General features: G+C 41.1%; 3 protein-coding genes, 1 non-coding gene and 3 pseudogenes across 8 annotated transcripts; 4 read left to right on the forward strand and 3 right to left on the reverse strand.

Moving 5' to 3' along the window:
* Positions 1-4,839: 4,839 nt before the first annotated feature.
* On the reverse strand, positions 4,840-12,845 carry LOC132225158 (G-protein coupled receptor 83-like). Of its 2 annotated transcripts, XM_059680431.1 has the most exons (5): positions 11,915-12,845; positions 11,228-11,353; positions 9,864-9,997; positions 8,831-9,440; positions 4,840-7,904 (listed from the first exon to the last, which is right to left on the reverse strand). In XM_059680431.1, the coding sequence occupies exons 1-5, from the start codon at positions 12,338-12,340 to the stop codon at positions 7,875-7,877; spliced, it is 1,326 nt and encodes a 441-aa protein (XP_059536414.1). In that variant the 5' UTR covers positions 12,341-12,845; the 3' UTR covers positions 4,840-7,874. The 2 variants fall into 2 exon arrangements, with proteins under 2 accessions (XP_059536414.1, XP_059536413.1); XM_059680430.1 differs by having other exon boundaries at positions 4,840-9,440.
* A 45,429-nt stretch (positions 12,846-58,274) lies between these two features.
* LOC132224212 (CCHC-type zinc finger nucleic acid binding protein-like) lies at positions 58,275-58,790 on the forward strand. The gene has a single exon (XM_059679313.1). It carries the CDS (start codon positions 58,275-58,277, stop codon positions 58,788-58,790), a length of 516 nt encoding a protein of 171 aa, XP_059535296.1.
* Positions 58,791-85,338: 26,548 nt separating this feature from the next.
* Positions 85,339-89,223, reverse strand: LOC132224984 (small ribosomal subunit protein eS12-like; annotated as a pseudogene).
* A 785-nt stretch (positions 89,224-90,008) lies between these two features.
* On the reverse strand, positions 90,009-202,573 carry HEPH (hephaestin). Of its 4 annotated transcripts, none has more exons than XM_059680187.1 (21): positions 202,332-202,573; positions 194,547-194,726; positions 192,515-192,759; positions 190,075-190,287; positions 188,763-188,945; positions 187,066-187,320; positions 183,990-184,158; positions 182,657-182,793; positions 159,948-160,079; positions 156,409-156,620; positions 155,133-155,283; positions 152,356-152,568; positions 141,760-141,970; positions 139,820-139,959; positions 138,912-139,043; positions 102,549-102,655; positions 101,287-101,512; positions 98,693-98,832; positions 97,445-97,607; positions 94,914-94,958; positions 90,009-90,602 (listed from the first exon to the last, which is right to left on the reverse strand). In XM_059680187.1, exons 2-21 carry the CDS (start codon positions 194,720-194,722, stop codon positions 90,370-90,372), a joined length of 3,483 nt encoding a protein of 1,160 aa, XP_059536170.1. In that variant the 5' UTR covers positions 194,723-194,726; positions 202,332-202,573; the 3' UTR covers positions 90,009-90,369. The 4 variants fall into 4 exon arrangements, with proteins under 4 accessions (XP_059536170.1, XP_059536169.1, XP_059536168.1 ...); XM_059680186.1 differs by having other exon boundaries at positions 194,547-194,749; XM_059680185.1 differs by having other exon boundaries at positions 194,547-194,752.
* Positions 112,472-113,326, forward strand: LOC132224628 (mitotic spindle assembly checkpoint protein MAD2A-like; annotated as a pseudogene).
* LOC132223980 (BTB/POZ domain-containing protein 6-like) lies at positions 175,157-177,084 on the forward strand (annotated as a pseudogene).
* Positions 202,574-206,410: 3,837 nt separating the features above from the next.
* Positions 206,411-206,519, forward strand: LOC132225363 (U6 spliceosomal RNA). Its single transcript, XR_009450882.1, has one exon. It is a non-coding gene; the product is annotated as a U6 spliceosomal RNA (small nuclear RNA).
* The last annotated feature ends 81,839 nt before the right edge of the window (positions 206,520-288,358 follow it).

The raw sequence follows: 288,358 nt of genomic DNA on the forward strand, positions 1-288,358 counted from the left end.
ACCAGCACCTGTCGTTTGTTGATGATAGCCATTCTGACAGGTGTGAGATGGTACCGCATTATCGTTTTGATTTGCATCATTCCCATCACTGTATCTACACAGCACTGTTCTTTATTAAATTAAACCTAATTTAAAAAACTAAGGATCTGTCTGGGTAAAAACATTTAACAGATTTAAATATTTTATGTTAGAGCATAAAATTAGAGGTCACTGATAAAAAGAAATTGTAAAACTTTCTTGTGATTTTTGCTAATATCAAAATGTTCTACACATTCTGATTTTGTTTAAAATTTAAAATGCTTTTGTATTGACAGAATATTGTCAATGTTTATTGTGCTGTCATGCTTTGTTTTCAAATTAAGTCTTAAAGTTTGTTTATATCAAGTGTTTTAACAAGAAGGCACTGTGTTATTATAATAAATGTATGTATCTTTGAATATTAAAATAACTTTTGATCCATATGACATTGTGGGGGCACTTATAGTGGGGCAATACTTATAAGCTATGTTTGTTTAGGAGGGTGCTCTTATATAGCCGGTATTATCATAATGACCCTCAAGCAAAGACAAATCGGAGGCTTGGAAATTGGGAACTCAGGTAAGGAGAATCCGTCTTGGACCTTGATGTATCTCTCTCTCTCTCTCTCTCTCTCTCTCTCTCTCTCTCTCTCTCTCACACACACACACACACACACACACACACACACACATATGTTAGGGTGGAAGCTGGAAACTATGGGATCTGATATTGGGAATTTGTTAACATGTATTTATGCTTTTTTAGTGCATGTGTATTTCCCAATTGTTTTCCTTTAGCATATCTGAGGGAAGCTTACAGGTTTCCAAAAGACAACTGCATTTTAAAGGATCAGAGCATACAAAGTGCATAGAGCACATATGGGGCTTAGGGATGATTATTGCAGTGATAATTCAAGCTAAAGATGCTTAAGGAATGGTAAACTCAGGGTGTCATGCTCAAGCCACTTAGTTAATACTCATTCCCATCTAGAAATTCTCCTACTGAGTTTAAATCTTGGAATTCTTAGATTTGGTTTTATTGAGTGAGGCATCTTCATTGCTTTGGGCATTCTTGACTTGACCCCACCTATTTTTGGAGGCTTGGTACTTTCCCATAGAGGTCCCAACATGCTTTTCTGGTTACTAACCAGCAGGTGGAGATTTGACTCCCCTAGTGTTCTCATGGGCAAACTGTCTCTTTTGCCAACCAGGAAACTTTTCGAAAGCAGAGTTCAAAAGGTTTGCTTCTACATTATATCTCTACTCCCACCCACTCCCACTTCAGTACCCATATGGTTAGCACATAGAAAGTTTTCAATAATTTTTAACTTATACCCTGAGAACTGAGAAGGGCTCCTGGTGGCTAAAAACAAACAAACAAACAAGCAAAAACACACACAAAAACAGCAAGAACAACGACAACAAAAAACAGAGCCTAGCAGTCATTTCCACACAGGAGACACTCATGCAAACTACACTTCAGGGAGAAGCCTGCACTGACTGGTGCGCCTGTGCACTGAACTTCCTGCTGCACTGTGTTGCTGCCATATGAGCCAGCCCTTATAAAGGAGTTCCTGGAGTCCTAGTCCAACCAATAGGACTGGGATTCCCCATTCAATCAGAGCTGCGCAGCTCCGGCAGAGTGGCTGTACTCTGTCCAATCAGGATATGACTTTTGGATCTATCAAACTTTGAGGATTTGGCATCCTCATTTGCATGAGGATGAACCAATCAGGAGCCAGGGGCAGGGACTTCCCTTCTTATAAGCCATCTCCCCTCTGGCTCTGAGGGAAGACTGCATTTTCCCAGCTGAAGACTGAAGACTGCATTTCCCCAACTGAAACTGAAACATTGAAGATGGCTCACCAGACCAGAGCAGACCTGTGTGTAGTAGACAGAGTGGAGCAGAGCTGCTTAGCTGAAGAGGGGCTGGCCCCAGGTTCACCTCACAGCCTGTTTTCACAGCTGTGCTGTAGCACTATTGAGCTGTTCCACAGTAGTGCTGTTTTCACAGCCATGCTTTAATCAATATTTGCACTGAATAAAGTTTTCTTCTACACCATACCCCAAATTGGGGATTCCTGTTGATGTTGAATTGGCACCAGCAATAATCAATTGACACTTATGGTAGATACTGTGGATCATAAATACCCACTGATATAAGGAACACCTCACCCTGTGCCAACCAGATCTACTCATATGAGAAGAGCTTGAGGCCATGGCTGGATAGCTCAGTTGGTGAGAGTATCCTTCCAATATGCCAAGGTTGTGGGTTTGATCCCAGTCAGAGCACATGCAGGAGTCAACCAATGAATGCATAAATAAGTGGAACAAAAAAAAATCAATGTTTCTCTCTCTCTCTCTCTCTCTCTCTCTCTCTCTCTCTCTCTCTCAAAAGTCAATAAAAAATAAAAAAGAAGAGCTTGGAAGTGTTTTTAAACAAATATTTTTATTTATTGTGTGAATACATATATATATTCTAATCTACTCCTACTTCCCATGCTCCCACCCACTACACTATCCCCTACCCTGTGCTCCCTCCCCAACCCAACACAGAATCCAAATTCAAACATTAAATGAGGGTACAGAGGAATAGGGACATTAGTAGAGCATATTTAAAGCACAGTAACAAGAAAATAAGTTATGCAGGTATCCCTATTGGGATCACAAAATAATGTCCATTCTTCTATTGAACAAGGTGAGACTTCTCTCATTCTCCTTTGTCAGGATGTCCCATTGCAGTTTGTCAGTATCTTTGCAAGGAGCATTATTTTCTGTGCCATTTAAACACTGCTATTGCAGCTTGCATACAGAAAATGTGGCAAATTCACAGTGTTCTTCCCTGGGAGTCTTCAGTCTCGCAGTCCACACTAGAACTACATATACACCATATATCTAGTGTGGGATAAAATTGTGCACATAGGATGTTTCCATCATTCCATAGAGCTTGTGAGCAAGGACAGAGCAGTGGAAAAGGCTGGAAAGCTGAAAGTCATTAAGATATTAAGTTCATTTTCATCTCATGGAGAGTCCAGTAAGCACTGCTTAGGCAGGTGCTGGAGTAGATAATAAACTTCACTAACTACCTTATACAGTCTAAAAGATCATTTCCTTTCTTTCTTTCTTTATGGGTTATTTTATATTTTTTATTTGCATTTAAAAGGATTTTTAAATACTAAACTTTCCTATTTGAGTTTCCAAGTTACAGGTACAAAGTCTTCACAAACACAACCTCAGAGTTTCCCAACTACCAATGAAGGCTTTACACTACCTTGAGATCAGTATTTTCAGTGGGGAAATCCTCTACAGCAAAGGTCTTGTGGGTCAGCTTGATCTGTATATCTCTCCTGGATGTCATTTAGATCATTCCATAAAAATACTCAAACCAGTGATAACTTTATTTCTAGTAGGATAGAATCCCAGAAGAATAGCTAGATTTACGCCTTAATTTTTAATTCTGCTATAACATTTCAACTTGTCTAGCTAACATATACCTATTTACATAAATCTAAATATGGGCACTCCCTTCAGAATCTGTATCCTTTATGTCAAGATACGCACTTCAAGCTAAAATCTACAGTTTTTCCTCAGTACCCACCTTGGGCATCCAGATAATGCTGTTTCTTTCAGCATCAAGCTTTTCCTAGAATATAAAAAGGCTCCTTTCCAGTGTTTTGTTGTTTTCAGAGCATCTACCCAATTCACCAGCATATTTACAAATGAAATCTGCAGTCTTATCCAGACCCCCTAACAGTTTCTAGTTTTTCAATGTGGGGAAAAACATTGATAACAAACATGTTGAAAAACACCAAAAGGTCTTAACTTTGAGAATCACAAAGTCATAATCACATATAAAATAGTTCTATTATTATTACAAGGACAGGAAGGTTGAACTAGACACAGAAAACTCTGAACAAGAGTTATCAGAATAAACTTTACCCCGACTCTCAAACTGTCCAGACTGGCTCCATCTCCTTTCCTTCCTCACATGGCCTGAAGGACGACAGTGTCCATCAATGAGGCTTTGTCTCATAGTCTAGAGATGTCAACAGCCTTCAGCAATAGCAAAGAAGGAAGGAGATGGTCCAAATTTGTAATTATGATTCTTGGTAGTCATTTGCTGATATGAAGGCATGTAACTTTCCTGGAGCATAGGTAACACCCAAGCTTAAAAAGTTCCTCGCAAAGTAGGCAAAGGGACTTCAGCCTTCTGTTCTTCCTACATTATATATGCTAATAAGGGTTTGAGCCCACAGATCTCATTGTCTATGAATTCCTCATTGTATTAGAAAGTTACAACTTAGGCATTTAATCTTTTCTTTCCTGGCATGGATCAGCAAGATTCTTTTTATGATAAGGGTTTCTTGAAGCTCTGTGTGTATCTTTTTTTTTTGTCTGTGTATAGTCTATATTCTGTGTACATTTTGTAATTTATATGTGTATAAATTGTTTATGCTCATGTGTATTCAAGTTCCTACTTCCAATTTAAGGGTTTGCTTTTATGTGTGTTTAAGCATAAAATTAAGTATATTTTCTTTTGAATAATAAATATCCAATTGGTATTATTATATGCATTTGCTAGTAGGACATTTACCATGTTATAAGCTAGAAGTGTGAATGCTACCCAGATTTTAATAACATAGTGTCAGCATCTACAATAATGTACAAAATAGTAATCTAATCACCCAGAAAAATGATGATGGTTTTGAAAAGATCACAGAGTTCATTTACTCAAACAGATAATTGACTGAAAGAGTGACTAAAAATTAAAATTTAGATTTGGAATATGCATTATGAAAGGATTTGGTCATGTTTATTTTAAAATATAGTAAGTCTTTGTGTACATTTTTTCTGTATGTATACGCATATATGTAATCTTATATATGTGGGTGTATTCCTGTGTTCACATATGTGCATGTGTGTAGGTGTGTATAGGTGTATGTGTGAGTTTATGTATATGTGTGAATGCATGCATATGTGTGAGTGAGTATATGTATGACAACACACAAAGATAAGTACAGGATGAGAGGGAATTTTCAATGAAAAAGGCCTTCAGTTCAGAATATCTAAGAGTGAATCTATGTTATACATATACAAATAAGTAACATTTAAAATTGACTACCAGAATCTCAGGTATATGTGTTAGGAGATAAATTCCTCTAGTCCAAACATAACCAGTGAGGTGTGGCATTGGACCAGCTTCATATAAATCTTAGTTTCATCAAAGCATTTCTTTAAATGTCCTGGATTAGACCAAGGTACAGTGTCATGGCCTTGGACAAAGGCTTGTATGTGCATTTGGATGTGTGTAAAAGGATAATTTGGCAACTTCTCCCATCCATCATTGCTGTTCAACTATACATTTCAAAAAATGGTGTCTTTCTGACAAGAAGGTGACACTGCTAAAACACTATCAGTAGTTAATACACTTTAAACTGTTTCTCAGAAGTGAAAATGAATTTTGCAGGGCTATTCAAACAGTTTTGCTGGGTCTTCCAGATGGCTGATAACCCATGTTCAGAAAAAGGTTGGCCAGGGTGAGTGGTGCAGTCTGTAAACAGACACATATGGGGTTTTGAAACCACAATCCCATAGTTCTTTAGCACCATGCTCAAACCCACAAAGCTAAATGGCTGTACATGGGTTAGAGCCTACGACCTAGTACTCAATAGCACCATATTCCAATTAAATAAGTTCCCCTCAGCCAGAAACTACTTACAATGGTAGCACCCCCAGACTTGGCTGGGTGTTGAGTTCAGATTAGTTGCTGCTGAAAAGAATCTAAGCAAACCCCACAAAAAATTCAAACTACCAAGGGGCCCAATTCTTCAAGCATCATTTACATCACCAAAGCTGATGGGTAGGGAAAGTTGAGGCAGCAGCAAGGTGGATCATCTGTCAAGCATGGAACATCCCAGATATTCAGCTTTACTGAAGTGTGTGGGGGGGAGTGTCTGATTCTTTGGAAGATAAAGGTGGGAATAGGGAGGAGTGTTCCTGGAAAGGAGAACACTAAGTGAACATACAATAGCACAGTAGTCATTTAAATTATAATGACAACTCTTTTATCTGAACTTCTCTTAAGTCTAAGTAGGTAAAGAAACATATCAGAGCAAGGTATAATTCCTTCAAGAAGCACTGGCTACCTCAGGACATTTTCATTCTGCTCTCTCCTCATGAAGAAACAGAGTCTTAGACAATCAGCCTGATTGTCCTGGGATGTATCCATCCTGCTAAAAGGAGAATGAGAAAGACAAATCTGTCCTTAGAAGAATGAGGATTTACATAATGAGAAATAAAAAGATATCAGCAGAGCTCACCACTCACAAAGACTACCAATTTCAAAAATAGCTGAAGCTGAAAGGTGAATGTGCAATTTACAATGATGCCACCAGGAGATGTGGTTATCTATTTAGTCCAGGACTTCTCTAAATATTTAGTCCTGTACTTATGTAAATATAATTCTTTTTAGTATTTTTAGTGTGTTTTTTTTTTATTTTGGTGGTGAGAGTCGGAAGGGAAAAGAGATAAAACATTCATTCATGAAAATGAAAATAGAAAGAAGCAGAGATTAAACTATACTTCTTTCCCCTCAAATTTTTCTTGATCTACAAAAGGGATGCAATACTTTAGCAAGTATGGAAAATTTCCATAGATTCCTGGAGTTCTGACTTCAAATTAGCCAATTTTTGCTTTCACCAGGTAGGATGACTAGCTAGAAGCTAAACTCCAGTTAATCTGCTTTATGCCCCTGGCTTGCCACTTTTCAGAGGAAACTGAAGGATTAAAAGGACTTTGCATAACATGTCCTTGGTAAAAAGACAATGATTAAGATAAGAAGAAAGGGAAGATGATTGGGGAGAATGAGATTGATGCAGAAACACACATACACTCTAAAGAGATGATGATAACCTGTTCTCAGTACTGCTATGGTCAGTCGCTATGAAGTTCACAGCAAATGGGACAATAAAACTCGGAAGCCAGCCAGGTGGGCCTGGAACTTCTAAAAATCTCCAGAGTTATCTTGTGGTGATAAAAGTCTGTTCTTACTGTTGTTGTTGTTAGTTATTAACTATTTTATATTTTTTAGAAGTTATTTTGATTCTTTGGAGGTGGTGGTGAAATATGAAAAGGAGGGAGAGGAGGAAATGAACAAAGCTAAAATGCTGTGCAGATTCCCAGGCTTCCACTAAGGGTTAGAGAAGTCTGAATTCTGAAGATAAGAGAAGAGAGAAATATTGGAGAGAATTGATGAACAATAATTAAAATGCAAGGAGAAAGCAATAGTTTAAACTATGCATCAGAGTTCAAAGAAGTGAAGGGTGAATAGATAGATAATAGAGGAATGAAGAAAGAAGGACAAATTAGAGAAGGGGTGCCAAAAAAGGAAGAGACTCAGGAGGAATGAGGAAACTGGAGCTGGAATAAGAGGAGTAAAGAGAGAAGAAAATGAAAGATAATTAAGGGAAGAGGAAAGAAGTGAAGAAGAGGGGAGAAGATAACATGGGCAGAAGCAGGGAGAAGAGGGGAAAGGAGGAAGGGAAGGGAACAAAGGAGACATGGAAAGAGGGTTAGAAGAAGGAAGGAATTTGTAGGAGGCAGAGGAGGAAAAGGAGGAAAAGGAGAAGGGTGGAACAGAGAAAGCAGAGGCGGAGAAGGTGCCAGGGAGAGAAGATAGAGGGGGAGGAAAGGAGATGAAAAGGGGCAGACAAGGATATGAGTAAGGAATCAGGGGGAGGAGGAGAAAAAAACACACTCTCATCTTGGCATTTTCCTGACACACACAGTTATACCTTTCAAAGAGCCTTAATAACAATGTCTCCACATGAAAGGCGATGGCAGACAGTTACTTCCTCCTCATCTCTCTTGAGTTGAAATTCTCATAGGCTAGAGGGATGGAAACAAATCAACAGTGAACACATTACACTTTCTCTTTTTCCAGAAAAAGAAAGGCAAGAATAGACAGTACAAGTTTACATTAGATAAGGTATGTTAAATGTAGAGTCAAGAAACAGGGAGAATTTTTGGATTTTGCAGTGCTAACTTGGGCACTTGAATTGTCACTGCATTTAAAGGAAAGCTATCATCAAATTATTGTATTTGCATTCTGGAGAAATAACCCAGGCAATGTGGAGTGAACCATTTAACTGCCTTGTCTTTCCTGTAAGGTTTCTCATTCTCATTCTTTCATGAGGAGATAAGACTACTTGCATTTATAGGGAGCTCTTAGTTCCTAGAGAACCCAAATAAATTTCAGAAACTATGAATTTCTCTTCTGTTATTTCTCTGGGAAGATTTTGGACACAATATGGACAGTGACCTCTTGTTCAGCTAAATAAATATAAGTAATCTCTGGGGGCTCTGAGACAATGTCTAAGATGTCAGAACAAAAGTGCCATGGCCAGGTGGGCACACAAAAATGGAGAAGAGAACAGTCTCCAGAATCAGAGATGAAATTTAGGAGGCCCAAATCATAGTGTAACTTTCCTTTGAGTTATGTAAAAACATCTCTGATGAGCCTGAAGATCTAATATCTTCAGTTTACTTACTGTTGGGAGCAAGAAAATGTTGGAAAGGAAACAGGAGAAAATACAGACAGAAGAAAATGAAAGAGCAAGTAAGACACATTTGGTGGCTCACATGGCCCTCATCCCTCAAATTCCAACCCCTTCCTCCATTCCCCCGACCATGTAAAATGAATGAAACTTATTATTTTGGTCCCACCCTATCTGAGTTTTTGAGGATGGATAATCTATCGCGGTCTGGGCAGCTTAAACTCTAGGCACTGAGGGGTAGAGAAAGGAGGTTTCCACCTCTGGGGATGGAGGAGGACTGGGTAGCTCATCAAAATCTTTGAATCGTGGGAATTTGGGCACTCCAGGATTGGGATCCATCCTAGCAGGGTGGTTGGTGGGTGAGGCAGAGCTCAGTTGGCGGTGCTCCCCTCTCAGGCGGCTGATTCCAGCTAGTAGCATCTTCTGGATATCCATTATGACCTTCTGAACTTCAATATGGAAGCTATCACTGAGCCAGCAATAGATGTAAGGGTTGTAGCATGAGCTGCTAATTGCAAGCCAGTGGAGGAAGAAGTAGAGACCATTGTGGCTTGAAATGGATTCACTAGAGAGCAGCACCAGATAGAGGTTGAGGGGAAGCCAGCAAATAGTGTAGACAAGCACCACCATCATTAGCATCTTCAGACTTTGCTTCTTCTTCCCACGCTGGCAAATGTAGGTGTGGATGTTGATGTCATCAACAGCATTATGGATCCACAGTTTTTTGGCCACATGACCATAGACAACCATCAGCACCATCAATGGCAAGATGAAGAAGAGCAAAAAGGTGCTCAGGTCAAGATATTTCCATGTGGATTTTGAAGTATAGGAAAAACTGGGGAGGCATACAGTTTCTTCAGTTATGTTTCTAGGTTATAAGACAGTCAGAGAAAGAGAAACATTAACTTACTTTCCCTTTTCCCTTAGCCCCATAGCCAGGTGTTATATGGCAGACAGGCCTTAAGGAAGAGACATATTTACTATTTGTGTGTGTGCTAGGACTGAAGAATAGAATTATAAAGCAGGGAGTTTTAGTTTTCATCGATTCCAGACATCTCATATGATATATACAGAATCAATGGACCCCAAACAGAAAGTGGTATGCCTAACAACCCATTGTCATTAGAGTTCTTGAGTACTCTTAGTAAATTCCAGTTTAGAGAAATTTATTTTTGTACCCATGTTTTGAAATGTGCTATTCCAGCCCCTATCCCATTCCCCTTATTTCATGAGACTTTCAAGGTCATGGATTGCTGAAATTCAGACACTGGCCATTATGTGTTTCTCTTACCCAATCTCCACTTGGTAAAGCTTTTGGTAAATGGCATGTGGCAAAGCAGCACAGGTGCTCACAATCCAGATGATAATGATACAAACATTGCCTTGCATTGGAGTAATTCGGGATTTCAGGGGATATAGCATGACCTGGAAGAAAAGACCCCAGCCCAATTAAACAATCTATATTAGGATTACTTACTAGTCATTCTTCAACTGACATTCTTTTGCAAAAGTGCAAAGACTTGGTAGGTGGGTGAATAATGTACTTTGGGTACTAGTTCTGTTGACCGATAAGTGGTATTTTGTTTTATGAAAGAACAAAGTTGGTTAGTGTAGAGAGAAACACGTCAATGGGAAGATAGCAATCCAAGTGGACTGATTTCAAAGTTTCTGTCTCCCATTTAGGAGTTCAGTGGAGAAGAGGGATGGATGTTCAAAAGTGTAATGTAGTTTTCTTCGTCATATATTGATGGGCGAGCACTCCACATCCCTCCATCCTTTACCCCACTTGGTTCCCTTTATGTCTCTTTCCCTTATCCCTCCATCCCCTCCCATCTTGATCTTTCGATGGTCAATCTTTCTTCCCTCCCTTCCCCTCTCCTCTCTTCCTATATGTCCTCTCCCATATTCCTTAATCTCCTATTACCTAGATTTCTCTATGGCCACCTCCATCTGGTTCCAGACACAACCCCTTCAATTTTCCTCTATATTCTTCCCACTGTACTTGTTTCCTGGCTCCCTCCAAACTGATTAACAATATTTCATCTCTAGCCCTATCTCCTTCCTTTTAAGTCACTTCAATCCCTTCTCTCAACTTCTTCTTCCTCAATCTCTCAATTTCTATCCATTTCATTTGCTCAGTTATCCCTCACAGATTTCAAGCCCACCTCCCAGACTCAACCCACCACCAGCCCTGAAGCCACACCCTGCTCTGACTCATTCTTTTCCTCTTTCTTCCCTTAGCCAGTCCTGCAATGCAGCAAATAAAAAATGTTTTCCATAACAACAACAAAAAAGAAAAAAATATATTTTCCAAAGGAGGAGGCCACTTTTTTCAAAATAATTTTCTTATTGCTCCATCTGTTTTCATAGCACCATATAAAAGATGATGGTATTTTTGTTACATAAGATTTGATATGGCAAAAGTCTGTAATTCACACTTTGCAATCCTCCTAATACATACATACATATGTGTGTGTGTGTGTGTGTGTGTATTCTCTCTCTCTATCTCTCTCTCTTCATATATATATATTCTCATATATTGTCTCAAGGAACTAAAAGAACATTTTGAATTAGTTGTGTTCTTAGCTGCTTCCATCTGTCTAGAAGAAAAACCTACTCTTTTATAAGACCTGAAAAGCCCTGGGAAACACATACCCGATGTCGGTCCAGGGAAATAGCAGCCATGGTCATCACAGTTACATAGGCACAAGAGTACTGAGCAAAACGACTGAGGTGGCATGTCATCTTCCCAAACACCAAGGAATTACACAGATAGCGCACCTGGGGGAGAAAGGACATGGTGAGGCACCAGGACTCAGCACTGCCTAATTCCCCTCTTACAAGCTCAAAATAGAAGTAGAGAAGCTTCCTTGCTTCACAAAACTGCTGGCATTATTGTCTCAGGAAGGAAATATTTTCACATTGCAGCTCTCATACCCTCTCATCTATTTCCACAGAAACAGCCCAGCTTGAAGACCCAGACCTCAAATCACAAAAATTATTAGCCACGTTCCATTCCAAGCACTGCGTTTGAAATGCTTGGAATGGAACGTGGCTAATAATGGGGAAACTGAAGCTAGGTCTTTGTGACAAAGCACACCCGAAACAGTTCCCCACCCCTTCCATAAGCCACACACGTCACTCAGCCTCTGACAAGGCAGGAGATTAATTTAGCAACGCAATCACAATCATGGCTGTAGCTCCCCCCCCCCCCCCCCCCCCCGCCGCAAGTTCCAAACCGTTTACAGCATCCCTCAGCCATTCCTGTCTCTACGCACTTAAAATTGTGTTTCTGCTCTCATGGCCTGAGCCCCAGGTCGCCCTCTTCAACATCCAGCTTACCATGGTGAAGGGAGAGCTGAGAAAAGCCAGCATCATGTTGGTCACGGAGATGTTGACGACAAAGAGGCCGGTGGCAGTGTGCATCTTCTTGTACTTCAAAATCACATGGTTTAAGACCCAGTTGCCTAGTATGGCAGCAAATACCACTATGGTGTATCCTATTACTAGCCAGAACTGTACCCGCTCATCCTGAGACACCATCTCTGAAGCCATAGGACCTGCTGTGTCATCCAGGTTGCCAATGTTTGAGATATGGCCGGGTAGCTTATGGATCATAGAGAGCACACTATCCCGGCCTGAGCTACCAACTGCGGATGCGGCATTAGAAATAGCCTGCAGCACCTGGGAGGCGGTGGAGGTGATCAGATCATCAAACCCGCTTGGCACACTCAGAGCTTCAGGGGTGAGCTCGTCCCCATAGCTCATGATGCTGGGGTTTGGGAAAGCCCCTTGGGGCGATTCTGTGGTTGGGGCGTCCAGCTTGACGCCTTTGGAAAACCTCAAAATCTTTAAGCTACTGGGTCAGGGAGAGCCAAGGGAAGAGAGAGGGAGGGGTGGGGGGGGGTCTCCACAGTGCGCTGGGCGAGCACTGTTCAGCGTCCGGAGTGGGAGGGAGTGGGTGGGAGGATAGCACGGAGGGGACCCGCAAGAAGGAAAAGAAAACCGCTGGACCTGACTCAGAGTGGGCTGAGCTGAGCTGGACAGTGGAGCGCGGGGCTGGCAAATGCGGCTGGAGAATGCGGCTGGCTCCAAATGTTCCTCAGCTTGGGGTGCGCAGGCAGAGCGGGTTCTGAATTCAGGACAGCAGCGCCAGGCGTCCACTGAGCACCGTTCCTCCTTCACCCAGTTGGGGGTCGTTCAGACTAAATTTCTGTCCACTTGAATCCGTCTGTCTTAGGCCTGCAGGCGCTGTGCTCTGAGCCAGTGAAGTCAGAGCCTCTGCAACCGCACTTTACACAAAGTCTAAGGGCTTCGCGAGAGAGCCAATGGGGAGCCGCGGTTGAAGCTCCGCCCTGTCCATCCCCGCTAGGGAGCTGAAGGGGTTGGCGAAGTCTTTGCTGCTGCAGTCTCAGGCCCCCTCCTTTCGCAGCTTTTCCCTGGCTCTCCCTCTCCCTTCTTGCTGCAGTTGGAAGCCCAGACTTAGGGGATCTTCTCTGGGCAACCCCCATGATCCGCCTTCTTCACGTTCCTTTGCCCTTACTCTCCTTTTTATCTTCTGCACCAGTGCCCAAAATACCAGCTAGGAGCTGTGGCACAGGGAACTGAGAGGGGGCTGTGGCGACCATGGTGACTACTGACAACCTGGAGGCCTAATTCGGTACCTGGTTGGCCGTCGAAGGACAGTGGCCACTAGGAAGTGTCTGCACAAATTTTGGGGTTGTGCAAGAAGAACGAGGCAGGGGACAGTTAGAGAATTGGGAGGGGGACATTGTAGAGTCTCTGAGAGCTCAACTGAGGGTGTCTGGAATGGCGTGAATCCAGCATGATGTTGATGCTATGCTTTCTCCAACGTGCAGCCACCAGCTTCAGATTGCATGCAATGACCCCTGGGTTTTGGGCACAGCTTCCTAGGGGGACACTACACTTTTGTCCAACACCCAGGGAGTAACAATTTGGGAACTGGATGTGGCATGTTAGTGGGGAGACTGAAACAGTGTGCAAGGACGGTTTATGATTTGGGAAGCTTTTGCAAATAGATTGATTTTCCCAGAGTCTGATGCTGCAGGGAGTGGGAGATGGAGTTCAGTCTTCAGAGTTGTAGTGGAAAAGAGGCTGGGGTTGGACGGGTTCCAAGACTGCTTTTTCTCTTTAGAGTTTCAAGTTGCCTCCTGGAGAAGGAATCTAGAGACATTTAAATCACAGCTAGAGCAGCTGAACTGCTTCCCTAGAGGTAGGGAACACAACAGTGCCCTGAGCCTTTCAGAGTTCAAGAGTATTTTTTTTTACCTTACAATTTCCCCCACCCCCAACTAATTTACAAGTAGAGAAAAGGAGGCTTGGGATGGAAAGAGCTTAAGGAAGGTCATACAGATAATTATCTAAAGAACCAGGACTAGAAATAAAAAGTGTGGAACCTGACAGCCCAGGGCATTTTGCTCTGCAGTAAGCTGTCACTGAGAAATCCTGGTGTTTGTTTCAACCATAGTGTCAAGGCTTCCTATCCAACACTTCCACCTCCCACCACTTAGAAGGAGCTGTGAAGAAAGCCAGTAAATGTACCCTTCTTTTCCTAGAGGAGTCAGTAAGGGAACCACATGTTATCAATAACTACTTATTAAGACATAAGCAGAAATTCATGATCACTATCATCATCATTATCATCATCATCCAGGAATCAGATTATCAATCAGCTATAAAGGAGGCTAGCAAACTTCTGCCGTGTGTGTGTGTGTGTGTGTGTGTGTGTGTGTGTGTGTGTGTGTCTGCCCTGGCCACATCTGGCTATTTATGGGTTAAAGAACAGTTAAGGAAGAGATTAGAGCAGTGGTTCTCAATCTTGGCTGCACATTAGAATCACCTGGGAATCCTTTTAAAATCCTGATTTCTGGGCTTTATTCTCTGGAAATTCTGTTTCTTTGTTATGGGGTGGGCCCACAACATTAGTAACAAAGAAACAGAATTTCCGGAGGATGAGGCCCAAAAATCAGGATTTTGAAAGGATTCCTAGGTGATTCTAATGTGCAGCCAAGGTTGAGAACCACTGGATTAGAGAGTTTTGCAATCAGTATCCCCACTTGTGGGGAGAGGGCAGCTGACAGATTAACACAGAATAACTAATCAGAAAATCTAACTAAAGCTAGGTTTTATGAATGGGAGCTAAGTCTTCTGAATATAGTCCTAGGATTTGAAAATGTATATGGTTATCAGGCAACTTCTTAAAAAACAAATAAAGAAAAAGACCAAAAAAAAAAGGAAATGAAAAAAAAAATAAGCTATCTTATTTGGGGTGGCCCTCAGAACAGAGACACACAAATAAACACATTTAAAGAAGTTTATGAATGTTGACTCTACCACATAGATCCACATGAGAGCTGGGAATTATTGATCTCTAGTTTGATCCCTCTACAGCTGTTACTGAAGGAAGACTACCAAGGGACATGAGCTGAGCATTCAAGAGGCATTTTCTCTGTGCCTGGCCCTGGGAGGGCTTCCCAAGGGCCTCAAAGGATTCCAAATTTGGTAAGTAATGAGGGGCATGTTGACATGTAATCAAATATAAGACTTTTCTATATTGGAGAAGTGCAGAGGTTCTGTGGCAGGGGCCAGAGTGGGAGGATCAAATAAGCACAGGCAGAACCCAAGAGCTGAGATACTAAGACATAGTCTGTCCTCCACCAGCCTCTTAGTCATGGTCCTTACCATCTTTGGCCTCTTTGACCCAGAGTTCCTGTATCTCTCAAAAGGGGTACACAATACGTAACTACCAAAGAGGTGGGAGTTCCATGCAACAACATTCCTAGATTGGATTTAACAAATAGAAAAATGATGCAGATTATATTATACATCTTCAAACTTTTGACACCACTGCTATCTTTCTGCATCCCAAGCACTGAAGCACATGTGAGCTAAAACTCACGAGCTAACTGAAATCCTGCATGGCATCTTTAGTTAGTTAGGGGACAGAGGGAGTACTGAGGCTCATGGCCCATCCATCTACTCACTTCATCAGTGGGAGAAGGGGCTGCCTAGCTGTCTTTGGGCCAGGTGCTGTGGAGGATTAGAAGAAGAGAACTCAACACAGTCTCTCTTCTTGAGCACCTTACAATTACACTAAGGAAAAGAATCCACCCTTGGGAAAAAATTAACTCCAGGCAGGTGCAAAATATGCAGACAGTCAATGTTAGAGGAGCAAGCAGTGTAGGTGTGGCATGGGGGTTGAAAAGGTCTTGCAGAAGAATTAGCATTTGAGCTGGGGTTTGAACTATCAGCTGGACAGAAATAAGCAGAGAGGAGGGAGAGAGGGTAGTGAAACTTGGGCCCTCAAAAAGCAGGAGCAAAGCCAGAAAGAGGGGACATTGCTCCTGTCTCATTCCAGGGACATGGAGAGGAAAGGTTTTGAGTAGAGAGTTTACTAACTGCAGTTCTTATGTATTTCTCTAGCACTGCAGGCTTTTCTAGGTATTTTATGTGAAGATAGAGAGTTGAAGAAACTAGTTTTACTGTGACCATTGGGAGAAGGCAAGCTCCCTGGCATAGTAAGAGCCAGAATACACATATTAGTTCATGTGATCTTTTCAAGTTATCTGTCCATCTCTCTCCTAGCTTTGCTCAGGCAAAACAACTCTCAGTTTCTACAATGGTGCCCTCTGGGGGTGGTTACTCTTAGCCACTGCAGACCATTCACTTAATGGACAACTACATTTCACATCGAGTTCCCTCTCTTCTCTAAAATCAACACCACTTTCCCCCTATAACTTCCAAGTTATAAAAATACAAAAACATGCATCTAATCACACGAAAACCAAACAAACATAAGGCATAAAGTATCTGTCTTTCACCAGACTCCCAATGATAGATCCAACATTGGTTTCCTGGCTCTCAGTATAGTCCTCAGTTCTCCCCAGTGAATTCCTGAATATTCAGTTCCTGCTCAAATCCTGACAAAGATACAAATATGTCATAGCTGCTTCAGTCAGTCTCAATATTCAGTGGAGACTTAGTAAAGTTTTCCTTTAAAATCCAAGGTCCAGGGATCCAGGAAGGACTGCAGTGGTCCTCCTTAGTCCCAACATCTGCTTAACCTTACTCAGACAAGAAATCCTGTGACACAAGGGTAAACCCTGGTGCAAGCATAATCTCTGATACTTATCTTTCCCCTTACCATGTTTTTCCTGTCTTAGTATAACCTTCATTTCAACTCCTTATTTTCCATTGGGTAACCTGTTTTTGTCTCAATTTCTTTTCAGGCCTGGTGCCTGCTTGGAGCCCTTACTTAATGTCTAAGTTCTTGCTGCCTATCTTATCTGTAGGGTTGCTTGTGATGGTCAGCCCCTTCTTACTTCTACCAGGTAAATCCCACCAGATTGGTCCCTCTGGTGCTGACAGATTGTGATGGACTTATGACAAAAAAGCATCTATGCCTTTTGGGTATTGTGCCAGGCTCACCAGTCTGTGCTACCATAGATAGCAACTTCTATTGGGGATACGGTACTTTCAGCTGCTTGACCCACTCCCAGGCAGTATTCCCAAGTCAGCTACTAATTTAATGCCAATATCCCATCCTCCCTGCTGTAACAACAAGCAATCTATGATGCTTCACATCTAATTTAATTAGTTTCAAAGTTCAAAGGTTGTCTTTGCAACAAAATTACCTAATTGAAAACAATAGCCAAATACTCTACTGTCCAGGAGGTCACAGATGACTATGCCAAGTAGTCAATGTTGTTGTGGTCACAGGCAGCTATAGAAAGTTATCCCTGTGAGAGTTCATGAACTAACGTATCAGGACTGGCTGGAAAACCTCTCTAGACAGGAGCTTCCAGCTCCAGAGAAGGAACAGAAACCCCACTACCAGGAAGAGGTAAACAATAGAAGGAAAAGCATATGGTAACACCATTTTAAATGAGGACAGAGATTACCCTGTTGTTGCCAACTACTGTGGAGTGTGGGTGGCAGGACCTAATGGGACAATCAAAGGTGAATTCCTGATTTTAGGAGTTCCTTGGCTTTCAACTAAGATCTCCCAACCCAGTGAAAGTGTTCTATTTACAAGAAGTTTCCAAGCCTCAGCTTTCAGCCCTCCAGGGAGAGGAATTGGCATACTAAGCATGTCTGTTCTACTGCAAACGTGAGATGGTTCAACTCTTCATTGAGCCAAAACTTGATTTCCAGTGACTTCATGCCTGTGGCCTTACTTCAGCTTTCCAGAGTCACACACTATTCGTGTAATCACTCTTCCTTATGCCAACTTTTTCAGATATCTAAAGGCAGTGTTCATGTTTCCCCTGAGTCTCTTTTAGTTGAGGTTGTAAGGTAGATGAAGCCTTATAACTTAGAGGAAAAAGTAAAAACAAAACAAAAAACAGCCCTTGATAACTGAGAGGAAACAGTAAGGTAGATAGAAAGCAAGGTAAGAAGCATCACAGTGTCTGTTTGGAAAAGAAATGTGATTTGGAGGCGTCCTAGACCACCTTGGGCAATTTCACTAAGATTCCAATAAGAAAGGTTGGAAGGAGAAAGATAAAAGACACCAGGTCATTTCTTTTGTTTTCTTTTCTATTTGAAAATTACAGTTGACATACAATATTATATTAGTTTTAGGTTTACAACCCCATGGTTGACATTTATATCATTTATGAGGTCATCAACTCAATGAATCTGGTACCCACCTGCCACCATATACAGTCAAACATTGTTTCTCAAATGTCTTCTATCTTAAACAATTCGGTTCTCAACCAAGTTGTTCACAGAAAAAATGTCTAGGTTGTCGCACAAAACTTCAGTTTCCACCTGACAACCCTTTCGTCCTGATACCTGTATGATCAGTCACGTGTCTCAGGCAACGAACAGCAAGAATGCGTATTAGTCAGTTTACCAGTAAACCTCACATTTTTTTTCTTTTTTATATATTTTTATTGATTTCAGGGAGGAAGTGAGAGGGAAAGAGAGATAGAAACATCAACGATGAGAGAGAAACATCGATCGGCTGCCTCTTGCCTATCTCCTAGTGGGGATCGAGCCTGCAACCGGGCATGTTCCCTGACCGGGAATCAAACTGTGACCTCCTGGTTCTTAGGGTGATGGTCAACCACGGAGTCACATCGACCAGGCCAAACTTTACATTTTTAGCATCTCAAGAAATTGTGCTGTGAATATTTTTGTGTTGTTTTTTTTGCTTTTGTTGCTGCTTATTACTATTAAATATGTACAGTAAATTATCATGGACCCTAAGAATGTTAGCGATAGCAGTAAAGTAAATAGGAAACTTGTGAGAACAATAATAGAGCTTTAAAAATAAATAATTGCAAAATATGCTAGAGGTGTTTGCATGCCTGATCTGGCTACTGAGTATGGCATGGTGAGATCAATGATTAGCATAATTTTAAAACATAAAGAGTGCTGATGTTGCTAAGGGTGTAGAAGTGCCCATGAAACAACAATCACAGGTAATTTAGAAAGGTTAAAATGGAATCATTTGGGGGTCTGGAACATAGTAATTCAATTTACATTATTTCTAATGGAAAAAAAATGATTTGTTTTTTAACAAATCTCTTCTCGAACAGCCTTCCAGAATGAATTTATTACAATATTATTGACTATATTCCCCATGCTATACAGTACATCTAATGACTATTCTCTAACAACCAATTTTTACTTATAAATCTCTTTACCTTTTCCACCCATCCCACCAATCCTCATTGCTTTTGGTCCTGAGAACTTAGGCTCTCAAACTCTTCATAGCTGGGATTTGGAACAGTAATTTCTGCATCCTGTTATACCTATAACTTGCAATGTAATCTGGGGTAAACATTTCTCCTTTCTGGGCCTCAGTTTTCCAATCTTTACAATAAGGGGTTGGGTTCAATTTTCTAAGGGCCTTACTAGATAAAATATCTTGTGATATGCATCACTATCATTATATACAAGATGCTATTTTTGACTTTTACCTTTCAAACTGCAGACCAAATTTATAAATAATCAGAGATGTAGGAGATTATCTCTACCCTTAACCCCTAAAATGTCCCTAGATTAAAGAGTGGCTTGCAGTGGTTCTTAACCTTCTGGCCCTTTAAATACAGTTCTTCATGTTGTGACCCAACCATAAAATTATTTTCGTTGCTACTTCATAACTGTAATGTTGCTACTGTTATGAATCATAATGTAAATATCTGATACACAGGATGGTCTTAGGTGACCCCTGTGAAAGGGTCGTTAGACCGCCAAAGGGGTCGCAACCCACAGGTTGAGAACCGCTGTCTTAGAGGTACGTTGTATCTAATAATAATACTCATAATAGTAACTAAAACAATAATAATAGCATCTGAAGGTAGCACCCCCATTCTCTCTAATTTATCCATGAAAACACAACCCCTGTGTAGGAGCCACTCTTTAGAGGGTGCATAGAAAGGTGGAAATGTTAGAAAAAGAAGGTGAAACACATTACCTTCCTTCTGTCCTAAATGTGAGGGCCACATCATTTGCAAAACTTTCCATTAAACATGTATCTACTATGTTTCAGGCACAATTCAAGTTCCTTAGACCTAGCAATGAATAAGAAAGACGAAGTTCCTACCTTCATAGCACTAACATTCCAGTGGAAGAAGACTGATAATAGATAATAAAGATAAATAAGATAATCATGACAAGTTTCATCATGATATGTATCATCATGGCAAGTGCTATGAAGAAAATACAATAGATTGAAGTGATAAAGAAAAAGAAACTGGAGTATGTGTAGCTTGTTAGATTCGATGAGATAGGCATCTCTGGAAAAGTGATATTTGGGTTGAGACCTACATGATGAGTATGAACCAACCACGTAAAAATCAGGGTTGGGGAGAATCATAACAGGCAGAGAGAAGAGCAAGTGTAAAGGCACTGAGATAGAAACAAGTTTGGAGTGTTCAAGAAACAGAAAGAGGGCTAGTATAGGGACAGAATGTAATAAGCAAGGAGAAAAGTGGTTTGAGATAGTTCTATTCTCAAAGAGTAAAAATACTAAAAAATAGGCATTTACCAGCATAGAGCATCTTATAATCCTCCAAGTGCTTTCTTAATCATTACTTCAACTTTTGGTAGCAACCTTCCCTGTTATATAAAATTATCCTCACATTACTGACAAGACAAATGAAGCTTGAAAATTACATGCTCTTGTTCACAAAGTCAAGATTTACCAAAACACAGAATTGTTTTGTTTTACTTTGCTTTCTGATCCATTTTTTTTCATTATAGACTGTCACATGCCTCTACTCTGCTGATTGCAATGTTGCATTATTTCCACCCTAAGGCTGGCCAATTAATAGTAAGGTGGGGCAGAGAGGTTAAAGGAATCAGCAAGGCATAAAGCACAGCCATAAATTTTAGTATTGGCTGAGTGGTCTTTTTGTGTATGCTGTGATATCTAACATCTATTGGTCATGGTGGTTTTTAAAACTGCAGGTAGGACACTGGCCACCAAGACAGGTGAAGGAAATTGGCTGGGAAAATGTTATAGATTCAGGGATTATCCAGTGATGCTATGTGGAGAAGGCAGTGTGCTTGGCAGAAAGCCTCTCTCATCAAAAGCATATAATTTCAAATACAGTTAAAGACATAATTCATATTCTTTATGTTAGGTTAGGTGGCTCAGGAGGCGGCACAAGAAATAGAGAGTCCAGTGAATCAGAAAAGAAAGGAAAGGAAAAGGTTTATTTCTGCGTCCCTGGGAAACCCACGTACCCCTAGGACAGGGCACGTGGATTCACACCAACAGGGAGGGGGTGCTTTTTTAATACTGCGATTGGGTGAGGGGCGGGGACATGAGCTGAGGTATTCAGTTGAGGAAGTTTCAGCTGCAGGGGTCAGCCAGGTATTCAGGAATGAGTCAGTATCTGTGTGGGGGTCATTGTGGATTCAGGGAGAAGCCTGTATCTGTGTCTGGCAGGCTGATCTGCCAGACATGCCAGGGGGAGTCCATTATCTCGTGACATGTATCTGATCCTGGGCTCTCTCCAACCTAACATCCCGGCCTTTTGGTGATCAGGGATGGCGACTCGTTCTGACTGCTTCCAGCTGGCTAAGGGCAACAAGGGGGGCATTTAAAGGCCAGGTTAGGCAGAGGCAGGTCGGAGGGCAGCCAAGTATAAGAATGGAGCAGGAGCTGATTCACAGTCACCCATGACATCTCCATGATCCAGGAGCAGATGGACTTGAGGAGGCAGGGGGCTAGGAGAAAAAAGACACAGATGAGAATCAGGGGCCCTATCATGGGTAGGACCCAGGTAGCTAAGGGGCTTTGGAACCAGCCGGAAGGAGAGTTGTCCTGGAAGTGTCCTGGATGTAGTTCTTTACTCAGCTTAGTCAGGGTCTGTACATTTTGCTCCACTACTCCGGACTCGTTGATGTAGTAGCAGCATTCTTCCTGAAGGAATATGCAGGTTCCTCCTTTTTCTGCAGTCAGAAGGTCTGAGGTGCGCTGGTTCTGTAGGGTAGGGCTACTTGGGCTACTGATGTCACTTGCCACTGTAGGGAGGCTAAAAGAGGTGGTAGTAAACTCCAGGGCTAACTGGAGCTTGTCATTAAAGTACTGAGCAGTGACCAGACTGTTCCCGAGGGCCCCCCAGTGAGGCCTACCGAGGCAGTGATACTCACCCCTAACCTGACAGTGAGGAAGGCAGCCCGGCGGGTCCAGGGATGGGATGGAGGGAGCAACCAGGCGAGCTCCGACTCTCCATACAAGGTTAATTGGGGAACTACTGTGACCACGAAGCAAGGCCCGGGGTCAGAGGAGTTCATGCAGTTGCTTAAGGTGCCGTTGCACCAAAAGAAGGTACCTGGGCTGGCCTTGGTGAGACTGGCTGTGGTGTGGTATGACAGTCTCTCCCATAGCAACCCCATAGGTGTTGACATCTTGATTACACCTGTCTGGGTTCCACTGGTCATAAGCAAAACAGACATAGGGTCAGCTAGTATTGGACACTGACTGGATGTAAACAGCCATCTGGATCTTTGTCTGACATCCGAACAGAGGGCAGTCCTGAGATCCTACCTGCCGGGTGACTTGTTTGCCGTTCTGGTAGTAGGTTTCACGGACCTTGATCCTCCACACATAAGCGGGTGGGGGTTGGTGTAGGTTGCTCAGGGCCGGGAGGAGAAGAAGGAGGGGGAGGGCAGCTAAGGCAGACCTTAGTGGGGCCCAACACCTCACATTTATAGAAGTCATGCTGCTCCAGGGTCCTCTTGAGTCTGGAGAGGTGGTGCCAGGACAGGTCGTCAAGCTGGGGTCGCCAAGCAGCTTGGCCGCGGTGGGGGCTGTGAGGATTACAGTGTGAAGTCCCGTCCACCTAGGCTCCAAGGCTTGTGATTAGGTTCTTAAGGAGGACCGAGTCACCATGGTGAAGGGCTGGTTCTTGGGAGTCCTGGTCGGTCGGCTCTGGCTTGGGCAGAAACCTGTTCTCAGAGCAATTGCCTGGGTAAGATATGGAAGATAAGTACCCAGGGGAGGGGGATCAGTAAGGAGACAGTGGTTGAGCAAGAAGGGTCAAAAGGGCTCAAGAAAATGGGGCTCCTTGGTGTATCCCAGACTTCTGGTCGGGGCCATGGGCAGGAGGTCTGGCCAGGAGATGCGAATTCCTAGAGAGAGTTTAGTTAGATGGTTCAATAGGTTGGAATTGGGTGGCTATGATGGGGGTTCAAGCCAGTGGCAGAAATCCAGCAGGATGTAGAGGAAGAGGGATTGATGTTCAAGAGTAGATGGAAAGTTGTGTTGATGGTGGTGGGCATAGGAGTAAGTCCAGGGTTTGTAAATAGAAAGTGACATTAGAGGATTTCCCATCCCAGACAGTAGAATTGATGACTCCCTCATCATTCCATGTCTGTTTCACCTGAAAATATGAAAAACCTGAGCAAAATTGAAGAGTCCCTTGCCAGGTAAGACCCTGTGAGGAATGATGGGTCATCCGGTCCTGGATGGTGTCGCTGAATCTTCTTCGGGGATGGTGGGAGGCACTCAGTGAGCCTGAGAGAGGTAGGTATTGCAGTGAAAGTGGGAGGAAATGTTAGAATGCACTGTTATCCAAGGGAAAATGGAAGGAGCAGTGGAAGCCAGGGACCTGAAGGCTGGAGAAAAGGCGGGGAGAGGGAGGGAGCAGGTCGCACAGCCTGTTTCCAGGCCTCTAGCCGCTTGGATTTTAAAACTGCCGCATTTTTCCTTTGGGAAGGGTGGAGGGGGATGGGACGAGGTCAGAGCAGTTTTCAGTTCAGAGGAGGGGACAGTTGTGGAAGAGATAAGGAGATAAGGCGGAGGAGATAAGGCAATGACTGAGCTAGGCAAAGACTGAGCTAGGCGACTGTGGTCTGGGACATCAGGGCCCCATGACGGGATGCATGGCAGTGGAGGATCAGTGTCCCTGTAAAGGGAGGGGGCCAGGAGTGGAAGGAGCAGGGAAGCTGAAGGGCTCAGAGTGAGCTGCAGAGTGGCCACTAGGATGGTGAGGATGTCTCATCCTAACAGGGGCATGGGGCATGCTATCGTCAAGGAGGCAGGGAAGGGGTCCGGTGGCCAGCGGGCAGGTGGATTTGCCGTCAATACCCATGTCCGAGATCTTGGAAGGATAAAGGGGCCCTAAAAAGGAGGGCAGGACAGAGAAGGCAGCCCCCATGTCAATTGGGAAGGTGACCTGTGGCCTTCAGTGCAGCCCTGAGCTTGGCGAGGATGATGGGGTCATCAAGGCTGGGCATCTTCAGTCCTCTACCCATCCCAGCATGGCCAGTGCATGACCTGGAAAGGCGGCCCCCCTACGCTGAGGGGCAGAAGGCCCACCACTTTTCCAGGGGCAGTCACTCTTCCAGTGACCATTTTGACCGCACGCCAGGCAGGGTTTGGTAGGAGTTCGGGGCCAGGGGCACTGCATTGCCCAGTGGCCTTCATTTCCGCATTTGAAGCATTCTCCGGTGGCATTCCTTTTGTTGCACCCCCAGTGCTCACAGCCCCCTTAGGGCCATGGCAGCTGACGTCAACCTAAGGGCCACAACTAAGGCATGACTGCAGGTTCACCTTCTGTGGAAGGCAGGCCTCCCATTCTGACTGTGCCTGCTCCTCCAGGGCATTAAGAACCTTCAAGGCCATTTTTCACTTGATCTCGGACCTGGGTTTGAGGACTAATAAAGACCTTAAAGGTCGGCTTAGAGATTGTGAGGCATAAATTCAGACTATGCCCTCAGTTCCTGGACGGGACTATGGCAGGGGTAGAATGGGCACAGGAATGGAAAAGGCTGTTTTGGAGCTGATGTTCTTAGGATTTGGGCTCTAGGGGAGAAGGAAGCTTTTGGTTAAGGGGTTCTGAAGAGAGCACAGCTGCAACCTCTCGCAAAGGGAACTGGCCGGCCACCTGTGAACTAAAGTGCTGGCAGTCATGGGGGCGGAGTTTCGGCTGAGTGCACAGAGGAAGGCGGCCAGTTAGACCTTACAGAGGGCACTGCGTGGGGTACAGGTTACTAAGGCAGGCCTGTAAGGGAAGGAGAGAGAGCAGGAGAGGTGGCCTGGGTGGGCTTGGGAGAGGTATTGGCAGTTGAGTTTAAAAGCCACAACCTCCCAGGGGCAGAATGGAGGAGGAAGGACAGAAGGAAAGTAGAGCCTACGGACGGTATGTGTACCGACTGGGAAAACAGGCAGGGGCGGGAGCGGCAGGGGACTTGAGTTTCCGGCTCCCGCAGCGGCTATGGCGTTAGCCATGGTGTGGTGCGCGGCGGAGTGGGCAGACGGACCATGTGCGTGGCTGCAGAACGGGGCACAGTGCACGCAGCGGTGGCGTGCAGGGGCATGGGGTTGTACAAGGTGGTTTGAGTTTCCTGCTGCCGTGGGAGGTCAGTAGGAGGTGGAAGAAGGCGTGGCTGGAGGAGAGTCCAGCAGGGAGGAGAAGGAGAGAGGGTGTTGACGGACAGGTGCACGAGGCCAGTGGGAGAGTGTTGGGAGCCATTAGAGATATTGGCTTAGACAAAGCCATCTTAAGAACTATAAGTTTCTGGTTCCTCCAGAAACTGCTAGTTACCAGAAACCACGTGTGTCCTGCGATTTGGCCAGCAGCTAAAGATAACCATCCTATACCCTGAAGCAACTACCGCCACAACCGGAGCCTGCTACAACCCTGCTGATAAGCTAATAGGCTTCTCCACCCCCCCCCCCCCGTCCCTAAAACAATATATATTCTGCCGCTATAAGAATAAAATTCGAGGCTTGATCAGAATCCTGTCTTGCCTCCATTTCTTCGTATCTCCTATCCTCTCATTCCCTTACAGGAATCGTCACGGTACCCACGTTGCATGGCCCACGGGTCGGAGCATAATTGGCGCCCAATGTGGCCTCTGTACTTCGGTTCCCGTTGGGAACGTTCACTCAAGTGTCCGGCCGGACCTCTTCTTAGGCGCCACTGGGATCGCCCTGTGAGTCAGCCTGTTTTCTTGGTCGCCGCTTGGCCCACCCACCCTGCGAGTCAGACCTGGTGTTAAGGTAAGTGAACACATTGGAATTGTGGATAGGCATCATCCTTCATCATTGCCCTCCCTCATTCTCCTGCCTCTAGTCCACTTCGAGCACTCTCTTGTTGTCTCAGGGAAGAGTGAAGGGTACCCGAGTTCGACTGAGAGAACATCGAATCACTCAGGTTTGTCCCCTGGTTTTGTTCCCCTTGGTTGATCTTCATCCGAAAACCCTGAGTTCACTTCATCTTAGTGGTCGTTCTCCTGGTATGGGGCGTATACATCCCGACCTATGACACGTGAACAGGGGCCTCCTTTGTGAGGTTGAGGTTCGTTGATCTTCCTTGGTGGTTCGTCTCCTCGTGACTCCTGGGCTGACCTGGTACGGGGTTTATACGTCTCGGAGGCTTACGTGGAAGAGGCTGAAATATGGGTCAGGCTTTGAGCTCTCATGAGCTATTTCTCAGGGGACTCAGGGTATCCCTCAAGGTGCGAGGATTTCGGGTTAAAAATAAAGATTTAAGCATTTCTCAGGGGGCTCAGGGAGTCCCTCAAGGTGCGAGATTTTCCGGTTAAAAAGAAAGATTTAAGGAATTTTTTCACTTTCGTCACTGACCTTTGCTCATGGTTTATTATAGACTTTTGATTTGCATGTTTAAAGTGTTAAAATTTTAGAAGGAAATCTTTTACAGTTTTTGCATGTTATTATAGAATATAACCTTTGTTTTTCTTGAAAAGTTACTCTTTTAGATCAGGCTGAAGAAAAAATAGTACCATGGTCATCTTAATGTGTTTTCTTATCTTAATTTGTATTTGGAATCTATCTGTAATAAGAAATGAAACCCCGCAGCCAAATCTCTCTCTGGTTCAGAGAGATTCAAAGGTGGCAGCAGAGCACAGAGCAATAAGCTCTCATGCAATGAGATTACTTAATGTTCTGTTTAAGAATTACCTGAGAACATGTTGAGAAGTGCAAAGTCTGGCCAAGGTCACCTTGGGTGCTAGCTATTACTTTGGAAAGTGAAAAAGGAAAAACATTTTAAAATCTGTTTTTCTATTAAGCATGACTTTGGGGAAAATACGCCATCTGAGTCATTTGCTGAAACTTCCCCCAAAGCAGGATGTGGTGGAAAGAAAAAGGGAGCACATGGCGATCTAATATGGACGCCCCCTCCCCAGTATTCTAATTTAAAGTCTCCTTCTCGTAATTGAAAGGTTTTATAAAATCTAAAATGTGCCTGGGATTTCTGTTCACGTGTAAAGAGAAAACCTGGCTTGAAACTGATGCGCACAAGTTCCGATTTTGAACATTTAGATAGAGTTTTAAGCTAGAGTCTCTTTGCAGATGAGCAGAATAAAACCCAAGACTGTTTATTTCCTAAGGAAAATGGCGTATTTGACCCAGGGTAGAAATTCTAGCAACAAGATTGGTATTTTTCCATAATAATGTTAATGAAGCCTACTCCAAAGATAACTTTAAGACCTCTAAAAGAAAAATCAGTAAAATTGTCTCTGTTACAAAAATTTGCTAAAGTAAATGCCTTAAAATAATTGGATTCGAACCCCAAGAATTATTAAAAATTTCTTAATTTTAAAAATCAAGTAGCCCAGTAAAAAACCGGCCCTTTGTTAATTAAAAAGGCTAGCCACGCCTTCCTGATGGAGAAAGGGGCTGCTTCCCTCCTGTAGCAAATTCTTAAAGAATGTGGTCAATTTACATCTGATTGGTCCAGGGTAGGCCAAACCTGTTCTTCCAGGGAAAACAGCCCCCCCCCCTTCTCCCCCAGGCCAATTTTGAAACTTCCCACCGACAAGCAAGGAGCAGGAAACAATGTAGCTACAACCTTGTTTCTTGGCCTTCCCCAGAGGAAAAAATTATGGTCCTTTTAAAATCAAAGGCTGGGCCAGACCTGCCTTGCCAGGCTCAAGTGTGGTTTTCCAAAAGCTGCTGGGAAATTTAAGACCTTGGAGTTTATACCTAGGTATCTTGAAATGACATAATACAGAGTTAAATGAGATCTGAGTATGCCTCATACAAAATCTAGAGGACAGTAATAAATCTGTTGGTTGATTATGTCTTGCATTTTTAAAGTTTAGTCTTAATGTTACTGATTGAGAAATGCTAAAACATTTGACTTGCCAGCCAAAAGTCTAAAATTCGGATAAAATTGGGAAAAATTGTATAATTATAATAGCTAAATGCTTTAAAAAATTTATTTTTAAGAAAATTTTTGTTTCCTCTGAAATAATTAGAATTCAAAATATGTTGTTTATTGATCTGATAAAAAGAGGATTAATTTTGTGATCTCAACTGAAATTTTTAATACAAAAACCAGTTCAAACTTAATTGATATTCTTTAAGATAATTATAAAGGGTATAAACAGCTTATGAGATTTCTGTTTGTCTGCAATATAATGTTGGCCATATATCTTGTAGGGGTTTTGGTTTGCTCTGCCAAAGAGTGTAGACAGCTGACACTTTGAGCTGCCTGACTTGGCAGCCGCCATGTTGGCCGCATGGCCTGCCGCGCCCCTGAGGGCCGCCATCTTGAAACAACAAAGGCCCCTCCCTCTGACTTAGCCAATCACAAAAGGAATGTCTGCTCACTGAGGCAGGATGGAATTTCAGGGGTGGAGCTTTAAGGTGGAATTTCACTACAGAAATGCAGATGGGGCAGAAAGTGTTTCTAATCTCTTAAATCCAGAAAACCCTGCTTTCCTTAAACTGAGAACAATTAAAGGTTATATGTTCCCTCCCTAAACAAAAGTTAAATAGCTTATGTCAAAGTATTTAAAGGGGACTCATAGCAGTAATCCAATTTCTGTGAACCCAGCTGAAACTTTAAAACCAGTTTAAATTTAATTGATATCTCTTAATAATTATAAGCTAAATTTAATATACTTGAAATCACATGGAAAGCTTTATCAAATAAAAATTAATAAATATATTTTAAGTTTTTGCCTCTGAGAAAGGGCAAAACAAGTTATTTTGTTTAATATTTCTTAAAATACAGCAGTGAAATTTTAAGATGTAATTTGAAATAAAAAAAGCTCCTCACTACTGCATTTTAAATTAGGCTGGAAGTGGTGCAGCGTTTGCCCCTTGTGAATCAGAAGTTTACTAAATACTAAATTTACTTGCTTTGCTTTTTAAAAGATACTTACTTAAATTACTATCCTTGTAAGCAATTGAATCCTAGTAAAGTAAATTCTTCTGAAAAGGTTACTGGAGGCTTCCCATGATTCCTCTGTATATGCAAATAAGCCAAAGGGTATATTCTTTAAAAATATAATTGCTAACATTTACAGATTGTTGTTAAAATACTAAACCTGACAATAATTAGTCACCATAAATGAAAACTCACTTGAAATATATAGCTTTACAACAGCATTTGTTAAAATCTCAAAAGGCAACCATGTTCCTTACATTTGTTGCTTGTGTGAGAAAGAAAGCTGTCTGGAAGGAAATAAAAAGAGGTTTCCTTCAGATGTCTAACTAAAATTAAAAATCAATATATTGGACCTCATAAGCTAAATTAAATAATTTGTGTTTTGCCTCCTTAAACAAAGTTTATGTAAATTTACTTAAAGACTAATACCAGAAATTTAATTAATGTCATTTACTGTCCATAACTTAGGACAAGTAAAGTTAAAAGAATAAATGTTATTTCAAACTGACGTAAATTGGCAAATTGGGTTAAGTGGATATTCAGGGGAACTTAGTTGTCACCTATTAAAAGATAAACTTTTACAATTTTTAAATAAGACCTCCATCATTATACCAAAAAACACTAGGCAGGAACCAATTCCTGAAGCTTTAACTGTTTTTACTGATGGGTCATCAGATGGGAATGCTGCCTATCATACTATAAATTCTGACCGAGTCATACTGACCAGTCATACTTCTGTGCAAGGAATTGAATTAGAAGCTATTAAGGCTGCATTGCAAGATTTCCAACAGCCTGTTAACATAATTTCTGATCCCTCTTATGCTTCCGGCCTAGTAAGTAGTGTTGTGCCCAGATTTCAAAGTTCCCAAGACCCCCAGGGAGCCCGTCAGTCCGATGCAAAAGCAAAGAGTCATTCATTTCAAACCCGGGTTTGGCTCCCCTGCCACACTCACCGATGCAACGGTAAGCTCCAGTGGCCGAGAGAGAGAACTCTGTGTGGAGAGAGGCTTTATAGGGGGCTGGGGCAAGGGGAGGAGAAAGGACTGTTGGCCCTGCTGATTGGCCAGGCGCCAGTCGGTGTCTCATTACACAGGATGTGGTCATAGTGATGGCGTGCACTTCCCTTAACTATCATTGGCCAGTCCAGAGAAATCCTGGGCGTGGCCAGCAGTGGCTTGGCTTTGGGGAAGAAGCCTTGCTGAGCACATGGCCAAGGTAAGATGGAGGGCATAGCCCTTACCCTGGGGCATGGTGGAGGGCGTAGTCCTTGCCCTTTCATTCCCCCCTTGTCTTGGAACTTCCGGCTCAATCATGAGATGGACTGCATTTCTATTCCACCGTTGCTAGAGGCCCATACTAGGCACACAGAACTATCAACTGAACTATCCCTATAAGCTTAACAAATGGCCCGGTGGAAGGGAAAGAAACCATTTTAGATTTAACAACTTCTATTGAAACAGGATTTTTCTTCTTAAAATTCCTCCATGGCTATCAAAAAGCCAAATCAAGATTAATTTATCTACTGTCCTGATGTTTGCATAAACACAACAAGAATGGTAACTGACTACCTTTGCTGGAATTTCATGGTTGAACCTTAATGTGCCCCGTAGGGCCAGGAAGCCAAGCCATCCAGCTGCCATCAGGCTTGCCTGCAGTATCTGCTGAGTTAGGTGAATCCCTCACCTGTAGCAACTCCACCTGAGCCCACGCTCCAGGCTTTAAGGCCCATCTCAGTAGCCCTCCTACTCATTGCATCCCAGAGTGGGTGGGGGTTCCGCAGGGATGCAGAGGCATCTTTACTGCTCCCCTTCTGCTCTGACCAACCGCCAGTGATGGTAGGGCATGGGCCTGATGCTCCAGCGCCAGCCATCTTCAGGGCTCCCGAGCAGGATACCAGGCTTTCTTCGTGGCATTCTTAGTGGCTTCAAGTCTTTAGAGCTCGGACAGGGCTCTTTAAAACATGATACTCCAGTCAAAGTTTTCCGTTAATAAAACCACTATTAGGAATCAGTCTTATTGTATCTATGCAAAGCCTGATGTTTGCCATGACTTATTTAGCATTGCCAGATTTCGGAGGAATTACATAAGGAGAAAAACATACTGATCTGCTCTAAGATTTTCTGACTTTCCTTGCTAATTCCTTTTCATGGATTTAAAACAAAACAGTAACTGTTGGCATAAAACCTTCTTTCTATGCATAACCATGCCTCAGACCTTCTATTCTAAACAGGCTTTTTCCAGCTTTACTACCCCTGACATGGCATGGTGACTAAGGCCTGCAAGACAGTATTACAGGCTGCCAACTGTTAGCTGTCTCTCAAAAGAGACCAAAACCTGATGGGCACCCTTCCCTGCCCAGTCGGGCACCTGCCCTCTTGGCAGCTAGGCACCCTTTACTTTTGGGGGTCACCCCACACAGTCCCCTTTCAGGATAACCAACATACATTCAAACCTGCAAAAGAATCAAAGGTTAATATAACATATCAATACAATAAAACATAATATTGGCATCATGGCCGCTTCAGGCAGCCAAATCTTCTGCTACTAAACATGTGATCCTATAAATTGTCCTTGTCTCTTTGGAGCCATGTCCATGAAGTTGCAGGCATTATCTAAGTGTATTACACAGTATTGTGGGGGCTCCTGGTGACAGGAGTGATCGCGAGTCATGTTACCGGCATCAGGCAGGTCGAGCACGCCGTAGCTTGAGCTTGAGCGGGTTGCGTTGATCTCGATCGATGCTCCATTTGGTGATGAAGTCTTTCCGGGTCATGGATGGATCCGCTGACCGGACGTGAGTGTGATGGACCCAGGTCGCGACGTCGTCTACCTTGAGAGCGGTGGGGGTCGTCAGCACCACAGTGTCTCCCGGCGGTGCCTTCTGACGTAGACCCAATCTCCTGGTCTGTGCTGATGAGGAGTTGGGGTTGGGCTGGTCTTGTAGATGGCGTGGAGGCACACGGCCAAATGTCCTCGTGCGCCCTCTGGAGCCCTCTCAAGGAAAGAGATTAAGAAAAGCTACCCAGTCCTCGCCAGTCTCAAGTCAGATTCCTCCTCTCTTGGAGAACTTCAAAGTCCTGATGGCTTCTAGGTAACCCTGTTTATCAGTTACAGCAGCAACAGGTACCAAACCCTTTCAGTACATTTGACCAGATTCATTCCTGCCCACCTTTACAGATTCTAAGGCCCATTGTTTTCCTTTAACCAGCAAGCTAAATGACACTGGCCTGTATTATTTAATTCAGCACAGGCAGGGGGAAGGGCCCATGGAATCTCTGCCCTGAAGAACTGTGAGCCCCACCCTTAAATATCCCAATCAGACTAGAAAAGCCACAAATACTTTTTAAATCTACCCCAGAATTCCAAAATCCCAACCTAGCACAGAATATACTTCCACACTTACATGAACAGATAATTATACCCAAGTAGACATACAAACATCAAATAAACATCCAACTTACACCCTTTCAGTGAGCAGACAGGAACAGATGTGAAGGCCTCCCTTTCCCACATCCCAGGACAGGACTTTTGACCTATGTCTCATCCAGATAGAAACGGTACTCACATTGAACAAGGAAATCAAGACTAAATAGACACGATAACTAGATACATTCCCCATTAAGAACTTTGAGGTGCATGCCACATTTATACCACAAAATACCAACAAATCAGTTTCAGTTGTGTCGAGATACAGAACAAGTCCCTGAACAGAGGCAGTAGAAAACTGCCTAGGAATGCTTCTTTTCTACCTTTTTAAAACATAGGCCAGATTCGAACCCTTAGCCAGTCCGAGCTTTGACTTCCCTCCGGAAGTCCCAGAGATGGTGAATACCATCTAGAAGCCATTCCTCCAGATACAGGACAAGTACCTTAGAGATTCTTGATAATCTACATCAGTAATCCATTCACACAATCCCCCAAAAGTTAAAGAGGAAGGAAAGAACCATTCAATGTCCTTCAAGAGGATTTCGGCGAAACAACAAAATCGACAGATTTAACACATTGGAAAACCAAGGCCAGAAGTACCCTCAGACGTTTCAGGGGTACCAAGGAAGGAGAAGTTAGGCCACGTCCAGCCCTTTTCACAATCCACCATCAGTGACCAGTCCCAGCTCACTGGTCTACCATCCATTTAACATTTCTTTTTCCTCCCATCATACCAAGGCCATGCTTTCCAGGTAGCTAGAACTTTTAAACCACAGTTTCTACCTGAAATAATTGTACTTTAGAAATTGGATTACTGCTATCCTGGCATAGCTGCTAAATTTCAAAATGGTCACAGTTTTCCTGCTGGGGAATTCAAGAAGCAAACCCATAACTATTAAGGCCAAAACAGTCTTGGGTTTTATTCTGTACACAGCAAAAGGTCAAGTTCAGCTCAAAACTATGCGCACTCGTTTTTAAACTGGCCTTTTCCTTTACATGTGCACAGAAATCCTGGATGCATTTATGAATTTGTAAAAGCTTTTCAATTCTCTATCTACAAGCCCTTTAAGAAATACAAGCTCTATTGTCGGCCCTTATAAAGCCAACTGCTCAAAACATTGGTCTATCATACCACTAAAATTATATTAAGACCGTGATTGCTAATTTATTAAGCATTAAAGATATCTTCTTAAAAATAGTATTAAATAAATCTGAGAGGCAGGCACACTTTCTGCCCCATCTGCATTTCCTTAGTAAAACTCTGCCTTAAAACTCCACCCCTGAAATCCCATCCTGCCTCAGTGAGCAGACATTCCTTTTGTGATTGGCTAAGTCAGAGGGAGGGGCCTTTACTGTTCCAAGATGGCGGCCCCCAGGGGCACGGCATGCCATGCGGCCAACATGGCGGCTGCCAAGTCAGGCAGCTCAACATTGTGGCTGTCTAAACTGTTCTCTGACAGAAAAGATGATTTCCTCATTCTCACAATAAACAAGGGAAGAGCAAACCAAAACCCCTAAAATATAGATGGCCAACATTATATTGCAGAACTTTTTAAAATCTTAGGTAGCAAATTAAATACGCTAGCCCAAAACCCTATCCGAAAATGGACGGTGCGCACATTAGTTTTAAGCCAGCTTTTCTCCTAACACATGCACAGAAATCCCAGACGCATTTACTTGGGGAGGGGGTGACCTGTTTCCACAGATCCTCACTCAGGCGGCCGCCCGACCGCCACACAAAGGAGGGGGGAGGGCAATCCCCTTCCCTCCACACTCGCACACTTTCACCAGACATTCATTCAGAGTTTAAACAATCCATTCAATTCCTAACAACTTCCCAACTCCTGAGGGAGCTCTAAAGCCTCCCCCAATCTCCTTGAAATGATCAATTACAATACCCAAAGGAGCAGTCTGAGTCCATCCCATAACATCCATCCAGTACAAACACAGAACACTAAACAGGGCCCGAAAATACAGGCTTCCAACTCCATGGAAGCAACTAGACGTTGGCCTCACGCCAAACTGGCAGGAGCGACCTGCCTCGTCTCAAATCCGCGAGGGGCATATCCATCCCTCGTGAGGGGCATATCCATCCCTCCTGGGGTGAGGGGCATATCCATCCCTCCTGGGGAGCGGAACGTCTTCCAACTCTCCCCCGCCTGTGGTCGTTCACGGCGCGTCCACCTAGACCCCTCAGCCAATTACAGATTCCAGAAACGAGCTCACACTGAACAGAACATACAACGACACACACATACCGCGGTCAGTCAGACTCTTCGGATCGGGGGTCCCTCGATGGTCTTGGGAATCCCGGACGAGCCCCCAAATGTTGTGCCCAGATTTCAAAGTTCCCAAGACCCCCAGGGAGCCCGTCAGTCCGATGCAAAAGCAAAGAGTCATTCATTTCAAACCCGGGTTTGGCTCCCCTGCCACACTCACCGTTGCAACGGTAAGCTCCAGTGGCCGAGAGAGAGAACTCTGTGTGGAGAGAGGCTTTATAGGGGGCTGGGGCAAGGGGAGGAGAAAGGACTGTTGGCCCTGCTGATTGGCCAGGCGCCAGTCGGTGTCTCATTACACAGGATGTGGTCATAGTGATGGCGTGCACTTCCCTTAACTATCATTGGCCAGTCCAGAGAAATCCTGGGCGTGGCCAGCAGTGGCTTGGCTTTGGGGAAGAAGCCTTGCTGAGCACATGGCCAAGGTAAGATGGAGGGCATAGCCCTTACCCTGGGGCATGGTGGAGGGCGTAGTCCTTGCCCTTTCAGTAGAATTGAAACTGCCCGGTTGAAATGGCTTAGTGACCAAAGTTTATTCTTACTATTTAAGCAGGTTCAGCAGATTGTGCAGCAGAGAAAATACCCTTTTTATATCAGCCACATCTGGGCTCACAGCATATTACCTAGCCCATTAACTAAGGGAAATGCACATGCTGATCAATTGGTTGCTTTATTAAAAGAGGCTTCAGAGTCTCATCAGCTTTTAAAAATCCCAACTTGGAAAACAAAAAAGGGGGATGAAAGGGGATGATGGATAAATCACCTTCGGGTAGGCTGCACCTAGCTTTAATTACTCTGAATTTTTTCACTTGTGATGCTAATGGAAGACACCTGTGGAGCTACACTGGTGTCAGAATAAAAGGAACAGCCCAGAGACCACTTGGGGCACGGTAAAGTGAAGTATGGTAACAATCATTTCAGGTAAAAACTATAGTTTCATACTGATATTAGAAGGCACATTTTTCCTTTACCAAGGTTAGAGGGCTCCAGTTAATATGTCAACTCAGTGTTCTGGAGACCCAAAACTGCCTAAGTGCCTAAGTTTAACCAGGTCACTCAAGGGTTCTAGACCCAAAACTGTAATTTAGAGAACATGCCTAAGTTTAACCTAGGTCACCAAGGACTCTAGATAATGTGTTCATTTAGATAACATACTGTCTCTGCTCCTGTAAATTTCTTTTTTTAAAAAACTAGTTTCCTCATTCCAAACCTTGAGCTTAGAAAATTAAAGTTGCCATGACCTAGAACAAAGAATATTCTTACATGGTATTATTCTACAAAGTTTTGTTAATTTTTGATGCTTTACAACAGCATATTGTGCATTTATCCCAAACAAACTTACAAATTAATATTTACTTTGGATATTTTGAGAATGTGAAGGGATTTATCCCCTCCTGGGGAAGGCACTTAAGCATTCTGTATTGACCTCTCTTGACCTTTTTTTTTTGCCAAAAGGAGCTGTAGCTACTGGTTCCCCCAGATTAGGAACAGCATTACATACCTATAAAAAATTATCTAACCAGCTAATTGATGATGTCCAAGCTCTCTCAGGCAGGCACTATCTATGATCTCCAAGATAGATAGATTCACTAGCTGAAGTAGTATTACAAAATAGAAGAGGGTTAGATTTGCTCACAGCAGAACAGGGAGGAATATGCTTAGCCCTACAGGAACGCTGCTGCTTCTATGTCAACAAATCTGGGATTGTCCGAGACAAGATAAAGAAACTACAAGAAGATCTGGTGAAAAGGCGAAAAGAACTACTTGAGAACCCCCTCTGGAGCGGACTGAATGGACTCCTGCCCTACCTGCTTCCTACTCTCGGCCCCTTTATAAGCCTTCTCCTAATCCTAGCTTTCGGCCCCTGGGCTTTTAGAAAATTAACAGGTTTGTAAAACAGCAGGTTGATAGCATCCTGGCCAAACCCATTCAGGTACACTATCACTGTCTAGCCATGATAGACCAGGAACGTGACTATAATGACTGCCAGGGCTCCCTCCCTACGGGGACAGCATAAAGCCAGAGGAATGCTTGCCAACTCCACTCAGAGAATAAGTGGCATGGGTACCGCATGGGTGCACGGCAAAGCACTGCAAGGGAAGGTCACAAAAATTTTGATCGCCTCTGGATTTCCCTGTGAGCACACCTGGTTTGCATAGAGGTTGGTATCCATACATAACTATTGGCTCTGCCTCTCCTCCCCAAAAGATACCAAGAGCCACTAATGGTGGGATTCCACAATCCCACGGGAGGAACCAGGTCCCTACTCCCCCAGTCGGTTAAAGCCCACCCTTAATAAAGAAAAAGGGAGGAAATGTGGGAGCCATTAGAGATATTGGCTTAGACAAAGCCATCTTAAGAACTATAAGTTTCTGGTTCCTCCAGAAACTCCTAGTTACCAGAAACCACGTGTGTCCTGTGATTTGGCCAGCAACTAAAGATAACCATCCTATACCCTGAAGCAACTACCGCCACAACCGGAGCCTGCTACAACCCTGCTGATAAGCTAATAGGCTTCTCCACCCACCCCCCGTCCCTAAAACAATATATATTCTGCCACTGTAAGAATAAAATTCGAGGCTTGATCAGAATCCTGTCTTGCCTCCATTTCTTCGCGTCTCCTATCCTCTCATTCCCTTACAGGAATCGTCACGGTACCCACATTGCATGCCCCGCGGGTCGGGGCAGGAGAGCGGGCGGCTTTCGCAGGGGGAGTTTGTGGTGGCCTCCAGTGAAGGGGGGGTGGGAGAATGCGGAGACAATGATGATGATTACGGCGCTCTGCTACCCACACACAGCACATGAACCCACCCCCACATGCACCGCACACACCGCAGGCTCAGCGGTGCACTGAGCGGCAAGGCCCAGTGACAGCCTGGAGGAGAGGAAGGAGGGGGCAAGGAGAGTAGGCAGAAAGAACTGTGGGGGAGGGGCAGGGACGCAGCAGAGAGAGGGAGCAGTTTTCAGTTGAGAGAGAGAGACTTGGACACATTTCCCAGTTCGCTGGCAGAAATTACTGAGATTGGTGCGGACGGTAAAGTCAGGGTCCCGTTTTCATACTGAGGCCATGCTACGTTACATAAAAAGGACGCAGGTCTGAGACAGGCCCCATGTTTAGTCAGATCGGGGATCCGGCACCCTAGAGGTGTGCTCAGGTCAGGTTTGGAATTTGGATTCCCCCTGTGCTTGATCCCCGTGGCCTGTAGCAGGGCTAAAGGCTGGCGTCCCAGCGGTTTAACCCACACTACAGACGGACAATTGGGCCAGGGAATGTAGGACGTCTCACTACTTCCCAGGTCTGGAGGAGCCTTCCTGGAAGGGTCCAGAGAGGCAATCTCTGACGTGGCCACGTTTTATGGACGGAGATGCCGGCGGGTGGGCGGACACGTCGGACCGGCACGGGGGCGGGGCGGGACTCACCGCTGATGTTGCTGAACTGGGAAAAGTTGCCGAGCTGAAGAAATGAGGTCCTGATGGGTCCAGAGCCACTAGGAGGGAGAGGCAGGCACCCCAAGCTGTGGAGGGACGGCCAAATGGAGTGCTCGTGCCACCCGGGTTTCAAGGCACCAAATGTTAGTTTAGGTGGGTCAGGAGGCGGCGCAAGAAATAGAGAGTCCAGTGAATCAGAAAAGAAAGGAAAAGAAAAGGTTTATTTCTGCGTCCCTGGGAGACCCACGTACCCCAAGGACAGGGAACGTGGATTCACACCAACAGGGAGGGGGGCGCATTTTTTATACTGCGGTTGGGTGAGGGGCGGGGGCATGAGCTGAGGTATTCAGTTGAGGAAGTTTCAGCTGCAGGGGTCAGCCAAGTATTCAGGAATGAGTCAGTATCTGTGTGGGGGTCCTGTAGAAGCCAGTATCTGTGTCTGGCATGCTGATCTCTTAGAAATGCCAGGGGGAGTCCATTATCTCGTCACATGTCTGCATGTATCCGATCCTGGGCACTCTCCGACCTGACAACTACAAGTCCAAATGTGGCACCCATGCTTTTTAAATGTTTGGTTTGATTAGAATAAATGGGAAGTCAGCTAACCTTGAAAATCAGCTAGCACACTGGTTTTCAAACTTAGCCATAAGTTAGACTTACATAGCTAGATTTAAATAATACTGGTGACTGCTACAAAAGAAGAAAATTATAGGCCAATATCCCTAATGAACATAGACACAAAAGTCTTCAACAGAATATTAGCAAACTAAATCCAGCAGCTCATTAAAAGAAATCATATAACATGATCCAGTGGGATTTATTCCTGGAATGTAAGGTTGGTACATTATCTGCAAATCAACAAACATGATACACCACATAAAAAGGAAAGATCAAAATAATATAATCATAACAATAAATGCAGAAAAAGCATTTGAAAAAAATCCAACACCCACATATAATGAAAACTCTCAGCAGAGTAGGAATAGAGGAAACACCTCAACATAATAAAGGCCATATATGACAAACCTACAGCCAACATCATACTCAACAGGAAAAAACTAAAAAGTGCTTTCCTTAAAATCAGGAGTAAGACAGAAATGTATGCTTTTACCACTATTGTTCAACACAGTACTAGAAGTACTAGCCACAGAAATCAGACAAGAAGAAAAGATAATAGACATCCAAATTGGAAAGGAAGAAGTAAAACTGTTATTATTTGCAGATGACATGATACTATATATAGAGAACCCTAAAAAATTCATTATAAAACTAATAGAACTGATAAAATGAATAAAATAAAGTAGCAGAATATAAAATAAATAGTCAAATCAGCTGCATTTTTATACATGAATAATGAAATAGCAGAAAGTGTATCTAAAAAAAATCTCATTTACAATTGCACTAAAAAAAAAACAAAAAAAACATGTACTCAGAAAAATTATATGATACTGAAGAAAGGAAATAAGATAATACAAATAAATGAAAGCACATTCCATGTTCATGGATAGGAAAAATTAATATCATTAAAATGTTTATATTACCCAAAGTAATCTATACTAGTAGATTCAGTGCAATTTATATAAAAAGGCAAATGGTGTATTTAACAGAACTAGAATAGAAAATCCAACAATTTCTATGGAACTACAAAAGACCCTTAACAGCCTCAGCAACCTTGAGAAAGAAGAACAAATTGGAGGTATCATACTACTTGATATCAAACTATACTACAAGGACATAGTAATCAAAATAGCATGATGCTGACATAAAAACAGACATATAGATCAATGGAACAGAATACAGAGCCCCAAAATTAACCCTTGCCTTTATGGTCACTTAATATTTGACAAAGGAGGCAAAAATATACAATGGGGCAATGATGGTGTATCCAATACATGGTGTTGGACAACTTGGACAGATAAGTGCAGAGAAATGAATCTAGACTAGATGCGTATCCCATACACAAGAATAAACTCACAATGGAATAAAGACTTAAATGTTAAACTTGAAAGCATAAACTCCCAGAAGAAAACATAGGCAGTAAAATCTCAGACATTTCTCTTAGCAATATTTTTTCGGATATATCTCCATGCAAAAGGGAAAAAAATAACAAGTAAATAAATAGGATTACTACATCAAACTAAAACATTTTTGCACAGCAAAGAAACCATTAACAAAAGGAAAAGACAATCTACAGAATGGAGGAAGATATTTGCCAATGATACATCTGATAAGGGGTTGAATTCAAAATTTATAAAGAACTCAAACAGCTCAACATCAAACAACCAATCCTCCTATCTAATAAAAGAGAAACATGGTAATTAGCATACATCCGCTACCCTTCCCATTGGCTAATCAGGGCGATATGCAAATTAACTGCCAGCCAAGATGACGGCCAGCTGCCAGGCAGCTTGAAGCTAACATGAGGCTTGCTTGCTTCAGTGACGGAGGAAACCAATGTTCCCTGCCTGCCTTGCCGGCCTCTGAGCTTGCAGTTTGAAACATTGTTACAAATATAGAAGCTAAACAAAACCCCAGAAACCTGATTTCAGCCCGCCGGGATCTCAGAGCTGGAGTTGATAGTGTTTCGATTATAGAACCCAAACAAACCAGATACCTGCTTTCAGCAGCAGAGGCCTCAGAGCTGCAGCCAGAGCTAAAGCTGGCCCAGAATTAAAAAAGAAAAGAAAAAAAGGAGCAGTTAGGAGCTTCAGTCACCCACCAGCCTGAAAACAGCCCTCAGCCCCTCACCCAGACTGGCCAGGCACCCCAGTGGGGACCCCCACCCTGAAGGGTGTGTGACCAGCTGCAAACAGCCATCATCCCCTCACCCAGGCTGGCCAGGCACCCCAGTGGGGACCCCCATCCTGATCCAGGACACCCTTCAGGGCAAACCAGCTGGCCCCCACCCGTGCACCAGGCCTCTATCCTATATAGTAAAAGGGTAATATGCCTCCCAGCACGGGGATCAGCGGAGCTGAGAGGCCTTCCGGCACTGGGATCAGTGTGACAGGGGGCAGTGCCCAAACCCCCTGATCACCCTGTGGCTCTGTGTGTGACAGGGGGCAAGGCCACAATCTCCCTATCCGCCCTGCTCTGTTCGTGACAGGGGAAGGTGCTCCAACCCCCTGATCAGCCCTGCTCTGTGCCTGATAAGAGGGAGCTCCCCAACCACCTGATTGCCCTGCGGCTCTGTGTGTGCCAGGGTACGGCGCCCCAACCCCCCCCCCCCATGGGCCCTGCTCTGTGTGTGACAGGGTGTGGCGCCCCAACCCCCGCCCCCCCCCCCCCACGGGCCCTGCTCTGTGTGTGACGGGGTAGAGCCATAACCTCCCCATCGGCCCTGCCCTGAGTGTGAGAGTGGCAGCACCCTAACCCCCTGATTGGCCCTGCTCTGTGGGTGATAGAGGGCGGCGCCCCAACCCCCCCTCCATGGGCCCTGCTCTGTGTGTGATCGGGTAGAGCCATAACCTCCCCATCGGCCCTGCCCTGAGTGTGACAGTGGCAGCTCCCCAACCACCTGATTGGCCCTGCTCTGTGTGTGACAGGGGGTGGCGCCTCAACCTCCCCATCGACCCTGCCTTGAGTGTGACAGCGGGCGGTGCCCCAACCCCCAAATTGGCCCTGCCCTGAGCGTGACTGAGGGTGGCATCGCAACCTCCTGATCCGCCCTGCTCTGTGCATGATAGGGGGTGGCGCCCCAACTCCCCAATCGGCCCTGCTCTGAGCCCGACCAGGGGCTGCACTTAGGGATTGGGCCTGCCCTCTGCCACCCAGGAGCAGGCCTCAGCCAGCAGGTCATTATCTCCCGAGGGGTCCCAGACTGCAAGAGGGCACAGGCCAGGCTGAGGGATGCCCCCTCCCCCCCGAGTGCACAAAATTTTTGTGCACCGGGCCTCTAGTATATATTAAAAGCCTAATGTGCTAAGTGTCCGGTTGTCCGGCTGGCCATTCAACTAATCAAGGAGTAATATGCTAATGATATATTAAGGCTGCTCAACCACTCGCTATGATGTGCACTGACCACCAGCAAGAAGATGCTCCAACCGGTAGGTTAGTTTGCTGCTGATGTCCAGCTGATAGGGACTGAACCATCAGGGCCAGACACACCCTGGAGCCCTCCTGTGGTCCCTCCCTGGCTGGCCAGCCTCCCATGCCCCTTCTCACCCCGATTGTGCACCAGTGGGGTCCCTCAGCCAGATTCGTGCCTCTCGCAATCTGGGCTGAGGAACTCCTCCCCTCCCCTGAGTGCATGAATTTCCTGCACTGGGTCTCTAATGAAAAAATAAGCAGAAGGCCTGAATAGAGGTCTCATACAAATGGCCAATAGACATATGAAAAATTGCACAATGTCATCAGACAGATGCAAATAAAAACCCCAATGAAATAACACTTCATATCTGAAAGAATAGCTATCATCAATAAATCAATTAACAACAAGTGTTGGCAAAGATGTGGAGAAAATGGGACACTCGGTCACTGTTGGTGGAAATGCAAACTGGTTTAGACACTGTGGAAACAGTGTGAAGGTTCCTCAAAAAACAAAAAATAGAGAGTGAGCTCCCGCACCAGGCCTCCTCACCAGCCCACTGGGACCCAGCGGCCTACGATTTGAATTCAAGACCCCGCAGTAACTACAAGCCAGGGGGAACCCTGTGTCCCACCCCTTCTCCAGACCCCAGAACCATGCTGCTAGCCTGACCCAGAGCCACCTAGCACCTGCTCCACCCCGAGCTCCGGGGCCTGCTGCCAGGGCGACCTGGAGCAACACAAAGCATGCCCCACTCCCGAGAGCGCGGACTGTGTAACCCAGAGCAACCGGTGCCTGCTCCACCCCAGCACCCTGGACAGCCCTGCTGGGGTGACCCAAGCAACCCATGCCCCGTTTCACCCAAGCCCGAGCGGCGACCCAGAGCACCCCAGCACACGCTTCACTCAGGGCCACAGGGGAGCTCTGATTGTATGACCCAGAGAAACCTGGCCCTCTCCAACCCGGCCCCTGGGACAGTCCTGCCAGGGCCACCCGACATCTGGAGCAACCCAACGAGCACCTCATTCTGGGTGACAGGAGAGCTTGGACTGAGTGACCCAGGGCAAGGCACCCCTGTGTTGTGTCCAGATTTCAAGGTTCCCAAAAAGCCCATCAGGGAGCCAGCGAGTCTGATGCAAAAGCAAAGAGTCCTTCATTTCGAACTAGTTCAGCTCCCTGACCACACTCACCGATGCAACAATGGTAAGCCCAGTGGCCGAGAGAGACTGAAGCCTGATGGGATGGGAGCTTTATAGGAGGGTGGAGTAAGGGCAGGAGAGGACTGTGGGCCCTGCCTATTGGCCAGGCGCGAGTTGGTGTCTCATATTGATGGCGTGCACGTCCCTTGATTATCATTGGTTAGTCCAGAGAAATCCTGGGCGTGGCCAGCAGAGGCCTGGGCCTCCGGGAAGAAGCCCCCGCCGATCACATGGCTCTGCCCAAAAATGGAGGACCCAGGGCAAGATGGAGGGCGCAGTCCTCGCCCCTCCCAGGGTGAGCTGAGCCCAGGCTCCAGGGGCCAGTCCAGTTGCTGGGGGTCCAGCAGATCAACCAGTTCCAGCCCAGACAGGAAGTCCACATCCTCCGTCTTGTACCTGGGGGTGCCGGCGATCGCCTCCTCCTCCATCTCCTCGGGCGAGGGCACGTGCCCCGCCCTGCCACCGCTGCTGCTGTGCAGGTCCGGTCTGGGGGCGGCGGACAGGTGGCGGCCTGCGCCGGGCTCCCGCCGTGGGCTGGGGAGTTGGTGCCCAAGGCCGCCAGCAGCATGGTCAGGCTGTGCCTCATGGGGCCCGGCTGCCAGCCCATGTAGGCCCCGCCATGACTCGCCCTTTCACCCTGCTCCACACTGAAGAGGGGCGAACTGGAGCAACTCAGTGCACATCTTACTCCGGGCTACAAGAAAGCGAGGACTGTGTGACCCAGAGCAACCCGTGCCCACTTCACCCGGAGCCCAGGGTCTTGCTGCTTGGGCCACCTGGAGTAACCCAGTGCACGCTCCACTCAGGCCACAGGGGAGCTCAGACTGTGTGACCCAGAGCAACCCTCACCTGCTTTTCCCAGGCCCCTGGGACAGTCTTGCAGGGGCAACCCTAAGCAAGACGATGTGCCCAGCCAGGGGACACAGGACAGCACTCCAAGTGCACTACCAGAGAGACCTAGGGTGCCACCCTGCCATGGGTATCAGGGTCACATAGCGAATTGAATGCCAGAGGGCTCTGGGTACTCACAGGGAGTCGCACACCAGAAGAACTGTGAATTCTGTGAATGCACATACACCACCCACAGCATCTGAAGCCGACAACTGAGGGATTATATCCACGGGAAAAGGGGATACAATTCAGAGCAGAGACAATAAAGGTGTAATACTCAAGCATTTGGGCTAAGGATTTCTGAACTATTGCCCTGACTGGGTCTTTTCTTTTTTTTTTTTAAATCTGTATTGCTTTTTTTAAAAAAATTAAATTCTTTATTGTTTAAAGTATTACATAAGTCTTCTTTTTCCCCCATTGATCTCTCCCCTGGCACTCCCAACCCCCAGCACATGCCCTCACCCCCTCCACCTGTCTGTGTACATTGGTTATACTCATATACGTGCATACAGGTCATTTAGTTGATCTCTTACCCCCTCACCACCTGCCTTCCCTCATAGGTTGGACAGTCTCTTCGATGCTCCTATGACTCTGGTTTTATTTTTGTTCATCAGTTTATGTTGTTCATTATGTTCCACAAATGAGTGAGATCATGTGCTATCTTTCTCTGACTGGCTTACATCACTTAGCATAATGCTCTCTAGTTCCATCCATGCTGTTGCAAATGGTAAGAATTCCTTCATTTTTATAGCAGTGCAGTATTCAATTATGTAGATGTACCACAGTTTTCTAATCAACTGATCTGATGATGGGCACTTAAGCTGTTTCCAAATCTTAGCTATTATAAATTGTGCTGCTATGAACATAGGGGTGCATATATCTTTTCTGATTGGTGTTTCTGTTTTCTTCAGATATATTCCTAGAGGTGGGATTACTAGGTCAAAAGGGAGTTCCATTTTTATTTTTTGAGGAAATGCTATACTGTTTTCAACAGCGGCTGCACCAGTCTGCATTCCCACCAGCAGTGAAAGAGGGTTCCTTTTCTCCACATCCTTATCAACACTTGTCGTTTGTTGATGTGTTGATGATAGCCATTGTGACAGGTGTGAGATGGTACCTCAATATTGTTTTGATTTGCAACTCTCAGATTATTAGTGATTTTGAGCATGTTTTCATATGTCTCTTGGCCTTCCTTATGTCTTCTTTCGAAGAGTTTCTATTGAGGTCCATTGCCCATTTTTTGATGGGATTGTTTATCTTCCTTTTGTTAAGTTGTATGAGTTCCCTATAAATTTTGGAGATTAAACCGTTATTGGAGATAACATTGGCAAATATGTTGTCCCATGCAGTGGGCTTTCTTGTTGTTTTGTTGATGGTTACTTTTGCCGTGCAGAAGCTTCTTATTTTGATGTAGTCCCATTGGTTTCTCTTCTCCTTAGCACCCATTGTCCTAGGAGGTGTATCAGTAAAGATATTGGTATGACAATGTCTGCTCTTTTGTGGCCAATGGCTTCTTCTAGGATTTTTATGGTTTCCTGTCTTACATTTAAGGCCTTTATAAATTTTGAGTTTATTTTAGTGTATGGTGTAAGTTGGTGATCTAGTTTCATTTTTTGCATGTATCTGCCCAATTTTCCCAGCACCATTTATTGAAGAGACTGTCTTGACTCCATTGTATGCTTTTGCTTCCTTTGTGAAATATTAATTGAGCATAATGGCTTGTGTTGATTTCTGGGTTCTTTGATATGTTCCACTGGTCTATATGTCTGTTCTTGTGCCACTACCAGGCAGTTTTGAGAATAGTGGCTTTATAGTATAACTTGATATCTGCTATTGTGATCCCTCCAACTTTGTTTTTCTTTCTCAGAATTGCTGCAGCTAACTGGGGTCTTTTTTTTTTAATGTTTGGTTTGAACTTTATTTTTTTTTTATTGCTTAAAGTATTACAAAGTGTATTACATATGTGTCCATTTTTTCTCCCCGCACTAGACAGTCCCCTAGCCTCCCCTATCCCCCAGTGTCTTATGTCCATTGGTTATGCTTATACGCATGCATACAAGTCCTTTAGTTGATCTCTTACCCCACTACCTCCTGCCCCCCAACCCTCCGCGGCCTTCCCACTGCAGTTTGAAAATCTGTTTGAGGCATCTCTGCCTCTGTATCTATTATTGTTCAAAAGTTTATAATGGTCTCTATTATCCGTGAATGAGTGAGATCATGTGGTATTTTTCCTTCATTGACTGGCTTATTTCACTTAGCATAATGCTCTCCAGTTCCATCCATGACCTTGCAAATGGTAAGAGTTACTTCCTTTTTAGAGCAGCATAGTATTCCATCGTGTAGATGTACCACGGTTTTCTAATCCATTCATCTACTGATGGGCACTTAGGCTGTTTCCAGATCTTAGCTATGGTGAATTGTGCTGCTATGAACATAGGGGTGCATATACCCTTTCTGATTGGTGTTTCTGGTTTAATGGGATATATTCCTAGAAGTGGGATCACAGGGTCAAATGGGAGTTCCATTTTCAGTTTTTTGAGGAAACTCCATACTGTCTTCCAAAGTGGCTGCACCAGTCTGCATTCCCACCAGCAGTGCACAAATGTGCCTTTTTCTCCACATCCTCTCCAGCACTTGTCGTTTGTTGATTTGTTGATGATAGCCAGTCTGACAGGTGTGAGATGGTACCTCATTGTTGTTTTGATTTGCATCTCTCGGATGATTAGTGACTTTGAGCATGTTTTCATATGTCTCTTGGCTTTCTGAATGTCCTCTTTTGAAAGGTGTCTATTTAGGTCCTTTGCCCATTTTTTGATTGGATTGTTTATCTTCCTTTTGTTAAGTTGTACGAGTTCCCTATAAATTTTGGAGATTAGGCCCTTATCAGATATGACATTGGCAAATATGATTTCCCACACAGTGGGTTTTCTCTTTGTTTTGTTGATGGTTTCTTTTGCTGTGCAGATGCTTTTTATTTTGATGTAGTCCCATTTGTTCATTTTTTCTTTAGTTTCAAGTGCCCTAGGAGCTGTATCAGTGAAGAAATTGCTTCGGCATATGTCTGAGATTATGGTGCCTTTGGATTCTTCTAGAATTTTTATGGTTTCCTGTCGTACATTTAAGTCCTTTATCCATTTTGAGTTTATTTTTGTGTATGGTGTAAGTTGGTGGTCTAGTTTCATTTTCTTGCATATATCTGTCCAATTTTCCCAACACCATTTATTGAAGAGACTATCTTGGCTCCATTGTATGTTCTTGCCTCCTTTGTCAAATATTAATTGAGCATATTGGTTCCGGCTGATTTCTGGGCTCTCTATTCTATTCCATTGATCTATATGCCTATTCTTGTGCCAGTACCAGGCAGTTTTGAGAACAATGGCTTTGTAATACAGCTTGATACCTGGTATTGAGATCCCACCTACTTTGTTCTTTTTCAGGATTGCTGCAGCTATTCGGGGTCTTTTTTTATTCCAGATGAATTTTTGGAGAGTTCGTTCTAGATCTCTGAAGTATGCCGTTGGTATTTTAATGGGAAGTGCATTGAATTTATAGATTGCTTTTGGAAGTATGGACATTTTAATGAGGTTGATTCTACCAATCCATGAACACGGTATGTTCTTCCATCTGTTTATGTCTTCCTCTATATCTTTTTTCAACGTCCTGTAGTTTTCTGAGTAGAGGTCTTTTACCTCTTTAGTTAAGTTTAATCCAAGGTAGCTTAATTTTTTTGGTGCGATGGTAAACGGGATTGTTTTTATAATCTCTCTTTCTGAAAGTTCACTATTTGTGTATAGAAATGCCTCAGATTTCTTGGGGTTAATTTTGTATCCTGCTACATTGTCAAATTCATGTATTAAGTCTAGTAGCTTTTTGATGGAGTCTCTAGGGTTTTGTATGTATAATATCATGACATCTGCAAATAAGGACAGTTTTGCTTCCTCTTTTCCAATTTGGATGCCTTTTATTTCTTCTTCTTGTCGAATTGCAATGGCTAACACTTCCAGTACTATGTTGAACAGGAGTAGTGAGAGGGGGCATCCCTGTCTTGTTCCTGTTCTTAGGGGAAATGGTGTTAGTTTTTGTCCATTGAGTATGATGTTGGCTGTGGGCCTGTCATATATGGCTTTTATTATGTTGAGGTATGATCCTTCTACTCCCGCCTTACTGAGAGTTTTTATCAAAAATGGGTGTTGAATTTTGTCAAATGCTTTTTCTGCATCAATTGATATGACCATGTGGTTTTTTTCTTTCAATTTGTTTATGTGATGTATCACGTTTATTGATTTGCGGATATTGTACCATCCTTGCATCCCTGGGATCAATCCTACTTGGTCATGGTGTATGATCTTTCTGATGTCCTGCTGGATCCGATTTGCTAAGATTTTGTTGAGGATTTTGGCATCTATGTTCATGAGGGATATTGGCCTGTAATTCTCTTTCATTGTGTTGTCTTTACCTGGTTTTGGTATTAGGGTGATGCTGGCTTCATAGAATGAGCTTGTAAGTGTTCCTTCCTCTTGAATTTTTGTAGTAGTCTGAGGAGGATAGGTTTTAGTTCTTCCTTGAATGTTTGGTAAAACTCCCCTGTGAAGCCGTCTGGTCCTGGGCTTTTGTTTGATGGAAGCTTTTTGATGACTGCTTCAATTTCTTCCAAAGTTATTGGCCTGTTGAGATTTTTAGATTCTTCCTGATTGAGTTTTGGAATGTTGTATTTTTCTAGGAATTTGTCCATTTCCTCCATGTTGTCTAGTTTGTTGGAGTAGAGCTGTCCATAGTATTTTTTAACAATCATTTGTATTTCTGTGGGGTCTGTTGTTATTTCGCCTCTATCGTTTCTGCTTTTGTTTATTTGGGTCCTCTCTCTTTGCTTTTTGGTGAGTCTGGCTAGAGGGTTGTCAATCTTGTTTATCCTTTCAGAAAACCAGCTCTTTGATTCATTGATTTTCTGTATTGTTTTTTTGGGCTCTAAGTCATTTATTTCTGCTCTAATCTTTATTATCTCCTTCCTTCTGCTCACTCTGGTGTTTTCTTGTTGCTCTCTTACTATTTCTTTGAGTTGTAGAGTTAGATGATTTACTAACATTTTTTCTTGTTTTTTTGAGATAGGCCTGTAGAGCTATAAACTTCCCTCTCAGGACTGCTTTCATTGTGTCCCATAGGTTTTGGATTGTTGTGTTTTCATTGTCATTATTTTCCAGGATGTTTTTAATTTCTTCTTTGATCTCATTGGTAACCCAATCAATATTTAATAGCATGCTATTCAGCTTCCAGGTGTTTGAGTATTTTGGGTTGTTTTTATTTCTAATATCATGCCATCGCGGTCTGCGAAGACGCTTTTTATGATTTCAATCTTTTTGAATTTGGGGATACTTTGCTTGTGACCCAATATATGGTCTATTTTTTTGGATATGTGTTATGAGTACTTGAGTTGAATGTATATTCCGTATCATTGGGGTGGAGTGTTCTGAAGATGTCTATTAAGTCCATCTGATCTAGTGAGTCATTTAGGATTGCTGTATCTTTGCTGATTGTTTGTCTAGAGGACTTATCCAGTGCTGTCAGTGGTGTATTAAAGTGCCACACTATGATTGTATTGTTGTCGATCTCTCCTTTGATATCTTCCAGGAGTTTTTTTTTTATGAATTTGGGTGCTCCTGCTTAGGTGCATATATGTTTACCAGAGTTATATCTTCTTGTTGTATTGATCCCTTTAGTATTATGAAGTGGTCTTCCTTATCTCTTGTGATGGCCTTCACTTTGAGGTCTATTTTGTCCGATATAAGTATTGCTACCCCAGCTTTCTTTTCCTTTCCATTTGCCTGAAAGATATTTTTCCATCCTTTCACTTTCAGTCTGTGTGAGTCCCTTCTAATGAGGTGGGTTTCTTGTAGACAGCAGAATATGGGTCATGTTTTTTTTTTATCCATTCAGCCACTCGATGTCTTTTGGTTGGAGCATTTAGTCCATTTACGTTTAAAGTTATTATTGAAACGTATTTGTTTGTAGCCATTTCTTTTTTTGTGTGGCTGTTTTCTTTCTGAGCTTTTTATTTTTTTAAAATATATTTTATTGATTTTTTACAGAGAGGAAGGGAGAGAGATAGAGGGTTAGAAACATCAATGAGAGAGAAACATCAATCAGCTGCCTCGCGCACATCCCCCACTGGGGAAGTGCCTGCAACCCAGGTACATTCCCCTGACCGGAATCGAACCCGGGACCCTTCAGTCCGCAGGGCGACGCTCTATCTGCTGAGCCAAACTGGCTTTGGCGCTTTTTATTTCTTATTTTTATACCAGTCCCTTTAGCATTCCTTGCATTGCTGGCTTGGTGGTGATAAACTCCCTTAGCCTTTTTTTGTCTGTGAAGCTTCTTATTTCCCCTTCAAGTTTGAATGATAGCCTTGCTGGATAGAGTATTCTTGGATTCAGTCCTTTGCTTTGCATCACTTTGTAAATTTCTGTCCATTCTTTTCTGGCCTGATGTGTTTCTGTTGAGAAATCATTTGACAATCTAATGGGAGATCCCTTGTATGTAACTTTCCGTCTCTCTCTTGCAGCCTGTAAGATTCTCTCTTTGTCCTGAGCATTTGCCGTGGTAATTATGATGTGTCTTGGTGTGGGTCTTTTCGGGTTCACCTTGTTTGGGACTCTCTGGGCTTGTGTGACTTTTTTCTTCCCCTCCTCAGGGAAGTTTTCTGATATTATTTCTTCTAATAGGATTTCTAATCCTTGTTCATCTTTCTGTTGTTCTGGTACCCCTATTATTCGTATGTTGTTTCGTTTCATGTTGTCCCAAAGCTCCCTTAGGCTCTCCTCCTGTCTTTTAATCTTTTTCTCCAATTGCAGTACAGTTTGGGTGTGTTTTGCTTCCTTGTCTTCTAGTTCACTAATTCGGTCCTCCGCTTCTCCTAGTCCACTGTTGATACTTTCAATGGTGTTTTTCATTGCAGCTATAGCACTCTTCATTTCTTCTTGGGTCTTACTTAAGTTGTTGATTTTTTCATCTGTTTCTTCTAGCTTCTTCCACATGTTATTGATTTTTTCATCTGTTTCTTCTTGCTTCTTGCAGAGGTTGTCGATTTTTTCCTCCATCCGGTTTAGGCACTCTAGGACACTTATTCTGAATTCTTTTTCTGTCATGTTGCATGCCTCTGTATTACTTAGCTGCTTTTCCGGAGAGTCCTCCTTCTCATTCCTTTGGGGGTTTCTTTGTCTACCCATGTTTGATCTCACTGACATATCTAGAAGTTGAGTCGTTCAGTGGTTGCTCCCTTGGTGGCAGTGACTCCTTGGTCTGTGGTTGCTCTTCGGGCAGTTGCGGTAGCAGCTGCTCCTCAGTTGGCAGCAGCTCCTCTGGTGGGTGCTCTTCACGGCTGTGGTGGCTCTTCTGGCTGGTAGGGCGAGGTTTCACGTACAGCTGCTGTTCCTCAGCAGAGGGTGGGGTGCTCAGGTGGTTTCTGTTGCTTCGATCTGCTACGTTGATTTAAAGGCACAAAATACAACACAACAAGGCACCATGTACCAGGCACTATACAGAAATATATTCACAATATTAATAACCCCAAATAAAGGTGACCACCCGAATTAAGAGAATTAGGGGATAAGGAAGAAGGAAAAGAAAAAGAGAAAAGAGAAAAAAGAAAAGAAAAGTTGGGACCAAAAAAAGGAGTGCAAAAAGTGAATTGGGAAAAAGGAGGGGGGGAAATAAAAGTGAGAAAAGAAAAGAAAAGAAAAAAAAGCAAAAAGAGAGAATGAAGTGAAAGAGGGGAAGAGACTTTTTATATGAGGAATATACTCCTATAGAACCGCCACTAATCCCAACAACTTCCAGCAACAGCTCCCTGGAGATGAATGCAAACTAGAAACAACCAAAAATATAACGATGAAAATAGAATAGAGAACACTAATCCCAAAATAAAAAAAAGAGAAAATAAAATGGCACTTTAAAAAATGGTAAAATGGTAACAGTAATAATACTGGTAAAAAATAAGAAGATAGTAATTAAAAGGGTAAAATCAGGTGATGGAAAAAGAAGTAAAAAAATTGGTTTCTTAGTTAAAAGGTGAAAAAAGAAGGAAAAAAAATTGCAGTAGTGAAGGTCCTTCGGTTCTTCTATTCTTCAGTGTGGCTCGCCTTAGACTTGCCAGGTATTCAGGAGAGTGTTGAGTTTTCCTGCGATACAGTGTTCCTCTGTGTTGTAAACCACAGTCCTTATTTTAAAGCAGGCTGTATTTGTTTCCCAGACTGCCTTATTTTGTGTTTAGCAAAGAGTCAGTTTGTGGGTCAGCCTCTGGGTGGCAGTGTTCTGGGGTTGGCCTCTGAGGCTATAGGGCCTCTCTGTCCAGTGGAAGTTCACTGCCCAGAGCTGGCTGCATAATAGTTAGTTACCGGCGCTGTGTTGTTGCTGGGATAAAATCCCTCTATAGGCCAGACCCTGTTAACTGCCAGGGACTGATCAGGTTATTTTAATCCTTGATTTCATTTAGGGTGGAATCTGGGTGTGGCTGTGCTCCTTGCCTGGAGGCTGGAGGGAGGAGTCTCACACTCCTGAGAGAATGGCTGCCCCAGTCCTGGGCTCAGGGGTGTCTCAGCACTCAATTCACCACGACCTCTCCCGGCCCCACTTTTCTCCTTAGTCTCTCCCCAGATTCCACTCCTCCGCACACTGTCCCTCTCTTCAGCACAGGTGAGTGTCTGTATCCGAGATGTCCCATGAACAGGATTCAGTGAAAACAAACACACAAACGCCGTCCGCAGAAACGGGGAAGGCTTGGTTTCTGTAAGCTTCTTCTCTTACTGGGACTGCATGGCCTGGTCAGCTCTTCAGGCTGTCCCCTTTAGGCTCAGTCCTCCGTGATCACAGAACCCAGCTCTCAATTCCCCCGGCGCTGTCAGGAATCCCACGGTTCTCCTATCCCCCGTCAGGGGCTGTGCCTGTCCCAAGGGGCGCAGCTGTCTGCCACGCTGTCTCCCTCTGACTCTCTGGGATCAGAGGTCTGGCAAACTTTCCTGCCCAAATCCCTGTTTCTTTTGTACCTTTCCAGGGGAGTTATGCTCTTCCCGGCTAAAAACTGTCTCACCAGCTGAGCAATTTCTCCAATTCGGGGTGGGTGTTATTAGTTTCAGCTGCTCACTCCATTTGCTCCGGGACACGACCTGGGATGCATCTGCCTATATCGCCGCCATCTTCCGTCTCCTAGAATCTACTCCTCCAAATTAAACTTACTTTTGATGACTTTAAGGCAAGGGGAATTTCATACAGCCTTCATCTCTCAATGTTCAGGAATTCCCAGACAAATTTGAGGCTGAGCACTTGGATAATACTTCTGCTCTTCCTTTTTGACTCTATGTACTTTCCAAATGGATCACAGTCACTCTCCTTGGCTCAGTGTGGCACCATCAAAAGACTTAAGAGTTCCTGGCTTCTCCCTGGGGAAGAAAGAAGACTGAAATATACTTTCAGGGAACGAGGCTGCCCAAGGGATTGATTCTGTTTTGCCTGAATCTAAGCACTAACAGGAAAAGATGTCAGCTTGGGAGCTGCCCAGAACAAAGGTGGCAATTTGGACTAGCCGCACACTTGCTAGCCAAAGTCCCTCCCCCCAGCTCAGCATATAATGAGCAGAAAAAAATCCTCAACTCCCAGCTTTTCCCTGAAGAGGGGAATGTGCCTGTATGCCCTATTTTCTAACTCAATAATTTGGTCCTCTGCTTCTCCTAGTGTACTGTTGTAACCTTCCATTGTGTTTTTTATTGTAGCTGTATCACTTTTGATTTCCTCTTGATTCTTACATAAGTTGATTTTCTCATCTAGCTGGTTTAGGAACTATATGATCCTTACTCTGAATTCTTTTTTTCCGACCTATTGCTTGCCTCTGTTTCATTTAGTTCCTTTCCTGTTAAGGCCTCTTCTTTCCTTTGGGGGTTGTTTCTTTTTCTTCCCATTTTTGCTCTCCCTTTCTGACCCTGGGCACACTGCTTGGGGTTTGGGAGGTTGAGTAACTCTCAGGGCAATGGTCCAGAAATCATTAGCCTATAAAGCTGGGCCTGCCTTGAATCTCACACCTATATTGTCTCTTCTGCATTTTATTCCCTTTTCCCATGCATCTGGTACCTGGGTTGTCTGCTTCAGATGCTCAGGGTAGTGGGAGAGGGTGCACAGTTCCTCTGATGTGTGACTCCCTGTGAGTACCCAGAGCCCTCTGACATGCAAGTCACTGTGCAGCCCTGACACCCGTTGGCAGCGCACATGTGGCACAGTCCTGTGGCCCATGGCTAGGGACACTGGCTTGCTTGGGGTCACCTTGGCAATACTTTCCCATGGCCCAGAGTGAGGCATGTGCTGGTTTGCTTTAGGTAGCCCCTGCAAGACTCTCCCAGGGGCCAGGGGAAGCAGGTGCATGTTGCTCTGGGTCACACAGTCCTGGCTTTCTTGTAGCCTGGTGTGAGACCTGTGCTGGGTTGCTCCATTTCACGCCTCCTTATCATGGGGCCTGGGCTGGTTTCCCTGTGTCACTCAGATCGCTCTCCCATGTTACCCGGAGTGAAGTGCACATTGGGTTGTTCCTGATGGCCCTGGCAGGACTATCTCGGGTTCTGGGGTGGAATGGGCATGGGTTGCTCTGGGTTGCACATTCAGAGCTCCCCTATGGTGTGTCCTGGGTTGCTCTGGGTTGCTTCGACAGCAAGTCCTGGTGCTGGGGGTGGAGCGGGTGCAGGGTAGCTCTGGGTCAGCCTAGCAGCATGGTTCTTGGGTCCAGGGTGGTGGTGAGGAACAGGGTTCCTCCTGGATTGCTCTCACTGTGGGATTCTAGGATGCTGTGTCCCAGTGGCTGGAGAGGAGGCCTGGTTCAGGAGCCCACTCTTGTGGCCCTCACCCTGCAGACCACTGGGAGCCTACCAGGAGGTACTGCACCACTCACTGCCAGTGCACGTTGGTGGTTCCACGTGGTTTATGGCTGGCAAGCGGTGTTCTCTAGGCAAACTCTGCCCTTCCTTATTGAAAACTGTCTCCTCAGCTGTGTCTAGTTTATTAATTCAGGGTGGATGTTCTCTGATTTAGTTGCTTTTCTGGCCTGGCCCTAAGAGGAGGTGCACAACACTGCTGCCTATTTGGCTGCCATTTTCTATCCTCTAGTGCTTTATTTTAGTTGTAATTTTTATCTGGTTGTAGGAGGCTGTAAATACAGGCATTTACCTACACTGCTATCTTGGTTATCCACCCAATGTAATTTTTAAAGTGGTATAAAGTTTGGCTACATAAACAAACCTTGAATAAGATTGTGAAATATTTACACCTGGTTGTTTTTTGGTGGTGGGGTTGAGAGATGATATACCGCATACTTATCAATGAGACTGAAAGCTTTTCCCTTAAGATCAGAAACTGAACAAGGATGACCATTCTCACAACTTCTGTTGAACAATATACTGGAGGTTCTAGCAAATACAAAAAGTTAAGACAATCTCAAGAGATTAAAAAACAAACATTTGACAAAATTGAAGAACCCTTCATGATAAGAACACTCCACAAATTTGGAATATTAAAACCTTCCTCACTTGGTAGAGTATGTATATTTAAAAAACCATGGCTAGCATTATACTAGTGGTCTTAAAGCCTGAAAGCTTTCCCCCTAAGATCAGGAACAAGACAAGCATGCCTGCTCTTATTACTTCTATTCAACATTTTACAGAACTTCTCGTGAGGGCAAGGAAGAGAAATAAAAGAAACCCAGAATGCCAAGGATGAAATCAAACTATCCCTACTTTCAGATGATACAGTCTTGAATACAGAAGTTTCTAAGGAATCCTCTAAAAAACTATAGGGACTATTAAATCAGTTCAGTTTAGCAAGGCTTCAGAATTAAAGATCAACATACAAAAATAATTATCTTTCTATAAGCTAAAAGTAACCCAAAAATGAAATCAGAAAAATAATTTCCATTTACAACAGCATAAAAAAAAGAATGATATCCTTAAAAGAAATTAACAAAAGAGCCCAGTCAGTTCGGCTCAGTAAATAGAGCATCCACCAGGCAGACTGATGTGTCCCAGGTTCAATGATTCTGGTCAAGGGCTCATACCTCAGTTGCAGGATCAATTCCCGCCCCTGGTTGGGGCACTGGTGGGAGGCAACCAATTAATGTGTCTTTCTCACATCGATGTTTCTCTCTCTGTCTGTCTCTCCCTCTCCCTTCCACTGTCTGAAAAAAATAATCAGTGGAAAGGTATTCTCGAGTGAGTATTAACAACAAAACCAACAAAAGATGTGTGAAACTTATACACTAAATACTTCATAGTGTTTTATAACATATTAAATAAAAATAAATAGAGCAATATCCTCTGCTCATGTACAGGCTGACTTAATATTGTTGGGGTACTACTCCCCAAATTGATCTGCAGCTTCCACAATATTTATCAAAGGGAGAGAGAGAATGGATTTCTTACTTCATGTCTCAGTTAAAACTGCTTGAAAAAGGAATGCCTTGTATACTATGGACATGTATTAATTTAATAAAAATATAAACTTAAAGGAAGATTTAAACATGATAAATAATGAGGTTAATTATAAGCATATATCAAATTTTGAACCACAGAATTTTTACCTCTTGAAATCTTTCCTGCAATAGCATTTAACTGTTTAGTAATAAGACTTATTTCATCACTCTATGTGGGAACTACTCATGCTCTTTGGCTCTAAACTTTAATTTTTGAAAATGTTTTTCTTTGTCATTGCATTTATGGAACCAGTTGCATATCCCAATCAGGTCATATTGAAAATAAAGATCAACTACTACATTCATTATTCTTTTGTCTGTGTTTTACCAAATATATTTGTACTGGCTGTCTAAAAGATTCATATACAAATCATATAGCTAAGTAGTAACTTAAAGAAAAATATTGTGAACTTTAAAAATTACACAACCCAAAATCATTTCAAAATTGTCAAATACAAAGAAGAAAAATAAGGAGAAAAAACAGTCATATTCAATAATATAACCCTCAAGTAGCTTTTCTTGATTTTTCAGTGTCTAATTTTCCATATTTATTTATCTAGAAAAATGGAAAACATATTCACAAATCTTCATGACGTTTGTATAAGATGTAAACAATTTGGAAAACAGAAAGGAAATCTGTCCAATATGTAAATTGTAGTTTTATAATTTATTTCCCCAGTAATAATGGGTGTTTTATACTGAATGCTCCACTAATGTTATGTTTAATATCTTAAATGGTGGTGATTATGTTGTAAATTAAGATTACTGCAATAAAACTGCATAATGAGTAAATGTTCTCACTGCAGCACTTTACAGATTTTTTTCTATCTAATGTAGCTCATCTTTATGGATATTTGTATTTTATTTTTTAAAACAAAAAATGTTGGATTACTCTAATTGGTTATAATTTGTTTCTTTCATTTACTGGATTAGATACATCTCTCACATATTTTTCCTAAGTCCTTAGCACATACATAAAAACTTGTCATCAACTAGACCACAAAGAAGGCTTAAATCTTAATTAGAAGAAACTCTACCCATCACATTTTTTGAACAGGGAAAGAATCAAACTCAAACTTAAAGACCCAAGCTTTTATTTAAAAAAAAAAAATGGAAAACGGCACTCCTGCGCTTTTGGCTTCAAAGACAGGAAGTCAGGAAGCAATAGCAGTTGGAACTCCCCTGACACAAGAATGGGGCTCTACGCAAGCCTACTGTGACGTCGTGGAAGCTCCTGGAGAAAAACAGCCACAGCTTTCTAAGTCACACTAAGGGGCGCTGTGTGGGAACCTCTGGGGCAGTGGTACACTGGTTCACTGGAAGATCTTATAGCCATGAGCAGTAAGGAATATTTCAAGGGTGGCCGCTCTGGCCACTGGGTCCGGGGATGCCCCAGAGGGGAACAAGCTCCAGGGAGAAGAGCTAGTGGCCGTGGCAGAGGTTGTCAGTACAGTTCTGCCACCCTATCTGACATCTGTTACCGCTGCGGTGAATCTGGTCATCACGCTAAGAACTGTGACCTTCACGAGGACATCTGCTACAACTGTGGGAGAAGTGGCCACATCGCCAAAGACTGTGTCGAGCCGACGCGTTCAAGAGAGCAGGGCTGTTGCACTTGTGGCAAAGCAGGTCATCTGGCTCGTGATTGTGACCGTCAGGAAGAGCAGAAGTGCTACTCGTGTGGTGAATATGGTCACATTCAGAAAGACTGCGCCCAAATCAAGTGCTACCGGTGTGGCAAGAACGGCCATATGGTCATCAACTGTCCCAAGACAATGAAGATCAAGTGCTATCGTTGTGGAAAGTCTGGGCATATAGCCCGGGATTGCCCCACTGAAGATACAGCTTAAATTTTTCCTTTGTGGCCCCCCCCTCCTTTTTGCTGATTGATAATTGTAGTATTTTCTCTGAAACCTCTTCATTGACCAACGATTGATAAATGAAGACTACTCCTAGGCCAGTTAACTTTAATCACCATCTTTAAAGGAGGAAAAGGTTTGTGGAAGTCTTATAATTAATGTTTCTGCACCACTAGTGAATGCGCTTATTGGACAGTAATTCTGAGGCTAAGGCAATTTCTAGGTTCTTTTGATGTATTTTTATTTAAGCTTTAATTAAGACCTACTGTGTGCCAGCTACTATTGCAGGAATTTGGGATACATCAGTACATAAATCAGACCAAGTTTGAGGACACGGACCTAGAATCTATGAAGTAAAATATGTAGTGTCTCAGATGAAGATAAATTGCTACAGAGAAAAAGAACACCAGGTAAAAGGATAGAAATTATGTGTGTTGGCGGGGGGGCCACACGTGATTCTATTTTAGATGAAAAGGCACCCTGAGGAAGTGACATTTCCTCAGAGATTCATTGCATAAATAAAGCTGATTCTCGAAATGACTGTGATCTTGACAAAGTAACTCTAATTTATTATGTATTGATTGCTTTTAATTATCTGACTTCATTACCTTTTAAGTAACATTAAAAGAACTTTATCTGATCTTCCCTAGTTTAATGAAACCAGCAACATATGTATAATGTGTTTAAAGAGCTTATAGGGAAAGAGAGCAATGAGAAAAAAACCAACAAAATAAAAAAAACCTAAGCAGCAAATTGTGGACATAAATATATTGATGGCAAAATTTGGATTTCTATACTTTAAAAATCTAAGACCATAAAAATTAAGATTGAACATAGATTGGGCCTTCAGTAATTTCCAAAATACACATATTCATAGATACAATATTGTATTTATATTTAGGAGTTTCTGGAAAATGTGTTTTCACAGATATGAAAAAGTTCAGTTTCATAGGCTGAAATCTATTTTTAAAAATAGTATCTGAAAAACAACTGAATTTCTAAAAAATATGAAAGGCACTTTTAAACTGTAAATAAAACCTGGAATAGGGGGAGGATACTATTGTGCCATGGCCCGCCCCGTTCCTCCACCGCAGCATCCACTGCCGCTCCCGCCGCCTATTGTAGTTTATTTCTAATATTATGCCATTGTGATCTGAGAAGATGCTTGAAATGATTTCAGTCTTCTTGAATTTCAAGAGGGTTTGCCCGTGTTCCAATATGTGGTATATTTTTGAAAATGTCCCATGTGCACTTGAGACGAATGTATATTCTGTGGCCTTGGGGTGAAAAGTTCTCAAGATGTTGATTAAGTTCATCTGATCTAGTGAATCATTTAGGATTGCTGTGTTTTGGGGGTTTTTTGCTGATTTTTTGTCTAGAAGATTTATTCAGTGATGTCAATTAGGTATTAAATTTTCCTACTATGATTGTATTACTGTCGATCGCTCCCTTGATATTTTCTGGAAGTTTTTTTTTTTTTTTTGTATGTATTTGGGTGCTTCTCAATTGGATGCATATATGCTTACCAGAGTTATTTCCTCTTGTTATATCAACCCTTTTGGTATTATGAAGTGGCCTTCCTTATCTCTTGTTATGGCCTTCACTTTGAGGTTTATTTTGTCAGGTATAAGTGTTCGTACCCCAGCTTTTCTTTAATTTCCATTTGCCTGAAAGATATTTTTCCATCCCTTCATTTTCAGTCTGTGTGAGTCCTTTGTTATGCAGTGGGTCCCTTGTAGACAGCATATATATGGGTCATTTTTCTTATTCATTTAGCCAATTTATGTCTTTTGATTGGAGCGTTTAGTCCATTTACATTTAAGTTTGTTATTGATAGGTACTTGTTTGTAGTCATTTCTGCTCTTTATGTCTGTGTTCCTTCTTCCCTTTTTATTTCTTCTTTTTACAACAGTCCCGTTAGCATTTCTTGCATTGCTGCCTTGGTGGTAATAAACTCCCTTAGACCTTTTTTGTCTCTGAAGCTCTTGATTTCCCTTTCAATTTTGAATGACAGCCTGGCTGGACAGAGTATTCTTGGATTCAGTCCCTTGCTTTGCATCAGTTTGTATTCTTCATTCCATTACCTTCTGGCCTGATGTGTTTCTATTGAGACATCCTTTGATAATCTAATGGGAGATTCTTTGTAGGAAACTCTCTGTTTCTCTTTTTTAGCCTTTAAGGTTCTTGCTTTTTCATTAGTATTTGCCATTGTAATTATGACGTGTCGTCGTTTGGGTCTTTTTGGGTTCATATAGTTCGGTACTCTGTGTGTTTTGTGTCTTTCTTTTCTTCCCTAAATTAGGGAAGCTTTCTGTCATTATTTCTTCAAATAAGTTTTTAAATCCTTGCTCCTCTTCTTGTCCTTCTGGCACCCCTATGATACGTATATTACTTCATTTCATGTTTTACCAAAGCTCCTTTAGCCTCTCTTCCTACTTTCTAATCTTTTTTTTCTCCAATTGCTGTTGAGGTTGGGTGTGTTTTTCTGCCCTATTTTTTTTATTGCTTAAAGTATTACAAAGTGTATTACATATGTGTCCATTTTTTCCACCCGCCCTAGACAGTGCCCTAGCCTGCCCTATCCCCCAGTGTCTTATGTCCATTGGTTATGCTTATATGCATGCATACAAGTCCTTTAGTTCATCTCTTACCCCCCTACCTCCTGCCCCCCAACCCTCCCCGGCCTTTCCGCTGCAGTTTGACAATCTGTTTGAGGCAGCTCTACCTCTGTATCTATTATTGTTCAAAAGTTTATAATGGTCTCTATTATCCACGAATGAGTGAGATCATGTGGTATTTTTCCTTCATTGACTGGCTTATTTCACTTAGCATAATGCTCTCCAGTTCCATCCATGACGTTGCAAATGGTAAGAGTTCCTTCCTTTTAGAGCAGCATAGTATTCCATCGTGTAGATATACCATAGTTTTCTAATCCATTCATCTACTGATGGTCACTTAGGCTGTTTCCAGATCTTAGCTATGGTGAACTGTGCTGCTATGAACATAGGCGTGCATATATCCTTTCTGATTGTTGTTTCTGGTTTCTTGGGATATATTCCTAGACGTGGGATCACAGGGTCAAATGGGAGTTCCATTTTCAGTTTTTTAAGGAAACTCCATACTGTCTTCCATAGTGGCTCCACCAGTCTGCATTCCCACCAGCAATGCACAAGTGTTCCTTTTTCTCCACATCCTCTCCAGCACTTGTCGTTTGTTGATTTGTTGACGATAGCCAGTCTGACAGGTGTGAGATGGTACCTCATTGTTGCTTTGATTTGCATTCCTCGGATGATTAGTGACTTTGAGCATGTTTTCATATGTCTCTTGGCTTTCTGAATGTCCTCTTTTGAAAGGTGTCTATTTAGGTCCTTTGCCCATTTTTTGATTGGATTGTTTATCTTCCTTTTGTTAAGTTGTATGAGTTCCCTATAAATTTTGGAGATTAGGCCCTTATCCGATATGACATTGGCAAATATGTTTTCCCACACAGTGGGTTTTCTCGTTGTTTTGTTGATGGTTTCTTTTGCTGTGCAGATGCTTTTTATTTTGATGTAGTCCCTTTTGTTCATTTTCTCTTTAGTTTCAAGTGCCCTAGGAGCTGTATTGGTGAAGAAATTGCTTCAGCATATGTCTGAGATTTTGTTGCTCTTTGGATTCTTCTAGAATTTTTATGGTTTAATGTCGTACATTTAAGTCCTTTATCCATTTTGAGTTTATTTTTGTGTATGGTGTAAGTTGGTGGTCTAGTTTCATTTTCTTGCATATATCTGTCCAATTTTCCCAACACCATTTATTGAAGAGACTATCCTGGCTCCATGGTATGTTCTTGCCTCCTTTGTCAAATATTAATTGAGCATCTTGGTTCGGGTCGATTTCTGGGCTCTCTATTCTATTCCATTGATCTATATGCCTATTCTTGTGCCAGTACTAGGCAGTTTTGAGAACAGTGGCTTTGTAATACAACTTGATATGTGGTATTGAGATCCCACCTAATTTGTTCTTTTTCAGGATTGCTGCAGCTATTCGGGGTTTTTGTTTATTCCAGATGAATTTTTGGAGAGTTCGTTCTAGATCTCTGAAGTATGCCATTGGTATTTTAATGGGAAGTGCGTTGAATTTATAGATTGCTTTGGGTAGTATGGGCATTTTAATGATGTTGATTCTACCAATCCATGAACACGGTATGTTCTTCCATCTGTTTACGTCTTCCTCTATATCTTTTTTCAACCTCCTGTATTTTTCTGAGTAGAGGTCTTTTACCTCTTTAGTTAAGCTTATTCCTAAGTAGCTCAATTTTTTTGGTGCGATGGTAAACGGGATTGTTTTTATAATCTCTCTTTCTGAAAGTTCACTATTGGTGTATAGAAATGCCTCAGATTTCTTGGGGTTAATTTTGTATCCTGCTACATTGCCAAATTCATGTATTAAGTCTAGTAGCTTTTTGATGGAGTCTCTAGGGTTTTGTATATATAATATCATGTCGTCTGCAAATAAGGACAGTTTTACTTCCTCTTTTCCAATTTGGATGCCTTTTATTTCTTCTTTTTGCCAAATTGCAATGGCTAACACTTCCAGTGCTATGTTGATCAGGAGTGGTGAGAGGGGGCATCCCTGTCTTTTTCCTGTTCTTAGGGGAAATGGTGTTAGTTTTTGTCCATTGAGTATGATGTTGGCCGTGGGCCTGTCATATATGGCTTTTATTATGTTGAGGTATGATCCTTCTACTCCCGCCTTACTGAGAGTTTTTATCAAAAATGGGTGTTGAATTTTGTCAAATGCTTTTTCTGCATCAATTGATATGACCATGTGGTTTTTTTCTTTCAATTTGTTTATGTGATGTATCACGTTTATTGATTTGCAGATATTGTACCATCCTTGCATCCCTGGGATAAATCCTACTTGGTCATGGTGTATGATCTTTCTGATGTACTGCTGGATCCGATTTGCTAAGATTTTGATCCCAAAATAAAATAAAGAGAAAATAAAATGGCCCCTTGAAAATGGTAAAATGGTAGCAGTAATAACACTGGTTAAAAATAAGAAGGTAGTAATTAAAAGGGTAAAATCAGGTGATGGAAAAAGAAGAAAAAAGAAAAGAAAAAAGGAAGAAAAAAAAAAGAAAAAAATTGGTTTCTTAGTTAAAAGGTGAAAAAAAAATTGCAGTAGTGAAGGTCCTTTGGTTCTTCTATTCTTCAGTATGGCTCGCCTTAGATCTGCCAGGTATTCAGGAGAGTGTATAGTTTCCCTGCGATACACTGTTCCTCTGTGTTGTAAACCACAGTCCTTATTTTAAAGCAGGCCGTATTTGTTTCCCAGACTGCCTTATTTTGTGTTTAGCAAAGAGTCAGTTTGTGGGTCAGCCTCTGGGTGGCAGTGTTCTGGGGTTGGCCTCTGAGGCTATAGGGCCTCTCTGTCCAGTGGAATTTCACTGCCCAGAGCTGGCTGCGTAATAGTTAGTTACCGGCGCTGTGTTGTTGCTGGGATAAAATCCCTCTATAGGCCAGACCCTGTTAACTCCCAGGGACTGATCAGGTTATTTTAATCCTTGATCTGGTTCAGGGTGGAATCTGGGTGTGGCTGTGCTCCTTGCCTGGGGGCTGGGGGGAGGAGTCTCACTCTCCTGAGAGAATGGCTGCCCCAGTCCTGGGCTCAGGGGTGTCTCAGCACTCAATTCGCTGCCACCTCTCCCGGCCCCCCTTCTGTCCTCAGTCTCTCCCCAGATTCCACTCCTCCGCACACTCTCCCTCTCTTCAGCACAGGTGAGTGTCTGTATCTGAAATGTCCCATGAACAGGATTCAGTGAAAACAAACAAACAAACGCTGGCCGCAGAAACGGGGAAGGCTTGGTTTCTGTAAGCTTCTTCTCTTACTGGGACTGCATGGTCTGGTCAGCTCTTCAGGCTGTCCCCTTTAGGCTCAGTCCTCCGTGATCACAGAACCCAGCTCTCAATTCCCCCGGCGGCGCCAGGAATCCCACGGTATTCCTATCCCCCGTCAGGGGCTGTGCCTGTCCCAAGGGACGCGGCTGTCTGCCACGGGGTCTCCCTCCGACTCTCTGGGCTCAGAGGTCTGACGAACTTTCCTGCCCAAATCCCTGTTTGTTTTTTCTTACCTTTCCAGGGGAGTTATGCTCTTCCCGGCTGCAAACTGTCTCACCAGCTGAGCAATTTCTCCAATTCGGTGTGGGTATTATTCGTTTCAGCTGCTGACTCCATTTGCTCCAGGACAGGACCTGGGACGCATCTGCCTATATCGCCGCCATCTTCTCTCCTGGTTTCAACTCTTTTAAGAAGGTCATAAGTTCTGGCTCAGATGGCAACGCAGAAAGATCTTGAAGTCACCTCCTCCCCTGCGCAGCACAAATCTATTGCTGCATGTGGGCAATTTCCTCTAACAACTAACTAGCAGAGCCTCGCCTTCCATCGGGCACATGAGAGGAGCCAGTGCAAGCTGGTCGGCTAGGATGAGACACCATCCCACCATAAACCCCACCACAGTCAGGAGGGGGCTCATCAAAACCAGGGGCTTCTTTCTGAGGAGCGAAGGGTTCAGACACCACATCATGCACCCCAAATTTTAAGACCTGAACCTAGGATAGGAGGCCCCAAAACAACTGTCTTTGAAACTGGTAGGACTGGTGTCCAGGAGACCTGCACCTGGGGTCTTTTTTTATTCCAGATGAATTTTTGGAGAGTTTGTTCTAGGTCTTTGAAATACTCCATTGGTATTTTAATGGGGGAGTGCATTAAAACTATAGATTGCTTAAGGTAGTATGGACATTTTAATGATGTTGATTCTACCAATCCATGAACATGGTATATTCTTCCATTTATTTATGTCTTCCTCAATTTCTTTTTTCAGTGTCCAGTAATTCTCTGAGTACAGGTCCTTTACCTCTTTGATTAAGTGTATTCCTAGGTATCTTAATTTTTTTGGTACAATGGTAAGTGGGATTGTTTTTTTAGTTTATCTTTCTGTGAGTTCTTTATTGATATATAAAAAAGCCATGGATTTCTAGGTGTTAATTTTGTATCCTGCTACATTGTCGAACTCATTTGTTAATTCTAGTAGTATTTTTATAGGAGTCTTTATGGTTTTCTATGTACAATACCATGTCATCTGCGAATAATGATAGTTTTATTTTTTCTTTTCCAATTTGGATGCCTTTTATTTCTTCTTCTTCTCTGACCACTATGGCTAGGACTTCCAGTACTATGTCAAACAGGAGGGGTGAATGTGGGCATTCCTGTCTTGTTCCTGTTCTGAGGGGAAATAGTTTAAGTGTTTGCCCACTGAGTATGATGTTGGCTGTAGGTTTGTCATATAAGGCTCTATTCCCACTTTGCTTACAGTTTTTAACAGGAAAGTGTGTTGGATTTTGTCAAATGCTTTTTCAGCAACAATTGATATGATTATGTGATTTTTTTTTTACTACACCTCAATTGCATTTTATTTATTTATTTTTTAATTAAATCTTTATTCAGATTATTACAGTTGTTCCTCTTTCCCCCCCCATAACTCCCCTCAACCCGCTTCCCACCTCACCCTCTGACCTTAAAACCCTCCCCCCACTGTCCTCATCCATAGGTGTACTATTTTTGTCCAGTCTTTTCCCACACTCCCACACTCCTTTCCACCCTGAAAATACTCAGTCCACTCCCTTTCTATGCTCCTGATTCAATTATAATCACCAGATTATAATCACCAGATTCTGTTCATTAGATTTTTTATTCACTTGATTTTTAGATTCACTTGTTGATAGATATGTATTTGCTGTTCATAATTTGTATCTTTACCTTTTTCTTCTTCTTCCTCTTCTTAAAGGATACCTTTCAGCATTTCATATAATACTGGTTTGGTGGTGATGAACTCCTTTAGCTTTTTCTTATCTGTGAAGCTCTTTATCTGACCTTCAATTCTGAATGATAGCTTTGCTGGGTAAAGTAATCTTGGTTGTAGGTTCTTGGTATTAATCACTTTGAATATTTCTTGTCACTCCCTCCTGGCCTGCATAGTTTCTGTTGAGAAATCAGCTGACAGTCGTATGGGTACTCCCTTGTAGGTAACTGACTGTCTTTCTCTTGCTGCTTTTAAGATTTTCTCTTTGTCTTTTGCCCTTGGCATTTTAATTATGTGTCTTGGTGTGGGCCTCTTTGGATTCCTCTTTTTGGCGTTCTCTGTGCTTCCTGGACTTGTAAGTCTATTTCTTTCACCAGGTAGGGGAAGTTTTCTGTCATTATTTCTTCAAATAGGTTTTCAATATCTTGCTCTCTCTTCTTGTGGCACTCCCATAATTCAGATGTTGGTACATTTGAGGTTGTCCCAAAGGCTCATTACACTATCTTCATATTTTGGGATTCTTTTTTCTTTTTGTTTTTCTGGTTGGGTGTTTGCTTCTTCGTATTTCAAATCTTTGACTCGATTCTTGCGATCTTCTAGTCTGCTGTTGGAACTCTGTATAATATTCTTTATTTCAGTCAGTGTATGCTTAATTTCTAGTTGGTCCTTTTTCATAACCTCAAGGATCTCACTAGATTTCTTGATGGTCTCACTAAATTTATCGGTCGTCTCACTAGACTTATTGAGGGTCTTACTAAATTTATCGGTGGTTTCTATAAAATTGTTGAAAAACCTTATAACTGTGGTTTTGAACTCTATATCCAGTCATTTGCTTTCCTTCATTTCTGTCATTTGTGACCTGTTTCTTTGTCTCCACATTTTTTATGCTTCTCTGTGTTGGTAGAGTAGCTTTGTGTGCTAGGTGCCCTATAGGGTCCATTGGCTCAGCCTCTCCAATTACCTGAGGTGGACACTCTTGGTGCACTCCTTTGTGGGCTTTGTGCACAGTCTTATTGTAGTTAAGCCTTGATTGTTGTAGGCATCACTGGGAGGAATTGACCTCCAGGCCAAACTGGCTGTGAGAATCAGCTGTGTCTGCAGTGGGAGAACTTCTGTGCTGAAGACACCCTTCATGGGCAAGACTTGCTTCAGTGGGGCTTTAGTGCTCACTGAGTTGGCCCCCTGATTGTGTCCCTTATGGATCTGAAGAGTTGTAATCTGAATGGTCCCACTCTGACCACTGGGTACACTGGCTCTTGGATCTCTAAGGAGGTGCTAATTTAGCCTCTGCTTGAGGCTACCCAGCAGGAGCCCAGCTGTGAAGCAATGCAAGCTGCTGTGAGGCCTTGGGCCTTGTTTTGGAAGTCCTGGGTCTCTCTGACCCTGCTGCAGTTTGTTAGGTAATTTTCAGATTGCAAAGGGCCAGGCCTTTCATATGCAAAAGCCTCTGTGCACAGCTTCGGTGGGGCCCGGTCTCAGGGGGATCAACAGGGTGGAGCAAGCAGCTATGGCTGCTCCTCAGTCCTACCCTAAGAGGCCCGGCTTCTCAGTGTCCCAGTAATCGTTGCAAGTACCTCTGGGAGAAAGTTGCCCTTGAGTTCCAACTGATGCCAGAGAGTCCAGTTTATCCTGTATGAGTCTGGGACCCCAGAGATTCACCCGAAACTGGAGTTCAGGGCACTCAGGACCTTGAGACTCCCTCCTGATTGAAAAAGACAACCGTGTTCTCAGTTTCCAGCCCTTTCCACGTGTGCCACGTTCAGCTGCCAGCCCTTTCTGCGTGTGCCTCCATACCTCTGCACTTTACTTCCACACCGCACCTCCTCTGAGTCTCAGTGTACTTTTCTCTTTCCTTCTAGTTGTAGAATTTCCACTCAGCCAGCCTTCCTGTGGTTCTGGATGATGTCTGTTTTGTCTTTTAGTTTTATTTTTGAAGTTGTTGTGTGAGGCAGCAATTTCCGATGTTTACCTATGCTGGCTTCTTGGTTTTGGCTATGTGATTTTTGTCTCTCAATTTGTTTATGTGATGTATCGTGTTTATTTATTTGTGGATATTGTACCTGCCTTGCATTCCTGAAATAAATCCTGCTTGGTCATGGTGTATGATTTTTTTCTAATGTAATGCTAGAATTTTGTTGACAATTTTAGCATCTATGTTCATCAGGGATATTTGCCTGTAATTCTCTTTCTTTTAGTGTCTTTATCTGGCTTTGGGATTAGGGTAATGCTGGCTTCATAGAACGAGCTTGTACGTGTTCCTCTTTAATTTTTTGGAATAGTCTGAGAAGGATAGATTTTAATTCTTCTTTGAATGTTTGGTAAAACTCCTCTGTGAAGCCATCTGGTCCAGGGCTTTTGTTTGCTGGAAGGTTTTTTTGATTATTCTTTCAATTTTATCAGTAGTTATTGGCCTATTCATATTTCTTGATTCTTACTAAGTGAGCTTTGGAAGCTTGTATTTTTCTAGGAATATGTCCATTTCATCTAGGTTGTCCAGTTTGCTGGAGTAGAGTAGTTCATAGTATTTTTTTTTTACTATCCTTTGTATATCTATGGGGTCAGTTGTTTCTTCACCTTTTTCATATCTGATTTTGTTTCTTTGGATCCTCTCTTTATTTCTTGGTGAGCCTAGGTTGAGATTCATCAATATTGTTTATCCTTTCAAAGAACCAGCTCTTGGTTTTATTGATCTTTTGTATTGTTTTATTTTCTCTATGTTGTTTATTTCCACTCTTGTCTTTATTATTTCCTTCCTTCTGTTTACTCTGGGCTTTTCTTGTTGATCACTTTCTAATTCTATAAGTTGCAGGGTTAAATAATTCATTACCCTTTTTTCTTTTTTTTTGTTTTGTTTTGTTTTCTTTTTGAGATAGGCCTATAGAGCTATGAACTTCCCTTTTAGGGTTGCTTTCACTGTGTCCCATTGATTTTGGATTGATATGTTTTCATTGTCATTTGTTTCTAGGATGCTTTTTATTTCTTCTTTATTTCTTCTCTGATCTCTTTGGTAATACAATCATTGTTTAATATCATGCTATTAAGACTCCAAGTGTTTGAATTTTTTTACATTGTTTTTATTGTAATTGATTTCTAATTTTATGCCATTGTGATTTGAGATGTTTGATATGATTTCTATCTTCTGGAATTTGGGGAGACTTTGCCTGTATCTGAATATGTTGTCTATCTTTGAAAATTTCCTGTGTGCAGGAAACTGAGAAGAATATATTATCTGTAGCTTTGGGGTGAAATGTTCTGAAGATGTCAATTAAGTCCATCTGATCTAGTGAGTCATTTAGGATTTCTGTTTCTTTGCTGGTTTTTGTTTAAAGGATTTACCCAGTGGTGTCAATGGGGTATTAAGGTACCATACTATGATTGTATTGCTGTAAATCTCTCCCTTAATGTTTCCTAGAAGTTTTTTTTAAAATATATTTTATTGATTTTTTACAGAGAGGAAGGGAGAGGGATAGAGAGTTAGAAATGTCAATGAGAGCTTGGAAACTAAGATAGTGGCATGGGTAAATACCAGGAAATTGCTGCCTCCCACAACAACTTCAAAAATACAACGAAAAGCCAAAACGGACATCATCCAGAACTACAGGAAGGCTGGCTGAGTGGAAATTCTACAACTAGAAGGAAAGAAAAGCACACTGAGAGCCAGAGGAGCTGCGGAAGTAAAGTGCAGAGGTACGGAGGCTCGTGCGCACGGAAAGGGGCTGGCACCTGAGGACGCGGCTGTCTTTTTGAATTGGGAGGGAGTCACAAGCTCCCGACTGCTCTGAACTCTGGTTCAGGGAAGTCTCTGGGTACCCAGGACTCATATGGGGAGAAATTGGACTGTCTAGCAGCAGGCAGAACTCTGAACTTGAGGGCGGCTTTCCCTCAGAGGTGCTTGCAGCAATTACCAGGGCACTGAGACGTGCGGCCCCTTAGGGCAGGGCTGAGGATCCGCCATAGCTGCTTGCTCTACCCTTTGATTCCCTGATACCCCGCCCCACCCAGGCTGCAGCAGAGGTTTTGCATATGAATTCCCCGGCCCTTTGCAACCTGAAAATTACCTAAAAAATTGCAGCTGGGCCAGACAGACCCAGAACTTCCAAGAGAAGGCCCAAGGCCCCACAGCAGCTTGCATTTCTTCACAGCTGGGCCTCATCAGGGCACCTCCAAACTCAAAAAAAAAGGAAGGGGAATCTGCAGTTCTCTTCGTAGCTCCTGCTGGGTAACCTCAGGCTGAGGCTAAATTAGCACCTCCTTAGATCCAAGAGCTAGTGTACCCAGTGGTCAGAGGGGGACCATCCACATTACAACTCCTCAGATCCATAAGGGACACACTCGGGGGCAGACTCAGTGAGCACCAAAGCCCCACTGAAGCAAGTCTTTTCCCAGAAGGGTGTCTTCAGCACAGAAGTTCTCCCACTGCAGACACAGCTGATTCTCACAGCCAATTGGCCTGGAGGTCGATTCCTCCTAGTGATCCTACAACAATCAAGGCATAACTACAACAAGACTGTGCACAAAGGCACAAGGGGGTGCACCAAGAGTCTCCACCTCAGGTAACTGGGGAGGCTGAGCCACTGGGCCCTACAGGACACCTAGCACACAAAACCCCTCTACCAACACGGAAGCATAAAAAATGCGGAGACAAAGAAACAGGTCACAAATGACAGAAATGGAGGAAAGCAAACTACTGGATATAGAGTTCAAAACCACGTTTATAAGATTTTTCAAGAATTTTATGGAAACCGCTGATAAATTTAGTGAGACCCTGGAGGATATGAAAAAAGACCAACTAGAAATTAAGCATACACTGACTGAAATAAAGAATAATATACAGAGTTCCAACAGCAGACAAGAGGATCCCAAGAATCAAGTCAAAGATTTGATATACAAAGAAACAAAAAATACCCAACCGGAAAAGCGAAGAGAAAAAAGAATCCAAAAATATGAAGATTGTATAAGGAGCCTCTGGGACAACTTCAAGCATACCAACATCAGAATTATAGGGGTACCAGAAGAAGAGAGAGAGCAAGATATTGAAAACCTATTTGAAGAAATAATGACAGAAAACTTCCCCTACCTGGTGAAAAAAATAGACTTCAAGTCCAGGAAGTGCAGAGAACCCCAAACGAAGGGAACCCAAAGAGGCCCACACCAAGACATCATAATTAAAATGCCAAGAGCAAAAGACAAAGTGAGAATCTTAAAAGCAGCAAGAGAAAGAAAGTCAGTTACCTACAAGGGAGTACCCATACGACTGTCAATTGATTTCTCAACAGAAACCATGCAGGCCAGAAGAGAGTGGCAAGAAATATTAAAAGTGATGAATAGCAAGAACCTACAACCAAGATTACTTTACCCAGCAAAGCTATCATTCAGAATAGAAGGTCAGATAAAGAGCTTCACAGATAAGAAAAAGCTAAAGGAGTTCATCACCACCAAACCAGCATTATCTGAAATGCTGAAAGGAATTCTTTAAGAAGAGGAAGAAGAAAAAGGAACTCTTACCATTTGCCACAGCATGGATGGAACTGGAGAGCGGATTAATACCACATGATCTCACTCATTTGTGGAATATGATGAACAACATAAACTGATGAACAAGGACTGATCTAGAGATGGAGAGGCATTGATTTGACTGTTGGGCCTTGGAAGGAATGTAGGGGAGGGTGGGGGTAAGGGGGAAAGATCAACCAAAGGACTTATATGCAAGCATATAGGCCTAACCAATGGACATGGACAACGGGGGGGTGAGGGCATGAGCGGGGGGGGGAGTTAGGGGGTAACGTGGGGATAAGGATACATATGTAATATCTTAATCAATAAAAATATATTAAAAAAAAGAAATGTCGATGAGAGAAAAACATCGATCAGCTGCTTCTTGCACACTCCCTACTGGGTATGTGCCCACAACCAAGATACATGCCCTTGACCAGAATCGAACCCGGGACCCTTGAGCCCGCAGGCCGATGCTCTATCCACTGAGCCAAGCCTGTTAAGGCCATAGAAGTTTTTTTGTTTTTTTTTAAATGTATTTGGCTGTTCCTGTATAGGGGGCATATATGTTTATCAGAGTTATATCCTCTTGTTGAATTGCTCTCTTTAGTATTATGAAGTGGCCCTCCTTATCCCTTGTCATGGCCTTTAATTTGAGATCTACTTTGTCAGATATACATATTGCTACCCCAGCTTTTTATTCACTTCCATTTGCCTGAAAAAAATTTTTTTCATCCCTTCACTATCAGCCTGTGTGAGTCCTTTGTTCTGAGGTAGGTCTCTTAGAGACAGAAAATATATGGGTCATGTTTTTTTCATCCATTCAGCTCCCCAATGTCTTTTGGTTGAAGAATTTAATACATTTACATTTAGGTTATTATTGATAGGTACTTGTTTGTCACCATTTATATTCTTTATGCCTGTGTTTCGTCTTCCCTTCCTATTTCTTCTTTTTACAGCAGTCCCTTTAGAATTTCTTGCATTGCTGGCTTGGTGGTAATAAACTCCCTTAGCCCTTTCTGTGTGTGAACCTGATTTCCCCTTCAATTTTGAATGGTAGCCTCGATGGATATAGTATTCCTGGATTCAGTCCCTTGCTTTGCATCACTTTGTATATTTCATTCCATTCCCTTCTGGCCTGATGTATTTCTGTTGAGTAATCAGTTGATATTCTAGGTAACCCTCTGTCTCTCTCTGGCAGCCTTTAAGATTCTTACTTTGTCATTGATATTTGCCAATTTAATGATGTGTCTTGGTGTTGGTCTTTTGGGGTTCATCTTATTTGGGACTCTATGTGCTTCTTAGACTTGTGTGGGTTTTTTCTTCCCAACATCAGGGAAGTTTTCTGTCATTATTTCTTCAAGAAGGTTTTCAATTCCTTGCTCAGTTTCCTCTCTTTCTGGAACCCCTATTATGCTGATGTTGTTTTGTTTCATGTTCCAAAGCTCCCTTAGCTTCTCCTCCTGCTTTTTATGTTTTCTTTCCAGGTGCTGCTGTGCTTGGTTGTTTTTTTATACCTTGTCTTCTAACTCACTGATGCGGTCCTCAGCTTCTTCTAGTCTACTGTTGAAGCTTTCCAATTTGTTCTTTATTGTGGCTATGTCATTGTTCATTTCCTCTTGATTCTTCCTCATTTTCTCTTGATTCTTACACGTTGTTGATTTTTCCCCCCATCCTTTTCAGTATACTTATAACCATTGCTCTGAATTATTTGTCTGACAAATTGCTTGCCTTCATTTCATTTATTTCCTTTTCTGGTGGTTTCCCCTTTTCTTTTGAATGGGAGTTGTTTCTTTGTGTCCCCATTTTTGCTGTTCCTTTGTGATTGTTTCTACGTATCAGATCAAACTGCTATGCCACCCAGATTTTTTGAGTTTGTCTAATATAGTAGATGTTTTGTGGTCCCAGTGTTGCAATCTCTCCAGTCTTCTGGGTTTGGCAATCTAGGGATGCCTCCTACTAAGGATATTTGGGTTCTCTTGGTGTATTTGGGTCTTGAGTGTTATTGTCCCATTCGTGGATGGAGTCTCCTCTCAGGGTGCCTGGTTTTGTGGCTCATTCTCTACCACGTTGACCAAACAGCACAAAATACGACCTGACAAGACACAACACAAAGGGAACAAAACGCACGTGTACTCACATCGCCAATAACTCCAATATAACTGACCACCAGAGAAAAGAGAATTAGGGGAGAGAAAAGAGAGTGAAAATGATATCGAGGAAAGAAAAAATGTACAGAGAGAAAAGAAAAAGAAGAAAAAGAAATATATATATATATATATATATATATTTATGAAGGAAACATATATATATATGAAGGAAACTTCAATGAACAAACAGATAAACCAAATAATGCAAACTTCAAACACCCAGAAAAGAGGGCGGGGGAAGAATATGTAGAAGCAGAGCTTATATTCAGAAAGTAAGGTTAAGGAATTGAATGAATATGGGGAGAACCTCAGTTTAGTATAGAGGAGGTAGAAAGAGGATGAGTGGATAAGAAGAAAAGAAGGAGAAAGAGGAAAAAGAATAGAAAACTGAAAAATAAGATAAAAATAACAATTAAAAATATATAGAAAGAAGAAAGAATAATGTGAAAAAAGTAAAGAAACAAACAACAACAAAAAACCCAAAGTAAAGAAAAAAATTAAATAAAAAATAAAATAAATAAAAATTAAAAAAGTAGTGTCTTTTGTTTTAGCTGAGTTTTAATGCCCCATGGTGGCTGGTTTAAGTTCCCACTCTCTGTACTGTCTGCCACTTCTCAGTTTCCTGTTAGGTAGTCAGTACCATGTTGAAGTTCCAAGTGGTCCTCCACTCCTCTGTTTATGTCTATCTCCACTGCCTTGGCTGCCAGAGACAGGACCCTTCTGCCCTCTTAGCCTGTCTGTCTACTGTCAAACATAATCTCTCAAGTGGCTGTTTCTGACAGGGCTATAGTTAGGGAGTTTGCTTTATTGCTTTCTGGACTGAACAGCTTCTCTTGAATCCAGTTCATGAGGGTTCTTAGGGCCCGTTCATATTTTTGTGTCCTTTGTACCACTCAGAGTGTTGTCTGGGTGTGGCTGTATTGGTTGTCTGGAGACTGCTGGGAGGGGCTAGGTCTTCAGGAGAAAATGGCTGCTTAAGTCTGGAGTGTCAGGAATGTCCCAGTGCCAGACTCCTGGTCACCTTTCCCCTACCTGTTTTTGTCCACAGTCTCTCCCCAAACTCCACAAGTCTGCACCTCCACCTGCACCTCAGCCACAGGTGAATGTTTGTATTTGAAAGGTCCTATGAACTGGGTTTAGCAAATAAAAGCAAAGACCAAAAAGAGGGGAAACTGCGACACTGTGAGTTTCTTTCCCCCCTGGTGCCACGTGGCTTGGGCAATTCTTCAGGCTGCCCCTTCTGGGCTCAGCCTCTCGTGGCTGTGAACTTAGATCAAGAATCCCCTGCCATCAGCAGCCCTGTGGACTTCCTTTCAACAGTCAGATGTAATGCCTGTCCCCAAGGAACATGGACTTGGTGCCGTGTGGCTTCCTTCTGACCTTCTTGGGTCTGAGGTCTCACAACTCTCTCCACACCAGATCCCCAATTCTACTGTTCTCCAGAAGTCCTCTGCCCTTCCCAGCTGCAGATTTTCTCACCAGCCATGTCCATTTCACCAATTCTGGGTGGATGTTATTCGATTTAGATGCTCCTCCTATCTGCTTCCTGATAAGGCTCAGGACACTTCTGCCTATTCGTTCACCATTTTGGGTCTCTTCTTAAAAAGTGTTTTTACCTGGGCCCCATGGTGTAATGGTTAGCACTCTGGACTCTGAAATCCAGAAAAAAGTGTTTTTGTCTCCAGCAAGCTAAGACTCTTGTTAGCAGATAGAAGCCCTGCCACTTTCCATGATTGGAAGCTGCCTGGGCAACTATTCCCAGATCTGGCTCTGGCTCTGGTACTCCAGGCTAGGGATCTCAGTCTGGGGTCCAGGTTTCTCTCCTCTCATGAGGAACCCCTGGAAGACAAGATATCCTTCTTCACTCTTGGCTTCCTCTTGTTAGAAATGCTCTTATTCGATGTCATGGGAATAAAACAGATGGTTAAAAATGAATTGACAAGGCACTTCACTTATACAGAAGGTGCAATGCAACCAGCAACAATATAGCAGGCACACACAAAGAAACAGAAGTTAGTTCTCCATTTTATGTCTGACATGTTACTTCACCTTACCCTGATTGGTTTAAGGGTGTGGTTTCACAATTGAGCATGAATGTCTAACCTGAGGAGGGCTGCAGATCAGGGGTGGGAGCTGTTTCAAATGTCTACCAAGGAAGTGGTGCAAACTATGTCTTTGTCTTTTCCAGGAAGGGATGCCTGGGTGGATTTGAGTACAAACTGAAAGGTTAAAAAAAAGGGAAATGGAGTATGCTCATATGCATGCATATAAGTCCTTCGGTTGGTCTCTTCCCCCCCACCCCACTTCCCACCTTTCAACCCTCCCCAGCCTTCCTGCTGTAGTTTGACAGTCTGTTTGATGTTGCTCTGCCTCTGTATCTATTTTTTGCTCATCAGTTTATAATGGTCTTAATTATCCATAAATGAGTGAGATCATGTGGTATTTTTCTTTCATTGACTGGATTATTTCACATAGCATAATGCTCTCCAGTTCCATCCATGCTGTTGCAAATGGTAAGAATTCCTTTTTTTTTTTTAACAGCAGCATAGTATTCAATTGTGTAGATGTACCACAGTTTTCTAATCCAATCATCTGCTGATGGGCACTTAGGCTGTTTCCAAATCTTAGCTATGGTGAATTGTGCTGCTATGAATACAGAGGTGCATATACCCTTTCTGATCGGGGTTTCTGATTTCTTGGGATATATTCCTAGAAGTAGGATTACTGGGTCAAATGGGAGTTCCATTTTTAACTTTTTGAGGAAACTCCATACTGTCTTCCATAGTGGCTGCACCAGTCTGCATTCCCACCAGCAGTGCAAAAGTGTTCCTTTTTCTCCACATCCTCTCCAGCACTTGTTGTTTGTTGATTCTGACAGGTGTGAGATGGTACCTCATTGTTTTTTTTTATTTGATTTCTCAGATGATTAATGATTTTGAGCATGTTTTCATATGTCTCTTGGCTTTCTGAATGTCCTCTTTTGAAAAGTGTCTATTTACATCCTTTGCCCATTTTTTGATTGGATTATTTATCTTCTTTTTGTTAAGTTGTATGAGTTCCCTATAAATGTTGGAGATTAAACCCTTTTCGGAGATAACATTGGCAAATATGTTCTCCCATGCAGTGGGCTTTCTTGTTGTTTTGTTGATGGTTCTTTTGCTGTGCAGAAGCTTTTTATTTTGAGGTGGTCCCATTTGTTTATTTTCTCTTTAGTTTCCAATGCCTTAGGAGCTGTATCAGTGAAGAAATTTCTTGGGCATATTTCTAAGATTTTGTTGCCTTTGGATTCCTCTAGTATTTTTATGGTTTCCTGTCTTACATTTAAGTCCTTTATCCATTTTGAGTTTATTTTTGTGTATGGTGTAAGTTGGTGGTCTGGTTTCATTTTTTTGCATGTATCTGTCCAATTTTCCCAACACCATTTATTGAAGAGACTGTCTTGACTCCATTATATGTTCTGGCCTCCTTTGGCAAATATTAATGGAGCAAATTAGTTTGGGTCAATTTCTGGGCTCCCTATTCTATTCCATTGATCTATATGTCTGTTCTTGTGCCAGTACCAGGCAGTTTTGAGAATAGTGGCTTTGTAATACAGCTTGATATCTGGTATTGAGATCCCACCTACTTTGTTCTTCTTTCTCAGGATTGCTGCAGCTATTCGGGGTCTTTTTTTATTCCAGATGAATTTTTGGAGAGTTTGTTCTAGGTCTGTGAAATATGCCTTTGGTATTATAATGGGAAGTGCGCTGATTTTATAGATTGCTTTGGGTAGTATGGACATTTTAATGATCTTGATTCCAACAACCCAAGAACATGGTATGTTCTTCCATCTCTTTATGTCTTTCTCTATCTATTTTTCAAAGTCCTGTAGTTTTCTGGGTAGAGGTCTTTTACCTCTTTAGTTACGTTTATTCCTAGGTAGCTTAATTTTTTTGGTGCAATGGTAAATGGGATTGCTTTTTTAGTCTCTCTTTCTGTAAGTTCACTATTGTTGTGTAGAAATGCCATAAATTTCTTGGCATTAATTTTGTATCCTGCTACATTGCCAAATTCATTTGTTAAATCTAATAGTTTTTTGATGAGTCTTTAGGGTTTTTTTTAAAAAATATATTTTATTGATTTTTTTTACAGAGAGGAAGGAAGAGGGATAGAGAGTTAGAAACATCAATGAGAGAGAAACATTGATCAGCTGCCTCCTGCTCACCACCTACTGGGGATGTGCCTGCAACCAAGGTACATGTCCTTGACCGGAATCGAACCTGGGACCCTTCAGTCCACAGGCCGACACTCTATCCACTGAGCCCAACCGGTTACAGCGAGTCTTTAGGGTATTTTATATATAATATCATGTCATATGTGAATAAGGACAGTTTTACTTCTTCTTTTCCAATATGGATGCCTTTTATTTCTTCTTCTTGTCTAATTGCAATGGTTAATACTTCCAGTACTATGTTGAACAGGAGTGGTGAGAGTGGGCATCCCTATATTGTTCCTGTTCTTAGGGGAAATGGTTTTAGTTTTTGACCATTGAGTATGATGTTGGCTGTGGGTTTGTCATATATGGCTTTTATTATGTTGAGGTATGATCCTTCTATTCCCACATTGCTGAGAGTTTTTACCAGAAATTGGTGTTGGATTTTGTCAAATGCGTTTTCTACATCAATTGATATGACCATGTGGTTTTTTTCTTTCAATTTGTTTATGTGATGAATCACGTTTATTGATTTGCAGATATTGTACCATCCTTGCATCCTGGGATAAATCATAGTTGTTCATAGTGTATGATCTTTCTGGTGTACTGCTGGATCTGATTTGCTGAGATTTTGTTGAGGATTTTGGCATCTATGTTCATGAGGGATATTGGCCTGTAATTCTCTTTCATTTTGTTGTCTTTCCCTGGTTTTGGTAGTAGGATGATGCTGGCTTCATAGAACAAGCTTGGAAGTGTTCCTTCCTCTTGAATTTTTTGTAGTAGTCTGAGGAAGATAGGTTTTATTTCTTCCTAGAATGTTTGGTAAAACTTCCCTGTGAAGCCATCTGGCCCTGGACTTTTGTTTGCTGGAAGCTTTTTGATGACTGCTCAATTTCTTTCATAGTTATTGGCCTATTGAGATTTTTAGATTCTTGACTGAGTTTTGGAATGTTGTATTTTTCTAGGAATATGTCCGTTTCCTCAAGGTTGTCTAGTTTGTTGGAGTGGAGTTGTTTATAGTATTTTTTAACAATCATTTGTATTTCTGTGGAGTCTGTTGTTATTTCGACTTTATCATTTCTGATTTTGTTTATTTGGGTTCTCTCTCTCTGCTTCTTGGTGAGCCTGGCTAGAGGTTCATCAATCTTGTTTATCCTTTCAAAGAACCAGCTCTTGGTTTCATTGATTTTATATATTGTTTTTTTGGTCTCTATGTCATTTATTTTTGCTCTGATCTTCATTATCTCATTCCTTCTGTTCACTCTGGGATTTTCTTGTTGCTCTGTTTCTAATTCTTTGAGTTGTAGAGTTAGATGATTTACTACCAGTTTTTCTTGTTTTCTGAGGTAGGCCTGTAGTGTTATAAATTCCCTCTCAGGACTGCTTTCATTGTGTCCCATAGGATTTGGATTGTTGTGTTTTCATTGTCATTAGTTTCCAGGATGTTTTTAATTTCTTCTTTGATCTCCTTGGTAACCCAATCAATATTAAAAAACATGCTATTCATCTTCCAAGTGTTTGAGTATTTTGGGTTGTTTTTATTGTAGTTGATTTCTAATATTATGCCATTGTGGTCTGATAAGATGCTTGGTATGAATTCAATCTTCTTGAATTTGGGGATACTTTTCTTGTGACCCAATATGTGGTCTCTTTTTGAAAATGTCCCATATGCACTTGAGAAGAAGGTATATTCCGTGGCTTTGGGGTAAAATCTTCTGAAGTTTTCAATGAAGTCCATCTGTTCAGGTGAGTCATTTAGGATTGCTGTTTCTTTGCTGATTTTTTGTGTAGAGGATTTATCCAGTGATGTCAGTGGTGTATTAAAGTCCCCTACTATGACTGTATTGTTGTCAATGTTTTTACGTATTTGGGTGCTCCTTCATTGGTTGAATATATGTTTATCAGGGTTATATCCTCTTGTTGTATCGATCCCTTTAGTATTATGAAGTGGTCTTCCTTATCTCTTGTTATGGCCTTTACTTTGAGGTCTATTTTGTGTGATATAAGAATTTCTACCCCAGCTTTTTTTTTTTTCATTTCCATTTGCCTGAACAATATTTTTCCATCCCTTCTCTTTCAGTCTGTATGAGTCCCTTATTCTGAGGTGGGTCTCTTGTAGACAGCAAATATATGGGTCATGTTTTTTTATCCATTCATCGACTTGATGTCTTTTGATTGTAGCATTTTGTCCATTTACATTTAATGTTATTATTGAAAAGTACTTGGTTGTACATTTTTATTTTTTGTGCCTGTTTTCTTTCTTATCTTTTTATTTCTTCTTTTTACACCAGTCCCTTTAGCATTTCTTGCATTGCTGGCTTGGTGGTGTTAAACTTCCTTAGCCTTTTTTTTTGTCTGTGAAGCTTCTTATTTCCCTTTCAGATTTGAATGATAGCCTTGCTGGATAGAGTATTCTTGGAGTCCATCCTTTGCTTTGCATCACTTTGTAAATTTCCGTCCATTCTTTTTTTTTTTTTTTTTTTTTTTTTTTACCACATATGGTTCTGTTGAGAAATCATTTGATAATCTAATGCAGCATTTCTGAACCTGTGAGTCGCAACTCCTTTGGGGGTCAAATCACACTTTCACAGGGTTTGCCTAAGACCATTGGAAAACACATATATAATTACATATTTTTTTGTGATTAATCAGTATGCTTTAATTATGTTCAATTTGTAACAATGAAAATACAGCCTGCATATCAGATATTTACATTACAATTCATAACAGTAGCAAAATTATAGTTATGAAGTAGCAACAAAAATAATTTTATGGTTGGGGGTCACCACAACATGAGGAACTATATTTAAGGGTCAATGCATTAGGAAGGTTGAGAACCACTGATCTAATGGAAGATACCTTGTATGTAACTTTCTGTCTCTCTCTTGCTGCCTTTAAGATTCTCTCTTTGTCCTGAATATTTTCCATGGTAATTATGATATGTCTTCGTGTGGGTCTTTTCGGGTTCATCTTGTTTGGAACTCTATGCTTGTGTGACTTTTTTCTTCCCCACCTCATTGAAGTTTTATGGCATTATTTCTTCAAATAGTTTTTCTTATCCTTGTTCCTCTTCCTGTTTTTATGGCACCCCTATTATTTGTATGTTGCTTCGTTTCATGTTATCCCTTAGCTCCGTTAGGCTCTCTTCCTGTCTTTTAATTTTTTTTTTCCCAATTGCAGTTCAGTTTGGGTGTGTTTTGCTTCTCTGTCTTCTAATTTGCTAATTCGCTCTTCCGCTTCTCCTAGCCTACTGTTAAAACTTTCCACGGTGTTTTTTATTGCAGCTATATCAGTCTTCATTTCTTCTTGATTCTTAGATAAGTTGTTGATTTTTTCCTCCATCCATTTTATGAACTGCAGGACCATTAGTCTGAATTCCTTTTCTGACATATTGCATGCCTCTGTTTCACTTAGCTACTTTTCTGGTGAGTCCTTTTCTTTCCTTTGGGGTTTACTTTGTCTACTCATTTTTGGTCTCACTGAATGATCTAGATGTCAAGTCATGCAGGGGCTGCTCCCTGGGTGGCAGTGGTTCCTCGGGCTGCAGTTGCTCCTAACGTGGTTGCAGTAGTGGCTGCTCCTCACTTGGCAATGGCTCCTATTGTGGGTGTTGTTCGCAGCAGTGGTGTCTCCTTGGGTTGGTTGGGGAGGCTGCTCACACAGCTGCTGTTCCTTGGACAGGGGTAGGCTGATCACGAGGCTGCTGCTCCTTAGATGGGGGGGGGGCTGAGTGTGGCTGCTTGTTCCTTGGACAGGAGTGGGCTGTTCACGTGGCTTCTGCTCCTCGGATGGGCGCGAACTGCTCACATGGCTGCTGCTCCTTGGATCGGGGTTGGCTCCATGCTGCTGCTGTTCCTCAGATGGGGCTGGCTGCTCATGAGGCTGCCACTCTTTGGACAGAGGCAGGTTACTTACAGGGCTACTGCTCCTCATATGGGTGCAGGCTGCTCATGCAGCTGCTGCTCCTCAGATGGGGGACAGCCTGCTTGCATGGCTGCTGCTCCTCAGGTGGGAGTGAGCTGCATGTGTGGCTGCTGCTCCTTGGATGGGTGTGGGATGCTCACCCAGCTGCTGCTCTTTGGACAGGTGCAGACTGCGTGTGGCTGCTAATCCTTGGACCAGTGTGGGCTGCGCAGGGCTGCCGCTCCTCAGATGTGAGTGGTCTGCACATCTGGCTGCTTCTCCTTGGACAGCGGCAATCTGCTCGGGCGGCTACTGCTCCTTGGGTGGGAGTGAGCTGCATGTGTGGCTGTTGCTTCTCTTATGGGGGCGGTCTGCTCACGTGGCTGCTGTTCCCCAGATGGGGGATGGGTTGCTTGTGTGGCTGCTGCTCCTCCGGTGGGAGTGAGCTGCACATGTGGCTGCTGCTCCTTGGATGGGGGCAAGCCACTCACCCAGCTGCTGCTCATCAGACAGGTGCAGGCTGCGTGTGTCTGCTGCTCCTCGGACCAGTGTGGACTGCACAGGGCTGCCGCTCCTCGGATGTGGGTGGTCAACTCGTGTGGCTGCTGCTCCTCAGACTGGGGCAGATTGCTCATGCAGCTGCTGCTCCTCAGACAGGAGCAGGGTGTGGGATGCGCAGCTGCTGCTCCTCGGATGGGGGTGGGCTGCGTGGGGCTGCCGCTCCTCAATCATGGGCAGGCTGCTCATGCGGCTGCTGCTCCTCAGATGGGGCAGGCTGCTCATGTGGTTGCTGCTCCTCAGACGTGGGAGTGGGCCACCCACACAGCTGCTGCTCCTTGGACATGGGCAGGCCATGTGAGGCTTCTGCTCTTAGGCCTGGGACAGGCTGTTCATGGGGCTGCTGCTCCTTGGACAGGAGTATGTTGCTCATGTGTCTGCTGCTTGCGTGGTTGCAGTGCCCTGGGTTAAGGTGTTGGGCCGGTCAAAGGGGAGCATGCTTCAGAGCTCACAGGAGTCTGTGCCCAGGGTGCCTGGAGACTTGTTGACCGTGGGACCACAGCCGAGGTAGCAGGTCTCTGGCAGGGGGTCTGTAGAGTCCCAGGTGTTTTTTGAGGGCACCCTGGTTGGGGACGAGGCCTGGCTCTCAGTTACAGCATTTCTCCCCTTAGAAATGCTAGGCCTCTGAGGATGAGCTGACCTCCAAGAACTGTTTACAATGGTAGCAGTGGCTGTCTAGTTAGGCGAGCCTGTTTAGCTTGACCCTGAAGGTCCTGCAGGATATATCTGTGCCTCACTCACATACACACACACACACATCTTACATGACCACACACTCCTCTTGGTCCCTCACTGACTCACGCTATCTCCCTCACTGCCACCTTCTTCCTCCCTCTGTAGTTGGGTCTGGGTTGTTATTGACCCGTTCGTGGATGGAGTTTCCTCTCCAGGTGTCTGGTTATGAGGCTCACTCTCTAGCACCTGGCCAGACAGGATAAAATTCACCTCAACAAGACACAACACAAAGGGACCAAAGGACGAATGTACTCACAATAATAAAAACCCCACTATAAGTGACCACCTGAGAAAAGAGAATTAGGGGTGAGAAAAGAGAGCATAAATGATATTGAAGAGAGAGAAAAATATAAGAGAGAAAAGAAAAAGTAAAAAAAAGAATATATATATATATATATATATATATATATATATATATATATACCACAGATCCAATAGATAAACAAACAAACAAAAATACAAACACCAAACACCCAGCAAAGAGTGTGGGGGCAGAATCTGTAGATGCTGAGCTTATATATAGAAGATAAGGTTAAGAATTGGATGAATATGGGGAGGATCTCAGTTCAGTATAGAGTAAGTAGAAATGGGATGGGTGGCTAAGAGGAAAGAGAATGAGAAAAAAGAATAATAAATCTACAAGAAATTTGATTTCAAAATTGGTATAAAAATAGCAAATAAAAATAAAATAAAATAGAGTGATGGAAAAATAATGTGAAAAGAAATAGAAAATAAAGCAACAAACAAAAACAGGAAAACAAAGAAAAAAAGAAAAATAAGAGATAACAAAATAATATAAAAAAATAAATAAAAATGAAAAAGTGAAGTGTTCCTTTGGCTGGCTTAAGATCCCAGTCTTCTGTACTGTAGTGTTTCTCAGGTTCTGATTGCTGGGACTGAAAGTCTCTTGTTAGGCCAGTCCCTTTGGACTCTCAGGGACTATTTAGGTTTTTTTTTAATCCTTTGTACCATTCAGGGTGGAATCTGGGTGTGGCTGTATTAGTTGCCTGGATACTGGAGGGAGAGGCTATCTCTTCAGGACAAAATGGCTGCCCAGGTCCCAGGCTCAGGCATTACTCAGCACCAAACTCCCTGCCACTTCTCCTGCCCGCCCCCCCTCCGCCCCACTCTCCCCAGATTCCATAATTCTGCACCTTCTCCCACACGCCAGCCATGGGTAAGTGTCTGTATCCAAAAGGTCCTATGCACTAGGCTCAATGAAGAAAGGCACAAGCCACAGAGGCCGGAGAGGCTGCACCGCTACGCCCTCCTCTCCTGCGGGAACTCTTCAGCCTTTCCTGATAGTGGATCCAGATCTAGAATCCCCTGCCGACCAGCAGTTCTGCGTACCTTCTTTCCACTGTCCCTGTCTCAAGGGGTGCGCTGGTGCTGTGTGGATTCCCTCTGATCCTCAGGGCTCAGAGGTCTGGCAGATTATCCTTCCCAGAGCCTTGATTTTACCTTTCTTCAGGAGTCCTCTTCCTTTTCCAGCTGCAAACTGTCTCCCAGCTGAATAATCTTTGCCAATTTGGGCTGGATGTTACTAGTTTCAGCTGCTCACCTTATCTACTCCGGGACAAGCACGGGACACGTCCGCCTATACCACCACCATTTTGTCTCTCCCCTTTAAGGTTATTATTGATAGGCACTCACTTATTATATATATATTTTTATACCTATGTCTTTCTCTTCTTTATCTATTTTTTCTTAAAGCAGTACCTTTAACATTTCTTCTAAATGTTGGTTTGGTGGTAATGAACTCCTTTAGCCTTTTTTTTTTTAATAAACAAAAGTCAAGTTTATTTGTTCATTTCTTGCATCTGAAGTACTCCTCAGTGACATCCTTTGCCTGAGACTCTTTGCCATAGTCCTTAACCACATGCAACTGCAACCAACCACTTTACGGGGTTTTCCCTCTCTGTCAATTCTACAGAGGCCTACCCATTCCCCTAGTTTGTTGTTGTCATCAACCTTAATTAGGTTGATTTGGTGTTCAGCACAAAGCCTACCCCAACTTGACGTAATAGGCTTATCACAGTTGGATGCAACTACACAAAGGTGGGCTTGGCACTTATCTAAGGCTTTGGCAACTTCTCAAATTCTGCCCACTAGGTCATCATGGCTGAGGGCGGTCTTCAGCACCTCTTGTAAAGCAGTATTAATGTTCATTACTCCTCCAGCAGAAATGCCTTCCTCGGCCATGACAATGGGTTATGAGTATAGCCAAATCTTGAATGTACTCAAGCTCCCCCCCTCCCCCCGCACCTGCGCAACTCCATGGCAACAGAGAAAGAGCTGCTTTTTTTTTTTTTTTTTTTGTCTGGGAAAGTCTTTATTTGACCTACAATTTTAAATAGCCTTGCTGGATAGAATTGTCTTGGTTGCAGGACCTTGCTCTTCATCACTTTGAATACTTCATGCCAATTTCTTCTGGCCTGAATTGTTTCTGTTGAGAACAAAGCTGACAGCCTTATGGGAACTCTCTTTCAGGTAACTCTCTCTCTAGCTCGCTGTCTTTAAGGTTCTCTCTTTGTCCTGAATCTTTGCCATTTTAACTATGATGTGTCTTTGTGTGGGTCTCTTTGAGTTCATCTTGATTGGGACTCTGTGCTTCCCACACATGTGTGACTTTTTCTTCACCAGCTTAGGGAGGTTTTCACCCATTATTTCTTCAAACAGGTTCTCAATCCCTTGCTCACTCTCTTTTCCTTCTGGTAATTCTATGATGTATATACTGTTATGCTTGATGTTGCCTCAGAGATCCCTTAGACATTCCTCATTTTTAAAATTATCGTTTCTTTTTCATTGTCTGCTTGGGTGCTTACTGTTATCTTCTGAATTGCTGATTCAGTTCTTTGCATCATATAATCTGCTGTTGATTCTTTCTGGTGTATTTTTTAATTTCAGGTATTGTATTTTTTAAAAAAGTTTTCACTGGTTATTTTTTATATTTTCTATGACACTTTTGTTGCTTACTATATTCTTGTTTAAATACTCACTGAGATCATCCATTTTTCTTCTATGGTCCTTGAGCATTTTATAACGATTGTTTTAAACTCAGTATCTGGTATTTCGGTTGCTTCCATTTCATTTAATTCTTTTACTGGGGATTTCTCTTCTTTTATTTAGGGCATATTTATTTGTAACCCCATTTTTCCTCTGTGTATAATGTAGATCTGCTATGACTCTGAAGTTTGTTATAATGGTTTTATGATGAAGGTGTCTTGTTGGGCTCAGTGGCACAAACTTCTAGATCACCTGAGCTCAGTGCTCCAGAAATGTTTCTTGTGGGTTATGTGCACACTTCTGTTGTAGTTGAGTCTTGAATGCTGCTGGCCCTTTTGTGGTTGGAGCTAACTATTTAGGCAGTCTGACTGACTAAATGGGTAAACTTCGATGACCATATATGAGATGCTGTGCATGGTCTGCCCTTGAGTCAGAGCTTTTGCCAGTATGGTCTGGTGCCTGCCAGAATTTCTATTTTGGGTCTGCCATATGTGTGGCTAGTTGTATTGAGCTCTGGTGTCATCTGAAGCCCACCACTTGTTGTGTGGGTTCTGGGTCCATTTAGGCCAGGTTCAGGTACAGATTAATTTCAGACATTGTGTGTTACCAGCTTTGGGCTAACTCTCTGGAGCTATCATGCTTTTGACTGTTTGTGGCTGTACCTACTGTGCCTGGAGATGCATGGGAGTAGTCAATCTATGTACTAGTATAAGGGTCAGCTTTCTCTAGCTTAGAGCTGAGGGCATATCTGTAAAAGGACTGAGGCTTCCTAAGGTCTGCCTCCACTTGTCAGCTACTCCTCTTCCCCATAAGATTTCCTTGTCTTCTTTCAGACCTTTACAATGAAAGACTGTAGAGATCCCAGGCTGGCCACAAACCACAGCCCCTTCCACAGGTTGTGAGCTCAATAGAGTGGGACAACTGAAATAAGGAGGACATGTCTTGTGGGTCCCCTATTTTGGGTCTACCTTGTTGGCCACTCGATGAGTGGAAAGTGGTCCCTACTCCAGAGTCAAACTACTCAGTCTATGCCAGTTTCCAGGTTCCTCTGGGAGCCTTGCTTCAGGTTCAGGTTCAAAAAGGCCATCAGTCTCCTCTGAAGGAGAAAGCTCAATAGGGCAAAGCCACAAGAGTTCAGAGTGACAGATCAAAAGAGTCTTCCATTGGGGGTGATGTCAGCCTAGTCTGCAGGAGGGAAATAAGAACTTCATCCCAATTCCAGACAATAGCCTCTGAGGGACTCACACTTTGAATGTTCCAGCTTTGACCCACTCTTACTTTCCCTTGTGGAACTGAGCCCAGCTTAGTGGGTTATCTGGTACTTGGCAGGGCTGATCCAAATAGTCTCCCATTTGGGGCAGTGCCTTCAAACCTGTAGGGAGGGGGATGGGAACTTCTTCCCCTTCCCAGGGTAGTGAGGGATAAGCTCTCAGAGGTGCCACCAATCCCCTGCTATATAGCCACACACTCCAGCACCCTCCTGTACTGTTCTCAGACAAAGGCTTACATGGGAGGCATGCTCTGAAAGTCTCAGCTCTGCACAACACTCATCCCCCTTTGCAGCTGAACTCAGCAGGATGGGGCCAGCCAAGTGACTCAACAAGTGTGGGGACGGGTAAGCCCACACCACTGGTGGGCTTCAGAGGACACCAGAGCTCAGATATGATGATTGAGGTTTAGCTGTAAAGTCAGTCAGACAGCCTAAAACGTTAACTCCAACCACAAAAGGGCCAGCAGCGCTCAAGACTCAACTACAATTGCTTGATGTGAGGGAGACCAGTCCTCTTTCCAAAGCCAAACAGTTTAGTCACTGTCTGAATCTCTGCCAAGAGCCTCTCCCAGAAAAATAGGGCCCCAAAAGTCACTGCTGGGTGCAGCCTGAAGACCCTTCCACAGGATCCAAGTATGGCAGAGTAGTCTCACCAACAGTTGAGGACCCAGCAGTGCAATCCCCAGTCTGGCGCTGTAACAATAGTAGTGCATGTCCTGGGAAAGGCACATCTGGGTCTCCTAGGCAGTCTGAATCACTACTAATTTTCACCACCATATGCAATATGGGATCCTCTTCCCATCTCTGTTCCTCTGGGTTGGCGATCCCTGTGTGGGGTTGAGACCCCATGCTCCTAGGGGGAGGGAATTTTTCAGCTGCCTTTGGCTTCTCAGCCACCACACCTAGGTTTGATGGCTAGTCCTTTATGCATCTCTGCCCTTCTTACCACTCTCTATGTGGTTTCTTGAAATCCTTGATTTCAGTTCAGCTAGCCTTCAGTTAGTTATTCAGGTTAATTGCTCTATAATTTAGTTGCATATCCAGTTTGGGGTTGAGAGCAGGTGAGTGTAGCTTCCACCTATTCTATAGCCATCGTGGAATCTCCAAAACAATCTATTTTAGGAGGCAGTAACCTTAAGTTTAGCACACAGATTTTGGCATAATTTTGCATGATAATGTAATTGTCAGTGATTTTATTGTACTTTTTTTTTTGTTTTGCTTGGTATCTCTGGTGTCATTGGGACTTCTGTTGATCCCTGCCAGAGTCATTTATTTCTGGGTAGGAAAAATATATTATAGCTTGCAGTCCTAAAGAATGTGTTCTGGGTTGAGCAGCTTACTATGTTGAAATTTCCTTTGCTGTAGAGGAATCTGTAGCCTATATAGATAAAGAGCACCTTTTCTGGCCACTTGGTGTCAGAAGGGTTCCTCCTCAATCCCTGCTTCCATTGCCTCCAGACCACCCTGGGGTTATCACTAGGATTTCTGTTTGACCTTTGACTGCATTCTGCTTGGTTCATTGTTGGAAAGATGCCCAATTGCTCTGTTCTTAGTTTTTCTCCAGGATGCCTGATTTTGAGGCTTCCTCTGGGGCGGCATCTTCATTTCCAAAAAACAAACTTGCAGGCATTCTATACCCATCTATACTCACTCCTCCCCCCACCATAGAGTGCTCTTTTTTTTCAATCACAGTCACAGCTTTTCAGAGGCAAGAGGAAACATCAAAATCATCAAGTTCACTCTTACAGTGTTCTAACAAGTACTTTAGTGTATAGGAATTTCTGTCTAAAATATGGACAAGACACTTAACATTCTCTTCAGTATAATTGTACTAGTAAATTGGAGGACTGGCTTTCTGAGGAGCTTCTGGGTTCAGAAGTTAAAGGTACTCATGGCAACCACCATCTACCCACTTTTCCAAAATAGTTTGCTTCCAAGGAGAATTAAAATACAATTTGGATCTCCAAATCTAACCCCACTAATTCCCCTATCATGCCTATTTGCTTAGTCCTTAGTTTAGATGTAGATTATATTCACAGCTCACTTAGTCTTGGTTCAAAGGGCCTGGAAAGAAGTAAAAACTTATTTGATGTGTTTTATTCTTGGTATGTACTTTGTGAGAAGGGTCAGTTTTTAGGAATTTCCAGATCTTCCAAGTGTCAGTGAGTGACAGAATCTAACTATTGAAATTTGTGATATATAATTTTAGAGGACTCACCTAGCCCCAGGTTCCCAAGTGGAGCAAAAAGAAAAAGAGGGAATATAGCATTTCTATGTAAATAAATAAGTGGGGAAAAAACCCCAAACAAGTTTGATTTCCTCCTATGCCTGTCTACCATCCATGCTCCTTTTACAGTGGGGTCATCTGCTAGTCCATGGACTGCTGAGAGAGCATTCCAGATGTGTAGTGCCAAGATTCAGCTGTTAGTTCTTGAGGGACAGAAGCTTAAAATTATCATCTAGGATTGACCTCCTGTTGCGCCGTAGTTTTTTTTGACGATGTTGGTGCCAGACCACACCACCAAGAGCCAGGGCAATGAGCAGGAGAATGACACCAGTGGCAATTAGGATAGAAGCCAGCATCTCGATATCCTTTACAGGGATCTGCATGCCCAGCATCTTCACATTGTCTTCTCTAAAGTCTCTGGAGATTGCTGCTGAAATGGAACAAGAGGAAAATGAGCACCCTGGGCTGGAGCATACATTAAAGGGGCACTTGCAATCTACCACTAAAAGAGAAAAAACAATTCTATCTAAATAAAACAGAGGAATTATCCCCATCCCTAAAAATACCAGCTGATGAAAACAGACTCAGAGGTTACAGTGACTTCTTATAACAAGATGTTATAGCTAAGAAAGTCCTTAGGAATCATTGAGGCCATAATCCCCCTATGAAAAGAGCTAAGACTCAAGGTAGGAAGAGCCTTAATAGAAATATATCAAGTCTTATGATGTAAAAAAATGGATTTGGTTTGTATGGTTATAAAAAGAAGAATTAAAAACAATAAGTAGAAACTCGAGGGAAGAAGTTTGACCATTGGACCTGCCACTGTGCTGTCACCTCTTTGAATCATGATAACACTGATGTCACATTGATCTTTTTAGGTGAAATATTTAATTGTCTGAGTTCCTAGTATGCAAACTTTTAATGATCTCCAATTAACCTATGGAGTAAAGCTCAGACTCAAGTCAGTCAGGCATTCCCACTTTTACAATTAGACTCCAACCTACTTTTCTATCCTTATCTTCTACCATTCAGCTACAGCAACTCATTATTTGTTCCCCAGAATAAGTGACCCTCTTTTAGACCTCCAAGACTTTCTCATGCTCCTCCTTTTGCTTGAATACCCTTTCTTCCTCCTACATTTCTATCCCCAATTTAAATGTTACAGGTCTCTGTAAAGCTTTAACTAATTCAGCTGGACAGTTAAAGCTCCTTTTTTGTGTGTTTTCAAAGTATCTCACAATTTACTTGCTTAGGTTAAGTTATCTAATTCCCCCTCATTTCTGTACTACAGTCACCTACTTTTTTAAGGGATAATAATTGTACTCAACTCAGAGGTTTATTGTGAAGATTAAGTGAGTTAGTATTTATAAATATTTAGTATAGCACCTGGAAGATAGTATACGCACAATAATTGATAGCTGTTATTACTGTTTGCCTTTTTAAAACAACACATAGCATCTAGCACTGCAATTATTTTGTCTCATTTCATTTTTTAGACACAAATCTCTTTTTAAAAAAATATATTTTATTGATTTTTTTACAGAGAGGAAGGGAGAGAGATAGAGAATTAGAAACATCGATGAGAGAGAAACATCGATCAGTTGCCTCCTGCATACCCCCTACTGGGGATGTGCCCACAACCAAGGTACATGCCTTTGACCGGAATCCAACGTGGGACCCTTGAATCCACAGGCTGACACTCTATCCACTGAGCCAAACCAGTTAGGGCTAGCTAGACACAAATCTCTTGAAATATAGTATCTATGTCTTATTTGCTTTGATGTCCCTGACACTCAGAATCTGTTCAATGAATATCTAACTGGATGAATGTATATTCTTACAGAAGTGAAACAAGATTAAGTGCATGCATATGTCTGTATGGTGATCCACTCTCAGCCTTATCTTGCCTCTTCACAAACCCTCCGGGATACATCCTAGTTTCATGGTTGTCAGTTTATAAGATACATAGGCAGATCATTAGAAAATTTCCAAACACAGCTGAAAAAATTTCCAACTAAACTGATAATCTCTAATATTCTTTCTAGCTCTCATAACTTTTGAATCTTTCTGAATCTTAGTTCAGGTACAAATGGGGTGGAAAATGAAAGCACTATTTGGACCTATGCTAGAAGGAACAAGAATCTATATTTTCTTATAGGGAAGAAATGGCTGGTTCTAAAGAGTAAACTGCTTGCTATTCCATATTTGCAAGAATAAAAATACCTGGTACAGACTCTATGGCAGCTGTTCTCAACCTGTGGGTCGCGACCCCTTTGGGGGTCGAATGACCCATTCACAGGTGTCGCCTAAGACCATCAGAAAACACATATATAATTACATATTGTTTTTGTGATTAACCGCTATGCTATAATTATTTTCAATTTGTAACAATGAAAATACATCCTGATTACCTAACAAACTGCAGCTGGGCCAGACAGACCCAGAACTTCCAAAAGAAGGCCCAAGGCCCCACAGTAGCTTGCATTGCCTCACAGCTGGGCCTCATTTGGGCACCTCCAAACCCCAAATAAGGAGGGGAACCTGCAGATCTCCTCGTAGCTCCTGCTGGGTAGCCTTAGGCAGAGGCTAAATTAGCACCTCCTTAAATCTAAGAGCCAGTGTACCCAGTGGTCAGAATGCGACCATCCAATTACAACTCCTCAGATCCATAAGGGACACACTCAAGGGGCAGACTCAGTGAGCACCAAAGCTCCACTGAAGCAAGTATTGCCTCATAAGGGTGTCTTCAGCACAGAAGTTCTCCCACCGTAGACACAGCTGATTCTCACAGCCAGTTTGTCCTGAAGGTCAATTCCTCCCAGTGATACGTACAACAATCAAGGCTTAACTACAACAAGACTGTGCACAAAGCCCACAAAGGGGTGCACCAAGAGTGTCCACCTCAGGTAATTGGGGAGGCTGAGCCAATGGTCCCTATAGGACACCTAGCACACAAAGCCACTCTACCAACACAGGAAAGCATAAAAAATGTGGAGACAAAGACAGGTCACAAATGACAGAAATGGAGGAAAGCAAATGACTGGATATAGAGTTCAAAACCACACTTTTAAGGTTTCTCAAGAACTCTCTAGAAACCGCCGATATATTTAGTAAGACCCTCAAAAAGACTGGTGAGACTGCTAATAAATGTAGTGAGACCCTCAAGAAATCTAGTGAGACCCTCGAGGTTATGAAAAAGGACCAACTAGAAATTAAGCATACACTGACTGAAATAAAGGATATTATGCAGAGTTCCAACAGCAGACTAGAGGATCGCAAGAATCAAGTCAAAGATTTGAAATACGAAGAAGCAAAAACACCCAACCGGAAAAGTAAAATGAAAAAAGAATCCAAAAATACGAAGATAGTGTAAGGAGCCTCTGAGACAGCTTCAAGTGTACCAACATCCCAATTATAGGGGTGCCAGAAGAAGAGAGAGAGCAAGATATTGAAAACCTATTTGAAGAAATAATGACAGAAAACTTCCCCTACCTGGTGAAAGAAATAGACTTACAAGTCCAGGAAGTGCAAAGAACCCCAAACAAAAGGAATCCAAAGAGGACCACACCAAGACACATCATAATTAAAATGCCAAAAGCAAAAGACAGAGAATCCTAAAAGCAGCAAGAGAAAGACAGTCAATTACCTACAAGGGAGTACCCATACGACTGTCAGCTGATTTTTCAACAGAAACTTTGCATGCCAGAAGGGAGTGGCAAGAAATATTCAAAGTGATGAATACCAAGAACCTACAACCAAGATTACTTTACCTAGCAAAGCTATCATTCAGTATTAAAGGTCAGATAAAGAGCTTCACAGATAAGGAAAAGCTAAAGGAGTTCATCACCACCAAACCAGTATTATATGAAATGCTGAAAGGTATCCTTTAAGAAGAGGAAGAAGAAGAAAAAGGTAAAGATACAAATTATGAACAACAAATACACATCTATCAACAAGTGAATCTAAAAATCAAGTGAATAAATAATCTGATGAACAGAATAAACTGGTGATTATAATAGAATAAGGGGCATAGAAAGGGAGTGGACTGACTATTCTTGGGGGGGGGAAAGGGGTGTGGGGGATGCGGGAAGAGACTGGACAAAAATCATGCACCTATGGATGAGGACAGTGGGGGTGGGGTGGTGGCGGAGGGTGGGGTGGGAACCGGGTGGAGGGGAGCTATGGGGGGAAAAAAGAGGAACAACTGTAACAATCTGAACAATAAAGATTTAATAAAAAAAATAAATTATAAAAGAAAATACATCCTGCATATCAGATATTTACATTACGATTCATAACAGTAGCAAAATTACAGTTATGAAGTAGCAATGGAAATAATTTTATGGTTGGGGGTCACCACAACATGAGGAACTGTATTAAAGGGTCGCGGCATTAGGAAGGTTGAGAACCACTGCTCTATGGTATTTGTTCTAGTTTCACACTGTCTCTATGGGCAATTCATGACTGTGCTACAGTTTCTTCATACCCAACCCAGCAAGACCTCAAACTTTCTTCAGCCTTCAACTCAGGAGGTTGGGGGAGAGGCCAGAGAGAATAAACCTACTGAGGGAAGCTGAATCTGAAATTCCTGGCTTCTGAGGTTTTGTAGAAATCTTAGAATGCTTTCTGCTAGTATTTCGGCCCATCTTTCAGTCATGTGAATCCCATATATTAGAGACACATACCTTCCCACAAATGCATATTGGATATAACTACCCAGTATGTGTATCACTCTTCCTACCTTTTTCAATCTCGTTGGTGATGGTGGTGATAATGCTTAAGTGTTCTAGAGAGAAAAAAAAAGACAAGAAGTTAGTTCTGTTATTCTTCCTATCAATCTATAGGCTCACTGTGGGAGGTTGGCACTGGTTGGGGAAATCTCTGGGGTAAAATAACAAAAAATGAGGGTACCTGGTATTAACTAACTTATGGTCAAAGTCAATATTGGTATGTAAATTTGTTTTTGAGTAGTGACACAAAATTTGAGCAAATGCATAAACTTAGAGAAAGGTAAGCCATCCCTATGCATTATTTACATATTTATTGGCACTTCCTCTATTACCATTATTACTCTTTTTGTCAACCTTTCCACCCTCCCTTCAGGAAGACCCTATATATTCAACCTCTTCTTCCTCTTGTTTTAATGAGGTTGAGTTCTTCTCTAAGGACTATGCTTCCTTTACATCCTCTCAATAGTGCTTTGAGATTATTGCTACTCTCCTTTTTGTAAAGACCTATCTCTTTTGAAGCTCGTATTATCTAGCTAGAATAGCCATATCACTTTTTGTCAATGTTCCTAGCAGTTCTTTTCATTCATGGAAATCTTTAATAACTGGCTCAGTCTTCCTCTCCTCAGTTCTCACTATGGGTGTTGATCCATCATCCAATACTCAAGCTTCACCATTTCTGAACTTCCTAACTCCAATAACCTTTTCACATCTACTCCATTTCTATCAACTACTACCATGATCACATTGGACTTTTTATGCAATACTGATCCATATCAAAAATCTAAAACCTAGCAACAGCTTTCTATCCTTTTTTATGCTAATGCTACTTATTTCATTCCACCTGTTATTTCCCTCTCATGAAGACCTTTAGCTCCTGGAACCTTCAGTTTTTTCCTAACATGCCACCTTTATCCTGTCTTTTCTTTCCTTCTTGGTCAGGCTAGGCTCCATGTTCTGTCAACTCAACTATAAACTTCTAAGGAGTGTTGTAATAATCTACACAAAATTCAGTAATTATAATTTCCCTGTATTTTGTCTGGTATGCTAAATGCTGGTGGAGAAAAATCACATAAGTACAATATAAAGATCAGTATTCTTTGTGTCCAACTTTAAATAAGCCCTCAAAGCTGCCAGGCAATAATTAATTTCCCTGTACTGAGAGTAAACTTCCTAGAGTGGTTATTTTAAACATTTGGCCACTCTCCTCAAGCCCCTTACCTGACCACCTATCCTTCACTCTCAGCGTTTTGATGACACATCAATTCATCACTTGACTTGGTTCTAAGGACTGGCAATACAACAAAGAGCTTTCCATAGAGCTTATCTGGGTGGTAGGAAATAGTACTAGAGTAGTATGTAGAAGCCACATTCTAGCAGTATGGTTTACCAGAGAACAAAACTTTTCAAACATACAGGAAATCATAGTGTACAATTATTTGTCCACCCCCACAGGATAAACAGCAGAATTGTAATCCCTACCTTGATTTGCTAGTCTTTTTGAATGCCTGAAGACTTTCTCCCACTTTCTATTCTTGACAGAGTGCCAATTTCTGGCAATCTCAGAATATCTACCTTAATCCCACTATTTTTTTCAGAACCATATGGCACTTTTGAAAAAGCACAGGAGAAAAAATTTCCTGGATTTATGTGGGCCCCAGAAGATTTTATATGGCCTCTTGGAAGGGGCATAATGCCAAGAACTGAACTCAGGTTGAAAAGCTTAAGAAGTGAGAGACTTAACCCTTTAATGACCCAAAGGAATATAATCCAACACAGCCTACCTTTCCACATTCTTGGCGACTAACAAAGATTTATTGGTAAAGAAACTAACCCAGCTATTCTCTTTCCATATTAAAAAAATCATAAGGAAAAAAATTTTCCTCTTGGTAGCAAGTTTGTCTAAGATAAGCTATAATCAAAAGCTATTATCTCTTTCCAGCCATAGACAGAGTTGTTCCAGGACTGAAAGAACTGCCTTTCACAATCCTCACAAGAAAAATCAACTAAGGAGTGCTTATTAAAATTATGTTTCTTCTTATTTTTATATACTGGATTCATTAACATTTCTTGAAATTGTTAGTGGCTTTAATTAATTCTAAATAATAAATTTATATACAAAATAAATATATTTCAAAGTAAGAAAGTCTACATTAAGCATAAATGCTTAAAACCCAAGTAGTTTCAGGCAGTTTCAATTGATTTGAGCTCAATGGGTATCAAAGAAATTAGAAGGAGGCAAGAGCAAGGGGGCAATGGAGAATAAGAAATATTGGATGACAGGGGGATGAGAGCATGAGTGAGGGGGAGTTTGGGGGTTAATGGGGGGATGAGGACACATTTGTAATACCTTAACCAATAAAGAAATTAAAAATTAAAAATAAAAAAAGTAAAAAAAAAAATATTGGATGAGAGAACACCTATGCTGTCTTAAATTTTGGTTCTCCTGGGATTAGAAGAATAAGTGATATGTTTTAGGATTATCTGGTTTCAATAGGCTAGACAAGTGCCAGAAGATGGCACAGCTTGGGTAGTTAGTTCTTACCTCTTTGTGATAAGACAGTAAAGAGAGTTTCCATGCCAGCATGGACATGGTCAGTAACATGACAGTGAATAAGCCATGTCCCAGGGTTGCTGGCCACCATCTCCACAACCTCAAAGGTCCCCGGGAATAAATCCACCACATCTGCCCGGTAGCTCTCTCCATTCTGCAAGAGATATTAGGGGTGAAGAGGAAGTGGATGGTATAGAGATCACCTCACAGTTTATAAAAATCAATAGGCTTGGAAGTGCACATTAGGTACGTGGGACTGCAATTTATAGACCAGAGAACAGCTTAAATAGTTCACCTTATTTATCTTCCCAATGAACCTGCCCACACAAACTAAATCAATAGAGGGGACTCTTTCTCCTCCTACTTATTCTTAAAGTATTCCAAAATAAAAGATAGTGAAGCTACCTCTAAGGAGCTAAACTGGGGATGAAATCTGGGGATTTAGTCTTAAGCCTTGAACTCTGCGAAGGAGCTACATATTTTCTTTAACAATGAAAATCAAAATAGGTTATTCTTGCCCTAACCGGTTTGGCTCAGTAGATAGAGCATCGGCCTGTGGACTCAAGGGTCCCAGGTTCGATTCCGGTCAAAGGCATGTACCTTGGTTGTGGGCACATCCCCAGTAGGGAGCGTGCAGGAGGCAGCTGATTGACGTTTCTCTCTCATCGATGTTTCTAACTCTCTCTCTCTCTCTCTTCCTCTCTATAAAAATCAATAAAATATATTTTTAAAAAATAGGTTATTCTTCATATCATCACTTTTCTCAGCACTTCTAGATCTTTACATCTATATCAATGCCTCCAACTCTGTCCCTTTTCTTAAAACTAAATCTTCTTCAAGACCTACATGTTTTGTTATGAACTCCTTAATTGAAGTTCTTCTTAAAATAGATGAAGTATTTTCAGATTCTGAGACAACACTGAAATTCTTAGATCTTGCAATAACAGCTCATTGTGTCTGGAGTCCTTGACTGAGAATCAATTACATTTATTCCTTCAATCCTCCTACTCCTTAAATGAGCAACTTGTTTCTTCTATACCAGAGTGGAAAGCTAAGGTGTAGACAGAAGTGATGCTGGAATATATGAGTCAAAGTAGAATTTCCAGCCCAATGTTCCATGTATAAGACTTCTCCTCTTTTAACTGATTATTTTGTTCTTTGCTATTCCCTTCTTCCTCAATGGCTCTTAAGGCACTCCATTAATCACCCTTGAGGGACTCAGCCCTCTTTCTAGCTCACCCGATAGAGGAAGCTCTCTGCATGGAAGTGGACAGTGTGCAGGTCAATATCTTGGCCCATGGCTAGCATGTACCAGGCCACTCGTTCTCCTTTGTACATGGTAAGACCTTTGAGGTTGGCATAGAGCTTTCCATTAATGGCTGTAAAAGAATACAAAGTCCTTATATCTCTCATTTTGACTTTCCATTGCCACTGCCCTAGAGCTAGTCCCTATTTTCTCTGTTGATAGCAATATCCTTTTAACTACTCTCATCTCTATTTCATTTGTTACCCTCAAGTTTATCTTCCACATTGGTGTTATAAGAGTGGACTTCTAAATAACTAATATGACCATGCTATTCTGTTGTTTAAAATACTTTAAAACCTCCCTCCTGCCCAAAAGATCAAGCCCATGGCTTCTTAACTCAACCAACATGGTCATTCAAAATATGGCCTCAAAACATTTTTCCAGACTCATCTCCCATTATCCAACACACTTATTTCTTGTAGGGTAATTTATTCACCATCCCCCATATGTCCCAATATGCATATTCTTTGTGTCCCTTCTCATGTTTTGGAACTTCCCTCCTCCAAATCCTGCCTCCTTCTATCCATCTGTTCAAATCCCAATCAAACCTTCACCTTCTCCACAACACTTCTTTGATTAGCTCCTTTTGGTACCTCTCATTTTCTGCACCCTTTCCACCTCTGAACTTCTCCAGTACTGTCTGTTTTGCCTTTTGGAACACACCAGAAATTGCCTCTATACTTACTTATCTTTAATTTGTGGAAGATTGTGTCCCCAACTAGATTCTAGGTTCCTAGTAAGCAGGAAATGATAATAATATAGTACTATTGTTCATTTATACTCTCCAGAACACCCAGCAGACACATTAGCTTACAATAAATATTTTTAAGACATCACATTTTTTAAATTAATAATGATATCAATGAATGGGCTTCATCATCTGCCTCCTCCTAGGCTACATCCAAACTCTAAAGACAATAAACTACTCATTGTCATGTTAATGAACATTGCCAGGATTATGCCCAAGATGCATTCCTCAACTTCTTATGTTCTCATAAAAGGAAGGTAATTTCCACTCTACACCTCAAGATGGAAAATAATGGAAGGGACATTTATATGCACCTTTGGTTTTATCCCCACCAAACTGAATTTGAGAAAAAAAACAACACTACACACACTCAATTCAGCCTTTTCTGAATCTTCTCTCTCTTGAGTCTGTCTGACCATAGAAAGGGGTGCAAACAGATTTACTATTCCATTGTGGAAAAGATTCTGTCCCTGAAAAGGAAGATGGCTAATGTTGGTCATATATGTCAATGACAGGACAGAAAACCTATATATTACAGGAGGAGTATTAGGAAGCCCACTTAATTGAAGAACCAAATTTGGTTTTCCAATTAGCCTTTTCAATAAGTTCACATTTGACCTCAAACATTTCTTTCTCTTTCTGAATTAGTTCATGAATCTGAAAGGGAAGGGAATAATATTATTTATTTCACCTCAGACCTCTACATTATTTAACTTTATCTCCAATGCCAGCATTCAAAAAGTTCTTAACCAATACCTGATGGACAGATAGGTAGATTGATTGTATATGAAGACTTTGAATGAATGAGCATATAAACAAGCAGATGGAAATGGGCATTAGCCCATTCCTGTTCTAATAGGATCTAACTGTGCTTACTCCCTTTTTGTCCTGGGCAATTTATTTCTTTGATTTGACAGGAGATAAAGTTCACTTTGTAGTTTGTGAAACATCTGTTCCAATGTTAATTGTTCATATATCCACAAAAAAGAAATAACTAGAAACCATGTGACAATGAAATACTACTTTTGAATTTCATTAGAGTCACTGACAAAGCTACAGCTTATGCTCAGGTCAAAGGAATATTACATTAGAAGGGATAGTGAGAAATGACTTAATACATTTCACTGCACTTAAATTCTCCCTCTTGTTTGAGATTTCCTATTGTTTTTGAAGAGATACACATATTTCTAGAACAATGGAGGGCTTGAATGCACAATGTCCCTCCAAAATCCACTCAAGCATATAAAAAAACCCCCACCTCTTTCTTGTATGTAATATAAATCAAGTATGTTACTATCTTAGGCTCTCTCCACCAATTCTTCAATCTGTAAATTGAAGTTTGTTTTTAAAAATAGACTAAAAGATAAACTGTCCATCTGTCTATATTATGAAAGCATATATCAGATCTAGAGTAGTAAATAAATAAGATGATGTTGAGAAACTAAATTCAGGATTTTGAAGCAGAGAAACCCTCAGCAGCCAGCTCACCAAATACATTGAAGTTCATAAATGTCCATCTTGCCTTCTTTAATATGTTCAAATATGCTGATGTCACCACAGAAACTTTACTGAGTCAGCATTCCTGCTTTCTTGGGACCTGATCTAATATAGACTACATATCTGCTTTGTGTATATAAATGTAAAATAGTAGGAGACATTTTTTCCATTTATCTCTATTCCACCTTTCTACCTTCCCATTTTTTTTAGAGAATTATGCACCCTTGGATAGTAATGGGTCTATCAGATACCCCTATATAATCAGTGAGGACTTCTACAGACCATGCATTTTATTACTCTCCAAGAAAGTTTCATCCTGTAGGTTAATACGGTCTGGCTCCTGGGCCCCATGGGTTGCCACATTCTCATCCAGATACCAAGACTGATTCTCATCAAAAATCAAGAATAATAAGGCAAATTCTCGGTCCATGTCATTTCGTAATCCATGGGGTTCCAGGATGCCCTTTCTGCAGATGACCAAGGGCCCCACCAAGCCACTGTACATGTCCTGAAAATTGGAGGAAAAGAGAGTGAAAGATATGAGATTGTTCCTGAGTGGCAGTGCTGTACAGAAAGCCAAGCTGACATTCAAGCCCACTCTGCCCTCAGAACTTCATCATAATGTTTTACATTTATAATCATCTTCAATATGTTACCTGAATTTATCCTCATAAATACCTTGGGACACAGGTAAGGTGTGCTATATAAGGTTTGTTTTAGCTAGGCTAGACTATTCAATGATCTATAAAACCACCAGAACTTTCAAAACCCAGTGCTTTTCCTCATACTGTCTCTTCTTTCTGAAATGCCCTCCCCTCTGCCATATCGCTTGTCATATGGCAAATTGCTATTTATCTTTCAAGACTCAAAGTACATGTACCTTCCATTCATTGTGAAGCTTTCTCCAGCTTCCCTCTCATTCATCCCCACCTCCAAGCAGAAGTAATCATTGTCTGGTGAACCCACATATAACTGTTACATGGTTTTAAAGATATATATAATTATAGTTTATAGTCATCTGTCTCCCAAAATAGGTAATACTCTTTGAATATGGGAACTCTATCTTACATTTATATCATTTAAAGCACCAAGTAAAATGTTAAAAATGTAGTAGTCTCTCAATAAATGATTGCTGATATCTGGTTGTAGATTGGTGGCTAGATTCATAAACCCATTTTCCAGATAAGGACACAGAAGCAGAATGACTTATATAAAGTCACTCCAAAGGCAGGATTAAACAAAATTTGAGGCTATAGCCCCACTGTTTTGACAAGCAATCCTAGGCTTTTTAAATCAGAGCTTATAAAATCCAAGAAGAAGAATCAAGAAAGAAAATGCTCACAGCAAACATGTGATGTTATCTATTTCCTTAATTCCTTCTCCTGTCTATTAAAATAAGCCAAGCATTTAACGAATTTTTCCCCAAACCCCAGACCTTAGTATTTCAGTGATGGGCTTTTTATTACAACCATTAGTAGCTTCTTTTTGCCAGTCAGTTTGCCCATTTGTGAGACTCACCTTCAGGAAGCCAACATTGTATTTACCTTGATGGGATCTACTGCAGAATAATAAATCCAGGAAACACAAGCAGAATCATTGGGTCCTGGGCCTGATCTTTCTGGGATGTTCCATTTGTAAGTGAGAACCTCACCTAGGAAAGGTAATATGGACCTCTAGTTGGACCAGGTCAGAAATTTCTCACAACTCCCTAGTCTTCCTAAGTGGCTAAGGTGGGTAAGTCCCAAAAGCTTTAAGATAATTCTCTGTCATTTTTATACTATCCTCCATTTTATTTTGTGTGATTTTGCTCTTCTCCTTCATGGAACAACCTCAGCCTCTCTTCTACTTATCCTTTCCTTAAAGGCCTAGGTTCAATCATCTGTTAAAGCAGCTCTGTTACTGTTCTCTCTGCTTATAATGTCCTCCCTTCTTTGGCTCTGTTTTGTTCTTTTCTTGCTGCTGCCTCCTATAAGGAGCTGTCTACCCAAGGCTCTGTCTCCAGTCCTCTTCTACATTTTCATAGTCTCTCCATGGAATTCTTATTTGCCTTTCTGATATCAATTATTATCTATGTATTCATAATTTTTAAATGCTTAGTCAGACTTCTCTTGCCATTAAGCTTCAATCTGATATTTTCAATTAGGTTCCTGGGCATCTTTTGAAGATTATCCTGACAGTACATGAAAAATTAAAATTGTTATGAACTCATCTCCTTCTTTTGAAAAAATGCTGTTAGTCATTCTGTGCTCCCAGTATCTAGAAAAGATACTAAAACCATCCTAGCTACCCAGATTCAAAACTTTAGTCTTATTTGTATCCCTACCTTCATGCACAAATCATCCAAACAAATGGTAAATCCTATCAATTGTACCTCTACAATATATTTTATTGCCATAACTTCCTCTCTCTAATTCCTAATATCCATACCCTAATGTAGGCCCTTGTTTTTTCAACTGGACTACTAGAAAACCTCCCAATATGTTTCTCTGCATCCAAGTCTTCCCCTCTGACTGATGCCATATTACATTTATAACAAACTAGAGGCCCGATGCATGAAATTCATGCAAAGGGCTCGACCCTCGCAGCCAGGGAGGCTGCCTCAGCCCTCGAAGCCCCTGCTTGGTCTGGAAGATCATTCAGCTGTCCAGTCTAATTAGCATATTACACTTTTATTAGTATAGATTTATCAAGATATAATTTGCATGCCATGAAATTCAACCATTAAAGTACACTATCACTGGTCTTTATATTCACAGAATTTTGTAACCATCACCACAATCAATGTTAAAAAATTCACTGTCACAAAAAAATAACCCTATACTCCTGAGCTATCATTCCTTAATCTATCTCCTCCCCAGACCCTTAGCAACTACTAATCTACTTTATGTTTCTATAGATTTTCCCATTCTGAGATTTTTGATACAAATGGAAAACTACTGGAGTGACATCAGCAAGATGGAAAACTATCAGGTTCTAATGCTCATCTTCCCCACCCCAAATAGCAACAAAACGGGAAATAAACTACATACACACAAAAATAGCTCTGAGAGTGTTCTGGAATACAATAAAGAACTTATAACCACTCAGTGGAGAGAAAAAATAAAAATGTACATAGAGTAAAATGTAGGAAGTATCTTATATATATAACCCTACTCTGGCAAAGTTAGGCACCAAGTGGGAACCTACTGTAGAAAAGGACAGCAGGAAGACTCTAGCAGCCCTTACCATCAGGAAGTCTTTTATTGATACTGACCCTAGCTGACTGAACTGCCAGAAGTCCACTCCTCTCTGCCATCACTATAAGTAGAAGCCACCATCACTCTGCCCAACCCAAGAAAAAGTTGTAGCTGCTCTACCCTCCCCAAAAGGAGCCTCCATCACCTTGCCTAACAAAAAGGATTCTCCTCTGCCCTGCCCGCCGCTAAGGAGCTATTGCCAATTTTCCTTTCCACCCAAGGAACCATAGGTGCTCTGCCTTCAGATCCATAAGGAGCCACTGCTGTTGTGTTCTCCAGAGAAGTTATCACTGTTCCAAATCCTTGGAGAGGACCATCAGCACTGCATCCCCCTGAGAAGGAGCCAGTTCCAGTCCTTGCCTCCCTTACCCAAAAGGAATTGCTGCTCTTCCACACCCTCCCCATAAAAAGAAGCCATCAATGCCAACTTTCCCAGGAGAAGGAACAAGTGATAATCTGCCCTTCTCCAGAAGGAAGTGCTACTGTTCCATACATCCCAAATAAGCTGGTTTCACTCCCCAACCAAAAAGCCACTGATACTCTGTTCCCCATAAAGCTGTCAAAACCTCAATTCCCCAAGAAGGAGCCACTGATGTCACTTCCATCCACAAGGAGTCAAAACTTGTGTTCTCCCAGAAAAGGAGCCACTGTTTTATTGACACTCTCCCCTCGACACACACACAAGAAACTGGTGCTACTTAGCCCCCTAGAAGGAGCCAGGTCTACTCCAGCTACCCTGTACAGAAGGAGCAACTGCTGCTCCAGTCCCACCAGAATTAGCTGCAACTTGACTCCTCTTACCCAACAAGTATTGTCCCTCCCTCAAGACAACAGCACCACTGCAGCAGTGAAGAGGTCTACATCACAGAATTCTGTAGCATGCTACTTTATGTGCATCTCAGAGATAGCAGCCAGAGCTACTGTGTGTGACACCCACATGTTAGACATGGTGCCAAATGGATGCCCTCAGCCATGACTCTGCTTCATGGGCCAAAATGTGAACAGGAGGATCCAAGTAGCCTTCACGATTGAGGACTCCAATACCCCTTTTTACCAATATGGACACCTTCCGACTTAGACATTGAAGAGCACTGCAGTATTCACTGACACCAGCCTCAGCAGATGGAGCTGCATAGAGACTATACCACTGCACTCCCCAGAGCCAGAACCAGTGCTAAACACCCACAAAGGCAAATCTGCTGTAATGCCACTGACCTGGCACCCTTGCACTCAATCATAGGTGAAATAAAGGTGACTGATTCCTCAAATGTGGAGATATCCATGCAAGGCTACAAGAAACATGAATAATCAAGGAAGTAAGATATCACCAATGGAACATAGTAATTTTTCAGTACCAACTCCAAAGCCACAGAAATCTTCAAACTGCCTAACATAGAATTCAAAAGAGTTCTTTTAAAGGAATTCATTGAGCTATATGAGAAAACAGATAACTCAATAAAAAATAGCCCTAACTGGATGGCTCAGTGAATAGAGCGTCAGCCTGTGGACTGAAGGGTCCCAGGTTCAATTCCAGTCAAGGGCACATGCCCAGGTTGTGGGCTCGATCCCCAGTGGGGGGCATGCAAGAGGCAGCCAATCAATAATTCTCTCATCATTAATGTTTCTATCTCTCTCTCCCTCTCCCATCCTCTCTGAAAATAAAAAAATATATTAAAAAATAAAAAATACATGATCAAAATGAAAAGCTCAACAAAAAGATAAAAGTAAGCAAAAGAGAACCAATAAAAAATCTGGAGCTGAAAATATGTAATGAATGAGGAGATCCAAGATGCCAGTGGAGTAGGTAGAAGTTACACTCACCTCTTCCCAGGACCAAACTGGAATAAAAACTAAATTATAGAACAATCATACTGAATAACTAAAGACTAGCTGAAGAGAAGTCTTATAACCAAGGATTTATAGAAGAGGCCACATTGAGACTGGTAGAAATGGCAGAGACATGAAAAAGGCTAGCCCTTTACCCACATGTGCCAGTTGAGAATCAGGAGGGATATCTTAGCTGCAGAGGTTCCCCTGAGGAGTGAGGAGTCTCAACCCCACCATAGGTTCTCCAGCCCAGAGCACCAGAGACAGGAAGAAGAGCCCACATTACATCTGCCTGTGGAAATCAGAGGAGATTTCATCTTCCAGGGGAGACAGGAATCTGCTAAGAACCCAGGTAAACTCATAAAGGGTCAGCACACAATATTGCATTTGCAAGTATGCACCCCGAATACCAGTGAAGGCGTGGTAGCTCAGAGAGGACTGGAGTCATACAGGGAAGATTGGATTGTGTGTCTTCAAGAAGAGGACTATAGGGACAGCCGCCATTGTCTTTGTGCTGACCTCTCCCACACCTCACATAGATGCTATCTGGGTTGAGCACGCCCATCCATGCCATGCCAGCCTAGGGTAATGCACTAGCCTCATCCTCCCAACTGCCTATGGCCCCACCTTGCCAAGCTCATGCCATGAGGAGTCTGCTGTCTATCACCAGCACGGGCCCATGGTGCAAACTTTCTTGGAAGTCTTTTCAAAAGGTCTATTTTTCTCCCACATGCCCTGACCAGTGCCACTGATCCTATGCAGATTCATCCATCCACAGGGCCAAATCTTAATCTGTTTTAGCCCAATGAAACTACTGACATCACCCTGATGACTCCCTGAGATCCTGCCATAAAATAAAGTTCCACAGACTACAAATGAGTGATAACTGACCTTGGTATATCCTGGGACATTTTCTGGGTGGCCTCAAACCCAGCATTGGTGTCCAGTTTGAATCTGTATTAATCTAGTAAATACCAGAGGATCTTTCAGTGACTGAGCCTAACAGACAGCCAGTTAACAGAGATAAATCTTAATGTGCCTTGGGCCTTTTGCTGACCTTCCCCCAAGCTTGGGGCTGGTGGAAGCTGGTTTTGGTACACAGCACAGCCTTTTCCATATGTACTCAGGCCCTGAAGGAAAAAACACACACACACTGTGGATCACTTTGTAGCTCTTAACAAGGCCTGTCACAGGAACAGTCTAATATTGAACTATGCCAGAGTCCCTCCCAAAAGGCCCCAGAACCAACAGACCACATCAGAGAATGACTCAATTAGCTACACGAGTGGAACACTTAAAGGAAGATCTCAACAGGGAACAGAAACTGCTAGGGTGAATTCACTTCATGGGACCAGCCCCTGCAGAGTAGCTTTTATGCTATGGTTGGGGTCAATCCTTATAGTCAACTAGTCTGAGATTCAACCTGACACATGGATGGGTCAAGAGCAATCAAGACTCAACTACAATAAGAGGTTTCATATGAATAACACAAGGGACCTTCCTGGAGCACCTAACTCAGATAATCAGGGAGACTTGTGCCATTGAGCCAGCAGGACATCTACTACATTGGGCCACCCTACCAAGACCAGGAGATAGCAGATATATCCATTATACAGAAACAAATAGAGACACCAAACATTGGGAGACAAAGAAACATGACCAAAATGAAATAATAGGAGAAATCCCCAGAAAAATAAGTAAATAAAATAAAATGGGGACAAGCAATCTACCAAATACAGAGTTAAAAACAATGGTTATATGAATGCTCCAAAAACTTAGGGAAAGAATGAATATAGAGATAAATAAGGTGATAGTAAGAATAAAAATGGGACAAGAAGACAAAAATGAACCATTCAAGCCCAGCTGGTATAGCTCAGTAGTTGAGCATCGACCCATGAACCAGGAGGTCATGGTCTGATTTCCTATCAAGGCACATGCCCGAGTTGCAGACTTGATCCACAGTGGGGGTCATGGAGAAGCCAGCTGATCAATGATTCTCTCTCATCATGATGTTTCTATCTCTCTTTCCCTTCCTCTCTCTGAAATTATATATAGATATACTAAAAAAGAACCAGTCAGAAATGAAAAATACAGGGAGAGAATCCGAGATGGTAGTGGATTAAGTGGATGTTACACTCCCCTTTTTCCAGGACCAAACTTAAATTACAAGTAAAATATAGAACAATCAACCTGAATAACCAACTGAAGACTAACTGAACAGAGTCTTATAAGCAAGGATTTATAGAATAAGCCTCATAGAGACTGGTAGGAAGGATAGAGAAGTAAAAATGACTGGTGCACTGGAAGAGGTGGCAGCTTGGATTCCAGAGAGATATCCCAGCTGTAAAGGTTATCCCTAAGGAAAGTGAGGTCTCAGCCCCATGCCAGAATTTTCAGCCCAGAACAACAGAGCTGGGAAGGGGCATCTCCATAACATCTGGCTGTAAAAATCAGCAGGGAATCTTTCCACCAAGGAGAGATGGGAGTCTGCTAGAGACCCAGGAGCCCGCTTACAGGGAAGATTCAAGGAACGACACAAAATATCGTTCACAGACACTCACCTTGGGCTCCGGAGGAGGGAGTGTGGAGCAGAATAGAGTTTTCTGAGGAGATACTGTGATTTGCAGTTCCAGGAAGAGAGCTGAAGAGACAGCCATCAGGATCCTTGTGCTGAGTCCCTCTCCCACACCTCAGATGCCACATTTCCTGGGTGGGGCACTCTCTCCTTACTGTATCAGCCTGGGGGAATGCAATAGTCCCACACTCCAGAATCCTCATCACACCACCCTACAGAGCTCATGCCCTGGGGAGGATTCAGCCACCTGGACCTGGAGTATAGAGGTCCATGCAGACTCAGGAGTTCCCATGAATGAGTTGTGTAGCTCTGGAGTGGGGGTCATTCCCCCCACCTTCCCAATAGCCTGCCTAATGCCTGCCTCTCAGGGGAGATTCACTAACCCCACCATCCTGATTCCTGCCAACACTGAACTGCTGAGCTAGAGCTTTCTGGGAGGTACAGGGAGAATCAGGGACAGACTAAGTTGTATGACTCAGGATGGGGACCATATTTCCCTCACACACGGATGGTGTAGTGCCCTTCCTTCACACAGCCAAATCTTGACTGGTTTGGGCTAAAACAACAACAAAAACAAAAAACTCTGCTGAACTCACCCTGATGACTCCCTGAAACCTAGCCCTACCACAAAGATCTTCAGGCACCAAGAGGGTGGCAGATAACCTTGCTTTACCCTAGGACTTTTGCTGAGTGGCCTCAGACCCAGAAATGGCACTGAATTTAAACCTGTATTAATCTGGTGAATACCACTCATCCCTACTGGTGAATCATTGAGAAACTACCTCAGGTAACTCAAATACTGACAGCAGCACTTTCAGTGACTGAGTATAACAGGCAGCCAACAGGCAGAGGCAGGCAAAAGCAGATCTTAGGGTGCTTTGGGCCTTTTGCTAACCTTCCCCCTGGGCTTGGTACTGGTGTTTGCCAGTCTTGGTGCACAGCTTGATCCCCCCCATGCACACACAGGTCCAGCAGAGGAACTCACGAACTGTGGGTCATTTTGTAGCTCCAAACAAGTTGCTCAGGGTCAATCACAGACAGCTTCTGACATTGACCTGCACCAGACTTCCTCCCAAGAAGCCCCAGAAACAGCATATCCAGTGGTGAGCATCAGACATCAAACCAGGACCCAATTAGCCCCACAAGTAGAATATGCCAAGGGGGATGTCAGCTGGCACCAGACACTACTGAGGCAAACTCCGCTTTTTTTGGTCAGTACCTGCACAGCAGCATGTACTCTGTGGTTGGAGTCTATCCTCACAGTCAGACAACCTGAGGATTGATCCCACACTGAAACAAGCCAAATAACAATCAAGACAATTACAAAAGAAGGGCTCACATAATCTACATAAGGGACATTCCTGGAGGACTAACCTGAGGTGATCAAGCAGAGTACACCACTGGGTCCCACAAGACATCTACTATATAGGGCCACCCTACTAATGCTGGGAAACAGCAGATATACCTAACACAAGCATGTCAAACTCATGGCCGGCCATGAGTTTGACATGCTTGACCTATACTTAGAAACAAACACAAAAAGAGAGCCAAATGGGGAGAAAAATAACATGCCCCAAATGAAAGAACATAAAAAAAATCCAGTAAAAGAGCTAAATAAAATGAAGGTAGGCAATTTACCAGATATAGAATTAAAAAAAATGGTTATAAGGATGCTCAAGGAACTTAGGGAGGACTTCAAGAAATTAAGTGAGAACTTCAACAGTATAAAAAAGGACCAAAACCATAAAAAAGAACCAGTTAGAAATGAAGACTACAATATCTGAAATGAAGAATACAATAGAATGAATAAACAGTTAAGTTAGATGGAACAGAAAATTGAACCAATGATTTGGAAGACAAGATAGCAGAAAACATCCAATTAGAGCATAAAAAAAGAATTAAAAAATATAAAGATAGTTTAAGAGAATTTGAGGACATGAAGCATAACAATGTCCACATCATAAAGGTACCAGAATGAGAATAGAGAAAGCAAAGAATCAAGAAGCTATTTGAAGAAATGACTGAAAACTTCTGTAACATGGTGAAAGAAAAAGACACACAAGTCCAGGAATGCAGAGTCCTAAACATGATGAACCTAAAGGAGCCCACAACAAGGCACATCATAATTACAACATTAAAAATTAAAGACAAAGAGAGAATCTTAAAAGCAGTAAGAGAAACACAATTAGTTACCTACAAGGAAGTCCCCGTAAGTCTGTCAGCTGACTTCTCAACAGAAACATTTTAGGGATCCCATGCCAGAAGGGATTGGCATGAAATATTTGAAGTGATGTAAAGGAAGTACCTACAATGCAGACTATTCTAAACAACAAGGCTATCATTTATCGTTGGAGGAAAAATAAAGAGCTTCCATTCAACAAAAAGCTAAAGGAGTTCATTACCACCAAACCAGTATGTTAACAGGGTTTCTTTAGGAAGAAGACAGAAAAAGAAAAGTAACATAATTATATAAAGAATAAAATGGCAAGAGCTATGTACCTATCAATAATCACTTTAAATATAAATAGATTAAATGCTCCAATCAAAAGACAGAGAGTAGTTAAATAGATAAAAAATACAGGACCTATGTATGTATGATCTATAGCAGTGATGGCGAACCTATGACACACGTGTCAGAGGTGACACGTGAACTCATTTTTTTGGTTGATTTTTCTTTGTTAAATGGCATTTAAATATATAAAATAAATATCAAAAATATAAATCTTTGTTTTACTATGGTTGTAAATATCAAAAAATTTCTATATGTGACATGGCATCAGAGTTAAGTTAGTGTTTTTCAAAATGCTGACACACCAAGCTCAAAAGGTTCGCCATCACTGATCTATAAAATGCCCACACCAGTTTGAAAGACATACACAAACTAAAATTATTTCATTTAAATGAAAAATAACACCCTGGGATAGAAATACTTAGATCACACAAAATATATTTTTAACAAAGGCTATAATAAGAAACAAAGAAGGATATTACATAATGATAAGGAGATCAAGTTAACAACAGGATATAACTCTTGTAAACATTTATGCTCACAACATGGGAGCAAGTAAATATATGAAGCAAATATTGATGGACAAAAGGAAGAGATCCAAAGTAGTACACTGTTGGTTGGGTACTTTAACACCCCATTGACTTAAATTAATAAATCTTTCAGTCAGAAAATCAACAGGAACTAGCAGTCTTAAAATACACACTAGACCAGATGTATTTAATTTATGGTTTCAGAGCAATTCACCCGAAAGCAGTAGAAATACATTCTTTTCAAATGCACATGGGAAACATTCTCTAGGACAGACTACATGTTAAAACACAAACAAGTCTCAATAAATTTAAAAAGACTGAAATTATACCAAGCATCTTCTCTAACCACAATGGTATGAAATTAGACATAAAAGAAAAAACTGAAAACCACACAAACACATGGAGGCTAAATAACATGTTACATAACAATGAATGGGTTAACAATTAGATCAAGGAGGAAATCAACACACCTTGACACAAATTAAAACACAATAACCCCAAATCTATGGGACACAGAAAGTAGTTCTAAAAGGAAAATTCACAGCAATACCTCAAGAAACAAGAAAAATCTCAAAAACAATCTAACCTAACATCCAAAGGAACTAGAAAAAGAACAACAAAGACCAGGTGACTAGAAAGAAGGGAGTAATAAATATTAGAGAAATAATAAGTGAAATAGAGTATAAAAAAGATAAAAGATCAGAACCAAGTGGCGGGAGACAGTTATCAGCCCATGGATGCCAGGTGTGGTCTCCGGTGTGGTGGGCATGTGCCAGCTGCGGGCCTGGCCATGGTGTGGCAGTTGTGCAGGGAGCAGGGCATCACCCTGCATAGGAACACAGACATCAAGGCCAAATTCTTCTCATTTGGCATCAATAGCATATTGTATCAGCATGGCATTTATCTGTCTGAAACCTTTACTTGAGTGCTTGCTGGTAACCACTGATCCCAAGATCATGAAATACCTAAAGAATATGGTGGAACAACTGAAAGATTGGTTGTACAAGTGCTGAGTGCAGAAGCTGGTGGTGGTCATCTTGAATATTGAAAATGGGGAGGTTGAAATTTGACAAGTGGAAATTTGACACTGAGTGTGACAAGATGGCCAGAGATGACAGTGCACCCAGAGAAAAGTCTCAGAAAGCCATCCAAGACGAGATCCGCTCATCAGTGGTCAGCAAACTCATTAGTCAACAGAGCCAAATATCAACAGTACAACGATTGACATTTCATTTGAGAGCCAAATTTTTTAAACTTAAACTATATAGGTAGGTACATTGTTATTAACTTAATTAGGGTACTCCTAAGGCTTAGGAAGATCCACACTCAAGGGGCCAAAGAGCCGCATGTGGCTCATGAGCCGCAGTTTGCCTGCCACGGCCTCGGTGATTAGACATCACAGCTATGGTGACATTCCTGGCCCTGCTGGAAGTTTTCTCTTCATTGATCTGCTGATTTATACAAAAATTTGGTTGTACCTGAAAACTGGGAAGAGTCCAGACCACAGTTCATTGCCAATTTTGAGCAAGTCTGCCTGCATTCCTTCATGACTACAATCCACGAAGTAAACAGCATGGTGGCCTACAAAATCCCTGTGAGTGACGGAAGGTGCTTCACAAATAATAAGGGAATCCCACATGTGTGATTCCTCAGACCAAGTCAACTGGATATGTTTTGTTTCATTGATTATTTTTTTTGTGGGGAAAACGAAACATTGTACTTTACTGAACTGTGCATATTGTTCCATTTATTGGTGCCTCTTTGACTTTCCATAGGGTTGCCATAATTTTTTGCACGATATTCAAAGGAAACCAGCAGATTATATCAGCACTGTAATGTGAACTCCTTTGAAGGTGGTAACTGGAGATGGAAACTTTTACTATAAAACTAAATGCTTTCTTAAATCAGAATTTTCGGTCAAGAAAATTCTGAGTATAGGTAAATATGAAACAGCAAAAGGAGTCTGAATACACAGAATCTTTGTTTAGTCCTAAAGTAACTGATAGCCCACAGTAACAGTATTCCTGGAATGTCCTTTTGCCATTTATTCCATTGTATAGTTTCCATATTGAAAAAACACACAATTATTTGACTTTGATGTATATAATTTATACTTACAAAGCTGTCACTATTTCTATTTAAATTCTGCTGGTACAGAACTCTTTTTAAAAAAATATATTTTATTGATTTTTTACAGAGAGGAAGGGAGAGGGATAGAGAGTTAGAAACATTGATGATAGAGAAACATCAATCAGCTGCCTCCTGCACACCCCGTACTGAGGATGTGCCCATAACCAAGGTACATGCCCTTGATGGGAATGGAACTTGGGACCCTTCAGTCCACAGGCAAACACCCTATCCACTGAGTCAAACCGGTTAGGGCAATAAAATATATTTAAAAAAAAGAAATTATAAGATACTGAAGAAAGAAGTTCAGAAAGATTCAATAAATGTAAGCTTTTACTGTACTTGTGTAAAGAAGAATTACCATAATTAAAATGGTCATTGTATCCAAAGCAATCTATTGATTCAATATAATATCTATAAAAATACCAATGACATTTTTTCACAAAACCAGAACAAATGATCCAAAAATTTATATGGATCCACAAAAGACCCTGAAGAGGTACAACTATATTAAGAAAGAAAATAAAGTTGGAGGTATCACACTGTCTCATATCAAACTATACTACCAGGCAATGGTAACCAGAATAGTAGTCCTGGCATAAAATAGATACATAGATCAAGGGAGGAAAATAAAGACCCCAGAAAAAACCCACACCTATATAGTTACTTAATATATGACAAAGAAAGGAAGAACATATAATGGGGTAAAACAGTTTACAGTAGGTCCTCAGGTTACATCGGAGATCCGTTTCTATGGCACGACATAAAGGAATTTTTGGAACCCACCTACATAAGCACCTATGTCAATCACATGGAGCACATACACAGAAGTAATGAAGTGAAACAGTAAAAAAAAAATTAAAGGAAAGATAACAATTCCTGACCTTCACTTGTGGTAAACAAATAATAAAAAACATAAAGCACATATGTACATACATCAAAATGATGGAACTTTTTTTTTAATAAATAAATGGGAGATGGCAATGTAACCACGAAATGATGTACGTTGAGTCCAATGTAACCTGAGGACTACCTGTATTCAAAAAATGGTGTTGGCAAAATTGGACAGATACATGCAAAAATAAAACTAGATTGCTTTCTTACATAGACCATATACAAGAATAAAATTAAAAGAGATGCAAAACTTAAATGTAAGTCTTGAAACAATAAAACTCCTAGAAGAAAACATAAGAAGTAAAATCTGACATTTTTCTTAGCAATATTTTTTCTGGCATGTCTCCTAAGGCAAGAGAAACAAACAAACAAAATAAATGTATGGGAAGGAATACATAAAACTAAAAAAGAAATCATTAAATAACAAAGGAAGATAGCATGATTTCATTGATCTTTTGTATTTTATTTTGGTCTCTATGTCATTTATTTCAGCTCTGATCTTTATTATTTCCATCCTTCTACTAACTCTGGGCTTTTCTTGTTGCTCTCTTTGTAATTCTTCAAGTTGCAGAGTTAGATGGTTTATTACCAGTTTTTCTTGTTTTTTGAAGTAAGCCCATAATGCTATGAACTTCCATCCCAGGACAGCTTTCACTGTGTCCCATAGATTTTGGATTGTTATGTTTTCATTGTCATTTGTTTCCAGGATTTTTAAAATTTCTTCTTTGATCTCCTTAGTAACCCAATCATCTATACTAATAAAAGCTTATGTGGTCATCACGCCCTCATGCCATGACACCCTCATGCCACCACAACCCATCACCAGGAGGCTACATATGCAGCGTGTGCACGCAGGTGGGCGGGGAATTGATGCTGCATCCCCAGAGGGGACTTGACCAGGAGGTGCATCGAGGGAGAGGATGGTGGCTGCCACTGCCCAGGGCCGGCCCGAGGCTCAGGCAAGCCACTGCCCATGGCCAGGCCGAGGCTCTGGCAAGCTGCAGTGGCTGCGAGGGCTGAGGCTCAAGCAGCCCTGCAGCTGGCAACAGAGGCATGATGGGAGCGTCGCCTTCCCCTGATCGCTTTTGGCCTCCCGCAGAGGGAGACAAGAGACAGCAGCAGGGAGGGGGTGATGGGGGAGCTTCTTTCCCCTGGACTGGCCAGTGGCCTATCGCAGAGAGAGGCCAGACTGCGGCTTAGGCCCACTCCCCACTCTCCTTGGGGAGCAGGCCTAAGCCGTCAGTAGGACATCCCCTGAGGGCTCTTGGACTGTGAGAGGGGGCAGAACAGGCTGAGGGACCCCCCTGGCAGTACACAAATTTTTGTGCACTGGGCCTCTAGTTGTTTAATAGTATGCTATTCAATCCCCAAGTGTTTGAATTTTAGTGATTGTTTTTATTGTAGTTGATTTCTAATTTTATGCAACTGTGATCTGAGAAGATGCCTGATATTACTTCAATCTACTTGAATTTGAAGAGACTTTGCCTGTGACCCAGTATGTGGTCTATCTTTGAAAATGTCCCATGTGTGCTTGAGAAGAATGCATATTCTGTAGCTTTTGGGTGGAATATTCTGAAGATGTCAATTAAGTCCATCTGATCTAGTGAATCATTTAAGATTGCTGTTTCTTTACTGATTTTTTGTCTAGAGGATTTACCCAGTGATCTTAATGAGGGTTTTAACCTCCTACTATGATTGTATTTCTGTCAACCTCTCCCCTGATACGTTCCAGAAGATTTTTTATGTATTTGGGTGCTACTGCATTGGGTGTATATATGTTTACCAGAGTTATATCCTCTTGTTGCATTGATCCCTTTAAAATTATGAAGTGGCCTTCCTTAACTCTTGTTATGGCCTTCACTTTAAGGTCTATTTTGTCAGATATAAGTATTGCTACCCCAGCTTTTTTTTATTTCCATTTGCCTGAATGATGTTTTTCCATCCTTTCCAGTCTGTGTGAGTCCTTTGTTCTGAGGTGGGTCTCTTGTAGACAGCATATATATGGGTCATGTTTTCTTATCCATTCAGCCACTATGTCTTTTGATTGGAGCTTTTGATTGGAATGTTTAATCCACTTACATTTAATGTTATTATTGATAGGTACTTGTTTATAGCCATTTCTATTCTTTATGCCTGTGTTCCTTCTTCCCTTCTTATTTATTCTTTTTTTTTACAGATTTCTTTTAGCATTTCTTGCATTGCTGGCTTGGTAGTGATAAACTCCCTTAGTTGTTGTTGTTGTTGTTGTTGTTTTTCTTTGTTTGTTTGTTTTTGTCTTCGAAGTTCCTGATTTCCCCTTCAATTTTGATTGATAGCCTTGCTGGATACAGTATTTTTGGATTCAGTCCTTTGCTTTGCATCACTTTGTATACTTCACTCCATTCCTTTCTGGCCTGATGTGTTTCTGTTTAGAAATCATTTGATAATCTGATGGGGGATCCTTTGTAGGTAACTCTCTGTGTCTCTCTTGGAGCCTTTAGAATTCTTTTTTTTTAATATTTTTTATTGATTAAGATATTACATATGTGTACCCTCTACCCCCCCCCCCCCCCGCTCATCCCCTCACCCCCCCCATTGTCCGTGTCCATTGGTTAGGCCTATATGCTTGCATATAAGTCCTTTGGTTGATCTTTCCCCCTTGCCCCCACCCTCCCCTACCTTCCCTCCAAGGCCCGACAGTCCAATCAATGCCTCTCCGTCTCTGGATCAGTCCTTGTTCATCAGTTTATGTTGTTCATTATATTCCACAAATGAGTGAGATCCTGTGGTATTTATCCGCTCTCCAGCTCCATCCATGCTGTGGCAAATGGTAAGAGTTCCTTTTTCTTCTTCCTCTTCTTAAAGAATTCCTTTCAGCATTTCAGATAATGCTAGTTTGGTGGTGATGAACTCCTTTAGCTTTTTCTTATCTGTGAAGCTCTTTATCTGACCTTCCATTCTGAATGATAGCTTTGCTGGATAAAGTAATCTTGGTTGCAGGTTCTTGCTATTCATCTCTTTGAATATTTCTTGCCACTCTCTTCTGGCCTGCATGGTTTCTGTTGAGAAATCAGCTGACAGTCGAATGGGTACTCCCTTGTAGGTAACTGACTGTCTTTCTCTTGCTGCTTTTAAGATTCTCTCTTTATCTTTTGCTCTTGGCATTTTAATTATGATGTGTCTTGGTGTGGTCCTCTTTGGATTCCTTTTGTTTGGGGTTCTCTGCACTTCCTGGACTTGTAAGTCCATTTCTTTCACCAGGTAGGGGAAGTTTTCTGTCATTATTTCTTCAAAAAGGTTTTCAATATCTTGCCCTCTCTCTCCTTCTGGTACCTCTATAATTCTGATGTTGGTACGCTTGAAGTTGTCCCAGAGGTTCCTTACACTATCTTCATATTTTTGGAATCTCTTTTCTTTTTTCTTTTTCGGTTGGGTATTTTTTGTTTCTTTATATTTCAAATCTTTGACTTGATTCTTGGGATCCTCTTGTCTGCTGTTGGATCTCTGTAAATTATTCTTTATTTCAGTCAGTGTATGCTTAATTTCTAGTTGGTCCTTTTTCATGACCTCCATGGTCTCACTATACTCCTTGAGGGATTCATTAAATTTATCGGCGGTTTCCATAAAATTCTTGAAAAACCTTATAAACGTGGCCTTGAACTCTATATCCAGTCGTTTGCTTTCCTCCATTTCTACCATTTGTGACCTTTTTCTTTGTCTCCGCATTTTGGCTGCTTCCCTGTGTTGATAGAGTGGCCCTGCGCGCCAGGTGTCCTGTAGGGCCCAGTGGCTCAGCCTCCCCAGTTACCTGAGGTGGACACACTTGGTGCACTCTTGGTGCCTTGGTTGTTGTAGGATCACTGGGAGGAATTGACCTCCAGGCCAATTGGCTGTGGGAATCAGCTGTGTCTGAAGTGGGAGAATGGTCCCCCTCTGACCACTGGGTACAGTGGCTCCTGGATCTAAGGAGGTGCTAATTCAGCCCCTGCCTGAGGCCACACAGCAGGAGCCACGAAGAGGCTCAGCTGTGAAGCAATGCAAGCCGCTGCGGGGCCTTGGGCCTTCTCTTGGAAGTTCCGGGTCTGCCTGGCTGGGATGTAGTTAGGTACATTCACATGCTAAAGCCTCTGCCGCAGCCTGGGTGGGGCGGGGTCTCAGGGAGTCAAAGGGCGGTGAAAGCAGCTATGGTGATTCTCCGCACCCGGAATCGCGCGTCTCAGTGTCCCGGTAACGGCTGCAAGCACCTCTGAGGGAAAGCCGCCCTCAAGTTCGCCCGCTGCCGCCTGACAGACCAGCCTCTTCCCGTATGAGCCCTGGGTCCCCAGAGACCCGCTGGAACCGGAGTTCAGAGCAGTCGGGAGCTTGTGATTCAAAAAGACAGCCGCGTCCTCAGGCGCCACCCCCTTTCCGCGCGCGCGAGCCGCCGCCGTACCTCTGCACTTCACCTCCGCAGCTCCGCTGGCTCTCAGCGTGCCCCTCTTTTCTTCTAGTTGTAGAAATTACACTCAGCCAGCCTTCCTGTTGTTCTGGACGATGTTTGCTCTGACCCTTGCGGCATTCTTCAATTGTTGTGTGAGGCGACAATTTCCCGGTGTTTATCTATGCCGCCATCTTAGTTTCTCTCTAGAATTCTTTGTTGCTAACTTTTGCCATTGTAAAAAGTTGTGGATGTGTCTTGGTGTGGGGTTTTTTGGGGGTTCATCTTGCTTGGGACTCTATACTTGTGTGACTTTTTCTTCCCCATATCAGGGAAGTTTTCTGTCATTATTTCTTCAAATAGATTCTCTAATTCTTGCTGCTCTTCTTATTCTTCTGGCACCCCTATTATATGTATTATACTTTGTTTCATGTTGTCCTAAAGCTCCCTTAGTTTCTCCTCCTGCTTTTTAATTTTTTTTCCTCCAGTTGCTGTTCAAATTGGGCTTGTTTCTCTACCTTATCTTCTAACTCACAAATTCGGTACTCTGCTTCTTCTAGTCTACTGTTGAAACTTTCCACGGTGTTTTTGATTGTAGCTATATCACTTTTGATTTCTTTCTGATTTTTGCATAGTTTGTTGATTTTCTCATCCATCCTGTTTATGAACTGTATGACCATTACTCTGAATTATTTTTCTGACATATTTCATGCCTCCATTTTACTTATTTCCTTTCTTGGTGATTGCTCTTTTTCTTTCCTTTGAGGATTGTTTCACTGTCTCCCCATTCTAGCTATCACCAGAATGTCCAAGCGCTGAGTTGTGGGGGTCTGAGCTGTGTGAGGCAGGAGTGCCGTGCCATCTGAGTGTCACTGAAGAGCTCAGACACCAAGACAACCACCCCAAATCTCCAGGACATAAAAAGCAGTCCTGAGAGGGAAGTTCATAGCACTACAGGTCTACCTCATAAAACAAGAAAAATTAACAATAAACTATTTAACCCTACAGTGTCAAGAATTAGAAAAAGAAGAAAAGCCCAGAGTAAGAAAGAATGAAATAACAAAGGTTAGAGCAGAAATAAATGACTTAGAGACTTAAAAAAAAACACAATAAAAAATCAATGAAACCGCCGAAACCGGTTTGGCTCAGTTGATAGAGCGTCGGCTTGCGGACTGAAAGGTCCCAGGTTCGATTCCAGTCAAGGGCATGTACCTGGGTTGCGGGCACGTCCACGGTAGGAGATGTGCAGGAGGCAGCTGATCCATGTTTCTCTCTCATCGATGTTTCTAACTCTCTATCTCTCTCCCTTCCTCTCTGTAAAAAAATCAATAAAATATATTTTTAAAAAAATCAATGAAACCAAGAGCTAGTTCTTTGAAAAGATAAAAAAGATTGATGAACCTTTAGTGAAATTCATCAAGAAAAAACCAAGATGGTGGCATAGGTTAATGCCGGAGATTGCTGCTTTGAACAACCAATTCAAGGGTACACTTAAAAGACAGAATGGACATCATCCAGAACCACAGAAAGGCTGGCTGAGTGGAAATTCTACAACTAGGAGGAAAGAGAATATCATACCCAGACTCAGAGGAGGTGCAGTGCTGAAGTGAAATACTCAGGTTCGGAGTGCGCGCAGAGCGGGCTGGCAGCAGAGGGCGCGGTTGTTGTTTTCAATCGGGAGGGAGTTTCAGACTCTGAGCTCCAGATCCGGGTGAGTCTCTAGGGACCCAGACTCAAACGGAAGAAGCGGGACTGTTTGGCTTCAGTCGGAACTCAAAGGCAGCTTTCTCTCCAAGGTTTGCAGCGGTTGCTGGGACTCTGTGAGGCAGAGCCCCTAGGGACGGAACTGAGAGCAGCCATAACTGCTCTCTCCAGCCCGCCCTGTAGATCCCCTGGGACCCGCCCCGCCCAAGCCCTGCGTAGAGCCATTTGCCGGATAGCCTCAGGCAAACGCTAGATTAGCACCGCCCTAGAAATCCAGCACAGAAGCTCTCCCACTGCAGACACAGCTGACTCTGATAGCCAGTTAGCCTGGAGGTCAAATCACCCCCGGTATTGCCGACCAACAACAATCAAGGCTTAACTACAACAAGACTACCCACAAAGACCACTAGGGGGTGCACCAAGAAAAGATAAAAAAATGCGGAGACAAAGAAACAGGACGCAAATGTCAGAAATGGAAGATATAGAGCTCAAAACCACACTTTTAAGGTCTCTCAAGAACTGTCTAGAAGCTGCCGATAAACTTAGTAAGGCCCTCAAAAAGACTGGTGAGACCGCCGATAAATGTAGTGAGAGCCTCAAGAAATCTAATGAGACCCTCGATATTGTGATAAAGAACCAACTAGAAATTAAGCGTACACTGACTGAAATAAAGAATATTGTACAGACACCCAACAGCAGACCAGAGGAGCGCAAGAATCAAGTCAAAGATTCGAAATGCGAAGAAGCAAAAAACACCCAACTGGAAAAGCAAAATGAAAAAAGAATCCAAAAATACGAAGATAGTGTAAGGAGCCTCTGGGACAGCTTCAAGCATAACAACATCAGAATTATAGGGGTGCTAGAAGATGAGAGAGAGCAAGATATTGAAAACTTATTTGAAGAAATAATGACAGAAAACTTCCCCCACCTGGTGAAAGAAATAGACTTACAGGTCCAGGAAGCACAGAGAACCCCAAACAAAAGGAATCCAAAGAGGACCACACCAAGACACATCATAATTAAAATGCCAAGAGCAAAAGACAAAGAGAAAATCCTAAAAGCAGCAAGAGAAAGACAGTCAGTTACCTACAAGGGAATACCCATACGACTGTCAGCTGATTTCTCAACAGAAACTTTGCAGGCCTGAAGGGAATGGCAAGAAATATTCAAAGTGATGAATAGCAAGAACCTACAACCAAGATTACTTTACCTAGCAAAGCTATCATTCAGAACTGAAGGTCAGATAAAGAGATTCACAGATAAGGAAAAGCTAAAGGGGTTCATCACCACCAAACCAGTATTATCTGAAATGCTGAAAGGTATCCTTTAAGAAGAGGAAGAAGAAGAAAAAGGTAAAGATACAAATTATGAACAACAAACATGCATCTATTAACAAGTGAATCTATGAATCAAGTGAACAAATAATCTGGTGATCATAATAGAATCAGGGACATAGAAAGGGAATGGACTGACTATTCTTGGAGGGGAAAGGGGTGTGGGAGATGTGGGAGGAGACTGGACAAAAATCGTGCACCTATGGATGAGGACAGTGGGTGGGGAGTGAGGGCGGAGGGTGGGGCGGGAACTGGGAGCAGGGGAGTTATGGGGGGAAAAAAGAGGAACAAATGTAATAATCTGAACAATAAAGATTTAATTAAAAAAATAAAAAAAGAAAGAAAGAAATTCATCAAGAAACAATGAGAGAATACAAATAAAATCAGAAAGAAAACTGGTGAAGTAGCAACTGACATCATAGTAGTACAAAGGATTGTAAGAAAATACTATGAATAACTATATGCCAACAAGCTCGACAATGTGGATGAAATGGAAAAAATCCTAGAAGAATACAATATCCCAAAACTGAATCAGGAAGAATCAGAAAACATGAATAGATTGACTCAGAAGATGGTGGCGGTATAGACCGATGTGTCCCATGCCTTGTCCCGGAGCACATAGGGTGAGCAGCTGAAACCAGTACCATCCAGCCCAAATTGGCAGAGGAGATTCAGCTGGGAGACAGTTTGCAGCCGGGAAAGACAGAGGACTCCAGAAGAAAGGGAACTGTTGGAGACTGCCGGATCGGGCTCCCCTAACTGGGCAGCCTCCACTGCTGCTGAAATCTCTCCCAGAGTGGCCGGCTCAGCCACGGAGACCACGCCATCTTGAGTGGCTGATATCGGAAGTGTATACATCCAGGGACCCTGCAACCACAGACTCCAGGGATCATCTCAAGCAGCGCGACTACATGGACTCAGACAAACTCTGCTCCTCCTCACAGAGAGGTCATATTTCACCTAAAGGTGCAGTTTGCAATCCAGGTTGGAGAGGAACGCGCACGGGGGAACTCTGCGCCCCACAAAGTCCATGGCTGTTGGGGCCACCGTGATCCGTGAATGTGGAAGGGGTCCCGCAGGGCTGCTGGCAGAAGGGAACTCTAAAAATAAGCCCATAGCTGGACTGGGTGCTAAAAGGAAGCCTTGGATTTTGCCAGTGTGCTGGCTGCTTAGTGCCAGGGGAGAGAGGACGTGTGGAAGAGACTGTGCACAGAGCTGGATGGTGGAGGGTTGCCATTTCATGCACCTTCTCAGGTTCTTTTTTTTTTTCTCTCTCTCTCTCTCTACCTTAAATCTTTGTTTTTGATTATTAAACCCAATACATAGGATCACCCAATTGGGGTCACTCACAGAGACTGCAGGGGAAAGTTGTTTTTGTGGAACCTGGGAATCAGAGCGGGGAGTAACGATCAAAGAACCAGTTCTGGGGTAGTCAACTCTCCCAAACCAGTATTAAGTGTGATAGAGAAAACAGAACCTAACTACTGGCTAGAGAGGACATATAGCCTTGGAGGTCAATCCAGAAACACTGCCACCCAGGGGCTGAACCACAAACTGACTCTTCTGTAAACACACATAAAGGCAGTCTGGGAAACAAATACTGCCTGCTTTAAAATCAGGACTGTGGTTTACAACACGGAGGAACTGTGTATTGCAGGGAACTACAACACTCTCCCTAATACTTGACAGGACTAAGGCGTCTCAAACAGAAGAGTAGAGGAACTGAAGGACCTTCATTACTGCACATTTTTATTTTTTTATTATTTTTTCATCTTTTAACTAAGAAACTAATTTTTTTCTTTTTTAATCACCTGATTTTACCTTTTTAATTACTACATTTTTATTTTTAACCAGTATTATTACTACTACCATTTTACCATTTTTTTAAAAGTGTCATTTTATTTTCTCTTTATTTTATTTTGGGATTAGTGTTCTACATTCTATTTTCATCGTTTCTTTAGCATAATTTTTCTCTACCTCAACTTTACCTTTATGCCAAAACTCTGTTCCTCACTTTTCTCCTTTTGCTGTCCTGTTTCTCTTATCCTATCCCTGCTTTAGATTTTCCCTATTCCTTCGTTTAACCCTCTGTCAAAATTTCACCCTACTTATATATCTAATTTCCAATCCCCTGCTCTGAATCCATATACACCATTCTCTTATCTTTCTTCACTATCCAATTTTTTTTCTCTCTGTCTTTTGTTGTTGTTTGCTTGATTGTTGAGTATATTGAGTTTTTATGCTTGTTTGTGAGATTGTTTTTCTTTTTCTTTTTCTTTTTCTTTTTCTGTTTTTTTTCTTTCCAATTATTTTTGTGTTTCTGTTTTCCCTCACCTCGCTAGATATTAGTGGTTATTTGTAGTTTGCATTCATCTCCAGGGATCTGTTGCTGGAATTTGTTGGGATTAGTGGCAATTCTATTGGAGTTTTCTTCCCATACAAATAGTCTCTTCCCCTCTTCTATTTCATTCTCTCTCTTTTCTCTCTTACTTTTTCCCCCCTTTTCCAATTTCATTTTTACACTCCTTTTTTTTTCTTTTTATCTTTTCTCTTCTTTCTTCCTTATCCCCTAAATCTCTTTGCTAGGGTGGTCACCTTTATTTGGGGTTATTAGTATCGTGAATAAATTTGTGTTCAGTGCCTTGTATGTTGTGCCTTGTTGTGTTGTAGTTTGTGCCTTTATATCAACACAGCAGAGAGAGAACTACATAACCAAACACCTGGAGAAGAGAGATCATGGAGAGACAAAGAACCAGCCCGCATATGAAAGAAAAACAGGCATCACCTGAAAAGGAAGTAAATGAACTGGAGGCAATGGAGGCAAGCAGCCTGTCAGAGAAAGAATTCAGAGAAATGGTCATAAGGTGGATGAAAAGAATGGAAGACAAATTCCACAATATGTGTAAGAACCAAGAAGAAATGAAGAAGAACCAAGAAGAAATAAAAAATGACATCACTGTTATAAAGAACTCAATAGAAAGCATCAACAGTAAACTAGAAGAAGCAGAGGACCGCATCAGTGAGCTAGAAGACAAGGTAGGAAAAAATACCCAAGCAGAACAGCTTCAACAATAAAAAAAAAATTAAAAAGCACGAGGAGAGCCTAAGAGAACTCTGGGACAACACGAAATGAAACAACATCCGCATAATAGGGGTGCCAGAAGGAGAGGAAACTGAGCAAGGAATGGAAAACATATTTGAAAAAATAATGACAGAAAATTTCCCTGATATAAGGAAGAAAAAACTCACACAAATCCAAGAAGCTCACAGAGTCCCAAATAAAATGAACCCCAATAGACTGATGGCAAGGCACATTATCATTAAATTGGCAAACACCAACGACAAAGCAAGAATCTTAAAAGCGGCCAGAGAGAGACAGAAAGTTACCTGAAAGGAGACCCCATGAGACTAGCGACTGATTTCTCAACAGAAACACATCAGGCAAGAAGGGAATGGAATGAAATATACAAAGTCATGGAAAGGAAGGGTCTGAATCCAAGAATACTGTACCTAGCAAGGCTATCAATCAAAATTGAGGGTGAAATCAGGCACTTCACAGACAAAAAAGGACTAAGGGAGTTTATTACCACAAAACCAGCAGTGCAAGAAATGCTAAATGGTCTGCTGTATAAAGAAAAAATAGGAAACAAAGAAGGAATACAGGGGTAAAGAATAAAAATGGCAACAAACAAGTATCTATCAATCATAACTTTAAATGTAAATGGATTAAATGTCCCAATCAAAAGACATAGGGTAACTGAGTGGATAAGAAAACATGACCCATATATCTGCTGCCTACAGGAAACACACCTCAGAAAAAAAGACACACACAGACTGATGGTGAAGGGATAGAAAAAGGTTTTTCAAGCGAATGGAAATGAAAAAAAAAAGCTGGAGTAGCAATACTTATATCTGACAAATTAGATCTCAAAGTGAAGGACATAAAAAGAGACAAGGAAGGCCACTTCATAATACTAAAGGGAGAAATACAACAAGAAGAAATAACTCTGTTAAACATATACACACCCAATATAGGAGCACCCAAATACATAAGAAAACTTCTGGAGGAGATCAAGGGAGAGATTAACAGCAATAAAATCATAGTAAGGCACTTTAATAGCCACTATCACCATTGGACAAATCCTCTAAACAAAAAATCAGCAAAGAAACATCAATCCTAAATGACTCACTAGATCAGATAGAATTAATTGACATCTTCAGAACATTTCACCACAAAGCCACAGAATATACATTCTTTTCAAGTGCTCATGCGATATTTTCAAAGATAGACTATATATTGGGTCACATGCAAAGTCTCTTCAAATTGACGAAGATAGAAATCATAACAAGCATCTTCTCAGATCACACTGGCATAAAACTGGAAATCACTACAATAAAAACAATCCAAAAAAGTCAAACACATGCAGACTAAATAGCATGCTATTAAACAATGACTGGGTTACCAGATAGATCAAAGAAGAAATAAAAAAAATCATGGGACCAAATGACAATGAAAACACAATAATTCAAAACCTATGCGACACAGTGAAAGCAGTCTTGAGAGGGAAGTTCATAGCTCTACAAGTCTACTGCAAAAAAACAAGAAACAATGATAATAAATTATGAAACTCTACAACTCAAAGAGTTAGAGAGAGAGCAACAAGAAAAGCCCAGTGTAAGCAGAAGGAAGAAAATAATAAAGATCAGAGCAGAGATAAATGACATCGAGAGCAAAAAAACAATACAAAAGATCAACAAAACCAAGAGCTGGTTCTTTGAAAGAATAAGCAAGATTGATGAACCTCTAGCCAGGCTCACCAAGAAACAAAAAAAGAGGACCTAGATAAACAAAATCAGAAATGAAAGAGGAGAAGTAAAAACAGACCCCACAGAAATACAAAGGATTGTTAAAAAATACTCTGAACAACTCTACTCCAACAAACTAGACAACCTGGAGGAAATAGACATATTCCTGGAAAAATACAACCTTCCAAAACTTAATCAGGAAGAATCAGAAAATCTCAATAGGCCAATAACTATGGAAGAAATTGAAGCAGTCATAAAAAAAGCTTCCAGTAAACAAAAACTCGGGGCCAGATGGCTTCACAGGGGAGTTTTACCAAACATTCAAGGAAGAACTAAAACCTATCCTCCTCAGACTACTACAAAAATTCAAGAGGAAGGAACACTTCCAAGCTCATTCTATGAAGCCAGCATCACCCTAATACCAAAACCAGGTAAAGACAACACAATGAAAGAGAATTACAGTCCAGTATCCCTCATGAACATAGATGCCTAAATCCTCAACAAAATCCTAGCAAATCGGATCCAGCAGTACATCAGAAAGATCATACACCATGACCAAGTAGGATTTATTCCAGGGATGCAAGGATGGTACAATATCCTCAAATCAATAAACGTAATACATCACATAAACAAATTGAGAGATAAAAACCACATAGTCATATCAATTGATGCAGATAAAGCATTTGACAAAATCCAACACCCATTTTTGATAAAAACTCTCAGCAAAGTGGGAATAGAAGGATCATACCTCAACATAATAAAAGCCACAACCAACATCATACTCAATGGGCAAAAACTAAAACCATTTCCCCTAAGAACAGGAACAAGACAGGGATGCCCACTCTCACCACTCCTGTTTGACATACTACTGGAAGTATTAGCCATTGCGATTAGACAAGAAGAAGAAATAAAAGGCATCCAAATTGGAAAAGAAGAAGTAAAACTGTCCTTATTCACAGATGACATGATATTGTACATAAAAAAACCCTAAAGACTCCATCAAAAAACTATTAGATTTAATAAATCAATTCAGCAATGTAGCTGGATACAAAATCAACGCCAAGAAATCTATGGCATTTCTATACACCAATAGTGAATTTACAGAAAGAGAGACTAAAAAAGCAACCCTATTTACCATCACACCAAAAAAATTAAGATACCTAGGAATAAACTTAACTAAGGAGGTAAAACTCCTCTACTCAGAAAACTACAGGACGTTGAAAAAAGAGATAGAGGAAAACATAAACAGATTGAAGAACATGCCATGTTCATGCATTGGTAGACGCAACATCATTAAAATGTCCACACTACCCAAAGCAATCTATAAATTCAGCACACTTCCCATTAAAATACCAACAGCATATTTCACAGACCTAGAATGAACTCTCCAAAAATTGATTGGGAATAAAAAAAAAAAAGACCCAGAATAGCTGCAGTGATCCTGAGAAAGAAGAACAAAGTAGGTGGGATCTCAATACCAGATATCAAGCTGTATTACAAATCCACTGTTCTTAAAACTGCCTGGTACTGGCACAAGAACAGACATATAGATCAATGGAATAGAATAGAGAGCCCAGAAATCGACCCAAACCAATATGCTCAATTAATGTTTGCCAAAGGAGGCAAGAACATACAATGGAGTCAAGACAGTCTCTTCAATACATGGTGTTGGGAAAATTGGACAGATACATGCAAAAAAATGAAACTAGACCACCAACTTACACCATACACAAAAATAAACTCAAAATGGATAAAGGACTTAAATGTAAGACAGGAAACCATAAAAATACTAGAAGAATCCAAAGGCAACAGAATCTTAGACATATGCCGAAGCAATTTCTTCACTGATACAGCTCCTAGGGTATTGGAAACTAAAGAGAAAATAAACAAATTGGACCACCTCAAAATAAAAAGCTTCTGCACAGCAAAAGAAACCATCAACAAAACAACAAGAGAGTGAAAAACCAAGATGGCGGCGTAGGTTAACGCAGGAGATTGCTGCCTCGAACAACCACTTCAGAGATATAACTAAAGGACAGAACGGACATCATCCAAAACCACAGGAAGGCTGGCTGAGTGGAAATTCTACAACTAGGAGGAAAGAGAATATCATACCCAGACTCAGAGGAGGCGCAGTGCTGAAGTGAAATACTCAGGTGCGGAGTGCGCACGCGGAGCGGGCTGGTGGCGGAGGGCACGGTTGTTTTCAATCGGGAGGGAGTTTCAGACTCTGAGCTACAGATCCGGGTGAGTCTCTGGGGAGCAAGACTCAAACGGGAGAAGCGGGACTGTCTGGCTTCGGTCGGAACTCGAAGGCAGCTTTCTCTCCGAGGTTTGCAGCCATTGCTGGGACTCTGAGAGGCAGAGCCCCTGGGGAAGGAACTGAGAGCAGCCATAACTGCCCGCTCCGGCCCGCCCTGTAGATCCCCCTGGGACCCGCCCCGCCCAAGCCCTGCGCAGAACCATTTGCCGGATAGCCTCAGGCAAAGGCTAGATTAGCACCGCCTTAGAGATCCAGCACAGAAGCCCTCCCACTGCAGACCCAGCGGACTCTCATAGCCAGTTAGCCTGGAGGTCAACTCACCCCCGGTATTGCCGACATCAATCAAGGCTTAAAGGCAACAAGACTGCACACGAAGACCACTAGGGGGTGTACCAAGAAAGCATAAAAAATGCGGAGACAAAGAAACAGGACAAAACTGTCAATGGAGGATATTGAGTTCAGAACCACACTTTTAAGGTCTCTTAAGAACTGTCTAGAAGCTGCCGATAAACTTAGTAAGGCCCTCGAAAAGACTGGTGAGACCGCCGATAAATGTTGTGAGATCCTCAAGAAATCTAATGAGACCCTCGATGTTATATTGGGGAACCAACTAGAAATTAAGCATACACGGACTGAAATAACGAATATTATACAGACTCCCGACAGCAGACCAGAGGAGCGCAAGAATCAAGTCAATGATTTGAAATGCGAGCAAGCAAAAAACACCCAATGGGAAAAGCAAAATGAAAAAAGAATCCAAAAATGCGAGAATAGTGTAAGGAGCCTCTGGGACAGCTTCAAGCATAACAACATCAGAATTATAGTGGTGCCAGAAGATGAGAGAGAGCAAGATATTGAAAACCTATTTGAAGAAATAATGACAGAAAACTTCCCCCACATGGTGAAAGAAATGGACTTACAGGTCCAAGAAGCGCGGAGAACCCCAAACAAAAGGAATCCAAAGAGGACCACACCAAGACACATCATAATTAAAATGCCAAGAGCAAAAGACAAAGAGAGAATCTTAAAAGCAGCAAGAGAAAGAAACCCAGTTACCTACAAGGGAATACCCATACGACTGTCAGCTGATTTCTCAACAGAAACTTTGCAGGCCAGAAGGGAGTGGCAAGAAATATTCAAAGTGATGAATACCAAGAACCTACAACCACGATTACTTTATCCAGCAAAGCTATCATTCAGAATTGAAGGTCAGATAAAGAGCTTCACAGATAAGGAAAAGCTAAAGGAGTTCATCACCACCAAACCAGGATTATATGAAATGCTGAAAGGTATCCTTTAAGAAGAGGAAGAGGAAGAAAAAGGTAAAGATACAAATTATGAACAACAAATATGCATCTATCAACAAGTGAATCTAAGAATCAAGTGAATAAATAATCTGATGAACAGAATGAACTGGTGATTATAATATAATCAGGAACATAGAAAGGGAATGGACTGACTATTCTTGGGGGGGAAAGGGGTGTGGTAGATTCGGGAAGAGACTGGACAAAAATCGTGCACCTATGGATGAGGACAGTGGGTGGGGAGTGAGGGCGGAGGGTGGGGCGGGAACTGAGAGGAGGGGAGTTATGGGGGGGGAAGAGGAACAAATGTAATAATCTGAACAATAAAGATTAATAAAAAAAAAGAATAGGCAGTAATTTGCATTCATTATTCAATGAATAAAAATGCTAGGCAATGAAAAAAAAAAAAAAACAACAAGAAAGCCCACTGCATGGGAGAACATATTCACCAATGTTATCACCGATAAGCGTTTAATTTCCACCATTTATATGGAACTCATACAACTTAACAAAAGGAAGATAAACAATCCAATCAAAAAATGGGCAAAGGACCTAAATAAACACTTTTCAAAAGAGGACATTCAGAAAGCCAAATGACATATGAAAACATGCTAAAAGTCACTAATCATTTGAGAGATGCAAATCAAAACAACAATGAGGTACCATCTCACACCTGTCAGAATGGCTATCATCAAGAAATCAACAAACGACAAGTGCTGGGGTGGATGTGGAGAAAAGGGAACACTCGTGCACTGCTGGTGGGAATGCAGACTGGTGCAGCCACTATGGAAGACAGTATGGGGTTTCCTCAAAAAGTTAAAAATGGAACTCCCATTTGACCCAGTGATCCCACTTCTAGGAATATATCCCAAGAAAACAGAAACACCAATCAGAAAGGATATATACACCCCTTTGTTCATAGCAGCACAATTTACCATAGAGAAGATCTGGAAACAGCCTAAGTGTCTATCAGTAGATGAATGGATTAGAAAACTGTGGTACATCTACACAATGGAATACTATTCTGCTATAAAAAGAAAGGAATTCTTACCATTTGCAACAGCATGGATGGAACTGGAGAGCATTATGCTAAGTGAAATAATCCAGTCAATGAAAAAAAAAATACCACATGATCTCACTTATTTATGGATAATAAGGACCATTATAAACTGATGAACAAAAACAGATACAGAGGCAGAGCAGCCTTGAACAGACTGTCAAACTACAGCCAGAAGGCTGGGGAGGGTTGGAGATTGGGAGGGGGTGTAAGAGATCAACTGAAGGACTTTTATGCATGTATATAAGCATAACCAATGGACATAAGACACTGGGGGGTAGGGGAGGCTGGGGGATTGTCAAGGGGTGGGGGAAAAAGGAGACATATATAATACTCTTTATAATACTGTAAGCAATAAAAAAAAACATGAATAGGCCAATAACAACTGATGAAATAGAAGCATTAATCAAAAAACTCCCAACAAAAAAAGCCTGGATGCAGATGGCTTCACAGGGTGGTTTTACCAAACATTCAAAGAAGAACTAATACCTGTACTTTTCAAACTATTCCCCCAAAAAACAAGAGAATGGTAGACTTTAAAGCTCTTTCTATGTTGCCAGAATAATCCTAAATCCAAAATCAAATAAAGAAACTACAGAGAAAGAGAATTATAGGCCAACATCCCTGATGAAGACCCATGCTCAAATCCTCAACAAAATATCAGCATTTGAAATGCAGCCATATATTTAAAAAATCATACACCATGACCAAGTGGGATTTATTTCAGGGATGCAAGGCTGCTACAATATTTTAAAATCAATAGGCCACATAAACAAATGAAAAGATAAAAATCACAGGGTCATATGACTAGATGCAGAAAAAGCATTCAATAAAATTCAACACCCATTTTGAAAAAAACTGTCAGCAAAGTGGGAATTGAGGGAGCATATCTCAACATATTAAAGGCCATGTATGACAAACCTACAGCAAATATAGTACTCAATGGGCAAAAACTAAACCATTTCCCCTAAGAACAAGAATAAGACAGGGATGTCTGCTTTCACCATTCTTACTCAACACTAGTGGCCTGGTGCAAGAATTCGTGCACATTGAAAGGAAATTAATTAGAAGAAATGTTTTAATATCACTATTTGCCCTTTCTCTATAATAGAAGTGTCAACCGAATTCATGATCAACAATGACAGATCGCAACACACATGTGCGATTGGCGCCAGCGAGAGCTTTATATGTATTGTGCATGCGTGAGTCAACTTAGCCTTTTATAAATATAGAATAAACTTGATTAATTAGATTTGTTTTCTGATTTAGCTAAACTTTTTCCAGCCCAGTGAAGCAGCCCAAATTCTCTTTCAGGTAATTGTAAGCAACATAGCAGTTAATATCAACATGAAGCAAATTATTATTGTAGATCACACAGGGAGAACAATGGGTAAAATATTTAACTGTAGCAGTGTTTGAATATATTCTGCACAGTGAGAAAACCTGAAGTCAGTTTCAAGGTCCACCATTTCTTACTTCTTTTCAGTTGGGTCAAGTTTCTAAGCTTTCTAAATCTCCATTTTCCAACTAATGAAAATAGGATCCCACTGAGTCTCCTATCTACCTATTTGAGGACTTCTGTGAGGATCAAATGAGATGAGGCACAGGAAAACAATTCACAGACATTTGGTTAAAGTGTAAAATGTTTGCACCTGGCTATACAGCTAGTCATGTTCCTGGGGTGAAGAAACTCTGAGAAGGCTAGTCTCTAGGGAGCAGAAGCTGGGTGTTGCTATGTGACACCATTACCCAGCACCCACAGTCACTGTTTCTGGGCTTGGCTGGGCTGTGGGCCACATTTTGTGCCATCGGGTCTCGTTGCTCTGGGGAGGGGGGTGGCCTGTGACCCACTTCGGGGAAACCAAGTCTTGCTTTGTGGGCACCAGATCTGTGGTGCCGTTTCTCTGTAAATTGCCAGTGAGCATCACAGCAGCTCCTATGTTGTGTGTCCGCCCCCTGGTGGTCAGTGCATGTCATAGCTACTGGTCAGATGGACACTTAGCATGATAGCTATATATATATATATATATATATATATATATATATATATATATATATATATAGACTAGAGGCCTGGTGCATGAAATTTGTGCATGGGGAGGGGTGGGGTTGTCCCTCAGCCCGGCCTGCACCCTCTCCAATCCGGGACCCCTCGGGGGATGTCCAACTGCCCTCTCACAATCCAGGACCACTGGCTTCTAATCACTCATCTGCCAGCTTGGTTGCCCCCAACTGACCTCTCCTGCCAGCCTGGTCACCCCTAACCCCCTGCCAGCCTGATCTCACCCCTAACTGCTCTCCCCTGCTGGCCTGATGGCCCCTAACTGCCTCTGCTTTGGCCCCCACCACCATGGCTTTGTCCAGAAGGAGGACAGACATCTGGAAGATGGCCAGTTGACCCGGTCTAATAAGCATATTACCCTTTTGTTGGTATAGATAGATTATAAAGGATAGAATTGCTTAAATGGGGAGGGGAGCCTTTTTCAGCAGGAGGAGATGATCTTGGCAGACAAAAATACATAATCTCTATATCTGGACTCATACCCAGCCATATGCACTATACCATCAAACTAGTTATTAAAAAAGTGAACCACTTTCTTATACCTTACACCAAACAGCTGTTGCCCTTAAAACCCCTCCTCAGCCCCCACCTTAGGTTCTGCTTCACAGTTCACCCAGATTAGGTTCTGATTGGTTGGTTTCTATGCCAGTCAGTGTCAAAAGCTCCACATCCTAGGCAGCCATTGGCGCCTCACAGTTCACCCAGATTTGGTTCTGATTGGACGGTTTCATGCCAGTCTGCGTCAAAAGCTCTGCCTCCTAGGAAGCCATTGGCTCCTCTGTGAAATCCAGAGTGGCCCGGCCTTCATGTCAGCACCAGCCCTTTAGTCATGCCCCCAGTCCACTATCAGGTGTATCTCTGTCTGCTCTGAGAAGCGGCACCTCAGATCTGTGCTGGTAGCAATTTTGAATTCTCATCCCTGACCTAACCTTCTTACAGTGCGAGCTCTGTGAAGGAAGCATTTGTCTTGTTCATTCTTAGTTCTCTCATAGACTTTACCTGTGTCTATGCATCTATGCTAGCACTGCATGGTGATCGATCAAATGATCATTTTGATCCTCACATCACTGCTTTTATAATATATATATATATATATATATATATATATATATATATATATATATATATATATATATATATAGAGAGAGAGAGAGAGAGAGAGAGAGAGAGAGAGAGAGAGAGTACTGGAAGTCCTGTCCACAGTGATCAGACAAAAAGAAAAAGTAAATGGCATCTAAATTGGAAAGGAGGAAATAAAACTCTCATTATTCACAGGTGACATTATAGTGCACATAGAAAACCCTAAAGACTCCACCAAAATACTATTAGATTTAATAAATGAATTCGGCAATGTAGCAGAATCCAAAATCAACACTGGAAAAATCAATGGCTTTTTTTATACATCAACTAGAGTCCTGGTGCATGAAATTCATGGACAAACAAGAAAAAAAGATACTCGTACAGGTTTTTTACCTCCTTGGTTAAGTTTATTCCTAAGAATCTTAATTTTTTTGTTGCAGTGATAAGTGGGATTTTTTTTTTTTTTAGTTCCTCTTTCTGAAAGTTCATTATTGGTGTGTAAAAATGCCATCAATTTCTGAGTGTTAATTTTGTATCCTGCGATGTTGCCGATTTCATTTATTAAATCTAGTAGGTTTTTTTTGGTGAAGTCTTTAGGGTTTTCTATGTACAATATCATGTTATGATGCTTTTTATGTTTTCTTTTTGTCTGATTGCTATGGCTAGGACTTCTAGTACTATGTTGAATAAGAGTGGTGAAAGAAGACATTCTTGTCTTCTTCCTGTTCTTAGGGGAAATGGTTTTACTTTTTTTCCCATTGAGTATGATGTTGGCTGTGGGTTTGTCCTATTTGGCCTTTATTATTTTAATGTATGATCCTTCTATTCCCACTTTGCTGAGAGTTTTTACCTAAAAGAGTGTTGGATTTTGTTGAATGCTTTTTTCTGTGTCAATTGATACGATCATGTGATTTTGCCTTCCAATTTGTTTACATTATGTATCACATTTATTGATTTGTGAATATTATACCAGCCTTGCATCCTTGGAATGAATCCCACTTGGTCATGGTGTATGATCTTTTTAATATATTACTGGATTCAACTTGCTAATATTTTGTTGAGGATTTAGCATCTATGTTAATCAAGGATGTTGGCTTGTAATTCTCTTTCTTTTTAGTGTCTTTATCTGGTTTTGGAATACCCATTTGACCCAGTGATCACACTTCTAGGAATAAATCTTAAAAAAAACCAAAACACCAATCAGAAAGAATATATGCACCCCTATGTTCATAGAGTGCAGTTTAAAATAGCTAAGATTTGTAACCAGCCCAAGTACCCATCAACAGATGAGTGGATAAAAGAGCTGTGATATATTTACACAATGGAATACTACATGGCTATAAAAAGAGGGAACTCTTACCATTTGCAATAGCATGGATGGACCTGGAGAGCATTATGCTAGGGAAATAAATCAGTCAGAGAAAGATAAGTATCACATGATCTCACTCATATGTGGAATCTAATGTACCAAAAAACCTGGTGCACAAAATAGATCCAGAGACATGGAAACATGGAACAGACTGACAAATTTCAGAGGGAAGGCAGGGTTTAAGTGGGTGGGAAGAGATTAACCAGGGAACTTATATGCATGTATGCATAGCCCATGGCCACAGACAATAATAGTGTGGGAGGGGGCCAAAGGGGGCCGATGCAAGGTGGAGGGGGTCATTGGGGGTGGGACAAAGGGGTCATCTGTAATAATTTCAACAATAAATATAATTTAAAAAGAACTCATAGACACAGATAACAGCATGGTGGTTACCCAGAGTTAAGGGGGGTAAGAAAGTAGTAAAGAATATCAAATATATGGTGATGGAAAAAGACTTGACATTGGGTGGTGGGTACAAAATGCAATATACAGATGATGTATCATTGAATTGTACACTTGAAACCTATATAATTTATTAAACGTCAGTCCAATAAATTTAATTCCTAAGTAAATAAATAAATAAATGCATAAATCATGATTTTCACACTGAACTGAAATTTTCCTCTTTTATTTAACAAGCAAACATTTACTTAAAAAATAAAACATTTTGATACCATATTCTCCTGGTTTTATTTTTACCATCTTGCTTACTTTCTCTCAGGCTTACTTTTTTGTGTTGTTTTTAATCCCCACCTAAGGATATTTTTTCCGTTTAATTTTAGAGAGAGTGGAAGGGTGGGAGGGGCAGAGAGAGAAACATTGATTGGTTGCCTCCCAGCAGGATTTAACCTACAACCTAGGTATGGGCCCTTGACCAAGAATTAAACTGAGACCCTTTGGTATGTGGGCCAATGCTCTAACCACTGAGCACTGGTCAGGGTTCAGGCTTACCTACTTATTTGTTTGTTTTAAATCTTTATTGTTGAAAGTATTGCATATGTTTCCCTACTCCCCCTCAGCCCCCATTAACCTCTTCTAGTTCACCCCCTCACTCCCAGCCCCAGGCCTTCACCACCCTATTGTTTGTGACCATGGGTTATGCATATATATGCATGTAAGTGCTTTGATTGATCTCTTTCCAATCCCTACCCCACCCCCGGCCTTCCCTCTGAGATTCTGTTCCATGCATCTATGTCTCTGGATCTATTTTCTTCATCAGTTTATTTTGTTCATTAGATTCCACATATGAGTGAGATCATGTGATACTTTTTAAAAAATGAGTACATTCCTTTAAATATTAGTCTTCCTTAGGGTGTTACTCTAGGATTCTTAATATACTCTTCCAGGGTGACTGTGTTCATTTCCTTGCCTTCAGTTGCTACTTAAATATTGATGCCTGTCACATTATTACTTCAGATCATAGCTTTTGCTTGAGCTCCAAAGCTCTATGTCTTTTAGATAACTATATCTGGTTGCCTTGCAGATATCTCAAATTCAACAAATGCCAAAGTAAACTCATGATCATCCAATCTCCTCCATCTTCACTCATGTTCCCTATCTACCCCCATGTACTCTATCTTGGCGAATGGTATCAATATTTACCTGGTTGCCAAGCCAAAAACCTGGGTACCACTTCAGAATTTTCCTCCAAAACCATGGATTTTATTTAAGAATCCTCTTTCTCACCTTCAATATCCAGTTAATCACCAAATCATGCTTATTTTACCTCATTGATCTTTTTAGAATCTAGCCCTTTCCTCAACTCAAACTTTCATCTTTCTTACTACTGTCTATTCTCTACATCTGCAACTTATTACAATTTTCCCTGCTTTTCTTCCACACTATTCCTTGAATTGTATGCTTCTTCCTCAACCTTTCAATCAGTTGTTCTCAAAGTGTAAGTTCCTAATTCAGATCCATCAAAATCACTTGGAAATTTAAAATAACAAATTCTTGAACCCCATCCCACACCTGCTGAATAAGAGCCTCTGGGGGTTGATCCCAGAAATCTATCGTTTAACAAGCCTTCCAGGTGATTCTGGTACATGGTAAAATTTGAGAACTAATAATTTAGAACTCAGCTGAGATATCACCTATTTGGGAAGCCATCTTTGACCATCCTAGTATTATATCAGGTAACCTCTTTTACACCTTCCTACCACACTTTAAAAATCCCTACTTAACACACTTAAAACACTGAATTATAATTACCAGTTTACTTACCTCTCTGTGATAATTGCCCAAGTTTTTTAAGAATAAGAACAAGTACTATTTCCCACTGCAGTCGCACCTTCTAGAATTCTTCCTGCACCCAGTAGGCTTCCAATAAGTATTTATTCAATGAATGAATGAAAGGAAGAAAATGTGGTCAAGATTATGGTTACCCTACATTTAGTATCAGGAGCTTAGTATGTGACTGGGGTTAAGATTCAGTGTTTATTAAGGGGACAAGACCTTTATCTATGGCTTGGGTTAAGGATCAATTTGAGGTCTGAAACAGGTAACTCTACCCATGATTAGAAGCTTTTACTATATCCAAGGTTAAGTTCAGATTTAGAGAGGATTAGAAGCTCCATCTGCATTCATAGTTAAGGGTAGTATAAGGCTCCATGTGTAACCAGTGTTGAGGGTAAGTTTGATGAAACAAAAAACCCAAGGTAGCCTGTTCTAAGATGGAAAGAATGAGTATTTTAAGGAGACAACCTCAGGCTATGGTTTAGTCTGGGCTAATATTTCTATTTCAGTTCTCTAGGAGCATAATTTTAAAGGAGCAAGACAGAGGGCTGAAGGAGTGCTGCTCATTCTTTTGTCCTTCACTAAATGTTCCCACTCACCAGGCTCAGCAGCCAGGGGCCAGCCAGTACTAGATTCTAGCACTCCATGGGCGTGTACAGAGTAGGGGCGGCTGGCATTATTCTTGAACACCACAGTTAGGATATCACCAATCTCTCCTTTGAGAAGTGGACCTAATGTATGCAGAAGAAGGAAGTCTCATTAGTGGAGTAGTAGAACAGGGACATTAAAGGCATTTAAAGAAAGGGACATATAGTAAATAGGAACTCCCCAGAATTAGGGGTTTGCCCTAAAAAAGGATCTTTCTGAGATTGAAAGTAATGAATAGTTTCATTTTTTAATTCAAAAGCCCTTAAACTGATACTGCTACCCACAGGATGAGAATACTTCATCAACAGGGCTGTGCCTCCAATTACCCTCACTTTTCCCTTCCCAACTCTCTCTAAATAATACTCCAAGTTTCTAGATAATTGTTAATTAGGAGTGAGAGTTTGACATAGAGTACAGAATTGCTGGGCTCTCTTAAAGAGCCAGTGGGTCCCTTCTGTGCAAGGACAAGAATGAGAAAACTCATTGGCCCCCACAAAAGTAAAGGAACTGTGTCAATAATTAAACTGGGGAACAAGGCTAATACTGGTTTCCTGCACCATTTTTTTTCTACTCTTTGATGTCCTACATTCCTCCTCCTTTAACATGGAAAAGATCTATCACCTTCAAAGACCTCTAGATTAGAGACCTGAGATAACCTGGTTCAGGTTGCAGCAGGAAATCATGAATTCCCCCCTTTGATTGCCTATTTTCATGGTTGATTTATAAAATATGACTATAGTTCTAGAACATCATAAAGAAAAGCTGATAATGGGGAATGGGAGGCCTTCCCATTGTGACTTAGCCCCTCTAGGAACAACACAGTATTGTAGACACTAGCAGGAAAGTGAAATTCCCTTACCTAAGATTCCCAAGTGCTCCTCTGGTCCAGTCCTTGGCCGAGGGATCCTGAATGTACCATCAGTATATTCCCTGAATACAGCTTTCTTGTATCTGGAACCCAGTAGCCCATCTTTATTGCTCAGAAAGATGTGACCATAACTAGAAGATTCCAAAGAATAGTATCAGCACCTGGTTCTCAGTCCTTCAAGACCATAGGCAAGTGAGGTCAGATCCAAGTTCATGTCACAGATAGTAGAAGGAGGGGGCCTATTTCTTCTAATATCAGATTCTCACCACATTGGCTGTATACATGCAATTATAGATGGTAGATTTTAATATCTATTTATGTTCTCTTGTTTGCCATCATCCAGATATGAATATGTATTAAAATGTATATGACAAGAACAGTGGGGTAACAATCAGAAGCCCTGGTCTCCAGCTCTAGCCTTGATGATGTCTTAGGTAAAATTAATTTAACAAAAGGACAAGGTACATGTAGCAGGAAAGTACTAACTGCTTCTGCTGCTAGAGGGATAGGAAGAAGTAGGAATCCAACAGATTTCTCCTTATAGAATGCTTTCCTGTTTACAAAGATATTTATTATTTATTTTTATCATTTGACATTACCAATAGGCTGGTGAGGTAGGTATGTTAAAGAGGTGGATGCCATGATCCAGAGGTGACAGAACATATCTTAATTAATAATGTCAGCCAGAAAGGGAGCCAGAACTTGGATTCAAGTCTGCTGCTCCTTCCTTACCTCCTTCCAATCAAGTAATTTCAAGTATATCACATCACTTTAAAGATAAGTAAACCAAGGCTCAAAAAAGGAAGTCACTTTTTCTAGGTTGCAGAATAACGTGGCAAATAGACTTCAACCTTTAATGACCAATATACAGAGCAAGAATTGGCAAAGGGTAGTGAGAGTACCAAAAATAAACTATTGGAAATTTTTAAACTGTACCTCAGTTTCTACTCTCCTTTCCTTCCTTTGTAGTAATAGAAATACCTAGGTTTTTGCTGAGCACATGGCTGTCAAACCAGAGATCAAATTTCCCAAACTTTCTTGCAGCTGGGTATGGCCATATAAATAAGTTTAGGATTGCCCTAACTGGTTTGTCTCAGTAGATACAGTGTCGGCCTGCGGACTGAAGGGTCCCAGGTTCGATTCCAGCAAGGGCATGTACCTTGGTTGCAGGCACATACCCAGTAGGGAGTGTGCAGGAGGTAGCTGATCGATGTTTCTCTCTCATCGATGTTTCTAACTCTCTATCCCTCTCCCTTCCTCTCTGTGAAAAATCAATAAAATATATTTTAAAAAATAAGTTTAGGATAATGGGGTATGAGAGAAAATGATGTACACAACTTCTAGGTCATCGCCTTACAGACAATACTGCTTTCCTTGGATTTCTTTCCCCTTACTTGACATATGGGAATTACTATATCAGGAACATGCATCTTAATTCCAGAGATGAAAGCAAGTTTTATATGTGACTACTTCATCTACTGGCCCTGAACTGCTCATGATTATACTATTATGCGAACAAAAAATAAAATTCTAACTTATTTAAGCCACTCTATTTTTTCCTGCTATACAGCTAAGCCTGTACCATAATGACATTTGTCAAGGAACAGCTGACCTTGAGGTATTCGGTTCCTTGAGTAAATTTTCTATAAAATTTAAGTCCCAGTAGGGGTGCTTCTGGCTAACAAGAGGAAAGGAGGTGAAGATTAAGAACACGAGGCTGTGTAAGATCTTTTGCTTTAGTCCTGCAGTATAGAGATATAAGAAAAGCAATGAATTCTACTTTACCTGCATTTTAGTCCCTGCACCAGATTTGCTGCTATCTTATTAGGTGGCTTTAGGTAAGTGTTTCTTTTTTTCGGAATTACAGTATCCTCCTTATCTCTAAAATTGTCTAGAGTCTCTAAAGTGTGACTTCTTTTCTGCAGACTTACCTGTCCTTCTCAGTCTGGTTGTGCCATTCCAGTTCCCAGCTCCGGTCAGGGCAATAGTCCCACTCCACCTCTTCTGCCATGATGTAGTAGGTTCTTGCAGCTTGGTAGTGTTGGCGAGAGGTGGCTCGGTTGGGACACTGGGAGACATTATAGATTGCCCTCATTCCTGCTTCTCTATGGCTGCCTGCCTGGCAGTAAATCTCAAATATCCCTGAGAAAGAAAGAAAGAGGAAATCCTGAATCAAAATACCCCTGTGAAGTTCCGAGGATTCCCTGCCTCTCTCTCTCTAGGCATACTGCAGAGAATGGGTAGATTCAGATAAGATTAATCTATGCATTACATAAAAAATTATTACAAGTGTATTGAGAGCAACGAGCACAGAGATTAAGAGTTCTAGGTCCAAATCTACACTGTCTGGATTTAAAGCCCTGGTTGGTGTTACTAAGTGGTTAGACCGATGGCCTACACACTGGAGGGTTGTGGGTTTGATTCAGGTCAAGGGCACATACCTAGGTTGCAGGTTTTATCCCTGTCCCCAGTCTGGGTGCATGTGGGAGGCAACCAATTGATGTATCCCTTTCTGCCCTTTTTCTCTTCCCTTCCCCCTTTCTCCCACTCTCTAAAAATCAGTGGAAAAATATCCTCACTCCTCCACTGAGGAAAAAAAAAAACTAAACTAAACTCTGCCACTAGGATGACCAGTTTCTCCCTGTTTACCCAGGGCTTTCTGAGTTTTAGCTCTAAAAGTCTCATATCCCTGGAAACTCCTCAGTTCTTAGCAAACTAGGATGTTTGGTCACTTTATCCAACACATTAGCTATATAAGCTTGAGGCAATTTTTAAGCTTCTGTATGTTTCAGTTCTCTTGTGGTAAAATGGGTATAATTTTAGTGACTTCATTGGGTTGTTATAGAATTAAACAAAATAGTATGTACACATTGTTCAGCACAGTATATAGTGAACATTCAATAAGTGAAGCTATAAATAAGTAAATAAAGCTATAATAATTATTATTCCAAGGAAGGCATTGACCAACTACTTGTCTACCTTTTCTACCAAGTAGCAAAGAAATAAAGATGGGCTTAAATAGATATATAAAAAATGAACTTCTTGCTTACTGAAATAAATCAGATGGAAAAGACAAGAACCATACAATTTCATTCTTATCCTAATATATAAAAAGCCAGGGGTCGTCACAACCAAAACAACCGGACAGATGACCAAACAATAGGCTGCGTGGGGTGACAAAGCCAGCAGGGAGGTTAGTGAGGGATGACCAAACAACTGAACAGCAGGCTGTATGGGGCAACCAGGCTCGCGGGGCGGGGGGGGCAGTTGAGGGTGACCAGGCCAGCAGGAGGGGCAGTTAGGGGCGACCAGGCAAGCAGAGGAGTTAGTGTGGGATGACCAAATGACTGAACAGCAGGCTGTGAGGGGCAACCAGGCCGGCGGGGGGGGGGGGGCAGCTGGGGGAAACCAGGCCTGTAGGGGGGGCAGTTAGGGACAATCAGGCCCGCAGGCAGAGGCAAGTTAGGGGCGATAAGGCAGGCAGGCAGGTGAGCAGTTAGGAGCCAGCAGTCCCCAATTGTGAGAGAGATGTCCAACTGCCGGTTTAGGGATCGGGCCTAAACTGGCAGTTGGACATCCCCCGAGGGGTCCCGGATTGGAGAGGATGCAGGCTGGGCTGAGGGGGACCCCCCCCCATGCATAAATTTTGTGCACTGGGCCTCTAGTTTTATATATAAAACAAAAAGCAACAAACAAACTCATAGACACAGACAACATTATGGTGGTTAACAGAGGGAAAGGGAGATAGACAGAAGATGAAGAGGATACAGGGGGGTTAAATATATGGTGACAGAGCGAGACTAGACTATGGGTGGTGAGCACACAATGTATGAAGATGAATTATAAGATATTACACCTGAAACTTATGTAATGTAATTAACCATGTTACTTACACCCATAAATATAATTAAAATAAAAGGAACTTCTTGATCACAAGGATACATACACCAGAGATTTGAAATGGCCTTTCCTAGGTATTTACAATGAAATATTTGATATAAATCTTATGTGTCTAAGTTGTGGAAATGCCTGAACCTGATTTCAAGTTCCAGGTTTCTATGTCACGGACACTAAGGCTCACAGAGTGTTAAACAGAAGAAGCTAACTTTCTTAGAATGATTTTTCATCATTTCCTTGTTGCCCATTGCCTATCTTATCACTACAAACTCTTTTTCCTGACTTGTAAGGGCCTCTGTGAGCTGGCTTCAAACTATAAACCCATCCCACTTCCCATTCTGTTCCAAATTCAACCAGGACTCCAACTAAGTCAGTCCCTGACTTCCCCTCTCACATATCTTGTTCCTTTGTTGGAATTTTCACTTATGTTGTTACTCCCTTTCTAGAATGCATCTACCTAAACCACTAATAAATATCTCTGAGAGATCACTTATTCCCTAAGACTAAATTCATCATTCATGTCTTCTAGGAAGCTCTTCATGGCTATTCTGGCCCACACTGACCTCTATATCATTGGCCTTTCTACTCTTGACATTTTTTCCATCTAAACCACATGATTGAGCACTAAGTGTTCCTCTGTTTTTTCTTTAAGTGTAGTTGATATATAATATTATATTAATTATATTAGTTTAAGGTGTACAACAGAGTGATTTGCCATTTTTACTTACAATTCTATTAATCTATTACTTCTATTAATCTGTCACCATACAGACTTATAATATTATTGAGTATATTTCCTTTCACCTTTTTCACCCATCCTCTGCCATCAGGCATCCATACCTTTGGTTTCTGTTTCTGCAAGTCCGTTTTGTTGTTGTTGTTTTAGATTCCACATAAACAGTCATTTACACTAGTTTATAGATTCTTCAAAGAAATAATATACTCTTTTTCTTTCCATATATACTCCCAGCTCTTCTACTTCCCTTACTTCCACATCAACACAGCTATTCAATCAGTAAATCCTATCAATTCTTCACCAATATATTTTCATTTTCACTCTCACTCTCATTTTATATAAAAAATGAACTTCTTGCTTAGTGAAAGAAATCAGATGGAAAGGACAAGATCCATACAATTTCATTCTTATGTTAGATATAAAACAAAAAGCAACAAACAAACAAACTCATAGACACAGACAGCATTATGGTGGTTATTAGAGGGGAAGGGAGATAGACATAAGATGAAGAGGATAAAGTGGGTCAAATATATGGTGACAGAGGGAGACTAGACTATGGGTGATGAGCACACAATGGAGTATGCAGAGGTATTATCAAAGTCAAAACCACCATCACCTCTCACCTGGACACGGATAGTCTCCCAATTGTCTGCTCTGCTTCTTTTCCTTCCCTCTTCAACAATTCTCCACATAGGATCCAGTATCATCTTTTAACAAATATAATCCAGAGCACATAGCTCCCTTCCTTTAAATGTTCCATTCATACTCAGAATATAATCCAAACTCCTTAAAATGGTCTGTAAGGCCCTACAACCATTTTTAAAGCTCTTGCCAACCTCTATGACCTCATGTCATAGCAGTCTTCTCCTAGCTCACTACATTCCAAACATACTGGCCTTCTTTCTGACCCTTAAACAAGCCATGCTTTTTCCCACCTTTGAACATTTGTACTTGCTGGTCTCTCTGGAATGTTCTGCTCAGATATCTTCATATAGCTCCATTCTGCTCATAATTTAGGTCTCAGGGTAAGTATTACATTCTCAAAGAGGCCTTCCCTGAACATACTCTCTAAGGTAATCATTTTATCATATTATAGTATTTTATTTCCTTCATGATATAGATCATGATCTGAAATTATCTCATTATTTTATGCATGCATTTTATGTGTTTATTTCAGATATCCTCTCATAGTAAAGATTATGTCTATCTTTTCACCCCTCTTCCCTAGACTTAGCACATGAATGGTGTGCAATAAATGTGTTGAGTGAATAAATGTTTTTTTGCAAAAAAAATGTCTGTATACACTGTCCAAAAGTCATACCTCAAGGTTTGGTGTGGAGAAGAAAGTCTGATTATCACTAGAGGGGATGGGAGCAAATAGAAGACATTTTGGGAAAAACACATGTGACCTTGGACTAGCACATCATCTGAGTTTTTTTCATATGGACATTGTTGTCCAAGCCACTTCTTTTTTTAATACTCTTCTGCCTTGATGTCTGAGTCTCCTACCTCTTCGATCTATTATTTTATGTCTCCTTACTCTGGCTTCTCTTTTCCCTCCTACCTCTTTTTTTAAAAAAAATATATTTTATTGATTTTTTACAGAGAGGAAGGGAGAGAAATAGAGTCAGAAATATCAATCAGCTGCCTCCTCCACACTCCCCACTGGGGACATGCCTGCAACCAAGGTACATGCCCTTGACTGGAATCAAACCCGGGACCCTTCAGTCCGCAGCCAACGCTCCATCCACTGAGCCAAATAGGTTAGGCTCCCTCCTACCTCTTAAATGTGTATTTTTCTCTTAAGTTTTTTTCCCCTATAACTTTAAATGTGTGTGTACTTGAACTGTGAGAATACCTACATTGCTCTTTGTAGCCTGGACTTGTCCTCCAAGCTTTACATTTCTATTCACAAACTACCTACTGTGAAACCTACACCACCTGAATTTCACCAGAAACTTAAAACTCAGCATACCTCAAATGAGTATTTTCCACCAAAATCTTACTACCCTGCTCACGCTTTTCTGTATTTATTCACTTGGTTAATGACATTACATCTAGTGCACAAGCTAGAAACCTCAGACATCCTTTCTTGTTCAGTGCCTCAGCAAATCCTGTCATCTCTCTCAAACCTCCCTTAACTCTCTGACTCTGCTTACCATCCCTATTGCTTCCACCCATCAGCAGGGTTCTCATCTCTTCTTGCAAGAACTTCCTGTTCTGCCTCCCTTTAAACCTTACTTCTTGGTATTCCTCAGAAGAGCAGCTGTTACAATTTTGCATGAGATTATTCCTCATTGCTTAAAACTGTCTTATCTCTGACTCCCCCCCTCTAAATGACAATATAACCATCTCCATATTCCTAGTTATGTAACAATGAAAAGTACCTCCACACATCTCCAAACAAATTTTAGCAAACTGACTTGAGTTGAGAGAAATTGAATCAAATCAGTCTATTCAATATTCTCTCCAGGTAGATGCTGTTTCCAAGCCACTGCCTATATGGTTCATACTGCCTATAATGCCCATCCCCTTTATTTGCCTGGTGACAGTTTATTCATCTTAAAAGGTCAGTTTGAATTCTGCTCTACCATGAAAGCATCATTTCAAAAGTCATGCAAAATTTGTTATAGCTTCCTGTGTGTTACCATAGCTCTTGACAGATACCATCATCATAGCCTTATGAATATTGCTTACACTAGAGGCCCAGTGCACAAAAATTTGTGCACTCAAGGGTGGGGTCCCTCAGCCCGGCCTGTGCCCTCTTGCAGTCTGGGACCCCTCGGGGGATGACCGCCTGCTGGCTGAGGCCTGCTCCCCAGGAGATTGGGCCTAAGCTAGCAGTCAAACATCCCTCTTGTAGCCCAGGAGCCTTCGGGGGATGTCCACTTGCCAGTGGGGAGCAGGCCTAAGCTGCAGTCAGACATCATTAGTGCTGCTGAGGAGGCAGGAGAGGTTCCCACCACCACCACTGTATTGGCAGCCATCAGCCTGGCTTGTGGATGAGCAGAGCTCCCCCTGTGGGAGTGCACTGACCACCAGGGGGCAGCTCCTACATTGAGCATCTGACCCCTGGTGGTCAGTGTGTGTCATAGTGACCAGTCATTCCCAGTCGTTCTGCTGTGAGGGTCAATTTGCATATTACCCTTTCATTATATAGGAGTGCCTGCTCAGCCTGGGTGAGGGGCTGATGGTTATTTGCAGGCTGGCCACAGAACCTTCAGAGTGGGGTTCCCCCCTGGAGTGCCTGGCCATCCTGGGTGAGGGGTTGATGACTGTTTGCAGGCTGGCCACAGAACCTTCAGGGTGGGGGGTCCTGCTTGGGTGCCTGGCCAGTCTGGGTGAGGGGCTGAGGGCCGTTTTCAGGCTGGCTAAGCCCCCCAGTGGGGACCCTCACCCCATGAGGGTGTGACCAGCCTGGGTGAGGGGCTGATGACTGTTTACAGGCTGGCCAAGGAGAAAGGGAAAGAGAAAAGAAAAAAGAGAAAGAAAGATAAAAATAAATCTTGGCAAGTGTTGCTCAGTGGTTGAGTATCAACACGCCTGGTCAGGGCACATGCCCGGGTTGTGGTTTCAATCCCTTGTAGGGGGTGTGCAGGAGGCAGCTGATCAATGATTCTCTTTCATCATTGATGTTTCTGTCCCTCTGACCTTCTCCCTTCCTCTCTCTGAAATAAATAAAAAAATATTTAAAAAATTTTTAAAAATAAAGGAGGGAAATGAAAAAGAAGAAAAGAGAAAGGTTGAGATGGGATCAAATAGATAAAAGAAAAAGAAGGGGGAAAAGCATAGATGAGTAAAAAGAACAAAGGCATAAAAAAAGAAAGGATAAAAGAGGAAAAAGAAAAATGAGAGACAAGAGGAAAAAATAGAAAACACATTACCTTTTTTAAAAAATATATTTTATTGGTTTTTTACAGAGAGGAAGGGAGAGGGATAGAGAGTTAGAAACATCGATGAGAGAGAAACATCAATCAGCTGCCTCCTGCACACCCCCTACTGGGGATGTGCCCGCAACCAAGGTACATGCCCTTGACCGGAATCGAACCTGGGACCTTTCAGTCCACAGGCTGACATTCTATCCACTGAGCCAAACCTGTCAGGGCTACTCTACCCTTTTTATCTGCCACATTTCCTGGATATTAAAGCTCTAGTATCAGTAGTCTGTTGGAAGAGTTGCTGAATATTATGTAGTATGATATTTTTAAATACAACACGTCATTTCTATTAATATGGGCTTATTAAAATTTAAAGCACAGCCAGATGAGTATACAAAACTACCAACAGACCCACACAACTGAAACACTTTTTTTTAGAACATTATGCTAAGCTAAATAAGCCAGTCAGAGAAAGACAAGTACCATATGATTTCACTCATATTTGGAAATTAATGAAACACTTTTTAACATTTTGCTGATTTTTTCTGGATATTTGTTTTTCTATTTTGTTAAACCTATTTGTGAACCTACCGCATACAGTATTCTGAACCTCCCTTGTGATGTTTTTAGACTTAAAACATCTGCAAAACTGATCAATTACATATGTATATTTGCCAATCTCCATCACTAATCCTTTCTCTAGAATCCCCAAGCCAGATTCTGGTCCTGGCTTTTCCATTAACTTGGTACTTTTGCCCTGTCTGTGGAGAGCAACTGACGATGGTCTCTCTCAGTCTCAATCAGAGAGCAAGCCCCTAGGGGGCAGAATAAAGGAGACTTCAGATTCAATATGTCATCTAGGAGGAAGAATTAATAAGAGTTGATAGAAAATAGGCAAGAGGAAAAAGAAAAATAGAACCAACATGTCTCACCTAAACAAAGCATTTTTCTGTTTCAGGTGTCTGTCTCTTCCTCCTATCTACGCTAATAAAAGACAAAGATGCTAATTGACTGTACCTTTGCTAAACCCCACGCCACACCCACCAGCCAATCAGAGCGACTATATGCAAATTAACCTAACCAAGATGGCGGCTGGCAGGCGGCTTGGTTACCCAGGTGATGGAGGAAGCCAAGCTTCCTGCCTGCGCTGAGCCAGCTGTGGCCTCTGCCCATGGCAACAAATTTTCAATTATAGAAGATAAATAAATTCCAGATACCTGCTTCCAGTCAGCCTCCACTGGGAGTTTGGGTGGCTGGGGGTCATGGCCAGCCTGCAAACAGCCATCAGCCCCTCAGCCAGGATGGCCACACCCTCACTAGGTGAGGGTCCTCGCTGGGGGGCTTAGCAAGCCTGAAAATGGCCCTCAGCCACTCACCCAGGCTGGCCAGGCACCCCAGCAGGACCCCCCACCCTGAAGGGGCTGTGGCCAGCCTGCAAACAGCCGTCAGTCCCTTACCCATGCTGGCCAGGCACCCCAATGGGGATGCCCACCCTGAAGGGGCTGTGGCCAGCCTGCAAACAGTCATCAGCCCCTCACCCAGACTGGCCAGGCACCCTAGCAGGACCCTCCCCCCACCCTTAAGGGGGTGTGGCCAGCCTGAAAATGGCCCTCATCCCCTCACCCAGGATGGCCAGGCACCCCAGAGGGAACCCCCACACTGAAGGGGCTGTGGCCAGCCTGCAAACAGCCATCAGCCCCTCACCCAGGCTTGCCAGGCACTCCTATATAATAAAAGGGTAATATGAAAATTGACCCTAACTGCAGAAAGGTGGGAATGACTGGTCACTATGACACACACTGACCACCAGGGGTCAGATGCTCAATGCAGGAGCTGCCCCCTGGTGGTCAGTGCACTCCCACAGAGGGAGCTCTGCTCATCCACAAGCCAGGCTGATGGCTGCCAATACAGTGGTGGTAGTGGGAACCTCTCCTGACTCCTCAGCAGCGCTAAGGATGTCCGACTGCAACTTAGGCCTGCTCCCCGCTGGCAAGTGGACATCCCTCAAGGGCTCCTGGGCTGCCAGAAGGATGTCTGACTGCCAGCTTAGGCCCACTACCCTGGGGAGCGGGCCTCAGCCAGCAGGTGGTCATCCCCCGAGGGGTCCCAGACTGCAAGAGGGCACAGGCCGGGCTGTGGGATCCCCCCGAGTGCACAAGTTTTTGTGCACTTGGCCTCTAGTTCATAAGATAAGTGAATTGAGATTACTTCAAAGAAGCTCTAGAATTTCCAACATTCTATGACTCAAGAACTCTTCAGAAAGAATAAAAAGTTTAGCCCTAACTGGTTTGGCTCAGTGGATATAGCATTGGCCTGCGGACTTAAAGATCACAGGTTTGATTCTGGTCAAGGGCATGTACCTTGGTTGCAGGCACATCCCCAGTAGGAGGTTTGCAGGAGGCAGTTGATCGATGTTTCTCTCTCATAAATATTTCTAACTCTCTCTCCCTCTCCCTTCCTCTCTGTAAAAAATCAATAAAAATATATATTTAAAATAGAATAAAAAGTTTGAAAGGTCTGGGAAATGCAAAGATAAGATGAATTTTGGCTTTTGCTGGTAAGAAAACTCAGGAATCTTGAAAAAGAGTAACCTTTAAAAGCCTTTACTCTTATAAATCCATTCACATCTTCTCCACCCCATAATAGAGCAGAATATTTTTGGCCATCTAATGCCATCCTCCTTGGGCCTCAGTGTGGCACAAAATATTTTAATTCATCCAAAGTATGCATGAGCTCTGGGGTGGCACATAGACATGACTGGAGAGCCTGATTAGTTTTGCAGGAAAGAGATTAAGCCTAGGATTTGGCTTTGGAACCAAGGATAGAGAGAAAGGTGTTTCTTATTCAGAAGTTCCCCACTTCAGTCCCCACTAAAAGCATTTGTTTCTGTTGTTCCTATCAATTCTACTAGCTATTGTTTCTAATTTGCTAACAAGTCTCCCGGACCAAGAAAGTATCTCAGGTAGATGGAGAAAAATGAAGATCCAGACTTCTGTGGAGGCCAGCTTTATGTCAAATGCTTTTTAAACCCAGTGCCAGGATGAAATTACTAAATTGTCAAGGAGACTTGTTTTGCTTACAGATTTATTTTCCAAATATGAATGGAATTCACAGAACTAAATTAAAGTGTAATGGGAAATGCATGGAATTGACAGATTTTTCTTACAAAAACTATTATCATCTACTGCCTAGAAAAGGTAAGCACTCTAGGAACTGCAAAGAGAAATTGCTGCTGTATATGAACTATTAGACATAGATGGAACCTGAAGAAACATTCTAGTCAAATTTCTTAATGAAAGAAAGACAGAGAGAAGGAGAGGAGGAGGCAGAGGGTGATGAAGAAAAAGAAGGCAGAAAGGGAGGAAAGGGAGAGAGAAAAGGGAAGGAGGGAGGGAGAGGGGAAGATAGAGAATGAAAATAGGGAATCCAGTTTCAGAGAGAGGGAGTGATTAGACCAAATTTAAACAAGTTTCTAAAAGAACCTGTACTAGAAGTACCTGTGTTCCAATTCTTGGGCTAAAACTGTTACACCACCCCTCCCCCTTTCCCCCCCCCCACACATACCTCACTACCACTGGAGTTTGCAGGAATCCTCACAGAATATCAGAGTTGGAAGTGCATACATCTCATGGACCTCTCGCCCTCCCTGCCCCCAAAGCAAGGACCATATCTATGGAATCTCTATGTGTCCAAGGGGCTACATGGCCAAATCCACCCTCTGCTGATTTAAAAATTGCCCTGAATCTGGGCAGCATCCTTACTTCTCTCCTCTTGCTCCAGAAAGAACTTCCCCAGCTTTTCATTCTAATTTGCTTATAGCTGAGACAAAAATCCAAATAATCACAACATGGAATGCACATTGAGGAAGGAGAAGACAAATGTGTTTTGAAAATTTCCCAAATACACTCCACATGACTCTTCTTTTCTCTTCACCAGGCCCCCTGTCCCGCCGCCCCACCCCCAGCCTCTTGCCCAACAAAGTCTCTCAACCTAGGGCTAGCTCTTAAGGCACTTACCAGGGTTGTCAGGCTGCATGATGGCCATGGCAAAAGTGTGAGGAAAGAGCATGGCTGCACTCTTTCTCATGCCCTGAAGCTCCACAGTGTTGCCCTGGAACATGACCCCATGCACATCAGTCTCTGTGCCCAGGCCAAGCAGGTGCCAGGCCACTGTGTCACCCTTGCACATGTCCAGTCTGGGCAGGTTAGAGAATAGAAACCCATTAATGGCTGGAAAACAAAAACACAAGACAGGATGGGGAGATGAAACCAGACTGCTCAGACACTGGCCAGCAGCATGGCATCAGCTCTGTACTATGGTCTTCCATAACTTGAAATTTCTGAGTCACCCTCAACTCCTCTGCCTTCTTCCCTAAGCCACTTTAATTCTACTTATGAAGATCTGTCCCTTTAAGATGACGACCCAACCAGCCTTTCTAGCCTCACCTACTGCTCTCCCTCCACCATATTTCACATCCTTGCAAAACACCTTTTCACATATACATAAAAGTACCAACTTCTCCTACTCTCACATTCCTGAAACTATTCTCCCTTGCATTCAGTAGCACCACATTCTCTTAAAACCTCTTTGATTGTTCCTCCTACATCTTTTCCTCATTCTCCATCCCTCTGTAAAGTTGTGCAGTTCCATACTCAGTTTTCAAACTGTCTCCTCCTCTTCATCTTTACTGCCACCTCTGGCCTGAACTCCTGCAAAAGCCTCCTTCCTGGTATCCCTACCTGCCTTCTATCCCCCCATTATTCTGTGAGTTCCATTTGCCTCTTAATGCCCAAAGCATTAAACATGGTAGGTGCTTATAATACACTTGTTGACTTTACATGCTGTTACCTCTCCCTGTAATATACTTTCCTTCTGGTCTCTCTCTACAGCAAACTGCTACTCATCCATTCATCATGCTCCATCTCAAATGTCACCTTCTCAGTGAAGCAGAATTATTACTCTATCTCTGGTTTCCATGAAAGTTTATCCCCACAAAATTCTGCCATATCACTTAACCACAGTATCCAGTTATTTACTTATAGATCTATTTCCCACACTAGAGTGAGCTAAGAAGAAACACATTATTTTTTCTGCATCTGTGTGACTGCCTAAGGACCTGACATGTCACCCAATACTAATAAGGTGCTCCGTAAGTTCAAACTAAAATGAACTTAGTTTTCAGGACTGTCTTACTTTTTCCAGCTGATATAACTGACCAGTAATGAGAAACAAGAGATGGAGCCAAAAGACAATACACTTGTTCTTAACTCCCTTGCACCCTCTACACTCTCCTGAAAAATACAAGGAGGCCTACTTGAAGCTGACCCCTTTTCAATGTCCCCACATCCACTGGAACTAGCTCAAGCAGTCCCTTCTTCCAGAAATATTTTAATTGGATGGTTCCTCACTAATATTCTCCTTTGAATTCTATGTCACTTAAAATCTGTTCCACACAATTTAGCATTTGATTATAATATGCCTTGGATTGTTCTATAATTGTTTAATGAGTGTTATTAGTCTCATCTCATTGCAAAATGCTGGGAGCTCCTTACAAACTGGGACCATGTCTTCCAATTCATTCACTCACCTTCCCACCTATTCATTAATTGATAATTCACTGGTTCATAAACATTTACTGTGTATTAGTGTAGAGGATACAGAGACAAGCAAAAAATAAATACTCACCATTTTGAGACAGCATGGATTGACCTGGAGATTATTATGCTAAGTGAAATAAGCCAGGTAAAGAAATACAAATACCATGTGATCTCACTAATATGTGAAATATAATGAAGAAAATAAACTGACAAAGAAAATAGAAACAGAGGCATGGGTACATGGAACTGACTGACAAGTGTCAGTGGGAAAGGGTGTGGGGAGACTGATAAAGAATGGTGATGGGATTCATTAAAGACAAAGACAATAATGTGGTGAGGGCTAAGGGAGTGGGGATGGGAGCTGGGTGGAGGTGGGCAAAGTCGGGGAATGGGGGACATCTACAATAGTGTCAACAATAAAAAATTAAATAAAGAAATCAATTACACAAGCATATGTAGCCATCATATAACAAATACTTAATAAAATATATTTAATGACAAAAATACTCACAGTTAAGGAGATTACACTTTAGCAGAAGTCAAAAGCAATGTAACAATTAAAATATTGGAGAGTGTATGAAACTTCCTATTAAAATAGTCTAATAAAAATGCAATAGTAGTTCAAAAGAGGGTGTTATCATCTTGGGCTTGGGTGATCAAATAATGTTATATGGAGGCGTTAACTTTTGAGTAGGGCCTTAGAGAATGGGGGGGAAAATTCCCCAGGAGAAGGATAAAGATGTAAGGAGGGGGATTTCAAGTGGAGGGCAAAGCATTGCAAAATTATGAAGTTAGAAAATCACAAGGTTATATCCATATAGAGAAAAATTGCCTTGTTGGGCTGAAGTATGGATTTGTGGAACAAGGGCAGTGGGTGATAACCAAGAGGAAATAAGCCTAGAAAGGTGTCATCCCAGCTTACTCTTCTCAGCCTATACTGGATTCCTTGTGTGCAATCCTAATTTCACAGTATCTTTATCCAGTGCCCCTGATACTGTTTAACATAGGATACAGCACAAGAAGGTGTTCAGTAGAAGATCTGTTGTCAAGTTTAGTCCCTCAATCTGGCTCATCTCTTGTGCATAGCTGACCAGTGGAATCAGTGTTTTCAGGGAGGTGTCATAATTAAGTTAAGGATAGATTTTACTTATAACCTCTCAGTTGTAGCTCAGGACAAAAGCACCAACTCCCCATACCATGCATCCGATTGGAGTCTTGGAAACCCATGACATCCTGTGAGAGAAGTCGGGAATCCAACATAGCAGCTGCTTGATTGACATTGCTGTACCAGCTCTTGTTCTCATCCAAAACAGTAAAAAGGAGGAAGAATTCTTTATCCACTCCTTTCTGTAGGCCCAGTGGGAAAGAAGAGAAGGAGAAATGACAACAGTTTCAGCAGCTATAGACTGATGCTCCAGACCCAATGATCCTTGATTCTTTCCCATTTCCTTTTCCAGACACACAGCCAAGATCATATCTTCTGCCTAGAATTACAGTTGTTGTTAGGCAGTTTTTCTCAGGTAACTTCAAATCATAGGTGGGTGAAGGAGGTCAGAATAAAGTGACAAAACTGAAGGAAAGGATTGTAGGAAAGGGAGCAGGGAAGAGCACAAGATATAGATTATGGATAATAAAAGATACAAAGTGATAGAAGAGAGTCTACAGAAGTGGTTCTCAACCTGCGAACCCTTTTGGGGTCGAACAACCCTTTTACAGGGGTCGCCTAAGACCATCGGAAAACACATATATAATTACATATTGTTTTTGTGATTAGTCACTATGCTTTAATTATGTTCAATTTGTAACAATGAAATTGGAGGTCACCACAACATGAGGAAATGTATTAAAGGGTCGGGGCATTAGGAAGGTTGAGAACCACTGGTCTAGAGTCACCTGGGAGGAATGGGAAAAGGTAGCTAGGAGATCAGGGGAGGGATCTGGGAGGGGGGTGTTATAAAATAATAAAAATAATTGTAATAATAATTAATATACCATAAAATATTATTATTACTGCTAACATTTACTAAGGGTTTATTTTGCACCAGACACTGTGTTAAGTACTTTATATGGGTTATTTTAATTAATTCTTACAGAAATCCAAGTTACCTTCTTTCATTGCTAACCCTTTACTGTAGATGAGGAAACTGAAGCAAAGAAAGGTTAAGTAACTTGTCCAAGGTTACGTAGCTAGAAATGGTGGGCTGAACATAAAAGAAGACAAGTAAGGGTTAGGAGCTACTGAAGCTAAAAAATAAATTAAGGTAAAAGACTAAGGATGATGTGTGTTTGTGAGTGAAAAAATAATATGAAAGAGAGCATGAAGTCATCAAATATTAATGTCTGATTCAATAACTTGGTTATTTTTTTTCTATTTTCTCACTTCTAGAACCCAGTTCCATGTTTAACTCCGATTTAGCCACCCAGCCTCATTCTCCTGCCAGCAGATTTTCAGGTCAGAAACACTGGCAATACCTGTTTGCTATCTGCATCCAAGGCACCAGCCTTGCATACCAGCAGGGGGCCCACCAGACCAGAATTTGTATCTCTTATGGGATCCACAGCAGAAAAGTACATCCAAGTGAGACAGGCAGGATCCTGAGCAGTGGGGCCTGCATGGGGAGGTACTGTCCAGCGATATGTTACTTTCTCAAAGGGATTGGCCACCAAGCCAGGGTGGGATGAGCCTGCAGGGAAAACATGGGACTCATTAATCACATTGGGTAAAGGTGATCAGCTCCAAACAGTGGGGTAAAGATCATGAACTACAAAAGCATTTTAGAACAGCAGCAGGAACAGCAGTAACATGGAATTTTGAATATTTAAAAGAATCCTGGGTAGGAGTCAAGACACTAGAGTTTGGTTCCTAGTTTTGCCACATCTTGTTATATGAACAGGGGAAATTTAAACTTCTCTAAACTTTCCCAAACTCACATGACCTAAGGGATAAAAGAGCATTTAAAACTTATTTGGAATACCCCTCACTTAAAAACATATATTTATTTGCTCTTATATTCTTATCTCTGCTTAAAAATATCCAGAGTTAGGAGACTCACTACCTGCCATCATAGCCTGTTTCATCTTTAAACGGTTCTGATTGTTTAACACTTTTTCCTTTCTATATGTATGTATCAACATGTGGGTGTATATATGTTATGTATGTATACACACACACACACACACACACACAATATGGAAATTCCTCATGAAATCAAAAAATAGAACTATCTTATGACCCAGCACTTGCACTTTTAGGCATTTATACAAGAAATCTTAAATGCTAATTTGAAAAGATATATGAACCACTATGTTCATTGCAGCATTACTTATAATAAGCAAGATATGGAAGTAACGTAGGTGCCCATCAATAGACAATGGAATAAAGAAGATGTGGTACATATATACAAGGGAATATTACTTAGCCATAAAAATGAAATCTTACCATTTGTGACAACATGGATGGACCTATGCTAAGTGAAATAAGTCAAACAGAGAAAGACAAATACCATATGATTTCACTTATATGAAGAATCTGAAGAAAAAATAAACAAAACTGAAACAGACTCATAGATACAGAGAACAGACTATTGGTTACAAGATGGGAAGGTGTTGGGGGACTGGGTGAAAAAAGTGAAGGGATTAAGAAGTACAAATTGGTAGTTACAAAATAGTCATGGGAATGTGAAGTACAGCATAGGGTATATAGCCAATAATATTTAATAACTATCTATGGTGCCAGGCGGGTACTTGACTTATTGGGGGATTACATCAAAAACTTATCAAAATGTCTAATCATTATGCTGTACACCTGAAACTAATATTAAATAATACTGAAGGTCAACTGTAATTGAAAAGATACACTAAGACTGTAATTTCTTAAGTGGACATATGTCATGATCAAGCAATGTGCAGAAATGTTATTTTTAAAAAATTGAAATTATTAGTAATCAAAGAAGTACAAAATATAGCTAAATAAATTTTTGCCTGTCACATTAGCAAGGTTTTTACAAATTAAAATAATCAGTTCAGCCCTGGCCATAAGGCTTTGGTGGTTGGCATGTCATCCCATGCACCAAAAGGTTTCTGGTTCGATTCCCTTTCAGGGCACATACCTAGGTTGTGGGTTCGATCCCTTTTTGGGGTGTGTAGGAAGGCAACTGAACAATGTTTCTCTCTCACACTGATGCTTCTCTCTCTCTTCCTCTCTCTTTCTGTCTCTGTCTCTCCCTTCCTCTCTCTGAAATCAATAAAAACATATCCTTGGGTGAGGATTAATAATAATAAGTTCAGATAGCTCTTGCTCCTCTCTCTCACTTATAAAAAGGGTAAATGAGACTTGCTCTTTTGGGGATAAAGGTTAGTCAAATTTATCAAAAGCCTTAAAAAGAGATTCATGGCCACAAAAACAGTAAGATATACAATAAATACTAAAAAGAATGTTCAACTTAATGCAAATCATAACAACCATGAATTTTGTTGTTTGCCTACAAGACTGACATTTTTACAAAAGTTAAAATGGCTCCTCTGTGCTGGTAAGGATGTAACAATGGGTTCTCTCTGTCAGTTACTGTTATGGGATTCAAAATTGAATGAAAAATTTTTCAGAAAACAATTTGGATATAGTTACCAATTTTTTTTAAGTTACCAAAAATTTTAATGTGTGCATCATCAGACACAGCAATACCACATCATATAAATACATCTTGAAAAAGTAACAATATGAGTGTATGAGTGTGCAAAGAAACATACACAAGGATATCTGTTGTATAACCCATAACAGGGTGGTATAATTTAGGATGATATTAACTTATCTCTTCTTATTCACTCATTGTCCCCAACACTTTAAATTTTCAAACGTATAGAAAAATGTAAAGGTTAGTATAATAATCACCCTACCACCTGGAGTTGATTGTTTTTAACATTTTACATTCTTTAATTCATCTACATTTATGTGTATATATATCTGTACAGAGAGACATATACACACACAGTTTTTGTTTGCTTTTGTTAAATTATTTGAAAGTAAAATGCAAACAACACAATATTTTATTTCTAAATAATCAATAAACATATCCTGTATTACCACAATAACATTACCACATCTAAAAAATACCATAATATCACTAATATAATCTAATATCCAATCTACAACAAAAATTTTATAATTGTCTCCAAAATGTCCCTTAAGATACTTTTTTGTAAATATGATCAGACAAGTTGCATGTTGCCCTTGGTGTTGTCTCTAATTTTTTCCACTATGGAATTGACTTTCTAAAGGGACTAAACCAGTTGCCCTGTAGGATGTTCTTTTAGTCTAGATTTGTGTGCAACTTTGCCCTTTATGATTTATTAGTTTTGGCCTGGAATTAGCATGTGTTAATATTATTTTCAGAGAAAAAAAGAAATTAATTACCAAATAATCTCACTTGGATTCCTCCTGAAATAGTAACCCAAACCATATGTATGTACTCATTTAATGCATTAAATGATTTACAATATTCTAAAATAATTAAAAAAATACATTCACAAACAATAGAGGATAACGTAATAGAGGCAAATCCATGTGATAATTATTTAGCTATCAAAATATAACATTATTATGGAATGAGAAGATGAACAAGATATAATGGGCAGTGAAAATAATATGATACAAAACTGTTCAAACCTTATGGTCACAAATAAATAAATATATATGTATTTTATAAGCACAAAAGTATATTTAAAGGTATATAAGATGTAATGGCAATTTATCTATGAATGATTTATTTTATAATTTTTTACATTTTTCAAAATTCTATAATACATATGCTATTTTTATAATCAGAAAAAATTGAAAACATGTCCTTTATTGATTCCAGCTCTGCCTTGCTTAATATCATACATTAATTCAACAACATCCACACATGGCTATTAATTTTGCCTAGTTCTTCCTCCTTCAATCCCTATTTATTTTCCTTACAGAGCTACCTGCTATTACCTGCAGCCCACATTAGTTGGAGAACCTGCCAGCTCACCATCATTGTACACAGTTCCCTCGTAGTCTTTCTCATAAAAGACCCCATGAGGCTGTATGCTGAATGGATGGGAGGCACGGTTGTAGAAGATCACCTGGATGGTGTCACCCACCTCAGCCCGGATCACTGGCCCTGTTAAATGGGAAGGAGAGACAATGGAAATGAAAACAGGCATGACAAGGGAGGATGGAAACAAACAAACAAAAAATGGGAGGGAAAGAAAAAGAATATGAAAAATATAGAGAGCCCTTCTCTGCAATAATAATAAAACCTTCTAAGTATATTGAAATTTATACTTATAAAAAGCACATTAATTTTGACTTTTTGAATTTCTCAATGTCAGTTATATTGGGTTTATCAACATGGTTGCAGAGGAAGCTGAGCAAGGTATGCAAATGAGAGGAGTCCGATCTGGTCAGTAAAAACTGTCAAATTGAAGAAGACAGAAACACAAGAGAAAAATCCACTACCTTCAAAAGAAATGATTGAACTGGAGAAGCAAGCGGGCAAATCATAATGAGACATGCACCACCAATATGCACTGTAAATTCCACAAGCGTTGCCTTCTTATTTTACTTCTTTTAGCTGTTTAACTTTGTAAGATGCAAAGAGCTTAGATCAGTTTAATTGACTGTGCTGCCGTTTCTCACATCAGAGAACTACTGGCAAGGAAGGCCACACCTGCCTCTCCCATCTACCTGCCTGGCTGGTAGGGAAGGGAATGAACTTGCATGTCAGTGAAGGAATAAGCTGGGTGGGACAACAGTGAAATCTAGAGTAAAAACAAAGGCTGTAAAATACAGTTTAATCAGAATGCCATTTTTTGTTAAAATTATTTTAATTATTAGAATGCACAATTTTTAATATGCAAGTAAAAAGTTTTAAAACCTGAAATAAAAAGCACAGTAATACCGATTATCTCAATTTTATCTTCAAATACTATTCTAAGTTATACAGGGCAGGGGATATCTTCATTTTACAGATGAGGAAACTGCAGCTCAAATTGACCTCAAATTTAAATGACTGATTAGGAATAGAGACTATAAAGTTAGGAATTTCTGAAATTAAAAATGGCAGCAGAATAAGTGGATGCTGCATGGACATGCTCCCAGGACCAAACTGGAATTACAACTAAAGTACAGGAAAATCTTCCCAAATAATTAACGGAAGACTCACTGGAGATTACCCTAATACCGGAGGATGGAAAGTGGAAACTACATAGAGACTGGTAGGAGGAGCGGAGGAACAAAAGGGCTGGACAGGCTCCCACAGACAGAAACTGAAGTTACAGAGAGATATCTTAACTGTGTGTGTGTGTGTGTGTGTGTGTGTGTGTGTGTGTGTGTGTGTGGGATTGCCAATGAGAACTCTGGAGTCTAATACCCAAGCAGGGGCCCCCCAGAAGAGAGCACCAGAACAGAGAAGGGTATCCACATAATATCTGGTTGTGAAAAGCAGTGGGGTTGGTGTCTGCCAGGGAGACAAGGCTGGAAATTCAGGCACCCTCTTAAAGGGCCAACACATAAAATTCCCTGTGGAGCCACTCATCTTGTGCTCCAGCAGACACCCAAGTTTCCTGTACTGAGTCATTCCCTCATGCTGTGGAAGTTATCTTCCTCATGCAGACAGTTGCTATACAGGTGGCTTTACTTTGGGGGAAGACAGCTGACCTACCTTATTAGAAAACACCTTGCCCCATGATGCAGAGTTTTTGAGACCCATTAAGAGACTGAGACTAACAATTAGACACTAGGCAGAAGCAATTGCCTCACCCTGTTAGAAAAAAAGCTCTTGCCACACTTGTGGATGATTGCCTGAGGACAATTCAAGATGAAATGTTTTCAGTCTGTAGGCAGAGGCCGTCTCTGGAGGATTTGAGTCTTTGCCTGATCTAATTAGTCAGAAATAGTGTTTGACATTGTCCTGCACCAGAGATTGAGAGGCAGAGCAGATTTACCTAATACATAGTCACACACCTAAATAGGCAGCCAAAATGAGGATATAAGGAAAAACCCCCACAAATGAAAGAACAAGAGATTTCTCCAGAAGAAGAGATAGATAAAATGGAGATAGAAATTTATCTGATATAGAATTCAGAATATGATGGTAAAGATGCTCAACAGCATGAGAAAAGATATAGTAACTATGAAAACAGAAATAAAGAATTACATAGCACAAATAAAGAGCACATTGGAAGGAATACACAACAGATTAGGGGATGATGAGGATCGAATCAGTGAGTTAGAAGACAGGATTGAAAGAAATCACTCAATCAGAGAAAAAAAACAATTAAAAAACAGGAGGACAGTTAAAGGGAGCTGTGGGACTACGTGAAAAGTAACAATATTTGAATAGCAGGTGTGCCAGAAGAGGCAGAAAGAGAGAATGGGATAGAGAATGTGTTTGAGGAAATAATGGCAGAAAATTTCCCTAACCTGGTAAAGGATAGGTCACACAATTCAGGAGGCACAGAGAACCCCAAGCAATATGAAACCAAACAGCTCCACTCCCAGACACATCATAATTAAAAGGCCAAAAATTAAAGACAAAGAGAGAATCTTAAAGGCAGGGAGAGAAAAGCATGCTGTTACTGCAAAGGAGCTCCCATAAGGCTGACACCTGATTTCTCATCAGAATCTCTACAGGCCAGAGATAATGGGAAGCAAAGGATCTGAAACCAAGATTACTATATCCAGCAAGGCTATCATTCAAAATACACAGTGAAATAAAGAGCTTCATGGACAAAACACACACACACACACACACACACACACACACACACACCAAATAAACAAAAAAAACAACAACAGAGAGCTGCTTGAGACTAGGATCCTGGCCTCAGCACCACCCAGTCTGATCTCAGACGTATACCAGGACCCTGCAGCCACTGGGGAAAGAGACCTGTGACCACAGCTACAGACCTGCGGACACCAAAAGTTCAGAAATCCCCGCGGCAGATCCGTGAATAACAGAGCCCATCCCCCCTTCCTGCAGGCTCGCCAGCAGCGCCAGAGTAACTAACTGATAGACCCACCCCTTGACAGGGCCTCAGCGCTCCAGGAACTTTAGCCTGGAAGTGAGCAAGCACCTTGGAACTGATCCCGCATAGGGCCGGGTTCAGGAGTCCTGGGCTGGGAGCAGTCACGCGAACACCAGGAACTGGTTCTACAGGCACTGCCTGCTCCAGGAGCCCTGGGCTGGGAGCAAAGGCCCGAACCCCAGGAACTGATCCTACACGCACTGCCGGCTTTGGAGCCCTGGGCTGGGAGCAATCGCACCAAAACCGGGAATTTGTCCCGCGTAGCACAGGCCCAGGTACCCCGATTCTCTGGGCAGGTGGCAGCACCAAGCACCAGTGACTTGACTGTGTTTCTTATCAACTGCGCCTGAGATCCTGATTCCCTGTGCATTCATACAAAGAGCCAGTGACTCCAATTCCTGGTGCAAGGGCACACAGGGACCCTGATTCTCAAGGCAAGGTCGCGGGAAAGAACAGAGACTCTGATACTGGGTTCCTGGGGAACTCTGACTCCTGGCGCACGCTAGGGGGCTCTGGTTTTCAACACGCTTCAGGGGGATCTCTGTTCCAGCACTGTGCAGGCAGGGTCCCTGATTCTAAGGGCGCGTACGAGGCCACATTGAGCGCTGACAAAACTGACTCTGAGCGAGCCTGGTTCCCACCAACCCAAAACAACCACACATCTTAGTGTCAGAGCTCTTCAGTGACACTAGGGTGGTGGGAGGCTCCCAGTGCACACAGCCCAGGCCCATGCAACTCGACATTTGAACCATCGGGAGATAATCAGAATGAAGAGATGACACAACACCCAGAGGAAAGACAATGAGGAGTCGCCAAGAAAGGAAATTAATGAAGTTGAAGCATGCAACATGACAGAAAAAGAATTCAGAATAATGGTTGTACAATTCATTCACCGGATGGATGAGAAAATCAACAACCTATGCAAGAATCAGGAAGAAATGAAAAGTGATATAGCTACAATCAAAAACACCATGGAAAGTTTCAACAGCAGACTAGAAGAAGCAGAGGACTGAATTAGTGAGTTAGAAGATAAGGCAGAGAAACAAGCTCAATCAGAACAGCAACTGGAGAAAAAAATTAAAAAGCAGGAGGAGAGCCTAAGGGAGCTTCGGGACAACATGAAATGAAGTAACATATGCATAATAGGGCTGCAAGAAGGACAAGAAGAGCAGTAAGGATTAGAAAATCTATTTGAAGAAATAATGTCAGAAAACTTCCCAAATATGGGGAAGAAAAAAGTTACACAAGTACAGAGAGTCCCAGGCAAGATGAACCCCAAAAGACCCACACCAAGACACGTCATAATAACGATGGCAAATATACAAGACAAAGACAGAATCTTAAAGGCTGCAAGAGAGAAACAGACAGTTACCTACAAAGGATCCCCCATCAGATTATCAATTGATTTCTCAACAAAAACACATCAGGCCAGAAAAGAATGGACAGAAATTTACAAAGTTATGCAAAGCAAAGGACTGAATCCAAGAATACTCTATCCAGCAAGGCTATCATTCAAACTTGAAGGGGAAATAAGAAGCTTCACAGACAAAAAAAAGGCTAAGGGAGTTTATCACCACCAAGCCAGCAATGCAAGAAATGCTAAAGGGACTGATGTAAAAAGAAGAACTAAAAAGCCCAGAAAGAAAACAGCCCACCAAAATAAATAGAAATGGTGACAAACAAGTACCTTTCAATAATAACTTTAAACGTAAATAGACTAAATGGTCTAATCAAAAGACTTCGAGTAGCTGAATGGATAAAAAAACATGACCCATATATTTGCTGTCTACAAGAGACCCACCGCATTAGAAGGGACTCACACAGACTGAAAGTGAAGAGATGGAAAAATATCTTTCAGGCAAATGGAAATGAAAAAAAAGCTGGGGTAGCAATACTTATATCGGACAAAATAGACCTCAAAAGTGAAGGCCATAACAAGAGATAAAGGAGGCCACTTCATAATACTAAAGGGATCAATACAACAAGAGAATATAACCCTGATAAACATATATGCACCCAATGCAGGAGCACCCACATACATAAGAAAACTCCAGGAAGATATCACGGGGGAGATCGAAAACAATACAATCATACTAGGGGACTTTAATACACCACTGACATCACTGGATAAATCCGCTAGACAAAAACTCAGCAAAGAAACAGCAATCATAAAGGACTCACTAGATCAGATGGACTTAATTGACATCTTCAGAACACTTCACCCCAAAGCCACAAAATATACGTTCTTCTCAAGTGCACATGGGACATCTTCAAAAATAGACCACATATTGGGTCACAAACAAAGTATCCCCAAATTCAAGAAGATTGAAATCATATCAAGCATCTTCTCAGACCATGATGGCATAATATTAGAAATAAACTACAATAAAAACAACTCAAAATACTCAAACAATTGGAAGCTGAATAGCATGTTATTAAATATTGATTGGGTTACCAATGAGATCAAAGAAGAAATTAAAAACATCCTGGAAACTAATAACAATGAAAACACAACAATCCAAAACCTTTGGGAAACAATGAAAGCAGTCCTGAGAGGGAAGTTTATACCTCTACAGGCCTATCTCAACAAACAAGAAAAAATGGTAGTTAATCATCTAAATCTACAGCTCAAAGAAAAGAGAGCAACAAGAAAAGCCCAGAGTGAGCAGAAGGAAGGAGATAATAAAGATTAGAGCAGAAATAAATGACATAGAGACCAAAAAAAAAAAACAATACAGAAAATCAATGAAACCAAGAGCTGGTTCTTTGAAAGGATAAACAAGATTGACAAACCTCTAGCCAGTCTCACCAAGAAACAAAGAGAAAGGACTCAAATAAACAAAATCAGAAATGATAGAGGTGAAATAACAACAGACCCCAAAGAAATACAAATGATGGTTAAAAAATACTATGGACATCTCTACTCCAACAAACTAGACAACCTGGAGGAAATGGACAAATTCCTAGAAAAATACAACATTCCAAAACTTAATCAGGAAGAATCTAAAAATCTCAATAGGCCAATAACTATGGAAGACATTGAAGCAGTCATCAAAAAGCTTCCAGTAAACAAAAGCCCAGGCCCAAACGGCTTCACAGGGGAGTTTTACCAAACATTCAAGGAAGAACTAAAACCTATCCTCCTCAGACTACTACAAAAAAATTCAAGAGGAAGGAACACTTCCAAGCTCATTCTATGAAGCCAGCATCACCGTAATACCAAAACCAGGTAAAGACAGCACAATGAAAGAGAATTATAGGCCAATATCCCTCATGAACATAGATGCCAAAATCCTCAACAAAATCTTAGCAAATCGGATCCAGCAGTACATAAGAAAGATCATTCACCACGACCAAGTAGGATTTATCCCAGGGATGCAAGGATGGTAAAATATTCGCAAATCAATAAGCGTAATACATCACATAAAAAAATTTGAGAGGAAAAAAACCACATAGTCATATCAATTGATGCAGAAAAAGCGTTTGACAAAATTCAACACCCATTTTTGATAAAAACTCTCAGCAAGGTGGGAATTGAAGGATCATACCTCAACATAATAAAAGCCATATATGACAAACCCACAGCCAACATCATACTCAATGGACAAAAACTAACACCATTTCCCCTAAGAACAGGAACAAGACAGGGATGCCCACTCTCACCACTCCTGTTCGACATAGTACTGGAAGTATTAGCCATTGCAATTAGACAAGAAGAAGAACTAAAAGGCATCCAAATTGGAAAAGAAGAAGTAAAACTGTCCATATTTGCAGAAAACATGATATTATACTTAAAAAACCCTAAAGACTCCATCAATAAACTATTAGACTTAATAAAAGAATTCAGCAATGTAGCAGGATACAAAATTAATGCCAAGAAATCTATGGCATTTCTATACACCAATAGTGAATGTGCAGAAAGAGAGACTAAAAAAGCAATCCCATTTACCATCGCACCAAAAAAATTAAGCTACCTAGGAATAAACTTAACTAAAGACGTAAAAGAACTCTACTCAGAAAACTACAGGATGTTGAAAAAAGAGATAGAGGAAGACATAAAGAGATGGAAGACCATACCATGTTCTTGGATTGGTAGAATCAACATCATTAAAATGTCCATACTGCCCAAAGCAATCTATAAATTTAACGCACTTCCCATTAAAATACCAATGGCATATTTCACAGACCTAGAACAAACTCTCCAAAAATTCATCTGGAATAAAAAAACGACCCCGAATAGCTGCAGCGATCCTGAGAAAGAACAAAGTAGGTGGGATCTCAATACCAGATATCAAGCTGTATAACAAAGCCACTGTTCTCAAAACTGCCTGGTACTGGCACAAGTACAGACATATAGATCAATGGAATAGGATAGAGAGCCCAGAAATCAGCCCCAACCAATAAGCTCAATTAATATTTGAGAAAGGAGGCAAGAACATATAATGGAGTCAAGATAGTCTCTTCAATAAATGGTGTTGGGAAAATTGGACAGGTACATGCAAGAAAATGAAACTAGACCACCAACTTACACCATACACAAAAATAAACTCAAAATGGATAAAGGACTTAAATATACGATGGGAAACCATAAAAATACTAGAAGAATCCAAAGGCAACAAAATCTCAGACATATGCCGAAGCAACTTCTTCACCGATACAGATCCTAGGGCATTGGAAACTAAAGAGAAAATAAACAAATGGCACTACATCAAAATAAAGAGTTTCTGCACAGCAAAAGAAACCATCAACAAAACAACAAGAAAGCCCACTACATGGGAGAACATATTTGCCAATACTATCACTGATAAGGGTTTAACCTCCAAGATTTATATGGAACTCATACAACTCACCAAAAGTAAGATAAACAATCCAATCAAAAAAATGTGCAAAGGACCTAAATAGACACCTTTTAAAAGAGGACATTCAGAAAGCCAAAAGACATATGAAAACATGCTCAAAGTCGCTAATCATCTGAGAGATGCAAATCAAAACAACAATGAGGTACCATCTCACACCTGTCAGACTGGCTATCATCAACAAATCAACAAACGACAAGTGCTGGCGAGGATGTGGAGAAAAGAACTCTCATGCACTGCTGGTGGGAATGCAGACTGGTGCAGCCACTATGGAAGACAGTATGGAGTTTCCTCAAAAAACTAAAAATGGAACTCCCATTTGACCCAATGATCCCACTTCTAGAAATATATCCCAAGAAACCAGAAACACCAGTCAGAAAGGATATATACACCCCTATGTTCATAGCAGCACAATTCACCATAGCTAAGGTCTGGAAACAGCCTAAGTGCCCATCAGCAGATGAATGGATTAGAAAACTGTGGTACATCTACAGAATGGAATACTATGCTGCTTTAAAAAAGAAGGAACTCTTACCATTTGCAACGGCATGGATGGAACTGGAGAGCATTATGCTAAGTGAAATAAGCCAGTCAATGAAGGAGAAATATCACATGATCTCACTTATTTCTGGATAATAAAGACCATTATAAACTCATGAACAAAAATAGATACAGAGGCAGAGCTGCCTGGAACAGACTGTCAAACTATAGCAAGAAGGCCGGGGAGGGTGGGAGGGCAGGAGGGGGGTGGGTAAGAGATCAACTGAAGGACTTGTATGCATGCATATAAGCATAACCAATGGACATAAGACACTGGGGGTTAGGGGAGGCCAGGGGATTGTCAAGGGCGGGGGGAAAAAAAAGGAGACATATGTAATACTCTTTGTAAGACTTTAAGCAATAAAAAAAAACAACAACAAGAAAGGCTAAGGGAGTATATTACCAAGTTGCATTACAAGAAATGCTAAAGGGGCTGCTATAATGAGAAGAAATAGAAAGAGAAACCTAGGCATACAGAATTAAAATGGCAATAAATAAGTACCAGAAGATGGTGGCTGGCAGGACAGAGGTGAGGAAGAGGGTGTGAGTGCATGAGGGGGTGAAAAGAGAGAGTGTGGATGTGTGTGGTGTTTGTGTGAGAGTGAGTGAGGGACAGTTAAATGTGGCAGGAGTAGCAGGGGCTGGCAGACCAGGCTCTCCTGGACAAGGGAGCACCTACCACCACTGCGGGCACTCCCCGAGGTGTGGGGCTTGGACACAGAGCCCACACCATCTTGAAGGAGAGAGCATTCTTTTCTAGGAACTCATCAGCAGCACCACCCAGACTGGCCTTGGACACTGCCCGTGACCCTTCAGCCACTTCTGCCAAAATCCTGCTGCCCCACCCGCAGACCTGCAGACCTTAGGACATCCACCTCCAAGGATACACGGCTCCCACAGTAGTAAGTGCAATTTCCCCCCTCCACAGCTGCTGACCACTGGACAACTCAGTTGCACCTCCTGAGCCCACTGCCCCACAGGCCTCTCTTGGGTGCCATTTGAGCCCCTACTGGGCACGCTTTTATCTAAACAAGGACAGATAGCCCTGGCAATAGAAATTCTGAATTCTCCCTTCCCCAACTGCCTGCCCACAGAAACCTCAGTCATGCAGCTTCAGCACCAGGGCCCCTCTGAGTGCGTGAGTGTGCTGCCCTGGCAAATGGACCCAGGTGCCTCTGTGAGCTGCCACTGAGCAGGCATGAATCTAACCAAGGGCGCAAGGCCCCAGCAGTAGAAATTCTGAATTTCCCCACTCCTAGCTGCCTGCCTACAGACACCTTGGACATTCACCTTCAACACAAGGGCCTCTCTGAGTGCACCGCCCTGACAAATGGCACCTGGAAGCCTCTGTGAGCCACCTTTGGGTGCACACAAATCCAACCAAGTTTCCAACACCTGGCAGCAGAAACAGAGCCTTCCCACTCCACAGCTGCTGACCTCCAGACAGCACAGTTGTGCTTTTCCAGCACACAAGCCTACTGAGCCCACTACCCCAAGGTGGCTCTTGGGTGCCTCTGTGAGCCGTCGCTGGGTGCACTCCTATCCAAACAAGGATGCACAGTCCCAGGCAATAGAAATTCAGACCTCCCCCCTTCTGGCTGCTTGCCCACAGACACCTCAGTCATGTGGCTTCAGTGCAAGGGCCCCTCTGAGTGTGCTGGCCTGGAAAAAGCTCCCGGGTGACTCTGTGAGCCATCACTGGGCGCATGCAAATGCAACCAAGGGTGCAAGGCCCCATCAGCAAAAACTGAGTCTTCCCACTCCACAGCTGCCAACCTCTGGACACCGCAGTGGTGCCTTTCTGGTGTGCAGGCCTCCTGAGCCACACTACTCCAACAGACAGCTCCTGGGTGCCTCTGTGAGCCCCTGATGGGCAAGTGCAATTTCAACTAAGGGTGCAAGGAAGCAAAAATTGGAACATCTCCCTTCCAGGCTGTTGACTCAGGACACCACATTTGCAATTTCCAACAAGCAGGCTTACTGAGTCCACTGCTCCTATAGGTGACTTCTGGCTGCCTCGTTGAGCCCTGTATGGGTGCACTTATATCCAAATAAGGACACACGGCCCTGGCAGTAAAAATTCAGACTTCCCCCTTCCCAGCTGCCTACCCACAGACATTGCAGTCATGAAGTTTCAGCACACAGGCTCCCTGAGGCTACTGCCCAAGCAGGCAACTCCAAGATGCCTTGGTGAGCTGCCACTAGGTGCACTCGTATCCAACCAAGGGCTCAAGGTCCAGTCATCAGAAACTCGGACGCCCCCCTCCTCAGTTGCTGACCTCCAGTCACTGCAGTTGCACTAATCCAGTGCACAAGCCTCTTAAGCCCACTGCCCCGGCAGGCAGCCACTAGGTGCTTCTCTGAGCTGCCGCATTGCACAACCCTGGCTTCTGGCATCTACTCCCAACAGTATCACTGCTCTAGAACAAGGGCCTTCTGAGCTCACTGCCCCAACAGATAGCCCCTGGGTGCCTCTGTAAGCAGTCATTGGGCATGTGTATCCAACCAAAGGCATACATCCTCTAAAGCAGAAACTGGGATTTCTCCCTCCACAGGGCTGGTGGCACACGACAATTGCTCTGATCCAGCGTGTGGGCGCCCCAAGGACCCCCACCTTGCAAATGGCTCCTGGGCCCCTCTGTGTGCTGCCACTGGACATGTGCCTCTCCAACCAAGGGTGCACGATTCCCTCACCAGGATCCACAACATCCCCCTCCCAGGTATCTACTTCTGGACAGCTTGGTGAGTTGCTGAGGATTTACCTCCCTGGAAAAGGTCACATTGTTTCAGCCATAGACTCTGAGATTCCCACATCACCAGCTGCTGGATCCTGAATGCCCTCTTGATTCAGATGGGGAAATCACTTTGGCCAGAGTCCCTCTGCCTCAATCACAGACTAAAAGACCCAGGCCCCCACTGTTACAGGCTCTAATCCCCTCATAGTGAGGTAGAGTGATGCTAATCCAGGAAGAGTCAGAGAACATGGGCCAAAGTCACAGTACCTGAGCCTCAGGCCCCAAGACACCTTCCTACAAGGCCATTTACTCTGGGAACGCACAGTGAGCACATACCAGTAAGATCTCACACAACCATTTCACAAAAGCCGGAACCACAATCACATCCAAAACAGCTTGCGCAATGAAACCAGGGGTGAGTCACATTGACAATCTGTGACAAGACTTCATCCACAAATATGAAACTAACATTAAAGATCCAACTACATCAAGAGAACCCAAATAGCTCAAGGAGGGAGCTGTACTGGATCACAAACCCCCAGAGAACTGAGAGGTCACACCACTAGCATCACCACCCCCAAAAACCTGGGTAGCAAAGCAGTTGGATCTAAGTCACAGAAACAATTAAAACATTACAGCAAAAAATGGGGAGACCAAAAAAAAAAAAAAAAACAATTCCTAAAGCAAAGAAAAAGTGATCACCAGAAAGGGAATTAAATGAAATGGAGGCAAGTAACATGTCAGAGAAAGAATTCAGAGTAATGGTTATAAGGATCCTCAAAGAGCTGTATGACAAATACACACAACTCAATGAGAATTATAAGGAGCTGAATGAGAATGTCACCAACATGAAAAGGTACCAAGAGGAAATGAAGAATGACATAGCTGCAATAAAGAACACAATGGAAGGCTTAAATAGTAGACTAGAAGAGGCTGAGGACCACATCAGTGAATTAGAAGACAAGGTAGGAAAAAACACACAAACACAGCAGCAACTGGAAAGAAAACTTAAAAAGCGGGAGGAGAACCTAAGGAAGCTGTGGGACAACACAAAATGAAACAACATCTGCATATTAAGGGTATCAGGAGGAGAGGAAGAGGAGCAAGAAGTAGAAAACCTATTTAAAGAAATAATGACAGAAATAATGCCTGATGCTGGCAAGAAAAAAACATGCAAGTCCAAGAAGCACACAGAGTCCCAAACAAGATGGACCCTAAAAGACCAACACCAGGACACATAATTAGATTGGCAAACATCAAAGACAAAGTAAGAATCTTACAGGCTGCCAGTGAGAGAGAGATAGAAAGTTACCTACAAGGGATCTGTCATTAGAATATCAACTAATTTCTCAACAGAAACACAATAGGCCAGAAGGGAATGGAATGAAATATACAAAGTGATGCAAAGCAAGGGACTGAATCCAAGAATACTATACCCAGCAAGGTTTTCATTCAAAATTGAAGGTGGAATCAGGAGCTTCACAGACAAAAAAGGGCTAAGAGAGGTTATTACCACCAAGCCAGCAATGCAAGAAATGCTAAAGGGACTGCTGTAAAAAGAAGAAACAGAAAGGCAAGAAGGAATACAAACATAAAGAATGAAAAAGGCGACATACAAGTACTTATCAATAATAACATTAAACGTAAATGGATTAAAGGCTCCAATCAAAAGAAATAGGGTAGCTGAATGGATAAGAAAACATGACCCATATATTTTCTGTCTGCAAGAGACCCACCTCAGAAAAAAGGATTCACACAGATTGATAGTAAAGAAATGAAATTTTTTTTCACTCAAATGGAAAAGTGAAAAAAGCTGGGGTTGCAATACTAATATCTAACAAAATAGACCTCAAAGTAAAAGCCATAACAAGAGATAAGGAGGACCACTTCATAATACTAAAGGGAGCAATCCGACAAGAGGATATAACTCTGGTAAACATACATGCACCCAATACAGGAGTACTCACATAAAACAACTTCTGGAAGATATCAAGGGTGATATTTACAACAATAAAATCACAGTAAGGGACTTTAATACCCCACTGACACCACTGGATAAATCCTCTAAACCAAAAATCAGGAAAGAAAAGGAGGTAAGAACGTACAATGGAGTCAAGACAGTCTTTTCAATAAATGGTGTTGGTAAAATTGGACAGATACATGCAAAAAATGCAACTATACCACAAACTTACACCATAAACAAAAATAAACTCAAAATTTATAAAGGACTTAAACATAAGACAAGAAGCCATAAAAATACCAGAGGATTACACAGGCAGCAAAATCTCAGACATATGCTGAAGCAGTATCTTCACCGATACAGCCCCTAGGGCAATGGAAACTAAATAGAAAATAAACAAATGGGACTACATCAAAATAAAAAGCTTTTCACAGCAAAAGAAACCATCAACAAAACAATAAGAAATCCCTCTGCATGAGAGAACATATTTGCCAATGTTATCTCTGATAATGGTTTAATCTCCAACATTTACAGGGAATTCATACAACTTAACAAAAGGAAGATAAACAACCCAATTAAAAAAAAAAGACATTGGACTTAAATAACTTAAATAGATACTTTTCGAAAGAGGACATAAGGAAGGCCAAGAGACATATGAAAATATGCTCAAAGTAACTAATCATCTGAGAGTTGCAAATCAAAATGGCAATGAGGTATCATCTCACACATGTCAGAATGGCTATCATCAACAAATCAACAAATGAAAAGTGCTGGCAAGGATGCGGAGAACAAGGAACCTTTGTGCACTGCTGGTGGGAATGCAGACTGCTGCAGTCACTGTGGAGAACAGTATGGAGTTTCCTCAAAAAACTAAAAATGGAACTCCCATATGACCCAGTGATCTCAATTCTAAGAATATATCCCAAGAAACTAGAAACGCCAATAGGAAAAGATATATGCACCCCTATGTTCAGAGCAGCACAATTTACCATAGCTAAGATTTGGAAACAGCCTAAATGCCCATGGGTAGATGAGTGGGTCAAAAAACTGTAGTACATCTACAAAATGGAATACTATGCTGTGGTAAAAAAGAAGGAATTCTTACCATTTGCAACAGCATGGATGGAACTGAAGAGCATTATGCTAAGTGAAATAAGCCAGTCAGAGAAAGATAAATATCACACGATCTCACTCATTAATGGAATATAATGAACAACATAAAGTGATGAACAAAAACAGATCCAGAGACAAAGAAGCATTGATCAGATCAAAAAACCTCAGAGGGAATATAGAGGAGGGTGGATCTAAGGGGGAGAGATCCACCAAAGGACTTGTAGGCATGCATAGTAGCCTAACTAATGGACACAGACACCAAGGGGGTGAGGGCATGAGTAGCAGGTGGGGAGACAATGGAGCCTTAAGGACACATATGTAATACCTTAATAAAGAAAAAATTTGAAGAAAAAAAAAACAGGAAAGAAACAGCAATCCTAAATTACTCACTAGATCAGATGGACTTAATTGACAACTTCAGAACATTTCACCTCAAAGCCACAGAATATACATTCTTCTCAAGTGCACACAGGTCATTTTTAAAGATAGACCACATATTAGGACACAGGCAAAGTCTCCTCAAATTCAAGAAGATAGAAATCATATCAAGCATCTTCTCAAGCCACAATGGCATAAAATTAGAAATCAATTACTATAAAAAGAATGAAAAAAAAAATCAAGCCGAAACCGGTTTGGCTCAGTGGATAGAGCGTCGGCTTGCGGACTGAAAGGTCCCAGGTTCGATTCCGGTTAAGGGCATGTACCTGGGTTGCGGGCACATCCCCAGTGGGGGATGTGCAGGAGGCAGCTGATCGATGTCTCTCTCATCGATGTTTCTAGCTCTCTATCTCTCTCCCTTCCTCTCTGTAAAAAATCAATAAAAAAAATATTAAAAAAAAATCAAACTTGGAGGCTAAATAGAATGCTATTAAACAATGATTGGGGCCCGGGCGCGGTGATGCGCAACTGGACCGGCGCCCCCAGCGGCGGGGCAGGCGGCGGGCAAGGGAGCGGGGCCGGGGCCCATGCTGCTGCCCCTGGCCTGTCTGCATGGCCGGGTGACGCAGTGTCTGGCCGCGCTCCTGGTCCTGGAGGAGCCCATCCCGAGGCTCCGGCGCAGCCCATGGACACCCGGCACCCCGCCCCCGGGCGCCAAGGCCCTGCCCGTGAAGATGGCCGCGGAGCTGTACGCGCCTGCCGCCGCCGCCGCCGCCGCCGCCACAGCCATGGACATTGCCAACAGCAAAGCCGCCGCTGCGGTCAGGAAGGGCCCGCCCAGCGCCCTGCCGCTGGCCCTGCCGCTGCCCTCGCCCGCGCTGCCCGCGCCCGACAACAACAACGTGGAGAGGCCCAACTGGCAGTCCTGCCACCGGACCCTGCGCGAGAGGAACGCGCTCCTCTTCAACAACGAGCTCATGGCCGACGTCACTTCGTGGTGGGGCCCCCGGGCGGGGCCCAGAGAGTGCCTGCCCACAAGTACGTCCTGGCTGTCGATAGCTCCGTCTTCTATGCCATGTTTTATGGGGACCTGGCAGAAGTCAAGCCCGAGATCCACATCCCTGACGTGGAACCCGCGGCCTTCCTCATCATGCTCAAGTACATGTACAGCGATGAGATTGACCTGGAGGCGGACACCGTGCTGGTCACGCTCTACGCAGCTAAGAAGTACATCGTCCCCGCGCTGGCGAAGGCCTGCGTGCACTTCCTGGAGACGAGCCTGGAAGCCAAGAACGCCTGTGTGCTGCTGCCACAGAGCCGGCTGTTTGAGCAGCCCGAGCTGACCCAGCACTGCTGGGAGGTCATCGACGCGCAGGCGGAGATGGCCCTGCGGTCCGAGGGCTTCTGCAACATCGACTGGCAGACCCTGGAGGTCGTAGTCACCCGGGAGGCCCTCAACACCAAGGAGGCGGTGGTCTTCGAGGCCGTGCTCAACTGGGCCGAGGCCGAGTGCAAGCGGTAGGGCCTGCCCGCCACCCCGCGCAACAAGAGGCACGTTCTGGGGCCGGCCCTCTACCTGGTCCGCATCCCGACCAACAATTCCGCCCCCCCCCCCTCGACTTCCCGCTGACCAAGAGGCGGGGCCTGGCCCCACAGAGTTGCCACTGCTTCCAGTCCTCGGCCTACCGCAGCAACCAGTAGTGCTACCCGGGGCGCTACGACAGCATCCAGTTTGTGGCGGACAGGAGGGTGTTTGTGTCGGGGCTGGGCCTGTATGGGTCCAGCTCCGGGAAGGCCGAGTACAGCATGAAGATTGAGCTCAAGCGCCTGGGGGTGGTCCTCGCCCAGAGCCTGACCAGGTTCGTGTCCGACGGCTCCAGCAGCACCTTCCCGGTCTGGTTCGAGCACCCGGTGCAGGTGGAGCAGGACACCTTCTACATGGCCAGCACCGTGCTGGACGGCAGCGAGCTCAGCTACTTCGGGCAGGAGGGCCTGACGGAGGTGCAGTGCGGGAAGGTGACCTTCCAGTTCCAGTGCTCCTCCGACAGCACCAACGGCACCCGGGTGCAGGGCGGGCAGATCCCGGAGCTCATCTTCTATGCCTGAGGCCGTGGGTGGGCGGGCGCTGGGGGGACAGGGCCGCATGCTTTCTCCCGGCAGGACAGGCTTCAGGACTCCTAACCTTTTATGCGCAGCTGGCTGTAGCCAGAGGTATAAACGAGACGTTTCTACACGGCCAGAGGCCGGGTTCTGAATCCAGGGGGCTGGGACTCTTCACATCTCCTGCACATTGGGGTGCACACTCAGGTGGAGGGCGGATTTGGGGGCAGGGGGGCAGCCCGGACCCCACCAGAGGTGCCCACACCACCTGCTTTGTGGGCTTGGCCGTCCCTCCCACCCTCCTAGATCTTGTTCTGAGTTGTTCTAAGCTTAAGACATTCCCACCATTCTAAAACCTGGGAAAAGTCATTTAATATCGTTTCTCTTGAGTTTTAATAAAGTGGGAGCCACAGGCAAAAAAAACAAAACAAAACAAAAAAAAACACACACACACAAAAAAAACAATGATTGGGTTACCAAAGAGGTAAAAGAAGAAATAAAAAGCATCCTGGATACAAATGACATTGAAAACACAACAATCCAAAATCTATGGGACACCATGAAAGCAGTCCTAAGAGGGAAATTCATAGTTCTAAAGACCTACCCAAAACAAAACAAAACAAAACAAAACAAAACAAAACAAAACAAAAAAACAAGAAAAAAATGGTAATAAATTAACTAACCTTTCAACTTAAAGAATTAGAAAGAGCAACAAGGAAAGCCCACAATAACCTAAAGGAATGAAATAATAAAGATCAGAGCAGAAATAAATGACACAGAGACAAAAAAAAATGCAAAAGATCAATGAAACCAAGAGCTAATTCTTAGAAAGGATAAACAAGATTGATGAACCTCTAGCCAGGCTCACCAAGAAAAAAAGACAGAGGACCCAAATAAACAAAATGAGAAATGAAAGAGGTGTGGTACTAACTGACCGCACAGATATACAAAGGATTGTAAAAAATACTACGAACAACTCTACTCCAACAAACGACAACCACGACGAAATGGACATATTCATACAAAAATACAAGCTTTCAAAACTCAAGCAGGAAGAATAAAAATATCTGAATAGGCCGATAACTACTGATGAAATTGAAATAGTAATAAAAAAACTTCCAGTATACAAAAGCCCTGAACCAGATGGCTTTAAAGGGAAGTTTTACCAAACATTCAAGAAGAATTAAAACCAATCCTTCACAAATTATTCCAAAAAATTCAAGAGGAAGGCACACTTCCAAGCTCTTTCTATGAAGCCAACATTACCCTAATCCCAAAACCAGAAGAAGACACTACAAAGAAAGAGAATTACAGGCCAATATCCCTCATGAACATAGATGTCAAAATCCTCAACAAAATTCTAGCAAACTGGATCCAGCATTACATTAGAAATATTGTACACCGTGACCAAGTGGGATTTTTCCAGGGATGCAAGGCTGGTACGTTATCCCCAAATCAATAAATGTTATATCACATAAACAAATTGAGAGACAAAAATCACATAATCATATCAATTGGTGCATAAAAGGCATTTGAAAAAGTTCACACCCTTTTCTAATAAAAATGCTCAGCAAAGTGGGAATAGAGGGATAATACCTCAACATAATAAAAGACTTATATGACAAACCTACAGCCAACACCATACTCAATGGGCAAAAACTAAAACCATTTCCCCGAAGAACAGGAACAAGACAGGGATGGCTGCTTTCACCACTCTTGTTCAATATAGTACTGGAATTGTTAGCCACAGCGGTAAGAGAAGAAGTAGAAATGAAAGGCACCAAATTGGAAAAGAAGGAATAAAATTGTCATTATTCACAGATGACATGATACTGTACATAGAAAATCCTAAAGACTCCATCAAAAATTATTAGACTTAATAAAGGAATTCGGCAATGTAGCAGGATACAAAATTAATGCAAAGAAACCTATGGCATTTTTATACACCAATAATGAACTTACAGAAAGAGCTTTTTAAAAAAAAATCCCATTTACCCTCGCACCAAAAAAATTAAGATACCTAGGGAAAAAATTAACTTAGGAGGTAAAATACCTATACTTAGAAAACTACAGGATGTTGAAAAAAAGAGATAAAGGAAGACATAAACAGATGGAAGAACATACCATGTTCTTGGATTGGTAGAATCAACATCATTAAAATGTCCATGCTACCCAAAGCAATCTATAGATTCAATGCAATCACCATTAAAATACCAATGGCATATTTCATAGACCTAGAACAAACTCTCCAAAAATTCATCTGGAATATAAAAAGACCCAGAATAGCTGCAGCAATCCTGAGAAAGAAGAACAAAGTAAGAGGGATCTGAATAACAGATATCAAGCTGTATTACAAAGCCACTGTTCTCAAAACTGCCTGGTTCTGGCCCAAAAACAGACATATAGACCAATGAAATAGAAGAGAGAACCCAGAAATCAACCCAAACCACTATGCTCAATTAATATTTGACAAAGGAAGCAAGATCATACAATGGAGTCAAGACAGTCTCTTCAATAAATGGTTTTGGGAAAATTGGACAGACACATGCAAAAAATAATGAAACTAGACCACCAACTGACACCATACACAAAAATAAACTAAAAATGCATAAAGGACTTAAATGTAAGATGGGAAACCATAAATATCTTAGAAGAAGCCATAGGCAACAAAATAGCAGACATTTGTTGAAGCAATATCTTTACTGATACAGCTCCTAGGGAAATGGAAACTAAACAGAAAATAAACAAATGGGACTACATCAAAATAAAAAAGCTTTTGCACAGCAAAAGAAACCATCAACAAAATAACAATAAAGCCCACTTCATGGGAGAACATATTTGCCAATGTTTTATCCGGTAAGGGTTTCATCTCCAGCATTTACAGAGAACTTATACAACTTAACAAAAGAAAGATAAACAATCCAATAAAAAAAAATGGGCAAAGGACCTAAATAGATACTTTTCGAAAGAGGACATACAGAAGGCCAAGAGACATATGAAAATATGATCAAAGTCACTAATCATCTGAGAGATGCAAATCAAAACGACAATGAGGTCACACCTGTCAGAATAGCTATCATCAACAAATCAACAAATGACAAGTGCTGGTGAGGATGCGCACAAAAGGGAACCCTCGTGCACTGCTGGTGGGAATGCATACTGGTGAAGCCACTGTGGAAAACAGTATAGCATTTCCTCAAAAAATAAAAATGGAACTACCATTTGACCCAGTAATCCCACTTCTAGGAATATATCACAAGAAAACAGAAACACCAATCAGAAAGGATATATGTACCCCTATGTTCATAGCAGCATAATTTACAATAGCTAAGATTTGGAAACAGCCTAAGTACCCATCAGCAGATGAGTGGATGAAAAAATGGTGGTACATCTACACAATGGAGTACTATGCTGCTGTAAAAAAGAAGGAATCCTTACCATGAATGGAACTGGAAAACATTATGCTAAGCGAAATAAGCCAGTCACCGTAAGATAAATATCACATGATCTCACTCATTTGTGGAATATAATGAACAACATAAACTGATGAACAAAAATAGAGCCAGAGTCATAGAATTGAACAGACTGTCCAACCTATGAGAGAAGGGGTGAGGGGGTAAGAGATCAACCAATGGACTTTTTATGCATGCATATGAGCATAACCAATGGATACAGACAGTGGAGGGTGAGGACATGTTCTGGGGGAGGGGAGAGTGGGGGCAGTCAGGGAGAGGTCAGTGGGGGAAAAAGGAGACTTATGTAATACTTTAAAAAATAAAGAATTTAAATTAAACAAAAGAAAACATAAGAAAAAACCTTCATGACATTAGCTTTGACAATGATTTTTTTGGATACAAAAGTCCAGGTAACAAAAACCCTCATGCATATTGAAATTTATAAAAATTTAAAAACTGTATACTAAAAAGACACTATCAACAGAGTGAAAAGGCAACTTATAGAATGAGAAAAATATTTGCATATTACATATCTGATAAGCAATTACTATCTAAAATGTTAGATAACTCCTAAAATTCAAAAGCAAAATAAATAAATCCTATATAATAAAAGCATAATATGCTAAGTGCCTGACCATTCGTTTGACCGTTCCACCAGTCACTATGACACACACTGACCACCAGGGGGCAGATGCTCCGACTGATAGGTTAGCTTGCTGATGGGGTCCAGCTGATCAGTAGTGGGTGAGACAGTTGGACACGCCCTGGAGACCTCCCGTGATCCCTCCCCAGCTGGCCAACCTCCCGCAATCCCTCCCTGTTGGCCAGCCTGGATTGGGACTGGGCTAGATGGACTCTTCCACGTCCCTCCCTGACTCCAATCGGCCCCAATCAGGACTGGGTGAGACAGGATGGACATGCCTTGAGCCCTTCCATAATCCCTCCCTGACCAGCCAACCTTCCTCAGTCCCTCCCCAGCTGGCCAGCCCCCATCGGTCCCAATCAGGACTAGGCAAGATGGCCCCGATCAATCCCAATCACCAGCCACGCCGAGGGACCCCACTGGTGCATGAATTCGTGCACTGGGCCTCTAGTAAACAAACAAACAAACAGCCTAATTAAAGATGGGAAGAAGACTTGAGAAAATATTTAACCAAAAAATATATACAAATAGTCGATAGGCACATGGAAAGATTCTAAACTTTACTGATCATTAGGGAAATGCAAATCAAAACAACAGTGAGATACCTCCTCACACCCACTCGTATGGCTACTATATATAAAAAATACACAGAAAAGAAGTGTTGGCAAAGATGTGGAGAAATTAGAACCCATGTGCACTGTTGGTAATTTAGAATGATACAGCTACTGTGAAAAACATCATGGTGGTCCCTCAAAAATTTAAAAATAGAATTAACATATGATTCAGCAATTCCATTCTGTGTATACACAAAATAATTGAAATCATGCCTCAAAGTCATATTTGCACACCAGGTAGAGGGGAAGATGGATAGTTATTGTTTGATGGGTATTGCATTTCAGTTTTACAAGATAAAAAGAATTGATATAGATGTAATGATGGTTGCATAACATTATGAATGCATTTAATACCACTGAACTGTACACTTAAAATGGTTACTATGGTAAAATTTATTTTGTGCATATTTTCCCACAATAAAAAAAAATGAAGAAAAAGAAGACTGGAGACCCATACTGAACACAGCTAATGAGAACTTAATATTCACTGTCCATCCTCTTTTCCAATGTAAGTTTTTTTTCCATATATCTCCCTATTTATTTGATGTAAACTCTACTGTGCTTGCTCAGATATCCCAGTATTAACTGGCACACATCTAACCCCAGAATACTGTTCATTACTTTAATTTTCATAGTTTTCTCTCATCTAATCTATTTTATTTTCTGGCTTCATTAAGTGACTAAAGCACCCAACATTGTTCCGCTGTTTCAATGCTGTACTTTAGGCCTTCTGGATACTTCCCCCAAGTCAGCTTCTAACCTTTGTTTTGCATCCCTCACTATAGCAAGCATATCTGCATGTCATGTCAAGCTGTCCTTGTCCAAATATTGCCAGGAACTTGGGCAGTCTTACTCCTTTATATAGAGCCCTTCAGAAATGCACCTAGGGAAATATTTTAAAGTGTGATCTTAACAACGGTACTACCAGAAGATATTCACTGAAAAAAAAAGGTCTATAGTAAAGTATAAGAAATGCCACATACTCTATTCCCATCTTTGAGATTCATGATAAAAAAAAAATGAATCCAAAGTTCCGAGAAGCCCTACAGCAAGGAACATAGTTTGACTATTTTTATGTGACTGTGCTTAACTTAGTATTTTGCAAACAAATTCAGACCCATACCCTCTTGCACAAAACACTCATCTGTTGGTACTCACTTTGAGAGATGCTGTTCTAGAGATGTCTCTCAGTTCCCCCCACGCTCCAGTTTCTGAGTCCTCCCCAGTCTCATGGATCTAGTCAATTACCAATTTCATAAGTTAAGGATTCCTCACCCAGGATTCCAAGATGCTCATCTTCCTCCAGCTGTACCTTTTTCTGGAATGTTTCATCTTGGAAGGCTTCATATCGGACTTTCCAATAAGTTCCCCCAATTCGGCTGGAGCCCTTCTGGAAGAATATATCTGAGCCACTGGCATATAAGAAGACAAATATCACATGATTTAATAATGTATCAAATAGACTCCTATATCACCCTAGGTCTCATCAAGTTATGGATCTTTATAATTAGGAAAGACCTCTGAGATCATCCAGGTTAGCTTCTACCCAGTGGAGATGAAACCACTAACAAATAATATGCAGCTTCTGCTTCAGCCTTTCCAAGGTCAGGGAACTCATTTTCAGAGGAAGCAATCCTTCTTACTGTTGGATAGCTTTAATGATTACAGTTATTTTTATAATAGTTTGAAATCTTCTTGCTTGTAAATTCCAGACACTAGCACTAGTCCTGCCTTCATGAATTCCATAGACTTACATCTATCCTTAATTATCTTTAGGTATTCAAGATTGTTTCTCTCCTTAATAAAGAATATCTTTAATTCCAAAGTGAAAAACCACTAACTTAGCAAGCCCAGTTAGAGATTCTAGAAGTCATGCTGAGACCCAAGTGCCCACTTTCCTATGTATTCTGCACATTCATTACATTAGTTTTTCTGCTAGGAAAAAAAAATGTTTATTTTTGCTGGAAAATAAAACATTTTTCCAGTAAAAAACTAGGTGCCTTAGGACATTCCCCCAAACTCTCCAAGTCATCTACCAAGTGGCTCTTCTGTGAAAGACCTGGTATCACTGATAGGCCAGTGAGTATGCATAACTTAGGGCCTAACAACTGAATAGAGAACTAACCTGCTCTATCTTGCCCAATCTGAGTCATGGATGAAACAAGAGAATTTGAATAAATTCCTCCAAACGTATGGTTATGGATGGCCATAAGGCAGGTTGCTTCCCCTTCTTCCTACATTCCTCAGTGCTTTTTACACTCCTGTTTATATGCCTCCTTCAGACTATTAAAAAGAAAAGAAGGTGCAAGGAGGTAAATAATGGAAAAAATAAAGAAGAGCTGGAGAAATGACATTTCAACTGATCTGGTCCCATTGGGCCTCCTTTTCTGAATGTGGCTTGGTATTAGAGCAGGAACAATCGCAAACACTGCTAGTTCCCCAAGAGCAAGCTGTCCAGGGGTCAAAAGAATTTGGTTAACAGTTGTGTGATACTAACTCCAGTCAGACAATGATTGTGACCCCCAAGTGAAAGAGAGATTTCTGACAGTGAGTAGTAGTGTTTGGGGATAAAACCAGGAGTAGAAAGAAGAAACCCACTACCTCTTACCTGCCTGGCTCCCTCAAATTCTTCCCAGTACTCCCATCATAACCCGTTGGGCCATAGTCCCATTGAATCTCATGAGCCTGAATGAAGTACTGCCGGACATTTCCTGTTAGTAGGTTCACAGGAGGGGCCATGGAGCAAGACTTGACATTGTAGAGTGCTTGCATGCCATCTGGAAGAAGAGGAAGAACATCATGCCTGGCCCCATTTCAACTAACAGGCCTTCTACCCAGACAATCCACCGTCCTCCTTCTCCTAAGGTGTTCCCTCCCACCTTCCAATAGGCTCTTTACCCCTAACTCCATGTGAGCCATTTTTCTCTCACTTCTTAAGAGCCTGACTGGAAGAAAGTGAGCCCAAATAGGAATTCAAGTATCTCCACCTGCTCACCACCACTACTGAATTTACCAGATGTTCACTCCTTTGCAAAAGGTTTACATTGTACAAATATCACAGAACTTGAAGTCCAAATACCTGAGAACAAGTCCAAGCCTAATTACTCTCTGTAGTACTTAGGCAAGTCAATTCCTAGATCTAAAATTAAACCCTGTTTTGTAAATGGGGAGAATAGGAAATCTGCCACACTGAGCTGGGGGGAGCATTAAAAAAAGGAGTAAGTAATTCGTAAAGAGGGGTTTTCCCGAAACACTGGAACATCTACACATCGAGATGAAGCTTCAGATTTAGGACTGTCATGAAAATGTAGTGTCTCCAAAATGTGAAAAATGTTACATTGAGGTATAGTGGTAATTGATTATATTGCCTTATATTTGCTTGGCATCTTATAGAGGTTATTCAGATCATTATTTCATTTGAGTCTCATAACATCCCAAGGAGATCTGAAATTATAAATTAGAAATCTGAGATATAAAAGAGGATGAGGAAAATATATTCATTTTTATTAGACAATTACATAGGCCAGGACCTGTGCCAGGTGCTTTACATATGTTATTTCCTTCAATCCTCATAACCACCCTGTGAAACAGACTTTTTAAAATATGTTCTTTTAAATTGATTTCAGAGGGAGGATGGGAGAGAGAGAGAGAGAGAGAGAGAGAGAGAGAGAGAGAGAGAGAGAGAAAGAGAGAAAGAGAGAGAAACATCAATGATGAGAGAGCATTATTGATTGGCTGCCTCCTGCATGCCTCCTGTTGGGGATGGAACCTGCAACTCAGGCATGTGTCCTGACCGGGAATTGAACCATGACCTCCAGGTTCATGGGTTGACAGTCAACCACTGAGCCACACTGGCCAGGTTAAACAGCTTTTAATATCCCCTTTTGCACTTGAAAAAAATCTAAGGATCAGACAAGTTAAGTAACTTGCCAAGATAATACAGCTAGTCAGTGATAGAGTTGAGACTTAAGCTCTTATCTTTAAACTGCAAACTTAAGTGCTCATTTTCTTTTTTTATATCCACTAGCTTGGTCTCAACATTCTCCTAGTCCAGTGATGGCGAACCTTTTGAGCTCGGCATGTCAGCATTTTGAAAAACCCTAACTTAACTCTGGTGCCGTGTCACGTATAGAAATTTTTATATTTGCAGCCATAGTAAAACAAATACTTATATTTTTGATATTTATTTTATATATTTAAATGCGATTTAACAAAGAAAAATCAACCAAAAAAATGAGTTCGAGTGTCACCTCTGACACGCATGTCATATGTTCGCCATCACTGACCTAGTCTTTCAGATTCAAAATTACATTATCTCTCTAATATCCCATTACAACTTCATAAGGTAGAAATCATTACTGCAATAATCAGATAAGGGAACAGAGGCTCAGAGAAGTGACATTACTTACCAAAGCTAACTAAGCAACTGGTGGAAAAGGGTTTGAATCCAGGCATGTCTGGATCTAAGGCCCTTGCTTGTTCTATTGTGCTGCATTCCTAACCTCCATCTGGATTCATACTCATTTACTCAGGCACTTTTGGAACCAAGGCCAAACCCTGGATAATAGAGCATGGGTAACTGGCTCCTATTAGGAAAAAACCACCACCCCAGACTCATTACCTTACCAGTCTATAACTCCTTGCTTACTCAAATCCATTTTCACATACTCACATATCACTTACCTGACATCCATCTAATTTACCATATGTCAAATAATTCTAGAAAGTGAGAGCTGAAGAGGCATTTAGAGACTATTTAGACCAAATCTTCCATTTTATAAATGTGGCAAATGAGGCCTAGAAATGGAAATGAACTTTCCCAAAGTTATTACAGTGAGTTTTTCATAGAGCTGAGACAACCACTAAAATCATCTAATCACTTAATTACTTCTCTTTCCATTGCCTCATGTGTTCCTCCTCTCTGATGGTCCACAATGCACTGTGCCATTATTCAACCATTCTCCCTCTGAAAACCAAACCTTCTACCCCTATTTCTGTTGGGTCCTAATTAGGGTGTCATCACTTGCCCACAATACTCCATGGTTTCCTGCAGAAACCTTATACTTTTAACACTAATCTCTCCTTTATTCCCTGTTCAATCATCTGCAAGACCTCCAGTTCTTAATTCCTTAGGACTTTGAGGGGGGGGGGGCGGGAAATGACAGCATAAAAGATCACTTAATCTCCTAACAGATGAAGAAGATGAAACGCAGAGAGATGTGCCTGAGGTCACCCTGCAAGTTAATGTCTGAGCCAGGAAAGAACATGGGTCCCAGAATTCTAGTCTAGTGTTTCATCCTCTATTCCTGGCTGTCTCACCTTAAAAACCTCTCTTATGGCTCCAGACCAGAAGCCAAGCCCCACCCCATTTTTTAATAGACATTTCTTTTTTTTCTTTTAAATATTTTATTGACTTTTTACAGAGAAGAAAGGAGAGGGATAGAGAGTTAGAAACATTGATGAGAGAGAAACATTAATCAGCTGCCTCCTGCACACTCCTTATTGGGTATGTGCCCGCAACCAAGGTACATGCCCTTGACCAGTATTGAAGCTGGGATCCTTGTGTCTGCAGGCTGACACTCTATCCACTGAGCCAAACTGGTTAGGGTCAGAAGCCCAGGCTCTTGATGACCATATTGCCCCCTTCATCCCATACCTTAAGGGTCAGAGATGATGGATCTCACCTTGCAAGTGACTATTTACTTGACAGCTAATTAACCAGATGCCAAGTTTCTGAGGCACCATCTCAGCAGTCACAAAGGTGGCTGGAAAGATATGAGCCACATCAGTGCGGTGGCCCCGGATGGTTAACATCTGTCCATGGAAGTAAGCTGTATGGACATCTACTTCATTGCCCATGCCAAACAAGTGCCAGGCCACACGCTTCTGCGCACACATGTTCAGCTCTGGTAAGTTCCCAAATACAAAGCCATTGATTGCTGAAAAAGAAAATCAGAAGAAAAATATCAGAGTTAGGAAAGAATGGCCCAATGGGAAAAGCCTTACCATCTGACAATAATATGAAGTAACATTTAGATGAGGTTTTATTTTTTAATTACATTTACTGGGGTGACATTGGCTTCATATAGGTTTCAAGTGCACATTTCTAGGATACATGATCTGCATATTGCATTGTGTTCCCACTAGCCAGAGTCAAATCATCTTCTGTCACCATATATTTGGTCCCTTTTACCCTTTACTACTCCTCAACTCTCTTCCCTCTGGTAACTACCATAGTGTTGTCTGTCTGGGCATCTTAGTTTCAATTTTATATCCCACATAATGAATTAAATCATATGGTTCTTAGCTTTTTGTGATTGAATTATTTTGCTTAGTGTAATATCCTCAAGGTCCATCCATGTTGTTGCAAATGGCAGTATTTCATCTTTTCTTATGGCTGAGTAGTATCCCATAGTATATATGGTACATATAGATGAGGTTTTAAAGAGCACACTGTGCTGACAAAATGCATTATATCATTTAAATCTTACAAACAATCCTAGGAAATAGGCAAGTATCAATGGTCTCATAAAAAAATGAGAAAAACCAAGGCTCAGAGAGGTAAAGTTGCTCTCTCTCAAGGCAAGTGGTAGAGCCAAGGTTCCAATGCAACAACTCAAGGAAGCTTTTTAAGGAATGTGATTTATTTTGTAAGCTATTCTTTCCTCCCAGGCCAATTTTCTTCTAAAATTTCCGTAGGACAATTGTTAATTTAGCTAACTAATTACCATGGTTATTATAAGCAATTGGTATAAAACCAAGAGAAAGTTGAGCTGTCTAAGCCATCCTTTACATCTTTCATCTTAGTTTTCACTTCCCCTTGGGACAGTCTGGCTTTGGTAAGTAAGCCAAAAGTAAGTAAGCTACTCCCTAATTAACCAAAAGCAAAAGTAACTTTTTTCTCTTCCTAAGAATCACTTCTCTGCCCATACCTCAGGGCTTTTGGGCCTTTAGTTAATTTTATAGTTAATTAAGATGTTGGATTCCCCATAGGCAACCATTTTTCTTCACAAAGTGGTTAATTCTTACAGCTTGCATCCTTTTTAGAACAAAGAAATGTTAAGTAATTATATCAGTAAATAACCCTCATCAAAGTGACTGAACATATAGCATATGAGTTTGGAATCGACACCATGGGCTATTCCACATTGAGGAGGCAAGTACTTAATGGCAAGAGCACATTATTCAGTCAAACAGACTAGGGTTGGAATTTTAGCTGTGCCATTTATCTGTTGTGTAATCCTCAGTTTTCTCATAGGTAAGAACAAGGTAAAGCTACCTACTGCTCCTGGTCCTTCTAATGCTTACAAATGACCAGGTATTTGAAATGACCTTTCATCACAGTCTACTGACACAGTGTGGCCACTGCTTCCCAGCTCACCATGCATCCTATTACTTTCTTGAAAGGCCTCATCTTCTTTGTCCACTGAGACAGGGTCTGAGCAGTAAGTGGCAACGTTCTCATTGATATGCCAGCTAAGATTCTCATCTACCACACTGAAGAGCAGGAAGAAAGAATTATCCACATCTTGCCGCCGAGGAGGGGAGTTCCCATCCAGGGTTCCTAGTACAAATAAGAAAGTTGTCATTGAGAACCTCCTATCCTTAGCAACAGTAAACTGCAAGGAATACTCATAAGAAAGAAATAGGAAGAGAGGCAGTCTTAAGAGTCTGTCAGTAACAGAAAATCAGATGGAGACTTCTTCAACCAGGGCCTTAAAATGACCACACTTCTTGCAACACCTAGGTCTTCAGGCCTGACTATACCTTAAACATACCCTGTTTCCAACCACTTTCACAATCCTTCCCAAATCTTGATAGCTACACTTCCAATCCTATCCAAACTTAAACTCTTACCATATATCTTATGTTTATACTAGAGGCCTGGTGCAAGAAAATTCATGCACTGGAGGGGATTCCCTCAGCCTGGCTTGCCCAGGATTCCTTCATCTCTCACAGTCCAGGTGACCCAGCTATCAGGGGAAGGTAATGCCCCATCACATATCTGCTGCTGCCACTGCTGTCAGTGCAAGCTTCAGCTGGCCCTGGTTACCTGAGCCTTGGGCAGCCCTGGATGGCTGGGAAGCCACGATCAAGGCTTGCCTGCACCTCGGGCTGGCCCTGGGAGGCTAGGAGGCTGAGGGGACTGGTGTTCTCCAGAGGCAGGCACACAGAGTGCCTGCTGCCCCAGCGGGGCTGAGGGGACTGGACGCTGCCATCTTGTGGCTGTGGGTGCCGCCATCTTTGAGGGTGTGGCAGCCAATTAGTGTATTCCCTCCTTATTGGCTGTGGGTGTCACCATATTTGAGGGTGTGGCGGTCAATTAACATATCCCCTCCTTATTGGCTGTGGTCACTGCCATCTTTGCGACAGTGTGAGGGTCAATTAGCACATTCCCTCTTTATTAGCTAGGATGACCTGACTCCCATAATTACTAATTCAAGTTTTTTAAGTGATTAGAAAAAAAATTTTTTTAAGTAGAAAAGGGTTTTTTTTTGTTAGGAAAACTAAGGTAATAAAATAGAAAAAAAATAGTGAAAAGGCAGTTTTCCATTGTTTATTCCTGCTGATAAACATTGGTTCTGAGTTATCACTCTTCAGGCTGCTGCTTAATATATAGGTAGTTCAACAATATCACTGTTTTCTATAGATATCCCAAATTGAATCTCATAGCTCACTCTTGGGGCCTGTACCTCTTTTACAAGTGATAAGGGGTCCAATGAGGCCAGTTGCAATATCTCGTGGAGCATCTACATGAGAATGGTAGATCCAGGTGAGGCATGCTGGGTCAGCATCAGTGGGTGCATGGCTTTCTGGAATGGTCCAGTTGTAGATATGGCTGCCTCCCGGGGGAACAGAGTCATCAGCTTTCAGCTGACCAGAGGAGCCATCTGGGTATAGGGAGCCTAGAAAATGAAATTGCACATCTCAGTCCCAGGGTGAGTGAGACAGAGCCTAGAAGATTTAGAAGTGAAGAGAAGGCTGACATATGAGACATCTAGGTCCAGTCTTGTGGAAAAGGTAAAGTTCTAAGGTCCAGCACAGTGTTCCTCAAAACCTGAGGAGGGCACAGATTCAGGTGATATCTAGCCAAAGAACCCCAAGTCTCACATCAACAAAGGGTGGAGATGTGGCAGTCTCTGGGGAAAGAGCTACGGCTACAAAAACTGCTCCACAGCCTGGTCTAGTAGTACCTTAGTGCAAAGCCAGGGGCATGGAGGCATGGGAGGAGACAGAATTCCTTCCCTTCAAGCACTCACTTTAGAAAACAATCACAGAATTTCATTTTAAAGGCAACTTAATGATCAGTTGGCCCACTTCCCCATTTTATGGAAGAGAAAACTGAGGAAAAGTAACTGGCCAATGGTCATACAGAGAGAATTAGTGGTTAAGTCAGGAGCTTCTGACTTCTCTCTCTATTCTCCTCAGTTACTTTTGTTTCTGTATTATAGGCCACTGGGCCTGGGATAGTGAGAGATACAAATAAGTAAACTGAACTCTTTTTTTTTGCTGTTAATCCTCACCCAACGATATTTTCCCATTGATTTTTAGAGAGAGGGTAGAAGGGAGGGAGGAAGGGAGGGAGGGAGGGAGAGAGAGCGAGAGAGAGAGAGAGAGAGGGAGAGAGAGAGAGAGAGAGAGAGAGAGAGAGAGAGAGAGAGAGAGAGAGTTGAAAGAGACACATTGATTGATTGCCTCCAGCTTGTTCAGGGGATAGAGCCTGCAACTGAGGTATGTGCCCTTGACCAGAAGAGAACCCAGGAGCCTTCAGTCCATTGGCAGATGCTCTATCCACTGATGCAAACCAGCTAGAGCTGAACTAACTCTTAAGGGGGAAAATGGCCTTTTGGAAGACTGTGACCCTAGAATAACGCTCCCTTATATTCAGACCACACTCTTCTCTTTTCAAAGCATAAATATTTTATGGAATGTCATTTAAGTAATTCTTCCTGATAAAAGGCAGATTTTTACATTAAAAAAATTTCTATTACAGTTGACATTCAATGATATGTTAGTTTCAAGTGTACAATATAGTGGTTAGACATTTATATAACTTACATAGTGATTCCCCCTGCGATATTTCCAGTACCCACCTGACGCCATACAGTTATTATAATACTAGAGGCTGGGTGGACAAAAATTTGTCCTCAGCCCGGCCGATGCCCTCCTGCAGTGTGGGACCCCTTGGAGGATGTCCACCCCAGTGGGGACCCTCACCCCATGGAGGTTTGGCCAGCCTGGGTGAGGGGCTGAGGGCCATTTTCAGATTGGCCAATCACCCTGGTGACGTAAGCTCCCAGCCTATCCTTTTTTTCTTTTTATTCTGGGATTTATTTACCTTCTATAATTGAAACTTTGTTGCCTTTAGCAGAGGCCTGCGGAAAGCTTGGCTTCCTCCATCGCCAGGGGCAACCCACTCCAGCTCCGTGGCCACGGCTGGCTGAAAGCAGGTATCTGGGGTTTATTTACCTTCTATAATTGAAACTTTGTTGCTTTCAGTGGAGCTTAGAGCTGGGCCACGGCAGGCGGGGAAGCTTGGCTTCCTCCATCACTGGAGCAAGCAAGCCTCCTGCTCGCTCCAGCTCCGTGGCTGGGTTAATTTGCATATAGTCGCTCTGATTGGCTGGTGGGCATGGCTTAAGGCATAGCAAAAGTACAGTCAATTTGCATGTTTGTCTTTTATTAGTATAAGATTATTGACTATATTTCCTATACTGTACTTTACATCCTTGTGACTATTTTGAAACTTCAAATTTGTACTTCTTAATCCCTTCAATCTTTCCACCCACTTCCCCCAAACACCCTGCCATCTGGCAACCATCAGTTTGTTCTCTGTATCTATCATAGAAAAAAAAAAAACAGAAACAAACTCATTGTTAAAGGGCAGATTGAATCTCCACATTTCTAATGAAGAATCCAAGGCCAAGAGAGGAACAATGACTTGCCCAAAGTCACACATATGAATAGCAGAACTGATGAGTACCCACTTATGTTTACTCTGAGAAGAGTCCCTGCTTCCTCAGATCAATAAGGGAGAAAAGACTGTCCTTGCTTCCAACTCCTCTCTTTCATATAGCAGAGAAGGAAAAGTGATAGTTATGGGCAGGAGAAAGAAAGGGTGGGCTGGTTTACCTTCTGAATCCTTCTCATAGAAAACACCATGGGGGTGGATGGTATAGGGACGAGTGGCAAAATTCTTCAGGTGGATACGGATGACATCTCCCACCTCAGCCTGAAGCACTGGCCCCAGGAAACCCATCCAGGTAGGCTGGGCCATTTCATGCATATATGAGCTGTCACTGTATTCTTTGTAGATGGTCTTCTTGTAGCTGCTCCCTATCCGGTTCTTGTCAGACTTTAGGAAGCTGGAAGCTACTCTGGGAAAAAAAGAGTCACAATTTTGCCACAATTTTCAAACCTCTGGAGGGTTATTTTCCAGAGGAGGCTGACAAAAAAAGTGTCCATCTTTGTCTAAAGCAAAACAAGAGGAAATGGGAAGTACTAATCAAAACATAAAAGCTTTAAGTTAGTTTAATTGTTTGACAATGGGAAGTATTAAATGAAAACAGATCAAATTCCTGATATTTGAACACTTTTATGTTAAAAAAGGCAATTTCACTTGTTTCAATCTAATATCCTATATAATAAAAGGCTAATATGCAAATTGTCCCCTTGACTGGGAGTTCAACTGGGAGTTCAACCAGGGGGTGGGGCTGGTGGCCAACCACCCATGGTCCCTCCCCCAACCCAGCCCCCCCATCCCCCCCCTCCACCTCGATTAGGGGCAGGGCCGGCTGGCCAACTGCCCGCAGCTCCTCCCCCCAGCTGTCCCAACCCGATCAGCCCCAATTGGGGCCAGCTGGCCAGACTCCACCAGTGCACGAATTCATACGCTGGGCCTCTAGTATAGTAATGAGGAAGCAATCAAGGATTGGTTATTTTTAAGTGATCAACACCCTACCTCTGTTGCCTGATTTAGCATTGCCCTGCCATGTATGAGAGGTTTTATAAAGTAGTGGTTAAATGCTTAAACTCTGGAGCTGGGATGGTTCAATTAAATGCCGATATTGCCACTTCCAAATCTGTGGACTTTGACCAAGTTACTTAACTTCTCTGTGTACAATTTCCCCACCTATAAAATGGAAATAATCACAGTACCAATCTTGGACAGGGTTGTTGGTGACTAAAATAATTAATATACATAAAGAGCTTAGGACAGTGCTTGGGAAATAGTAAAAGCTTAATAGATATTAACTACTACTTCAAACTATTGGAGATGGGCAATAACAAGGTTTATCCCTCAAGGATAATTTTCAAACAAAGACTGTGACTTCAAAATTATATTGATAAAAAGATGGTTTGTCATAAAAGACAGCTGTTTTTCATACTCTAATTCTTCCCAGAGAGCTCTGAGGTGTTACAGCTAACTTTGGAAGTCTCTAAGATCAAGAAAGGCTAATCCTGTGCTACCTGTGAGAGACAAAATGGTGAGAAGAATATAATTTTTTGCACCTACATTACCCAGGTTAAAATCCTAGGTCTTCCATTTACTGGCTGTGGGACTTGAGCAACTTACTTGATATCCCTGACCCTCAGCTTTCTTGTCTGAAAGATGAGGATATTCAGATTCACCTCCTAGAGCTTTTGTAAGAATTAGATGACACTAAGTATGTAAATTTCTAGTATGACCCTATGTAAGTGATAGCTATTACTGATCTTTCTTTGATTCTAATACTTACCTTATTTTTTTTATCATTTTTACATATCTGAAATTAGTACAGTTCTATTGAAATACGGGAGATTAGTTCCACATACACATCTTACAAACACTGTGTATATTTCATGTTTCTTTTTTTTTTTTAAAGCTAAACAACTGTTATTAAAACAGCATTGTGGATATCATCTTAACATCAAGGGAATATAGAATTACCATTAGGATCCTAAAATGCTGAGGCACCTCAGTGTGAAAAAGCAGACTCCATATAGAATGCTGGCTCTTGAGTCAACTAGCCTATTCTCAGCAAACATGCCACTAGGTGTATGGTTCAAAGATATCAGGAGCTGCAGCTACCACACCTGGGAAAAGGTCTTCAAGAGGTTACCTTCTGACCTCAAGGGTGCTCCCCCCCACTCCAGCTCTAATTTCACAAGAGATTAAACCTACGTGTCACTGTCCAGAGGCTGGTTCGTGATGACATTTCTTCCTTTGGGAGCATAGTTCCACTCCACGTCCTGGATGCCCAGGTAGTAGACTCGAGTAGCCCCATCAGTCAGTTGGTGCCACAAGGGTTGCATGAACAGCAGAGCCCAGAGGAGATGGCCTGGCTCCATGGCCCACATTACTCTGGGAAACAGGCAAATGAATAGCTGCTGGTATGAAAGAAAGAGAACAAAGGGGCTTTGCATGTGTCTGGAAAACTAAAGAAGCAAGAGTCAGATGGAGTGACTGAGAAAGCAAGAATGAATTCCCCAGAATCTATACCTTATCTGATTACTTTCAGTTCAACGAGTATTCAATGATCTCTACACGTTGGACTTTGGAGGGCAAAGTTAAACAGTCACTTATATGGATAATTATGCATCACTTCCTTCAGAAGAGAAATCTGGATCTAGTTCCTTCAGCTGTGCAGAAGTAAGAATTATTCTGGCACAAGAATCAGGAAACAGGCACCAAAAGCCTGATTGTGCCACTGACTCACTCAGTACCTGAATCAAGTCAGTAATTCTCCCTATGTCTTTGTTTTCATTGCTGCCACCTTCTATCCCCTATGAATTGTATTTTAAAAACAAATAAGAATTCATCAAAACACATTTACTAGAAAATTAATAGACCCAAGATGGAAACAACCAAAATGTCTATGAACACTAGAATGGATGAGTAAATTGTATTTTATTTATACAATGGAATTTTACATAACAATGATATGAACAAACTACAATAACACTTGAAAATGTAGATGCCTCTCATGAGCATAATGTTGCAGAAATAAATCAGACAAAGAATACTTACTCTATTATTTCATTTATATAAAGTACAAAATCCAGCAAAATTAATGTATGGTGCTAGAAACCAACATAGTGTTTGCTCTTGAGGTAGGGATCAGTGACTGGGAAGATGAGGAATGCTTTTAAGTAATGTTCTGTTTCTTGATCTACATACTGGTTACATGAGTGTGTTCAGTTTGTGAAAGTATATAGAGCTATGAACTTAGCATTCATGTGCTTTACTGCATGTGAATGGCAAAAGTAAAAAAATAAAACAAATGAGAATATGTAAGGGAAATATTAACTTATCAAAATGTTCTCTGCTGGTTCTCTGCTATGCACAAACTCATTTCATGTGTCCAATCATGAATGAGTCAGAATTAAGCCTCCAGCCTCTCATTCCAGTACACCAGCCAGGAAGTTAGACTTCTTGGGGCTACAGTCAAACTTAGAAACACAGACAACATAACATAAATACACATATACATATACTTGCATACACATAGGCACATTCAACCGTATCTAAATGCAGAGCTGTACACACTTGCATCCACATATATAAATACACTGTCACACAGAGCCTTTTGCATTTTCAGAATAATAACAATAATAAAAAAAATTTATTGTGCATGCATAGCATGCCAGACACTTTTATAAATATTTTACATAGATTAAATCATTTAATCTTCACAGCCACACTATGAAAAAGATATAATTGTAATCCACATATTGCAGAAGGAAAAACTGCAGAACAGAAGTGTAAAGTAATATGCCCAAGGTCACCTAGTTAACAATCAGTAGAGTTGGATTGTGAGTCCAGGAAGTATGGCTCTACTGTCTATGTTCTTAATCACCATACCATACTACCTTCCACAAAACATACTTGCACAATCACAGAGAACATGTGTATGTCCATAACTATAAAGGTATCGGGGAAAACCCCATATAACCTTAAAAATTCAATCACATGTAGTTGTGATCACTTCTAGAAACAGACACATACTCATATAAACAAAGATATATTTAATCAATATCATTCATAATGATGATAATAATGATGGTAGTTACCATTTATTAAGAGATTACTACATACTAAACACCATGTTCAATGGTTTATATAAATTATTTCACTAAATCCTCATCTTCAGCACATGAAATTGGGAAAATTCATTAAAAATTAAAAATCAAAGATATTCACAGATTTACATATAAATAGGAAATCCTCAGATATTTACCTTGGCTAGGCCTAGATATTGACCTTAATCAATAAACAAAACTATGGAATTTCCTACAAAATTACAGGCCCCTTTACACACAGTAGTGGTGCAAGTGTTAAATCTTCAATCTCCACATGACATTTGGCAGAAAGCCTTGATATAGGGGAGCACCCGTTCTTGGGTTACTATTTTCAAAACCTGGATGTTACACTGACCACTTGTGTAGACTTGGGTAACACTTAACTATTCTGAACCTGTTTTCTGAATAATAATATCATTCTTGAAGTAATACATTAGAAAACATATATGAAAGGGATACAACATATGTTATGTTTAGAACATAACAGACAGTAACTGCTCATGTCTTCTTCCTCCTACATCCTGGCTACTGTCTCCCACATATACTACATTCTACATTTTTGCCCTAAGGGCTAACTTAAATCTTAACTGCCCCAGAAGGTCCTCTCTGGCCTTTTCATACCATTGTTCTCCAAAGGAATACTTATTCTGTATAATACCTAATTTCATTAAGTCATACTTTGTATTATTTTTACCTTTCTGCCACATGAACTATATTTTCAAGATTGAACTATAAACTCCTTGAGGGTGGATGTCATTTCTGAGAAGACATGGTTATGGGGGCCTTGTAGATGTACCATAAACAAGTACTTCTAAAGTGAGATGCAGTGACACAAACATGCATTTTCCCACCAATTGGTTCTGGTTCAAGTTTGCCACTGGTTCACAGAGTCACTTTAGGGATATTATTTTGTCTTGGTGAGTCTCAGTTTCCCTATATATAAAATAATAGACAATATAGTTCTTACCTTTTTGGGATCATGGATGTTTGAGAACATAATGAAATGCAAAAACGTGGAACCACAAAAATATTTTATATAAAGCGTTTTCCAAGAGTCTTTCTAGTTCTCATACTTTGCCAGTACTCTCACTCACTAATGAAACACAGGTTCACATGCACTTACTTATAGTACCACATATGGTCAAACAAATAACCATGCCTTGGAACCTTCAATATGAAGGGATTATCCTTGGTTGAATGTAAGTCTGAATACAACATGGACCTCCTTCAAATTTCTTTCTCAGGGACATGCCAGCAAGGCTGTTGTACCTTAAACTTGCTTACCTAAGTAGAAATCTATCCCAGGTAAGAATTTCACAATTGGAGATACACATGGTAAACTTGAAAATATTCCCAGAAGAGACTTGTACATATCTTCAGCATACAATGAATAAGCAATCAAAGGTGGTGACTAATGACCAAAAGAGCTAGACAATAGAACCTGGAAAAAAGTGCTACCTAGCATTTGCCTACTACATTCCACTTTACAGTATGCTTTTCATATCTTCCATCTTATTTAATTCCAAAATTTTTGAGAGATAAGGATTGTATTCCCCATTTGGCATCCAGGGTATAGGCTTTGGGATCAGACTACTTAAACAAATCTTGACTCCATTTTTCCTAGCTGTGTGACTTGATAAACTGCTTCACTTCTCTAGTCATAGTATTTTAATTTTTGAAATAAAATTAATACTATTAGTTATACCTCAAGTAGTGTGAGGATTAAATGTATTAAGATCTGTAGGTGCATAGAACACAAACATGTGGTCAAGTGTACAAGTAATTGATCAAAACGTATTAGTGGTTATTATTATTACAGATGAGGAAATAGGTTTAGAAATGAAATTTACTAGCATGCCAAAACTTTAACATTTTATGGATAGCCACAACACATACACACTCAAAAGTTCTCATACACATTAATACATACTAAGCATACAGGCACATATATATGGCTGAGATTAGTTTATTTGGAAGAAATATGATATAATGAAAGAAAACAGAACTTTTGAGTCATATTAACTTAATTTGGAGTACTGTTTTCAGTTGTGTTTGAAAGGGAGACTTAATAGGCACCTGATAAATATGAGGAGACACCTGGTAAATATTAGCTTTCTTTCTTTCTAGTCACTGGCTTTTTTATTCCCAAATTGTATTTGTTGTTGCTGTTTTTAAATTCTGATTTTATCATATATTATCAAAACAGAAGAAAGAGAAAAAATATAAAATTATTTTGTAATCATTTATATATCTCATGATAAGATTGAAAGTTTTCAGATCTTAGAAAAATAGATTCTAGTTCTGGATGCATCATTTATCAGTTGTATGGCATTGAGCAAGTCACCTAATTTCCTGAGCCTTAGTTTCCTCATTTTGTTACTAAAAATAATCTCTGCTTTGGTCTCCTCAGTAGTTTATTATGAACATCAAATAAAAAGAAGGATGAGAAAGTCCTATGTAAATTTTTCACTTGGGCAGGGCTACTTTCTCTCAGCTGAGCCCACAAGAGGAAGTCTTAGAGAAAGGCCAGACTGAGAACAAAAAATAAAAAGGAAAGGTAAAAGGACAAATGAAATAGGTAAAATAAGCGAGAATCCTATGACAAAGTAAAAACAGAGAGGGCAGAAGAAAGAGGGAGATGTAGGGAGGAAGGGATGGAGGGGGGAGAGAGAGAGAGAGAGAGAGAGAGAGAGAGAGAGAGAGAGAGAGAGAGAAGGAAGGTCCACTTTACTTGGAATTAGACATAGTATAGTTAATATACATGAGATTAGGAGATTAGCCCTGGGAGAAGGTAAGCTAACAACAATTCAAGCCTCCCCTACCTTTACCTTACCTTCCTGTCATTCAAACATCACCTGGACCTGGTCACCATCATCCATGACAATTTGCATCACTGTTTTCCCTATAATTTGCAAGTTATCCCTTTAATGTGATAATGCTCTTTTCTCTCCTTTCATCTCCCTTTCTGAGTTGGGTTAGACTGAGATGGACAGGCTCATACTAAACAAAGAATCACTCAACTGAACACTGGAATGCTGAGCTATCTTTTGGGTCCTATCTCTAATCTCAACATAATAAAACCCTCCATCCATTTTGGTCCTCTGCTTTCTTAGTGCTTTTTGGCTCTTTCTTCACCTTGTGACTCAAAATACGTTCCAAGTGGGGAGTTTCTCACCTTTGCTGGTTATAGGCCTTTCTTTACTAGGAGGGAAATTAGAATGTTAAAAGTCCCACATGGTTCCAGATAATACAAGTAAAATTTATGTTATTCTTTAATCAGTATCACTACATCCTAGCATGTAAGAAGTGATGAAATTGACACCTAGAAAGGAAGGGACTCACCTGAAATCCTGGAAGCTAGTACTGGAACCTAACACTTCTGACCCTCCAGCCTAGGAATCATGTTCAGCATATTATGACCATATCATTCCTGGGACAATATGACTTCACTACATATTTTCCACTTGTATTAATGAGGCTGTTTTATTTCCATAGACTTCAGTTGTGGTATCATAGAAAGCATACTAATTTGAAATCAGAAGACCTGAGTTCAAATTCTATCTCTTGCCTGTAATAGCTATGTGATCTCTGAAAAAGTCACTTTCATCTATTTGAGTCTCACTTTTTTTAAAATAAAAAAAATGGGATGATATTTATCTCATAATATTTTTGAGGCTCAAAAACTAGATATTTGAAACCCAAGCAAGGGGTTGAATGCAATAGATGTTCAGTAAAAAATTGAAAGCATCATAGATTCATATGTCCTTAAAGACCTTTAGAAACTATATTTTTTCAACCCCTTAATGTGACATACAGAAAATTGTGGCCAGGGTGGTAAAGGGGTTTACTCAAAGTCAAGCAGCCAGTTACTGACAAAGCCAGAATTTGAACCTATGTTTTCAAAAATATTTCTGCTAATTAGACCCTAAGTGTGCGAAACAATTTAGATTTTAAGCTAACAGCTTAGTTCACCTATCATTTATTTGCTTACTCTATATGAATTTGGATCTAAAACTATGAAACCAAATGGATGTTTTTAAGTGTTTGAACCTCTTATTTATATAGTCCTCAGATACATCACTTCAACAAACCCCTCAACCTGTAAATTGGGAGATCAGCGCATTATTTCAACAGAAAAATTAACTATTTTCTATAACTCCAGTATTGTCTCTGAGACAGTCAAGCCAGTGTGGTCCTGTATGTACATTTTTGGAGGGAGGAACAAAAGAAGCTTATAGTTCACTTTAACTTCCATGCACACTCAGCCAGGCTTTCTCTAACTTTTCAGCCACTGAATTTCTCTCCCGGTGGCCCAGGACTCCCCTAAACTCAGATGAATAAATGTTTTGACAAAGAAAGGAAGGTGAGATAGGGCTTGAAGAGAGGAAAGAAAGCTTACCTTTGTTAGAGAAAACCCTTTTATATTCATGTCAGCAGCCTAGTGATGCTGCACTGCAGACCCCAGCGTGAATCTGCCAGCTCTGCTCAGTCAGTATCCTGGGTTACAGGGCCTTTCTCATAAATTAAGTCCAGGGCTCCAATCTGGCTAGTGTTACTGGGGTGGGGTGAATGGAGGCGGGGGTAGAGATGGGTACTGTCCTTTCCAGAAACTAAACTACTGGAATGTCTTGTTCCACTGGTTTGGTACAAAACCCGGGATGGTTCTTTAACCATATCCGGGTGTTTTCCAAATCCTGGTTAGGATCTCAGGAGGAATTACAAAGGGGTGGGCTGCATTTCTGTTATCATGGATTGCTAGTTGGCCTTTGCTGAGAGGAGGAGGAGAATGCACTGCCAGTGTGGCCAAAGCTCACAGATTCCAATAGCTCTGTTTATGAAATGGGATCCTTTGTAACTGTTATTGGTTTAAGAAGAGCCCTCTTCCACCACCAATTGTTTTCTTCTTGCTGTGAAGCAGTTATTAACCCTGCTTGTTACCCTGAGGCCATGGTTGCTTAGTAATAAAGAAATATAAAACCGGCAATAAAACAAAGAACTTTCTACATACCAGGCCCTATGTTAACCAATTTACATGCATTTTCTCATTTAAATATCCTGATACCCTGTGAAATGGACACTAATTCTCTTTACAACTAAAAAATATAGGCTCTAAGAGAGAAGGTAACTTGTTCAAATTCATACAATTAGGAAGTAAAAGAGGGAATTTTACTGGGTCTGTCTATATTCTTAGCCACCACACTACCACACTGCTGCTTAGGGGAGAAACACAAAGCCTTTTTGAGATGAAGGAAGTGACTTCACAATTACTGAGTGCCTGCCACTGCTAGATATTTTTATGAGCATTACCTCTGCTTCTGCCACTTCTAGAAGCTCCTAAGGTGAAACCCCAGGGCTGTATTAAAAACAGGTTCCATAGAGGAGACTGGATACAACTAGAAGATAGCCTGGATTAATATAGGTGAGCATCTTAAAAACAAAGATCCAGAAGAATTGGAAATATTAAATTTTAACAAAAGTAAACTAAAAAAAAAATAGCATAACGGGCCCTAAAATTTCCTTGTTTCTGATAGCAAGTGACTTAGGTTCAAGCACCGCTTGCTCTGGCAGTAATCAGCTATGTTGGTTTGACCCAGACTCTTCTCTAAGCCTCAGTCATTCTATCTGTATGAGGGCCTTGAGTAGCTACAGACCCTCACAGATCTATAAATTTATATATTCAGCATTCCAACAAGAAGGCACATTCTTGATATTAAAAGTGGAAGAAAAAGAGGTTTTAAAGTTACAAAGTATAAGGAAAGAATGAGTACAAAGTAAACAAAGAAAAAATGAACTACATGCCTCTTCTGAAAGAGCTGCATCTACCCACCAGACCCACATATGGAAAGGAGAGAGGTATAATGGCGGTTCTAGCGCCTAGTATCCTTACTTTATGATGAGGAGATCTTGGTTCAGAGCAGATACTGTCCTCTAGGCAGGCTCAACACATCTTTGTTTTCTGGATTTAAAATGTCAAGGGCAGGGTCCAGGGAGGAGGACTTTCAAAGAATGAGCTGGTGGGGCAAAGTCTGAGTCATAAACCATTGGAGGTGGTTAAAGGTTCCTAGACACTTAGGAGCTGCCCCACAAACTGCAGCCCAGGCTAAACCAAGTAGAAGCATTGATATGTAGAAGGAAGAAACCACCAGCCCTGGATCTCTCAGAAATGTTCAATGATTGAGGGAAGCTGAATCAGGACACAGCAGTTGTTGGGGTTATCTGCCTCTTCCCCCACTTGGCACAGATGTGGACCTTGAAGCTAGAAGCTGTAGGAGGTGACCAAATCCATTAAGTTGGGATCCAAGTCCAGGTTCTAAGGCATTTATTATAGGGAGGGGAAAGGATAAGGTCTCTGCTCTGACTCATGAAAGACAACAAGAAGCAGGTCATATAGACACACTGAGTCAACACAGTAAAAGCTGCAGGAAGCCAACTTGACCAGGTCTCAGAGTTTGTATTATTCATTTAGCAATTCATTGAGTGGGCACACAGTGTCTTCCTCTTTTGAAAATCCTGAATATATTTCTGGTGCCTTTCATCAAGTGTCACCTAAAAAGAGTTTAATTTGATACCTATAGATCAGGGATTGGTAAACTATTTTAGTAAAGGGCCAGTTGGTAAATATTTTATTTGCAGAACATTCAGTCTCTGCCATAACTACTAAAATAGGCCAGTGTAGCATGTTGGGCATATCTCTGTACCAATAAGAGTTAATTTACAAAAACAAGCAGCAGATCAGATTTAACCCATAAGCGGTAGTTTGAAAACCACCATTGTAGACTGTTTTGCAATATTGACATTTACAATATGAAACATTATTAAGAGCATAAAAACTACAACCAGACACCATAGATTGAAATACCAACTCTGTCATTTTCTGTTTCTGTGACCTTGGAGAATTCATTCAATCCTTCTAAACCTCAGTTTTGCCTCTGAGAAATGGGGATAGCAATAGTACCTATTTCATAGGGCTGTTATGAGGAATGAAATAAAAGTATTCATATGAACTACTTATCACAGTGAATGGCACATAGTAAGTGCCCTAAAATGAGTTATCATTTTTTAAAATTTTTCAATAGAAAAAAGAAATACAAATTTTTCTTTCCTCATTGTTAGAAAATACATTGTACTAATTCATGATGAAACAGAAGAATGTTTGTAGAATCATGGCTTTAAGTTATAATTATGCTACTAAAGAAAACAGACTGCCCTTGCTGGTGTGGTTCAGGTGGTTGAGCATTGTTCCAGGCACCGAGAAGTCACTGGTTCGATTACTGGTAAGGGCACATGCCTTAATTGTGGGCTCAATCCCCCTCAATCCCCAGTAGGGGGGTGTGAAGGAGGCACTCAATGGATGGTTCTCTCATGGATGTTTTCCCCCCTCTCTCTCTCCTTCCCCCCCTCTCTAAAAATCAATAAAAAACATTTTTTTTAAAAAAAGCAAACAGAGTAATCCTGGACAGGTAAGTTTGCCTTTATGGGACTTCATTCTCTCCCGATAAATTGGAGAAAATATTTTCGATTTCTCTTCTCTTCTCTTCTCTCTCTCTCTCTCTCTCTCTCTCTCTCTCTCTCTCTCTCTCTCTCTCAAAATTTTGGCAGCAAAACCACTTTCCCAAATGAAATCTTACAGTACACACACACACACACTATGTTTGCAAAATGAAAGTGGAGCTCTTCTGATAAGGCTAAAGGAGAGAAAGGAAATGGGCAGGGCTTAGGGGTTCCAGGGACCTGTTCAACTATACGCCTACCCACCAAAACAATGTGGTTAACCCGGGTGCACCACTAAGAAACTTCAACAGCACTGAAAACACATTCGTTTGAGAAACACAAGAACAGAATGGGCTTAAAAGTCAAGATCAATTCTGTCACTAACCCATCTCTTTACTTATTCATTTACTCAATACTTTAAAGTTAACTGTGTATAGACAATCACAAGGACATGGCTTTGGAATGGCTACAAAGATGAGAAGACCACAGGTATCTTCATATTAGGGGGCAACACTATCTAGTATGAGAAGTGTGGGGTTTGGACTCAGAAAGACCAGGTTTGGATCCTGGCTGGCCCCTTCTCAACTGTGTGACCTTGGGCAATTCACCTAAGCTTTCTGAACCTCTGGTTTCTCATCTTTAAAATCACAGCAATATTAGTTTCATTAGTGTAATATTGTGAGAATTAAATAAGCTGCCACTTCCATGAACACTTAACACAGTGCACAATGCCTGGGGCACCTTCTATTAATGTTCCTTTCCTTGTCATCTTTCTCACAGTGAAATTTAGTGACAGTGTCAGGTACCTGGTGAGAATAAAAATCTGCAGCAGGGCCCTAGCATAGCTAGTTTACTTGCTTTACCCCAAGACCCTCTGATGAGCTTGCTTTAGCCATTCTTAAAAAGAAGGCCTGCCAAAACCGGTTTGGCTCAGTGGATAGAGCCTCGGCCTGAAGACTGAAAGGTCCCAGGTTCGATTCTGGTCAAGGGCATGTACCTGGGTTGCGGGCATATCCCTAGTAGGAGATGTGCAGGAGGCAGCTGATCGATGTTTCTCTCTCATCGATGTTTCTAACTCTCTACTCTCTCCCTTCCTCTCTGTAAAAAATCAATAAAATATATTTTTTAAAAAAAGAAAAAAAAAAGAAGGCCTCTGGGAAATGGTTCAGGGGTGCAGGGGACAAGAGATTGTCGCCTATCGGCCACACCTCTGAAGCTACTGCCCTCCCTTCTCATTCCCCACTACCTTTGACCAGCAGGCTTCAGAAGGCTTTGAAAAGATTGATATACACTTCTATGATGTGTGATTGTCCTGGGCTTGAACTCTGTTTCTTAATTCTACTTGCTGCTTTCTTCAATTCTCCAAGGCAGTAGGTTTCATACTTGTGCATGCACCAGAATCCCTTGGAAGGTTTGTTAAGGCATCAAGTTTCTGCTTCAGTAAATCTGGGGTGAGGCCTTGTAATTCACATTTATAACAAGTTCCCAGGTGATACTGATGGCACAGGTCTGAGGGTCACACTTTGAAAACCACTGCTCAAGCCTAAGGGACTCACTAGTTTCTTCAGACTGGCCCTTGAGTTCTCGCCATTCCTGGTCTTCAAGTATCCAGTTTTTGGCCCCAGGTCAAAAGTATAGTTATTTATTTAAGTCTCCTGGTACATTATTCATGTGGAGTCCCCCTGAGTATCTTCCCAACACCTATTTTCCCATTCCTTTGGCTCCAGACCCATCCTGCCTTCCGGTGTGAAACCTCCTTTCCCTTTCATGCTCAGTTAACGTCTTGTTTTCTGGTGGCATTCCTTGAACAACTCTATGAATGGCATCAGATCCTCCTGCCATCTCTCCTCCATACTCTCATGTAGCTTCCTGATTGTGGGCTCTGGGCACATACAGTTCTGGTTTGAATCTTGGGAAAGTCATTTGAGTTCTCCAAGACTCAGTTTTTCATCTGTAAAATCAGGCTGTGAAAATAAAAGAGTGTCTGTAAAAAGGCTTGTGCAGCACCTGTTGCATGGTAAGTGATCAGTAAATGCTAGTCTGTTTTACCTTATTTCCTCTACTTTCTTCACACCTACCTACCTTCACATTTACTACTAAGGAGCTGGCAGCAAATATCACAGAATGATATCACAATGCAGAAATAAAGTTTTTCTCTAGTATGAAAAGGCATGGTAAGTGAGAGAAAGTGATACAACATTTAAGAGAAATGAGAGCCACAAACTTTAATGTCTTTAAAGATCCCTGCCTTCTCTCTCACTCCCAAATTATGTGATATTTATATTCTATAAATCTTTTTAATCCACCCACATTTCTCCATCTTCACTGACATAGCCTTGGTCTCTTAACTGGATCACTGTAATAACCTCCTCACTGTTCTTTTGCCTTTATTCTTGACCCCAAAATCTGCTCTTCAAATAACAGCCAAAGCTATTTTTTCCAAAACACAGAGGTGATTATATCTCCCCCTTACTTAAAATCCCCCAGCTGTGGAGTTTTATTGACTGAAATTGGAGTAATACAGAGATTAGCAAGGCCCCTGTGTAAGGATGACATTCAAACTGGTGAAATGTTCCTTGTGTTTTGTGTTTGTGTGTGTGAATGCACATATAGAAATACTTCCAAGATTTATCATCATGTTAAAGGCAAAGTACAGAATAGTGAGTATTTTGTATTTGCTACACACACACACGCATATATGCTTCAATGTATACATGTATATGAAAGAATAATTTTTTTCTTCTGCAAAAAAATCACAAAAATATTTTTAACAGTGGTTTCCTTTAGAGAGAGCAACCTACTGGGAGGAAGGTGACTTTCATTTTTCATTTTGAAGTGTTTGAATTTTCAAAACTCACAAGTTTTTTTAAGGTTATCTGGGAAGTGCATACATGAATTCCCTTTTGTTTCTTTCTTTGTATTTCTATGTATGATACAAAAGCATATAAATGTTACATTAAAAATTAGTGATGTCTCGTCACTAGCATAAAGGTCAAACTGTTTAACAAGGCCTATATGGCCCTTTGTGACCTGCCCCCTCCTAATATTCCTAGCTCATAGCTTGCCCTTCTTCACCTCACACTCTGTGCTCCACCCATTCCATAGTTCAGTATGTTAGTTTTCCAGGGTACTATGTGATTTTTCTTACCTCCAGCCCTTATATGTTGTTCGTCTAGCTCAAACACTTTTGTCCCTATTTTTCCTTCCATTCATCATTGGGTATCAGCTTAGAATTTCCTTTGTCCAAGAAATCTTTGACTTTGTGTGTTTCTGAGTTATGTGCTCCTTCCAGGTGTTCCCATGCATATTTAATAACAGTTTATTGAAGCTTCTTGTCAAACTGCCTGTCTTCATAGATTATAATGGAAGCTCTGAGGTCAAGGATCACCTCTTTCTTGTTTCCCATTGTAGCCTCAGAACCTAGCATAGCACTTAGTAAAGACTTAGTGCTCAATAAATACTTATTAGATGAATGAATGAATACATGATAAACAAAAGAAAGAATAAGACAACCTTTGAGCTGGGTTTCATGATCAGCAAAATTCTACTAGAAAACAGCTGCATTTATAATCTTCATATTTAGGAAGATGACTTTGGGGAGACTTTTTCAGTTTTAAGATCGACTTAGTTATACCTGATAATTTCACAGTTTAACCAACAAGCCTGTTCCAAAAGTCCTGTGTATATGTAACTGCCAGCCCTTTGCTATTCTAATTTACCCATTATAACTGGCCCAGCCCTTTTCCTCTAAGCATCTGACCCTCAAATCTTCAGAAGGCATGGAACGTGTTTGCTTTCAGATTAAGTTGCCTCACAGGGCTCTAAAGAGTTGCATTTACCTGCTTTATATTCTGGGTTAAGCAACCATGTATACTTTCATTAGAAGAAAAAGTTCTTGGCAAAATAAAAGTGAAAACTTCAAATACAGCTTTCTTTACTAATGACTATACAGACTCTGCTTGGATGCCTCCAATAACTGAGAACTCACAATCTCCCAAGGCAACTTTGGGTGACACTTTTATATTAAACAACTAAACACCCACCTTCTATCTTCTGTTCAGTGATTCCTTTTGCTACTGAATTCAGGACTTCTGAGCAAAAATTTTAGTCAATGCTATCTCACCCATTTTTAACAGGAAATGAAGCAACTCTCTTTTACAGAGTGTTTACTCCTCCTATGCTTGTTTCCAAGATCTATCTATCTATCTATCTATCTATCTATCTATCTATCTATCATCTATCATCTACCTATCATCTATCATCTATCTATGTATCTATCATCTATCTCTATATCTATCAATAGAAATAGATATAAAAATATTTTTGTTCTCATACCAATACTTTTTTTCATTCTCAAGGAACTGTGGTAGAAAATGCCACAGTGGTTGCTGGCTTAATCACTGACTGGAAGAAGTGGGCATCTACATGATATGATTTAAGGGATTCAAAAAACACCTTCCCTTACTCCAGAAGTGACAGTTTACTTTGGTGAAATTAGACCCAGCAGTGAGGACTACACTACAATTTTTCCCATATGTGACCTGGAATGGGCTATTTTGCTTCTTTGGCCTCAGTCGTCTCACTTATAAAATGAGAGCTTTTTATTAGCAGGTCTTTGATGTCCTTTCCAACTCTCATATCCTATATTTCTGTGACTCAAGCTTTTGGATTAGATCCCATTAGCATCCAGAAAATATGAATGACTTTATGGCAAGTTCACCATTTGGGAAATGGATTGTGTGAAGTTTCAAACCCTGGATCGCTATTAACATACAGAAAACATAGATATTTTTACAATACAGTGACTCTTCCAGTAAATGAAAATATAATTTAGTTCAGGGTATAACCCAAGCTGTAGTATATATGTCTTTTATCAGCCTTATTTTCTAAACTAGTTAATCTATTGCTTTGGCTACTTGTTATTCTGTTTTAGTGGAAAGACAGTGGATTGGGAGGTGGGTTGAGGTAGGCAGAATAATGCTTCTCCCCAAAATGTTCATGTTTTATTTCCCAGAACCTGTTAAGATGTTACATTGCTGGACGCAAAGACCAACAGTAGTTAGGATAATTATGCAAAAGTTCCACTAGAAGGCTAATGGACTTTGTATTCAGCAGGGCAGAAAATCAGCATAATATTTCCCTGCTGTTGGCCAAATGGCTCAAGGCAATCTCCTAACCTGATAATCCTTTTACTGTTTACCAAACTTTACCTTTGATATGCCTGTTTGCATTCCCAAAGGGAAAATGTGAATTCAAGTAAATAAAAGCAGACAGGACCGAGTTTTAGGGGAGTTTCTCTGCTAGAGGAAAGTTATCCACCTGGCTCCCCTGTGATTTCTAAATTCATATTTCATGCTTAGTGTTTTCATTTGTGCATTGGCCCTTCTCCAGATCTTTAATCCTAGCCATGCTGATTGCAGTTTCAAACCCTGGATCTCTATTAACATGCATAAAACATAGGCATTTTTACAATACAGCAACTCTTCCAGTAAATGAGAATATAATTAGAGCTCAGGGTATAGCCCAAGCTGTAGAAGATAGGTCTCTTATCAGCCTTATTTTCTAAACTAGTTGATCTATTGCTTTGGCTACTTGTTATTCTGTAATAGTGGAAAGACAGTGAATTGGGAGGTGGGGTGAGGTAGGCAGAATAATGCTTCCCCCAAAGATGTTCATGTTTTATTTCCCAGAACCTGTTAAGATGTTACATTACATGACAAAAAGAAATTAAGTTTACAGATAAAATTAAAGTTGCTAATCAGCTGATTCTAAAATGATATTATTCTGAATCATCCAGTGGGCCCAATGTTATAATAATCCTTTCAATTGGAGGAGTTTGAAAGCAGAGATGGTCAAAGTGATGAAGTATGGGAAGGACTCAATGGCTGCTGCTGGTTTTTGAAGATGAAGGAAGGGAGCCATGAGCTATGGAATTCAGATCTCTAGAAGCTGACCAAAACAAGTAAATGGAATGTCTTATACAGCCTCCAGAAGAAATGCAGCCCTGTTGACACTTTGATTTTATCCCAGTGAAACCCATTTTAGATTTATAACCTATTAGAATTATAAGATAATAAATATGTATAATTGTAAGCAACCATGTTTTTGCTAATTTGTTGCAGCAGCAATAGGAAACTAATACAGTGGCCAATAGACTTAACTCTGAGTCTTGCAATTGTCACATACTAGCTATATGATATTGATCAGAGTTTTTTAACTCTCTAAGAATTAGAGTCCACATCTGTAAAATGAGGAAAGCCACCTTGCTTGACAATATCCCAAGTAGCCTTGAAGATTAAATGTAAGGTCAAATAGTTCTGTACAACAAAAACATCATAAGAAAAGTGGAGGAGGGTGGAAGATGGCAGCCGATGGGACTGCAGGCTGCTAGATAGTGTGAGAGTGAGAGAATGAAAGGAGAGTGCATGGACGTGCAGGGAGTGTCAGTATTTGTGAATGAGGGACAGCTATACTCCAAGGGACTGTTGGGGACTGGCAGACCAGCCCCCTATGACAGGGCAGCCTCTACTGAGGCTGAAATCTCTCCCAAAGTGGCTGGAACTGCCACAGAGGCCACACCATCTAGAAGGAGATAGCTGTGATTGGAGACTGACTGTGATTGGAACCCCAGCTTTGCCTTCAAACATTGGGATCTCAGATGCTTCCCAGGACCTTACAACCACAACGCTCAGGGACCAGTTGCCTCATCTGCTAATCCATGAATGCAGGAACTCCAACCTCCCCAACCATGGGCACCAAGAAGGTCTGCACAAGGGGAGACAAATGCGCAAATGCATGGATGCACGCTATGCCTTCTCACAAAGCAGAAGGAACAGCTGAACCAAAGAACACCTACCTGGAACTGGAGAATTAAACACAGCTGGCATTGCCTAAAGGAACACAATGAAGGAGAGAGAGAGCTACATAACCAGACACCCTGGGAGGAGAGATCATGTGGAGACAAAGAAACAGCCCACATACTACAGAAAAGAAGGAATCACCTGAAAAGTAAGTAAATGAAATGGAGGCAAGCAATATGACAGAGAAAGAATTCAGAGCAATGGTCATAACGTCACTGAAAAGGATGGAAGACAAATTCAACAATATATGTAAGAGCCAAGAGGAAATGAAGAAGATCCAAGAAGAAATGAAATATGACATCGCTGCAAAAAGAACTCAATGGAAAGCATCAACAGTAGACTAGAAGAAGTGGAGGACCGCATCAGTGAGCTAGATGACAAGGTAAGAAAAAATACCCAAGCAGAACAGCATCTAGGAAAGAAAAAAAAAAAACTTAAAAAAAAGGAGGAGAGCCTAAGGGAACTTTGGGACAACACAAAATGAAACATCCACATAATAGCGGTACCAGAAGGAGAGGAAACTGAGCAAGGAATAGAAAATCTGTTTGAAGAAATAATGACAGAAAACTTCCCTCATATTGGAAAGAAAAAAACTCACACAAGTCCAAGAAGCTCACAGAGTCCCAAACAAGATGAACCCAAAAAGGCCAACACCAAGACACATTAAATTATACTGTACCCAGCAAGGCTATCAATCAAAGTTGAGGGTGAAATCAGGAGCTTCACTACAAAAACAAACAAACAAAAAAAACAACTAAGGGAGTTTATTACCACCAAACCAGCAGTGCAATAAGTGCTAAAGGGTATGCTGTAAAAAGAACAAATAGGAAGGGAAGAAGGAACACAGGCATAATGAGTAAAAATGGTGATAAACAAGTACCTATCAATAATAACTTTAAATGTAAATGGATTAAATGCCCCAATAAACACACATAGGGTAGCTGATTGGATAAGAAAACATGACCATATATCTGCTGTCTATAGGAAACCCACCTTAGAGCAAAGGACTCACACAGACTAATGGTGAAGGGATGGAAAAAGTTTTTCAAGTGAATGGAAATGAAAACAAACTGGGGTAGCAATACTTACATTCAAAAAATTAGACCTCAAAGTGAAGGCCATCACAAGAGATAAGGAAGGCCACTTCATAATACTAAAGGGAGCAATTCAACAAGAAGATATAACTCTGGTAAACATATATGTACCCAATACAGGATCACCCAAATAAATAAAGAAAACTTCTGGAGGATATCAAGGAAGAGATTGACAGCAATACAATCATAGTATAGAACTTTTATACCCCACTGACACCAGTGGACAAATCCTCTAAACAAAAAATCAACAAAGAAACAGCAATCCTAAATTACTCACTAGATCAGATGGAATTAATTGACATCTTCAGAAAAATCCACCCCAAAGATAAAGAATATGCATTCTTCTCAACTGCACATGGGTCATTTTCAAAGATAGACCACGTATTGGAGCACAGGCAAAATCTCTTCAATTCAAGAAGATAGAAATCATCAAGCATCTTCTCAGATCACAATGGCATAAAACTAGAAATCATCTACCATGAAAACAATAAAAAAACTAAACACCTGGAGGCTAAATAGCTTGCTTTTAAACAATTATTGGGTTACCAAAGAGATCAAAGAAGAAATAAAAAGCATCATGGCAACAAATGACATTGAAAACACAACAATCCAAAAATCTATGGGACACGGCAAAAGTAGTCTTGAGAGGGAAGTTCATAGCTCTGCAGACCTATCTCAAAAATACAAGAAAAGTTGGTAAAAAATTATCTAATCCTACAACTCCAAGTTAGAAAGAGACCAACAAAAAAAAAGCCCGGCATAAGAGGAAGAAACAAAATAATGAAGATCAGAGCAGAGATAAATGACGTAGAGACCAAAACAACAATACAAAAGATTAACAAAACCAAGAGCTGGTTCTTTGAAAGGATAAACAAGATTGATGAACCTCTAGCTAGGCTCACCAAGAAGCAAAGAGAAAGGACCCAAATAAACAAAATCAGAAATGAAAGAGGCAAAGTAACAACCGATCCCACAGAAATACAAAGGATTATTAAAAAACTAGAGGCCCTATGGAGGAAGATTCGTGCAAGAATTAGCTTTTCTGCCAAACCAGTTTGGCTCAGTGGATAGAGCATCGGCCTGCAGACTGAAGGGTCCCAGGTTTGATTCCGGTCAACGGCATGTACCTTGGTTGTGGGCACATCCCCAGTAGGAGGTGTGCAGGAGGCAGCTGGTTGATGTTTCTCTCTCATCGATGTTTCTAACTCTCTATCCCTCTCCCTCCCTCTCTGTAAAAAATCAATAAAATATATTAAAAAAAAAAAAGAATTGGCTTTTCTTCCCCTGGCTGCCGGCACCAACTTCACTCTGGCTGGAGGCATCTTTCCACATTTGTTCTGGCCCAGAGCCACCTTTCCACCATCCCACGTTGGCCAGAGGCCCGGAGTGGCTGAGGCGGTGCAGAATGCCTGTGTCGTCAACATGGAGATGACGCAAGTGTCCCACCCCACCCCCGGCCACACAGCACTGTTGTATGCAATTAACCCGCCGTCTTTGTTGGGTTAATTTGCATAATCACTCTTGATTGGCTGGTGGGCATCACAAAAGTATGGCCAATTTGCATCTTTCTCTTTTATTAGTGTAGATACTATGAACAACTCTATTTCAAGAAAATGGGCAACCTAGATGAAACAGACATATTCTTAGAAACATACAAGCTCCTAAAACTCAATCAAGAAGAATAAAAAAACCTGAACAGCCAATAACTACTGAAAAAATTGAAGCAGTGATCAAAAATCTTCCAGAAAACAAAAGCCCTGGTCTAGACAGCTTTACAGGGGAGTTCTATCAATCATTCAAAGAAGAACTAAAATCTATCCTCCACAAACTATTTCAAAAAATTTAAGAGGAAGGCACACTTCCAAGCTCTTTCTATGAAGCTAGCATTACCTTAATTCCAAAACCAGATAAAAACACCACAAAAAAAGAGAACCACAGGCCAATATCCTTGATGCACATAGATGCTAAAATCCTCAACAAAATTCTAGCAAATCGAATTCAGGATTACATTAGAAAGATCATACACCATGACCAAATGGGAGTCATTCTGGGGATCCAAGGATGGTACAATATCTGCAATTCAATAAATGTGATACATCACATAAACAAACTGAGAGACAAAAAATCACATAATCATATTAATTGATGCAGAAAAAGCATTTACAAAATCCAAAACCCTTTCTTTTTTTAAAATTTTTTATTGATTAAGGTATTACAAATGTGTTTTTATCCCCCCCATTGCCCCCTCATCCCCCCAGTCTTGACTTTGTTGTAAGTGTTTCCCTCCACGTCCTGTGTGGTTCAGGGTTCAGGATCTGGAAGAGGAGCCACACACAGATGAAAGAGAAGAGACAAGAGATAATTTGGAAATATTGGGGTGCCAGGGTCCAGGTCCAGTAGTCCACGGGTTCCCAAAGGTGTGGACAGAGTCGACGAAGAATGATTTACATGGAGACAGCATTTAGAACTCTCTAGCTCTCTTTAGTCTCCGTGGATCTTCCTGTGCCTGGCTGAGGCCACAGAGAAAAGATCCACGAGGCAAGCTGAGCCTTTATTTTATAGTCAGAGGTAAACAAGGTAGTGGTTACCATAGTTACACAGTTCTTGTGAGTTTCACTTGTTTGGGCCACTTCCTGCACTTCCCTCAGCCCATTAGCCTCCCAGATAAGATCTGGGGAGCGTCATAAGGTCAAGCCTAATTATGCTAAGAGGACTGTGCCCTCTAAGCTGGAACTTATTTGTGACTTTGCCAACAGGTCAGTCCGAGGCTTAATCCTATATCAGCTCCCCACATGCCCTCACCCTCACCCCCTAATGTCTACATCCTTTCTTTTTTTAAAAAACATATATTTTATTGATATTTTACAGAGAAGAAGGAAGAGGGATAGAGAGTCAGAAACATCGATGAGAGAGAAAGTTCGATCAGCTGCCTCCTACATGCCCCCTACTGGGGATGTATCCACAACCAAGGTACATGCCCTTGACCGGAATCGAACCTGGGACCCTTGAGTCTGCAAGCCAAATCTCTATCCACTGAGCGAAACTGGTTCAACAAGTCTGCATCCTTTCTTGATAAAAACTCTCAGCTAAGTGGAAATAGAGGGACCATACCACAATATAATAAAAGCCTTATATGACAAACCTACAACTAACATCATACTCAATGAGCAAAAACTAAACTGATTTCCCCTAAGAATGGGAACAAGGCAGGGATGCCCACTTTCACCACTCCTGTTTGATATAGTACTGGAAGAGCAAGCCATAGCTATCAGACAAAATAAATAAATAAAAGGCATTCAAATTGGAAAAAAAGAAGTAAAACTGTACTTGTTTGCAGATAACATGATACTATACATAGAAAAACCCAAAGACTCCAACAAAATAATACTGGACCTAATAAGTGAATTTGGCAAAGTAGCAGGACACAAAATCAACATCCAGAAATCTATGGCCTTTTTATACAGTAATAATGAACTCACAGAAAGAGAAGCAAAAAAAACACAATCCCATTTACCATTGCACCAAAAAATTAAGATACCTAGGAATAAACTTAACTAAGGACATAAAAGACTTTACTCAGGAAACTACAGGACATTGAAAAAAGAGATAGAGGAAGACATGATCAAACGGAAGAACATCCCATGTTCATGGATTGGTAGAATCAACATCATTAAAATCTCCATACTACCCAAAGCAATCTATGAATTCAATGCAATCCCCATTGAAATAGCAACGGCATACTTCAAAGACCTACACCAAACTCTCCCAAAAATTCATCTGGAATAAAAAAAGACCCTGAATACCTGCAGCAATCTTGAGAAAGAACAATGTAGGAGGGATCACAATACCAGATATCAACCTATACTACAGAGCTACTGTTCTCAAAACTGCCTGGTACTGGCACCAGAACAAACATATAGACCAGTGGAACAGAAGAGAGAACCCAGAAATTGACACAAGCCATTATGCTCAATTAATATTTGACAAAGGAGGCAAGAGCATACAATGGAGACAAGACAGGTGTTGGGAAAACACACCTTTAATAAATGGTGTTGGGAAAACTGGATAGATACTTGCAAAAAAATAAAACTAGACCACCAACTTACACCATACACAAAAATAAACTCAAAATGGATAAAGGACTTAAATGTAAGATGGGAAACCATACAAATATTAGAAGCCATAGGCAGCAAAATAGCAGACATTTTTCTTAGTTATACCTTTACCAATACAGCTCCTAGGGCAATGGAAACTAAAGAGAAAATAAACAAATGGATCTACATCAAAATAAAAAGCTTCTGCACAGCAAAAGAAACCATCAACAAAACAACAAGAAAGCACACTGCATTGGAGAACATATTTGCCAATATTATCTCTGATAAGTGTTTAATCTCTAACATTTACAGGGAACTCATACAACTTAACAAAAGGAAGATAAACAATCCAATAAAAAAAAATGGGCAAAGGACCTAAGCAGACACTTTTCAAAAGAGGACATTCAGAAAGCCAAGAGACATATGAAAACATGATCAAAGTCACAAATCATGTGAGAGATGCAAATCAAAACAACAATGAGGTACCATCTCACACCTGTCAGAATGGCTATCATCAACAAATCAACAAATGACAAATGCTGGAGAGAATTTGGAGAAAAAGGAACCTTCCTGCACTGCTGGTGGGAATGCAGACTTGTGAAGCCACTGTGGAAGACACTATGGAGTTTCCTTAAAAAGTTAAAAATGGAACTCCCAGTGACCCACTTCTATGACTATATCCCATGAAACCAGAAACACCAATAAGAAAGGATACATGCACCCCTATGTTCATAGCAGCACAATTTACCATAGTTAAGATTTGGAAACAGCCTAAGTTCCCATCAGCAGATGAATGGATTAGAAAATTGTGGTACATCTACACAATGGAATACTATGCTGCTGTAAAAAAGAAGGAATTCTTGCCATTTGCAACAGCATGGATGGAACTGGATAGCATTATGCTAAATGAAATAAGCTATTCAATGAAAGAAAAACATCACATGATCTCACTCATTTATGGATAATAAAGACCATTATAAACTGATGAACCAAAATAGATACAGAGGCAGAGCAGCATCGAACAAACTACAGTGGGAATACCAGGGAGGGTTGTGAGGGGCGTAAGAGATCAACCAAAGGACTTGTATGCATGCATATAAGTATAACCAATGGACACAAGAAACTGAGGGGTAAGGGAGGCCGGGGGAAGGTCAAGGGGGGGGAAAATTGGAAACATATGTAATATTCTTTGTAATACTTTAAGCAATAAAACAAAATTTTTATTTTGTCCCAGGCCTGCAGGGGAGGACAGTTAGGAGTGACCAGGCATGCAGGGGAGGGCAGCTGGGGGGGGACCAGGCCAGCAGGAGAGAACAGTTAGGGGAGACCAGGCCAGCAGGGGAGGGCAACTGGGGGTGACCAGGTCTGCAGGGGAAGGCTGTTGGAGGGGACCAGGGCTGAAGGAGAGGGCAGTTGGAGGGGAACAGGCCTGCAGGGGAGGGAAGTTGGTAGGGACAAGGCCTGCATGGGAGGGCAGTTGGGGGGGACCAGACCAGCAGGGGAGGGCAGTTGTGGGGGATCAGGCCTATAGGGGAGGGCAGTTGCGGGCAACCAGGCCAGTGGGGGAGGGCATTTAGGGGTGACCAGGTGCTAGGAACCAATTCCAGCATGTCATAATTTCAAGAGTTTCATCAAAAGGTTGATGAGACTTGGGGACTCAACAGGGTTGAGTCACAGATTTGTCACCTGTTGGGAATGGCTAAAGGCATTTCCCCAAACCTGTATAGGAAACTGTGGCTGCCAGACAGCTAAATGACATCTTAATCTACATGTTATTGCCTTCTACTGGCCAAACACCTATACAGCCATAGGCTAATTCCCCCTAACTGACAATGCTTCTGTACCCTTTGAAACCTTACCTTTTGAAGTGTATTATCTCCACCTTGCCTTAGGACAAATTGTGTTAATAAAAGCAAGGGTCCTAGACAAGGAGGGAGTCTTCAGTTCCTTTAGCTGAAGGTCCTCTGACCCCCAATACCTTTCAAAATTATATCTCGTCTCTGGATTCTTTATTAGTCTCTGGATTTCTATGTCATCTCTGCACAGCACCTTTTCCAGATTCCTGAACCTTTCTTGATGCTGAGACAAGAACCCCGGCAACCAGGCATGCAGGGGATAGAAGTTGGGGGTGACCAGGCCTGCAAGGGAGTTTAGTTGGGTAGGACCAGACCTGCAGGGCAGAGCAGTTGGGGGTGACCAGGCCAGCAGGGGTGGGCAGTTAGGGGTTATCAGGCTGGCAGGGAGGGTAGTTTGGGGTGACCAGGCCGGCATGGAAGGGCAGTTGGAGGTGACCAGGCCTGCAGGGGAGGACAGTTAGGGGAGACCAGGCCGGCAAGTGAGGGCAGTTGGGAGTGACCAGGCCTGCAGGGGAGGACAGTTAGGGGAGACCAGGCCGGCAAGGGAGGGCAGTTGGGAGTGACCAGGCCTGCAGAGTAGGACAGTTAGGGGTGATCAGGCCAGCAGGGAAGGGCAGTTGGGGGTGACCTGGCCGGCACGGGAGCAGTTAGGCATTGATCAGGCTGGCAGGTGTGTGGTTAGGGGGTAATTAGGCTGACAGGCAGAAGTGCGTAGGGGCAATCTGGCAGGCAGGCAGGTGAGCGGTTGGGAGCCAGCAGTCTTGGATTGTGAGAGGGATGTCCAATTGCCCGTTTAGGCCCGATCCCACTGGGATGGGCCTAAACGGGCAGTCAGACATCTCTCAAGAGGTCCCAGATTGGAGATGGTTCAAGCTGGGCTGAGGAACACCCCCCTGCCCCAGCCTGCACAAATTTTGTGCACCAGGCCTATATATATATATATATATATATATATATATATATATATATATATACCCTAATATACAAATCGACCAAACAGTGGAACTACTGGCGGAATGACCAGTCACTATAATATGCACTGACCACCAGGGGGTAGACACTCAATGCAGGAGCTGCCCCCACCCCGCAGGACCTGATCAGCAGCAGCAGTGGAGGGTGGGGCCAGAGAGTGGGCAGCACCAGGCCCGCCAAGGCAGGTGTTAGCGGGGGCCCTGAATGCACCCTGGTATTCCCACATATTGTCCCTGATTGCTGGCCAGGCCTAGGGACCCTACCCATTCACAAATTTCATGCACTGGGCCTCTAGTATATATTTATTCAAAGAGCATGCATAAAAAGCAATCCTAGATCTAAAATAAACACAAGAAGAGATGCTCAAACTCACCAGTAATCATGGAAATGCAATTTAAAATTCAAAGCAACAAATGATACCATTTTCTTCATCTGTATCTATATTGGTTCACATTCTTAAAATATTTCAAAAATTTATAAAAGTGCATGCAAATATGTGAAGAAACAAGCCTTTTAATTATTGGTGGAACCACCATGGAGAATAATTTGATAATATCTACTAATATTTGAAAACCTTATGGCACAGCAATTCTTGTTCTTTAATATTCACCCAAATTAACACAGATGACAAAGATATTTATTGCAGCATCATCTATAACAGCAAGTACCTTAGACAAATAACTATATTATCACTATAGATTATTATGCAGCAGTTTAAAATAAAGCAAAAATTAAGATAATTTCATTGAAGGATAGAAAAAGATAGACATGTAATGAAGCAAGCATAGTAAAATGTTTATGATAGAATCTAATTTGTGAGTATATGGATATTTTCTGTAAAATTCATTCAAGTTTGCTGTATGTTTTAATAAAATAGTGGGGGAAGCATATGCTGATTAGATGAATCAAACACCAATAACAAAAAGCAATGCATCACATTTGTGTTACAAACATAAATGTATATTAAGAACAGATTAGAGGAGATACAGAATAATATGACACAATTTCTGTTAAAATATGCTAATTTAACAATATGCATTTTCTTTAGGTAAAACACATATGTATTTGTAAAGCTATAAAACATTATATACATCTGTAGAAATGACATATACTGTCATATAAGATATTCCATTTATGTAAAACACACACACACACACACACACACAGACAAATAAAATCTAGCAATAACCTAGAGAGTAGAAGAAAGTGTGTGTATACAGAATTGAGGTGATGGTCAAGGGGATATTTGTTTAATCTGTAATGCTTTAATATTTTACAAATTCATGTTATCAAAAATCACTTTTAAAATGAAAAACAATATTTAAATATAAATAAATTTTATATATTCTCATTTTCCCCATTTAGGGCATAAGATATCTGTGGCAGGCATAAACTTTACTTATTGCTTTTTACCACAGAGCCTTCCCCAAAGTATCCCCTCTCTTCTTGGGGTTTAACACTTTGTCTCTAACCCTCAAAAACTAAAGCCCTCTCTTCATTTAACCCTTGCCAAACCTATGAAGTGATTAAGTGTGAAGACTCGGGAGACAGTCAAACTGGGATTGAATCTTTCAATTCCACTTCAAATCTCTGCCACCTCCTAGGTGTGGACTTTAGGTAGATTAGTTAAAACTCACTATGCTTCAGTTCTATCATGTATAAAATGGATATAATACCTCACTATAATACCTCACAGGACTGTTGTGAGGATTACATAAATTAAAAATGTAGTAATTATGCAGAATAGCTCCTAGCACATAAAAGATTCAGAGTAAAATTTTGTTAGTATTACCTGTGAAATCTGCATGATTTGACTAATAATCCTGATTGTTATATTTTAGTCAAGGAAGTCACCATTCCTGCTCCTCTGAGTCATCTGAATTTTATAAGAAATTTAAAGAGACCTTTTTTCCTCAGGCAATGACTACATATAAAAGTAGTATAGGGCAACAATGTTATAGATGGCAAAAGGCAATGTCAGTTTATAACTAGACCCTAGTTTAGGAGTGTAAACATTTTTACTCCTCACACCTAACCTGAAATGCTCTTTCTCTCACTACTGATTCAAATCATTCCTATCCTTCAAAGACAAGTTGAAATCCCACTTGCCCAGAAAGTCTCCTCTGTATGTAGCTTTCATGAATTTCTTCCTCCTTCAAATTCCTACAGCACTTTTAGTTGGTACCAAGCAGCACAGCTTTTAGTCCAATAATGTTTTGTATCACTCTTTAATAATTTAGTATGGAAGTTTTGTCTTAGGTGTGAGAGTAAGATATGTATCACCTCCCTTATCATCAGGACTTAGCCATATGCCTCAGGTTACCTTTCCTTTCTAACTAATCCTGGCTATGGAAAGAAATGCAGTGGGCATTGCAGACACATAGTGGTCTGATTGGCAAGCCATATGTAAATGAAACTGTGGGAGTTCTGTTTAAAATCAGATTTCTACAGTTATTACTGGGATCTCTTAAAGTCTGCCATAGTTTTCTGCACATAATAAATATCTGTTCAGTGGTTGCATCATGGAACAATAATGATGGCACACACTACAAAAAGTATAAAGTGGAGCCACTGTAATATGTTAATCTAATGAATACTGAGATTAGAATGGCTATCCTTGCAAAAGGCATAGCTTAAAGAGGAAGCAAATACTGTGCTTCAATTTCTTTAAAACAAAAATTTTACTGGAAAAATTATGATAAAGAGAGAATTTTTTGGTAGAATTCACCTGTGAAGTTACCGTGTCCTTTGGGGATTTGGGGATACAGATTCAATCACCTTGCTTGTTATTCATTGAGTCACACTTTCAATATTTCATAATTCATTGTATTCTGGTACAAATTTATCCATTTCTCTAAATTATTTAATTTTTGCATATAATTGCTCATAGCAGTAGTATTATAATTAATTCTTTGTATTTCTGTGGTATTAGTTGTAATGTCTCCTTTTTCATTTATAATTTTATTAATTTAAGTCATCTCTTTTTTATTCTTAGCATAGCTAAGGTTTGCCAATTTTGTATATCTTTTCATAAAACAAACTCTTATATTTGTCAGTATTTTCTATTGCCTTTCTAGTCTCTAATTTATTTATTTCTGCTCTAATCTTTATAATTTCCTTCCTTCCACTAAGTGAAAAAGCCACACAGAGAAAGAAAAAAATGATATGATATCACTTATGTAGATTTTTTAAAAGCTGATTTTATAGAAACAGTGAATAGATGGTGATTGCCAGGGCATGCAGGAAGAAATCTATTCCACAGCATGGTGACTATAGCTAATATATGGTATTGTATACTTGAAAGTTGCTGAGGATAGACCTTAAGTATTCTCACCACCAAAAAATGATTTAACTATGTTAATTACATAAGGTAATGAATGGATCATTTAATTATCTTGATATTGGTAATGTTGCAATTCTACAATGTATATCAAATTATCACCTTGTAAATTTTAAATATACATAATTACATTTGTCCTTTATTTATCAACTAAATTTTTATCTTTTTTAATATGCTTTTACTGATTTTAGAGAGAGAAGAAGTGACATGGAGAGAGAAACATCAAAGAGATAGAATCATTTATCATCTGCCTCCTGCATGCCACCTACTGGAGATTGAGCCCCCAACCAGGTCATGTGCCTTGACAGGGAATCAACCAGTGACCTCTCCATGCATGAGTCGATGCTCAACCAACTTAGCCACACCAGCCAGAATATATTAATAAAAATGTTATAAAGACCGTCTGTAAAACAAAAGAAAATAATTTTTATATCAATAGGAGGATATTTCTGGAAATAAAGCTAAGCCCTTGTTATGTGATAATTTGATCTACCGAGGAAATTTTCTGGAAAGAAGCAACCTGTTCTGTGGTCTAACATAGGAAGAGTCACTGGGTCAAACGGGAATTCCATTTTTAAATTTGTTTCTTTTTGTATTGCATAAAGTATTACATAGGTTTCCTTTTTCCACAATTGACCGCCCCCCCCCACACCAGCCCCCCTGGACAAGCTTCCACTGCCCCAGTGTCCATGTCCATTGGTTATGCTAACATGCATGCATACAAGACCTTTGGTTGATCTCTTACCCCACCCTCCCCTGCCTTCCCCTGAGGTTGGACGGTCTGTTCAGTGTTTCCTTGTCTCTGGATCTATTTTTGTTCATCAGTTTATGTTGTTCATTATATCCCACATATGAGTGAGATCATGTGATAATTATCTTTTTCTGACTGGCTTATGTCACTTGGCATAATGCTCTCCAGGTCCATCCATGCTGTTGCAAATGGTAGAAGATCCTTCTTTTTATAGAAGCATAGTATTCCATTGTACAGATATAACACTGTTTTGTAATCCACTCATCTTCTGATGGTCACTTAGGCTGTTTCCAAATCTTAGCTATTGTAAATTGTGCTGCTATGATCAGAGGGGTGCATATATCCTTTCTGGTTGGTGTTTCTGGTTTCTTGGGATATATTCCTAGAAGTGGGATTACTGGGTCAAATGAGAGTTCCATTTTTAATTTTTTGAGTAATCTCCATACTGTTTTTCCACAGTGGCTGCACCAGTCTGCATTCCAACCAGCAGTGCACGAGGGCTCCTTTTTCTCCACATCCTCTCCAGCACTTTTCGTTTGTTGATATATTGATTATGGCCATTCTAACAGGTGTGAGATGGTACCTCATTGTTGTTTTGATTTGCAGATGATTAGTGATTTTGAGCATGTTTTCATATGTCTCTAGGCCTTCTGAATGTCCTCTTTCAAAAAGTGTCTATTTAGGTCCTTTGCCCATTTTTTTATTGGATTGTTCATCTTCCTTTTTGTTAAGTTGTATGAGTTCCCTGTAAATTTTGGAGATTAAACCCTTATCTGAGATAGCATTGACAAATATGTTCTTCCATGGTGAGGGCTTTCTTATTGTTTTGTTGATGGTTTCTTTTATACATGCAAAAACCTAAAGACTCCATCAAAAACTACTAGACTTAATAAATTAATTCAGCACTGCAGCATGATACAAAATTAATACCCAGAAATCTATGGCTTTTTTATACACCAATAATGAACTTACAGAAAGAGAAACTAAAAAAACCAAAATAAAACCAAAAAAACATTTAGCATTGCACCAAAAAAATATTAAGATACCTAGGAATAAACTTAAGTAGGAGGTAAAAGACCTGTACTCAAAAAACTGCAGGACATTGAAAAAAAGAGACAGAGGAAGACATAAACAAATGGAAGAACATACCATGTTCAAGGATTGGTAGAACCAACAGCATTAAAATGTCCATACTACCCAAAGCAATTTATAGATTCAATTCACTCCCCATTAAAACACCAATGGCATATTTCACAGACCTAGAACAAACTTTCTAAAAATTCATCTGGAATAATAATAAAAAAGACCCCGAATAGCCACAGCAATCCTGAGAAAGAACAAACTTGGAGGGATCACAGTACCAGATATAAAGCTATATTACAGAGCCACTGTTCTCAAAAACTGCCTGGTACTGGCTCAAGAACAGACATCGAGACCAATGGAACAGAACAGAGAACCCAGAAATTGACCCAAGCCACTATGCTCAATTAATATTTGTCAAAGGAGTCAAGTGCATACAATGGAGTCAAGATAGTTTCTTCAATAAATGGTGCTGGGGAAATTGGGCAGATACATGCAAAAAAAATGAAACTAGATCACCAACTTACACTATACAGAAAAAAATAAACTCAAAATGGTTAAAAGACTTAAATGTAAGATGGGAAACCATAAAAATCTTAGAATATTCGATAGTAAGCAAAATATCAGACATATCCTGGCAATATCTTTACCGATACAGCTCCTAGGGCAATGGAAACTAAGGAGAAAAAAAACAAATGGAACTACATCAACATAAAGTTATTATTGATAGGTACTTGTTTGTAGCCATTTTTATTTTTTGTGCCTGTGTTTCTTCTTCATTTTTTTTCTTTTTACAACAGTCCCTTTAGCATTTCTTGCATTGCTGGCTTGGTAGTGATAAACTCCCTTAGCCTTTTTTGTCTGTGAAGCTCCTGATTTCCCCTTCAATTTTGAATGATAGCTTTGCTGGATAGAGTATTCTTGGATTCAGTCCCTTGCTTTGCATTACTTTGTATACTTCATTCCATTCCCCTCTGGCCTTATGTGTTTCTATTGAGAAATCATTTGATAATCTAATGGGCGATCCTTGGTATGTAGCTCTCTGTCTCTCTTTTCAGCCTTTAAGATTCTCTCTTTATTGTTAAAATTTGCCATTGTATTACTGCGTATCTTGGAGTGGGTATTTTGGGTTCATCTTGTTTGGGACTCTGTGCTTGTGTGACATTTTCTTCCCCATATCAGGAAAGTTTTCTGTCATTATTTTTTCAAATAGGTTCTCTAACCCTTGCTGCTCTTCTTGTCCTTATGGCACCCCTATTATAGACATGTTATTTCATTTCATATTGTCCCAAAGCTCCCCTAGGCTTTACTTCTGCTTTCTAATTTTTCTCTCCAGTTGTTGTTCAGATTGGGCTTGTTTCTCTACCCTATCTTTTAGCTCACTAATTCAGTCCTCCACTCGTCTTAGTCTATTGTTGAAACCTCCCACTGTCTGTTTTATTGTAGCTATATCACTTTTGATTTCTTCTTGATTCTTACATAAGTTGTTGATTTTCTCATCCATCCAGTTTATTGACTGTATAAACCAGTGATGGCAAACCTTTTGAGCTCGGCGTGTCAGCATTTTGAAAAACCCTAACTTAACTCTAGTGCCGTGTCACATATAGAAATTTTTTGATATTTGCAACCATAGTAAAACACAGTTATATTTTTGATATTTATTTTATATATTTAAATGCCATTTAACAAAGAAAAATCAACCAAAAAAATGAGTTCGTGTGTCACCTCTGACACGCGTGTCATAGGTTCACCATCGCTGGTATAAATAGTACTCTGAATTCTTTTTCTGACATATACCATGACTCTGTTTCATTTAGTTCCTTATTGGGGGAGGTGATCTTCCTTTTCTTTCCCTTGGGAGTTCTTTTTTGTCTCCACATTTTTGCTTTCACTGAAGGGTCCAGGTGCTGAGTTGCACAGGGCCTGAGCTGTTGTGGCAGGCTTGCCAGGAGCATTGCTCACTCCAATAGTCAGGGGCCACCTTGGAATGTTGAAAGACATGGTTGCTCAGGCCAGTGGGAGCAGTGCATGCTGACAGTCAGGGGCCGGCCGGTTCAGATGACCAGGAACTGAGGCCACTGCATTTTGGTGGGAGCCACTCGCTGACAGTCAGGGTTCAGCTTGGGATGCATGGGACCTATGCCACCATGGCAGGTAGGCAGGAGGGGAACACACTCTGGGACTGACAGGAGCCTAAAGCCAGGATGACCGGAATCGGTGTCTGTGAGTCTGCAGCTGTGGTAGCAGATCTTGGTCCAGAGTGCCTGTAGGGTTTAAGTTTTCATGTAAGGCCAGTCTGGGTGGTGATGAGGCTGGGCTCCTAGTAACAGCAGCTCTGCCTTTCAACATGGGTGGTTTCTGTGCCAGCACTGGCCGCCTGGGAGTGTTTGCAGCAGTAGTGGGGCATCCTTATCTAAGATAGCCCAGTCCATCTGTCCCTGAAAGTCTTGCAGGATCTACCTCTCTCACATACACACACACACACACACACACACACACACACACACACACACACACATATTACACACATGTCCACCAATTCCCCTTTCACTCCCTCACTCTCTCACACTCTCTTCCTCACTGTCGTCATGCCAGCCACAATGTTCTCCTCCCCAGGACATGTTTTCTAATCCATTCAGCCACTGTATGTCTTTTGATTGGAGCATTTAGTCCATTTATGTTTAAAGTTATTGTTGATAGGTACTTATTTGTAGCCATTTTTATTCTTTATGCCTGTGTTTCTTCTTCCCTTCCTATTTCTTCTTTTTACAACAGTCCCTTTAGCATTTCTTGCATTGCTGGCGTGGTAGTGATAAACTCCCTTAGCCTTTTGTTTGTCTGAGAAGCTCCTGATTTCCCCTTCAATTTTGAATGATAGCCTTGCTGGATAGAGTATTCTTGGACTCAGTCCCTTGTTTTGCATCACTTTGTATACTTAATTCCTTTCCCTTCTGGCCTTATGTGTTTCTGTTGAGAAATCATTTGATAAACTAATGGGAGATCCTTTGTAGGTATCTCTCTGTCTCTCTCTTTCAATCATTAAGATTCTCTCTTTGTCATTAAAGTTTGCCATTATAATTATGACTCATCTTGGTGTGGGTCTTTTTGTGTTCATCTTGTTTGGAATTCTGTGCTTGTGTTACTTTTTCTTCCCCAAATCAGTGCAGTTTTCTTTCAATATTTTGTGAAATAGATTTTCTAGTCCTTGCTTCTCTTCTTGTCATTCTGGAACCCCTATTATATGTATATTACTTTGTTTTATGTTGTTCCAAAGCTCCCTTTGGTTCTCCTTTTGCTTTTTAATTACTTTCTCCAATTGCTGTCCAGATTGGGTATGATTTTCTGCCCTATCTCCTAACTAACTAATTCGGTACTCAGATTCTTCTAGTGTTCTGTTGAATCTTTTCCTTTTATTTTTATTGTAGCTATATCATTTTTATTTCTTTTTGATTCTTACATAAGTTGGTGATTTTCTCATCAATCAGGTGTATGAACTTTATGATCCTTACTAGTAGCCCGGTGCACAAAATTCGTGCACATTAAAAGGGAATTAATTGCCCTAACCAGTTTGGTTCAGTGGATAGAGAATTGGCCTGCAGACTCAAGGGTCCTGGGTTCTATTCTGGTCAAGGGCATGTACCTTGGTTGCAGGCACATCCTCAGTGGGGAGTGTGTAGGAGGAGGCAGCTGATCAATGTTTCTCTCTCATCGATGTTGCTAACTCTCTATCCCTCTCCCTTCCTCTCTGTAAAAAAATCAGTAAAATATATTTTTTTTAAAAAGGGAATTAATTAGAAGAGATATTTTAATATTGCAATTTGCCCTTTCTCTATAATAGAAGTGTGAGAGATAAAAGGAAATTAGTAAAATGTATATGAAAATAGTATATAAATTTATTAATAAATAAACAGTGACAAAAGGATATAACAACAGTGATATGATATAAAAACGATAAAAACATGATATGAAAACAACAAAAACATGATATAACAACAACAGTGATGCAAACAATGACTGATAAAGTGATTAAACTTATTCTAATATTGCCCTGTACACCACATTAAGAGTGAACACAGCCCTTAACTGGTTTGGCTCAGTGGATAGAGTGTTGGCCTGCGGACTGGAGGGTCCCAAGTTCGACTCCGGTCAGGGGCATGTACCTGGGTTGCGGGCACATCCCTAGCGGGGAGTGTGCAGGAGGCAGCTGATTGAAGTTTCTCTCTCATTGATGTTTCTAGCTCTCTGTCCCTCTCCCTTCCTCTCTGTAAAAAATAAATAAAATACATTTTTTTTTAAAAAAAGAGTGAAAACACTTTCAGAGTGCTTGACTAATTTCCCTTGTAATGAAGTATTTAGAACTTTAACTGTAACATCACGTGCTCTTCAAACTTGAGAGAAAGCAACATATAACTGACCATGTGCAAAAACGGGTTCAGGTAGGAATATGCCTACTTTGTCTAGAGTTTGTCCTTGTGATTTATTAATAGTCATCACAAATGTTGGCATCACGGGAATCTGTCGTCGAATCAATTTAAATGGGAGGCCAGTGTCAAATGGGGACATATTAATTCTTGGAATCAGAACAACCTCTCCCTCTGCAGATCCTGTTAATACTTCAGCTCCAATAATGTTAGGTCGTAATCTTTTGATAATAAATCTGGTACCATTACAAAGACCCCATTTACTATTGAGATATCTCAAAAACATGATGATTGCACTCACATTCAATTTTAATTTATGACACGGAATTCCCGAAGGAGTAATACTATTAAGAAATTCGATGAGAAAATTTAATTTTTGAACATGTTCATTTTTTGGACAAAGAATTGCATGTTTAGATATATTTTTAATATTATCTATAGCAGTGGTTCTCAACCTTGGCTGCACATTAGAATCACCTGGGAATCTTTTAAAAATCCTGATTCCTGGGCCTCATCCTCCGGAAATTGTTTCTTTGTTATGGGGTGGGGCCACAACATTACTAACAAAGAAACAGAATTTCTGGAGGATGAGGCCCAGAAATCAGGATTTTAAAAAGATTTCCAGGTGATTCTAATGTGCAGCCAAGGTTGAGAACCACTGATCTATAGATACAGAATTTCCAAAGGTAGCTTTAGTAATAGATCCATTACAAATCATTTCACTTTCACACTTCGCTCTGAGGGCAGGTTCCTGCCTGAAACCTCGCCTAGAGGGCAGGTTCCTGCTTGAAACCTCGCCCTCCAGGAAACAGCTGGGGGAGGGCACAGCCGTTTCCAAGATGACCCCTGCAGGATTGACTTCCTTCTGGTTGGTGGCGCTTCTGGCCGTGATGTTACACCCAGGGTTTTTATATAAGTAGATTCTGAATTCTTTTTCTGAAATATTTCATGCCCCCATTTCATCTAGTTCCTTTTCTGTCAATTCCATCTTTTATTTCCTTGAGGGTGGTTTCTTTGTCTCCCCATTTTGCTGTCTCTTTATGGCCCTCAGCACCCTGTTTGGGGTTTGAGAGGTTGAAGAACATATCAGGGAAATGGTCCGGAAATAGTTAGCCCAGAGGCTGGGTCTGCCTTGAGTCTCATGCCTTTATTGTCTTTGCTCTGAGTTGTATCCCCTTGTCCCACAGATCTGGCCCCTCAGTTGTCTGCTTCAGATGCTTGGGGTGGTTGTAGAGCATGAACAGTTCCCCTGGTGTGGGATTCCCTGTGAGGGCCTAGAGCCCTCTGGGATGCAATTTGCTGTGCGGCCCCAGCACCCCTGGCAGTATGGCACCCTAGATCCCTCTGGCAGCACACTTGCAATACGGTCCTGTGGCCCCTATCTGGGCGCATTGGCTTGCTCTGGGTCACCTTGACTGAGCTCTCCTGTGGCCCAGAGTTGGGCATGTGCTGGGTTGCTCCAGGTAGCCTCTGCAGGTCTGTTCCAGGGGCCAGGGAGAAGCCAGTGAGGGTTGCTCTGGTTTGCACAGTCAGAGCTCGCCTGTGTCCTGAGTGGGGTGTGTACTGGGTTACTCCAGGTTTCCTTGGCAGCAAGACCCTGGGCTCGGGTGAAGTGGGAATAGGTTGGTCTGGGTTGCATAATCCTCACTTTCTTGTAGCCCAGTTTAGGGTGTGCACTGAGTTACTCAGTGTGGAGTAGGAGTGGGTTACCTTGGGTCACTCAGTCTGAGCTCTCCTATAGCTCTGAGTGAAGTGCATGTGGGTTGCTCTGGATGGCCCCATCAGGACTGTCTCAGGAGCTGGGGTGGAGTGGCTTAGGTTGCTCTGGGTCACACAGAGTTTCCCTGTGAACCAGAGTGGGGGCATGCTCTGGGTTGCTCTGAGTCACCACAGCAGCAGGTCCTGGGGCTCGTGGGGGAGCAGGTGCCGGTGGCTCCAGGTCAGACTACAAGAACACTTCTGGTGTCTGGAGTCTGGGTGAGGCACAGGGTTCCCCCTGGCTTTCACTCACTGCAGGGTCTTGGAGCCATATTCTATGATGCTGGGTCCCAGCAGGCTGGTGAGAAGGCCTTCTTTGGGAGCTCACTCTTGCGGCTTGCACTCCGTGCAGATGTCTGGGAGCCTTTTGGAAGGTACTGTGCCACTCACTGCCAGGGCACAGTGGTAGCTCCATGTGGGTTATGGCTGTCAGGCAGCTTTCTCTAGACATCATCTGCCCTTACTTATTGAAAATTATCTCCTCAGCTGTGTTTAATTTGTTAATTCAGGGTAGATGTTCTCTGATTTAGAGGCTTTTCCGGCGTGGCCCTAGGAGGAGATGCATGACATTGCTGCCAATTTGGCCACCATTTTCTATATCTCTCCCTTTGTCTATGTTTTAATTGGATGTTTTTCTTCTGGTATTGGGTTTTATATGTATTTCATGTATTTTAGAAATTAAGCCCTTATCAGATGTATCTTTGGAAAATATGTTCTCCCATACATTGGTTCCCTTTTCATTTTGTTGATGTTTTATTTTTATGTGGAGAAGCTTTTTAGTTTGATGCAGTGCCATTTGTTTAATTTTCCTTTGTTTCTCTTGCCCTCAGATATATATCAGCAAAAATATTGCTGTGATAACCCTGGCCAGGTGGCTCAGTTGATTGGAGCATCATTTCCCACACCAAAAGGCTGCAGATTCTATTCTCATTCAGGGAATTTACCTAAGTTGCAGTTTCAATCCACAGACAATACAGGTATGGGGGCAACCAATATATGTTTCTTTCTCATGTCGATGTTTCTCTTTCTCTCCCTTCCTCCCTTTTTAAAAATAAATTTTTAAAAATGTATTTTCATGTGGTTATTAAAAAACAATACAGGTCCTATGCTCTTCATCAAGTCTTATGATTCTTAAGAAATCTTCTTTCATTACACTTTTCTGTGCTTGTTTCTTGCTATGTCTAGGATTTTTCAGTTGTAAGCAGGAGCATCTTGGTGAGGCAGGAAGTTGTATGCACTATTTTCTATGAAAAGTCATTCCATTTCAACTTAACTATTGATAAGCATCAGGTCATAAAAGAAATTTTTTTTAAAAACCCAATTTAACTAATATATTTCATCTGATTATTAACAAATAGAACTCCAGGGGTTCTATTTAAGGAACTCTAGGTTCCTTAAATAACCTAGTCTCACTCTCTCATTTTGCAGTGTAAATACTAAGGCTCACACATCAAATCAGGTATTATATCAGAACTAGAAATTAGACATCTAAACTCAAGCTCTTTTTACTAAGCCACACTATTCTCATCTGTGTTTCTTATTATTTTTGAATGTCAATGAAACCCTTATTCGTACAGCTTCTCTCATGTAAATGATAGCAGGGCACTTTTTTATTTGTACCCAGTTGTTTCACGTTGTGCCAGAAAGCAGAAGGTGGGTTATTATTGCTATATTGATGGTAACAACAGAGACACACATTCGGAGTAAAAGAAAAAAAAATGAGCAAATGCTTATTTCTTTTCTGACATCAGTTTAAGGAAACCATTGCTACTAATCATCAGGCAATTAATCAAATTCAACTGGTAGAATTTCGGCATTCCAGTACTAGGTGTGGATTGGAGCTTGAAAATATATTTTGCTTAAAGTTTATTATTGGCTTCATTTCAGAATCCTTTCATTCCATCTCTCTGATGGTGGACTCTAAATTTTTAGGCAAGTATCCTAAACACTTCCTCAGATGAGTGAGACATCATAGATCATAAGAATCTTGAAACTTTGTATAATACTTTCCTATATCATTTTTAATAAACATTACCTCATTTGATCTTGATATACTAGATGTGAGTATGGTGGCCAAGGGTTATTATTACTCATTTATCAAATAGGGATTTTAAGACTCTTACAATTAAATGAAAGTTATGAGTTTATAAAGAGAAGAAAGAGTTATTGCCAAAGCTGAGACTAAATCCAGACCACCTAATTTTCCACTAGTTTAATGTAATAGAATAGAGACAATAAATCAGAAGTGCCTAGAATCTTAATAATTTAGGGTTCACTCAGTCTTCTGAATATTTCTTCCTGAATGGCTTGGTTCAGCCTGGTCAGTTTTCACCTTGCTGTTGTGACAATAAGAATAATTTTTATTTCAAGTGTCATCAACTTTGCACAAAACAGTTATTTTTTTAAACAAAGTTATTATCATGGAACACTGCCAACTGATGAAAAGTTATATTTTTAAAAGTTTATATTATTGTTTCTAATGAGTAATCTAGCATTTGAGAAATTTGAGCTCAATTGGGGTTTGTTAAAAAAAAAGAGTCAGCAAAATATGAGTCAGAGACAGAAAACAACAGAAATACAGAGAAACAAAGGCAGAGACATACATAGAAGCTAAGGACAGAAAAAAAAAGTTGTGAGAAATGTCAGAAAAGGGAGTGAGTTATATATTTATTTACTTACTTACTTACTTATTTATCTTTATTATTGAAAGTATTTCATATGTCGCCTTTTTTCCAAATTCCCTCTCCCTCCCCTCTCCCCACAGCAGGCCTTCACCACCCTATTGTCTGTGTCTATGGGTTATGAATATAAGCATAAGAGTTCATTGAGTGATCTGTTCTCCCACCTCCTACCCTCATCTGCCTTCCCTCTGTGGTTTGACAGTCTGTTTGAGGTTTCTATTTCTCTGGGTTTATTTTTGCACATCAATTTATGTTGTTCATTACATTCCACATATGTATGAGGTCATGTAATACTTATCTTTCTCTCACTGGTTTATTTTGCTTAGTATAGTGCTCTCTAGGTCCATCCATGCTATTGCAAATGTAAAAGTTCTTTCTTTTTTTACAGCAGCATAGTATTCCATTGTATAGATGTACCACAGTTTCTTAATCCATTCATCTGCTGATGGTCGCTTAGGCTGTTTCCAAATCTTAGCTATTGCAAACTGTACTGCTATGAACATAGGAATGCATATATTCTTTCTGATTACTGTATCTGCATTCTTGGGATATATTCCTGGAGGTAGAATCACTGGGTCAAATGGGAGTTCCATTTTTTATTTGTTAAGTATACTCCACACTGTTTTCCATAGAGGCTGCACAAGTCTGCATTCACACCAGCAGTGTATAAGGGTTCCCTTTTCTCCACATCCATGCCAGCACTTGTCGTTTGTTGATTTATTGATGATAGATATTCTAAAAGGTTTGAGGTGGTACCTCATTGTCATTTGATTTGCATCTCTCAGATGATTAGTGACTTTGAGGATTTTTTTACATGCCTTTTGGTCTTATGTATATCCACTTTGTAGAGGTGTCTATTTAAATCTTTTGCCCATTTTTCAATTAGATTGTCTATCTTCTTTTTGTTGAGGTGTATGAGTTCCCTATAAATTTTGGAGGTTAACCCCTTATTGGATGTATCATTGGCAAGCATGTGTTCCCATGCAGTGGGCTCTCTTGTTATTTTGTTTATGGTTTCTGTTACTGTGCAGAAGCTTTTTATTTTTATTTAGTCCCATTTGTTAATTTTCTCCTTAGTTTCCATTGTCCTAGGAGATATATCCATAAACATATTGCTAGGAGAGATGTCTGAGATTTTGTTGTCAATGGATTCTTCTAGGATTTTTATGGTCTCATATCTTACATTTAAGTCTTTTATCCATTTTGAGTTTACTTTTGTGCACAGTGTAAGTTCATGGTCTGGTTTTATTTTTATGCATGTATCTGCCCAGTTTTTCCAACACCATTTATTGGAGACTGTCTTTACTCCATTATATGCTCTTGCCTCCTTTGACAAATATTAATTGAGCATAATGGCTTGGGTTGATTTCTGGGTTCTCTGTTTTGTTCCATTGGTCTATATGCCTGTTCTTGCGCCACTACTAGGCTGTTTTGAGTACAGTGTCTTTGTGGAATAGCTTGATATCTGGTATTGTGATTCCTCCAACTTTGTTTTTCTTTCTCAAGATTGCTGTGGCTATTTGGGGGTCTTTTTGGATTCCACATAAATTTTTGGAATATTTGTTCTAGTTCTGTGAAATAAACCCATAGTATTTTGATAGGGGTTGCATTGAATCTATAGACTACTTTGGGTAATATGGCCATTTTAATGATGTTGATTCTACCAATCCATAAACATGGTATATTCTTCCACTTGCATATATCTTCTTCTATCTTTTTTCAATGTCATGTAGTTTTCTGAGTATAAGTCTTTTACTTCCTTGTTAAGTGTATTTTCAAATATCTTAATTTTTTGTTGCAGTGGTAAAATGGATTGTTTGTTCAGTCTCCCTTTCTGAGAGTTCATTATTGGTGTATAAAAATGCCATATATTTCTGGGTATTAATTTTATAGCTTGCGATGTTCCTGAAATCAATTGTAAAACCTAGATTTTATGGAGTCTTTAGGATTTTCTATGTACAGTATCATGACCTCTGCTAATAGTAACAATTTTACTTCCTTCTTTCTAATATAGATGTCTTTTATTTCTTCTTCTTGTCTGATTGCTACAGCTAGCACTTCTGGTACTATGTTGAGCAGGAGTGGTGAATGTGAGCACCCCTGTCTTGTTCCTGTTCTTATGGGAAATGGTTTAACTCTTTCACATTGAGTATGATGTTAGCTGTAGCGTTGTCATATAAGGCTTTTATTTTGTGGAAGTGTGATCCATCTATTCCCACTAGGTTGAGAGTTTTTATCCAAAAAAAATGTGTTGGATTTTGTTAAGTGCTTTATCTGCATCTATTGATATGATCATGCCGGAGACCAATTCCAGCATGACAGCAGGGCTGCATCTGGGAATGGCTGAAAGCATTTCCCCAAGCCTGAATAAGATACATTAAATTGATTCTTGGCTTCTAGACAGTTAAAGGGCATCTTAATCTACATGCTATTGCCTCCTACTGGCCAAACACCTGAACAGCCATAGGCTAATTCCCCCATTCTGACAATGGACTCTGTACAAAACCCTGACCCTTTGATGTGTATATATCTGCCTCGCCTCAGGACAAATTGTGTTAATAAAAAGCATGGGGTCCTGGGGACGAAGAGAACCTAAGACCTTAGAACTTAGCTCTTTTAGCTAAGCTCCTCTGACCCCAGAATGCCTTTCACAATGATATTTCATCTCCGGACTCTTTATTAGTCTCTGGACTCTTATTTAACATCTACACACAGCCCCTTCTCCAGATTCCTGAACCCTTCTTGATGCTGGGACAAGAACACAAGCATGATCATGTAGTTTTTATCTTTCAGTTTGTTTATGTGATGTATCACATTTATTGATTTACAGATATTATACCAGCCTTGCATCCCTGGAATAAATCCCACTTGGTAATGCTGGATGATCTTCTTAATGTATTGCTGGATCCTATTTGCTTGAATTTTGTTGAGGATTTTAGCATCTATGTTCATCAGGGATATTGTCCTATAATTCTCATTTTTTAAATGTCTTTTTCTAGTTTTTGGATTAGGGTTATGCTGGCCAAATAGAAAGAGTTTGAAAATGTTCCTTACTATTGAACTTTTGGAATTGTTAGAGGAGGACAGGTGTTAGTTCTTTGAATGTTTGGTAAAATTAATCTGTGAAGCCATCTGGACCAGGGCTTTTGTTTTCTAGAAGTTTTTAAAATACTACTTTGATTTCATCAGTAGTTTTCAGTCTATTAAGGTTTTCTGATTCTTCTGGATTGATTTTTGGAAGATTATTTTTTTCTAGGCATATGTCCTTTTGATCAAAGTTGTCCAGTTTATTGAAATAGAGTTGTTGATGGTATTCTTTTTACCACCTTTTGTATCTCTGTGAGGTCAGTTGTTACTTCACCTCTTTCATTTCTGAATTTGTTTATTTGGGTACTCTCTCTTTGTTTCTTGGCAATTCTGGAAAAAGTTCATCAATCTTGATTATTTTTTCAAAGAATCAGCTCTTGGTTTTATTGATCTTTTGTGTTGTTTTTCTGGTCTCTGTCTCATTTATTTCTGCTCTGAGATTTATTATTTCCTTCCTTCTACATTGGATTTTTTCTTATTGCTCTCTTTCTAATTCTTTAAGTTATAGGGTTAGATGACTTATTAAAAGTTTTTTCTTGTTTTTTGAGGTAGGTCTGTAGTGCTATAAATTTCCCTGTCAGGATTGCTTTCACTGTGTCCCATAGATTTGGGGTTGTTGTGTTTTCATTGTCATTTGTTTCCAAGATGCTTTTTATTTCTCTTTGATCTCTTTGGTAACCCATTTGTTGTTGAATAGCATGCTACTTAGCCTCCATGTGTTTGATTGTTTTTATTGTAGTTGATTTCTAATTTCATGCCATTATAATCTGAGAAAATGCTTGATATCATTTCAATCTTCTTGAATTTGTATATGCTTAGCCTGTGTCCTAACTTGTTGTCTATCTTTGAAAATGTTCCATGTGCACTTGAGAAGAATGTATATTCTGTAGCTGTGGGGTGAAATGTTCTGAAGATGTAAATTATTTCCCTCTGATCTAGTGAGTCATTTAGGATTGCTGTTTCCTTGTTGATTTTTTGTCTAGAAGATTTATCCAATTATGTCAATGGGGTATTAGAATCTCCTACTATGATTTTGTTGCTGTCATTCTCTCCCCTGATACCTTAAATAAGTTTTTTTTTATGAATTTGGATGCTTCAGGATTGGGTGCATATATGTTTACTGGAGTTATATCCTCCTGTATTGATCTTTTAGTATTATGATGTGGCCTTCATTATCTCTTGTTATGGCCTTCACTTTGATGTCTATTTTGTCAGATATAAGTATTGCTACACCAGCTTTTTTTTTTTTCATTTTCATTTGCCTGGACAATTATTTTTCATCCCTTCATTTTCAGTATGTGTGAATCCTCTGTTCTAGGGTGGGTGTCATGTAGACAGCATATATATGGGTCATGTTTTCTTATCCATTCAGCTATCCTATGTCTTTTGATTGGAGCATTTAATCCATTTACATTTAAAGTTATTATTGATAGGTACCTGTTTGTTGCCATTTTTATTTTTTATGCTTGTTCTCCAGTTCCATCCATGCTTTTGTAAATGGTAACAATTCCATCTTTTTTTACAGCAGCATAGTATTCCATTGTGTAGATGTACCACAGTTTTCTAATCCATTCATCTGCTGATGGGCACTTAGGCTGTTTCCAAATCTTAGCTATGGTAAATTGTGCTGCTATGAACAGAGGGATGCATATATCCTTTCTGATTGGTGTTTCTGGTTTCATGGGATATATTCCTAGAAGTGGGATCACAGGGTCAAATGGGAGTTCCATTTTCAGTTTTTTTGAGGAAACTCCATACTGTCTTCCATAGTCGCTGCACCAGTCTGCATTCCCACCAGCAGTGCATGAGTGTTGGTTTTTCTCCGCTTCCTCTCCAGCACTTGACGTTTGTTGATTTGTTGATGATAGCCATTCTGACAGGTGTGAGATGGTACCTCATTGTTGTTTTGATTTGCATCTCTCAGATGATTAGTGACTTTGAGCATGTTTTCATATGTCTCTTGGCTTTCTGAATGTCCTCTTTTGAAAAGTGTCTATTTAGGTCCTTTGCCCATTTTTTGATTGAATTGTTTACCTTCCTTTTGTTAAGTTGTATGAGTTCCCTATAAATGTTGGAGATTAAACCCTTATTGGTGATAACATTGGCAAATATGTTTTCCTATGCAGTGTGCTTTCTTGTTTTTTTTTTGTTGATGGTTTCTTTTGCTGTGCAGAAGCTTTTTATTTTGATGTAGTCCCATTTGTTTATTTTCCCTTTAGTTTCCATTGCCTTAGGAGCAGTATCAATGAAGAAATTGCTTCAGCATATGTCTGAGATTTTGTTGCCTTTGGATTCCTCTAGTATTTTTATGGTTTCCCGTCTTACATTTAAGTCCTTTATCTATTTTGAGTTTATTTTTGTGTATGGTATAAGTTTGTGGTCTAGTTTCATTTTTTTGCATATATCTGTCCAATTTTCCAAACACCATTTATTGTAGAGACTGTCTTGACTCCATTGTATGTTCTTGCCTCCTTTATCAAATATTAGTTGAGCATATTGGTTCGGGCCTATTTCTGGGTTCTCTTTTCTATTCCATTGATCTGTATGTCTGTTCTTATGCCAGTACCAGGCAGTTTTGAGAATAGTGGCTTTGTAATATAGCTTGATATCTGATATTGAGATCTCACCTACTTTGTTCATCTTTCTCAGGATTACTGCAGCTATTCAGGGTGTTTTTTTGTTCCAGCTGAATTTTTGGAGAGTTCATTCTAGGTCTGTGAAATCTGCCATTGGTATTTTAATGGGAAGTGCGTTGAATTTATAGATTGCTTTGGGTAGTATGGATATTTTAATGATGTTGATTCTACCAATCCATGAACATGGTATGTTCTTCTAGCTGTTTATGTCTTCCTCTATCTCTTTTTCAACATCCTGTAGTTTTCTGAGTAGAGGTCTTTTACCGCTTTAGTTAAGTTTATTCCTAGGTATCTTAATTTTTCTGGTGTGATGGTAAATGGGATTGCTTTTTTAGCCTCTCTTTCTGTAAGTTCACCATTGGTGTATAGAAATGCCCTAGATTTCTTGGCATTAATTTTGTATACTGCTACATTGCCGAATTCATTTATTAAGTCTAATAGTATTTTGATGGAATATTTAGGGTTTTTTATGTACAATATCATGTCATCTGCAAATAAGGACAGTTTTACTTCTTCTTTTCCAATTTGGATGCCTTTTATTTCTTCTTCTTGTCTAATCACAATGGAAAATACTTCCAGTACTATGTCGAACAGCAGTGGTGAGAGTGGGAATCCCTGCCTTGTTCTTGTTCTTAATGGGAATGGTTTTAGTTTCTGTCCATTGAGTATGATGTTGGCTGTGGGTTTGTCATATACGGCTTTTATTGTGTTGAGGTATGATCCTTCTATTCCCACTTTTCTGAGAGATTTTATCAAAAATGGGAGTTGGATTTTGTCAAATGCTTTTTCTGCATCAATTGATATGACCATGTGTTGTTTTTCTCTCAATTTGTTTATGTGATGTATCACGTTTATTGACTTGCGGATATTGTATCATCCTTGCATCCCTGGTATAAATACTACTTGGTCATGGTGTATGATCTTTCTGATGTACTGCTGGATCCGATTTGCTAGGATTTTGTTGAGGGTTTTGGCCTCTATGTTCATGAGGGATATTGCCCTGTAATTCTCTTTCATTGTGTTGTCTTTATCTGGTTTTGGTATGAGGGTGATGCAGGCTTCATAGAACGAGCTTGGAAGTGTTCCTTCCTCTTGAATTTTTTGTAGTAGTCTGAGGAGGATGGGTTTTAGTTCTTCCTTGAATTTTTTGTAAAACTCCCCTGTGAAGCTCTCTAGCCCTGGACTTTTGTTTGCTGGGAGCTTTTTGATGACTGCTTCAATTTCTTCCATAGTTATTGGCCTATTGAGATTTTTATATTCTTCCTGATTGAATTTTGGAAGGTTGTAATTTTCTAGGAATATGTCCATTTTCTCCAGGTTGTCTAGTTTGTTGGAGTAGGGTTGTTTCTGGTATTTTTTAACAATCATTTGTATTTCTGTGGGGTCTGTTGTTATTTCGACTCTATCATTTCTGATTTTGTTTATTTGGGTCCTCTCTCTCTGCTTCTTGATGAGCCTGGCTAGAGTTTCATCAATATTGTTTATCCTTTCGAAGAATCAGCTCTTGGTTTCATTGATCTTTTGTATTATTTTTTGGGTCTCTATGTCATTTATTTCTGCTCTAATCTTTATTATCCTCTTCCTTCTACTCACCCTGGGCTTTTCTTGTTGCTCTCTTTCTAATTCTTTGAGTTTTAGAGTTATATGATTTACTACCATTTTTTCTTGTTTTTAGAGATAGGCCTGTAGAGCTATAAATTTCCCTCTCAGGACTGCTTTCATTGTGTCCCATAGATTTTGGATTGTTGTGTTTTCATTGTCATTATTTTCCAGGATGTTTTTAATTTCTTCTTTGATCTCATTAGTAATCCAATCAATATTTAATACATGCTATTCAGCTTCCAATTTTTTGAGTGTTTTGGATTGTATTTATTGTATTTTATTACTAATATTATCCCATTGTTGTCTGAGAAGATGCTTGGTATGATTTTTAATCTCCTTGAATTTGGAGAGACTTTGCTTGTGAATCTATATGTGGTCTATTTTTTAAAATGTCCCATGTGCACTTGAGAAGCACGTATATTCCATGGCTTTGGGGTGAAATGTTCTGAAGATGTCCATTAAGTCCATCTGATCTAGTGAGTAGTTTAGGATTGCTGTTTTTTGCTGATTTTTTTTCTAGAGGATTTATCCAGTGAAGTCAGTGGTGTATTAAAGTCTCCTACTATGATTGTATTGTTGTCGATCTCTCCCTTGATATCTTCCAGGAGTTTTTTTCTATGTATTTGGGAGCTCCTGCATTGGGTGCACATATGTTTATCAGGGTTATATCCTCTTGTTGTATCAATCCCTTTAGTATTATGAAGTTGCTTTTCTTATCTCTTGTTATGGCCTTCACTTTAATGTCTATTTTGTCTGATATAGGTATTGCTACCCCAGATTTTTTTCATTTCCATTTGCCTGAAAGATATTTTTCCATCCCTTCACTTTCAGTCTGTGTGAGTCCATTGTTCTGAGGTGGGTCTCTTGAAGACAGCATAAATATGGGTCATGTTTTTTTATCCATTGAGCCGCTCGATGTCTTTTGATTGGAACATTTAGTCTGTTTACGTTTAAAGTGATTGAAAGGTACTTGTTTTTAGCCATTTTTATATTTTTGAGCCTGTGTTCCTTCTTACCTTTTTATTTCTTCTTTTTACAGCATTCCCTTTAGCATTTCTTGCATTGCTAGCTTGTTGGCAATAAACTCCCTTAGCCTTTTTTGTCTGCGAAGTTCCTGATTTCCCCTTCAATTTTGATTGATAGTCTTGCTGGATAGAGTATTCTTGGATTCAGTCCCTTGCTTTGCATCACTTTGTATATCTCCTTCAATTCCCTTCTAGTTTGTTGTGTTTCTGTTGAAAAATCATTTGATAATCTGATGGGGGATCCTTTCTAGGTAACTATCTGTCTCTCTCTTGCAGCCTTTAAGATTCTCTCTTTGTCATTAACATTTGCCATTGTAATTATAGCATGTCTTGGTGTGGGTCTTTTGGGTTTCATCTTGCTTGGGACTCTCTGTACTTGTGTAACTTTTTCTTTTCCATATCAGGGAAGGTTTCTGTCATTATTTCTTCAAGTAGAGTTTCTAATCCTTGCTTCTCTTCTTGTCCTTCTGGCAGCCCTATTATGTGTATGTTACTTTGTTTCATGTTGTCCCAAAGCTCCCTTAGGCTCTTCCCCTGCTTTTTAAGTTTTTTTTCTCTAGTTACTGTTCAGATTGGCCTTGTTTCTGTACTTTATCTTCTAACTCACTAAGTCTGTCCTCTGCTTCTTCTAGTCTACTGTTGAAACCTTCCATGGTGTTTTTGATTATAGCTACATCAGTTTTCATTTCTTCCTGATTTTTGCATAGGTTGTTGATTTTCTCATCCATCCGGTGTATGAACCATATGACCATTACTCTGAATACTTTTTCTGTCATGTTGCATGCTTCCGTTTCACTTATTTCCTTTCTTGGTGATTCCTCCTTTTCTTTCCTCTGGGGATTGTTTCATTGTCTCCCCATTCTGCCTATCAACAGAAGGTTCAAATGTCAAGTTGCAGGGGCCTCGGCTGTGTGCAGTGGAAGTTTTGCACCCCTCAAGTGTCACTGAAGAGCTCTGACACCAATACGTGCGGCTGCTGGGGGTTGGTGGGAGCCACGCTTGCCCCGTGTCAGAGTCTCAGCCACTTAGTGTGGCCTCGTTTGTGCACCTAGAATCAGGGACAGTCCCTCTAGCATTTCTTGCATTACTGGCTTAGTGGTAATAAACCCTACTAGCCTTTTATTTGGCTTCAAAGCTTCTGATTTCAACTTCAATTTTGAATGATAGCTTTGCTGGTTAGAGTATTCTTGTAGTCATTCCCTTGCTTTGCATCACTTTGTATAATTCATTCCATTCACTTCTGGCCTGATGTGTTTCTGTTGAGAAATCATTTGCTAGTCTAATGGGAGATCCCTTGTAGGTAACTTTCTTTCTATTGAAGTCTTTAAGGTTATTGCTTTTTCTTTTCATTTGTCAAATTAACCATGGTGTGACTCGGTCTGGTTCTTTTTGGTTCATCTTGCTTGGGACTCTCTGTTTTTGGATTTGTGTGTCTTTTTTCTTCCTCAAGTCTGGGAAGTTTTCTTTCATTATTTCTTCAAACAGGTTTTCTATTCCTTGCTCAGCTTCCTCTCCTTCTGGCATCCTAATTATGTGGATGTTGTTTCATTTCAAGTTTTCTCAAACTCCCTTAGACTCTCCTTTTTTATAAATTTTGTTTTGTAGTGGCTACTCTGCTTGGGTGCCTTCTTCTAACTAGCTGATTTGGTCCTGAGCTTCTTCTAGTTTACTGTTGAAACCTTCCATTGTTTTCATTATTTAAGCTATGTCATTCTTCATTTCCTCTTGATTTCTATTCATGTTGGTGAAATTCTCATTCAGTTCCTTATAATTCTCATTGAGTTGTATGCTATTGTCATCCAGGCATTTGATCATTCTTATAACCATTACTCTAAATTCTTTCTCTGACAAATTACTTTCCTCCACTTCATTTAGTTTCTTTTCTGGCAATTCCTCTTTTTCTTTTTTGGGGGGATTGTTTCTTTGCCTCCCCCTCTTTTGCTGTCTGGTTGTAATTGTTTCAATATCTTAGATCCAACTGCTATGCTACCCAAATTTTGGGGGGTATGTTCCTATGTAGTAGGTGATTTTGGGACCCAGTGGTGCTGTCTCTCATATCTCCTGAGCTGAATATTCTAGGAGAGCTCCCTACTTGAGTTATTTGGGTTCTCCTGTTTTAGTTGGATGGTGAATTCTGTTTTCCCATTCCTGGATGGAGTCTCCTCACATGTTGTCTGACAATGTGACTCTCTCCCAGCCTCATCATGCAAGCTATTGTGTATGTGCTTGTGGTTCCAGTTTTTGTTTCCAGGATCACCTTACGCCTCATTGTCCTGAAGCTCACTGTAGGGTTCCAGAGCCCACAGTAGGGTGGCATGCACTCCACTCTGCAGCTCCCTGTGAAGTCTCAGGGTCCACGGCCTGGGTGGCAGTAGTCCTAGAACCCATGGCTTATATAGCCTGACTCTGGCTGGTGTGGCTTGACTCTGGCTAGTGTGGTACCACTCTGCAGATCATTGTTAGGGTCTTGAGGCCCATGGCCAGGGAGGTAGAGGTCCCAGAGTCTGCAGCTGAGTTAGTACAACTCTGGCCAGGTTCATGTAACTCTGGGAAGCATTGTCACGGTATAGGAGCCAGTGGTCAGGGAGGTAGGAGTCCTGGGGTCTGCAGATGAGGTAGTTCAACTTTGGCTAGAGAGATGCACTCTCTGCAAGTCACCAAGGTGTCCAGGGGCCAGCTGATCGTGATGTGGGAGTCCTGGAGTCAGTGGCTATCACAGCACAACCTTGGCTGGAGAGGCATATACTCAGTAACTCACCAAGGGGTTCCTGGAGCTAGTGGCCAACGAGGCAGGAGTCCCAGGGTCTGTGGGTGAGGCAGTGTGACTTTGGCCACAGTGCCTGCACAGTCTGGGACAGTGTCCAAGTCCAGTCTTGGTGGTGTTGAGGCTGGGCTTCTAGTTATGGTCACTCTCCCCTTCAAGATGGTGTTGTTTCTGTGCCAGAGCCATGTTAGCTTGGGAGTGCCAGCAGCAGTAGCAGGGGCTTCCCTTCCAGAAGAGCCTGGTCTGCCAGCCCATGAGACTCCTGCAAGATCTAACTGTCCCTTACTCACACACATGCACATCACGCACATCCACACACTCCATTCTCACTCTCTTACTCACACTCTCTTCCTCACTGCTGTCCTGTGTGCTGCCATCTTCCCAATCTCAAGAAGAGTGTAATTTAGACAACAAACATGGTTAAAGAATAGAGAGGAAAAGTAAATGAGGTGTGAGGGAGAAGAAAAACAATATGGAGAGGAAAGAAAAAGTTGGTAGAAAGGGTTTCAAGGAAATGAAATTATTGTGACATGTCACATGATGATGTTTTTGTCAACAACAGACGACACATATGAAGGTGGTCCCTTAAGATTATAATGAAGCTGAAAATATCCTATTTCCTAGTGACATCATTGTCATCATAGCATTGTAGCAGAACACATTAGTCATGTGTTTTTGGTGATGCTGGTATGAACAAATTTACTGTACTGCCAGTCATATAAAAGTATATATCTGGAAGAAGGAAGATGGCAGCGATATAGGCAGATGCGTCCCAGGTCTCGTCCCAGGTCGCGTCCCAGGTGGCGTCCCAGGAGCAAATGGAGTAAGCAGCTGAAACTAATAACACCCACCCCAAATTGGCGAAACTACTCAGCTGGTGAGATGGTCTGCAGCCGGGAAGGGTAGAGCTCCCCTGGAAAGGTAAAAAACCAGGGATCTGGGCAGGAAAGTTTGCCAGACCTCTGAGCCCAGAGGGATAGAGGCAGACCGTGCGGCAGACAGCCATGTACCTTGGGACAGGCACAGCCCCTGACTGGGGAAAGGAGATCCCTGGGATTCCTGGCACCACCGGGGGATTTGAGAGCTGGGTTCTGTGATCACGGAGGACTGAGCCTAAAGGGGGCAGCCTGAAGAGCTGACCAGAGCATTCAGTGCCGGTAGTAGAAGAGCTTGTAAGAAAGTCAGCCTTTCCCGTTTCTGTGGCTGGCGTTTGCTTATTTATTTTCACTGAATCCTGTTCATAAGACATCTCAGATACAGACACTCATCTGTGCTGAAGAGAGGGAGAAGGTGCGGACAAGTGGAATCTGGGGAGAGACTGAGGAGAGGGGGGCGGCCGGGAGAGGTGGCAGGGAATTGAGTGCTGAGACACCCCTGGGCCCAGGATCAGGGCAGCAATTCTCTCCAGAGGGTGGGACTCCCCTACCTAGCCCCAGGCAAGGAGCACAGCCACACCCAGATTCCACTGTGAATGAGATCAAGGATTAAAATAATCTGATCAGTCCCTGGGAGTTAACAGGATCTGGCCTATAGAGGGATTTTAAATCCCAGCAATAGAGAAGCCATATAGGCTCAGAGGCCAACCCCAGAACACTGCCACCCAGAGGCTGACCCACAAACTGATTCTTTGCTAAACACAAAATAAGGCAGTCTGAGAAACATATACGGCCAGCTTTAAAATAAGGACTGTGGTTTACAACACAGAGGAACAGGGTATCGCAGGGAAATTCAACATTCTCCTGAATACCTGGCAGGACTAAGGCGAGCCAGACTGATTAGTAGAAGAACCGAAGGACCTTCACTACTGCAATTTTTTTTTCTTTTTTCACCTTTTAACTAAGAAACCAATTTTTTTTTCTTTCTTCTTTTTCCATCACCTGATTTTCCCTTTTAATTACTACATTCTTATTTTTAACCAGTATTATTACTGCTACCATTTTACCATTTTTTAAAGTGCCATTTTATTTTCTCTTTATTTTATTTTGGGATTAGTGTTCTCCATTCTATTTTCATCGTTCTTTACCAACAATTTTCCCTACCTCAATTTTACCTCTATGCTAAAACCCTCTCCCTCACATTTCCCCTTTTGTTGTCCTGTTTCGATTATCCTATTCCTGCTCTAGATTTCCCTATTCCTTCTGTTTATCTCCTGTCAAAATTTCACCCTACTTATATATCCTATTTCCAATCCACTGCTCTAAATCTTTATACACATACCTATTATCTTTCTTCACTATCCAAAAATGTTTTTCTTTTTTTCTTCTTTTACATTTCTATTGTTTTGTTGCTGTTTGCTTGATTGTTGAGTACATTGTTTTTTGTTGTTGTTGCTTGTTTTTTTGTGCGTGTCTGTGTGTGTGTGTGTGTGTGTGTGTGTGTGTTTTAGGACTTGTTGTGAGGCTGTTTTTCTTTTTCTTTTTATTTTTTTCTGCTGGTTTTTCCCCTCCCTCCACCCATCCCCCCCAGTTATTTTCGTGCTTCTGTTTTGCCTTGCCTCTCTTGATATTATTGGTTGTTTCTAGCTTACATTCATCTCCAGGGAGCTGTTGCTGGAATTTGTTGGGATTAGTGGCGGTTCTATAGGAGTTTTCTCCTCATATTAATAGTATCTTCCCCTCTTCCACTTCATTCTCTCTTTTAGCTCTTTTTTTTTCTTTTTTTTTATTTTCTCTCATTTATTTTCCCCCCTCCTTTTTCCCAATTTCATTTTTGCACTCCTTTTTTTGGTCCCTACATTTCTTTTATTTTATCTCTTTTATCTTTTTCTCTTCTTTCTTCCTTATCCCCTAATTCTCTTAATTCGGGTGGTCACCTTTATTTGGGGTTATTAACATCGTTAATATATTTGTGTTTAGTGCCTGGTACGTGGTGCCTTGTTGTGTTGTATTTTGTGCCTTTAAATCAACACAGCAGATCCAAGCAACAGCAGCCTCCTGAGCACCACACCCTCTGTCTGAGGAACAGCAGCTGTACGTGAAACCTCGCCCCACCAGCCAGAAGAGCCACCACAGCTGTGAACAGCACCCACCAGAGGAGCTGCTGCCAACTGAGGAGCAGCTGCTACCGCAACTGCCCGAAGAGCAACCACAGCCCAAGGAATCACTGCCACCCAGGGAGCAGCCACCGAATGACGCAACGTCTAGATATGTCAGTGAGATCAAACATGGGTAGACAAAGAAACCCCCAAACAAAAGAAAAAGAGGACGCGCCAGAAAAGCAGCTAAATGATAGAGAGGCATGCAACATGACAGAAAAAGAATTCAGAATAAGTGTCCTAGAGTGCATAAACCAGATGGAGGAAAAATCCAACAACTTATGCAAGAAGCTAGAAGAAACAGATGAAAAAGTCAACTACCTATGCAAGAAGCAAGAAGAAACAGATGAAAAAATTAATAACATATGTAAGAAGCTAGAAGAAACAGATGAAAAAATCAACAACTTAAGTAAGACCCAAGAAGAAATGAAGAGTGATATAGCTGCAATAAAAAACACCATTGAAAGTATCAATAGTAGACTAGGAGAAGCGGAGGACCGAATTAGTGAATTAGAAGACAAGGAAGCAAAACACACCCAAACTGTACTGCAATTGGAGAAAAAAATTAAAAGACAGGAAGAGAGCCTAAGGGAGCTTTGGGACAACATGAAACGAAACAACATACGAATAATAGGGGTGCCAGAACAACAGAAAGATGAACACGGATTAGAAAACCTACTCGAGGAAATAATATCAGAAAACTTCCCTGAGGTGGGGAAGAAAAAAGTCACACAAGCCCAGAGAGTCCCAAACAAGGTGAACCCGAAAAGACCCACACAAAGACACATCATAATTACCATGGCAAATGTTCAGGACAAAGAAAGAAACTTACAGGCTGCAAGAGAGAGACGGAAAGTTACATATGAGGGATCTCCCATTTGATTATCAAATGATTTCTTACAGAAACACATCAGGCTAGAAAAGAATGGACAGAAATTTACAAAGTGATGCAAAGCAAAGGACTTAATCCAAGAATACTCTATCCAGCAAGGCCGTCATTCAATATTGAAGGGGAAATAAGAAGCTTCACAGACAAAAAAAGGCTAAGGGAGTTTATCACCACCAAGCCAGCAATGCAAGAAATGCTAAAGGGACTGGTGTAAAAAGAAGAACTAAAAAGCCCAGAAAGAAAACAGCCACAAAAAAATAGAAATGGCTACAAACAAGTACCTTTCAATAATAACTTTAAACGTAAATGGACTAAATGCTCCAATCAAAAGACATTGAGTGGCTGAATGGATAAAAAAAACATGACCCATATATTTGCTGTCTACAAGAGACCCACCGCATTAGAAGGGACTCACACAGACTGAAAGTGAAGGGATGGAAAAATATCTTTCAGGCAAATAGAAATGAATAAAAAGCTGGGGTAGCAATACTTATATCGGACAAAATAGACCTTAAAGTGAAAGCCATAACAAGAGATAAAGAAGGCGACTTCATAATACTAAAGGGATCAATACAACAAGAGGATATAACCCTGATAAACATATATGCACCCAATGCAGGAGCACCCAAATTCATAAAAAAAAAACTCCTAGAAGATATCAAAGGAGAGATCGACAACAATACAATCCTAGTAGGGGATTTTAATACACCACTGACAGCACTGGATAAATCCGCTAGACAAAAACTCAGCAAAGAAACAGCAATCCTAAATGACTCACTCGATAAGATGGACTTAATTGACATCTTCAGAACACTTCACCCCAAAGCCACAAAATATACGTTCACCTCAGGTGCTCATGGGACATCTTCAAAAATACACCACATATTGGGTCACAAACAAAGTCTCCCCAAATTCAAGAAGATTGAAATCATAAAAAGCATCTTCTCAGACCACGATGGCATAATATTAGAAATAAACTACAATAAAAACAACCCCAAATACTCAAACACTTGGAAGCTGAATAGCATGTTATTAAATATTGATTGGGTTAGCAATGAGATCAAAGAAGAAATTAAAAACATCCTGGAAACTAATGACAATGAAAACACTCCAATCCAAAACCTATGGGACACAATGAAAGCAGTCCTGAGAGGGAAGTTTATAGCTCTACAGGCCTATCTCAAAAAGCAAGAAAAAATGGTAGTAAATCATCTAACTCTACAACTCAAAGAATTAGAAAGAGAGCAACAAAGAAACCCCAGAGTGAGCAGAAGGAAGGAGATAATAAAGGTTAGAACAGAAATAAATGACATAGACACCAAAAAAACAATGCAGAAAATCAATGAAACCAAGAGCTGGTTCTTTGAAAGGATAAACAAGATTGACAAACCTCTACCCAGATTCACCAAGAAGCAAAGAGAGATGACCCAAATAAACAAAATCAGAAAATATAGAGGCGAAATAAAAACAGACCCCACAGAAATACAAATGATTGTTAAAAAAAATACTATGGACAGATCTACTCCAACAAACTAGACAACTTGGAGGAAATGGACAAATTCCTAGAAAAATACAACATTCCAAAACTCAATCAGGAAGAATCCAAAAATCTCAATAGGCCAATAACTATGGAAGAAATTGAAGCAGTCATCAAAAAGCTTCCAGGAAACAAAAGCCCAGGCCCCGATGGCTTCACAGGGGAGTTTTACCAAACATTCAAGGAAGAACGAAAACCTATCCTCCTCAGACTACTACAAAAAATTCAAGAGGAAGGAACACTTCCAAGCTCATTCTATGAAGCCAGAATCACCCTCATAACAAAATCAGGTAAAGACAACACAATGAAAGAGAATTACAGGGCAATATCCCTCATGAACATAGATGCCAAAATCCTCAACAAAATCTTAGCAAATCGAATCCAGCAGTACATCAGAAAGATCATACACCATGACCAAGTAGGATTTATCCCAGGGATGCAAGGATGATACAATATCCGCAAGTCAATAAACGTGATACATCACATAAACAAATTGAGAGAAAAACAACACTTGGTCATATCAATTGAGGCAGAAAAAGCATTTGACAAAATCCTACACCCATTTTTGATAAAAACTCTCAGCAAGGCGGGAGTAGAAAGATCATACCTCAACATAATAAAAGCCATATATGACAGGCCCACAGCCAACATCATACTCAATGGACAAAAACTAACACCATTTCCCTTAAGAACAGGAACAAGACAGGGATGCCCACTCTCACCACTCCTATTCAACATAGTACTGGAAGTATTAGCCATCGCAATTAGGCAAGAAGAAGAAATAAAAGGCATCCAAATTGGAAAAGAGGAAGAAAAACTGTCCTTATTTGCAGACGACATGATATTATACATACAAAACCCTAGAGACTCCATCAAAAAGCTACTAGACTTAATACATGATTTTGGTAATGTAGCAGGATACAAAATTAACCGCAAGAAATCTGAGGCATTTCTATACACCAATAGTGAACTTTCAGAAAGACAGATTATAAAGACAATCCCGTTTACCATCGCACCAAAAAAATTAAGCTACCTAGGAATAAACTTAACTAAAGAGGTAAAAGACCTCTACTCAGAAAACTACAGAACGTTGAAAAAAGATATAGAGGAAGACATAAACAGATGGAAGAACATACCGTGTTCATGGATTGGTAGAATCAACATCATTAAAATGTCCATACTACCCAAAGCAATCTATAAGTTCAACGCACTTCCCATTAAAATACCAACGGCATACTTCACAGATCTAGAACAAACTCTCCAAAAATTCATCTGGAATAAAAAAAAGACCCCGAATAGCTGCAGCAATCCTGAAAAAGAACAAAGTAGGTGGGATCTCAATACCAGATATCAACTTGTACTACACAGCCACTGTTCTCAAAACTGCCTGGTACTGGCACAAGAACAGGCATATAGATCAATGGAATAGAATAGAGCCCAGAAATTGGCCCTAACCAATATGCTCAATTAATATTTGACAAAGGTGGCAAGAACATACAATGGAGGCAAGATATTCTCTTCAATAAATGGTGTTGGGAAAATTGGACAGATATATGCATGAAAATGAAACTAGACCACCAACTTACACCATACACAAAAATAAACTCAAAATGGATAAAGGACTTAAATGTATGGCAGGAAACCATAAAAATTCTAGAAGAATCCAAAGGTAACAAAATCTCAGACATATGCCGAAGCAATTTCTTCACTGATACAGCTCCTAGGGCACTTGAAACTAAAGAGAAAATGAACAAGTGGGATTACATCAAAATAAAAAGCTTCTGCACAGCAAAAGAAACCATCGACAAAACAATGAGAAAACCCACTGTGTGGGAAAACATATTTTCCAATGTCATATCTGATAAGGGCCTAATCTCCAAAATTTATAGGGAACTCATACAACTCAACAAAAGGAAGATAAACAATCCAATCAAAAAATGGGCAAAGGACCTAAATAGACACCTTTCAAAAGAGGACATTCAGAAAGCCAAGAGACATGTGAAATCATGCTCAAAGTCACTAATCATCCGAGAGATGCAAATCAAAACAGCAATGAGGTACCATCTCACACCTGTCAGACTGGCTATCATCAACAAATCAACAAACAACAAGTGCTGGAGAGGATGTGGAGAAGAAGGAACACTCGTGCACTGCTGGTGGGAATGCAGACTGGTGCAGCCACTATGGAAGACAGTATGGAGTTTCCTCAAAAAACTGAAAATGGAACTCCCATTTGACCCTGTGATCCCACTTCTAGGAATATATCCCAAGAAACCAGAAACACCAATCAGAAAGGATATATGCACGCCTATGTTCATAGCAGCACAATTCACCATAGCTAAGATCTGGAAACAGCCTAAGTGCCCATCAGTAGATGAATGGATTAGAAAACTGTGGTACATCTACACGATGGAATACTATGCTGCTGTAAAAAAGAAGGAACTCTTACCATTTGCAACAGCATGGATGGAACTGGAGAGCATTATGCTAAGTGAAATAAGCCAGTCAATGAAGGAAAAATACCACATGATCTCACTCATTCATGGATAATAGAGACCATTATAAACTTTTGAACAATAATAGATACAGAGGCAGAGCTGCCTCAAACAGATTGTCAAACTGTAGCGGGAAGGCTGGGGAGGGGTTGGGGGCAGGATGGAGGGGTGTAAGAGATCAACCAAAGGACTTGTATGCATGCATATAAGCATAACCAATGGACATAAGACACTGGGGGTTAGGGGAGGCCAGGGGATTGTCAAGGGCGGGAGAAAAAAGGGGACACATATGTAATACCCTTTGTAAGACTGTAAGCAATAAAATAAAATTTAAAAAAATAAAAGTATATCATATACAATTATGCACAATCACATATTTGATAATTATAATAAATGACTATGTCACTGATTTGTATATTTAATGTACTATAATTGTTATTATTACTTTCACCTTTAAAAAAAGTTTTGTGTAAAATAGTATGCTATGTTATGCTTACGGCAACTCATACATCTCATATTTATCATACCTCTTGATTGCATTTTTTTCTCTGGTGCTTGATTTAATATTAGGTTGCTTTATACATCTTAGTCTCTAAGTATATGCTGTCAGTAAGAAGTCACATTTAGTAATTGACCTGAAAATAAAATTAAAAGAGGTTAAGGACTGCAAAGGTGGAAAATCAGTGATGTTTATTACACACCACTCAGGCATGATCCATTCCACCATAGCTATGATCTTGAAGAACACAAACAGTGACAGAATCTGTTAACAGATCTGCTTCATTGAAGGCAATGAGACTAATTTTTTTTTAATCTTACACTTATTTTATTTACCTTTATTGTTGAAAGTAACACAGATGTACATTTTTTTCCCCCCATTGACCCCTTCCAGCCCATCCATCCAGGCTTTGGTCTGTGTCCACATGTTGTACCTATCTATATAAATAAAGTACCAGGGTCCGTCACATCCTAAACGACCGGATGGATGACCAAACAGCAGGCTCCATTGATCAGGGGATAGCTAATGGGGGAACTGGGATTCCTCAGGCACTGATGAATCCTTGGCAGCAGTGACTGGTGAGGTGAGTGGGAGGGTGGAAGGCAGACTGCTTGGTTCCTCCTCCTGGCCCTCAGACTCCAATCAATCCATGGCAGAGGAGGGGCAGAACTGGGGGCTGGCTCCCTTAGTAGTTCTGCAGGGTCAATCTCCAGAGGACAGGACAGGCACCAGTGGACCAGTGTTGCTGGCACAATCCTGACAGCGCTGCCAGCCTCCTGGAACTCAGCCTCAGGCACTGCAGCCGCTTCCCCTCCCTAGACATTCCACAAGGAAGAAAGGATATCGCCAGCAGCACCAGGGGCAACCAGCGGTCACCGCTTTCCCTAAGCTTCCTCCAGGTCACCCGCCCCACTCCAGATGAAGTGTGAGCACACAGGCAATTAATTTCAAAAGATTTTGGACCAATCACTTTCCTCATTGGACTGTTGATTTGTTCCTCTCTAAGTATTTACTCAACAACCTCACAAAAGGAGCAGATACTAATAGGAATAGTCCATTAAGTCTAATTAAAGCCATTAAAATTAATTTTGTTTAGAGATTTATTAGGAAATTTGGGACTCCCATTGAGACCATTGATGCACACTGGGGAGTCACCCAGTGGAGCCCCTGAAACGACTGCTGCTGGGAGCTGTGATGCAGTGGCTGTCCCCCTGCCGCGCCCCCCCCCCCCAGGTCTGACACCGGCTCTGAGGGGCTCTAGCGCTCTCACTGCTCAGCTCATCATCACAGCTGCACCTCCAACCCTTTCAGGTTGTGAGAGGAGACTAAGAGGGTGTGAACCATGAAAGCCAAACTGGTAGATGTTTTCACAAGAAGGAAGACCCAACCGTCATTTTTATGATGTGGTTTGTGAACCATTAAATGTCCCCCCTTAAAATATGTCTTCAAGGCGTGCCCAGTGCCAGGGAGCCCACGGGGAGCAGAGCCCTTAGATGTAAGCATTCTGTGTGTTTCAGGGTCTTCTAAGGGTGTACATCCCCTGGAAGGTGAATCCCAGGCTTCAGGGAGGCCTCAGATGATTGTTTAAACTTATAGCTCTCACAATGTGTGAAGGCAGGAAAACTGGCTGTGAAATTTGCATCCCGTCCCCAGGTGTTACAGGGCAACACGCAAAGCTAAACGGGGGGAATTGCAATGGTGCCTCAGCCGACTGAGGTGGGAGAGTGCCCTGAATCCCTGGGCCTCTGTGATCGCAGGAGTCCTCGCATGGGGCCAAGGGAGGCAGAAAGAGGATCTGAGGAAGTGTGAGGGGCTTGGCTGTTATTGCTGAAGGAAGAGGCTGGGCACAGAGCCAGTGGTTCTCCTGAGGCCCTGGGCAGAGATGCGCCTGCCACACCCAGTGCCGCTGCTGTGTCCCCACTGACAAAACTGCAAGTCCATCAGCTTGTGCTGCTGTCAGCTCATGTGTGTGGTCCTTCGTTATAGGAGGATGGAAACTGGCCCCCAGGGGGATGGGGTCAGAGGCTCTGTGGCCAATGAGTGAGCAAGTGGAGAGTAAGTGGCAGGGAGGGTGAGGCCAGCACTTCAGAAAGTGAGGTGCACTCAGGAATACACAGGGGGTGGGGCGGACACTGAGCAGTGCAGGAACTCGGGCACTGAGCAGGCAGACAACAGTACTGCATGAAAGGGGAGGTGGTGGCAGAGGGCAGTGGGGGCAGTAAAACCCCTGTGGACTCAGCCAACAGAAGGCCTGGGTCTTACAGTTCCTGTGGTCAGAGTGGGGCAGCTTAGTGGACCCTCTGCTCCAGCTCTCACATGCTGTGCAAGGCTGCAGTGAGCCAGGAGCCTTCTGGCCCAAGCTCATCAGGACGCTGGCAGGACCCATCCTGGGGACTGTCTGACTAGAGGCCCAGCTGCGTGCTGGCTGTGGAAAGAGACCCCCTGAGGTCCTAGAGGCCACCCAGGCTCCTTGCCACAGCTTCTCCAGTCCCCAAGGGGGCCTCCCCCCAAGGCTGCCAAGACCGAGCAGGGCAGGCCCCAGGGAGCTGCAGGAGGTACATCCCAGCTTCCTGGCTGGGCTGTTAGGAGCAGCCACGGCCTCTCCCACACTTGAGAGGAAATGTTCACACAAGGCAGGACACCGGGCCACTGGGATCTGCCTACCATGGACACCAGTCACCCTGGACCACGTCACAGTGTTCCTGGATCCTAAATGTTGGGAAATGTGTGAATCCTGCCAACTGTTTGTCTGAGCAGATGACGGGTCCATTCTCCATGGTCCCCATGGGCAGTTGTCAGATCTTCCAGGAGGCCTCAAAGAGGCTGACTTGCTTGGGGGCCTAGAGACTCAGATCTTTTTGTCAATGTGAAACAGTCCAAGTCTAGTATGTCAGACACAGATTCCACTGTAAGAAATGTAGAAATGAACAAAACAAATCTGTGAGTCAGATAAGCCAGTGCAGTGTCTGTCGGCAGTTTCTCCTTGGAGGGGCCCTCAGAAGTCATTGGTAGAAATTCCGTCACCTGGGAACCCACAGAAAGACTGCTCAGGGCTAGAGAAAGCACTGGAGATGTTCACCGAATGAGTGTGTGACAATATGGTCCCCAATTTCTTTAATAGAGGGGACGTCTTAGGCCTTACCATGCAGCCTGTATTATGATGTATTTACATCATCCTATATAATAAAAGCCTAATATGTTAAGTGTCTGTTCGTCCGGTCATCCATTCAACCAATCAAAGCATAATATGCTAATGATATACTAAGGCCATTCAACTGCTTACTACGACATACACTGACCACCAGGGGGCAGATGCTCCGACCAGTAGGTTAGCTTGCTGCTGGGGTCTGGTCTATCGGGACTGAGCGAGATGGGCCAGACCCACCCTGCAGCCCTCCCAAGGTCCCTCCCCAGCTGGCCAATCTCCTGCATCCCTCCCCGGCCCCCATCGTGCACTGGTGGGGTCTCTCGGCCTGGCCTGTGCCCTCTCACAATCCGGGACCACTTGGGGGATGTTGGAGAGCCAGTTTTGGCACGACAGCGAAATGACCGATCACTATGACACACACTGACCACCAGGGGGCAGATGCTCAATGCAGAAGCTGCCCCTGGTGGTAAGTGTGCTCCCACAGAGGAAGCACTGTTCAGCCAGAAGATGGGCTCAAGGCTGGCGAGCGCAGCAGCAGTAGTGGGAGCCTTTCCTGCCTCTGCTGCAACACTAAGGATGTCCAACTGATGGCTTTTGCCTGCTCCCCACGGCGGGGAGTGGGCCTAAGCTGTCAGTCGGACACCCCCTTAGGGCTCCTGGACTGTGAGAGGGTGCAGGCCCAGCTGAGGGACCCCTACCCCCCTGCAGTGCACGAATTTCATGCACCAGGCCTCTAGTATGTACATAATTTCTTTGGTTAATCTCTTCCCAACCACCCACCCCCACCTTCCCTCTGAGATTGATCAGTCTGTTCTATGTTTCTGGATCTATTTTGTTCATCAGTTTATTTTGTTCTTTAGATGCCACAAGTTATTGAGACATGTGATACTTGTTTTTCTCTCACTGGTTTATTTTGCTTAATACTCTCCAGGTCAATAAATTTCTAAAGACCTATAATGAAGACCAGGCACAAAAGTGTATTTCTCCTAGCACCATAAGGATAACAGCCAAAGCAAAATTTTTGTTTGCAATGTTGAAAATATGTACAGACTCAACTATGTTGTTAAATTTATTGCTAGTTATGGGTGGTTTAAATAACTCAAGTATTATTATTAATTAGATAATGTGAAAGTAAATGGTTAGTTTGTAAGTGCTGATGTGAAGGCAGGTAAATTTTGGAAACTAAGGTTAGTTGATTGTGGAAGATAATTACTTGCCAGAGGAAATATTCAATATAGATGGAACTTCTCTATTTTGGAGACAGAAACCTGAAAGAAGTTTCATCCACAGGAGGCCAAGTCAAAACCAGGTTTTAACACTTTTAAGGACAGGATAACTATATTGCTTGGGGGAAATGCTGCATGCTACAATTTGAAAACCCTTTATGATCTGGCACAAGAACTCCAGAGCATTCAAGCATATCAATAAACTCAAACTTTCAGTGTACTATAGGAGCAGTGAGTTACAGTTGATCCAGCTCCTCTTCCTAGTGCCCACTTAAATTGCTGTGATAGTGAAATGGAGATGTACTATTAGGAGGATAACAGATCTTTCAAGATTTTATTTATTGTTAATAATGTTTCTGTACATTTCCTTTATGATGATTATTATCCAAATTTAAAGTGGTATTTTTTTCCTTCTTACACTACCGTTTGAACCCAATTAATAATTCAAGGAGTTTTAGCAGCTTTTAAAGCCTAATACCATAGGACAACTTTTGCCTAGGCTATTGCTGCGACTGAGAAAGACACTGAGAAGACACAGATGCAATTCAGGAAGGATTACAACATCTATGACTGAATCAAAAACCTTGCCTGGGCTTGGAGTGATGTCACCAAGGAATGTATAAATGGCACCTGAAAAAAGACATTCAAAAGGTTATTCTATGACTTCAATGCATTTTCTAATGATAGGATGTTGCACAAATGAACAGGGTTGCGGTTGAGGTGGCAAACAACTTTAACCTGGGTGTGGATGAGAATTAATGCAGAACTCTTAGAAGTGGTTCATGAAAAATTTACTGATGAATTGTTGGAACTGAAACAGGAAATTATAACTGAAGTAGCAAGAGAAAACAAAACTGCACGAGAATAAAAAGAATAACTCCCAAGAAAATTAACAGTGAAAAGACTTATCAACATTTGCTGACTTAAATAAAGCTTCTTAAAGTGTTTGAAAACATGGACCATACACCAAAAGGTTTTCATTAATGGAGAAGGGTGTTCATGCTTCATCATCAGCTTATAAGAAAATCTATGATAAATACAAACAAACAGACAGACAGACAGACAGACACACAAACCACCAAGGACAGATTTCTAAACAGAGTTATGGCTTATCTAGTAGAGGCTTAAGGCAGGTCCTTTAGGATATATACCAAAGAAGATATTTGTATCATAGGATATGACAGCTCCAAGTATATATTGCCCTTGAAGACCTTCAATGGGGTACAAGATATGGAGTCAGAAAATGGTGATATTGATGATACTGACCCTGTGTAGACCTAAGTTAATGTTCATATTTGTGTCCTAGTTTTTAACAAAAAAATGTTTAAGAGTAAAATATTTTAAAAGCTTATAGAATAAGGATATAAAAATACTTTTGTACAGCTGTACAATGTGTTTGTGTTTTAAGATAAGTCCTATAAAAAGGAATAACAAAGTTTAAAAAATAGAATGTTTAGTATAACTTGATATTGGTACTGTGGTTCCTCCAACTTTGTTCTTTCTCAAGATTGCTGCAGCTATTTGGGGCCTTTTTCGAGTTTCATATAAATTTTTGGAGTGTTTCTTCTGTGAAATATGCCATTGGTATTTTAATAGGGATTGCATTGAACCTGTAGGTTGTTTTGGGTAGTATGGACATTTTAATGATGTTGATTCTGCCAATCCATGAACATGGTATATTCTTTCACTTGTTTATATCTTCTTCTATCTCTTTTTTCAACACCCTGTAGTTTTCAGAGTACAGGTCTTTTACCTCCTTGGTAAAATTTATTTTTAAGTATCTTAAACTTTTTTGTTGCAATGGCAAATAGGATTGTTAGTTTAGTTTCTCTTTCTGTGAGTTCATTATTGGTGTATAAAAATGCTATGGCTTTTGGGGTGTTAATTTTGTATGCTGTTATGTGTATGAATTCATTTATTAAATCTAATAGTTTTTTGATGGAGTCTTTAGGGTTTCCTATGTACAGTATTATGTCGACTGTGAATAATGAGACTTTTACTTCCTCCTTTCCAATTTACATGCCTTTTATTTCTTCTTCTTGTATGATCACTATGGCTAGGACTTGGAGTATTATGTTGAAGAAGAGTGGGGAAAGAGGGCATCCCTGTCTTGTTCCTCTTCTTAGGAAAAATGGTTTTAGTTTTTGCCCATTGAGCATGATGTTTTCTGTAGGATTGTCATATATGGCTTCTATTATTTTGAGGTATTATCCCTCTATTTCCACTTTGCTGAGAGTTTTTATTTTAAAAAAGGGTGTTGGATTTTGCTGAATGCTTTTTCTGCATCAATTGATATGATCATGTGATTTTTGTCTTTCAATCTGTTTATGTGCTGTATCACATGTATTGATATGTGAATATTGTATCAGCTTTGCATCCCCAGAATAAATATCACTTGGTCATGGTGTATGATCTTTTTAATGTATTGCTGGATCCAATTTGCTAAAATTTTATTCAGGATTTTAGCGTGTGTGTTCATAAGGGATATTGGACAGGTACATGAAAAAAAAAAATGAAGCTAGACCACCAACTTATACCATACAAAAAATAAACTAAAAAATGGATAAAAGACTTAAATATAAGACATGAAACCATGAAATTCCTGGAAGAAACAATAGGTACCAAATCTCAGATACCTCTTCTAGCAATATGTTTACTGATACATCTCCAAGGACAATGGAAATTAAGGAGAAAGTAAACAAATGGGACTACATGAAAATAAAAAAGCTTCTGCACAGCAAAAGAAATCATCAACAAAATAACAACAAAGCCCACTCCATGAATATATTTGCCAATGATACATCTGATCAGGGCTTAATCTCTAAAATTTATAGGGAGCTCATACAACTTATAAAAAGAAAGACAATCCAATTTAAAGATGGTCAAAGGACCTAAATAGACACTTTTCAAAAATGGACATACAGAAGGCCAAGAGACATATGAAAATATGCTCAAAATCACTAATCATCTGAAAGATACAAATCAAAATAACAATATCACCATACACCTGTCATAATGGCTATCATCAACAAATCAACAAATGGCAAGTGTTGGTGAGGTTGTGGAGAAAAGGGAACCCTAGTACCCTGATGGTGGGAATGCAGACTTGTGCAGTCATTATGGAAACAGTATGGAGTTTCCTCAACAAATTAAAAATGTAGCTCCATTTGATCCAGTGATCTCACTCTAGGAATATATCCTAAGAAACCCAAAACACTCATGAGAAAGAATATATGCACACCTATGTTCATAGCAGTGCCATTTACAATAGTTAAGACTTGGAAACAGCCCAAGTGCCCATCAGTAGAAGAGTGGATAAAAACAAAACAAACAAAAAAACCCCCTGTGGTACAGTTACATGATGAAATACTATGCAGCAATAAAAAAGAACACTTACCATTTGAGACAGTATGGAGGGAACTGAAGAGTATTGTTTTTATGGTCTAAAGTTTTACATATGTCTCCTTTTTCCCCGATTGACTCCCCTCCCCCACCCCCGCAGCCATTCCCACCCCAGGCAAGCCCCCACCGCCCCAGTGTCTGTGTACATTGGTTATGCTAATATGCAAGCATACAAGTCCGTTGGTTGATCTCTAACCCTCCACCCAAGCTCTCCTGCCACTTGTCTCTAGATCTATTTTTGTTCATCAGTTTATGTTGATCATTATATCGCACATATGAGTGAGATCATGTGATATTTATCTTTCTTCGACTGGCTTATTTCACTTAGCATAATGCTCTCCAGTTCCATCCATGCTGTTGCAAATGGTAAGAAATTCCTTCTTTTTTACAGCAGCATAGTATTCCATTGTGTAGATGTACCACTATTTTTTAATCCACACATCTGCTGATGGGCACTTAGGCTGTTTCCAAATCTTAACTATTGTAAATTGTGCTGCTATGAACATAGGGTTGCATGTGTCCTTTCTGACTGATGTTTCTGGTTTCTTGGGATATATTCCTAGAAGTGAGATTATAGGGTCAAAATGGAGCTCTATTTTTAACTTTTTGAGGAAACTCCATATTGCCTTCCACGGTGGCTGCACTATTCTGCATTCCCACCAGCAGTGCATGAGGGTTCCTTTTTCTCCACATCCTTGCCAGAACTTGTCATTTGTTGATTAGTGACTTTGAGCATGTTTTCATATGTCTCTTGGCCTCCCTTATGTCTTCTTTCGAAAATTGTCTATTTAGGTCCTTTTCCCATTTTTTAAAAATATATTTTATTGATTTTTTTACAGAGAGGAAGGGAGAGGGATAGAGAGTTAGAAACAGCGATGAGAGAGAAACATCGATCAGCTGCCTCCTGCACACTCCCCACTGGGGACGTGCCCTCAACCAAGGTACATGCCCTTGACCAGAATCAAACCTGGGACCCTTGAGTCCGCAGGCCGACACTCTATCCACTGAGCCAAACCGGTCAGGGCAGCCCATTTTTTTATTGGATTGTTTATCTTCCTTTTGTTGTGTGATTTCTCTGTAAATTTTAGAGATTAAACCCTTATCTGAAATAGCATTGGCAAGTATGTTCACCCTTGCAGTGGGCTTTCTTTTTTGTTTGTTTGTTTTTGTTTTGTTTTTTGATGGTTTCTTTTGCTGTGCAGAAGCTTTTTATTTTGATGTAGTCCCATTTGTTTATTTTCTCCGTAGTCTCCATTGTCCTAAGAGCTGTTTTGGTAAAGATGTTGCTACGACTTATGTCTGATATTTTGCTGCCTATGGAGTCTTGTAGGATTTTTATGTTTTCCTGTCTTACATTTAAGTCCTTTAGCCATTTTGAGTTTCTTTTTGTATATGGTGTAAGCTCCATTCATCATAAGTGCTTTATATTAGTGTATTTCCTTTACCTTTTATACTATATTTTTATTGTACCTTTACTATGTGTAGATGCACTTACATTTACCATTTTGTACATATGCCCCCTATGTTCATAGCAGCCCTACTTATAATAGCCAAGATCTGGAAACAGCCCAAGTGCCCATCAATATTAGTATATGAATGGATATAAAAGCTGTGGTACATTTATAAAAGGTAATAATATGCAGCCATAAAAAAGAAAGATATCTTACCTTTTGTGACAACATGGATGCACCGGAGTGTATTATGCTAAGTGAAATAAAACAATCAGAGAAAGGCGAATATCATATGTTCTCACTTACGTTTGGAATCTAATGGGCAAATAAACTAAATAAACTGATGGAAGGATACATCAAACTGTCAGCTATCTGAAGGTAGGAGCAAGGAGGATTGGATAAAAGAAGGTGAAGAGAATAGCCAAAGAACATATATGCGTAACCCATAGACACATACAACAGTGTGGTGATGGCCAGAGGGAAAGAGGGGAGAAGGCTGCATGGAAGTGGGCAAATGGGGGAGAAATGGGGACAATTGTAATAGTGTAACAATAAAAATAAAGTTAAAAAATAAATGTATACTTGAAATGTATATAATTGTATTAACTAATGTCATCCCAATACATTTACTTTAAAAAGGTAATTTAAAAACCACAATTGCCTATAAGATTCGGAATAATAACATACCAGGTTTGTAGCCTAGTAGCAATACAAAAAATTATATAGCCTAGGTTTGGTTTGTTTGTTTATTTTTTTATTCATTTCATAGAGGAAGTGAGAGGGAGAGAGAGAGAGAGAGATAAATGATGAGGAAGAAACATTGATCGGCTGCTTCCTGCATGCCCCACACTGGGGATCGAGCCCACAACCCATGCATGTGTCCTAACCAGGAATAGAAACGTGATCTCCTGGTTAATAGATCAACACTCAATTAATGAGCCACGCTGGTTGGGCATAGCTTAGTTTTGCTGTATGTTATAACATCTAGGTTTGAGTAAGTGCACTGTATAATATTCACACAATGATGAAATCACCTAGATGCATTTTTCAAAACTTATATGCATTGTGATATTTTTGTTTGTTTGCTTGTTAATCATCAGCAGAGGATATTTTTTCTATTGACTTTTAAAGAAAATGAAGGGAGGGGTAGAGACAGAGAGAAAGATCTATGTGAGAGAGGCACATCGATTGGTTGCCTCCAGCATGTGCTCCGAAATTGAGGTATGTGCCCTTGATCAGAATCAAACCCGTGACTCTTCAGTCTGTAGGCTCTAACCACTAAGCAACCCAACTAGGGCATAGATGCATTGTTAAGCAATATATTACTGTAGTGGAGGAGAGGAATGAGTGAGAAACAGGAGAGGAGACCTATGGAGAAAGAAGAGAAAAATATTTTTTTTAAAGTAAGAGAGCTATGAGACTAAAAAGAAGTCATCCACCCTGGCTGGCATGGCTCAGTGGTTAAAGCATTGGCCCTTGCACTGAAGGGTTGCAGGTTTGATTCCTGGTCAAGGGCATACATCTGGGTTGCAGGTTTGATCCCTTGCCCTGGTCATGGCACATGTGGGAGGTAACCAACCAATTGATCTGTCTCTCTCACATTGACTGGTGTTTCTCTCACACTTACTCTACCTTCCCTTCCTTCTCTCCCTTCCACTGTCTCTTTAAAAAGCAATGAAAAAAATATCCTCAGATGAGGATTAAATAAATAAATAAAAGTGATCATCTAGATTCATTTTATTTTTACTTTTAAAATGCATTTTTGACACACAGATGTACAATTCAACACTTAATTGTGATCAGAACCACAGTTACAAAATGGCATATAAGTGACTGGAAATGATGAGCAGTGGATGAATAATAACAAAAGCCTCTTGTGTTTATATATCCCTTTAAAGCTTACAGGCTTGCGAAGTAGAGGCAAAATTTCAGCCTGAGTGGCCACTCCATATTGTAGCCAAGCTCAGTGACAGGGGCAGAAATATGGGGCAGAGGTGTGACAACTGCCATTATTGGGTAGAAAACAAAGGTGCAGATGCATAAACCTGACTTCTCTAACCCTTCTGTTGGCTGTCCAGGTCCATCTGATGCAGAAGCATTGGGCATACTGGATTGCAGTTTTCACTTGGCAGCCCAGAGAGGGTCAGAGGGGCAGAATCAACATTCTGGTTGGAGTAGCCAGTATACATTGTGGGTTAAACCCAGTGAAAAGGACAGAGATATGATACAGAAGTGTGGTAGCTATGGTATAGCAGCTCCCAATACCAGTGAAATAACAAAGTCATAGATGTGCAACCTCCCGCACATCGCCACCCATCATCACCTATTGTGATGGATCCTAACGAAGTAGCTAGGACACCACAGATAGGATAAAAGAGTTGGCAGCTTATGGTTACAATGAGACAGTGCCAGGAACTCACAGTTCTGGAGCACCATTCCCTGCCACATCCTCCTATGGGGTTGGTATCCAAAGACAAAAGAAACCTAGTAACAGAGGGAATACCCACCTTCTTGGGAAATATGAGGCATTTTCCGCTGCTGATGTGGCACAGCCCCACCTAGATCCCAGGAGTGACTGCAGTGCAGGTAAGAGAAAACAAAAACTTGTGCTGTAGCACCCTCTGCTGGAAATAAAGAGAAAGGCATCTACTTATCAACCTGTTGAATAGGTTTTTTTTTTCTTTATTGGTTAAGGCAGTGGTCGGCAAACTGCGGCTAAGGAGCCACATGCGGCTCTTCGGCCCCTTGAGTGTGGCTCTTCCACAAAATACCATGTGCGGGTGCGCACTTATAGTGCGATTGGAACTTTGTGGCCCATTCGCAGAAGTCGGTTTTCGGCCTGGGCGAGTCTATTTTGAGGAAGTGGCCTTAGAAGAAGTGGGAGGCGACAAGAGACATGGCGCAGGCCGGCTGCGGGATACGCAGCACAGGGGAGGCGTGCGTGATTCATGTACAAGTTGAGTGAGCCAGCAGTGCCATTGTGCAGTGGTTAGTGCCAGTCGTGTCCGCAAATCGCCCTCGGGTGACAAAAGTACCTATTCGAAGCATAAAGTTACCTGTATTTTTCCAACCAGCTGCAAATCCTACAGGTATTTTTGTCATCAATATAAGAATTGTAATTATTTTGTGTTGGTGGCTTTATTATTATAAAATGAGGACGTTTTTAGCAAAGGCCAGCTTAGGAGTACCCTGATTAAGTTAATAACAATGTACCTACCTATATAGTTTAAGTTTAAAAAATTTGGCTCTCAAAAGAAATTTCAATCGTTGTACTGTTGATATTTGGCTCTGTTGACTAATGAGTTTGCAGACCACTGGGTTAAGGTATTGCATATGTGTCCTTATCCTCCCATTATCCCCTCCAACCCCCACTCATGCCCTCACCTGCTTGGTGTCTGTGTCCATTGATTAGGCTTATATGCATGCATACAAGTCCTTTCGTTGATCATTCCCCCTTCCCCCCACCGTCCCTCTGAGGTTTGATAGTTTGATCGATTCTTCTCTGTCTTTGGAACTGTTTTTGTTCATCAGTTTATGTTTTCATTATATTTCACAAATGAGTAAGATTGTGTGATATATATATTTCTCTGACTGGCTTATTTCACTGAGCATAATGCAGTAAAACAGTACTTAAAAGAAGAGTCCAATACCTCAAATGTCCAGGCAAAGAAATATTCCATCAAGATCCATGAATAATCAAGGTAACAAGATAGCTCAGAAAGAAAATGGAAAGTCTCCAGAAAACAAACTCAAAGACAGGAAATACTGTTATTTCAATGACAGAGAATTCAATACTGCAGTTTTGAAGAAAAAATCTCAATGAGATACAAGACAACTGAGAAAGGCAGTTCAATGAGATCAAGAATAAGAACAAAAGGAGTATGTTGCAAAAAAAATTGAAACTAATATAAAAAAAAGAAAATCTGAAACTGCACAACTCAATAAGTAAGAAAAAATAGAACACATATTGGGTCACAAGCAAAGTATCCCCAAATTCAAGAAGATTGAAATCATAAAAAGCATCTTCGCAGACCACGATGGCATAATACTAGAAATAAACTACAATAAAAACAACCCAAAATACTCAAACACCTGGAAGCTGAATAGCATGCTATTAAATATTGACTGGGTTACCAATGAGATCAAAGAAGAAATTAAAAACATCCTGGAAACTAATGACAATGAAAACACAACAATCCAAAACCTTTGGGACGCAATGAAAGCAGTCCTGAGAGGGAAGTTTATAGCGCTACAGGCCTATCTCAAAAAACAAGAAAAAATGGTAGTAAATCATCTAACTCTACAACTCAAAGATTTAGAAAGAGAGCAACAAGAAAACCCCAGAGTGAGCAGAAGGAAGGAGATAATAAAGATTAGAGCAGAAATAAATGACATAGAGACCAAAAAAAACAATACAGAAAATCAATGAAACCAAGAGCTGGTTCTTTGAAAGGATAAACAAGATTGACAAACCTCTAGCCAGACTCACCAAGAAGCAAAGAGAGAGGACCCAAATAAACAAAATCAGAAATGATAGAGGCGAAATAACAACAGACCCCACAGAAAAACAAATGATTGTTAAAAAATATTATGGACAGCTCTACTCCAACAAACTAGACAACCTGGAGGAAATGGACAAATTCCTAGAAAAATACAACATTCCAAAACTCAATCAGGAAAAATCTAAAAATCTCAATAGGCCAATAACTATCGAAGACATTGAAGCAGTCATCAAAAAGCTTCCACCAAACAAAAGCCCAGGACCAGATGGATTCACAGGGGAGTTTTACCAAACATTCAAGGAAGAACGAAAACCTATCCTCCTCAGACTACTACAAAAAATTCAAGAGGAAGGAACACTTCCAAGCTCATTCTATGAAGCCAGCATCACCCTAATACCAAAACCAGGTAAAGACAACACAATGAAAGAGAATTACAGGCCAATATCCCTCATGAACATAGATGCCAAAATCCTCAACAAAATCTTAGCAAATTGGATCCAGCAGTACATCAGAAAGATCATACACCATGACCAAGTAGTATTTATCCCAGGGATGCAAGGATGGTACAATATCAGCAAATCAGTAAACGTGATACATCACATAAACAAATTGAAAGAAAAAAACCACATGGTCATATCAATTAATTCAGAAAAAGCATTTGACAAAATTCAACACCCATTTTTGATAAAAACTCTCAGCAAGGTGGGAGTAGAAGGATCATACCTCAACATAATAAAAGCCATATATGACAGGCCCACAGCCAACATCATACTCAACGGACAAAAACTAACACCATTTCCCCTAAGAACAGGAACAAGACAGGGATGCCCACTCTCTCTACTTCTGTTCAACATAGTACTGGAAGTGTTCGCCATTGCAATTCGGCAAGAAGAAGAAATAAGAGGCATCCAAATTGGAAAAGAGGAAGTAAAACTGTCCTTTTTTGCAGACGACATGATATTATACATACAAAACCCTAGAGACTCCACCAAAAAGCTACTAGACTTAATACATGAATTTGGCAATGTAGCAGGATACAAAATTAACCGCAAGAAATCTGAGGCATTTCTATACACCAATAGTGAACTTTCAGAAAGAGAGATTATAAAAACAATCCCGTTTACCATTGCACCAAAAAAATTAAGCTACCTAGGAATAAACTTAACTAAAGTGGTAAAAGACCTCTACTCAGAAAACTACAGGACGTTGAAAAAAGATATAGAGGAAGACATAAACAGATGGAAGAACATACCGTGTTCATGGATTGGTAGAATCAAGATCATTAAAATGTCCATACTACCCAAAGCAATCTACAAATTCAATGCACTTCCCATTAAAATACCAACAGCATACTTCAGAGATCTAGAATGAACTCTCCAAAAATTCATCTGGAATAAAAAAAGACCCCGAATAGCTGCAGCAATCCTGAGAAAGAACAAAGTAGGTGGGATCTCAATACCAGATAACCAGATGTATTACAAAGCCACTGTTCTCAAAACTGCCTGGTACTGGCACAAGAATAGGCATATAGATCAATGGAATAGAATAGAGAGCCCAGAAATCGGCCCGAACCAATATGCTCAATTAATATTTGACAAAGGAGGCAAGAACATACAATGGGGCCAAGATAGTCTCTTCAATAAATGGTGTTGGGAAAATTGGACAGATATATGCAAGAAAATGATACTAGACCACCAACTTACACTATACACAAAAATAAACTCAAAGTGGATAAAGGACTTAAATGTACGACAGGAAACCATAAAAATTCTAGAAGAATCCAAAGGCAACAAAATCTCAGACATATGCCAAAGCAATTTCTTCAATGATACAGCTCCTAGGGCACTTGAAACTAAAGAGAAAATGAACAAATGGGACTACATCAAAATAAAAAGCTTCTGCACAGCAAAAGAAACCATCAACAAAACAACGAGAAAACCCACTGTGTGGGAAAACATATTTGCCAATGACATATCTGATAAGGGCCTAATCTCCAAAATTTATAGGGAACTCATACAACTTAACAAAAGGAAGATAAACAATCCAATCAAAAAATGGGCAAAGGACCTAAATAGACACCTTTCAAAAGAGGACATTCAGAAAGCCAAGAGACATATGAAAACATGCTCCAAGTCACTAATCATCTGAGAGACGCAAATCAAAACAACAATGAGGTACCATCTCACACCTGTCAGACTGGCTATCATCAACAAATCAACAAACGACAAGTGCTGGAGAGGATGTGGAGAAAAAGGAACACTTGTGCACTGCTGGTGGGAATGCAGACTGGTGCAGCCACTATGGAAGACAGTATGGAGTTTCCTCAAAAAACTGAAAATGGAACTCCCATTTGACCCTGTGATCCCACTTCTAGGAATATATCCCAAGAAACCAGAAACACCAATCAGAAAGGATATATGCACGCCTATGTTCATAGCAGCACAATTCACCATAGCTAAGATCTGGAAACAGCCTAAGTGCCCATCAGTAGATGAATGGATTAGAAAACTGTGGTACATCTACACGATGGAATACTATGCTGCTCTAAAAAGGAAGGAACTCTTACCATTTGCAACGGCATGGATGGAACTGCAGAGCATTATGCTAAGTGAAATAAGCCAGTCAATGAAGGAAAAATACCACATGATCTCACTCATTCATGGATAATAGAGACCATTATAAACTTTTGAACAATAATAGATACAGAGACAGAGCTGCCTCAAACAGATTGTCAAACTGCAACGGGAAGGCCGGGGAGGGTGGGTGCAGAAGGTAGGGGGGTAAGAGATCAACCAAAGGACTTGTATGCATGCATATAAACATAACCAATGGACATAAGACACCGGGGGATAGGGGAGGCTAGGGGACTGTCTAGGGCGGAGGGAAAAAATGGACACATATGTAATACCCTTTGTAATACTTTAAGAAATAAAAAAAAGAAACACAGAGAAGAAAAAAAAATTAGATATCCATTCAATAATTTGCAATCCATTCTTTTGTTAAGGGATTGGCTATTTAGAAAGTTATAAATAAAGGGTAAATCACCTGCCATGACAGAAAATAAATAAATAAATAAATAAATAAATAAATAAATAAATAAAAAGTAAGAAAAAATAAATCTGCCCTGACCGGCTTGGCTCAGTGGATAGAGCGTTGGCCTGCAGACTCAGGGGTCCCAGGTTCGATTCCGGTCATGGGCGTCTACTTTGGTTGTGGGCACATCCCCTGTGGGAGGTGTGCAGGAGGCAGCTGATCGATGTTTCTCCCTCATCCATGTTTCTGGCTCTCTATTCCTCTCCCTTCCTCTCTGTAAAAAATCAATAAAATATATTTAAAAATAAAGAAAAAATAAATAAATTAGGGAACACAAGAAATAGACCAGAACAGATGAAAAAGAGATTAGTGATCTTGAAGATAGAATTTTAGAAATGACTAAGGTAGAAGGAACAAGAGAATTGAGAGTTAAGATAATGCAAGTACTCTACAAAAACTGACCTCATTAGAATGACCATTATAAGAATAACTAGAGGCCCGGTGCACGAAATTCATGCATTGGGGTGGTGGAGGATCCCTCAGCCTGGCCTGCACCCTCTCCAGTCCAGGATCCCTCTTGCAATCTGAAACCACTGGCTCCTAACTGTTCACCTTCCTGCCTGCCTGATGACACCAACTTCTCGCCCCTGCCAGCTTGATCCCCCTAACTGCCTAACTTCCACCTTCTCCCTTCTCCTGTGGCACCGCCTTCTCCCTTCTACCTTCTCCTGTAGTGCCTTCTCCCGCAACCTCTGCAAAAGGGACCACAGTGCTGGACCGGCCCTCACAGCCACTGTGGCTGCTGGTCTTTGGCCCTTGCAGCCACTGTGGCTTTGTCTGGAAGGTCGTCAGGAAGGATATCTGAAAGATGTCTGTTCTAATTAGCATATTACCCTTTTTTAGTATAGATGGGTATACTTGAAGGAGAAGAGAGAGAAGAGAATATAGAACCTATTCAAATCAATAAAACTGGACCCTAGGATCCAAGAAGGTAATAGAACACATGATTATCTCAATAAAAAACAAACAAACAAACAAACAAGCAAAAACCTCTTCCAAGACACATTATATTGAAACTGTAAAAAATTAATGTCAAAGAAAAAAATTCTAAAGGCAGCCAGGGGAAGAACGACTGGAAATTATAAAGAAAACCTTATTAAATTATCATGGTATTTTTCAGCAGAAAACTTACAAGTTAAAAGAGTGAAATAAAATATTCAAAATATTGAACTAGACATATTTACCAATCAAGATTAATATATACAGTAGGTCCTTGGGTTATGTCAGAGCTCCGTTCCTATGCGCGATGTAAGGTGATTTTCACCATAAGTTGGAACCCATCTACATAAGCACCTATGTCACTCACATGGAGCACATACACAGTAGTAATGAAGTGAAACAGTAAAAAAAAATTTAAAAGAAAGATAATTCCTGACCTTCACTTGTGGTAAATAAATAATAAAAAACATAAAGCACATATGTACATACATCGAAATGAAGGAACTTTTTTTTATAAATACTGTAAATGGGAGATGGCACCATAACCACGAAATGATGTACATCGAGTCTGATGTAACCCGAGGACTGCCTGTACAACATTATGCTTTCGATATGACAGAGAAATAAAGGCTTCTGCTGACAAACAAAAGCTGAGGGAATTTACCATGAAATGATATGCCTTATAAGAAATGATGAAAAGAGTGCTTCTACCTAAAACCAAAGGTAAAAGGGTACAAATCTGTGATTAAGATGACAAAGAGAAGCAGGAAGCTGCAATTCTATTTTAGAACTAGAGGTCCCTCAGCCTGACCTCCGGGATTGGGCCAAAAACGGCTCTCCAACATCCCCTGAGGGGTCCTGGATTGTGAGAGGCGCAGGGCAGGCCTAGGGACCCCACCAATGCATGATCAGGGCCAGGGAGGAACGTGGGAGGCTGGCCTGCCAAGGAGGGATTGTGGGAAGGTTCCAGGGCATGTCCAGCCCATCTTGCTCAGTCCCAATTGGCTGGACCCTAGAGCAAGCTAACCTACCAGTCAGAGCATCTGCCCCCTGGTGGTCAGTGCACATCATAGCGAGTGGTTGAGCATCTTTAGCATATCATTGGCATATTACGCTTTGATTGAACAGACGACTGGATGACTGGACACTTAGCATATTAGGCTTTTATTATAAGAATAGGATATTAAAAACTTAATTATAACATAAAAGTTAAAGGGGTAAAAGCACTTTAATAAAGACAATAGCTTCTGCAATTTAGAAACAAATTCACAGCATAAAATGGAAAATTTGTGGCCAAAGACCTGGTACCTCAGCTGCAGATCCATGGACACAGGCTACAGGCTCTGTGAGTCCCAAGCTACAGGCTCCTGTGAGTCCCAGAGTGCATGACTCTCCCACTGGCCTGCTGCTGTGGCCACAGGCTATGCATGTCCCAGGACCTGGGCCCTCCAGTGAGTCTCGGGGTGCATGACTCCTACCAAGTCCTCCACTTCAGCCACAGGCCCTGAGTAATTCAGCATCTGGACCCTTTGGTTAGATCAAAAATGGGGAGACAAAGAAACAACCCCCAAAGGAAAGAAAAGGAGGAATCCAGAAAAGAACTAAATTAAATGGAGACATGTAATATGTCAGAAAAAGAATTCAGAGTAAGGATCATACAATTCATAAACCAGATGGATGAGAAAATCACCAACTTCTGTAAGAATCAACAGGAAACAATAAATGATATAGCTATAATAAAAAACACAATGGAAGGTTTCAACAGTAGACTATAAGAAGCAGAGGAGTTAGTGAAGTAGAATACAGGGCAGAAAAACACACCCAATCAGAACAGCAATTGGAGAAAAAAAATGGAAAGCAGGAGGAGAGCCTAAGGGAGCTTTGGGAAAACAAGAAACAAAGTAACATACGTATAATAGGGCACCAGATGTTCATAATGAGCATGTATTTTTGTGGTTAAAAGGAAACATTATTTATATGAAATAACTTTGAAATATTTCTTTCAGAGCCTCAAAATGGTGGTAGGAGAGAGTATACAATACATTGCTTCAAATCATCTAGGTTTAAAAGCACAGAAACTTTTAAATTGATTAACAATGTAAAATATTGTCATTTTAGATATCTGAGATATACCAATAAAAACCATAGGTACTGCCACAAGCTTAATTAAAGGATTTCTTCATTAAGTCCTAAGTTAATATGTTTATTTTTTATCCAGTCTTTTCTTTTTCATATTCCAACATAATCCCTTTACTATTGAATCTATCTCAAAATAATCAGAGACATAATCTGTTTACCTAATTAATTACAATAATTAAAAACTAGCTTTGACTGGTGTGGGTCAGTTGGTTGAGCATAGTCTCATGTGCAAAAAGTTCACTAGTTTTATTCCTGATCAGGGCAAATACCCCGGTTGTGGATTTCATCTTTGGTTGGGGTTGTGTGCGCATGTAGGAGGCAATCAATCAATGATTCTATCTCAGCAATGCTTCCCTCTCTCCTTCTCTCTTCATCTCTCTCTAAAAAAATCAATAAAATATTTTTAAAAAGAAATAAAAAGTTTTTTATCTATTTACTCATGCCCTTTCAATTTTTTTAGTACTTTACTTTTTTAGATTGAATTCAATATTCTACAATGTAATTGGCATATATCCTATTAATTGTTATTTCCCTTTTAAATTTTAATTTTTCCATCACCATTTATTCCTTCTATGGTCTCTTCCGCCTCTACCACCCCCTAAACCTCTACACTGTTTTCCATGTCCATGAGTTCGCTCTTTTTTCTTTTTTTGCTCAATCCATCTAACCCTCAACCCCCTCTCCCCACCAGAGCTGTCTGCCTGCTCTCTATCAATGAATCTGTGTCTATCTTGCTGGTAGTTCAGTTTGTTCATTAAATTCCACATATGAGTGGAATCATATGGTATTTGTTTTCTCTGACTGGCTTATTTCACTTAGCATAATGTTCTCCAGGCACATCCTTGCTGTCACAAAAGGTAAAATATCTTCCTTTTTGACAGCAGACTAGTATTCCATTGTGTAAATGTACCACAGTTGTTGGAGTTTTCTTGTTTTGTTTTTTATCCACTTATCTACTGATAGACACTTGGGCTGCTTCCAAATATTGGCTATCCTATCTAAAAAAAGAGGGAATATGCTAAGTGACCATCACTCCAACACACAAGATGGTCACCCCCATGTGGTCAAGGATGGCCACCCCCATGTGGACACAAGATGGCCATCACAAGATGGCCAGCAGGGGAGGGCAGTTGGGGGTGATCAGACCTGCAGTGGAAGGCAGTTAGGGGTCACTGAACCAGCAGAGGAGGGCAGTTGGGGGCAACCAGGCCTGCAGGGGAGAGCAGTTGGGGACAACAAGGTCTTCAGGGGAGGGCAGTTGGGGGAACCAGGCCTACAGGGGAGGGAAGTTGGGGGCAACCAGGATGGCAGGGAAGAGCAGTTGGGGGCAACCAGGCTGGCAGGGGAGGGCAGTTGGGGGCAATCGGGCTAGCAAGGGAGCAGTTAGTTGTTGATCAGGCTGGCAGGGGAGTGGTTAGGGACAATCAGGCAGGGAGGCAGGTGAGTGGTTGGGAGCCAGCAGTTCTGGATTGTGAGAGGGATGTCTGAGGGATCGGGCCTAAACGGGCAGTTGAACATCCCTTGAGGGGTCCCAGATTGGAGAGGGTGCTGGTTGGGCTGAGGGACACCCCCCAAGCACGAATTTTGTGCACTGAGATTATAGTTATATATAAGGCTGCAATGAACATAGGTGTGAAAATATTCTTTAAAATTAGTGTTTCAGGAGAAACCAAGATGGCGGCATAGGTAAACACTGGAAATTGCTGCCTTGCACAACCACTTCAAAAATACAACTAAAAGACAAAACGGACATCATCCAGAACCACAGGAAGGCTGGCTGAGTGGAAATTATACAACTAGAAGGAAAGAGAAAAGCACACTGAGACTCAGAGGAGGTGCGGAAGTAAAGTGCAGAGATACCGAGGCGCACGTGGAAAGGGCTGGCAGCTGAGGACTTGGCGCACAGAGAAAGGGCTGGAAACTGGGGACATGGTTGTCTTTTTCAATCGGGAGGGAGTCTTAAGCTCCTGACTGCTCTGAACTCCAGTTCCAGGTGATTCTCTGGGGACCCAGACTCATACAGGAGAAACTGGACTGTCTGGCATTGGTCGGAAATCAAGGGTGGCTTTCTCTCAGAGGTACTTGCAGCAATTACTAGGACACAGAGAAGCTGGGCCTCTTAGAGTAGGGCTGAGGAGCAGCCATAGCTTCTTGCTTCACCCTGTTGATCCCCTGAGACCCCGCCCCACCCAAGCTGTGCACAGAGGCTTTGCATATGAAAGGCCTGGCCCTTTGCAATCTGAAAATTACCTAACAAACTACAGCTGGGTCAGAGAAACCCAGAACTTCCAAAAGAAGGCCCAAGGCCCCACAGCAGTTTGCATTTCTTCACAGCTGGGCTCCTGCTGGGTAGCCTCAGGCAGAGGCTAAATTAGCACCTCCTTAGAGATCCAAGAGCCAGTGTACCCTGTGGTCAGATTGGGACCATCCAGATTAAAACTCTTCAGATCCATAAGGGACACACTGAGGGGGCAGACTCAGTGAGCACCAAAGCCCCACTGATTCAAGCCTTGCCCCAGAAGGTTGTCTCCAGCATAGAAGTTCTCCCACTGCAGACACAGCTGATTCTCACAGCCAATTGGCCTAGAGGTCAATTCCTCCCAGTGATACCTAGGCTTAACTACAACAATCAAGGCTTAACTACAATAATCAAGGCTTAACTACAACAAGACTGTGCACAAAGCCCACAAAGGGGTGCACCAAGATTGTCCACCTCAGGTAATTGGGGTGGCTGAGCCACTGGGCCCTATAGGACACCTAGCGCAGAAAACCACTCTATCAACACAGGGAAGCATAAAATATGCAGAGACAAAGAAACAGGTCACAAATGGCAGAAATGGAAGAAAGAAAACTACTGGATATAGAGTTCAAAACCACACTTTTAAGGTTTTTCAAGAATTCTCTAGAAACCGCTGATAAACTTAGTGAGACCCTCAAGAAATCTAGTGAGACCCTCAAGGTTATGAAAAGGAACAACTAGAAATTAAGCATACACTGACTGAAATAAAGAATATTATACAGAGTTCCAACAGAAGACTAGAAGATTGCAAGAATCAAGTCAAAGATTTGAAATACGAAGAAGCAAAAAACACCCAACCAGAAAAACAAAAAGAAAAAAAGAATCCAAAAATATGAAGATAGTGTAAGGAGCCTCTGGGACAACTTCAAACGTACCAACATCCGAATTATGGGGGTTCAAGAAGAAGAGAGAGACCAAGATATTGAAAACCTATTTGAAGAAATAATGACAGAAAACTTCCCTACCTGGTGAAAGAAATAGACTTACAAGTCCAGGAAGCGCAGAGAACCCCAAACAAAAGGAATCCAAAGAGGACCACACCAAGACAAATCATAATGAAAATGCCAAGAGCAAAAGACAAAGAGAGAATCTTAAAAGCAGCAAGAGAAAGAAAGTCAGTTACCTACAAGGGAGTACCCATACGACTGTCAGCTGATTTCTCAACAGAAACCATGCAGGCCAGAAGGGAGTGGAAAGAAATATTCAAAGTGATGAATAGCAAGAACCTACAACCAAGATTACTTTACCCAGCAAAGCTATCATTCAGAATTGAAGGTCAGATAAAGAGCTTCACAGATAAGGAAAAGGTAAAGGAGTTCATCACCACCAAACCAGTATTATATGAAATGCTGAAAGGTATTCTTTAGGAAGAGGAAGAAGAAAAAGGTAAAATACAAATTATGAACAACAAATACACATCTATAAACAAGTGAATCTAAAAAACAGGTGAATAAATATTCTGATGAACAGAATAAAATGGTGAATATAATAGAATCAGGGGCATAGAAAGGGAGTGGACTGACTATTCTCGGGGGCGGGGAAAGGAGTGTGGGGGGTGCGGGAAGAGACTGGACAAAAATCGTACACCTATGGATGAGGACAGTGGGGGGGGGGGGAAGGGCAGAGGGTGGGGTGAGAACCGGGTGGAGGGGAGCTATTGGGGGGAAAAAAGAGGAAAAACTGTAATAATCTGAACAATAAAGATTTAATTTTTTTTCGTTTTTTTTTATTTATTCCTTAAAGTATTACAAAGGGTATTACATATGTGTCCATTTTATCCCCCCGCCCTAGACAGTCCCCTAGCCTCCCTTTTCCCCCAGTGTCTTATGTCCTTTGGTTATGCTTATATGCATGCATACAAGTCCTTTAGTTGATCTCTTACCCCCCTACCTCCTGCCCCCCAACCCTCCCCGGCCTTCCTGCTGCAGTTTGACAATCTGTTTGAGGCAGCTCTGCCTCTGTATAAACTTTTGAACAATAAAAGATTTAATTTAAAAAAATAAAATAAAATACCTAAAAGACATGTTGCAAGGTGGTTTCACCGAAAAAAAAATAATAAAATTAGTGTTTCATATTTCTTTAGATAAATTACCAGAACTGAAATCACTGGTTCAAAAGTCAGCTCCATATTTAATTTTTGGAGGTATCTCCATACTGTTTTCCACAGTGGCTGCATCAGTCTGCATTCCCACCAACAGTGCACAAAGTTTTCCATTTCTCCACATCCTTGTCGACATTTGATGTTTGTTGATTTTTTGATGATAGCCATTCTGACAAATGTGAGGTGATATCTCATTGTGATTTTAATTTGCATTCATCTGATAATTAGTGACACTGAGCATCTTTTTATATTTCTACTAGGGGCCCGGTGCACGAAATTCTTGCACTGGGTGTGTGTGGGGGGGGGAGTGTCCCTCAGCCCAGCCTGCCCCCTCTCACATACTGGGAGCCCTCAGGCGTTGACCCCCATCACCCTCCAATCGCAGGATTGGCCCCTTGCCCAGGCCTGACGCCTCTGACAGAGGTGTCAGGCCTGGGCAGGGGACCCTCATTTCCCCCCATCAATGGTTCTGCCCCCAGCCCAGGCCTGATGCCTCTGGCCCAGGCATCAGGCCTGGGCAGGGGACCCCCAGACCCCTCCGATTGCTGGCTCTGCCCCTTGCCCAGGCCTGATGCCTCAGCCAGAGGCGTAGACCCCCATCACCCTCTGATCGCCTCATCGGCCCCTTGCCCAGGCCTGACGCCTCCGCCAGAGGTGTCAGGCTTGGACAGGGGACCCCCCCATCTTCCCCAGATCACTGGCTCTGGCCCCCGCCCAGGCCTGAGGCCTCTGGCCCAGGAATCATGCCTGGGCAGGGGACCCCCATCTCCCTCTGATCGCTTGCTCCACCCCCCGCCCAAGCCTGACGCCTCTGACCCAGGCTTCAGGCCTGGGCAAGGGGACCATCATATCCCCCCAATCCCTGGCTCAGCCCCCCGCCCAGGCCTGATGCCTCTGCCAGAGGAGTTGACCCTCATCACCCTCTGATCACCAATCACCGGATCGGCCCCTTGACCAGGCCTGAGGTCTCCGGCAGAGGTGTCAGGCCTGGGCAGGGGACCCCCAGTTCCCCACGGTTGCAGGCCCCGCCCCTGCCCAGGCCTAACGCCTCTGGCTGAGGCGTCCAGCTCGGGAAGCGGGGACCCGCAGCTGCAGTGGCCCCGCGATCGTGGGCTCCGCTTTAGGCCCAGGCAAGGGACCCCTAGCTCCCAGGACTGCCAGCTTCGACAGTGTCCAGCTCCCATCGCTGGCTCCACCCTTACTTCCTGCTATCACTGGCCAGGGCGGCAAAGGCGCCTGATTCTCCAATCATGGCTGGGGGGCAGGGCAAAGGCGGCCCCAGGGCCGCCTTTCCCTGCCCCCCAGCTCTTAGCTCCCCCCTGGGTTTCCTATCACTGTCAGTGGCAGGGGGCTTCTTCCTGCTTTCCCTTTCACCTCCCTGCATTGTGCCTACATATGCAAATTAACCGCCATCTTGTTGGCAGTTAACTGCCAATCTTAGTTGGCAGTTAATTTGCATATAGCCCTGATTAGCCAATGAAAAGGGTATCGTCGTACGCCAATTACCATTTTTCTCTTTTATTAGTGTAGATTAGTTATCTGTATATCCTCTTTGGAGAAGTATGTACAGTAGGTCCTCGTGTTGTGTCGGAGATCCATTCCTATGCCATAAGTCGGAACCCACCTACATAAGCACCTATGTCACTCACATGGAGCACATACACAGCAGTAATGAAGTGAAACAGTAAAAGAAAAAAAAATTAAAAGAAAAATAACAATTCCTGACCTTTCCTTGTAGTAAATAAATAATAAAAAACATAAAGCACATATGTGCATATGTCGAAATTAAGTATCTTTTTTTACATATAAATACTGTAAATGGGAGATGGCAACATAACCATGAAATGACGTACATCAAGGCCGACGTAAGGACTGCCTGTATTCAGGTCTTTTTGCCCATTTTGAAATTTGATTTTTGTTTGTATATTTGTTTTTTTGTTTGTTTGTTTGTTTGTTTGTTTGTTTTTTTGGTGTTGAGCTTGATAAGTTCTTTATAAATTTTGGGTATTAACTCTTTATCAGATGTATTATTGGGGAATATGTTCTCCCATTCAGTGGGCTATCCTTTCATTTTGTTGATGGTTTCCTTTGCTGTTCAAAACTCTTTAGTTTGATGTAGTCCCACTTGTTTCTTGTTTCTTTTGTTTTCCTTTCACAAGGAGAGATATCAGAAAAAAATGTTGCTACAAGAAATGTTTAAGATTTTACTGCCTATATTTTCTTCTAGTATTTTTATGGTTTCAAGTCTAACATTTGAGTCTTTAGTTCATTTTGAGTGTATTCTTGTGTGTGGTGTAAGAATGTGGTCTAGTTTTCTTTTTTTCATGTATCTTTCCAATTTTCCAAATACAATTTATTGAATAAACTCTGTTTAGTCCATTGTATGTTTGTGCCTCCTTTGTCAAATATTGATTGACTATAACAGCATGGATTTACATCTTGGTTCTATATTCTGTTCCATTGATCTATATGTCTGTTTTTATGCCAGTACCATGCTATTTTGATAACTATGGCTTTGTAATATAGTTTGATATCAGGTAGGATGATTTCTCCAATTCTGTTCTTTCTCAAGATTGCTGGTGCTATTCAGGGTATTTTGTGGTTCATTCAGATATTTGAGACATTTGTTCTAGTTCTGTGAATTACTCCATTGGTATTTTTATAGGAATTGTGTTGAATATATAGATTGCTTTGGGTAATATGAACACTTTAATTATGTTAATTCTTCCTATCAATGAACACAGTTTATGCTTCTACTTATTTGTACCTTCTTCAATTTATCAATGTTGGTTTTCTTAGCACTTTAGGTTTCTTTTTTAGATTTAATTAAATATTCTACAATGTAATTGGCATATATCCAATTCATAGGAATTCCCAATAGACAAAGTTAATTTATTTTTGTGTTTTTTAATAACATTTTTGAACTAATATTTTAAAACTTTGTGTTTATTGTTGGAGCATGTAGGGAGGAAAAACACTACTTATTATTATAAAAATGAGAAATTACAGTAAATTAGGCTAGCTTCATTGTAGGGAAATGCAGCATGAGTAATAGGATAGGCACTAAGAAATGTAATCATCTTCCATTTTAAGGTTACTGTGGTATGTGTGTATGTGTATAAATTTGATATATGCTCATCATGGAAAATGTACAAAATAAAACTATAAAAAGAGAGGGAAAATTAACCTTAGTCTCAGAGAGAAAGGGAGAGGGAGAGAGAAACATGAACAATGAGAGAGAACCATTGATTGGCTGCCTTCTGCATGACCCACACTAGGGTCTGAGCCTGCAACCCTGGCATGTGCCCTGACCTTCTGGTTCATTGGTCAATGCTCAACCACTGAATAACACCAGCCAGGGTGTTTTCATTTTTTATTTAATTCTTTATTGTTTAAAGTATTGCTTATGTCTCATTTCCCTGCCCCCATTGACCTCTCTGGTCATTCCCAGCCCCACAGCATATACTCTCATCCCCCTACTGTCTGTGTCCATTGGTTATGCTTATATGCATGAATACACGTCCTTTGGTTGATCTCACCCCTCTCCCGCCTTCCCTCTGATGTTAGATGATCTGTTCATTGTTTCTATGTCTCTGGATCCACTTCAGTTCATCAGTTTATGTTGTACATTATATTACACAAATGAGTGAGATCATGTGATATTTATATTTCTCCAAGCAACTTATTTCGCTTAGCATAAAGCTCTCCAGTTCCATCCATGCTGTTGCAAATGGTAAGTGTTCCTTCTTTTTTACAGCAGCATAGTATTCCATTGTGTAGATGTGCCATGTGATTTTTAATCCACTCATCTGCTGATGGGCACTTAGGCTGTTTCCAAATCTTAGCTATGGTAAATTGTGCTGCTATGAACATAGGGGTGCATATTTCCTTTCTGATTGGTGTTTCTGGTTCCTTGGGATATAGTCCTAGAAGTGGTATTACTGGGTCAAATGTGAGTTCCATTATTAACTTTTTGAGGAAACTCTGTACTGTTTTTTGCAGTGGCTGCACCAGTCTGCATTCCCACAATCAGTGCACGCGGGTTCCTTTTTCTCATTATCCTCACCAACACTTGTGGTTGGTTGATTTGTTAATGATAGCCATTCTGACAGGTGTGAGATGGTACTTCATTGTGGTTTTGATTTGCATCTCTCAGATGATGAGTGACTTTGAGCATGTTTTCATATGTCTCTTTGCCATCTGTATGTCCTCTTTCAAAAAGTGTCTATTTAGGTCCTTTGGCCATTTTTGATTGAATCATTTATCTTCCTTTTGTTAAGTGTATGAGTTCCCGGTAAATGTTGGAGATTAAACCCTTATCAGTGATAACACTGGCAAATATGTTCTCCCATGCAGTGGGCTTTCTTGTTGTTTTGTTCATGGTTTTGTTTGCTGTGCAGTTTTGTTGTTGTTGTTGTTGTTGTTGTTGTTGTTGTTGTTGTTTGATGTAGTCCCATTTGTTTATTTTCTCCTTAGTCTCCGTTGTCTTAGGAGCTGTATCGGTAAAGATATTGCTACGACATATGTCTAATGTTTTTCTGCCTATGGATTCTGCTAAGATTTTTATGGCTCTCATCTTATGTTTAAGTCCTTTATTCATTTTGAGTTTATTTTTGTGAATGGTGTAAGTTGGTGATCTAGTTTCATTTTTTTTGCATGTATCTGTTCAATTTCCCCAACACCATTTATTGAAAACTCTGTCTTGACTCCATTGTATGCTCTTGCCTCCTTTGACAAATATTAATTAAGCATAATGGTTTGGGTCCATTACTGGGTTCTCTGTTCTCTTCCATTGATTTATATGTCTGTTCTTGTGGCAGTACCAAGCTATTTTGAGAATAGTAGCTTTGTAGTATAGCTTGATATCGGGTATTGTGATAACTCTAACTTTGTTCTTTTTCAGGATTGCTGTGGCTATTCAGGATTTTTTTATTCCCTATGAATTTTTGGAGAGCTTGTTCTCCTTCTGTGAGATATGCCATTGGTATTTTAATGGGTATTGAATAGAATCTGTAGAATCACAGCTGGATGTTACATGTGCTGCAGGTCTCAGCCCTGGTGCTCTGAGCTATGGAGCACAGCCTGTGCTCCAGACCTCTATCTTCTGAGGAGTGTCTACTCCTCTCAGCCTGCTGACCTTCTGCCTGTGGAAACTGGCTCCACTCCTCTCACAACCTTGCCCTTAATACCAGTCTCCAGGTGTTTTCTTTCTTTGTTTGATATAATTCTCCTCCTGAGCTGGACCTCAGTTGGTAATTCCTGGTGAATGTTCTCCAATTTACTTGTATTTCCAGTCTGGCCCTGGGAGGAGGTGGGTGACATGTGTGCCTATTTCACTGACATTTTTTCTCTCTTCCCCATTTTGATCTTACCTGAGACTATTGTCTTCTTTTTTACATTTTTAAAATTTTATTTTATTGTTTAAAGTATTACAAATAGTAGTACATATGTCTTCTTTTTTTCCTCCAGTGACCCCCCCACCCCGGCCTCCCTTACCCCCCAGCACATGCCCTCACCCCCCAGTGTCTTGAATCCATCAGTTATGCTTATATGCATGCATACAAGTCTTTCAGTTGATTCCTTACCCCCACCAAAACCCTCCTCTGCATTCCAGGCTTAGTTTGACAGTCTGTTCGATGCTTCTTTGCCTCTGTATCTATTTTTGTTCATCAGTTCATAATGTTCTTTATATGCCACAAATGAGTGAGATCATGTGGTATTTATCTTTCAGTGACTGGCTTATTTCACTTAGCATAATGCTCTCCAGTTCCATCCATGCTATAATAATTCCTTTTTTTTAAGCAGCATAGTATTCCATTGTATAGCTTACCAAAGTTTTCTAATCCACTCATTTGCTGATGGGCATTTGGGCTGTTTCCAGATCTTAGCTATTGTAAATTCTGCTGCTATGAACATATGGGGTGCATATATGCTTTCTAATTGGTGTTTCTGTTTACTTGGGACACATTCCTAGACGTGGTAGACTGGGTCAAATGGCAGTTTTGTTTTTAATTTTTTAAGGAAACGCCATACTGTCTTCCTCAGTAGCTGCACCAGTCTGCATTCCCACCAGCAGTGAAGGAGGGTTCCTTTTTCTATGCATCTTCTCCAGCATTGTTTGTTGATTTGTTGATGATAGCCATTCTGGCAGGTGTAAGATGGTACCTCATTGTTGTTTTGATTTGCATCTCTCAGATGATTAGCAATTTTGAGCATGTTTTCATGTGTCTGAGAAGATGCTTGATATGATTTCAATCTTCTTAAATTTGGGGAGACTTTGCCTGTGATCCAATATGTGGTGTATCTTAGAAAATGTCTCATATGTGCTTAAGAAGAATGTATATTCTGTAGTTTTGGGGTAGAATTTTCTAAAGATGTTGATTAAGTCAATCTGCTCTAGTGAGTCATTTAGGTTTGTTGTTCCTTATTTAAAAAAAAATATTTTATTGTTTAAAGTATTACAAATAGTAGTAGATATATCTCCCATTTTTCCCCATTGACCTTCCCCTGGCCTCCCCTGCCCGCCAGCACATGCCTTCACCCTCCACCTCCAGTGACTTGCATCCATTGGTTATGCTTATATGCATGCATACAAGTCCTTCAGTTGATTTCTTACCTCCCCCCCAACCCTCCCCAGGCTTCCCGCTGTAATTTGACAGTCTGTTCCATGCTTCTCTGCCTCTGTATCTATCTTTTTGTTCATCAGATTATAATGTTCTTTATGATCCATAAATGAGTGATATCATGAGGTATTTTTCTTTCACTGACTGGCTTATTTAACTTAGCATAATGCTCTCCAGTTACATCCATGCTGCAGCAAATAGTAAGAAATCTTTCTTTTTCATAGCAGTGTAGTATTCCATTGTGTAGATGTACCACAGTTTTCTAATCCACTCATAGGCTATTTCCAAATCTTAGCTAATGTAAATTGTGAGGCTATGAACATAGGGGTGCATATATGCTTTCAGATAGGTGTTTCTGTTTTTCTTGGGATATATTCCTAGAAATGATATTACTGGGTCAAATGGCAGTACCATTTTTAAATTTTTGAGGACATGCCATACTGTTTTGACAATGGCTGCACCAGTCTGCATTCCCACCAGCAGTGCAGGAGGGATCCTTTTTCTCCACATCCTCTCCAGTACTTGTCGTTTGTTGATTTGTTGATGATAGCCCTTCTGACAGGTGTGAGGTGGTACCTCATTGTTGATTTGATTTACATCTCTCAGATGATTAGTGACTTTCAGCATGTTTTCATGTGTCTCTTGGCTTCTTAATGTCCTCTTTCAAAAAGTATCCATTTAGGTCTTTGCCCATTTTTTGATTGGATTTTTTATCTTCCTTTTGTTAAGTTGTAAGAGTTCTCTGTAAATGTTGGAGATTAAACCCTTATCAGAGATAACATTGGAAAATATATTCTCCCATGTAGTGGGTTTTCTTGTTTTTTTGTGGATGGTTTCTTTTGCTGTGCATAAGCTTTTTATTTTGATGTAGTCCCATTTGTTTATTTTCTCCTTATCTCTCTTGCTTTGGGATCTGGGTCTGTAAAGATAATTCTATGAAATATGTCTGCAATTTTGCTGCCTATGGAGTGTTGTAGGATTTTTATAGTTTCCCATCTTACATTCAAGTCCTTTTGCTGTTTTGAGTTTTTTTGTGTGTATGGTAAGTTGGTGATATAGTTTCATTTTTTTGCATGTGTCTGACCAAATTTCCCAGCACCAGTTATAAAGAGACTGCTTTGACTCTATTGTATGCTCTTGCCTCCTTTGTCAAATATTCCTTTTCTATAAAGGGTTGGGTCAATTTCTGAGTTCTCTATCCTGTTCCATTGGTCTATATGTCTGTTCTTGAGCCAGTACCAGGCAGTTTTGAGAACAGTGGCTTGGTAATATAGCTTGATGTCTGGTATTGTGATGCCTCCAACTTTGTTTTTCTTTCTCAGGATAGGTGTGGCTATTCAGGGTCTTTTTTTATTCCAGATGAATTTTTAGAGAGTTCATTCTCAGTCTGTGAAATATGCCATTGGTGTTTTAATTGGGACTACATTTAATCTGTGGATTTCTTTGGGTAGTATGGACATTTTAATGATGTTGATTCTACCAATCCATGAACATGGTATGTTCTTCCATATGTTTATGTCTTCCTCTATCTCTTTTTTCAATGTCCTGTAGTTTTCTGAGTACAGGTCTTTTACATACTTAGTTAAGTCTATTCCTTGGTATCTTAATTTTTTGGTGTAATGGTAAATGGGATTTTTTTTTTTACTTCTCTTTCTGTGAGTTCATTATTGGTGTATAAAAAGGCCATAGATTTCTGGGTGTTAATTTTGTATTCTGCCACATTGCCAAATTCATTTACTAGGTCTAGTACTTTTTTTGATGGAGTCTTTGGTGTATTCTATGTATGTAATCATGTCGTCTGCAAATAAGGACAGATTTACTACTTCTTTTCCAATTTGGATGCCTTTTATTTCTTCTACTTATGTGATTGCTATGGCTAGTACTTCTAATACTATGTTGAACAAGAGTGGTGAAATCGGGCATCCTTGTCTTGTGCCTGTTCTTAGGGGAAATGGATTTAGTTTTTGCCCATTGAGTATGATCTTCGCTGTAGCTTTGTCATATAGGGCTTTTATTATGTTGAGGTATGATCCCTCTATTCCAACTTTGCTGAGTTTTTATCAAGAAAGGGTGTTGGATTTTGTCAAATGCCTTTTCTACATCAATTGATATGATTATGTTATTTTTGTATCTCAGTTTGTTTATGTGATATATCACATTTATTGACTTATAGATATTGTACCATCCTTGCATCCCTGGAATAAATACCACTTGGTCATGATGTATGATCTTTCTAATGTATTGCTGAATCCAGTTTTCTAGAATTTTGTTGAGGATTTTAGCATCTATGTTCATCAAGGATATTGGCCTGTATTTCTCTTTTTTTGTGGTGTCTTTATCTGGTTTTGGAATTAGGGTAATGCTGGCTTCATAGAAATAGCTTGGAAGTGTGTCTTCCACTAGATTTTTTTGGAATATTCCGAGGAAGGTAGGTTTTAGTTCTTCTTTGAATGCTTGGTAGAACTCCCCAGTAAAGCCGTCCTGACCAACGCTTTTGTTTGCTCAAAGATTTTTGATCACTGGTTCAATTTCTTCGGTAGTTATTGGACTATTCAGGTTTTTTTTATTCTTCTTGTTTGAGTTTTGGGAACTTGTGTTTTTCTAAGAATATGTCCATTTCATTTAAGTTGTCCATTTTGTTGGAATGTTCATAGTATTATTTCAAAATTATTTGTATTTCTGTGGGATCATTTGTTACTTCACCTCTTTCATTTCTGATTTTGTTTATTTGGGTCCTCCCTCTTTGCTTCTTGGTGAGACTGGCTAGAGGTTCATCAATCTTGTTTATTCTTTCAAAGAACCAGTCTTGATTTTGTTGATATTTTATATTATTTGTTTTGGTCTCTATGTCATTTATTATTTCCTTCCTTCTGCTAATGCTGGGCTTTTCTTGTTGCTCTCTTTCTAACTCTTTGAGTTGTAGGATTAGATAATTTATTACCATTATTTCTTGTTTTGTGAGGTATTCCTGTAGAGCTATGAACTTCCCTCTCAATACTGCTTCCACTGTGTACCATAGATTTTGAATTGTGTTTTCATTGTCATTTGTTGCCATGATGTTTTTTATTTCTTCTTTGATCTCTCTGGTAACCCAATCATTGCTTAATAGCATGCTATTTAGCCTCCAGGTGTTTGATTTTTTTATTGTTTTTATTGTAGTTAATTTCTAGTTTTATGCCATTGTGATCTGAGAAGATGGTTGATATGATTTCTATCTTCTTGAATTTGAAGAAACTTTGCCTGTGTCCCAATATATGGTCTATCTTTGAAAATGACCAATGTGCTCTTGAGAAGAATGTATCTGTGGCTTTGGTGTGAAATGTTCTGAACATGTCAATTAATTCCATCTGATATAGTGAGTCATTTCGAATTGATGTTTCTTTTCTGATTTTTTTTGTTTAGAGTATTGGTCCACTGGTGATAGTGGGGTATTAAAGTCCCCTACAATGACTGTTTTGCTGTCAATCTCTCCCTTAATATCCTCCAGAAGTTTTTTTTATCTATTTGGGTTCTCCTGTATTGGGTGCGTATATGTTTACCAGAGTTATATCTTCTTGTTGAACTGCTCCCTTTAGTATTATGTAGTGGCCTTCCTTATCTCTTATTATGTTCTTCACTTTGAGATCTAATTTGTCAGATATAAATATTGCTACCCCAGCTTTTTTTTCATTTTCATTCTCTTGAAAAAACTTTTTGCATCCCTTCACCATCAGTCTGTGTGAGTCCTTTTTTTTTTTTTTTTTTTTTTTTTTTGATGTGGGTTTCCTGTAGACAGCAGATATTTGGGTCATGTTTTCTTATCCACTCATCAACCTTACGTCTTTTGATTGGGGCATTTATTCCATTCACATTTAAAGTCATCATTGATTGATACATGTGTGTAACCATGTTTATTCTTTATGCCTGTGTTCCTTCTTCGCTTCTTATTTCTTCTTTTTACAGCAGACCCTTTAACATTTCTTGCATGGCTGGTTTGTTGGTGACAAATTCCCTTAGTGTTTTTTTTTGTCTGTGAAGCTCCTAATTTCACCCTCAATTTTGATTGATAGCCTTTCTGGGTACAGTAATCTTGGATTCAAACCCTTCCTTTGCATGGCTTTGTATAATTCATTCCATTCCATTCTGGCCTGATGTGTTTCCATTGAGAAATCAGTCTCTAGTCTGTTTGGGTATTTTTTTAGGTAACTTTCTATCTCTCTCTGGCCACTTTTAAGATTCTTACTTTGTTGTTTGTGTTTGCCACTTTAGTTATAATGTGCCTTGGCTATGGTCTTTTGGGGTTCATTTTGTTTGGGACTCTGTGAGCTTCTTGGACTTGTGTGAGTTTTTTCTTCCCTATATCATGGAAATTTTCTGTCATTTCTTCAAATAGGTTTTCTATTCCTTGCTCAGTTTTCTCTCCTTCCAACACGCCTATTATGTGGATGTTTTTTCATTTTGTGTTATCCAAAAGTTCCCTTGGGCTCTAGTCCTGTTTTTTAAAGTTTTTTTTTCTAGATGCTGCTCTGCGTGGTTATTTTTTCCTACCTTATCTTCTAACTCACTGATGTGTTCCTCTGCTTCTTCTAGTCTACTGTTGGTGTTTTCTATTGAATTCTTTATTGAAGTATTGTCATTTTTCATTTATTTTTGGTTCTTCATTTCCTCTTGGTTCTTACACATTTTGTTGAATTTGTCTTCGAACATTTTCAGCAATCTTATGACCATTTCTCTGAATTCTTTCTCTAGATATTGCTTGCCTCCATTTTGTTTACTTCCTTTTCTGGTGATGCCTCCTTTTCTTTAGTATTCTAGCTGTTTCTTTGTTTCCCTATGATCTCTCCTCTCCGGGTGTCTGGTTATGTAGCTCTCTCTCTCCTGCATTGACTTAAAGGCACAAAATACAACACAATAAGGCACAACACACAAGGCACTGAACACAAATGTATTTGTGATACTAATAACTCCAAATAAAGGTGACAACCAGAGAAAAGAGAATTAGGGGATAAAAAAGATTGCATAAATGATATTGAGAAAAGGAAAAAA

Source organism: Myotis daubentonii, chromosome X, assembly GCF_963259705.1.
Source record: "Myotis daubentonii chromosome X, mMyoDau2.1, whole genome shotgun sequence".
Classification (NCBI taxonomy): Eukaryota; Metazoa; Chordata; class Mammalia; order Chiroptera; family Vespertilionidae; genus Myotis; species Myotis daubentonii.

Coding starts and splice junctions, on each gene's coding strand:
- LOC132225158 (XM_059680430.1), bottom strand. CDS start 12,340: ATGAGCTATGGGGACGAGCTCACCCCTGAAGCTCTGAGTGTGCCAAGC. Junction 11,354..11,914: donor TCAGCTCTCCCTTCACCATG/GTAAGCTGGATG, acceptor TTTCTCCCCCAG/GTGCGCTATCTGTGTAATTC. Junction 9,998..11,227: donor TTTCCCTGGACCGACATCGG/GTATGTGTTTCC, acceptor CTTTTCTTCCAG/GTCATGCTATATCCCCTGAA.
- HEPH (XM_059680187.1), bottom strand. CDS start 194,722: ATGTGGGCCATGGAGCCAGGCCATCTCCTCTGGGCTCTGCTGTTCATG. Junction 192,760..194,546: donor CAGCCTCTGGACAGTGACAC/GTAGGTTTAATC, acceptor TTTTTTTCCCAG/AGTAGCTTCCAGCTTCCTAA. Junction 184,159..187,065: donor AGTAAATAGTCACTTGCAAG/GTGAGATCCATC, acceptor CTCTTCTTCCAG/ATGGCATGCAAGCACTCTAC.
- LOC132224212 (XM_059679313.1), top strand. CDS start 58,275: ATGAGCAGTAAGGAATATTTCAAGGGTGGCCGCTCTGGCCACTGGGTC.